The 233,640-nt window shown below is 42.5% G+C and overlaps 1 protein-coding gene across 2 annotated transcripts; it reads left to right on the top strand.

Moving 5' to 3' along the window:
- The first annotated feature begins 22,131 nt into the window (after positions 1-22,131).
- On the top strand, positions 22,132-169,002 carry VWA3B (von Willebrand factor A domain containing 3B). 2 transcript variants are annotated; one of them, XM_050932009.1, is made up of 29 exons: positions 22,132-22,197; positions 27,931-28,017; positions 28,447-28,674; positions 30,626-30,720; positions 34,695-34,945; positions 39,941-40,100; positions 46,681-46,850; positions 54,874-54,998; positions 60,588-60,704; positions 63,750-63,946; positions 64,661-64,815; positions 67,782-67,920; positions 73,869-74,000; positions 81,139-81,237; positions 82,603-82,785; positions 85,392-85,519; positions 86,877-87,061; positions 87,666-87,803; positions 88,951-88,990; positions 89,108-89,264; positions 103,847-103,965; positions 111,705-111,755; positions 112,472-112,691; positions 158,224-158,344; positions 162,597-162,721; positions 163,827-163,964; positions 164,523-164,620; positions 167,625-167,857; positions 168,516-169,002. In XM_050932009.1, the coding sequence occupies exons 3-29, from the start codon at positions 28,461-28,463 to the stop codon at positions 168,518-168,520; spliced, it is 3,795 nt and encodes a 1,264-aa protein (XP_050787966.1). In that variant the 5' UTR covers positions 22,132-22,197; positions 27,931-28,017; positions 28,447-28,460; the 3' UTR covers positions 168,521-169,002. The 2 variants fall into 2 exon arrangements, with proteins under 2 accessions (XP_050787966.1, XP_050787956.1); XM_050931999.1 differs by having other exon boundaries at positions 22,187-22,257.
- The last annotated feature ends 64,638 nt before the right edge of the window (positions 169,003-233,640 follow it).

The raw sequence follows: 233,640 nt of genomic DNA, 5'->3' as shown, positions 1-233,640 counted from the left end.
TCACTGTATTTTCAAAACTATTTAAATTTCAGCTACAGAATATGTATATGCATCTTTTATACTTGCATGTCCCATATTTGTGTGCACAAATGCTCATTTGCATACAGAAATACAGATTTTGCATTTGGACCCTGATCTTGCAAACACACACATGCTTCATTTTCCATACTGGACTCATTTGTGTAATTAATAATATTTTAACCCAGCTCTGAACACTTATGAATTTAAACCAAATCTGAAAGTAACAGAGGAAAGTAAAAAACCAAAACCAACCAAACAAGTATAATGTTTTAAAAACCTTAAAAGGCAAAAAACTTTTGTTTATTATTGTGGTTTGCTGACTCTTTTTTGTCTTGCTGTAGAACAGGATACATTTTTTGTGTTTTTATAGTAGAGTGTACTCATTTCATGTCAGTTATTCATCACCCACCAGAAATTATAATTACCTTATTTAATCTTATCCAATGAATATTCAAATAAGAAAGTAAAAATATAGCCTGAAATTAAACCTGTAACACAAAACAATGGTGTAGAAGATGAGGATGTATCATACTTCAGGTATTAAATGGAAGACACCAAACAAACAGTGAATCCAGGTGTGAAAAAGTAGAATACAGTTGTTAAAAAGTAATAGAATAATGAATTTAAACAAAGCTTATTACAGCCTTCACTCTATACTGGTAACACTGGGAATTAGAATCCTGAGGCAAATCACTGATTGGAAAGGTGCTACAAGACACTCTTCTAGTTAGTGATACAGGGAAGAAGGATTTGGTTTAATTTATTTTAATTTTTAATCTCAGATATTAACAATGAAACTTCATAATGCCAATTTAAAATGTCAGCATTTACCATTTCAGTGCTGATCATTTTAGCAGACACATCCAGATTCTTCACTGTTGTAGGATTTATGCCAGCTATTGAGGCAGAGTACAAGGGGCTAATTGCTCTCAAGATGTGATAGAGAAGGCATGAGGAATAAATACCCCTTGCGAAATTTAAAGTGACCTTCACTTCTATCAAAGATCCTAATTCAGGAAAGCAATGAAGCACATGTTTAAGTCCATCCCTATTCAGGAAAGCACTTAAGCTTTAAATTCAGCACACGTTTAAGTGCCCTTCATGAACATAGGGACACTTCACGGAAATGAGGAGAATGGGGAGGGGAAATGGAAGTGTCTCTTTTCCCATTACCAAATACTTAACTACTTTTGGGTTTCAAATCCCACCAGAAGGGACTTGTAGATCTTCTTGCTGCCAAAGCACCAGCTGTTCGCTACCTAGCTGCCAAAACCTCCATCCTTCCCCTACTAGCTTCTGTGAGACAGTTACGCATTTTCAGTATGAAAATCTGCAGCACATTGAAATTCTGGAGGCAAAGGAAAACACAATAAGGTTAATATCAAAATAAACAAACACCACAGGATACTATAATCACTATGCTAGACCAATGGCATAGGGGCAGTAAAGCATAATGCTGTAGTCCCTGGTGTAAAATTCAGGTCAAATGCACTGACTGGAGTGTGGATTGGGACTTGATTATGTCTTGCCCTGGTTGAATAGCTGGATTTATTTAATTCTAAATTAGTAGATCATTCAATTTATTGTGTTTAATGAATGTTAATAACTGGGTCTTGTTAGTCTATGGTTTCCAAGTTATTGGTAATATTTGTTTAAAAAACACTTTTTAGCCAGCTTATAGTCCTGCTTGTTCCCTTTCTACATGTGATGCCCAATATTGGAAAGTGGGTTGTTGTTGTGAAGATATGTACTGTTTCTTTAAATCTGTAATGGAAAGTTGGTGGGAGGAGGAGGGAGAAAGTCAGGAAAGGTTCTAGGCAAAATTGTATAGTAAAGTAGAGAGACAGAGTGTGAGAAACAGCCACGGTAGCATGGTGTTATTATAATAGAGTTCCTTACTCGGTGTTAGAAGAAAGCAAATCTTTCTATGATTCTTTACCATTGTCACGTGAAAGTAATGTCATAAACACAAAGACATTTCATCACAGGTGTTCCAGTCATTGTGGGCTGGCTTGAAAATGTGTTTGTTTTAATCAAAGTTAGCTAAATCTAGACTTCTGATGAGCGTTCTGAACCTGATGAGTCATCTCTAAGCGTGAGTGTCCTGAGCCTGATGAATCACCTGAGATAATTACCTGTGAGTCCTAAGGGTTCAGCCAACCCACAAGCAAGTGTTTAACCAGGTGATCCCAAGGCAGATCTATAGGCTCCTAATTAAAGCAGCCACTCTAGTCTGCTCAAGGTCACTGCCTTTTCAGGGATACTCCCAACTGCCTGGTAGTTCTGACAGACACTCTTGCAGTAGTCTGTTCCTGTTGCTGTCCCTGTCCCTGCTCTACCCATGGCTGGTCATTCAGATGTCCTGGCAAGACTGTTCTGTTTTTCTGAATAGTACCCATTTTACCTCTAGACTCAAAACTCTTCGGGATAGGAATCTATTATTTTTTTAGCAGTTGATTTATTGTACTGCACAGTGTGTATTGAGAGCTTTATATACATATTAATTGTAAACCCATTTTGCTTTAGACAGAACTTTATTACAGGTTAAGCAAACGTGGTTGTGGGAGTTGAAATGCATTGTGACTAATATTCATAAATATTTTGTATATTACAGCAAAACCTGACATAAGCAACCACTCAAGAGACCAAAAAAAAATAAGATGTCTAGTCGAGGTTGGCCTTTATTAAAGGTTAGATAAAGTTATATTGGATTCACTAAGGATATTTTCAAGTGTCATTTAAAACAGGGGTTTACCTATTGGAAATGGTCTCTCAGTATTAAGAACCTAATCAGCAAATCTTTTTTCTCAAGTGAAAATACAGTAATGAGTCTAAATACATCAGGCTATGTTGCCTGATCTATTGATTGTGTATTAATTATATTGATCAATTAGAAATCCCAATTAACATTCTGTGGGTTGGAAGGTCTAGTCCTGAGATCAGGTCCAGAGTTATTAACATTATTATTAATTTGGGAACCCCAACATGCACCAAGGAGACAATTACATTTTGGACAGGCATTTTGTCCTTATAACATTTTTATTTAGCACAATTAGCAAAGTCACAAACACTCCAACCCAGCAAGAAAGGTCAGGATAATATAAAATGAACATCTGAGCATCCATATACTCATGCTTTCCCTTGCAGAAAAACCTGAAGTGTTAATCATCAGCAGCAGCACCAGTGGTCATCATCCTGGCATCTCCCAAGACACGCATGCTGGGATACAACTTTTATAACCTGTTACACTGATGCCACTACGCCTACTGCACATTCAGCAGGCATTTCAGCCCCTTTTCTTTATTTGAACTTCCACGCCCTACTAATGTTGGATTGCTCTTCTCCCATAGACTACTGGGCCTTTACCTCAGATTCATTAGCATATATGTTCATTAGTTGCCGTGGCATTCTTGTGGTCAGACATCTGCTGATGTTCCTAACTTAAAATATCTTAAGCTGGTATAAACTGGCATCTTGTGGTTACCTGTCAGCAGTGTAGTTGTTATAGCATTCTATCCTGTGACATCTTATGATCTGGGGTTACTCCTGGTTAGCTGCCTAGGCTAAAGCTTTTTGGGCATTATGCCTTGATCAATTTAGCTAAGATATTGTCTTATAGGCCTTGAGGCTTGTAGGATCCCTGCATTACTGCCTTAAATTATACTTATGCCTTACCTAGCAAATACCTATTCCGATAGATTACCCTGTGAAGAAAAATAAACATCTTGTGGTTCAGCCCAGTCCTGATCTTCCCAAAGTCATTCTTTGCCCTTTACCTCCCAAATAGCCATTGTTATGATCTTTCCCCTGAGCACTGTGCAATGGGATGGGCAAGCAGAGCTCACTTTAATCTTTTGTTCACCAGGTAAGAGGTATATAAAGTTATATAATACATTAGCTTTATGGATGAGTTACAGCTGAATCAAAACTGAGATTAAAGCTGACTGGGAGCTGGAATTTCTGTTCCATGGCAAATTGCAAATTGGAAAAAAAAATCATTCTGAAATGGAACAAGAAATGAACATTTTGAAATTTCCCATGGAATGGGAGTTCTAAAATTTCATTTAGAAAGAGTCAAAATGACATTTTGTTTCAGTCCTTTCAAAATATTTCTGAGGCTTCTTCTCAGCTCCTCAGCAGGCTGCCTAGTCAGCTAAAAGGGAGCAGGAAGCCCTGGGAAGTTGGACGGTTGTGGAGCTAGGGAGGTAGGGCTCCTGAGTTTTTAGACTCTCAGCTCCCTCATTCTACCTGCTAGGTGTGATGTTGAGGAGATGGGAGGGTGAACTGGCAGGAAACCAGGCAGGTTTTTACTTGTAATCAACATGTTCCAATGGAAAATGTTGGCTATGGCAAATTGGCATTTTCTGACAGAAAAATGTCCCATTGGAAAATTTTCAAACATCTCTAATTGAGACATTGGATAACCACCAATGAATGACTGGTTACTTAATATAGGGCTGTTTAGATACTAATGCGGTAATTGTCTTTGAAATACATGAGACAGAGATTTTTTTTTTTAAATGGAAGATATGGCAGTACAATGTGCCATGTTATTTCACTGTTCTACAGAGAGGCAGTTCAGAAGAAAGGATACACAGGGTTTCTGATGTTACCTACAGCACAGTAAATACAAATGAAAGATTAACTACCAGGTGATGGAAATAGCAACATTACCTCAATAAAGAACATACCAAGGATACAGGTATTAGCTAGAATTGTAACAAAATTCACATAATTGCTTTGGGCAAGTACAACAGGAAAACTAAAGTTCTGATCTGACCAACATTTACACATGTGCTTAAATTTCAGAATGTATGTAAGTGCTGCTAGAACTGAGGACTAATATATTTACTAATTTAACTTAATAATGACTGTATTATTCTTGGGGCAAATACACTATTTTCATTTGTTTAGATTTATATGCAACATAAAAAGCACCTAATAACAATAATAGGGCTCTAGGCACTTTTGCTATAAATTAAAAAAAACCAAAGAATCACAAGTATAGCCACCTCCCCAAAATTAAAAAGGGGGGAAAAACATTCTTGTGATGTATCTCAGTCTTCTATATGTGGATCCCAGTCCCCCTTCCCTAGCTGGCTTCAGGTCAAATGTCTTGGAGCCCATGTATTTGTCTTTGGGGCAAATGCACTAATTAGCTAATTTGTTGTGCTGGAACATAGTGTAGTATCAGCATCATTTCCTAGACATAGGTGGAACTAGCAATTGTAGCGATGATAGCCTTGTAATTTGAATCTTTAGATTCTTTTTCTTTGAAGCATACTGTAATGAGCTTTGCTCCACTCAACATATCTGCAGGGCATTCAAAGGCTACTATATTAATTGGAGTGTGCTCCTCTATGTGAGGTGGACCTTTAAAGAACATCTAAGTGCCAGATTCTGATACCATTTGTGGCATTACACCCCCATATTCTTCATAGTATTATAATGATATGAGTATGGCATAACTATGATGTATTTTATATACTATAAGGCACGTAAGATATCGTTGGAAAGGTTATGATTTACTGAATATGATTATCCTATTTGTAAGCATGTATCATTTTGGTATCTGAAGTTAGCAATATTGTCTAGCTATCTATTAGAAATTTGTTTACACCTGGGGAACGCCCACTAGACAGAATGCAATCAGTCTAGAGTGCTAGCTGGAAAGGGCCATTAGGAAAAACAATAGGTCTTAAACGAGGCTAATCTTTCACCCGGAAATCCTTCCTGGGGATGCTGCAAACAGACTCTGAGTTACGGCTGCAGGGTCATGTGATCAAGTCACCTGATAATGGACACCATAATAATATTAGGATTTTTCCACTGGCTGAGAGTGGGAATCACACTGGAAGACAAAGGATTCCCATCATATGTAAAACTTATTTAAAGGAGGGGAGTGACATAATCATGGTTTGTTCTTCATTGAATCTCCACCCAAAATGACTGCTCTAAACATCTAAGACTAAGACTGAATGGAGGGGCAGGTGGAGAAGGACTGAGCCCAGGGTGGGAGGTTATCTTGCCTGTGAATTAGATATCTGAAGTTTTAAGCTGCAGTCAAGTGCAGCTGGCCTTCCAGAATCTCTGCAATCTGCCTGAAACATTTAGAGTGAGAAATTACTACTTGTAAACCAACAGGAGTCTGGTGGCACCTTAAAGACTAACAGATTTATTAGGGCATAAACTTTCATGGGTAAAAAAACTCACTTCCTTTAGTAACTTAAGTTTAGATTGCATTTTTGTTTAATTTGCTCGATGACCTGCTTTGATCTGTTCGCTATCCCTTATAATCACTTAAATCTGTCTTTTGTCATTAATACCCTTGGTTTTGTTTTGGCTAACACTCAGTGTATTGAATTCATAAATGGGGAGCAAAAAGCTGTTGCATGTCTCTCTCCACATTGAGGGAGGGGCGAATTTCATGAGCTTATGCTGTACAGTTCTCTGTGCAGCGCAAGACAGTATAATTTTGGGTTTATCCTGTAGATGGAGGTGGGCACTTGAGCACTGGGCAAATCCTCAGCTGAGCCTTCCCATGCAGAGCTGATTTCATTTTCTGTGTTTCTGCAGCTGGGTGTGTCCCTACCTGTGTGCGCGTGCTGATTAAGTGCAGTCTGAAGCCTGAAGGAGGGCTTGGCTGGATTTCCTCAGCAATACAGTGTGAAGAGAGCCCAGGCTGGTGGGTCAGGGAGGCTCAGTGGTACCCCAGTTCCAAGCAGCAGCCCGGGGGAAACCCATTACACCCTTATTCATGCTGAATAGTACCATAGTTCAGGCTGTCTCAAGTGGCTCACAAACATGGGTGCCAACCTCAGGGCAGACTGTTACAAACCAGGGCACAAATGCCAAACTTACTGTGTGTTCTATAATTTAGATTTCATCAACCAAGTATCAAGTGTGAACTCCTCAAACACTATAACAGCCTTAACATGGAGTCACAGACAGTCCCCTTGGGTACACCGATCTGTCGTGCCACCCAGACAACCCTGCCTTTGTGACAGATGGTCCCTTACATCAAAAATCACAACAATATTCAGGCTACTCCTAGTCCCAAAGGCCCAGTCACTTACTCCAGGTCAAAAGACAATGCTTGTAGCCAATCCTGTAATACGCTAAGGATTTATAAACTAGGAAAAAGAAATAAGAGTTATTTACAAGATTGAATTTACATACAAATGAGTTAGTGTTAGTTTCCAAAAAGTAAAAGAAGCTGCAGTAATGTGCAAGCTTTATATGTCCTTTAAGGCTAACTCAAGCTAAGCAGCTTGGGGATCCCTTGCTTAAGCTTAGAAACATTTCCCACTCCAAATTCCAAGCAGCACAGTGATACAGTTCCTCCTGGTCAGAGACTTTTATTCCCTTTCCCCAGAGGTTAAATTGTGATGGGACAAAATTAATGCATGCAGCAACTCTCAAGCATTTCATAAAATCCAAGCACTAAACACATTCTTATAAACTTAATATCTGTTTTAACAGAGCTAACACACAAGTGAGTCTGACTGGTTTCCAGCCATGCATTTGTCAGTGTTCAGTGAGGCCCTGGGCTTTGGCATGAGCTGGCACCTGGTCTGCCAGTGTCACACCATGCTCCACAAATAGCCTGTTGAAGTCATTGGGACTACTCATGGAGGAATTTGCTACCCAGCATGAGTAAGGGTGTTAGAATCTGGCTCCAAGGCACTAATGTAGTATGACATTCTGGGGTTTAACCCAGACCAATAAGGTGTTGTGTCACTGCTTGCCCTGTAACCCTGACTGCCTTAAATGTTATGCAGTTGTGGCTCACAGCCAGGACACCAACAGCCAGCAGACAAACATGCAGTTCCCTGAGTGTCTGTGTGTTGTCCAGCCCTGGTTCAGTGCTTCTGACCCCACAACAACTCCACCCTGACTTCCACCACCCTTTGGTTACTGCTTGTTGGGTAGTCCCAAATTTCCTCAAAACCATGTGCCATGAAGTGTTCAGACCTCTCCTGGAACACTTAGAGAAATAAATTTCGCTGCTCCTTTAAAGAGACAAAAGCACAACCTATTATTTTAACTGGAGTAAACAATCAATGCAATTCAGACACAACACTGGGTTGGCTTCGATTTAAAGTAAAACAAATGTATTAACAGAAAGATAGGTTTTAAGTGAGTTCATGTACAAGGGATAAAGATAAAAATGGACAAAAGCGAATAAAAGTGAAATATGCTTTCTAGTACCTAAGGCAAACTGAACAAGCTACCCTCTTTGTTCAAGGCAGATTTCTTACCAATATTTCTTCTTCCCAGCCATGGTTACCTTTCTGTCAGTCAGAGTCTTCCGCAGAAGTACCAGGTGCTGCTTTCCCTTGTCTTCTTAGGTCAGCGGTCTTCAACCTTTTTAAGCACAAGATCACTTTTTGAATTTAAGTGCAACCCAGAATCTACCCTTCCCCTTCCCCAAGGCCCTGCCCTTTCCTGAGGCCCTGCCCTGCTCACTCAATCCCCCTTCCCTCCATCATTCGCTCTCACTGGGCTGGGGCAGGGGATTGTGGTTCAGGAGTGGGTGCGGGCTCTGGGTTGTGGCCGAGGGATTTGCAGTGTGGGAGGGGGCTCTGGGCTGAGCCTGGGGCAGAGGGTTGGAGTGCAAGAGGGGGTGAGGGGTGCAAGCTCTGGGAGGGAGTTTGGGTGCAGAAGGGAGCTCTGGGTTGCAGCAGAGTGTTAGGGTGCAGGAGGGGGTGCAGGGGTGCGAGCTCCCAGCCAGCAGTGCTTACCTCGGGTGTCTGCTGTGCAGCGGGGCTAAGGCAGGTTCTCTGCCTTCCCTGGCCCTGTGCCACTTCTGGAAGTGGCCAGCATGTCCCTGTGGCCTCTGGGGGTGGGGCACGTGGCTCTGCATGCTACCGCTTCCTGCAGGCGCCATCCCCGCAACTCCCATTGGCTGCAGTTACCGTTACTGGCCAATGGGAGTTGCGGGGGCAGTGTCTTCAGGCAGGAGCAGTGTACAGAGTCAGAGACCCTCTGCCCCACCCCTAGGGGCTGCAGGGATGTGCTGGCCGCTTCCAAGAGTGGCACAGGCCCAGGGCAGGTAGAGAGCCTGCCTTAGCCCCTGTGTGCCGCTGGACTTTTAGTGGCTGGAGACTGCAATTAACTGACAGAGGCTCCATGATCGACCAGCTGATTGCGATCTACCAGTTGGTAACCACTGTCCTAGTTGCCAGAATGACTCTGTTTCCCCTTATATCTCTCAGAGTTCATTGGCTCTGTTCCAAGAGGCAGAATGACCTCCTGCTGTTCTTCCCTTCCTGCGGACTGCCTATCTCCTTGGTGATTTGTATGTAAATAGGGCTTCCATTGTTTTGATTCCACAGTGCTACCTTCCCTCCTGTTCCTCTGTGTTTTGATCACAGAGTTTAAAGCATAATATCAGTGAGTATTCCTAATTCCTCATGTAGTGCTAATACATGCTTTTCACAATAATATTCATCACCAATGTGTCACAGGCTTTCATAAAAGACACTACTTGATACATTTGTGTAATAGAGTAATACTTGCTTATCATTTGAGGTTCAGATCCCTGCAAGAGGCTATTTCTCCCTCTCACTATGCTGAGGGCTTGATTTATCTTTTATGTAAATGTACCTTCATTGTCTCTGCCTGATGACCAAACTGGTCAGATAAACAAATACACATTCCTTTGTATAGGGCAGACTGGGCTTATGCATTGCTTGCCAAACCTTTCAGCACATTTGTAATTTTACATATGTTATCTGTTCATACACCATGCAATAATATTAATGATCAGTGAATTATGAGTTTTACAATGATATATTACATGCCACCTTTTGTCATGACAACAGTGTGTGAGGTGTAGTAAGTATATCAGGCCTGATGAGTTGCTGACACAGAATAGCGAACCACCAGTGAGCCTGTGTGTCACACTTAGGTACACTGGGCAAGAGATCCCATTGATATTCCAGACAGAATGCTATGACCCTGTGTTATACAAAACATTAGATATTGGAAATCACTAATCCTTCAAGTTATTTTACTGAATTTGTGAATAATATGAGTATCCACTGCTATTAAGCCTGGGAGCAGGATATTAACTTTGTAAATAACTGCAATTACAGGCAACACTGTAAGAAATTAATAACTGGAGCTATTAGAATTACATGGATTGTCTTTGATATAAACCCAAAATTATAAATATGTGATTTAACTGTTGTAGTATTATGGAAAAATATAGCTGATATGTCTTAATACTGGTTTAATTATAATAAAAATGCTGCAGCTGGATATGATGGGAGGAGGAAAAACACAAGTAATTGTTAGTATAATTATACATGGGCATTTAGTTTAATAATTATACATGTGCATTTAGTTTCTGAAAGCAGTGTGTGTGTTGGTTTCACCACTGTATCAGTATCTCCTGTCAGCTGCAGGATGGAATAGCTCTAAGCATCCCTGCCCCCTTCTTTGATGTGGTGGAAGGAGGACTGAGGAAATATGATGTTCAAAACAGACATCATCAGAGTGACAGGGTGATCTCTACCCAATCTTTAAACCTTTGGCTTCAGGTCTCCACCATCAACACTAAACAGCACACTTTTTCTTCCTAGATGTCTCCAACAGCCTTGCAGCCTGATGACACTGAATAGTCTCTCCTTCTCCACCCCTTTTTACTCTCCCTTCATCCTAAACCCATGTAGTTGAACATCATCAGGTTTTTGAGGGCTGGGTGCAGCTCTCACTTACATCTAGCCTGTATCACTGCTCCCAAATCAGCCAGAGTTCTTACTCTAATGACACGTTGCACTCTGTGCTCTGCAGGAGTTGAGCTCACTACTTCCACAGCCAGGGGCGGCTCTAGACATTCCACCGCCCCAAGCAGGGCGGCATGCTGCGGGGGGCGCTCTGCCGGTTGCCAAGAGGTCCACCGGTGCCGCCTGCCGCCCTCCCAGCGACCGGCAGAGCGCCCCTGGCGGCATGCTGCCCCAAGCACGCGCTTGGCATGCTGGGGCCTGGAGCTGCCCCTGTCCACAGCCTGTACAGTTTTTGATAACCAGGGAAGAAGAGAACAAGCCAAAGTCATGGACCTACTGTATAGAAGTTTACTGCACTGCTGCTAGACAACTGTGCTGGCCACAATGATAACATTAAATACTTATCTATAAATGCTTCATGGTGGTTGTAATCTATAATTTAACACAGTATTTATTAAAATTTGATGTGAAGAGGTAATTTTATTATTTTAAGTGTATAACACTGGGGAAGTATGTACAGTACGGTGGAGTTATTAATATTTCCTTTAATGAGCTCAGCCAAAATATCTTTAAGTAAAGTTTTTAAGATGAATATACTAAAGGTACTTAAGCACATTTTGGCTCCTAAAATGGCCTGGTTAAAAATATTATAAGCAATTACTATAACAAAAACACAGCCATGTGTAAATGCCAAGTGAAACCATCTGATCCAATTGTTTAAAAATAATTTTTCCTCCTACGTTATCAAAATGTTACATTAGTCCTATTTGAATTATGCTGCTAAAACACAATGCAATAATTACAAATGTAGTGGCCAGAGATAATCTCTCTCCCAGAACCATATGTAACTCATATTACATGAAAGAGTTGTACATTTGCTGCTGAAGAGAAAACAGATCCCCAAATTACCTTGCACAACTTACAAAAATATTTTGTAGTTACATTTTCTGTATGATATAAACTAGCCCAGCATGGAACCTACTGGGTATAAAATCTATATCTAAGACACACTGCTGTTGTCTTTGAGCCAAAGACAATGGTGAGCAACCTGTGGCCGCAGGCCGCATGCAGTCCATCAGGGTAATCTGATTGTGGGCCGCAGGACATTTGGCTAATGTTAACCATCCACAGGCAGAGCCCCCCTCAGCTCCCAGTGGCTGCGGCTCACTGTTCCTGGCCAATCGGAATGGTGGGAAGCAGCAGCCAGCATATACCTGCTGCTTGTCGCTTCCCACAGCTCCCGTTGGCTGGAAATGGCAAACCGCGGCCACTGGGAGCTGCAGGGAGCTGTGCCTGTGGACAGTTAATGTCAGCAAAATGTCTTGTGGCCTGCAATCAGATTACTCTGATGGGCCACATGCGGCCTGTGGGCTGCAGGTTGCCCACCACTATCTTAGCATGAATTAATGCATCATGATTAATTTATTGTTACTTAAAGTGCAGTTCTACTGTGAAAAGTGACTCAATATAAATGTGGCTGCAAGGATCCATATTTATTGTCTGCCAATAATTTCTGAGTCAATTATGCCCAATTTTTAAGGAAAGGATTTTCCGAACTGCCAGTCCTTGAACTTCATTTAGGATTTCAACCGGGTTCTTTTCTTCTGATACATTATCATCACTAGTAAAGGTTCTGCAAACCAAACTGCGTTCTCAGTTTCATTTGTGCAGCCCCATTCATCTCAAATTATGCACTTAGTTGCATATTATGTGCTTAGTCACCCTGTGCCCCCTTCCACTCCCATTGCCTTCCATGGGTATACTATGCATAGATGTGACTGGAGTGTGGTGAATAACGTCCAGAGTCTTAAATATGCTCTGTGAAGGTACACTGCAGCTCATTGTCTGGGATCAGGATCTAACTCTGTTGATGGTGCATGAAAAGTAGAATCCAGCTCACTCTCTCTTAGCAGTAGTTACATGGTATACCAGAAGGAGTTTAAAGCATGAAATGCCCTTCCCATCCCAGTTTGATGAGCTAATCCCAGCTCTTCGTTTAAGTGCCTTTTAAAACTTTTATTTTTTGCATGGCCCAGACGAAATGAGATTAAAATTTTAATAAATATAACAATAACAAGAATAAACAATACCCATCTTTTGCGTCCCATCTTTTGGGTGTCCCTTCATTTTACTCTAAGACTTTGTACTATATATGGGTAAGTTGTTCCAGTTTAATTTAAATCATTTTAAAAATTATCTAGTTAAATTGTGCAAATCCCTGTGTGGAGGTGGTTATTTTGGTCTAAGGGCTGGTTATTTCAGTTCAATAAACCTGTTTCCAATCATCTTAAGCTATACTGCAAAAAGCTGATCTTATTATTAGGAATAAAATTGACTACAGAGGGATTTGCACTGGTTTAACTGTATCAGTTTAAAGTCACACCTCAGGGTATGCTGGTGTCACTTTCCAGTGTGGACAAGGCAGAGACCGTCTTTAGCTCGTGTAGTGTAAAGTGCTGAATATAATTTTTCGTCCTGGAGAAATAATACATACATGAATACATACATATATTATGTAACAACATGCAAAAAATCGGTCTAGTGTATATACACAGAGACACAGAGAGAGAGATATCCCATGCTTCAGTGTAATTTTCTATCACAGAAAAATTCCTCTGTGGTCTACTACACAATATTAGTAGAAAATTTGTATTATTTCACCCTTAGCAGTCAATAGTCTACTCTCCTGCATTCACTACTCACACAGAATCAGTTACCACAACCTGGATTTTTAGTTTAAATATATTTATATATAAAAATAAATCAAAGATGACAGAAATATATATAACATAAAGGTAAATACTTGAGAAAATAAAATGTAATGATTTAATTCCTCATGGCTGGGAAGGATATTTAATCTATGTGTGAATAACAGTGTTGTGGCCTGGCTAAGTTATAATGGAAATGCAGAGCAGCTCTAAGTGTTTAAAAATCATGGAAATGTAGGACTCGAAGAGGTAATCTTGTCCAGCCCACTGTGCTGTTTGTCAAAACTGTACTTGAAAACTTCCAATGGTGGGGATTCCACAAGTTCCCTTAGAATCCTGTTCGAGTTCTTAACTATCCTACTGTCTAATCTAAATCTTCTTTGCTGCAGATTAAGCTGATTACTTCTTGTCCTACCTTCAGTGGACGTGGAGAACAATTCATCACTGTCCTCTGTATAACAGCCCTTAATGTAATCTTTTTCATCTGCCCCCCCCCCCCAAAGTCTTCTTTTCTCAAGACTAAATTTGTCCAGTTTTTTAAACTTTTCTTCAGGTCACATTTTTTTGACGACATTGTCATACACAGCTTCTCTGTATCCATTCACAGCCAATGCTGCCAGTGTGTATTTCAATGTCCTTGACAACACTGTCTCAACCTGCAGAACTGTAGCTTTATTGGTTCCCTAAAGTGAATCAGTTGGTTTCCATGTTTCAGACTTTGGACTACAGCGCTCGTTTCCCAATGCCTAGAATGTTCTGAATCTTTGCTCCTCAGAGAGCACAGTTTAATTCCTTTGTTTCCTTGGAATGGTGAAATATTAACTTTATTTTATTCTGTTTTACTATCTGTTAACATACCCAATAACTTGTGACCATTGCTGAAGCACATTCTTTAAGTCTCGGGCCCTTTCTGACACACAAATAATCCAAACTCTCACTACCTATTATCATTTATGCCATGGATACCCCTACTTGAATCCAATTTTCCCTCTATTTATTTGCGTGTGGAGGTGGAATGAGTGACCGTCAGAGCTTAACATTTAAAACTTACTAAATATGCTCAATTTATCTCACTCCCATTCTCTTCCCCTCATTTTCTGCTCCCATTGTAATTTATCTAAATGGTCCTTCCTTCCTTCCCTCTCCCTCCTTTCTCTCCATTGACTAAGTCTCCTTCCTCATTTGTTCTATATCTTGCATTCATTATGGTCTCATCTTCATCACATGCTCTCCCTTTCACTGTCTCATTACCTTTCCCTCCATCTCTCACCCCCAATTCTAGTACTATTGATTTGCTTATGGTAGTGCCTACAATGTGCTAAGCATTTTCCAGACCTTCAAGCAGGGACATTCTTTGCTCTGGGTTGCTCACAGCCTAAGGACAGAGGCATAGGTAGACACAGGCTAGGGGATGGGGAAAAACAAGTAATCTAGGCTCACCCTGTGTGTGAGACACAGAGATGGACAGAATAGACACAGAGGAAGAGAGATGATAATGAGAGAGATGACTCATTACTTTGACTGTCCTCAGTGGAGGGATGGAGAGCCCAATGCCACTTCCCTCCTTCCCCAGTTGAGAACCAAAAGCATCAGGAGTGGTTGGGGGAAGGAAGAATCCCGGAGTCCCTCTGTCCCCTCCAAGAACTGATTGTGGCTGGAGTGACTAAGTGAACGGGAGTGGCATGGGGTGGAGGAAGAACATAATGTTGGACTCCCTTCTCTGTTTGATCAGGTGGCCAGAAAGAATCTCTATACACCTCTTAACTCAGATGTCTCCTGCTGAGTGATGGGACTGTCTCCATTTCCAATGCAGCCAACCTTTATCTGCGTGTGGTGCTCATCAGCAAGATGCATGGCTATGTAAGCATGTAGGTCAGAAGGAACAGTGCCTGGTTCATCTGTAATATATCTTTCCTGAGTAGAGCTGAACTAATACTTGCTTGTTCAGTTTGTGCCAAAACAAAATATCTGAGGGAAAAAATGGAGTTCAATTTGAACAGATACCATTTTTATTATTTTTTTTGTTGAAATAAAAATTTGAAAAATATTAATTTTGAATTGACCAAAATGTTTTGGGTTGATTCAAAACAATTTTTTTCAAACTTTTCATTTTGAATTTGCCCTTTTTGTGATTTTTTTTAAATTTGCCAAATTTGAAAACAAAATACCTTTTTGAAATGAAAAAATGTAAATGAAATGTTTCAAAGTGGAAAAGTTGAAACAAAATGTTTTAAAAAAGCAAAGAAACATTTAGAGTTAAAAAGCCAGGGTTATTTTTGGCCCAAACTATTTGTCAAGTTTGACCAAAATTTGTGAATAGTTTCTGAGTTTTGAAAAATGTATTTTTCAGCAAAAACTCTGTTTTCTGAAAAATTGAATAATTTTGGCCAGCTCTAATTCTGAGGACAATCACATCATGGGACAAATGGGAAAAAATATTCAGTGGGTAGCAGGGAATGGCACATCTATTGTTATAGCACAGGGGTTCTCAAACTGGCGGTCGTTGCGAGGTTGTTACATGGCGGGTCGTGAGCTGTCAGCCTCCACCCCAAACCCCGTTTTGCCTCCAGCATTTATAATGGTATTAAATATATTAAAAAGTGTTTTTAATTTATAAGGGGGGGGGTCACACTCAGATGCTTGCTATGTGAAAGCGATCACCAGTACAAAAGTCTGAGAACCACTGTGTATAGCAGACCCTTTCATAATAAGGGGAGATGGATCTGTCAGCCATTTTCCTTGTGGTAGCATGTATGTTACAACAGAACACTTCCCAACAGAGGGCGGTATAGTACAATTATGTATGTTAATGCCTGGGAATTTAGAACTCCTTTTTTTAGGAAGTTCTTGATAAGAGAGGACTGTCTATGTGAGGAAGGAATAAAGCTTGACTACTGCATAATTTTGGTTCTCTCTTTATGCTCACACACTGAAAAATGTATTATTTCAGTGCTAATACAGGCTTTAGGATAATATTTTTAAACTATCAATAGAAATAACTTATAAAGTAAACACAGAATGAATGCTGCTGTAATATATCCTGGCTTCTTTCTCAGCCTTACTGTATGCAGTCTGTTCTTGTGAGTGTATGTGTCTGAGTCAACAGGAAGTGTGACACTGCACAGTGCCTTGCAGGATGTGTCAACATTCAACTTCCTGTTTAAGCTCACCTCTTCATAGCATAGTAATTAGTAGACAGTGTCTGAAGTTTTATTATACAAGAATCTGTCTCTTTAATTCATAAAATAGTAATGGTCTGATATTTGTGCCATGTGCCATGCTTGGCATACATAAAGCACTATACTATATGCTAAGTCCTGATTTCTTTACTTAAAATATTGGCAGAGAAATTGCTAAAGAACAAAATAAGAAATTTTTGAAATTTTGGGAGCAGGGAAGAAAGTGGAGTATCCTTTCACTGTGGTTGAAAAATATTCTTCCCTAAAAAAGAAAAAAGCAAACAGCTACAGGAAAAAAGCAGTCTATGCTAAGTTTTAGCTATACAAAAATATGCTAAAAAATGTGGGTTGCAAAGTAAAACATTAACAAATCAGGAGAAACTAAAGTTATGATTGTTTGTGCAGCCTTAACTCTGCCCCTTAGGTGCATGCATTATAATACATTTTTTAATTATAAGATAAATGATTTTACCATTGATATTATAAACACTCTTTCTACAGGACTCCTGCCTTGTTCAGTGCACAGGTCGGATGAGTCAGTTGTTAAATATTTATTTTTATCCTCTCTGTTCAATGAGTTAACCCCTGTTTCACTCACTGCCCACCATTTTGAGCTTTGCTTCATTCACTAGACAGCATCTGGGGAATGCTTTCCTTTAGAGGAGCCTGGAAGAGCTTGGCTTGTTTAGTCTTGCAAAATGGAGGCTGAGGGGAGATATTGATTGTTTTCTATAAATGCATTGTGGGGTAAATACCAGGAATGGAGAAAGTTATTTAAGCTAAAGGACAATGTTGGCACAAGAACAAATTGATATAAACTAACCAGGAACAAAGTCAGGCTGCTGGATGTTAGATTTCTAACCATCAGAGGAGCGAGGTTCTGGAACAGTTTCCCAGTAAGAGTTGTGGGGGCAAATTACTAAATTAGTGTCAAGAGAGAGCTGGACAAATTTATGACAATTATATGACAGGGTTGTTTGTGATAGTAGGGGGCAGGGCTCAGCAACTCTGGGTCTTATTTCCAGTTTATGTTTTATGTTCCAAAAAACTTATGCTTCAGGATTTCATCTGGCCACCTGCAGGGGTGAGGAAGGGATTTTTTTATCTCCTTCCTCTGAAGTATCAGGTATGGCCACAGCTGGAGATGGGACATTGGACAGGGAAGGACAGGGCTCTGAGAATTCCTTCTCTTAGGTGCTGAACTGACTGGTTCTTGTTCATATGCTCAGGGTCTAACTGATTGCCATTCATAGGGTCAAAAAGGAATTTCTCCCCTAGTCAGATTGCAAGTGACCTTGGTTTTTTTCACCTTCTTCTGCAGTGTGTGGGTGTGGGTCATTTGCCAGGATTATCTGGGTATATCTCACATAATCATGTTGCTGCCTTTGTGGAGGCCCCAGGCATTAGTGAACTTCAGTCCTTCCTATTTTCTGCCTCTGACATATAATAGTCTAGTCTCCTGTGGCTGTAATGCTTTGGTCTTATTTTGGTTGTTGGTTTAGAGTGTGAGTGCTGGGTGGTGTTAACGATCTGTAATATACAAGAGGTTGCTAGATGATTTGGTGATACCTTCTGGCCTTAGATTTTATGACACTATGACCCATTCTCTGCACAAGTTCGATGGTGTACTGTGAATGAAGCAGGGATGTGTAGTGAATTAGGACATGTTCATGTTTGTTTGGTGTGCAGTGAATGTCTTTTTTGCTGGTCTTAGAAAGTTTTACCTAGGAACTGACAGCCAGAAACTCCTGGTTGATCTTAACTGTCACCATGGAACACAGGGTTAGCTCGAGTTAGCATCCCACCAGGCATTACCCCAGCACTCTGTCACTGTGTTGTAAAAGTCTTTCAAGTTCAAGGTAGGTGAGGTAATATCTTTTATTGGACCAACTTCTGTAGGTGGAGGGTACAAACTTCCACCAAGAGAAGGTGGTCCAATGAAAGGTATTAACTCACCTCCCTTTTCTCTCGCATATCCTGATTACAACAACATTGCAAGCTCAAAGCATGCTCTTTTTTGTTTCGTGTAGACATGTCCAAAATTTAGGGGTTTTGGCAGCCTACAAGTATGGAAAATTAAAGCACATTTAAATGTTTACTTGAACTTTTTTCTACCCTGCAATCACCGTATGTATAGCTATGTAGGTGTAACCCACACACCTGCTGGGTGTGGGGTTCTGTCCCATCTAGTGGCACTGAGACCATTTAGAGAGAGAGATTAATGAGTCTGCTCTACAACCTTAGCTAACAGGCAATTGCCTTTTAGCTCATGCTGTAGAGGCTCATGCATTAAGATCCAAAGGCCCCAGGTTCGACCCTGGCAGCTGATGACCAGGTTTTGTCAGCCTTTCAAGGGAAGGCTCATCCAGGATATCAATTGGGAAGTCTCTGATGCTCAGGATGCATTTCCTCAGCTAAGGAAAGTATGTAACCCCACACCTCCTTGGTGTGGTGTTCTGTCCCATCTAGTAACACAGAGACCACTTAGAGCAGGGGTCCCCAACATGATGCCCACGGGTGCCATGGCGCTCGTGGGGGCATCTAAATGTGCCCACGTCCTGGCCAGTGGTGGAGCATTCACCAAAATGCCACCAAATTTCTGCGGCATTTTGGTGGCGACGTCTCATGATGATGATGCTTGCTGCCAACAAGCGACGTCATCGAGAGGCGTCGCCCCCGAATTTATGCGGCATTTTGGCGGCGATGCCTCTTGATGACGCTGCTTGCTGCTGCCAAGTGACGACATCGAGAAGCGTCGCTGCCGAAAAGCCGCAGAAATTCGGCAGCATTTCGGCGGGTGCTCCACCGCCACCATGGTCCTTCGTCTGGCCAGACGAAAAGGTTCGGGACCACTGACTTAGAGAGAGAGATTAATGAGTCTGTTCTACAGTCTTAGCTAATAAGCATATGGTATTTAGCACATACAGTAGAAGCTCCTGTCTTTAGCATCAGAGGTCCAAAGTTCAATCCTGACTGTCAATGACTGGGGTCTGTCAGTGTTACATAGGCATGATTGTAGGTATTACTACTTTTTGGTATAATTCAGGGAAAATTACCTCAATAAACTTTCATTTTACGTCTTTGAAGAGAGACTTACATTACTGAAGGCTGCAAAAGCAAAGCAGAAGAATGGGCAGAATGTGTTTTTTTGCTTCTAGATCAGTGGTGGGCAACCTGCGGCCCGCATGCAGCCCATCAGGGTAATCTGATTGCGAGTCACGAGACATTTTGCTGACTTTGACCATTCACAGGCACGGCCCCCCCCGCAACTCCCAGTGGCCGCGGTTCGCGGTTCTAGCATGTCGCAGCCTACCACTTCCCACAGCTCCTATTGGCCAAGAATGGCGAACTGCGACCACAGGAGCTGTAGGGGGGAAGGGGCATGCCTGTGAATGGTCAATGTCAGCAAATGTCTCCTGGCCTGCAATTAGATTATCCTGATGGGCTGCATGCGACCTGCGAGCCACAGGTTGCCCATCACTGCTCTAGATCAATCAGAGGTTGCACTTTCAAGAATAATAAAGAATGGCTGAAACGGAAACAAAATTTTTCCCAATGAAAAACCTTATACTATGGTAATCCTAGTGCCTAAAATAATCCACAGAACATTCGGTACTTATTTCTTTCATTGACATAAGGGGAAACTTTTTTATGGCTGAGCACCTTTTCTGCCCCCTGGGGAACAGTTGTGTCATCAAGAATGAGTTAGCATGTTCAGTCTAGTCTTTAAATTCTCAATTCCAAATATATGAAGAGAAAAATAAACATAGTTTCCAACTAAGAGACCGGTAGTGTACATATTTGAACTGTACACTTAATAAGGAGCTTCTCTTTTCCATCTTTGTTTACTAAGCAACCATGGCAAGGGTAACAAAAGCTACAGTGCCTTTGTTGGCTTTTATATTTATATATATTAAAGTGTATGTGCTTGTGGCCCTTTTGTTCGTGGACTGTGTAGTGTATCATCAGATCTTACTACACTTTGATGTGTTATTAAGTAAATAAATGTGTTACTAATACTAGCGAGACGAAGTGGGTGAGGTAGTATCTTTTATTGGACCTGCTTCTGTTGGTGAGAGAGACAAATTTTCGAGCCACATAGAGCTCTTCTTCCTCTGTGCAGCTCAAAAACTTGTCTCTCTCACCAACAGAATTTGGTCCAATACAAGATAATACCTCAGCCACCTTTAGGGATGGTGAGTTATATGGTCTGTGGTGCCCAGGCTCCAGCAAATTCAGACCTGGAGGGCCCGGCTCCACAAATGATCGGGCCAGGTCTCCTCTCTAGCTCCACCCTGCCACCCCCACTTGCCTCCCCTGGACCGTCCCCCAGTCCCACCTGCCACCCCTGTGCGCCTCCCCCAGAGCATCCCTCAGCCTTGCCTGACGCCACCATATGCCTTCCCCCAACATCCTTGCCTGCCCTGGGCAACAGGTGGCTGCGCCCTTCAGCTCTGTGCTCCCTCGCCAGAGGCTGGCTGAGGTGGCTGCTATGCCTGTGGAGGGAGAAGGAGAGGAGGCACGTAGCAGACCCTGAGGCCCGTGACTCCAAAGTGGGGGCTTATCCTGGCTGGACTGCCTGAGCAGCAGCCTGGGGGGCTTGGGTGTCATGCTGGGGGAGGGGTCCCGGGAGGGGCCCCCACCCCTGGAGCTTGCTGCTGCCTGTGGGGAAAGGGCTCCTCTCTGGGCCCTCACCCCAGCCCTGGGGCAGCCTGCCTGCTGTACCCCAAACTCCTTATCCCTGGCCCAGCCCCATGGCCTGTACCCCAATCCTCTGTCCCAGCTCTGAGCCCGCACTCAGCAGCCAAACTCCCTTCCAGAGCCTGCACCCTTCCCTCACCCAAATTCTCTCACAGAGCCTGCACAGAGGTGGGGAGGAGCACGGGGGTGGGGGCAGGACTTGGACCCCTTCTGTGCACCATTAAAAAGTATATAAACCTGCTGCCCCGCCTACCTTGTCTCTCTAATATCCTGAGACCGACATGCCTATAACTGCACTGACATTAATACAATCAGCGACGATGACTTGTGCCGGGAGCGCGAAAGGACGGGTGGGAAGCAAATTCAGTTTAACCTGGAACCCCAATAAAAGAAAGTGCTTCCCACTTCTGCTGTGAAATTCCCTGGTGCTTTTCGAACCGACTAACCAAGAACTATTTGTCTTGCCGGCGATACGCGAGCAACGAAACAGATGAAACGTGTTGCACTGCGTCCTGTAAGTTACCAGCGCTCGTTGGAAGTCAGCTTGAGCAAGCAAAATACATCAGGGCACCCGGCTAGCCTCATAAACAGGCCCCCAGGCTTACACACGGACGGTCCCATTGCACGGAGAGAGGGTTACCCGCAGTCATTGAGTTACCCTGCTCCCCGGGCACGGGGGTGGTCGGTGCTGGGGGCGTGGCGCCAGCCCGGGGCCTGCGCTTGCATCAGCACCCCCTCCTGGCCCCGCCTTAGCAACCCAGCTGTCTCCAGCGTCAACAATGGGGCGGCCGCGCCTTAGAACCCGCCGCGTTCGTCACAATGGGACAGAAGCGGCGGCGGAGCGGCGGGAGCCAGGTGAGGGGAGCCAGCGGGGGGCGCTGCTGTGGCCGGGATGGAATGTCACGTTTCCACGTGGTGAGCGGAGCTGCCGACCCAGCCAGCCCTGAGGGGTTAACCCCACATCTCCTTCCCGCTACCAGCCCTGCAGCTGGAGCCCTCTCCCTGACCCCAGCACAGGGGTGCAGCTCCGAGGGGCCCCAGCGAGTTAAATGTTCATTGTCATTATTTCCCCCACGAAGCCCCAGGTCCCTGAGCGCCATTGTTGGGCAACCCTTAAAACACCCAGGTTCCTGGGGAAGGAGAGAGGTGAGGATAGGATAGTATCAGGGGTAGCCCTGTTAGTCTGGATCTGTAAAAGCAGCAAAGAATCCTGTGGCACCTTATAGACTAACAGACGTTTTGGAGCATGAGCTTTCCTGGGTGAATACCCACTTCCTCGGATGCATGTTGCATCTGACGAAGTGGGTATTCACCCACGAAAGCTCATGCTCCAAAACGTCTGTTAGTCTATAAGGTGCCACAGGATTCTTTGCTGCTTTTTGAGGATAGGATAGTGTAGCCACAGTCATGCCTGGTTTGCAATGGGTGGTGTGTGCTCAGAAAATCAAGCTATGGAACCATAAATTCCCTCCCCTCCACCCCGCAGGACGTTTTTTCCTTCCCTCCTGCATTATTTGCTATATTTCATGATCCATCTGTTACTTCAGTTTTGTGGCTTTTACCCTTCTGCATGGCTCTTGACTTCTAAAAATGTCCTAAGTAACTGGCTGTACTCTCCAAGGCATGGGTAGGTGTCAGATCTTTGACAATCCTTTCTGTGTTCTCCCTCTCCTCATAATCCTCCAGCCCCTTCCAGATCTCATCCTCTCCCCAAATGAAACAGCCTTCTACCTTAGCCCTCTGAATACATGTTCCATGCCAAGGTTTCACACTTTTGCTGGGCTTTCATCAGTTCTATTCCAATCTTGAAATCCACCAGGCTGTGTTCTTGTATTTATAAAATAGTCTAGTTTTCCCAGCACAGATTAAAAGCTCAAGATGCACAGTAAGTGAGGGTGCGGGAGACCTTTATTGGCATAGTGAAAGGATAATGGTGAACTTTAATTAAATTAAAAAAAATCTATTTTGATTCAGAATTTGGGCTCAAGCTGGTTGCCTTTCCTTAGATATGAGGTTATTTGATATTTATATTGACGCCATTTCATATTCTTGTCAAAATTTCTTTGTGTAGGAAACTTTTGTTTTTCTTCTCTTAAAATGCATTTCACATACAGATGCTGTTCAGCTGGGGTGAACAGGAGTGGCATTTATATTATAAAATGAAGGAAAATCTATAGTCAAACTCTAGGTAGCTGCAAAAATGAAATGGCTTCTGGGATCCACAACTTAAATGTGGAAGACTGTTAAAAATACTGCTCAGTTTAGTTGTTAACGTGAAGCTGCTATGATAACGAACCTTTTAGTTTGTCTGTGTCTGCTTAGAAATCACACAGATAGCTGCTACCTGCAGACACATCTCCTTTGGTTGCTCTCTTTGGATGTTATATGGACAGTTAAACCCTGCTAATAATGAGTAATTTTATTAAGCTAAAATAAAATTATTCTGTACATATAGTACATATGTTATAGACATAGCATATATTATCAGGTTGCAAAGAGGACTCTTTTTTTGCTTTTTTTCTTACCAGAGCCCCTAAGAACCAGAGTGGATTTGATTTAAACCATGATTTAAATCACTAGTCAGGAAATCATGGATTTCTACATAAAAGTGCATTCTTGTTGGTTGTTATAACCTTAATACATATTCTTCACAACTCAGAGATAGATGTAGGTTTAATTTTTAGAAGATACACACTATACATTTTTAAAGTGATTTATTTTGAAAACTTTTCAGATTAGTTTTACAGCTATATCAGAAAATGAATGATTGGTTATTTCATTTACAAAAGATAATTGAAGCAGATATTTATGAAGTCCATTGGGAGGTGAAGTATCTCCAGTTCAACAGGTTAATCATTAATATATGGAGGATGTTCTTGCCATGCTGTATTAGGAGGAGAACATCACCAGCAAGACCGGCTCTAGGCACCAGCAAAGCAAGCACGTGCTTGGGGCAGCACATTTCCAGGGGTGGCATTCTTTCTGATGTCTTCAAAAATTCTAACATCAAGCCCCAGCTCTCCTCTGGCAACAAAGTGCCCAACAACTGCCTGGATGTGAGGGGCAGCAGCCCTCGGGGCTACTGCTACAAAGTTTGCCTGACCCCGGAGTCTGCGAAGAGCAACTTCATGCTCTTACAGCTCGAGTCCCCTGAGGAACAACAAGAAAGCTGCCAAGAGCTTACCAGGGCCAGGAAGGAAGCCCCAAGCAGCCAACAACACCGTCAGTGCCGCCAGCCAGGTAACCCTGCGCTGCAGTACAGCCGGTGGGGCTCAGTGAGATGCATCGGGAGAGAGTGCCATGAAATACCCCTTCAAAGGTTAGCATGACTTTCCCCCTTCTCTCCCTCCCCCACCCCCTTGGAAACGAATCTGAGCTGGGAGAAATCCTTTCATTCAGGCACAACTTTTTAAAGATAAGTACTTGACCCTTTGATCAAGTGCAGGGTTTCTCAAACATGGGTCACCGCTTGTGTAGGGAAAGCTCCTGGCGGACTGGGCCGGTGTGTTTACCTGCCCTGTCCACAGGTCCAGCTGATTGCGGCTCCCACTGGCCATGGATTGCTGCTCTGGGCCAATGGGAGCTGCTGGAAGTGGCAGGTAGTAAGTCCCTCGGCCTGTGCTGCTTCCAGCAGCTCTGTCAGCAGTAAAACGGCTGTTTCCCTGCATTTTGTTCAAGGCTACAGAATTAGGCTTCAGGGTACTCAGAATGTGTTCATCATTTCTCTTAAGCCCAATGTTGAGAACTTTGGCTGTGACAATGCCATCTGTTTTTTCACGATTTTGTTCACAAACTGTCATCAGATTAGGCGAGTTCTTGATATAGTGCTCAGAACAGTCCACTACTGAGTTCCATTACACGTCTTGTGGGAGAGTTAGCCTGGTTCCTCCTACTTTTTTCAGAGCAGCTGCTGCAAAGTGGTTGTTACGGAAGTGTTTTGCAATTTCAACAACATTAACCTTTATTTCTGGAACACTGAAGTCTTTGGTTAGGAGGTGCATCAAATGAGCACTGCAACTATATGTTATTAGCTTGGAACTTTCTTCACTCTCTTCTAAATAATTTCTTCTCATCCTGGATACATTTGTAGCATTGTCTGACATTTGAATTTTTTTTCACAGTTTGTTATAGCTTTTACTGCTACTTCTTGTAAGTATTCTGCTGTGTGTGCATTTCCAGATGTATCAGTTGTTTCTGTAAGGAAGACATTCCCTTCTTCTGTTGTCACACCAGCATATACAACAAGATCATTGTGGACATTGCTCCACCCATCAAGACTCAGGTTAACGATTTTACCCGCTAGACCTTTGTACACTTCTCGATTTCTCTTTCATACACTTTATCCAGCAATTTGCCTGTGAATCTCTTCTGCTGGGTGGACTGTATCCTAGTCTTAATGACTAAACCATGTTAGTTAAGTGTGGGTTTTCAATCATACGGAAAGGATAATTTTTTGCATAAACAAACCAGGCAATTTTTCCATCAATTACCTCTTTTTGTAATCTGCTGGGTCTTATCACAAACTTATCTAGGGTTGTTTCTGAATGATGGAGATTTTTTTTTCTTTTTGCTGCAGGTGATATACTGTGGCTATGTGACATACACGATGTGACTGAAACACTATCATTGGCAGATAACACTGAAACTATAGAAATGATGGTGATCTTGAAGGTAGATAGTCTTCAGAATTCTGTATATTGAGGATGGATTCTCCTAAACAAAATATGTCAGTGCAGTTATTTAATCATTATTATCATACTGCTCAGTTATTATCACTCATTGCATTCACAGACAATCAGTACTACTTTAAAGGTGAAATTGTAAAAGGAAGATTTGCCTATTTCAGATATTTATTTTTTATTACAACTGCATCTAAAATGATAGTACCATAGAGTAACAACTATATTTTTTGCTCAAACATGAGAATTCAAGAATAGTCCAGAAGGAAGACAGGCAGTCCTCAAGAAAGAAGTATGAAATAAAAAAGTTTACCAACCTGAAGATCCTTTTTGTTCAGACATGTTCCTTTCATCATCTTCAACGCAGCTTCCTCCTGAGAAGGAACACTACTCATGATGTCGTTTCATTCAGGCAACCAGGCCTTGCATTTCTTTGTTGTACTGTTTTGTATTTTGCACGCATGCCTGTCTTACCGACAGGTAGAAGAACTTCATAAAAATATTCCCAAACTGGATCTCTTTTACGGCCTGCTGCCATTATAGGTTTTCCCTTCTAGTGAAAGAATGATATGGTAGATTTCAAATCAATGAAGGTTATACTCAGAAAGACCTTAAGACTTCTGAAATATGTTGCTCAAACAGTTTCACTTTTGTTTCTACTGCCTGCCCCTCCCTTCTCACATTTAAGGGATCTATTCTGCCCCCAACAATCCTATATTCATTGAACTTTTTGAAACTTTGCACTTTTAGAGAGAGGTAAGGAATTGACCCTGTGTACACAAATTTACAGAGGGACAATAGGGTTGAGGTCTGTTATTTCTTACCTCTGTATTTATTTATTTTTATTTAAAAACATTTTTGCTGTTAACAAGCATGTTATCTCTGGAGACACAAATCCACAGTTTGAGAATTGCAAAACCAAGCATCTCTGATGGTATCTTCTAGACTGAGCACTGAGTCCCATTGGATAGATAGAAAGATTAACCTAAATAATCTATACAGAAGTTTCTGGAACCCCATAAGATTGAGTTCCTAATCCATGAACTATTGGAACTCTTTTACAAAACTTTTCTTAAACATTACATGAATATATTTTCATACTATAGAAATAGAATTTATAATCCCTATTCCATGATGAGATATCTTTGACCTATAATGTATCTTAATTAAAACTATCTTTAGATGGATTTTTTTGATAAATGCTTTTTGATGGAAAAAACCCCTAATTTAAATAAAAAACCCATTTTTTTAAATCACTGATTTTTATCCACCCTGCTAAGAACTAAGGTTGCATTTGCAGTTAGTGTTGTTAGTGTCTTCCTAGATTATAATAGTTGATGGATTAATATACAAGAGATAAAAATAACACTGTTGATTTGGCAAAGAGGGAGGAATAGTCATTCTTCTGTTACAGATTAGTTATATTGTAATTTATCCTGTCTCTGCAGTAATGCCCATGGTAAACTCCCTGCTGACAGCAGTTAGGCAGGTGGCCTGCTAGCGATTCATAAATATCTCTTGTTCATTCATTTTATTTTTTTTAAAAAATCAAATTAAAGTTAAAAATCTTGAAGCCTCAAAATTACACACTCAGCCAGTAAGTGCAGTCCTGTTACTTTCACGTGTCTCACCCTCTATCTTTTTGTTCTTCACCCACCTTTTGTGTCTTTTCCACATTTGGGCCCTGATACTGCAGTCACACGTGCATAATGTTATCTTATGAGACTATTTGAATTATTAAAGTTATGCTTGTGTTTCTAAGACTGGCCTTCTGGATGGTAAATTATTTGTGATACAAACTATTTTGTATTCTATACTTGTAATTGCCTAGAACAATAAGGTCTCAGTCATGATCGGGCCTCTGAGTGGCACTATATTGAATAGTGTTTGTTTGGTTTTAATTCTTCAGGTTTTTAAGAGGAAAACAAAGAAGGACCCCAAATCAAGAAGTCCAGAATGACTGGAAATCTGTGTAAAAGAGTTGCCTGGAGTGACTGTGAGTATCTTAAGAAGTAGACATATTTTGCATGTATTCTTGGATGATTTACAATAGAAAGCTTTTGATGTGCATGTTATGATTGCCTATTATCTGTCCCAATATTTGGGGTGAAGTCTCTTGTGGGTTCGAAGGGTTGCTTTCTGGCAGACTGGATGTAGCCTTCCCAACGCTTGGGTTTCAAAACAAAGAGCAATCGAATGTGAAGTGAATGTGCATGGAGGAGGGAGAGGGACATGATATCTGGTAAATGCCTGGAATTGAAGGTGACTTTCCATAGTTAAGCACGCTTTTTCAGTAGAATGAGGAAAAGGTAGAGAGATAAATATAAAAAGTGCCTTGCAAAAGGAATGGTGAGACAAGTGATGGTGGGAGGGAATAAACAATTTTTTGAGAAGTGTAAACATTCATGTTTTTTTCTCTTTATAGAGGTTACCTTTGATATGAAACACACTAGAGAGCAAGAAAACTCGGATTCCAATGTTGCCCATGAGGGCAAGTCAAAAGAGAAGGAAAAGAGACCGAAAAGCACTCTGTGGGACTTGGATGTACAGCCTCTCATCTCATCCTCTCAGTGGCTTCAGCGTCATGGACTCAAGAGAAACAAACTGTCCCTCTCTCAGATTTTATCACAAATTGGATTTCAGCACAGGGAAGGTAGGAGGGAAGCCAGTGGTAAAAGCTAAAATTTGACTTGGAATAGTCCAGAGCTCCATGCTCCTTTTTAGCAGCCCAGTATATGATGTGGAGCCTTTAAAATTGTTTCTTTTTTTGGTGCTGTCTTAGAAAAGAGAAAGGGAAGTCACATTCCGCATCTTCACCTTAGCTTGGGAACATATCCCACATGGCTGCTCATCTCTCGAGGAGAGAGACAGAGAGACAGACTATTCTTTTTAATCTGCACCATGTTGTTCCTCACTTTAATCTTGATCTCAGTCTAGCTACATTTGTGAAATAACTTTAGATACTGAATTTTCCAGAATTAGTACATGCAAAACCTTTTCCCTGGAGTCTGAAAATGTAACTGCCATAAGAACCCTGTCCTTCGTGGACTGAAAACACGAAGATCCTCCTGAGCTCCTTGCCATAAATTATTATTGTGATTCCAGGTGAACATTTTGCTAATTTTTAGACAGGTAATTCAATATCAGATTTAAACTCAGGCTGTTTTTCTTGCAAAGTCAAGCTCTGCAACATCAAAGCCAAATTATAATTTGCAGTTGTGTGGCAGTTGGAGGAGAGAGTTTGTGAGAAATAATAATTATTAATCATTTATATAATAATGATTTACAGAGCACAGACAATCCCTGACATGAAGAATTTACAGTTTAAGAAGCAGTAGTTGTAATGTATTAATAATTGTTTTATGCTGTTTAATTTAAGAACGCAGCTGGCTTGGAGCCATGGGGAATACTGTATTCTCCCCTGCCAGGAGCCTTACCTTCATTACTAGAAGGCTAGAGGTTGCACACTCACTCCTCTCTGGATTAAGGAGGTATACAATGCTCCGTATAGCATAGTTTTACCAGCAAAAAGACACTGGATTAGCAAAGGAACATGCTGCATGGAATAGCTGCTCTGTGGCTGTTAAATATTCACATGCCCTGTGTTTTTCTGTCAGTGGAGTCCCAGCTATTCAGATCTGCCAAGAAACTTTTTGTTGTCAAGGGAGCAGAGAACATGCTTTTCCTTCTTCAGGGTATGTCCACGCTGCAACTGAAGATGTGATTTGCAGCTCGGATAGGAATACCTGTGCTAGCTTTAATCTAGCTAACATGATAAAAAACAGCAGCATAAATGCAGTGGCACCAGCGTCACACAGGCTGTACAAGCCTCTCTAGGGACAAACTCTCATTGCTAGAACATGCTGAAGTTCCTGCTGCAGCATTTTCGCTGTTATTTTTAGTGCACTAGTTAGATTAAAGCTAGCGCTTCAGTTATGTTACCTGTACTGCAAATTGCATACCTTTCGTTGCAGTGTAGACATGTCTTCAGCTGCATCCACTTTTGTTCCTTTCCATATATGTTATGGGAGGGCATCATACATCCATGATATTTTTTTTTCTCTTTTGACTGACAAATACTTGCACTTGCTTTTAAGATGTAAATGGAGAATGCAAACGTTGAATTGCGGAAATCTAACGTCACAAGAAGTTTGCTACCAGTAAGCAAGATAATAGATTTTTTTTTTATTCTCCATTAGATATAACTAGACTTGGTTCTAGGAAATGAGAATAATTTCTACAACTCAACATAAATAGAAACTTTTTAAAGCTCACTAATATCACATAGATAGTACAAATCCTCCCTCTCAGCTGCATGAACCTAAATTCGGACAGTAACTTTTTTTAGGATCTGTCCTGCAACATGTATCAATCACTTAGGTTCTTTGGATAAAAGGCGGAATTTGTCCACTTACTGTCCCTTCTATAGACATGTTATTGAATTTGGTTTGTAGATTGCTGTAAAAATGTTATTTGGGTAACCAAAAGAAAAGAGTTTAATGACAGTGCCATTTATCTTCTCTTCTGTTGCATATGACTTAAAAAAACAGTTCATAATGAAAATATTCCCAATAACTGGCAACCGTTTATAATCTTGAATGTAGATTATGTGTCCACCTTGGGGAAATTTGTGGCTTCTCGGTATGCAGACGGTCTTTTTCCTCAATACTTGAGAGCACAAGATGGCAGAGTATATAATGTAAGTGCGACTGACTTATGGCTCAGTAGAGTAATAACTTTACCCCTATTTAAAAGATAGTATCAGTGTAACAAAATGATGTGACTGAAGTATCTCCTCTTCTAAAGAAATGCTGACAGGAAACTGATATATTTCCAAAATGGGAACTTTTATCTTTTGATGATTTTATTTCTACTGCGCCAAATGATTAATGATCTAGACCAGGGATCTCGAACGCAAATGACCATGAGGGCCACATGAGGACTAGCACATTGGCCTGAGGGCCACATTACTGACACCTCCCCCATGCCACCCTCTACCCTGCCCCCACTCCACCCCTTCCATGAAGCCCCGCCTCTTCCAACCCCTTCCCTGAAATCCCCACCCAACTCTTCCCCCTCCCTGCCCCCGGGGGGTGCAGGAGGGGTGGCAGGGTCCCAGGCCAGGGAGTTGGGGTGGGTCAGGGGCTCAGGACAGTGGGTTGGGGTGCAGGAGAGGTGAGGGGTGCAGCAGGGGGTCCAGGGCAGGGGGTCAGGTGCAGGGTGTGGCAGGCGGCTCAGGGAAGGGGGTTGGGGTGCAGCAGGCAGCTCAGGGCAGGGGGTCAGGGTGCACGGTATGGCAAGGGGCTCAGGGCAGTGGTGCACAGGATCTGGCCAATAAATGAATCTAGTTGAACTGTTCGGTAATAGCGACCATAATGTAATTAAATGTAACATCCTTGTAGGGGGAAAAATACTAAAGAAACCCACCACAGTAGCATTTAACTTCCAAAAGGGGAACTACACAAAAATTAGGAAGTTAGTTAAATGGAAATTAAAAGGAACAGTCACAAGAGTGAAATGCCTGTAAGCCACATGGAAACTTATTTAAAAACACCATAATAAATGCTCAAACTAAGTTTGTACTCCAAATAAAATAACAGTAAGAGGACCAAAAAAAAAAAAATGCCACTATGGCTAAACAGCAGAGTAAAAAGGGTGATTAGAAGCAAAAAGGCACCTTTCAAAAATTGAAAGTCAGATCCTAGGGTGGATTATAGAAAGGCACATAAACTCTGGCAAGCAAAGTGTAGAGTTAGGCAGCCGAAATAGAAAGTGAAAAGCAGCTAGGAAAAGACACAAAAAAATAAGAGCAAAAATTTGTTTTAAGTACATCAGAAGCAGGAAGCCTGCCAAACAATCAGTTGAGACACTGGACAATTGAGATGCTAAAGGAGTACTCGAGGAAGGCAAGATCATTGCACAGAAGATGAATGAATTCTTTGCATTGGACTTCACTGCAGAGGACGTGAGAGAGATTCCAAAACCTGAGCCATTCTCTTTTGGTGACCAATCTGAGGAAATGCCCCAGACTGAGGTGTCAGTAAAGGAGGTTTTGGAACAAATTGATAAATTAAAGAGACAGGACCAGATGGTATTCACCCTGGAATTCTGACGGACCTCAAATATGAAATTGCTGAACTCCTAACTGTGATGTGTAACCTGTTGCTAAATCAGCTTCTGTACCAGATGACTGGAGGATGGCTAATGTAATGCCAGTTTTTAAAAGAAGGCTATAAAGGTGATCCTGGCAATTACAGAGTGGTAAGCCTAACTTCAGTATTGAGCAGATTGGTTGAAAATATAGTAAAGAACAGAATTATCAGACACATAGAGGAACATGATTTTTTGGAGAAGTGTCAACATGGCTTTTGTAAAGGGAAATTATATCTTACCATCAGAGGGGTAGCCGTGTTAGTCTGGATCTGTAAAAGGCAACAGAGTGTCCTGTGGCACCTTATAGACTAACAGACGTACTGGAGCATGAGCTTTCATGGGTGAATACGTCTGACAAAGTGGGTATTCACCCACGAAAGCTCATGCTCTAATACGTCTGTTAGTCTATAAGGTGCCACAGGACACTCTGTTGCTTTTTATATCTTACCAATCTGTCGACTCTCAAGAATTCTAATAAATATGTAGACAAGGATGATCCAGTGAATATAGTGTACTTGGACTTTCAGAAAGCCTTTGATAAAGTCCCTCACCAAAGGCTCTTAAGTAGAGTAAGTAGTCATGAGCTAAGAGAGAAAAGGTCCTCTCATGGATTGGTATTTGGTTAAAAGACAGCAAATAAAGGGTAGGAATAAACGGTCAGCTTTAACAATAAAAATTGGTAAATAGGGGGTCCACCAAAGATCTGTACTGGAACCAGTACTGTTCAACATATTCATAATTTGTCTGGAAAAGGGGGTGAACAGTTATGTGGCAAAGTTTTGCAGATGATACAAAATTACTCAAGATAGTTAAGGCCAAAGCTGACTGAGAGGAGTTACAAGGGGATCTCACAAAACTGGGTGACTGGGCAAGAAAATTGGTAGATGAAATTCAATGTGGATTCAAAGTAATGCACGTTGAAAAACATAATCCCAACTATACTTAAAAAATTATGAAGCCTAAATTAGCTGTTACCACTCAAGAAAGAGACCTTGGAGTCATTATGGATATTTCTCTCACAACATCTGCTCTTTATTTACCCCTTCACATAACACAGGAACCAGGGTAACCCAACTAAATTAATAGATAGCAGGTTTAAAACAAATAAAAGGAAGTACTTCTTCACAAGATGCACAGTCAACTTTTGGAACTTGTTGCCAGGGGATGTTCTGAAGACCAAAAGTGTAACTGGGTTCAAAAAAGAATTAGATAAGTTCTTGGAGGATAGGTCCATCAATGGCTATTAGCCAAGATGGTCAGGAATGCAGCCCCATGGTCTGTATATCCCTAAACCTCTGACTGCCAGAAGCTGGGATTTGATGACAGGGGATGGATCACTTGCTGATTGCCCTGTTCTGTTTATTCCCTCTGAAGCATCTGGCACTGCCTGTTGTTGGAAAACATGGTATTGGGCTAGATGGATCATTGGTCTGATACTGTGTGGCCATTTTTATGTACATGAGTCAGGGTAATGCCTATAACTTTGCCTAGAACCCCGGAGTGAATGTCATAAGGTCCAGAGAAGGTCCTAGATATATTTCTCTTTTGTTTATAATTATTTTTCTTTCCAGGGGTAGGCCTTGGCGTTGCTTAATTTACTGATGGGGCTGAGGCTTATGGGATGTTAGTTGTTTTTTAATTTGCACCAAATACCTAAATACAAATATTTAGGCCCAACAGATACTGAATGTTGGGCATCCTGACCAAAAATACAAAGAAACATTTTTAATTTCCTTTCAGCTGCTGCTTAAGGACAAGATTGAGATTCACTGCCCAAGGAAAGAACTGTGCACAGGGCCGGCGCTTCCATTTAGGCGACCTAGGCGGTCGCCTAGGGCACCAGGGTTTGGGAGGGCGGCAGGTGGCTCCGATGGACCTCCCACAGGCGTGCCTGCGGAGGGTCCGCTGGTCCTGCGGCTCCGGTGGAGCATCTGCAGGCACGCCTGTGGCAGGTCCACCGGAGCCGCGGGACCGGCGAGTGACAGAGCACCCCCTGCAGCGTGCTGGCTAGAGCCGGCCCTGTGCCTAGGGCGCCAAAAACCCTGGCGCCACTCCTGACTGTGCATCCCCTTATTCCCCTGCACTGCATTTTAAGAGCAAGTCACAATCTTGCTCTAACTTAATAACTAGTTTCCAAGTGCCCCAAATATATCCATCCATCTGCTCTGCAATCCTTTCCAACCCCCAGAGTCCCCATTTCCTTTAAGTCACTTACATTGCTCTGATCTTGTCACAAACGAATCATGCAAACTAGTTGACACTGCCCTATGCTTACTTAAATATTGTGGAATGCATTTAGGATAAAGTGCAGTGGCTTTTCCATTATATGTGAGTGACTCAGAGGCATTTGTCAAGTATTTTGCTGCTGAAATAGTGGACAAAAAATGGGTTGTTTCCATTGCTACCTTGGCTGGCATATCTGGCACTACAAATCAGTCATTGTAGCTTTGCTGGACTTGGGACTGCTTTGAGTTATTTGTTTCAATCTTCATTTTCATTCTCTCTTGTATTTAAATAAAGCTGACAGCCAAAAAAGAGCTAATTCTTCATTTTGTGGACTGTCTAACTGGAGCTATTGAGCTATACAAGCAGAGAATGGAATGGGTAACCAGTGAAAGTCGGCAGATATTTGGAGTGATTCTGGAATCATGCATCACCATTGTTCTGGACTTTGGCACTGTGTGTAGAACTGAATATGACCTGTGCCGTGATGCGCTTTCTATGGTCCTCTCACAGCAAGTGACCCAGCTTGCCAAGTTTAACCTCATTCGGTAAGAGAAATGGTGTTTATTTTCTACTTTTTGTTAATGAGATGAAGAGAAGTACTGTGGAGTATAGATCTGTATTCTGATGATATGCTTACTGCAATAGCAATGGTCATTATTATTATTTGTATTATGGTATTATTATTTGTATTATTGTAGTGCCTAAAGGATCCCACCAAGTTCAGTGCCTCGTTATGTTAGGCAGCGTACATCTCTACTGTTCCTACCATGGAACAATGCACATTCGGAGAAAGGAAGTATTGCTATCTGCATTTTACAGGTGGGCCACTACGCCACAGAGAAATAAAGTGATTTGCCCTGTGTCACACACTAAATCACACAGTAGCATAGCTGAGAAATGAAACCAGATGTCTTCAGTCCCAGTCCAGTGCCTTAACAAAGAGACTGTATTCCTTTCCTAATATGAGGAAATTAATTCACATTCAGTGACAAATAGGCCCAGGTTTTCAAATTAATGTGCATGTGCAAGCCTTTATTTATACAAGCATATAGATGTTTACACACACAAAACAGGATTTACATTCATGTCAGGATGGGAGTTTGTGTGCATGCAAGTCATGTACGCAAAGGTTTGTGAGCAATTTAATGCATCCTGTTTTGAAAAGTGGCTGCAGAAAGTCTACTAAAATTTAGATTGTGACTCCTAAAGTTATTTTGCCCCTGATTTATGCCACAGTTTTGATTCTGGTGCCCTGAGGTTATTAATTCCCCACCTCCCAGTACACTTGAGGTTTGAAGATCAGAAGTGAGCTTATGTGGCCTTTGAAAACACACACACAATTTTTTTAAAGGTGATCTGCAAAGTTATATCAAAATTGAGGCACAGTAAAGTTAAGTATTTGCCGAATTTATCAGGCAGTGGAGGGAGATTTAGGACAAAAATACATTTTATCTTTTTAAAAAAAAATTTCTGTGACAGTACAGTACTACTCTCCCAGGTTTGCTAGAAATTCTCCAAATGATGCTTTCTGAACTCCACCAGAGAGGTCCTTTGGGGCCATGTGCCTGTCCCAAGTCAGGATAAAGGAGGAGGGTTGGGCGTGGGGCTAGCAACTCCACCTCGTAAAAAAATCAACCTGCTACAGAAACGCCAACAATAGAGACAACAGAGACTTTTACCCTGGAAAAAGAACTGTCTTCAACTCGAAGATGCATGACGCTGGGTGGTAAAAGCCGTGAGGAAGCCACTAAGCCGATTACCCTTCTTGCAACCAGGAGGATTGCCATAGGCACATGGAACGTGAGGACCATGTACGAGTCAGGAAAGACGGCGCAGGTTGCAGCAGAGATGAGGAGCAACAACCTGACCCTATTAGGCATTAGCGAGACAAGATGGACGCAAGCGGGGCAGAGACGACTGTTGACAGGAGAGCTGTTGCTGTATTCAGGACATGAAGAGAGCGACGCACCCCACACACAGGGAGTAGGCTTCATATTGTCCAAGCAGGCACAGAGAGCACTGATTGGTTGGGAGGCACATGGTCCCAGGATCATCACAGCATCCTTCAGAACTAAAATGAAGAGGATTAAGATGAATGTTGTTCAGTGCTATGCTCCAACTAATGACAGCAAAGAGGAGGACAAAGATGATTTTTACAACAGACTCCAGAAAATATTAGAGATTCTCCTTATGGGAGACTTTAATGCCAAAATTGGACCTGACAACACAGGATACGAACAAGTCATGGGGACCCACGCTCTGAGAGAGATGAGTGAGAATGGAGAGAGATTTGTGGATCTGTGTACACTTAACAACCTGGTCATAGGAGGTAGCATCTTTCCTCACAAGCGGATCCACAAGAGTACCTGGGTATCACCAGCAGGCATGACAGAAAATCAGATCGATCATGTCTGCATTAGCAAGAAGTTCAGAAGATCCTTGCATGACGTTAGAGTTAGAAGAGGAGCAGACGCGGCGTCCGACCATCACTTAGTGGTGGCCAGATTGAAGCTGAAGCTGAAAAAGAACTGGATAGACGCGTCAGACAGAAGAGTGAAGTACAACGTCAGCCTTCTGAAGGACCATAAGACCAAGGAAGATTTTGGACTGATGCTGAAGAATAAGTTTTCAGTATTACAGGATCGGTCTGAGGAAGAGGAAGACAGTGTACTAAACAGATGGCAGAAGGTGAGAGAGACACTTAGGTCAGCATGCCAGGAAGTGCTTGGAATTAAGAAACACCAGCAGAAAGAGTGGATCACAGCAGAGACCTTGATCAAGATAGAAGACAGAAAGAAGAACAAGGCAGCAGTTAATAACAGCAGGACTAGAGCAGCAAAGGCCAAAGCTCAAAAAGAGTATGCTGAAGCCCACAGAGCAGTGAAGAGGAATATCAGGAAGGACAAGAGAGAGTATATGGATGAACTGGCAGCAGAAGTGGAGCAGGCAGCATACAGCGGTAATATGAAACAGCTGTATGATACTACCAAGCGACTGTCTGGAAAGTTCAGCAAGCCAGAACGTCCCGTTAAAGACAAGCAGGGAAAGTCTATAACAGGAATAGAACAACAGATGAACAGATGGGCGGAGCACTTTGAGTAACTCCTGAACAGACCAGCACCACCAAATCCACCAGATATCAACCCAGCCAACGAGGACCTCCCAATTAATTGCGATAAACCAACCAGAGATGAGATCAGAAAAGCCATCACCATGATGAAGAATAGGAAGGCGGCTGGACCTGATGACATCCCAGCAGAGGCCCTGAAAGCATACCCGGATGCTTCAGTGGAAATGCTATACCCCCTCTTTGAGAAGATATGGGAAGAAGAAGTGATTCCGGTAGACTGGAAAGAGGGATATCTCATCAAAATCCCCAAGAGAGGAGATCTTAGCAACTGTGCCAATTATAGAGGAATCACACTCCTGTCGGTGCCAGGGAAGATCTTCAACCGAGTCCTCTTAGAGAGAATGAAGGATGCCGTCGATCCACAGCTATGAGATGAACAGGCAGGTTTCCGGCAGAATAGATCATGCACGGACCAGATAGCAACTCTTCGCATCATAGTCGAGCAGTCTATGGAGTGGAACTCCTCCTTGTACATCAACTTTGTTGATTATGAGAAAGTGTGGGATAGCATGGATCGAGAGACCCTCTGGAAGCTCCTTCGGCACTACGGCATCCCAGCAAAGGTGGTCAACCTGATCAAGAACTCATATGACGGTATACACTGTAGAGTGGTCCATGGAGGGCAGCTTACTAACAGCTTCCAGGTGCAAACTGGAGTCAGGCAAGGATGCTTGTTGTCACCACTTCTCTTTCTCCTCGTCATCGATTGGATTATGAAGACATCTACTTACGAGCATAGGAATGGAATCCAGTGGACGTTGTGGACCCAGCTTGATGACCTGGACTTTGCTGACGGCCTTGCACTCCTTTCGCACAGTAAACAGCAGATGCAAGAGAAGACCAACGTAGTGGCAGCCACGTCATCACAGATTGGCCCCAGCATTCACAAGGACAAGACCAAGATCCTTAGGATTAACTCCATCAGCAATGACCCAGTCACACTGAATGGAAGCCCCCTGGAAGAAGTGCAGTTCTTCACCTACCTAGGTAGCATCATCGACCAGCAAGGTGGCACAGAAGCAGACATCAAAGTAAGGATTGGTAAGGCAAGAGCAGCCTTCTTACAGCTCAAGAACATCTGGAGCTCCAGAGAGCTGTCTTTGGCAATAAAAATTCGACTGTTCAACTCCAATGTGAAATCAGTCCTACTGTATGGCGCTGAAACCTGGAGGACAACCAAAACAACCATCAGGAAGATCCAGACCTTCATTAATAGCTGCCTCAGAAGGATTCTCCAGATCCGCTGGCCAGACACTATCAGTAACATCCACCTCTTGGAGAGGACCTGTCAACTCCCACCAGAGGAAGAAATCAGAAGGAGAAGGTGGGGTTGGATAGGACATACACTATGTAAGCAGCCAACTAACATCACCAGACAGGCACTGTGGTGGAACCCCAAGGCAAGCGGAAAAGAGGCCGTCCAAGAAACACCTGGCGACGTGACCTTCAGGCTGATAGCAAAAAAATGGGCTATACCTGGAACCAGCTAGAGCGAATGGCCCAGGATAGAGGACTCTGGAGATCTGCGGTTGACGGCCCATACCCCGATTGGAGTGATGGGCATGAGTGAGTGAGTGAGTGATGCTTTCTGGAATGTCACAGAGACTAGAACCACCTGTTTTTCTTCTTTTTTTTATATACATGCACATGTGCGCATGCTTTGCACTTCTGTAGTGCCTTCAACGCAAAAACTTCAAAGCACTTTTTTAAAATACTGATGAACTCCACATCCCAACTTTCTGGTTTGGTAGGTAGGTAAGTATTAATTCCATTTTACAGATGACATAGTGGCTAAAAATCACTTATTAGTCACAAAGGTGACACAGCAAGTTAGGGAGTAAAGGGAGAAATAAAACCTAGGTTTTATGACACTCAGTCATGGGCTTTAAGTACTGGACCATGCTCTGTCCCCAGTTTTTAGAGAACATGGTCATTTGTTTTAGCTAGGCAACACTGTTAAAACTGATTATTTATTTCTTACTCTTGGAATATTTCTGTTCCCTCCCCACCACATCCCACCAGGCTGTATAGTCAGCTACTTCTCAGATAGGTCTTTTACATTGTTTCTTGCATGTTTAAGGGGAACTATGCTCTAGAAATTGTTCTTAAAGCAGCTATATTTCTTTAGTTATCTTAATTCTGTTTTGGAAACAACTGCCCTAGAAACTAATTTTCCAACTTGTGCTTTATGAGAGTTTTATTTTGCCTCTTTATCTTATTACTTGTCTGGTTTTAGAAATGTGTATTTTAACTACTGTCCTATTAATGGAACCTCAACCTCAAGAGTTGGTGATTTATTATTTTTTATTATTATTAAAGGTCTAATACAGTAGAAATATTTTGAGCTCTGCTGTTGTACGTTGTCAGTGGCTCCTCATTACTCCTGAATAATCACTAATATTATTTTCAGCACTGCGCAAGATCTTGTGAAGTGGCAACAGAAAGCCGTTACTGTGTCTGAATATTCTGTAGAGTCTGCTGTTAAATGGCTCTGGAAGTTGGACCATATGCCAGCCATCAGTTCCACCAGCTCCACTGAGGCTCTGTTGGAAGCCATAAGTGACAAGACAGTAAGTTTATACATCTCTTCTGAAGTATCCAGTAAACCTAAGAATATTCGGTGGGAGAATTGGATTGCAAGTTTTAGCCTAATGAATTGTGGAGGGCTAAAGAGAGAACTTGTGGCTATCTAGAAGGTATTTCTTTCTAGTACAGTTACAGCCCATATTTAACAATACTGTATGTAAATGTATCAGGTTCTGAAAGCAGAAACTTATTTTGTTTTCCTGTGGAGCATGAAAGGTCAATATGTGCTGAAGGGGGCCACTTAGGGATCTGGCGCAAAATCAGTACTTGGTCCTGCTAGTGAAGGCAGGGGGCTGGACTTGATGACTTTTCAGGGTCCCTTCCAGTTCTATGAGATAGGTATATCTCCATATATTATTATTATTATTACTTTTCAAAATATTTTAATGAAAATGTTAATATTAAATATTACTCAAGAAAAGGATGTCATTTTTTTATTCTGTATTGCTTACTGAAATATGCAAGAAAATCCAAAAATATATGTGAAGACTGTTTTAACTTAGCACTAGCTGACTCCAGGAATTCTGTAAACTCTCCTGTGACATCCAAATTGTAGCCTCACCAGCTGTTTGAACAACTCTCTTACAGTATAGTACCCAAAGCACACCAAGTATTTTTGCAGTTAAATTCTGTTTATTTTTAATAGGGCCATATTGCATTACTCATTAAAGGAAAGCCAAAGGATATAAAAATATATACCATAATTTTAGCCAGCCACTCCATTCCTTTGGCAGCAAAGATACATTGGGCCAAACTTATTGCTGGAGAAAATTGGTACAACTCATTTAAAGCTAAAATCAATAGTAAATTTGGCCCTCTGTGTTTGGACTGAGTTATCTGTTTACACAGGGGATGTGCAGAGGGCCAGTGCAAGGTTCCACTTAAGTCTTCCTTTGAGAAGTTATTTTAAGTGGGATGTAAGGTGGTGCTTAGGCCTCGTGGTTCTCTACCAGGGTGGATGAGTCTTGACCCCTGTGTAATTTGATATTAAAAATAAACTGGGTGAGGAGTTAATTTGTCCAAGGGTGACATTTTCTTATGTCTGATTTTTTTAGCAATGTGACAATCACTGCTTTTTTGGGAAAACATTACCAGTTTGCAGTATTGTCTGGCGAAAAAAATCAGGCTTATCAGGCCTTGTCGGTCTGGGTCTGAAGAGAATGTTTAAAAAATCCAGCCAACTGGTAGAGAACCTCACTCATATGCCTTATTCTTATTTTTCAACACACTGGTGGGATATAGGGATGCCTGGGGGGGGAGCAAGTGGGGCAATTTGCCCCAGGTCCCAGGCTCTGCAGGGGCCCACACGAGAATTGCTGAGGCTCCCTCCCCGGCCCCAGCCCGACCCCGCCTCAGCGGATCCAGGAGCGTCCTTGAACAGCGCTGCAGCATGGCTCCGGCAGGGCCCGAGCTTCTCCCCACTCAGAGCTGCGTGGTAAGTGGGTGGGGCTGCGAGCTCCAGCGGTGCCTAAGCTCCCTCCATTCGGCCTGGAGCTCGCCCCCTTACCACGCAGCTCTGAGCGGGGAAGAGCTCAGGCCCTGGCGGAGCTACGCTGCAGCGCTGTTCAGTGACGCTCTTGGATGTGGCGCACTGAAGCTCCGGGTGAGGGAGGAGCCAGGGGTAAGGGGCCGGGGTGGTTAGATAAGGGACAGGGAATCCAGGGGACAAGGAGGCGACAGAGGTCGGGGGGGAGCAGTTGGGACAGGGAATGGGGGGAGTTGGATCGTGGGCGTTCCGGAGGTCTGTCAGGACTCAGCAGGGGGGTGAATAGGGGTTGGGGCAGTCGGGACAGGGAGCAGGGGTGGGGTCCCCGGGGTGGTGGTTGGGGAGCGGGATCTCTGAGGGATGGTGAGGGAACAAGGAGCAGGATGAGGGAGGTGGGCAGTCAAGGGGGCAGGAAGTGGGTGGGGGTCGGATAGGGGCAGGGCCAGGCTGTTTGGGAGGCACAGCCTTCCCTACCCTATAGCTCATTCAGCAGTTTGAGGCTTAGCTTTTCCATTAGGGCTACCATCCCTTTCACTTCTCAAATGCCAAATTATAGTCTATATTTAATTTCAGTGCCATAGGGAGATTCATGTCAGGGGAGGGTAGCTTCATTTAAAATTAGCCACGGGGGGAGGGATCACATGAGAAGAGCAATATCCTGAACCACCTACCTCCTTCCTAACCCTACCAAGGGAGACCTCCCCACCCCTGCATTCCCTGAGGCTTCAGAGGGGTTAATTCAGTGATTCTCAAACTATTGTACTGGTGACCCTTTTCACATAGCAAACCACTTGATGCGACCCCTCCACCCCTTATAAATTAAACACTTTTTAAATATATTTAACACTATTATAAATGCTGGAGGCAAAGCAGGGTTTGAGGTGGAGGCTGACAGCTCACAACTCCCAGTAATAACCTTGTGATCCCCTGAGGGGTCCCGACCCCCAGTTTGAGAACCCCTGGGTTAATTTAATTTTAGCACCCTGTGTCCATTCACATGCATGTGCTATTTTGAGCATTTCGGTTTTCACAACATAGGCTCATCCCAAATTCCAGAACAAGCTCAAATGCTCAGTTCGTGGAGTATGTACATAAGCTACACTAAAGACAAACCCACAGTAACCGTCTCCAGTTTGTGAGGGACCCCATGGAGCCAGTCTCTAGGAAACAGATAAATGCATGGAGGTTAAGTCCATTAATGGCTATTAGCCAGGATGGGTAAGGAACGGTGTCCCTAGCGTCTGTTTGTCAGAGGGTGGAGATAGATGGCAGGAGAGAGATCACTTGATCATTACCTGTTAGGTTCACTCCCTCTGGGGCAGTTGGCGTTGGCCATTGTTGGTAGACAGGATACTGAGCTGGATGGACCTTTGGTTTGACCCAGTATGGCTGTTCTTATGTTCTACCCTAAATGAACCCAAAGTTATGGAGACATATATGAGTCAAGGAAGCCAGCAGAGTATCAGAAACCTGGAATAATCTCTGACTTGATGGGCTCAGGCATTTGGTCACAAGCTGAGATGGTTTAAAAGTTTTGGATTTTTTTAAGCAGAATTTTTTTATTGTTTCTTTAAACAATCAAACACAGCAAGCAGCAAATATTTGGCCACACACTTCTGAACCCCAAACCATATTCAGGTTTTGGCAGACTAATTTCAGCTTTTCAATTAAAAAACCAAAACAAATTTTGAAGGAAAGCAGACATTGTCCATTAACTTTTTCTGCTTTTTAAAAACCCCTAGTTTTCGATCCAAAAAAAGTTTTGACGGAAAATATTTGTCCAACCCTTTTAATGAGATTTAGTTCCTTTTAGCACTAGCTGATGCTGAGAACCAGTGATACCTTGTAAAGAAGTTTTCTCAAAACTGGGTTTGTGCTGAGATGCGGAAGGTTTATTTTTCCCAGGGCTGCCTGTGCGGGGAGCAAGTGGGGCAATTTGCGCAGGGGCCCCCAGGAGAATATAGTATTGTATAGTATTGCAATTGTTTTTATGGAAGGGGCCCCTGAAATTGCTTTGCTCCAGGCCCCCTGAATCCTCTGGGCAGCCCTGGTGGGATAGTGCACCATCCAGGAGAGTCCTTTTGGCTGTTAGTGATCATGGACTAGAGTTTAATGGCAACCATTACCTTATCAATGAAAATTCATTTAGTGTATGTTCAGTGTAGTGTAGTGTAAACTAGTGGAGTCCCCACTTGGCTCCAGGCAAAAGCCACAACTTCATTATAGATTCATAAAGTGATTCACTGCTGGAGTCTGTTAACAAAAAAATAATTCCACATTAAACTTACAGTAGCTAAACTCTTTCCCCAGATTTGGTTGCTCTTGTGGTTTCTTTACTTAGCCTAAACCTTCATCAGGGCCAGATTAATCTTTTGTGGGCCCTCATGGTGGGGTTGTTCACCAGAGTAGGGTTGCCAACTTTCTAATGGCACAAAACTGAACACCCTACCCTGCCCCTTCGCGAGGCCCTGCCCCCTGCTCTCTCCATCCCACCTCCCTCCGTCACTCGCTCTCCTCCACCCTTATTCATTTTGAGCTCTGGGGTGGGGCCAGAAATGAGGGGTTCAGGGTGTGGGAGAGGGCTCCGGGCTGGGGGTGTGGGCTCTGGGGTGGGGCCGGGGATGAAGGGTTTCGGGAGGCTTAGGGCTGGGACAGGGGGTTGGGGTGTGTGTGTGTGGAGTGTGGGCTGTGGGAAGGGAGTTTGGGTGCACGAGAGGGCTCCAGGCTGGGGCAGGAGGTTCAGGGTGTGGGGTTCCCGTGGTGCTTAATGCCGCTCCCAGAAAGTGGCCGCCAGGTCCCTGTGGCCCCTAGACGCATGAGTGGCCAGTGAGACTCTGTGCGCTACCCTCATGCGTGCAGGCATTTCCCCTGCAGCTCCCATTGGTCACGGTTCCCAGCCAATGGGAGCTGCAGAGCCATCATTGGGGTGGGGGCAGCACTTGGAGCCTCCCTGGCTGCCCACGTGTCTAGGGACTGCAGGGACCTGGCGAATACTTCTGGGAGCTGCGTGCAGATAGGGCAGGCAGGGAGCTTGCCTTAGCCTTGGCCCCTGCTGCACCACCGACCAGACTTTTAATGGGCCGGTTGGCAGTGCCTACCGGAGTCACCAGGGTCCTTTTTTGACTGGGCATTCCAGTCAATAACCGGATGTTTGGCAACCGTACCCCAGAGCGAGGCAGGGGCAAAAGCATAGCTGGGTGGAGTGGGCGTGTTGGTCGCCGAGTGAGGCAGAGGTCGGAGGCAAGAGCACAGCTGGATGGGGTGAAGGGTTCGTCCCCAGAGTGAGGCAGGGGCCAGGGGCAAGCCCAGCAGGGCAGGGGGGCGGAGTGGACCGGACCCCCTGGTTTGGCACGGAGCCAGTACCTACTTCTCTCCACCAGAGCCGGGTTCTTGGGAGCCAGTTCTCTTTCTTGCCACCTGAGCTGCAGCTCCTCCAGGCAGAAGCAGCTGCTTTTCCTGCCCTCCTGGCGGGAAGGCTGATTGCGGTTTATCCTGTACCCAGACTGCTTACCAGACACTGCCAGGTCTGCTTTTCAACCGGACTTTCCAGTCAAAAACTGGACAACAGGCAACAGAGCCTCATAACTTTAAATGTGGGAGGGCATAGCCTTTTTTCCCTGCCTTAAGGGTGAGTGACGGGCAGGAGGGGGTGGAGAGGAATGAGTGGCAGGTGGGGTCTGGGGGAAGGGGCTGAGCGGGGCAGGGCTGTGGGGCGGAGCACAGGTGGGACCAAGGGGGGAGTGGCGGAGCGCAGGCAAGACCTTGGGGTGGAGTGTGGGAAGTGGGCCATAGTCCAGGCACCAGTGGCCCCCCTACTTCTAGGGAGCTTCCAGCGCTTCTGCTTGGCAACCATAATTGGCACCTTGTGCATGTGGCCTGGCACAATGGCGCCATTGTAAACCTGGTACTGTCCTTCATCTCAGGCATAGTTACTCCCTAGGGCTCCTTTCCTCAGGACCTACCTGTCTCAAATCCTAGGTCACTCTCCCAGAGGGCTAGTCCTCCCTCCCTTACGCTCAGGGTGGAATCTAATGAATCACAACTTCCTCGATGAGTGAGCAGTATTTAACCTGCAGTTCCCAACACCTACTAACTGTGTGGGATAGCTGGAGAATCCTGTCTCCTCTGTTGATGCAGTAAAAGTTGAGGTAAAAATGCCCATGTGTCAGTCTATTAGCTCATCAGGGGACTGAGATGAAGATCCATTAAGGTTGTGTCTATACTTTGAGCTGTGGCTGTAATTCCTAGTTCAAGAGACATACCTGTGCTAGCTCTGATGGAGCTAGCATGCTAAAAATAGTGTAACTGTGGTAGTACAAGTGGTGAGACAGGCTTGCCACCCAACTACATATAGTGGTCCAAGATGCTAGGTATCTACTTTGGGTGGCTAGCTTCCTGTTGCTTTGCTGCTGAGGCTACACTCTATTTATAGCACACTAACTCAACCAGAGCTAGCACGGGTATGTCTCTTTGAATTGGGAATTACAACCCCCACTCAAAGTGTATACATACCTTTTAGAAGGCAAAAATTGAAACACTCACTAGGTCTAATGGAGGATTGAATCTGCTTTACTGTAGGCCTGTACTTCACAGCAGAATGAAGGCACAGACGTGGTTCCTTAATACCTTCTCAGGCGCAACCAGTTTTATCTTCTCTATTTTCCTTAGTGGATGCTCCAGAGATCCCTACTGTGTATGTGGAGAGTGGCTTCTTTTAAAAGTGATCACTTATCAATACTTACACAGTGCCTGAGGTACTGCAGTTATTACCATATTCTATCTTAGATACTAGGCTATAATAGCTATGGGACTGATTCTCCTGTCACTTCAATGAGTTTTATGTTAGTGTGACTTCATTGATTCTAGTGGAGTTATCTCTGATTTACACCAATATAAGTGAGAAGGAGAACCCAGCCTCTGTTAGCCTTGTGACCCTCCTAATGGGTCAACTCTACTGATTTTTCTTTCCTTATGTCAGCATAATATATTGCTAGAATAAATCCAAAGCAGCTATATGCAAAATAAGGCTTCCTGTTCTTGTTTTCTGTTTAATAATATGCATAATATGTCTGCCATAGGTTGAAGCTGTTTATTACTTTACTGTGGGTGATTTTCCAAAGGACATGAAGCAGCTACTCTTGCAGAAGGTTTCTAACAGCCCATACCCAATTCACACAGTATCTTTTAATGCAAAGGAGGAAGAAACCATTCTTTTCCTAAAGGAGCTGAGCCAACTGACCTCTGGAAGGTATGGGGAATACTACTACTGCTACATGATTTCAGTACTTTTGAAGGACTATACAGATAGAAATATGTGAATCCTTACAACATACCTAGGAGATAAGTGAATATTATTCCCATTTTACTGATGATAAACCTGAGACAGAGAGGTTAAGTAATTTTCTTAAGGTCACAGAGGAAATCGTTGTAAGAGCTGGGATTAAAACTCAGGAGTTCCTGTTCTCAGACCAGACTTCCCTCCACTCATGGTCATGGTCTCTCTTTAAGTCGGTTTACTATGTAAATGAGAAACAATCTGTCTGCTCCACCTATTCTTGGCTCTGCAGAAAAAAAAAGTGCAAGGAAAAGAGATGGACACAAAAATATGCTGAAACAGATGATTGATTTATATACTGCATTGCGGTAACACTTGTGGGCACCAATGAGGAATTCAGAACTCTGTTGTATTAGGTATTGTACAAACACACAGTAAAAAGACAGCCTCTGTCCCAGATAATTCACAGTTAAAGTTGTAACAAGACTCAGCAGGTGGATGAGACAATGAAATGGGTGGAGTGGGGTTGGAGGAGGAGGTAACCATAAAGCAAACATCTTACTGACTTAATTACAACGTGTAGCTTTATGCAGAGGCTGCAGTGGTTATAGTTAGCAGTCGTGCTAGAGATGTGTTGGAAAACTAATACTGCAAAATACAAAATGTCCAATAAGTTCTTGGAATGTACCAGGGACAATTTCTTGTTTCACAAGGTGGAGGAAGTAACCAGGAGGACAGCTGTTGTAAACTTGATTCCAACTAAAAGGGAAGAATTGGTTGCTAGTCTGAAGGTTAAGACAATTCGGGTGAAAGCGCTCATGAAATGAACAATTTCATGATTCTAAGAAAAGGAATTAGTGAGAGCAGCAGGATAAGAACAATAGACTTTTTAATAAAAGCAGACTTTAACAAACTCTGGGAATTGGTAGGTAAGGTCCTATGGGAAGAAAATCTAAGGGAAAAAGTCATTCAGGAGAGCTTGCAGCAATGCTTAAATTATAGGAGAAAAGTTGTGTGCCCCTGAATGTCAAGTGGCTTGCTTTCATTTAAACTGTAGTGAGAAGTAAGGGGGCTGTAAGACAAAAGTGAGGTAGCCACTAAAAGTAAGGGGTCCCATTCCCCCAATCTACTCTGTAATTCAAGCACTGACTGGCAGTTTCTCAAAGAGACAATATTAAAGGTGCATCAGCAAACTATCCTGTTGCAAAAGAAACATAGGAAAAATAGTAAGATGCCAAAATCGCTCCCTGAGGAGCTCTTAAATAATCTGAAAATCAAAAAGGAATCCTCAAAAAGTGGAAATGTGGACAAATAGCTATGGATGGGTACAAAAGAATAGCACAGGCATGTAGGGACAAAATTGTAAAGGCTAACGCACAATATGAGCAGAACATTGGCCAGTCGTAATAACATTTGTGTTCCAGCCTGAAAATGTCCAACCCATGAGGTTATACAGTGTTTGCCTTCTCCAGCCTTTGCAGCCTTGGCTTGACCTTGTCCCCATTGCCTCATTTGTAATGTGTTGTTTTGGATTTCTTCATCCAAAATGAAGCCACATGCTGTACATCACAACAACATAAATAGGTACCATGCCTCTTGGAACAACATGAGGTGTCTGGGGCTTTCCAGACTCCTCCACCCTTCCTTACCAGTATCTGAGGATGAGTGACATGTTCCTTTAAGATGTAACCTGCCAGGGTAGGTTCCAACATACCTACGGACTGGATGCTATACACTGTTAATGCTTTACTTAGTCCTGTGGCCACTGGTATAGCCAGTACTATAGGGAAGATCCATGTCTCATGAAGCATGCACTTTTTCTCAACATAATAGATCCTTGAGTAGCACTTTATTTGTCAACAACCCAGGCACTTCCCCACCTTGAATTTCCTTTAGTCCTACCTGTAGCTCCTGTATTAGGAAGCTGCCATACCACAGGTAATCACCTTTGATACATTAGGATGGTTCATGATTTTTTTGCATTTCATTGAGTGCTGCTTCCACTTCCCTAAACAACTGTCCTGTTATTCTAGCATCCTGGATCCTTTAAATCCTGCACTATATCCTCATTCTGTTGTTTAGTTAATTTGTTAACAGGCTTCGTAGTTGAACTCATTTTCTTCCCACAATACTCTGATATATATATATGATTCCATGCTGATGTTTCCAATGTCTCAACTCCATGTACTACTCCTGTATCTCTTTTATCTCTTTCTCCCTGACTCTTTCCTGCCTCAGGCCACCAAATTTCCTCCAATTTCACCTCATCCATTGATTGTCTGAAATTTTGCACCACATTTACTACCATTTGCATATAGAAGCACACACATTTTGCATGACAGAGCTGCTGTGGGAATGTAAAATTGGTTAAATTCAATAGTACAGGTATCATTTGGTACTGTACATTATTATTAGTCTATTGTCAGGTCCTGCTTCCATTTCTGGGCATAGTGCATCATGCTTCAGTTCTGGAATAGGAAGCATTTTTACACCAGAATGTTCAGAAGCAGTGGTGGTCCTCTGCCAGTTCTTAGTCACATCAGAGAGAACCTCAAAGCCTCAGTCACTTTCCTGGCATGGTAGGTGGACTCCTGGGCAGAAGTTGGTTTGATGATGTGCTAGAGTAACTGTAATATTTCCCACATGTGTTAACTGCATGCTATAACTGGTTACGTTAGCCATTACCATCCCATTTAAACACATGGCCCCCTTTGGGTCCCCCAGTCCAAGTACCTGCTCCTGAGAGTTGCTTGTGCTGCAGGATCTCCCACCTTGGCTGCAGTTCAGTCTATACCAGAGCTTTGTAGGCTTTCCTGCATGATTACCTGGAAACCATAAGGCTAGGGTGGCTTTCTTCCCCTTGTGCGCTGTCTCTACCTTGTTCCTCTGCTGTATCACGAATACCACGGACCCTAATGCAGTGCATAATATACCTCCCACGGTGATCAACACCTGAAAAAGAAAACAATTACTGTCACGTCCTCTTTTTATATCAATAGATTCCTTCTATCCTTCCCTCTGTATGGTTTAATCTACAGAGCATACAACCATTGGTTTAGCACCCCTTTTTCATCCTTTTCCCGGGCCAGTGGTATGGATGGATTAGCCTTGTCCATTACATAGCAGGGACTCTCTCAACTGGATTTTGGGACATACTGCATGAGGAACTGATCTCCCATTTCATATGCCTTGCCAGAAGCTTGGTCATCAATTATCTTTTCATTTTTTTTGTTGGGCCTCTCCTAGGCTTCTTGCCACCATCTTGTGTGTGCCGTACCAATTCCTTGAGCTACTGCTCTGTTACACTGCCTTATGTCCATCACTGGGGTAATGAATAGCTCATCTACCTTTCAGTCATAGTCTCAAAAGGGGTAACCCACATAGCCTTCACCATACTTCCCCTTATGACCTTTAAAACAAGGTGTAGTTTAACATCCCAGTCTTTTCCTGAGCCACTTACCATCTCTTCAGCATTGTTTTTAATCTGCCTCATTGGCTCGTTCCACAGTCCTGAACTCTGTGGGTGGCATGGTATATGGAATTTCTGATCATGTTGTTGTATCTCACAAACCTTCCTAGTCACCTTTCCCATGAATGCTGGACCATTATCACTATCCATAGCCATAGGAAGACCCCACCTAGAGAATTAGCACCTGAGCTGTGGTGATCGCTGTACAGTGTTGTCGAAATAGACTCATAGACTTTAACGTCAGAAGGGACCAGTATGATCATCTAGTCTGACCTCCTGCACAATGCAGGCTGCAGAATCTCACCCACCCACTCCCACAACAAACCCCTAACCTGTGTCTGAGCCACTGAAGTCCTCAAATCATGGTTTAAAGACTTCAAGGTGCAGAGAATCCTCCAGCAAGTGACCTGTGCCCCATGCTGCAGAGGAAGGCGAACCCCCCCCAGAGCCTCTGCCAATCTTCCCTGGAGGAAAATTCCTTCCCGACCCCAAATATGGTGATCAGATAAACCCTGAGCATGTGGGCAAGACTCACCAGCCAGTACCCAGGAAAGAATTCTCTGTACTAAGTCAGGTCCCACCCCATTACAGGCCGTTGATCGTAAATATATGCATGCGCGCGCACACACACACACACACACACACACACACACACACACACACAGATACACTCAAACTCATCAATATGTGCACACAAAAATAAAACAAACACAAATGTGTAGCTTCTGTATGCCTAGTAAAAGCATCTACAATTACAAAAAAGCATTTATTCTCTCTAGCAGTTGTAGTTGTTGGCCTCCATTGCACAGTAAACACTCACTTTTTAGTGCTAAGTTAATTTAAATGTCCACCTGCTGTGTGTCTATTCTCATGAACTCCTCACTTAATCCAACCAGGACCTCCCCCGATTTTCAAGCCACAAGTAGTCCATCCCTGTGTTTTTAGTTCCCATTCATATAATACACCAGTTCCACCACCTAATAATTTTAAAGTGTCTTGTATTTCCTCATTTTCCTTTTGTAGATCCTGTAGATCAAAATCTTTTTTCTCTTTCTGTTTCATGGCCCTGGTTGTCACTGCCTCTACCCCAGTGGTGGCTGTCTCGCCTGGCCATATAAATCCACTTTTTGGCTGCTTCCTTTACTGCTCTATCCGCTTCATCATTCCATCTTTTAATTTTTCCACTCTTGACTTGTGCCTTATCCTTCATTACCCAGACCTCTATCAATCCCTTGTTTTGTGTCACCTGGTCCAACCACTTTCACAAGCCTGCATGCTTAATGCTCCTGCTATCACTCTTCTTCCGTTCATTTTTTTTATCGAATGGAAGAAAAGCAGTAAGTGCATTATACACACAACTCAAATCAGACACCAGCACTCTCCATCTTCACACCTCTTATAGCCTGAACTAGTGTAGCAATATCATTATATTGAGCTGAGGGAGTTTGTCTTGAAAAGAGGTCTTGTTGGTACTCTCCTGCATAAATCAAGGCTAAACCAGTAACTGGCTTTCCTGCCACATAGTAGGAGGATGTAAATGAGGAGTAATCCCCAATGTCATCAAGACCCAGAGCATCGGCAGTCTTTGCTAGAAAAATCCCAGTCAGATTGTTTCCTATTTCAGGGCTTGGCACACACTCATCACATTCTCCTGTGATTGTAAGCCTTTCCCCGGGGGGCGGTGGGGGGAGGCTGGATTATGCAGTTGGTCTCCCTCTATGTTGTCCTCCAAGAATGGGGGACATTCTAGTGCTGGACTTTCCTGTCCTTAATCTTTCCTTTTGCTACAAATACTAGAGGGGCATGAACTGAACACACACTAACCTTGCTTCCACCCATAATATAACAACACTTTGGAGAGGCCAACAATGATTCATAGCCCATATGGATTTTTCAAGAATAAATTGTACCAAACCAACCTAATTTCCTTCTTTGATAGGGTTACTGGCCTAGTGGATATGGGGGAAGCAGCAGACATGATATATCTTGATTTTAAGAAGGCTTTTGACTCAGTCCCACCTGGCATTCTCCTAAGCAAACTAGGGAAATGTGTTCTGATGAAATTACTATAAAGTGGTTGAAAAACTGGTTGGAAGACCAGACTCAAAGAATAGTTATCAGTGGTTGGCTGTTAATCTGGGAGGAAATATCTAGCGGAGTGACAAAGGGGTCTGTCATGGGTCCAGTACTATTCAGTATTTTAATTAGTGACTTGGATAATGGAGAGGAGAGTGTGCTTACAATATTTTTGGAAGACACCAGGCTGGAAGGGGTTTTTAGCACCTCAGAAGACAGGATTAGAATTCAAAACGACCTTGATAAAGTGGAGAAATGGTCTGAAATCAACAAGATAAAATCCATTAAAGACAAATGCAAAGTACTACACTTAGAAAGGAAAAATCAAATGCGGAACTACAAAATGGGGAATAATTGGCTAGGTAGTAGTACTACAGAAAAGGATCTGGGGATTATAGTGGATTGCAAATTGCATATGAGCCAACAATATGATGCAGTTGCAAAAAAGGTGAATATTCTGGGGTTTATTAATAGAAGTGTCATATGTAAGATATGGGAGGGAGGTAATTGTCCCACTCTGTTCAGCACTGGTGAGGCTTCAGCTGTGTCTAATTCCGGGCATTGCACTTCAAGAAAGATGTGGACAAACTGGAGAGAGTCCAGAGGAGATTAACAAAAATGATAAAAGGTTTAGAAAATCTGACTTATGAGAAAAGGTTAAAAAAATGGGCACGTTTAGTCTTGAGGAAAGAAGACTGAGAAGGGACCTGATAACGGTCTTCAAATATGTTAAGGCTGTTTAAAAGAGGACAGTGATCAATTGTTCTCCATGTCCCTTGAAAGTAGGGCAAGAAGTAATCAGCTTAATCAGCAGCAAAGGAGATTGAGGTTAGATACTAGGAAAAACTTTCTAACTGTAAAGATAGTCAAGTTTTGGACTAGTCTTCTGAAGAAGATTGTGGAGTCCCCATCACTGGACATTTTAAAGAACAGATTGGACAAACACCTGTCAGGGATTGTCTAGGTATACGTGGTCCTGCCTCAGTGCAGAGGGCTGGCTAGATGACTTGTAACACACAAAAGGAAGTGTCAGAACTGCTGCAATGTTACCTAATTTAAGGCAGGTCTTGGGACAAGAAGAAGCAAAGGTGATGTTATCCATCAGCCCTTATAGAGGGGAGCTTCCACACAGTACTGTGCCTCCCCAGAGTCTGCTTTGTCCCTGCTGGACACATGGGAGGGGGACAACCTGCCCCGTCCTTCTGGGGAGCAGTTAGGTGACCCACTCCACAGGGAGAAGAGGCAGGTATCAGCCTTCAGACACTGGGCAGGGTTTCTCCCCCAGCTGACTGTGGTTAAATGTATTCCTTTGGGGTGGAGAAGGTGGAAGGAGGACCCATTGGGTGGGCAATGGCAGTGACATGCAGATTGGCTGTGTCCTGAACAGTGGCCATAGGGTTGAGGGGAGAAGGGTGATGGTGTGTGTGTGTGGGGGGGGAGGAAGGTGGAAACTAAGGAATTGTATATATTTATATTAAGTTAATTTAGTTGTTGTTATTTATCTATTTCTGTTTTGTCTGTCTTGTCTTTTTTTTAGGTTGTAACTTCTTAGGGGCAAGGTCTGCTCTGTTTTAGTACAGTGACTAGGCTGATGGGTCCTCAAACCTGATTTGGGCTTCTAGGCACAACCATAATCCAAATAAATAGTAATAATAATTATGGGCATCGTGGCAGTCCCTCCTCAGGAATGCCATGTTGCAGAGGCTCTGCAGAGCTATGGTATGGGCAGAACCATTCTATGTGGTATGATCCCTCCTGAGCCCTAAATAATTCTGCAGAAGTCTAGTGTGAATGTTAATGCTCAGTGGACCAGCAACAACAAACCTTGCAGCTGGGTAGCTGTACACAGATGCAGTGCTGGTAGCTGGGTAGCTGGCTGTGCAACCAGAAGGGAGCCTGGAGAAAAGTGTAGGCCTAGCTTTTCCATAGCTCTAGTCAGGAATCCATGGGATCCCCATGGTTAGTGGCTTTGTTTCTCGTACATCCCTGTTTTGGAAAGGCCTGTTTCTTTCCCTTTACACGAGGCCTGCATTAATCAGCTGTTACAGCTCAAGTACCATGGAAATGCACCCTCAGTGTGTTTGGAATAACTTGTCTCCTCCTGTGGAATATTTTCAGGTGGATGATTGAACTCTGCGTGTCTCCCTGGCTTGTATATCAGTAGTTCAATAAAGGCAATTGTAGGGCTCTGAACTTGCAGGATGCCCTGTTTAAAAAAGACTCCAGGGTCCAGATAAGGAAATGTTTCTGAACATTTATGCTAGTGTCTTCATACTGACACTTTTGAAGTACCCCAATTTCTGGCCTCTTCACCGTATGAGTATACAATAACAGAAATCAATGAGTTCTACAGAAGGGCAACAAGGATGCTCAGAGGTATATAATGAAGGGATAAACTAGGGATGTATTTACATAATTTACTTAGAGATGAAAACCCTTTTTATATTACAGATTCCATGCGTTTGCTGAGAGAACTGACTACACAGATATCATTGGACCTATACCAAAGAGTGAGGAGGATGGAGAAAGTCTAGCCACCCAGAATTCAAGAAAATTGAAAGGAAAGGTGCCTTTAGGTAAAAATAATACAAGCATGTTCTTTCTTAAAACCTTCAGAATAACAGTGTAATTTAGGAAATGTAGCCAAGTGTTAATAAACATAAGCATGAGCAGTGCTCCCACTTCACCATCTGGGGCAGGACAAATGGCTGGCCTCTTGGTGGGAAAGGGTGGATACTATGTACGTGGTCAGAGGGGGAAGGAAGAAGGGAGAAATGGACAGAGCTTCGTGTGTATGAGAGAGATACACAGAAAAAAACAAGATTGTTTTGTTTGGAAAGAGGGAAGGGTGTTGCTGTATATATGCTAGGGGTGTGGTGGGAGCATTTCAGTAAATGTTGCATATCTGAAATTGTTTCGATGCCACCGTTTCTAAAGATGAATGATGAGTAGCTTTAATCACCTGAAAGTGCACTAATCTCTTTGAAATGCATTGTGTGGTATGTCTTATTGCTATTAGGACTAGAATTTACAAGTTAAAAAGGAAGACAATTAGCCTTGTGCAATTACTAAGCATTATAGCCATGGTTACGACATCACTGACAACCAATCAGAAAACTCCAGTTGTGTCTAGATTCTAAATCCTTTCAGAGCAGAAAATATATTGCCGTGATTACTCTTTTCTTCCATGTCTGATGTCTCTTGTTTCACGGTGGCTTCTTGAATGATGCAGAGGGCAATAATAATAAAAATGCTGATTAGCCTCTAATGTGTTTGTTTCTTGCATATGTGGAATAAACTACAAAAGAAAATAATTGGAAACTGAGGCCATGTCTACACCAGCGAGCTTACAGCGGCACAGCTGTACTGATGCAGCTGCGCTGCTGTAAGATCGCTTGTGTAGCCGCTCAGTGTCGATGGGAGAGTTCTCTCCTGTCGACATAATAAAACCACCTCCACGTATGGCAGTAGCTATATTGGTAGGAGAAGTTGTACTGTCTGGCCACAGCTCCACCTAGGAGCCAGGGGACATGTCACCGCTTCTTCCACACCCTAACTGCTTCCCAGAGCCTGCACCCCCAGCCAGAATCCTCACCCCTTCCCACACCCCAACGCCCGCCTTAGTTTGGAGCCCTCTCCTGTACCCTGAACCCCTCATTTCTGGCCATATCCTGGAGCATTCACCCCCAGCCAGAACCCATACCCTCTTCCACACCCCAGTCCCCTGCGTCAACCTGGAGCCCCCTCCAACACCCCGAACTCCTCATTTCTGGCCACCCTGGAGCCAGCACCCCCAGATAGAGCCCTCACCTCCTCCTGCACCCGAGGCCCCTGCCCCAGCCCAGTGAAAATGAGTGAGTGAGTGAGGGTGGGGGGATGGAGTGAGTAGGGGCAGAGCCTCAGAGAAAGGATAGGGCAGGGCTGGGGCCTTGGGGAAGGGGTGGAACAGGGAGTGGGGCAAGGGTGTTCAGTTTCGTGCAATTAGAAAGTTGGAAACCCTGTTCAAATCCCACTTCCTATGCTATGGAGAGAACCTCCATGGAGCCCTGCTCCATGGTAGTGCATTGGCTGCAAAATTCACCTGCATAGCATCTCATTGGCTTCCCCCCCCCCAGTGGAAAGGAGATCAGGATTTTCTTCTCTGTTATTGAACATTCCAGGTATGCAGGCAAATTCATCTCCAGTGCTATCATGTGTGCCTAATTTTTGAAGTGCTGCCTTTAAACAGCAGCACTTTAAAGAATGCTACTGTATTCTACTGCCGCACAGTGGCGGAGGCAGGGTTCTGCAGGAAGAAGTTAAATTCCCCATCTTGGCATAAGTCTGAGCAACTTAAAATGTCTAATTTTCTTGCATTTGTCTGTTCTCCCTTTGTAAAGCCTGATCTGAGTCAAATGATCACAGAATTAATTAATATTCCAGTCCCTTCTGCAAATTAATTTCCTTCCTTTTTTTTTTTCCTGTTTCTTGGACTTTTAGAAATGTTGGTGCTGGTTTGCCAGTTTTTGTTTAGTTTTGCTGGTGGTTGTAAGCTAGTTTGGTATCTTGGTTGTGAAATCAGGTGGGGCTGGAGTAGTTTTTGAAGCAGGCTATAGGATGGGTATAGCTGCTGGGAGGTAAGACTGGAACAGATTGATTTTTTTTTTTTTTGTCTGTGAGGATGTTCAGCAATTGGGAGGTGGAAAGGGGTGCTTGTTGGGGTGTTGTATGTTAGTTGTAGTTTATATGTGCGCGCACACACACACAGTTTGATTCTGTACAGCAACACGCACGCACGCAGTTTGATTCTGTACAGCAAAGTGGATATACATTCTACCAGGTTAAAATGCTCCATTCGCAATTTAAATTTTTAGTTATTATTTCTTGCTCTCTTTCAGCGTTTTAGCTATCACTACTTTAGATTGTAAGCCCTCTGGGCAGGAAATTTATCTTTATTTGTATTGTGAAGTACATATCTGGTACTATAATAGATAGTACATATTTAGTAAAAGGTTTTAAATGTCTGGAACCCAATTCTAAAATTCTGTTAATAATTTTGAAACATTACTCATTGTAAGGGTTTAAACACAGTTAAATAACTATTTTACCCTTCTAACACTGAGTCAGGTCATTCAATTTAAAATGTTATCTAGGCACAAAATAGGAGATTATTGTGTAAAGGAAATAAGGGGCTTGATTTACCACTGTGTTACTCTTGCTTAATGCTGGTGTAATTCTGCTGAAATCAGTGGAGTTACATAGGCGCAAAATTAGTGCAACATGGTGCTGAATCAGGCAGAAGAAAACAAACTTTAAGCTCAACTTTCATTCTTGCTGCTAGTGGAGAATAAATATAAAAGCTGTAGGCATATTTATCCAGCATATTGCCTTTTTCCATTGTAACCCCATGGACATCACTGAGTTCTTTTCCCTTTATGAAATGGAACTGTTGAGTTCTTCAAGTAGATCCAAGGAGACAGTTAAACTGACAAGCTGTTCGCCTGGAGTGGGTCAGTGCTTGATTTCTCCCGAAGTAGATATACTACATCCATGCTTGAAAATTAGGTAATTGCAATAAAAGTGGGCACCAGCAGCAGTGCTTTTCAGGGCTGTTAATATTTAGTGGAAAAACGAATAGTAAGACGAAGTCAACAGGAGAGCCAGCATCGGAGAGGGAAGCAGGAGAAAGGAAGGATGAGTAGGACAGTATGACTGAGATCACGTGGGACACTGTGCATATAAAGGATATTGATGTTTATATTATTATATTTGTGTGTGGGGGGCGGGGGGAGATTCTCGGGGGGCCTCAAGGAGCAGTTTTTCTCTCCTGTGGCTTCTCAGGTGGAGGAAGATGAATGGGGGTGTGAGGATGTGCCGGATGTGGTGGGTGGGACAGAAAAAAGGGGGAGATGAACCCTTCAGTTGGAGAAAAAGGAGTTGCTGGGGATGATATTGGAGCAATCTCTGGAGAGGTTGGCCTGCTGTGGGGGACTAGACCCCAGGTAGGACCTGCTTTGATATTTTGTCATTGGTCTTGTAAATCCTGGTTGTTACCTGGATAAAAAAATATTGTGTTGCTTTACTGTAGTAAAAATGCATTTATCATCTAGAGGATTTGTCACCAAATACATCTTCTGTCAAACAGGTATGTTGTTTGATTTCACAATGCTGTGGCATAAAAGAAAGTGAAAAATGTCAATAAATGTTTTATTGTGTAATATTGAATTCAATACATGTTCCATACTGGATACATTATCAGTACATACAGTAAGTTTTCAAAACATATAAATTAGAAAGACCTGGAGAAACCAGCAGAACATTTACAATGCTTCTATTTTTCAACTTTTCAACAGAAACATTTAAAACCTTCACAAAATTAAATCTGGATCCCGTTTAGTAGGAGATGATGATTTGGGAAGGAATTTTTTTTTCTGAATTGCATTCATCAGCACAACCTTATATTCAATACCTCGATTAATACATATATGATTGATTTATGTTTGGGGGTTTTCTTCCACATCACTGTAGCTGGTACATGTTCAATGGCCTGGTAGTTGTAGTTTATTGCAAATTTATAGTGCGTTTATGTTCTTATGTAACTCTGCTACAGTATTGCCAATTGTCATGTTTTAAGCATGGTGTTTCTTAAAATGAAACTGAATCAAGTGTTTTGGTCAGAATATTTTTCTCGATCTTCCAAGGTCAATGAGACACTTATACTTTATTTTTCCTTTTCAGTTTTATGCTGTGCAATGTTTCATTTTGCTTGAACTTTTTATAATTTTGTAGAGATTGATTTTCGTGTTAACTTGTATTGGCTAGAGCAGAACTCTCAAAATACAAGAGGATACCAGGAGATGGCAGTGTATAGTAACACATAATAAAAGGTTATGTGGAAAATTAACTACATTTCACATTTAAAACTGTGTGTTGATGCATTTACAAAATATATATGTATTGTTCATTTAAGGCAATTCTATGATGTTTATTGAACAGTCAAAATGAGTGGGATTTGTAGATAGGTTAACTGATGGTTTATTTTAGTAGAGATATATTGAGTATATTATCAAGTATGGCATATCCTGTAATTGTTTTGGGTACACTGGATTGAATCAACAGATGTTAAGATATAGTTGGACTAATTCAGTGTTGTAATATGTAATTAAGCATTAGGCTACTAATCTGGTTTTACAGAAAGGAGCACTTATGATTCAATCCTTTTACATCTCATATTGTTCTATTATGCCATTCTTCCTTCTGATCCATATTACAGTATTAAGTTCTCATAGACCACACTACCTAATTTATTCACAGCATTGTGTAGACTTCTTGAAACAGAAGTACATGCCGTCTCTATTTTTCAGCTTTGAATTTGCAGCTTTTGCATACTTTAATTCTATTAAAGACCAATTTTAAACTTTTAATCAAGGGCAAAGTATCTCTTGAATTTTTAAAATGGTCTTAGATCTACTCTAACTTTGGGGTTTGCACTGAGTAATCTATTTCGTTGACACCTGTTTGCCTAATTGAAACCAATTTTACAAATTACTTAGGTGTCATTAAGGTTTTGGTTAGTTATAGCAAGAGGGCAAACGTATATTGCTAAAATCACATCACTTATACTTAGGGGACTGCTAAAGTTACAAGTACATCTGCTCAGTTTTAGGAATTTGAAGCAACTGAAAATGTCAGTGTTTCTAGATTTCGGAGTCGGGCTTTCTCATGCAAAGGCCAGTTTTAATTTAAAAAAAAAAAAGAAAGAAAGAACAGAGAGCTGGATTTCCCACTTCTGCATTAAAATACATAGGGGAATTCTATGAGAATTTCCTTGTGGAGTTTCCTCAATGCTGGGAAGGAGGATTTGCCCCTCACCATGGGACAGGCTATAACCAAAACCCACCACGCCAAACCCAGGAGGCTGTGTACCTCTGTTTTAGGGCCCAGAGCCCTAAGCCCAGGCAATGCATCTCAAGTGAAGCTTCATTGCTGGTGCCTCTCTGCTCATGTATATTCCTTGAATCCCTTTTAAAGAGAGGGGTTCTTGTGGCAAAAAGACCCTATGGACAAGGTAATAAAATGGTACCTACCCAGGCGACCCCATTGACTTTAGGATTGTTGAGCAAGTGTAGAGGTGAAAGCAGAATTTGTCTGAAGACATTAAAGTCTGTGCATTATTCCTCCCACAGTAGCTGGTGTCAGAGAAGATGTCTTCCTGATCTGGAAGGAGTTGGAGGAGGCCAGAAATGCGCTGATACAACTTCAGAATATTTTATCAGAGTCTAACCAGCCTATATCTGGCAAAGGTATTGTTTATAGTTCTTTCCAGAAAGATATCATTGTGTTCATGATTCATTTGTTTCATTTGTGGGCAATTTTGATAAACTGCCAACTTAAGGATGATTTTTCTTTTTAACACTATTTTAAGACCAAGACACGACATCTATAGTTATGGTTGCATACACTTACCTTTATAAGCTTCTATTTACAGTTGCTTTAACTTTGTTAAACTTTAACAATTCTTGGGTGAATTTTTCCCTGCTTGCTTTCTGCCTTTTGGAAAGTTTCAGCAAAAACTATTCAGATGTCTCTGAGAACAAGACTAGCGAAAACAGGTAGTTTTACTAATGTTAATTTTTCCAGCTATTTTTCTAAAGAACTCAATCATCTCTATGGCTTGAGGGAGGGACTTGAAACCTGGCAGGGAATAGCTGTGCAGTTCAGCTACCCCACAAAAATTCATCCACATTTGACCAAATTATAAACCTCTGAAAATTGTCATTTGCTTAGGCCTTGTCTTCACTGCAGCGTTAACTTGAGTTGTAACTTGAGAGTTGCTCCTTATTCAGGCCTCATCTACACACTAAAACCCTTCACTGGAATGTGGTTGCAACCCAGGTTTGTCAACTGGCAAAGGACATAGTGTGTGTGTGTGGGAGACCTGAGTCTGATCTATATGCTGTGTGTCACGTGAGGTCTCAAATAAAAGCCAATGTCAGACTGGTAATCAATATTGTTGTGAAGTATGTATGCAGATACTATGTAAGGAGTTCTGAATATATATACTGAAAACATGTTCTTAGTCTGTGTCACTAGCAAAAGTGAAAACCAGGCTTTCTGCCTGACGAGATGTTTCTTCATATATCTGTTTACATGTAAGTTGAGTATTGTCTTGTTCACAATGGGTCTCCTATCACCAGTCTGAACCGAATGAAAATGAAGGAGTGTGGGAACTAAGAGGAAGAGAAAAATAGCATCTTCCATCGACCTAGTGGTGTCTATACTGGGTTGTAGGTTGGCTTAACTATGTCTTTCAGGAGTGTGAATTTTTCACACCCTTGGGTGACATAGCTAGATCAGCCTACATTTTAGGTGTAGAGATTTGTTGCTATCTGCCCTGATCATGATTCCAGGCCTGATGGGGTTTCTGCATGGCAACCACACATTCCCAGGCTTCCCTACTTGGCTCTGTAGGATAGTTAGGCAAAGAAACAGCTGATGTTTTGACTTAAGGGAAAGTGTTCTGGGTTGTAAGCCAAGAGTTTTGATCTCAGCTGTTCCACTACTCAGGTGTTAATCCTGTGCACTACATAGTCATTACAAGGCCTCCGACCCTGGATACCTCCCTTTCTACAGAAGGGGTAACTAAGAGGTCACACAAGATTGCTTCTGGCAGAGCTGTGAAGAGAACCCAGGCCTCTAATATGAAAGACCCTAGTCTGATCTACTTAACCACTCTGCCTTTAAGAATAATTGTGCCATATCTATATGGTTGACGATGCTGTTTGTAACCATTGGATCATACTACCTTCTAGAGCCAGGAATAGAACCCAGAATTCTTAATTCCCAATATTTCACTGCTCTCTTACAAATAGTGTGTAAGCCACTGGCAAAGTAAATGTCACCTTCCCCATCTAGTGGCTGGACCTTATAGAGATAATAGCCTACTATTGCTACCAGTTAATACTTTCGCTCAAGTTGGAGACCTGTACAGTGGATCTAAAGGTCCTAAATTCAAATCCTGCTGATGATCCATGGGTGGGGTGTGTGTTTCAGTATTATTCCATTATTTTTTCAATATTCTTGTTTAAAAAAACTAGGAAATTACATTAATACAGGTTAAAAATGGCAAAGTTGCAAAATTAAGCGTTCAGAATTAAGAAATGTCAGAAATAAGGCTTCCTGTGCAACCTTAATTTGGTTCCCTTGTGTGTAAGCATTATGGTATAGTCTGTAATTACACAATCACATATGATTTGTTCTACAGAACTTCTGCTTCATTCAATACACAGATTTGGCAATAAATGAGACAGAGGGATGCAGGGAGAGAAAGGGCATTCTCTGGAGTAGTACTGGAGAGCTGAGTTCCATTCCTGGGTTTGCCACATACTTCCTATATGATGTTGGGCAAGGGGCCTGAATTAAGGTTACATGGGCAACTTTAATTCTGACATTTCCTAATTTATAAGTGCTTGACTTTGCAACCTTAATGTTGTTTTAATGTATTTTTTCATATATAATCACTGTATAAAATGTTAAAATATTCTGATCATACACTAGACTGAATTTAAAGAAAACATTAAATTCCAGTGTGATTAATAGCTGAACTCGAGCAGCCCATCTATTTTGTCTCTGTGATTCAGATAACTGGAGTTGTCCTGTTTGTCTACATTTCTTTCTTTGTCTTTCCTATCTCTTTAAAACTTTTGTATCCTAAAATGTACTCTGTTCTGTTCTAGTGAAATGAAAAAGAGGCTGCCTACTTTCCATTGACTCTTCAGATAATACATTATGTATACACACTAAGCCGTGGCCTTTACATAAAGTATATGCAAAGGAAAAAAATGAAAACACATTTTTTTTGAAAAATATGCAAACAGACTTGTTTTAAAACATGATTTAGCAGAGTTTGTGAAAGGCCACTGATCAGCAGTCAAAAGGCAATTCCTTTCATATGATAAGGCTCTGTTCTTGCAACTTCATGCATGCAGTGGGATCTCTATAACTATAATTATTCAGTGATTCTACTCAGAATTCTGATCAACATTCTCAAACATGGTTGCCTAAAGTTAGCCTCCTAAATCCATACTTAGGCAATTAAATTGCTGGCCTCATTTATAAAGTGCTGGGCATCCCGCAGCTCCCATTGGCGTCAGTATGATTGGTCTACACTTTTGAAAATCAGACTCTTTATTTAGGTGTCAAAATATGGAGTTAGGAGCCAAGGTTGGCCTTAGGTTTGTAAATTTTGGCCAAAGTTATCCATATATCAGTCTTCTTTTGTAATAGCTTACAGAAACTCTTTGGTGAATTATGTTAAGTACAACTAGTTATGTATATTTTCAAATCAGCAACCAAAACTGATCCTCCAGTGCCTGAGCCAAAATCTGAGGATTATATAAATTCCAAAGAGTGGTTGCAGAAAAATGGCTTGAAAGCTCAGAAGCTGACGTTGTATGAAGCACTTGCTGACTGTACTTTTCGGCACGCTGACGGGGTGGTTGACATAAAAGCCAAGCCAGAGGATGAATCTTTACAAACTGATGCTGTAAGTACTGCTAAGATTCCCTCGAATGCTGTGTCCTTTTCGGCTTCTATCTGCTTTTCTGCTTTTCAGACTTACAATGAAACTCTATAGATGAGCCTTTTGTACAGCATGTGGTCTGTTTGTAACCCCATTCTTATTTGGAGGATTATAATAAAATCTTGTTAATGGAACAGGATGAAGAGGTTCATAAGTGAAATGGAGTGGAAGTGACCCTCTCTTTGCCCTGAAAGGGCAGCTTTCACTATGGAATCTGCCGTGAAGGATGCGGGGGATGGTTTCAGCAACAACTTGTTTTTCCTCATCTTTATGACTCAGTGGAATAGGGCAAAGGAATGTTTGTTGGTTTTTATTCTGTTCCACATGGTCTAAGAGATGTAGAGGCCCCAGATGCTCTAATACTACCGGGTTTCAAAGCAAAGTGTGAAGGGTTGGATTATTCTGTGGTTTGCTTGCTGTTCCCAAGCTCCACCAGAGCACTTTTCGCTATACTTCTCCTATTCTTTCTAGCTAAGAGCAGGTCAAAGAGGACAGGGAAACAGTTTCTGTTGATTTCATATCAGGAGCCAACGTCCTGAGCAGGTTTATAATCTGTGCAGCTATGCAGTTGAAGCAGGCATAGATTTTGCCTTTTAAGTGTATTTTCCAAATGTTGTTACAGCACATTGCAAAGATCACATTTTAAAACATTTAATTAATGATTCCTTGCCCCTATAGGAGACGAATAAAAAAATAATCCATGCAAAATACTGTGATAAATTTGTACACACTTACTGGAAAGATGGGTCTGTAGTTCATGTGTATGTCTCTACTGAGAAGTACAGACAGTATGAAGAGAGAATGAAGAATGCTCTTGGACAAATGGAAAGAAGGTTAGTTTGGTTTCAAATGAAATCTGTTCAGATCTGCTCTAATGCAGAAATGTTTTAAGTTTACAGCCATGGCAGACAGAAGCAGGGAGTAAACACCCAATAAAAGTTAAAAAAAGGTAACTAACTTCTTTATAAGTCTGACCTTTATGTGTAGGACCTCTTAGTATTCATTTACTAGGAAAGATTGATGTATGGATTGAACACTGTTTTGTAACCTTGCATTCTTCTGTTTGAGTGGAAGGAAAAATTGTCTTATTTTTCACAACCGGGAGTGTATGAACAGGGGCGGTTCTATGTATTTTGCCGCCCCAAGCATGGCAGTCAGGCGGCTTTCAACGGCATGCCTACGTGAGGTCCGCTGGTCCCACACCTTTGGCGTACCTGCTGCCGAATTGCTGCTGAAACCATGGGACCAGCGGAACTCCCACAGGCCTGCCATCGAAGGCAGCCTGACTGCCGCCCTCACGATGAACGGCAGGCTGCCCCCCACGGCTTGCTGCACCAGGCACCTGCTTAGTGTGCTGGTGCCTAGAGCAGCCCCTGTGTATGAATGCCTGATATTGATCACTGATGTAAGAAGTTGAAAAATTGCCTTTTAGTAAAGGTACTTTTAAAATCTACAATAAAACTAGATAGGCATTTACTCCATTTATCTGTGAGCTGAAAGTTTCTTGTTCAAATCAGATGCTACAATAATAAATATTAAGTAAGACAGGTCATAATTCAAAATTGTTTGCACATGTATAGCATCTTCCATCCGAGAATCACAAGTGTATCTCCTTGTTGAAAAAGTATGGAGAGGGGGTTAGGCTATGGCCCTCTGGGACATTTTGGGAATCACTTAGATTAGTAATGGCTTCTGTCCATCATCTGCCCTGTTATCTTGGGTGCCTTAATAGTATGTGGCTATGACTCAGAGCCTAGATACTCCTTGCAGGGTGCCCCCAAAAGCACGTCTAGTCCAACTCTCCTCAAATCCATCTCCCAGAGTTCTTAACTACCAGACACTTGAACTCTTCCCCTATGGTATGACACCCCTGAAAGTGTGAAAACTGACACCTGTTATCAGTTCATTTTGACACACACACTCCAGGCAGTTTGCACAACAGAGACCTGCTTGGAGTAGAAACAAACAAAAGGTTTATTTAATAGAAAAATCAGAGATTCAGAGAGAAATTTGTGAGGAAAAGCAAACACTTACAAGTCACACAGAAAATAAACATAAAGATCAATTTCAGGCTTTCTACTTCTATATTAGCTAAATTCCCTTTTCTAGTATAAGTTACATACTGACTCTGAACAGTTTTGCAATGTGCCCCATCATAGAGGGGATCTGGTGTTCCATAGACAGCACCCTGCCTAGATGCTGGCTCTCAGTTTTTGGATGTCCTTCACTTCAAACCCCTTCTCTTTTGAGGATTTGCAGATTTTTTTTTCCCCTCTCAGACTATGGTGATACTGCATGGTGGAGGAAATTCCCTTCTCTCTTAGTTTTCCAAGACTGGGGTTTTCATTTCAATTTCAAGTTGTTTTGATGTTTCCCCATTAATTCCACTATTGTCTTTTGCTGCCTGTGTTGTGAGGTGGTGCTGTGGTTGCACAACAGTTACAATGTTCTAAACATATATACATACTTATATTCATAGCCATAACTTGTAAACACCTCTCCTAATGACTGTCAATGTCAGAACACTACAAGCTTTCATAGAAGACCTTTCTTGATATATATTTATCCACAATAACATTGTATACAACCATTTGATTCAATTGCTTATTCTTTTGTACCCCCCTTGGGGCATCTGGACCCTGATTGTCACACCCTCCTCTCCACCCTAACTAGATCTGGTGGCTGGCCATAGAGAGGAGAACATGGTGCTGAATCCTAGGGGTGGCTCAGCAGTGGAGCTCCCCAGGAGCTCCAAGAGGCCTTTTGCTTCCCTAAAGCATAATCCTTCCAAGAGCATCTGCTGGTGCAGTGCAGCTCTGCTCCACCCAGAGCTCAGATGTGCCATTAATAGGCATAACCTGGCCCTTATAATATTTGTCTGTTAGGGATTGTTCTCAGTGTAACAGAAACAATTGTGTTCAAGCATTTCTATTCATAGCTTTTCATGTTTCTTCCCATCAGGGCTATCAGTGCCTGAATATATTTATCAGCATCCAGGGTTTTGTTATTTTTCCTTGGTTTATCCTATCTTTGTCTTCTTCTGGTTGAAATTCACATACCGGTGAAAGCTCCTAGCAGGAAAGATTTGAGAGTCAAGGATTTTATATTTCAATTCTGAGAACACCAGCATAGATTTTTCTGTTTTGAATGGGTTGTCCTTTCGTCATGAAACCTTGGTAGAGTACTTTGCATGCTTTTGTGAAATACTTCATGAGAAAATATCCTTCAACTGCAAATGTGACATGATTCTTTTATTTTTTTTATGGCATCATTCTCTCTTAACTTGTATAAAGCTGAGTAATCTTTATCTCCGAGTCACTGCACTATTCGTTAATATCCCACAGTGCACTTTACGCAGGTTGTTACAAAGTGGAACTGGTTAGAGGCTTTCAGTCAGGAAAATAATTCTGTTCAGGAAAGCACTCAAGCACACATTTAACTTTAAGCTTGTGCTCGAATCCGGTTAATTTAAAATTAACCATGTGGTTAAGGCTCCTGTTCAGTAAGGAATTTAAAGATGAACCTAATATTAAAGTTGTTTTAAGTGCTTAAGTTTCTTGCTGAATCAGGACCTTAAGTGTTTCCCTGAATGGTGATGGATTTTATCACGTTTTAAGTGCTTCCCTGAATTGGGTCTGGAGTACCAACACCTTGGTTGCTCCCAGGGACAACCAGTTCAGTCTGGAGGATTATTGGCTTTAATGTTACCATATTGCTTTATGCTGCTCTCTAGCTCCAAAATGTTATTGAAATGTTACCTTTCACACCATGTTCAGGTGACTTTTTTTTTTTCTTGCAGGGTTAAATGGCTTCAGCGAGGGAGCAGAGGTCTCTTTGGGAATGTGCTTGAAGATCATGTCTATATTCTCATTGATACATCTCAGTCTATGAGGGACAAACTTCCACTTGTGAAGGAGAAAATATTTCAGCTCTTTCAGGTTAGATGAAATGGTGGTTCCAGAAACCTGATACGTGTAGCAGTACTAGCACTTAGAGCTGATTGAAGCTTTCTTTTCCCTGCACATTGTTTTCAGTTAAAATTAGTGGCCATTTTAGAAAAAAAGAAACATTTTGCGAAAACATTTGATTTTCCTAAAAATGCTGTCAATTCAGGTGCCCAATCTCAGCCAGCAGCAGCAGAGAGCAGCAGTTGTAGAGAAAGTCCTGCTTAGCGCTGGGCTGGAGCATGCTTCTGCAGATAGAATCTTTGGAGATTTTAGCTAAGCTCTAGCAACTCTCTACTGAGCATGTGTGAATTGTGATTCTTCCCACCCCCGCCAAAGGCTTGTAACTAGAGCTGGGTGACATATTTTAGACAAATAATTTATTCACCAAAAAATGCATTTTGGGGTTAACCAGAACAGTCTGTGAATTTGTGTTGAGTTCACTGAATAGTTTTGATTGAACTGAAAGAAAAAAACATTTTGGTAATGTTGAAATGAAACCTTTCATTTAGACCTGTAAAATTTCTTTTGGACTCTCAGGCATTTTGACAAAAGCAAAGAATTCAATAAATAGCTGGTGGTGAAGAAGAAGGTAGTTGTGGTGCCACTGCCCTCCTTATAATCTTTAGCCCAGTGGCTAGGGCATTCACCTGGAATGTGGGAGACCCATGTTGAAGGCTAAGATTTTGTCACGAGTATTTTTAGTAAAAGTCACAAGCACGACGCAGGTAATAAACAATAAGTCATGGAAGCCTGAGCCCCGTGGTATGGGGCTGGAGCTGAAGCCCCGCTGCCTGGAGCTGACCAGGGCAGCTTGTGGGGCTGGGGGGCAAGTGGGGCAATTTGCCCCAGGCCCCCACGAGAGTTTTTCGGGGCCCCTGGAGCAGGGTCCTTCACTCACTCTGGGGGCCCCGGAAAACTCTTGCAGGGCCTGGCCTCCTGGAGCTTCTTCTGCTCCAGGTCTTTGGCGGCAATTCAGTGGCGGGGGGTCCTTCTGCTCTGGGACCCGCCTCCGAAGTGCCCCGAAGACCCCTGGCGGGGGGTCCTTCCGCCCCGGGGCCCGCCGCCAAAGTGCCGGGTCTTCAGCGGCAATTCGGTGGTGCGGGTCCCTCACTGCCGAAGACCCCAGGCCCCATGAATCCTCTGGGCTGCCCTGGAGCTGACAGCCCAATCCTGGCTGCCCAGGGCTGACAGGGCTGCAGCCTGAGGCTGCAGTTGCGGAGGTCACGTAAAATCACAGAATCCATGACTAAGGCCTTGGCTACACTACAGAGTTGCAGCGCTGGTGAGGGGGTTACAGCGCTGCAACTTAGGATGTGTACACACTTGCACAGCACGGCCAGTGCTGCAACTCCCTGGTTGCAGAGCTGGCTGTACACCCGGTCGAGCCTCGGATGTAGAGGATCCAGCGCTGGTGATCCAGCGCTGGTCAGCAAGTGTAGACACCCACCAGCGTTTTTATTGACCTCCGTGGCATAAGTAGGTATCCCAGCATACCTTAGAAGCCTCTCTGGTAATCATGCAAACTCCACTGCCCTGGGCTCACCTGACCCCTCCTTTAAATGCCCCAGGAATTTTAAAAATCCCCTTCCTGTTTGCTCAGCCAGGTGTGGAGTGCAATTAATCAATCAATCAATCAGCGACCATGCCTCCACGCACCAAATGAGCCCCAGCATGGACCAATGCAGAGCTGCAGGACCTCATAAGTGTTTGGGGAGAGGAGGCTTTGCAAGCACAGCTGCGCTCCAGAAGGAGAAATTATGATACCTATGGGCAGATATCGCAGTCCTTGATGAGAAGGGGCCATGAACGGGACGCGTTGCAGTGCAGGGTCAAAATAAAAGAGCTGAGGAGTGCTTACTGCAAAGCTCGTGAGGGAAATCGCCGCTCAGGAGCTGCCCCCATGACCTGCCGTTTTTACCAGGAGCTGGATGCCATACTTGGGTGTGACCCCACTGCCAATCCTAGGAGCACGATGGAGAGTTCAGAGCAGGGAGAAGTGGGGGAGGTTGTAGAGGACGGCGACAGTGAGGCTTCTGGCATGGAGGGAAACACCCCGGAGTCCCAGGACACATGCAGCCAGGAGCTCTTCTCAAGCCAGGAGGAGGCTAGCCAGTCACAGCAGCAGGAAGTTGATGGTGAGGAAGAAACTGAGGATCATGCTCGGGGTAAGCAGATTTTTATGTTTTGGGAGAGGAGGGTTGTGGTTATGGCTGCCTGCATGCATGCCTAAACGTGGAATAGCCCATTGATTTGCTCTATCACGTCTCTGTAATCTGCCTCGGTAATCTCTTGAAAAGTTGCAGCAAGAGCATTTGCAATTTGCTTTCTCAAGTTGATCGGGAGAGCCACCATGGTCCTTGTCCCGGTCAGGCTAACTTGTCCGATCCACTGTGCAGCGAGGGGTGGGGGGACCATGGCTGCACACGGGCAAGCTGCATAGGGGCCAGGGCGGTATCCACATTGCTGTAGAAGACCCTCCCTCTCTTCCCAGGTAACACGCAGCAGTGATATGTCTGGCAGTAGGAAACCCTGTTGAGAATTTAGGGATACTTGAGTGCAGGGCGCCAGGTTCGCGTTTCCCCAGCCCATTGCGCTCTGTTGTTAACCCCCCCCCCCTCCCAGCACGTAGCCAGCCACGCGGTGTGCTCCGGTGTTCCCCACCCCCCCTCTAAGCAGGCATCCAGCACCGCGGTGCGCTCCGGTGCTATGCACCCCCCTCCAAGCAGGCATCCAGGTCTGCGGTGCGCTCCGGTGTTCCACACCCCCCCTCCCAGCACGTAGCCAGCCACGCGATGTGCTCCGGTGTTATGCACCCCCCTCCAAGCAGGCATCCAGCACCGCGGTGCTTCCTCCCCCCACCAGCAGGATGGCGTGAACGCGGACCAAAGCCCAAACCCCCCCCACACACACACACACAAGCAGCTCACCACCTTCCTGTTCACTACTGTCCCCTGTTCAGGACACCAGCTACCTCCTGTACCCATTGCAGATAAACCCCAGTGACCCATTGGTCAATTCCCACTCCCAAGGGGAAATCGGGGGAAAAACACTCACCCCATTGCTCGCCATGACTTAGCTTCCCTGCCTTCTCTGTGTTATGTGAGGTATGTGAGAAGGATGCTACCAAAAGTCTAAAAAGTCCTTCACTGTGTGATAATAAACAATGTAGCCTCTGTGTATTACATGGTTCTATCTCTCTTTTTTCTAGTGACCTTGACTAATGCAGCCGGATCACCGGCCTCACGTAGATTGCAGAACTTGAGACGAAATCCCAGAAAATCAAAAGAAGAATTGATCAAATCTGTTATGAGTCACTACAGCAAAGAAAGTAGGAAGACACAGGAATGGAGAGAGAAAATGTATGAATGGAGACAGAGTGTACATGAATAGAGGCAAACAGAAAGCAGGAGAAAGGAATTATCTGCCAAAAAAACCACAAAGCAGATGATAAGCCTCCTGGCTCGCCAAACTGAGTCTTTCGAGTCTCTCGTAGCCATGCAGACAAATATGTACCGTTGTAACCCACAGCCCCCCCAAAGCCCTCTTTCTTGTTCCCCAGTATTTCCCCAAAACAACTTTCTCCAGCAGCCAGTTTCTTATTACCCCCAGCTGCCCCCAACACCTGTACGATCACCTACCAGCCCTGAGAACTATAATTCTTACCCTGTTCACTCCACCCCCATTATCCTGCAGCATAGTAATCCTGAAGTGCAGCAGACATTGAATAGTGATCAAAATAGGACATATTCAAACCTGTGAATGTACAGTCCACCACCCCAACCCCCTTGCCTTTTATGTACTGTATGTTGAATAAAGGAATTTTTTTCTTTTTCACTACGTTATATTATTGCTGGAAGTGGTAAATATTGTACCCCAAGGTACAGCAAAGCACATCAAATGCATCAAACATTACTGTTGGCTCTCAGCATCAAATTGCTCCCTTAAAGCATCCCTAATCCTTGAAGCCCTTTCCTGGGCCTCCCTATTAGCCCTGCTCTCTGGCTGAGCGAACTCATCTTCTAGGCGTCGAACCTCGGAGGTCCATTCCTCACTGAATCTTTCACCCTTCCCTTCACAAATATTATGGAGGGTACAGCACGCGGATATAGCAGCTGAGATGCTGCTTTCCCCCAAATCTAGCTTCCCATAAAGACACCTCCAGCGGGCTTTCAAACGGCCAAAAGCACACTCCACAGTCATTCTGCACCGGCTCAGCCTGTAGTTGAACCGGTCCTTGCTCCTGTCAAGCTTCCCTGTATACGGTTTCATGAGCCATGGCATTAAGGGGTAAGCGGGGTCTCCAAGGATCACAGTGGGCATTTCGACGTCCCCTACTGTGATCTTGCGGTCTGGGAAAAAAGTCCCGGCCCTCAGCCTCCTGAACAGGGAACTGTTCCGAAAGATGCGTGCATCGTACACCTTTCCAGGCCATCCTGAGTAAATGTCAGTGAAACGCCCACAGTGATCCACAAGCGCTTGCAGAACCACGGAGAAATACCCCTTGCGATTAACATATTCTGATGCCAGGTGGGGTGGTGACAGAATAGGAATATGCGTCCCATCTATTGCCCCTCCACAGTTAGGGAAACCCATTTCTGCAAAGCCATCCACAATGTCCTGCACGTTCCCCAGAGTCACAGTTCTTCTTAGCAGGGTGCGATTAATGGCTGTGCAAACTTGCATCAGCACCATTCCAACGGTGGACTTTCCCACTCCAAACTGGTTCACCACCGATCGGAAGCAGTCTGGAGTTGCCAGCTTCCAGATTGCAATAGCCACCCACTTCTCCACTGGCAGGGCAGCTCTCAATCTCGTGTCCCTGCGCCGCAGGGTAGGGGCGAGCTCAGCACACAGTGCCATGAAAGTGGCTTTTCTCATCCGAAAGTTCTGCAGCCACTGCTCGTCATCCCAAGATTGCAGGACGATGTGATCCCACCACTGAGTGCTTGTTTCCCGAGCCCAAAGGCGCCGTTCCACGGTGCTGAGCACATCTGTTGCTGCCACAAGCAATTTAGTGCCTTCACCGTCAGGCGATTCAATATCATCGTCTGACTCCTCACTGTCACTGTCACTCTCACTTTGCAGCTGAAGGAATAGCTCCACTGCCATGTGTGATGTGCTGGCAACATTCATCAGCAAGGTCGTCAGCAGCTCAGGCTCCATTTATAACAAAAACCGCAGAAATCGCGCTGCAGAATCACAATGCCGCCAAACTGCTCGGAATGTGTAGCAAAGCACCACGGGGCGTTGGAACAGGAAGCGGAAAGACCCGCACACTTCCTTCCCCTTCCCACAAGCCACAGCGCCAAAATGGGACGAGGTGCTATGTGGGATAGCTGCCCACAATGCACCACTCCCAACAGCGCTGCAAGTGCTGTAAATGTGGCCACACTGCAGCGCTGGTTGCTGTAAGTGTGGCCACTCTGCAGCGCTGGCCCTACACAGCTGTACTAACACAGCTGTAACTACCAGCGCTGCAAAACTGTAAGTGTAGCCATACCCTGACTTGTTGCTTTACTTTACCTATGTTTAATTCCCCCCTGTGCCTGATGGGAAAAGGAATTAGAACTTGAGTCTTCCATATCCTAGGTAAATGCCCTCATTACCAGACTATAGAGTCATTCTCACTCTCTTTCTCTGGCCCAATGGCTATTCATTGTCATTCAAAGTGGCAATTCATGGTCATTCATGACAAAATTATAAGCAACTGAAGGCTCTTATAATGGGTAATGTCAGGCAAACTTAATACTAGGTGATGCTACTATCTCCCACCTAACATATATGTATAAAGAATACTTGTCATTATTTATTGGGATTATATTACCAATTATACATGAATGAAGACTACTCTTGTGGATGTTGCTCTCCAAACGTAACATGGATTGTTTTTCTTTTTTCTTTTTAATTTTGAGAAAAATGCAACTGACTATCTCTTGCAGGAACAACTGAGACACAAAAGGAGATTTAACTTTGTGAAATTTGATGCTCAAGCAGTAGCTTGGCAAGAGAAACTTGCTGAAATTAATGAAGAGAATTTGCAAGATGCTTGGCTTTGGATAAAAGATCTGGAGGTAAAATAGAGAGTAACATATCAAGAAGCATGTATGAACTAAGTTCCACTTACATCCCCCATTTATATAATATTATTCAGTTAATTGACTAGTTATGTGGAAAGTTTGACCATGAGGAGTTCTAGAAGGCACTCATATACAGTAGTTATATAGAGTTTGTATTTGATTTTAGTGGAAATTCATGGGCTTATAATATTAAAATTCTTTAGTAATATCATTGTATATCTCCGAGTCCAGTGATTTATTTGTAGAGTTCCTGGGAGTGAGGGGTGGGCAGGGTGAAGAAGCCACATAAGGATTTTGAAGCTGTGAACTAATATAAAGAGAATGTCTTGATATATTTAGTAGATGGTAAGATATCGCAGACGAATATAGAGAGGAGGGGGAAACATTGCTAATCTCTGGGTAGGGAGTTAACTGAATGTTTAGAATCAGGGAACAGATAGTTTAATCGGTATGAATTGAATTTTCTGGGCTTTCTCCATTCTCTGCAAATAAATCACCACTTTACTTAAGCCACGTATACAATACAATATCATGCAAGACTGGGAATACCTTGAAAAGGCATCCATTTGGCATAATTTCAGCCAGTCAGTGAGGAACATCCATTTTCTTTGTTACTCAGTAGGGCTGGCTAAGTGGTTGTCTTTATGAATGTCCTGTCATGCACTCAGCTCTAGATCTTTTTGTTCTTGTTCAATTCCCTGTGCTTTTCAAACTACTGCCAAGCATGACATCTGTTGCTGACCATCAGTATATTTAAAAGAGCATATGTACAAGTCTCAGGGCTTGGCTACACTCGAAACTTCAAAGCACTGCTGGGGGAGCACTGCCGTGGCAGCACTTTGAAGTGTGAGTGTGGTCGCGGAGCCAGCACTGGGAGAGAGCTCACCCACTGCATGTACTCCACCTCCTCATGGGGATTAGCTTGCAGCGCTGGGAGCCGTGCTTCGAGCGCTGGGGCACTGTTTACACTGGCGCTTTGCAGCGCTGTATCTTGCAGCGCTCAGGGGGGTGTTTTTTCACACCCCTGAGCGAGAAAGTTGCAGCGCTGTAAAGCGCCACTGTAGCCAAGGCCTCAGATCAGAAGGTGACTTTAAGAAGAAAGTTAAAGGGAACAGCAAATCACTAGGAATTTTAATCAAAACAAATTCTTTGATATCATGTAATGCACTTGGATCCCCTTGAGGGGGTATTCAAAAGGAGACAGGACTGTAAAACAGTAACAGTTCCTGGAAAATTCCCTTACAAGTGGCAACACTTGTATCATATGAGATAACAGTATTGTATACAAAATATGTCAGATTTGCTGGAACTAATAGATAAAAATATCAACGATGTGTTGAATACAGTACTGCTTCAGAGTTCTTGAGATGATGGAAAACTAGATGGGACAACTTCAAGTGTTTTCTTCATATCACTTGGAGTACCAAGCAAATCTGTTTTTCCATGATGTACTACAGCATATTTTGTTTATTTCAAATTAGGTCAAAAACACATACCATTAACCAAAAGAAGCAAAAGATTAACAATTTAAACATGATGTATTTAGGACTGACATGCCCCTAATATTAGTGGCTGTGTATACTTCTTCCAAAAACGCTACATATACTTGACATACATAACACAAAGGCAGTTAGTTAATTATGATTAGGAGTAGTTATAACTTCTCATGGACTGGAAATAACAGAAGCTGACTGATACCAGGTAACAAGAAAAGTCCAGAATTTCCAGCTAGATATCCCCGTGAGGAATTGATGGGTCCACTTGCGGTTACAAAACCCTGGATGTAGAACAGTGGTGGGCAGCCTGTGGTCTGTAAGCCACATGTGGCCTATCAGGGTAATCTGATTGCGGGCTATGAGACATTTTGTTAACCTTGAATATCCACAGGCATGGCTCCCCACAGCTCCCAGTGGTTGCGGTTCACTGTTCCTGGCCAATGGGAGCTGCGGGAAGTGGCAGGCTGCAGGGATTTGCTGGGTGAGAGGGTAAATGATGATTCAGCTTCGGCCTGTGTTGGTGTCTGCTTTGCAGTCCCTTCCAAAATATTAATTAGAGTATACCAGTAATAAACACCCACAAGGCATATTTCTGGGACGTGTGACTCCTTTGAGAACAGAAGGTATAAATGCTAAGCAAAGTAAATTAGTTAGATTAGTTCCCCAATTAACATCTGAAGAGGTTCAAGACTGTGAGACAGAAGTCCTCAGAGTAACCTAGACTCTGCTTCGAGGGAACTTTGCGTGTTTCTAGAACCAGAAGGGCTCAAGGTGACCTAGGCCCTCCTTTGGGGGATGTTTGACAGACCAAGTTCCTGAGAGGGAAAAGAAGAGAAGAGAAAACATCTCCATCTAGAATTGGTAGACATACCTGCTTTGTTTGGCAATCAGGATATTGTGTAGAGCTAACATAGTTACTGAGGATTTATGCTTGGGGAGCTGAGGCTTATAGGAAAAGATATGTACTGTGTAACCTTAACCGCTTGTGTGATTCTTCCTCAAATAAATTACTGTGCATGAAGCATATCGGTTTCCGAATTCTCACTGATACTGGTAACATCTGCCCAGCCGTGGGCAGTTAAAAGATCCGTTTCAACAGAAATCACCCCACCAACCAATATCTCTTCTTCTCTGGACAAAGCCATCATGCCTCCACTACCCACAACAGCTGATGACTTTAAACCATTTTAGGAGCTATTTAAAAGGATTGCTGACTCGCTTAGGATAACCTTGGAGGAAGTTGTAGCATCTCAACACAAGCTGTTGGACACTTTGCAAACATCAACCTCATTGAACATTGCGTTCCCCATAAATGAGGCACTCATGGATCCAGCCAAAACCATCTGGCAGACCACCCAGTGATACTGCCCATTTGTAAGAGAGCGGAGAAGAATTACTAAGTTGCCTCTAATGATCTGGATTTTTTATTTTCACATGCCCTACTGAATTCCTTGGTGGTAGAGACCATAAATGAATGGCGCAGACAACACCACTCCAGAGCCACCCTGTATGATTAAGACTGGAAATGTTAGACCTCTTTGGATGCAAGGCCTGTTCGTCAGCAACTCTGCAATTCAGAATCGCCAGTTATGATGCACTAATGTGCAAATACACACAAATTATTCTAAAAAGTCTAAGTTTATTGATTGCATCCTTGATGACAAAAAAAGAACAATTCAAAGCAGTCATCTTGGAGGGTCCCCTTTTTGCATGGATAGCCTTTCAAGCTTCGTCGGATGCGTCAGACTCAGCGGCACAATCCATTGCTACAGCCAGAGTTATGCAACAGGCTTCTTGTCTCCACCTCTCTGGTTTTCTGAAAGAATTACAATCTACTGTTGATCTTCCCTTTTGAGGGCTTGAAATTGTTCTCAGCCAAGACTGATGAATCCCTCCATACCCTAAAAAATTCTAGAACAACTCTTCAGTCTTCAAGCATTTGCACATCTGCACAAAGAAGGAAGCCAGAGAAATACCACTCAGCACAACGAACGGGACTGCACCATATGTCCAACCACAGAAACAATATAACCCATAAAAATGTGGACGGAGGCCTACACAGAGGTAGACCACTCCTATCTCAGCCATCAACATCCCAAAAACCCTCCTCAAAACTGCAATTTTGAGTGTTTGGTCGAGGGTCTGACATACCCGTCCCATTTCCAAGTGCTGAAACCATCAACAGCTGTCCATCCTTTCATAGGCTGGCTGACCCCATTCCACCCAGTATGACAGACCATCACCTTGGAGAAAGTGGGTATTAGAAATTATCAACACTGGTTACTCAGTTCAGTTTACCTCCTTCCCTCCTCGCTGCTCTCCCTCCCTGTCCCTCATCAGGGACCTTTCTCATGAGCACTTTCTATAACAGGAAATTGAATCAGTACCAACACAGTATAAAGTGAAGGGCTTTTATTCCCATTACTTCTTAACCAGGAAAAAGACTGGGGATGAAGGCCCATTCTCGACCTAAGGAAACTCAACAAGTGTGTGAAGGTTCAGTGGTTCAGGATGGTCATGCTAGCAATGATAAACCCAGCACTGTAACAGGAGGACTGGTTCTTGGCCCTGGACCTCTAAGATGTATATTTTCATATCACCATACAGCCATCACACAGGAGATTCCTCGGATTTGTTCTGGGACAAGATCACTACCAATACAAAGTGTCTTTACACTTCCCTGAGTGTTCTCCAAGGTTCTCGCATTGGTGGTGGTCCACTTCTGCAAGCAAGGAGCCATGATATTCTTCTTCTTGGACGACTATCTACTCCAAGTCTCCTCCCGGGAAGACGCTTTTGAAACTGGCTCTCTTCTCACAACTAGAACTACAAATAAACATGCAAAAATCAATGTTGGTACCTGAACAAAAACTAGAATTCATTGGGGCCCCCCTTGATGCACTGGAGCCCAAAGCCTCATTAGCTTGGGTGACAAATCTGTGTAGTGGTAATCTGATTGCCACAAAATAGCCTACAGTTATCAGCCAGGACTTGCCTGCAATTATTAGATCATATGGCAGCAACCACATTTGTTGTAAGGCGTGTCAGGCTACATATGCATTGTCATCAGTGCTGGCTCAGGATGGTATATATTCTGCACAGACACAGCCTGAACAAGTGTCTTACGACGTTACTCTCAGTCAAAAACTCTACACTGGTGGACTCAACCCCACAATGAGTTCCCTTCACACAGCCTCCTCCGTCAATGATACTTACAACAGATGCTTCTCTGTTAGTTTGGGTAGCACACTTGCACAACCACACAATCCCGGTCCAGTGGTCCCCCTTGGAGTAAACATTACACATCAACGTACAGGAACTACAAGCAGTCTGCAATGCATGCTCACACTTTTTACCTCTCATCAGGAACAAGACCATAAGGGTACTAATGGACAACACTGCTTGCATGTTTTATATAAACTATCAAGAGGGATCAAAATCACTGAAGCACTGAGATGATAGAGCTGTTGCATCTGCCACAACATGAACATATCAGCTACTTATCAACTAGGATGTCAGAACGCCACAGTAGATACACTAAGCAGAAAATTCTCTCAGGAGCATGAGTGGGAAATAAACACCACGGTCCTACAGAATATATTCAGATGCTGGGGTTTCCTGACTATAGATGTTTTTGTTGCATCCCAGAATGCCAAGTGTCCACAGTTTTGCTCAAGAACATGATTGGGGCCCTGATCTCTGGGCAGTGTTTTCCTCATCAAATAGGATGTGCCTCTGCTGTACGTGTTTTCCCTTAGCTCCCCCTATCCAGGGTGACATACAAGATAAAGACTGAACAATCCAGAGTCATCTTGATAGCTCCCATGTGGCCCAGACAAACTTGGGTCCCTTACCAGTTGAAGATGGCGGTATGCCCTCTTTCACATCTCCTGTCTCAGGATGCAGGTCAGGTTCACCACCCAAACTTGGAGATCCTCCACCTGAAGGCATGGCTCTTCCATGGTTCCAGGACAATGTCATGATTGTTTGGAAGATGTAAGGGACATACTATTAAACAGCAGAAGGTAGACTACATGTTATACTCTACCTGCACAAATGGAAGAGATTCCACATATGGTGTCAGAATGAGGAAACCATGGCTATTACCTCCCCCCTACCACTGGTACTAGATTACATACTGGAGCTAAAGAAATTGGATCTATCCTCGAGCTCACTTAGAGTACACCTTGCAGCCATCATGGCTTTCCGTCACAAAGTTGATGAGTACTCAGTCTGCGTCCATCCTATCACTAAATGATTCCTCAGGAGTATTTGGAACCTCTATCCTGAAATATAAGCCCTTGCCCCACTTAACCTAGTACTACACTGTCTTACTGGTCCCCCTTTTGAACCCTTCCTGACATGCTCACTTGTGCACCTATCAATGAAGGTGGCTTTTTTCATCACCATCACATCTGCCCAGCGAGTAGGAGAACTAGGGGCTTTCATGGCATACTCCCCATATACAATCTTTTTCAAAGACAAGGTTACTTTAAGACCACATCCTAAATTTCCACCTAAAATGTTTTCCTCATTCCATGTGAACCAACCTGTCTACTGTCCATCATTCTTCCCTAAACCCTCATGAGAACAAACGAGGCAATAGTTCATACTCCTAGATGTTAGACATGTATTAGCATTCTATCTTGAAAGGACAAAACCCTTCAGAAAGTCACCAAAGCTATTCCTTTCTGTTATGGGAAGATTGAAGGATCTGCCATATCCAAGAAGAGGCTTTCAAAATGGATTTCTGGGTACATTCACCTTTGCTACCACCAACATGATCTGCAACCCACCCACCCCGCAGACAATGGCACACTCCACCAGATTGTTCTCCAATTCGATAGCCTTCATAAACAATGTACTCATCATGGACTCCGTAAAGCAGCCACCAGGGCATCAGAACACACGTTTATGGAGCACTTCCCAATTGAACAAGTTGACTTGAATGCTCTGTTAGTACTCTCTTATCCTCATTTACAAAGCCCCTTCCTTCCACCAAGAGATACTACTGTATAGTCACTAAAGTGGAGCATCCACAGGGATAGCATTCAAAGAAGAGAGGGTTACTCACCTTGTGCAGTAACTGAGGTTCTTGAAGATGGGTGTCCCTTTGGGTGCTCCACTATTCACCCTCCTCCCCTCTACTTCAGAGTTTAGAGATGGACTCTGTGGTGGAGAAGGAACTGAGGGCGGTTTGGTTGCACAGCACTGTGTAACTGCCAGGAGTGGCGTGAAACTGGGAGAGAGCATGTGCAGCCCAAATGGGCATTGCTAATGAAAGTCTCCGATCGCAGGCATAGGAACTCGGATTCACCTAAAGTGGAGCACCCATAGGGACACCCATTTTGAAGAACCCTCAGTTGCTGCACATGGTGAGTAACCCTCTCTTCCAGACCCTTGATATTTAAGTTATGCTTGTTTGTACAACCACTGAATACTGAATTAGTGCAAATTTTACTACTTTACCACTTCCATCAATTTTCTGACCAGCTGACACTCAACATGTAATTTATACCATGTCACTGCTTTATTATGAATTAGCTCCTGAAATTGCTAGAAAGAGCTGATGGTCTATTTTTAGCAGTTTAACAGTATTTTGTGTATACCCCTCTCTCTTTCATTTGGGTTTTTAGGTTGGAAGTTCCACAAATACACTCAAAGCACTTCAAATTGCACTTGCTGATAGTGACACTCAAGCCATTTATCTTCTGACTGATGGGAGACCTGACCAGGTATTTGTGAAACAAGAAAACAGAGATGGGGTAGTGTGATGATGTGGTGGTAGTGGTAGGATGCCAAAGCACAGCTATAGGAATGAATGAAATATCCAGGAGGCTCAATCTTAAGTGGTTGTCTGTTGCAAAGTTGATGAATTCTATCTCTAAACTAGTGGTAGTGGGGGTTATGGGTTTTTATCCTGAACTCTTACAGCAACCCTGTTTTAGCTGATGGATGGCACTTAATTTAATTCTATAGGAATCTTTTTTAACCAGCTGGTGGTTGGCTAAAAAGCTGAAGGGATATCTTAAAATCTAAGATTAAATAGTAAAACTTGTGTATAAGGTAATATTAAGAGAGAAATTCTCATGAATTAAAAAAAATGCAGAAAAATTGAAAATCCAACAGTATATTTGGATTTAAAGATTCTCCTGCAGTGTTGCAACTGAAACATTACAGGCTTGTGCACTGTATGAGAACGAGAAAGTGAAAATGACTCGTAGGTAGATAAAGAGATGGCCCTTCAGCTACAATTCTTCGTCCCATCCCCAGATAACACGTAGCTATGTAGATCCTCTCCCATCCATTTGCTGGAGGCACATAAGGGCTATTCCATCTCTGGAGAATTGATGTTGTAGTAAATATTGTAAGCAGAAAATTAGCTGTTGACTGAAATTTATCTTAGATTTTTTTCAAGTATCTATGCTATCATAAACTGCTGTTTGTTTTAATGTAAAACATCTCTTATTGATCACATTGGGTCAGATTCTCATTTCACAAGTTATATAGTTCTGGAATAACTTCAGACTCTTGGTTTATATAAGGGGAAGTGAGATCCAGATTTGTGCCAATATGTTTATAGCAGATGAAGTTGTGTTATTTTAACACAAAATGGCATGAGGTTTGAGAAGATATAATGTAGCAAACAAAACTGAAAGGAAAGCACCTCTTGTTCACCTATAAGTGCTATACAAGAAACATAACTGAAAATTTAAGTTATAGTACATGGTGAAAACTGGCCAATGTGCTGATAAGGGCATTTTAAAAATAATTCAATTACCGAGGAAAATTCAGCTCAGTTGCAACATCTGGCATTCAGCAAAGTCTGGATATTACTTAGATTAAAAGGTGAGTTGAATGTTACCTCAAGTGAATTGTTCAAGCTCACATGATAAATCAGTGATTCAGATAGTGTTATAAACCAGAATCCTCTTGGATCTTTAGGAAAAAGTGCAAATATTTTTCTTTGTGCCTTAAGCAGAAGGGTTTGGTCCTATAAGCAACGCCATGGCTAATGAAATTCTGTACAGTGTTTGTTAAATAGTTGTTTATCTGCAGCATATTTAACACTATTTATTATATTTTTTTTATTTTTACAGCCACCAAAAACAATTCTGGTCCAAATCCTCCTTCGTCATAAAGTTCCTATTCATACCATATCTTTCAACTGTGATGATACGGAGGCCAATAAATTTTTGCATGAACTGTCAACTGAAACAGGGGGGCGGTTTCATTACTATAATATTTGTGTGACGGATTCTGAAGCTCCAGAGCCTATTGTGGTGAGTATTTCAAACTAAATATGAGAGTATGAATCTTCATGGCATGTTAAGGTACAACAGAGCTTACATATATGCAATTTGATAAGTATGTGACTTATGAAAGAGACTAATCCACTTAATAACAGTCAGGCTAAAGTGATCTTAAAGCACCAGGCCTGCCATTGCTCAGTGATAGAATTTTATTAGGCCAAAACAAACCTAAATCACAAATATAATTTGATGTATATTTATATGAGTATTGTTAGTTTAAAAACATATAGAAGTCAAATTGTGCCCTGGAAAAAGCAGCTGTGTTTCCTGGTGTCTCAGATGTCAGTAGGGTGACCAGATGTCCCAATTTTATAGGGACAGTCCCAATTTTTGGGTCTTTTTCTTATATAGGCTCCTATTATCCCTCACTGCCTGTCCCGATTTTTCACATTTGCGTTCTCGTCACCCTAGATGGGAGTTATGCTTACACCTGAACTGAAATTGATCTATGATTTTTTACTTCAGTAATAAATGTCCTGTTAATTAATGTGAGCATATATAGCTAAAGAGAGTTTCATGCCCAACATTTTGACATACAGTTGCCCTTGGGTGGGGAGGGTACAGCAGGGAATAAAACCATATCCATAAGCACTAAATTTACAAAACAGCACAGACCTACCAAGTGTAACTAATAAGCTCAGTCTAAAAATCCCCAGTAGTAAATTTCTTCATGGACTTCCAGAAATAATCATTTTTTTAATATTCTTGTTTTGAATTAAAGCATACAGCCAATTAATTAGTTCCCCAAACACAAGGGAAAGTGGAATAAGAACTAGCGTAATTAGGAACAAGAGAGTAGTATGAAATTTTGGACATCAGAGACAGTAATTCAAAAAAGCAAGACTAGAAATAGTTTGCAATTCAAAATATTCCATAGGAATAGATGCCCTTCTAGCTCAGCTGATGTGGATTACGTGAATCCAGAATGTGTTGGAAGGATGAAGCTTGTATCATTCACATTCTGTGCTCTTGCGCTAGTGGGGAAAATACTAGAGCCATCTTTAGAATTCACTCTCGATCCCATCCCTGGTCCAAAAGAGCCCAAATCTGTTCACCTTCCAGTCATGCTTTGAGGTGCACTTCTTTATCCCAAGTTTTGGAGAAGCAGGGACATGATAAAGATGGGATTTGGGGTGTGCTGGGTATTAGTTTGGTTTCATGTTAATCTCCTGTAGGTTATTTACTTATTTTCTTGTCTTAAAGTTGAGGAAAGCTGCTGGTTTTTATCTTTTATATTACTGTACATTTAATTAAATCAAAGGCACCTTAAGATCAGGATGAGTGCTTCCCCCTCATGTACATTAGTTAAATATAAACAATAATCAATATTAAGGACTGTCTAATAATACTAATGACTGGTTAAAAGAATATATGCATAATACAACCATTTTTTTTTAAAAAAAGGCTGTCAATAGAGCTGATGCAAAATATTTCTGAAAAAATGGAACAATGTACTATTATTGTCAGTAAATGATGGGCATGCGACTATAGCAGCACTTTTCTCCAGTAATCATTTAGGGTAGATTGTCCACTGCTTTGTACCTGTTGTAGTTAGTTACCCCTGTGCAAAGTTGGTGTAAAATACTACCATTCTGCACTGGTAATGTTTTTACCTCCAGTTTTCACTCACCCTGCACAGGTGAGATTACTACAACAGGCACAGCACATTGTGGAATTAGGCCCTTAATATATTAGGGTATTTAGGGCATTAAAAATATTATCAAACATGAACCTGATGTTTAGATGTAGGTGAAAAGTGCCAGGGTGGGTATGAACGGGGTCAAATAAGTACAGGTTTTATACTTTCCCCTGTACCTCTTTTTGTTATCTTGTGGGTGCTGTATATGGTTTTCCTGACATGTTTAATTCTGATGCAATCTCTTCATTTAAGTTAAAAGCCTTATTTATACTGCTAGTCCTTACTCTTAGTAGTAGGTGGAACACTAGCGTGAGATCAGAATCAGGCCTATTTGATTGATATGCTGCTGTAATTGTTTGAGAAATAAAAAAATGTATCTTTAATGTGTAACAATAAAAGGGAAACCACATCAATTACTGAAGCTTAGCTGTAATATAATACCACCACTAAACACGGACAAGGGAAGCAAAAGGTGTGTAACTGAAAGTTTAGAGCAACAGGGCTATCCATGTGGGGTTTTTTTGGAGTATGTAAAATTTTTTAAGAGATAACTGGGGTTTGTTAGGTAATTGCAGTCTTCTTCTTAAGAAAATTACAAAGCTTACATTGTCTTGCCAAATACACTTTAGTGCTATTTTTTGCCATAAGCTTGCATCTCCTTTGCTAAAGGATATTTCTCTGTGGCAACATGAAATTACTGCCATCGTCATTTTTCCTCCCTCTTAATTTTATGCTAATAGTCAGTCTATGTTTGGTGAGTGACCAAAGCAAATTTTGTTATAGAAATGAGGGAAACTCTTTGAGGAAAAAATCCAAATAATCCAAAATGTCATTCCCTTTTTCTACACTCAAACTTATTTATTAGATTGTTTCTTTTAAGGAATGAAGCATGTTTTAAGCGTAATTATAGTAACACATTTGATTTTTATTTTGGCAGAGTGAAGATATATACCTTTTAAAAAGAGAAATTGAACAGGGAGAAAGAGATCTTGAGAAAGTGCAGACCTTTCACACTGAATGCCTGATGATGAATTGGGATAATGGAGAAAAAGATTGTGAAAATAAGTATGTCCTCAAACTGTCTTTATGCCTCAGAGTGCTCTATAGGTTATGCAAACTACCTGTTACATTTCTTGTCTTGTCTTCATTTTGCATTTTTCACCTCTGACATTCTCCTTAAGATGTTTTCCTTTTGCAAAGAAAGGTTAAAAAATCTTTAATTAATAATATTGTAAGAATCATTATGGAAAAAAAAACAAATCTGGAAGAAAAAGATGATGAAAATGTATTGCTGGGAATTGGAACAAAATGGTGTGTGAGCCAAGGTGGCAGCAGTAACAAGAACCAGTTCAGATACTGTGAGTATTCTTCTGCCTCCTGGAGACAGTACATGCTTGGAAAAAAGTTTGTCCCTTCAGTTTGATCCCACAGAACACGTTTGTACATTCATTCCATATTGATCCTTATGGTCTTAGTTCAGTTCCCCTCTTCCCCCCCCCTCCTCCCAATACCACTACATTCAGTACCAATTTACAAGCTCTTTGAAAGTCTAATTGGACAAAGAGTGAATGTGTATGAAGAATGAATGTCCCTAGAGATGTCCTTTAGGTCACAGTGGATGGAGGCAGATTCTTAGGGCACTGGGGGAAGTTTTCACTGCTGCTGATTACGCAGTTTCCATTTTATAGAAATTCAGAGATCTTAGATCTCCAGGTATATCAATTGGATACCTTACAAGAGCACTAAATAAACAAAAAGGAGGAAATTATTTCACCTGATGCCCACTTCACTTATGGGCATGTGGGCACTTCACAAATACAAAACCAAAAAAATTACATCTCAAAAAAGAATTTCCACAATTAATGAAAACCATCTCCTGCCTTAAAAAAATTATCTGAATACAAGCAAAAGTTCATGATTTATTGTTATAGAGGATGTGCAGAATGATTTAAGATGCATGGAAGGAACAGTCAGCAGGTCAGTATTAAAAATATGTAAATATGTAAAAATATGTAAAAAATATGTTTATTTCAAGGCTTGTTGTTGTCCTTAACATTAGTAGAGACATTTATATCACTTATTATTTATAGGATGGCTCACTCTCCTCCCTCCATCCTTGGGAATTCAAAGCAGCTTTAATAGAATAGTCTGGCCTCAGTAAAGGATAGACAACTTACATATGTATCAGGGTTTTTTACATGAACCTTTGATAGTAGGACTAACATTTTTTAACCTATTTGTAAAATCAAGACCTTAGTAAAATAATGTGAATCATTTTGTAGTCTTGCAGAGCATTTGAAATCAGTATTTAAGAGCCGCATTCATTTAAACTTAACGTTTGAAAAGTGGTTCCCTACAAATACATTTATACTCCTGAAGGTTATTAACTTGCTTGTTTCTTGTCTTTATCACTCATAAACAGGCATCACAAGCAGACTCTTACTGCATCCTCTGTAACCACACACATTCAGGAGCTGAACACCTCTTCTACCAGTAAGCCATACTGTGCCTCAGAAAAGCCATTGCTGACTTCACACCAGCATACAGTAGATGTATGGCAAACTTGTTGTGACAGTCCAGTCAGAAGGAAGACAGCACTGTATGCAGGTAACTATCTAAAATGAAACATGCATATTATTCAACAGAATTTATTCATCCACTGTGAAGTGATTCTGTCATCTCTGTTGCAAATAAAACATTTGATTATTTAAACTAAACATTATCTTAAAACTCTAATTTATCTTCCATCGTTTTTGCATTTTGTTCATCTTGGACATTTACCCTAGACAGGTCAGTGTCCAGTCATTTGCACTTTCTGGTACAGTGCTGTGATGGTTATCTTGCACACCCTGCAGGGGAATGCCTAATTTAAATTATTTTGATTAAAATTTTAAAAATACAGTGTAAGCAGTTCAGTTAATAGTAGGCATTTAACCCCTCTCTCTTTTAAATGCAAATAAATGAAACATTGTTTGTGTTACTGTGAAGACCTCGTGTGTGTTTTATTAGCTACAGCATTAATTAAAAAAACCTTGTGTAAATACTGAGAACCAATTAGAGTTGAAGTATTGTTACCTGTGAGGGCTTGTCTAAGACAGTTCATTTAAGAACATGGGATGAAAACCAAAGAAGTGTTATGTTTTCAAGAATTGCAGGCAGCCATTTGATTTGTAGGTTAGTTGTCCTTTTCTCTCTGTCTGAATACCTGCAGAGCAAACAAAGACTAGTCTGCTCAGGACCCTGGGCCATCGAGTGAGATCCTGTGAAGAAAGACCAGATGAGAGGATATCTCCTGAAAGAAAGGGTTGTTTACTCAGAAATAGCCTGAAATCTGCCACTATTTTTAAAGGCAAGTTATAACAACTGGGGGAATTGAAGTCACTTATTCTAATTTGTTTAAATCTGGTGGTAGCACATTTAAGACAGAGCTGAGTTATTGATGAGCTTGTAAACTGCAGTAAAAAGGATTCTGACTGGGTTTCACTGACCTGGTCAAGGAAGCATTTTCATCAGGATGGTAAATTTGAGATATTAAAATATGATGGATACCAATGGAAAATTGAATCAATTTCACATGTCTGTAAATAGCATTCAGTTTAGCATCATCTGCAAAGGAAAGAATGGTCTGTTTTTTTTGGAAAGACCTCAAGATCCTTGCACACCATCTATACACTGTCACTTTGGCAGGGTCATTTTCCATGAAAGTGGTGCAGAATATTGTCATTGAAGACTGCTGAAGGCATGTCTGAATCACAGTTGTTTTTCTTGAAAAGGGTGCACATCTGGTGTATGTTTATTGTAATCAAAGAAACATGAACATTGTGTATTAGCTTAATGAGATGGCAATGACACTATGTTATGTTACTATGGCCTGAGTTGAGGAACAAGCTTGGTGAATCTTTGTTCTTGAGTTAAAGGCTATAAATCTAAACAAAATATAAAATAATTTTGAAATGGGTTTGTCTACATTGGCATTTTTGTTACTAAAACTTATTGTTTGGGGGTGTGAAATGACAAAAGTTGTAGCAACGAAAAGTGCTGGTGTGCAGAGTGCTTCATTGGTGGGAGCCATGCTCCTGGCGATGAAGCTACCGGCCCCTCCTTGGAGGTGATTTTATTTTGCCACCACACAATGCACCTTACAACGACGTGGCTGCAGCAACACAGCCATGCCCTTGTAAGGTGCACAGTGTAGACATCTTACACAGTGTAGACATAGCCTTAGTGCTTATCTACTTTTACATTTTTTGTTTTTATTAGTTCTTGTGAAGTGTGAGTGGTCAGGCACCACGACTGAAACACAAGAGAAATTAATTCTTGTGAATACATTTAGTAGCTGGAATAAGTATTATTGCACAGCCTTAGTAGCACTTTTAATAGGCTCAGATAGAGCCGATGCTAATTACTTTGTGGGGTGTGTGTGTGTGTGTGTGTGTGTGTGTGTGTGTAAAACCATTACGTGATGCCTTTGTAAATATGTAAACGTTTTTCCACAGAGCTGAATACACAAAAGGGGGCAAAAAGAACATCTAAAGAGTACGTACATGTGTCACACACAAGTGATGGTGGTTTATATTTCTTTATTTTCCATAACTGCTATATTACCAAATATGTTTCTGTTTGATATTACATCTCACAATCTCTTATTTTTAGTTCTCTAGATACGTCTTCAGCTCATTGGCTAAAGACTCATGGTTTGGTTGCTAGACGACTCACCATAATGGATGCCTTAGCCCCTACAGCTGTTCCTCACAGCACTAAATACATCTCGGTTTTAGACAAACATGTTGTTTCTAAAGTATTTGATGAGGTAAAACTCTTATGCTGTTTCAGGGGAAACTTAAAATTTACCTTTGATTTTATTTTTTTATTATTATTATTTTTATTATTATTCATCTAGATAAATATTGAATAAGTGTGTCCTCAAGTGTCTATAGCAGAATGTGGGTTATTCACAGTAAATGTACTATATACATTTGGAAATCTTTATTCACAACAAATTATGATAAAATAAAATTATTAATTATATTTCCTGCAGGTGACAAGAGAATAGAGCTTAATGCTGTTTGCATTTCTTGCCTATATACCAGTTGGTGACAACATGGAGCCACCAGGTGTTCAAAAATTGTTTGTGGGCCATAGTCATTAATGGTATTTGTTAAATCATTGGAGTTTTGAATTTTGGGCTCAGTTAGTCAGCTAGTAAACTGGTTACGCTTTCCTGGATCACTGAGTTCTCAGAGCTACACATGTTCTCTAGAGTGCTTTTAAAAAAGAACAGACTGAAATGATCTAGGATCCCATCTTGATAGATGCTGAGTGCCTCTTGTGAGGTTCTATGTGTTAACAATTTCCGCTGAATTATTTGTCTTGAAATGTGAACCTGTGCCCTCCCCACAGGGCAATCCATGTTGTGGAAGGTTACCCCTGGAGGAATTCTTAAATTGGTGTATTCTCTCTCTACATGCTGAGAATTTGTTGTAGTTCATTCTAAATAATAAATGTTTTACAAAAATAACACAGCAGTGGAACAGCTGGAGAGCATGAGCTTAAATTGAATAATGAGGAGGTAAAGGCTTTGTGAATGGGATATGATGTAAACCTGGGTGAAATATTCATTAAAAAATGTGAACCTACATGCAATTTAAGATTTTTTAAATTTCAGTTTTAAATTCCAATCTAAGTGCATTTTTAAGGGAATTTTTGCTGTGACATTCAGATTTTTAAAGAAAAAATAGGCTCACTATTTTAGTGAAAATAGCCAAAAAAAAAATCAAGCTTGTTTCTGATCTATAAAAAAAGGGGGAGAGACATTTTTTAAAAGAAAGATGTCTTTTTGCCTCAAAAACGTACATAAATGTATACATTTTTATATTTCATATGTGAAAATAGCCTTTTTGCCAAAACCGAATAAAGCAAAACTTATGTGAACCTGCGGAAAACAGTGAATTTCAGTATGAAATGTCACATAACAGAAACTGGGAATTTGACAAAACTCTAATGGGCTATTTCTTGGCAATTGTCACCACTCCCTATGCCCAGGGCCGGCTCTAGGTTTTTTGCTGCCCCAAGCAAAAAAAATTTTGGCTGCCCCTTCCCCCCTCCCCTGGCCTTTTTTTTTGCCTTTTACACGTTTGCACTTTGCAGTTTTGATTTGACTGTTTAAAATTAAAAAAAAAATGAAGACAGAGAATTTGTAGTTAGTGAAATAAAACAATTTCCTACTAGTAAAAAGAACAGGAGTACTTGTGGCACCTTAGAGACTAAAAAAGTTATTTCAGCATAAGCTTTTGTGGGCTACAGCCCACTTCATCAGATGAGCTGTAGCCCAGGAAAGCTTATGCCGAAATAAATGTGTTAGTCTCTAAGGTGCCACAAGGACTCCTGTTCTTTTTACGGATACAGACTTTTCCTACTAGTGTAATTTTAACATTTAATTTTAACAAAACCCTCCCGCCTGGCCCAACTCTTACCTTGCTGTGGATCTGGCCTGAGGAGGATTCATCTCCCAACACCACCGCTCCTAGGGCCTGGGGTTGGGGCTGCTGCTGGATCCCAGCCCCGCTCATCCTTCACCTTCGCCTTGGCCTTGGCACAAGCTGGGCTCAACCCAGGCTGCCGCTCTGCTCCCCTCTCCCCTCCCCAGCCAGGAGGCGGCGCAGAGGGGAGGAGGAGAACGCAGCGGTGGGGACAAGCTGAGCAGGAGTGGCCTGCCCGGGCACCATGTTCCCCCCTATCCTCTACAGCCGAAGCAGGGCTGTGCTATCGGCTCGCACCTGGGGGGTAAGGGTGGCCGCTGACCGCGGGAGAGTGGCGGGGACAAGCCGAGGAGTGGCCCGTCCTCTGTAGCTGGGGAAGGGCCGCGCTACCGGCTCCCAACGCTCTTCTGCGGTCAGCAGCCAACCCCGGCTGCAGAGGATGGGCCACTCCTCAGCTTGTTCGCGCCACTCTCCCTTGATCAGCTGCCACCCCCCAGGCGGGAGCCGGTAGTGCGGCCCTGCCCCGGCTGCAGAGGACGTGCCACTCACTCCTCCTCGGCTTGTCCCTGCCACTGCAAGCCAAGGAGCTGCCCATCCTCTGCAGTCGAGTAGGGCCGCGCTACCGGCTCCTGTTGCTCTTCCGCGGTCAGCAGCCACCCCCACCCCCAGGCAGAGCCGGTAGCACGGCCTTGCCCTGGCTGCAGAGGACAGGCTGCTCCTCGGCTTGCAGCGGCGGGGACAAGCCGAGGAGCGGCCTGTCCTCTGCAGCTGGGCAGGACCACGCTACTGGCTCCTGCCTGAGGGGTCGGGGGTGGCAGCTGCCTGCAGGAGAGCATCGGGGACAAGTTCTCCACTTAGCTAGCTCCCTGCCCTGCCCTGCCGCACTCGGTGGCAGAACAACAAGCCTGCGGAAGAGCAGCGGGGACAGGTTCTCCACTTAGCCGGCTCCCTGCCCTGCCGCACTCGGCAGCAGAACAACAAGCAGGTTACCGCCCCCTGGAGTGATGAGGATCCAGCCGGAACACCACTTCTGGTATGAGCTGGGGCCCCAGTATTATGCCACCTCATATATTTTGCCGCCCTAGGCACCTGCTTGTTTAGCTGGTGCCTAGAGCCGCCCCTGCCTATGCCCTTTCCTGGAGAGCCCTACCAACTGTTCTCTTCAGGTCTCCCCATGGAGAGTTTCCCAAGCACTCCCTGCATCTTTCTAGGATAGTCTTGAAAATTTGTTATAACTGCTGCTTTAAAGAGGCACCTTGTAAAAACTAAAAGCCTTCTAGAATAGTTTGAGCCACCTCTGCAAATGGTATTTTAGAGAAATATTTTATCTAGATATTATTGGGCCAAATTCATCCACAGGGATGAATGTAGGCCATTATATTTGAAATGAATATAATGGTATAGCTGTTAGCAAACGATGCAATATTTGTAGGCTTTTTGGGTTCGGGGACATAATTACAGATAGGGATGAGCACATTTTTTTCTTACGAGAAAAAATAGTTTATTTGCTGAAAAATGCAGTTTTGGTCAACGCAAAACTATTCGTGAATCTGACCTGATAGTTTTGTTTGGGGGAAAGTTTTTCAGGGTCAGTTTGAGAGAAATGAGTGAATTTATTCCACTTTGTATAAATACTGTGATGGGGCAAGGCCAGATGGCTACAGTAAAGTACTGAGGAACAAGTATGTTAGTCCCAGGCTAAACAAATCCCTAGTACCATGGTAACCAAATGGCAGTTGCTGCAGGTTAATCAAGGCACCTGGGACCAATTAAGATCTTCCTAGAAGGCAGTGGAGATAGTGACATTGATTAGAACATCTGCAGCCAATCAAGGCAGGCTAATCAGGGAACCTGGGTTTAAAAAGGAGCTCACTCCAGTCCAGCAGGTAGGAGCCAGAGGAGAAGGAGCATGTGTGAGGAGCTGGGAGCAAGAGGCGCAAGGAGCTGAGACTGAGAGGGTGTGCTACTGGAGGATTGAGGAATTATCAGACAATCAAGCATTATCAGACACCAGGAGGAAGGTCCTGTGGTGAGGAAAAAGAAGGTGTTTGGAGGAGGCCATGGGGAAGTAGCCCAGGGAGTTGTAGCCGTCATGCAGCTGTTACAGGAGGCACTATAGACAGCTGCAATCCACAGGGCCCTGGTCTGGAACCCAGAGTAGAGGGCAAGCCCAGGTTCCCCCCAAACCTTGCAACTCCTGATCAGACACAGGAGGAGTTGACCCATACTGTGGGTTCCACCAGAGGGGAAGATCAGTGAGGTGAGCAAATCCACCAATAAGCGCAGGACCCACCAAGGTAAAGGAGGAACTTTGTCACAATCTTTAAAGTGAGAGTGACTCTATAGCTGGTGATTAAAGCAGTCACTTGGGGAGAGAGGGTTAAGAGATGTGGATTCAAACTCCTCCTTTTAGTCAGGCAGAGGGAAGATTTGAATCCACATCTCCTAGATCAGTGCCTTAATCACGAGGCTATAGAGTCACTCACACTTTGGCCCACTGAATATTTAAGTAGTTAAATAAAGTGGAACAGCTTCAACCGGAGAAATTGAGAGCAACCCACCCAGAGTAGCCTATAACCTGTCGATAGATGCTTACCTGGCAGGGCTGTGATTTGAATTCAAGTCCTTGCTCCAGAGTGGGGATTTGATACTGGGTCTCCCACATACCAATTTCCTAACCACTGAGCTAAAGGTTATAAAGGGAAACACACATACCTGATCTGAAACAGACTTTTCCAAGTTGCTGACAAATTCCAAACCTTTTTGGAAATGAACTGATTTTCTCTGATCTTTCAGTTTGCTGGCTGAATCAAAAAATCAGTTATTTGCCCGCTCTCGTTAGAAGCAGTTATAAATTAACACTCCTGTCCTGCCAACTATTTTTATAGAGAACTTGCCCACAGATTTCATTAAGACATCGAATGAATAGCTCAATGGTAGGTTATGGCCCGAAATGCTGGAGCCTGCATTATTGCAGGTCACGAATATGCTATATGTCAAGGAAGGAAAGGAACTGGAACTACTACTAAGTGGAGTCAACTTACCTTTATCAGCCCTGGAACTCAATCTCCTTTGGAATCCATGCCAACACTTGAAGGAAAAGTTGAGAATAGGTGTGACTTTAATTATAAATAGGGCCCTATGAAATTCACGGCTTTGAAAAATGCATCACGGACCATGAAATCTGATCTCCCCATGAAATTTGGCTATTGTAGGGGAGGGTCAGCTCCAGCTCCTAGTCTTGGCTGGGCTGGGGAGGGACGGGACTTCTTATTCCTCTGCAGGGGCAGCTCCCAGGGCCAGGTCAGACTCACCACTGGGAACCTCCCCTGGCTGCAGGAAGCTCCGTGACTGCTGGCTTGGAAGCCAAACTCTGAAGGCCGCTCTGAGGTAAGAGTGGCAATCCCGTGACCCTCCCCTCTCTCTTTTGGGTCGGGACCTCCATGGTTACAACACTGTGAAATTTCAAATGGCAACATCTGAAACCACTAAATTGGCTATTTAATAAATCCTATAATTGTGAAGTTGACCAAAATGGACCGTGAATTTGGTAGGACTCTAATTATAAAGCTTGAGCAGGAATTATGAGGTTGCATTAAGAATCTTGGTTGCTCCTATACTTGAAAAGGCTCCATTCAGAATCATTAATACATACACAATTGTTGGTATTCTTTCTCCTCAGATCTTGGTTTTGTTGGAGGTAAAATGCTCCTTTGGTTTCTTAGAGGACATTTTTATTTTCATCCTCTACAAACATTAATGCACTAGCATCAGATTTATTGTTTTGGAAATAGAGAAGCAAGCAAAAAGGTTGCCATGGCAATTCTTCATTAACATCATGCTCGTGTGCTCTTTCATTTTTGTGTGCCCTGGCAGTTTCACCTGAGTTATTTCAAAGAGATTAATTCATTACACAATGCATCAGTTTCATATCCAGAATAAAAGGTGTTCTAGAAAGTTCTGGAGGAATACTTCTCTGTAGATTCTTTTGTGTATCTGCTTTGCAGATTGTGGTGTATTTAATAAGTTTAATGCCATAATAACGCGTGTATTTTTGCTTTCCCTTCAAGTACCACTCAGACTATTAGACCCATTCCTTGAGAAGTTATATTGAATTTTAATATATTGTACTGTTGGGATAAAGGGTGCTGGGGGGACGCATTTTGTTGAAAAGGGAGCCTATGTGGAGAAAATCCTGCCAGTCTCTTACCCCTTTTATATAAAGGGGACTGCAGCTTGAGCAAAACTGCTGATCTCAACTGTGGCAGTATGGGATTGGTAAACAGGTGATGTCTCAAGTAAGCAGGTCCCAGGTTATTTAGGGCTTGAACTCCATCCGGAAATCCAGAGGCAGGCATTGCTTGTTGAGTATTTCCTCCTGAGCAAAGACTGATCTCATCTGTTTGGACAAAATACTCTACTTATGAACAACTGAGCTGCCATGTTCTCACTAGCTTTAGCTTCTGAATGGATTTAAGGTGTAGTCCATTATGAAGTGATTTGCTGTAGTCTATTAGTGAGGTGACACAAATGCTTAAATCTCAGTGACGAGGTCATTCTCGGAAAGAAAAGGTGGCAACCTTGGAGCCAGCCGCAGATGGAGAAAAAGCCATCTGACTACTGCTGAAAGATGATCATCTAGTAATAACTGGGAATCCAGTCAGACTCCCATGATACAGACACAAGTAACACATGGCAGAGATATACTTTCAGTTAGAGGCACTCTTTTTTTTAATGCTGTCATAAACAGATAGCTAAGGGTTAATGTCTCTTTCACCTGAAGCACCTGACCAGAGGACCAATCAGGAAACCGGATTTTTTCAACTTTGGGTGGAGGGAATTGAGTGTCTAAGGTCTTTTGTTTTCTGGCTGCCTGCTTTCTCTGAGCTTTGGAGAAGTAGTTCTACTTTCTAGTCTTCTGTTTCCAAGTGTAAGGACAAAGAGATCAGATAGTAAGTTATATGGTTTCTTTTCTTTGGGATTTGCATGAATATAAGTGCTGGAGTGCTTTGATTTGTATTCTTTTGGAATAAGGCTGTTTATTCAATATTCTTTTAAGCAATTGACCCTGTGTTGTATTATCTCAATACAGAGAGAACATTTGTACTTATTTTTCTTTCTTTTTATATAAAGCTTTCTTTTAAGACCTGTTGGAGTTTTTCTTTACTTCAGGGAAATTGAGTCTGTACTCACCAGGGAATTGGTGGGAGGAAGAAATCAAGGGGAGATTTGTGTGTTGGATTGCTAGCCTGACCTTGCATTCCCTCTGGGGGAATAGGAAAGTACTTTTTGTTTCCAGGATTGGGAACAGAGAGGGAGATTCACTCTGTTTGGGTTCACAGAGCTTGTGTCTGTGTATCTCTCCAGGAGCACCTGGAGGGGGGAAGGGAAAAAGGATTATTTCCCTTTGTTGTGAGACTCAAGGGATTTGGGTCTTGGGGTCCCCAGGGAAGGTTTTTCAGGGGGACCAGAGTGCCCCAAAACACTCTAATTTTTTGGGTGGTGGCAGCAGGTACCAGGTCCAAGCTGGTAACTAAGCTTGGAGGTTTTCATGCTAACCCCCATATTTTGGACGCTAAGGTCCAAATCTGGGACTAAGGTTATTACATGAGTGGCAGCTGGTGGGAGATAGACAGAACCCAGAAGCCAGTAGAAATATTATATTTTTCTTTTCTCTGCTAAGGGCTTTTTAGCAGAGAGAAACAGTTGGTTTTAAAAGGGAACCAGAGAGATTTTTTTTTTCTGCTCTCTCTGGCAGTTGTGGCTTGCATGTTAAGCGAGAAGCCATTAAGAAACTGTTGAGGGTCTTTTGTCATGCAATAGCCCTCCCATTAGGAAGCAAGTACCGGCACTTATATGCATGCAAATAAAGTGGTTTTTCTGGTTTCCTTTCATTGAACATTAGCTAGAGAGAGAAAAGGAAAAAAGCACTGTTGCTAGGCAGACTTCAGGAGGCAACAGAACCTGCAGTTCAGAAGATAAACACCGGAGGGCACCCCAACACAAGAAAACAGGAACCATGACTTCTAAGGCAAAAATTGACGCCGAAGAACAAATCAAAGAAGCTGAACACAGGCGACAGATGGAGATGAAAGAAAAGGAAGAAAGCATGAAACTGGCAGCCTTCCAAAGAAAACAGGCAGCCCAAGAGGCAGCACACAAAAGAAAACTAGAAGAAGAAGAGAGAGCCTACCGAAGGAAACAAGCAGAAGAAGAGTTGGCCCACCACCGAGAAATGGAAAAAACACCAAAAAGAAATGGAAAAACAACAAAAAGAAATGGAAAAACAACAAAAAGAGAATGAAGAGAAGGAAAAACAGAGAAAACATGAACTGGAGTTGGCAAAAGCTGGGCTGCATGTGCCAGCCAACCCTAACAACCCGGCGCCAAATATTGCTCCACAGCACAGGAAATTTCCCACCTACAAGGCAGGTGATGACACCGAGGCCTTCTTGAAAAATTTTGAAAGAGCCTGTCTTGGGTACAGCATTCCCGAAGACCAGTACATGGTAGAATTGAGGTCACAGCTCAGTGGACCTTTAGCAGAGGTGGCAGCTGAAATGCCTAAGCACCAAATGAATGACTATAAACTTTTTCTAACCAAGGCCAGATACAGGATGGGGATAACCCCAGATCATGCCCGTCGGCGCTTCAGAACCCAAAAGTGGAAACCAGAGGTGTCATTTCCCAAACACGCCTACTACATTGCAAAAAACTATGAGGCCTGGCTAACAGGAAACAACATTCAAACCTTGGAAGAACTGAACCTCCTCATACAAATGGAGCAGTTCTTGGATGGTGTTCCTGAAGACATCACACGGTACATACAAGATGGAAACCCCAAGAATATCGCTGAGGCGGGGGAGATTGGAGCCAAATGGATGGAACTGGCAGAAAGCAAGAAAGCTACTGTCAAGGGGAACGATTACCCCAGGGGGCACACAGACCATAAACCCTACAACCGAGGACAGCCAAAGACCCCACATACCACCCAAGTAAAGCCACAGATACCCTACCCTTCAACCTCACCAGTCTCCAGTAACTCACCTCGGCCCAGTGACCCATCAGATGGAAGATGCTTTAAGTGTAATGAACTGGGACATATCAAGGCCAAGTGTCCCAAGAACACCATGCGAGTGCAATTCATTACACCACCATCACACCAAAGATCCCCAGGTCCGGATGCCTCTCAAATACCCTTGGAGCGAAGGGAAAATTTGAGAGTGGGCGGAAAGAAGGTTACTGCATGGAGAGACACGGGGGCACAAGTGTCAGCTATCCACCAATCCTTCGTTGACCCCAAATTCATCAACCCAAAGGCCAAAGTTACAATTTACCCCTTCATGTCACAAGCTGTAGACTTGCCTACAGCTCAACTGCCTGTCCAGTACAAAGGCTGGTCAGGAATGTGGACTTTTGCAGTCTATGACAATTATCCTATCCCCATGCTACTGGGGGAAGACTTGGCCAACCAGGTGAGGCGGGCCAAGAGAGTGGGAATGGTTACACGTAGCCAAACCAGGCAAGCTTCCAGACCCATTCCTGTTCCTGAACCGTCCACAGAGGCCCCGTCTGTGTTACCAGAGACCCAGACAGAGGTAGTGGACCCGGATTCCATGCCTACCACTGAAACAGCCACAGCATCTCCAGTCCCAGGCCCGGAACTGGAACAGCAACCAGCACCAACAAGTGCAACTACATCTTCAAACTCAACGCCAGAGGGCGCCAGCGAGCCAAAACTGGCAGAAGCCACAGACAGCCATACCCAAAAGGCTCGGCCAGAGCCTGAAATACCCTCAGGTGCACCAGCGGAGAGCGGTTCACCAGCAACGGAAACAACCCCATCACCTACATCGCTTCCAGAGGGACCAAGCCCAAGTCCACAGTCTGAGGAAGAACTGGTGACCCCAGACTCAAGGGAACAGTTCCAGACTGAGCAGGAAGTGGATGACAGCCTTCAGAAAGCTTGGGCGGCGGCACGGAGCACCCCACCGCCTCTCAGCTCTTCTAATCGATCCCGGTTTGTTATAGACCAAGGACTTTTATACAAGGAAATTCTTTCTGGTGGACACCGGGAAGAATGGCAGCCGCAAAAACAGTTGGTGGTTCCAACTAAGTACCGGGGGAAGCTCTTAAGCTTAGCCCATGATCATCCCAGTGGCCATGCTGGGGTGAACAGAACCAAGGACCGGTTGGGGAAGTCCTTCCACTGGGAGGGGATGGGCAAGGACGTTGCCAAGTATGTCCGGTCTTGTGAGGTATGCCAAAGAGTGGGAAAGCCTCAAGACCAGGTCAAGGCCCCTCTCCAGCCACTCCCCATAATTGAGGTCCCATTTCAGCGAGTAGCTGTGGATATTCTGGGCCCTTTCCCAAAAAAGACGCCCAGAGGAAAGCAGTACGTACTGACTTTAGTGGACTTTGCTACCCGATGGCCAGAAGCAGTCGCTCTAGGCAACACCAGGGCTAACACTGTGTGCCTGGCCCTAACAGACATCTTTGCCAGGGTAGGTTGGCCCTGCGACATCCTTACAGATTCAGGGTCTAATTTCCTGGCAGGGACCATGGAAAAACTGTGGGAAACTCATGGGGTGAATCACTTGGTTGCCACCCCATACCACCATCAAACCAATGGCCTGGTGGAAAGGTTCAATGGAACTTTGGGGGCCATGATACGAAAATTCATCAACGAATTCTCCAATAATTGGGACCTAGTGTTGCAGCAGTTGCTGTTTGCCTACAGGGCTGTACCACATCCCAGTTTAGGGTTTTCACCATTTGAACTTGTGTATGGTCACGAGGTTAAGGGGCCATTACAGTTGGTGAAGCAGCAATGGGAGGGGTTTACGCCTTCTCCAGGAACTAACATTCTGGACTTTGTAAGCAACCTACAAAGCACCCTCCGACACTCTTTTGCCCTTGCTAAAGAGAACCTAAAGGATGCTCAAGAAGAGCAAAAGGCCTGGTATGACAGACATGCCAAAGATCGGTCCTTCAAGGTAGGAGACCAGGTTATGGTCTTGAAGGCGCAACAGGCCCATAAGATGGAAGCATCATGGGAAGGGCCATTCACGGTCCAAGAGCGCCTGGGAGCTGTAAACTACCTCATAGCATTTCCCAATTCCTCACTAAAGCCTAAAGTGTACCATGTTAATTCTCTCAAGCCTTTCTATTCCAGAGACTTACAGGTTTGTCAGTTTACAGTCCAGGGAGATGATGCTGAGTGGCCTGACGGTGTCTACTACGACGGGAAAAAAGACGGTGGCGTGGAAGAGGTGAACCTCTCAACCACCCTGGAACGTCTGCAGCGGCAACAAATCAAGGAGCTGTGCACTAGCTTCGCCCCATTGTTCTCAGCCACCCCAGGACGGACTGAACGGGCATACCACTCCATTGATACAGGTAGTGCTCACCCAATCAGAACCCCACCCTACCGAGTGTCTCCTCATGCCCAAGCCGCTATAGAACGGGAGATCCAGAACATGCTACAGATGGGTATAATCCGCTCATCTACCAGTGCATGGGCATCTCCAGTGGTTCTGGTACCCAAACCAGATGGGGAAATACGCTTTTGCGTGGACTACCGTAAGCTAAATGCTGTAACTCGTCCGGACAACTATCCAATGCCACGTACCGATGAGCTATTGGAAAAGTTGGGACGTGCCCAGTTCATCTCTACAATAGACTTAACCAAGGGGTACTGGCAAGTACCGCTAGATGAACCTGCCAAGGAGAGGTCAGCATTCGTCACCCATGCGGGGGTGTATGAATTCAATGTCCTTCCTTTCGGCCTTCGAAATGCACCCGCCACCTTCCAGAGGCTGGTAGATGGTCTACTAGCTGGACTGGAAGAATTTGCAGTTGCCTACCTCGATGATGTGGCCATTTTTTCAGACTCCTGGCCCGAACACCTACTACACCTGGAAAAGGTCTTTGAGCGCATCGGGCAGGCAGGACTAACTGTTAAGGCCAAAAAGTGTCAAATAGGCCAAAACAGAGTGACTTACCTGGGGCACCAGGTGGGTCGAGGAACCATAAACCCCCTACAGGCCAAGGTGGATGCTATCCAAAAGTGGCCTGTCCCAAAGTCAAAGAAGCAGGTCCAATCCTTCTTAGGCTTGGCCGGATACTACAGGCGATTTGTACCACACTACAGCCAAATCGCTGCCCCACTGACCGACCTGACCAAAAAGACCCAGCCAAATGCAGTTAAGTGGACTGATAAGTGTCAAAAGGCCTTTACCCAACTTAAGGCAACGCTCATGTCTGACCCTGTGCTCAGGGCCCCGGATTTTGACAAGCCATTCCTAGTAACCACAGATGCATCTGAGCGTGGTATAGGAGCAGTGCTCATGCAGGAAGCAACAGATCACAACTTCCATCCTGTCGTGTTTCTCAGCAAGAAACTGTCTGAGAGGGAAAGTCACTGGTCAGTCAGTGAAAAGGAATGCTATGCCATTGTGTACGCCCTGGAAAAGCTACGCCCATATGTTTGGGAACGGCGGTTCCAACTACAAACTGACCATGCTGCACTAAAGTGGCTTCATACTGCCAAGGGGAACAACAAAAAACTTCTTCGTTGGAGTTTAGCTCTCCAAGATTTTAATTTTAAAATTCAACACATCACAGGAGCTTCTAATAAAGTTGCTGATGCACTCTCCCGTGAGAGTTTCCCAGAATTCAGTAGTTAAAAAGTGTTCTTAAAATGTAAAAGTCTGTTAGTTATATACTTAGGAGTATATGTAAAGGTGTATGTGTTGTATTAATCTGTTTATTTTCAAGTTCTAGAAGGAAATCGCCGCCAGTGAGCTTCCCCACTGTCTGCAATTTGGGGGGCGTGTCATAAACAGATAGCTAAGGGTTAATGTCTCTTTCACCTGAAGCACCTGACCAGAGGACCAATCAGGAAACCGGATTTTTTCAACTTTGGGTGGAGGGAATTGAGTGTCTAAGGTCTTTTGTTTTCTGGCTGCCTGCTTTCTCTGAGCTTTGGAGAAGTAGTTCTACTTTCTAGTCTTCTGTTTCCAAGTGTAAGGACAAAGAGATCAGATAGTAAGTTATATGGTTTCTTTTCTTTGGGATTTGCATGAATATAAGTGCTGGAGTGCTTTGATTTGTATTCTTTTGGAATAAGGCTGTTTATTCAATATTCTTTTAAGCAATTGACCCTGTGTTGTATTATCTCAATACAGAGAGAACATTTGTACTTATTTTTCTTTCTTTTTATATAAAGCTTTCTTTTAAGACCTGTTGGAGTTTTTCTTTACTTCAGGGAAATTGAGTCTGTACTCACCAGGGAATTGGTGGGAGGAAGAAATCAAGGGGAGATTTGTGTGTTGGATTGCTAGCCTGACCTTGCATTCCCTCTGGGGGAATAGGAAAGTACTTTTTGTTTCCAGGATTGGGAACAGAGAGGGAGATTCACTCTGTTTGGGTTCACAGAGCTTGTGTCTGTGTATCTCTCCAGGAGCACCTGGAGGGGGAAAGGGAAAAAGGATTATTTCCCTTTGTTGTGAGACTCAAGGGATTTGGGTCTTGGGGTCCCCAGGGAAGGTTTTTCAGGGGGACCAGAGTGCCCCAAAACACTCTAATTTTTTGGGTGGTGGCAGCAGGTACCAGGTCCAAGCTGGTAACTAAGCTTGGAGGTTTTCATGCTAACCCCCATATTTTGGACGCTAAGGTCCAAATCTGGGACTAAGGTTATTACAAATGCATCTTCTGATCGTTTTCTGTAACCCATCAACATTACTTCAGTTTCATCAGGATTGAACTTCAGCCAGCTCTCTGTCATCCATGCTTCAAACTCAGATGGACATTGGGAAAGAGATTTAAATGCACCATTTGAGACGAAAGAAGTTTTACAGAATCTGTGTTGTTACATTGAACACAGTAGTATCTTCCTCCTGTACCCCATGTTTCATATTTCCTTGTGGTACTGTGCACTGGAGTTTTTCCAGAATTACCCTGGAATAGTTTAGTTGTTTGAGGGTTGGGAAGTTGTGAGAGGTCTCGCTCCCCTCTTTTCTTTAAGATCCCTTATTAGGGTGTCTGGCTGTGCTATTTTTGTAATGAAGTGTGCTTCTGTAGATCCTGTCATACACCTAGAGCCAAATTTTCAAAGATATTTAGACACCTAAAAATGTAGATAGACACTGTGTGCAATTTTCAAAAGTGCCTATGCAGGTGTGGCATCTAGCTCCCATTGAAATCAGTGACATTAGTTTCAGTGGGAGTTAAGAATCTAACCTACTTCAATCTTTTGAAATCACAATAGGTACCTATCTGCATCTTTAGGAACCAAAATATCTTGGTGGAATCTGCCCCTGAGGTATAAGAGATGACATTTAAAATGTTTAAATAAGTAAATTCTCTATTTGCATGTTGTGTAAAAATAGATGGCAATATGATGGTGTTGTATACAGAAGTATAATACAATGATGTATTAAAATAATGCAGTATATAATATGTTCATGTTGTAGATCCTGTTTGCATCCTTTCTGTGCTGCCCTCTAGCTAGTAGATTAAGACTAGAGAGAGTGCTGCTCATTCCATTTAGAATTTAAATACAGATTTAGCTAGCTTAATTTCCCTTGCCTCATAAGAATTCATTTGCTGGGTTCCAACATTTTATTTAAAGGGGTCACAGTAGCTACAAGGCTTGTGTACACGTAGTACAAGAAAATGATGTCTTAATTCAGAAACAAATGTTATGTTTCAGCTTCATTAACTTTGGTTGGGATCAGTCTCATGGGTCTCCAATCACTTGATCATTCACATCAAGTGCTTGCTTTTTCTTTACTTTTCCTTTTTTTCGTTTGAGATTTGCCTTGCGTACATAAGGTTAGGGTATTCCAGTATTCTGGTACAGAAAGAAGAACACAATAAATGAAGTCTTTCCCCCTTTTTTGTTTTGTAGGTGTTACCCCTGGCCCATGTTAGCAATGACAAGAATCGGATCACACTAATTAATCCTCAGGCAGTGAATCTTGATGCCTATAAAGAGAAACTGGAACAAGCACTTAAATCCTATGAAAGGTAAGTCTGCTCTTCAGATTTTCTCCATGCTGACAGACTAACTCTGTTTTTTCATGATGAATTGGGTTCATTTTACATCTCTGACTGCCTTACCTGTGCTTTGCTCACTAATCCATCTCCTCAAAGATGTATTTTAACATTCTGTACATTTGAGCATTTTCAAACAGCCACCATTGTCTAAAAATGTTTCCTACCAGAGAAATGTTCTTTTCAAAAGTGTGGCATTAAAAGTAAATGAATAGTCAGGGACACCATAAATATTACATTGCACACATAATACACACATTTTTCTTTTTAAGTAACAAAAATTCATTTTAATTTCAACTGTAATCTCAAAATGTTAAATGTAAAACAAAACCCTTTCTGAAATAGAAACATAATACAAATATAGCCAAGGAAATAAACAGGTGCCTAACATTAAGCTCCTAGATCCATATTTAGGTGCCTAAATAATTGTCCTGAGTTTTGCTGTTGACTGCTTGGCACTTTTGAAAATCAGACTACTTATTTAGGCTAACTATGAGTTTAGGAGCATAACTTTAGGCAGCCGTGTTGTAAGATATTGGCCCCTATTTTTGTTTTTTTCCAGAAGAGTTGTGTTTTACTTATTGTTTGCAGGATCAGATAGGAAGTAGACATTGAAAGGATTTTATAAATCTTAACTATTTTTTTCTTGGCTTTTAAGTTTGTGGTTTTTGAAAATTATGTGATGATTAGTAATCTTAACAGGATTTTAAGGACAAAAAACTTTAATAAACTACATATCTAGTCAAATTTTATTCTAATAAAATGTACAGATTTAATAACTAATACATTTATGACATCTGAGTCTTCCTTTCTTGACTAATTGTTGAGTTGGCTTCCCAAGTTTTAGGCCTTGTTTATGCTACAGAGTTTTGTTAACAAAAGGCAGCGTTTATCAACAAAACAATGGATGCACACACATGACAATGTCACCCTTGGCAGTAAAAATGCCCTTCTTTGGCAATAAAATAACACCACCCCGACAAGAGGCATAAGGCTTTTTGAGCAAAATTTTTGTTGATAAAGTGGCAGTGTAGACACCCACGCTTGATTTTATTGCTTTAATTGGCCTCTGGGAGGTGTCCACAATGCCCGTCCTGACTGCTCTGGTAAGCAGTTCGAAGTCCACTGTCCTGCAGCCAAGTAAAAAGCATCTGCCTCATCCCCTTTAAAGCCCTGGGAGTTTTTGAAATTCCATATCCTGTTTGCTCGGCGTGGAGAGATCTCATCACATCTTACCAGGTGACCATGGCGGCTTCATGCAGCAAATGCTTTCCTGGCTGGACCACTGTGGAGTTGCTGGATCTGCTCAGTATTTGAGGGGAGGAGGCTATGCAGTCCCAGCTGTACTTCAGCTGTAGGAATTTTAGTATCTACGGGCAGATTTCTTGAGGCTTTTCTGAAAAAGGCTATGACCAGGACATGGTGCAATGCAGAGCAAAGATAAAGAAGCTGAGGCAGGTGTACCATAAGGGGAGGGAGGCAAAACATTGCTCTGGTGCTGCACCCAAGACCTACCAGTTCTATAAGGATCTGGATGCTATCCTTGGTGGTGACCCTACCTCCTCTGCCAAGAGCCCCATGAATACTTCGGCGGGCCTGGAGGCAGCGGAAAGAGGACCTAACCCAAAGGATGAAGTTATTGATGAAGAGGTGGCGTTAGAAGACGATGAGGAGCTCCGGGCTGGGTCATCTGATGGGGCATGCAGCCAGGAACTGTTTATCACTCCAGAGATTTCTAGCCAGTTTAAGCAGTTGCTCTCCAGTGAGCAAGAAGCAGGAGATGAGACATCTGGTAAGTGGCTGTGGTTTGTGTAGTTCAGAGATGGGTTCAAGGTATAGAAATGTACAAGGCTTCCTGTGTTTCTGTGTGCTGGACATTTCCCTGTGCAGCTAATCAATATGGTGGAGTAGGGGTGTTGATGCACGCGGAGATCTCATGGGAATCCTCTGGAGAGATCTCTAGGAATCTTTCCTGGAGGTACTCAGCAATCCTCTGCTAAAGGTTCCTTGGCAGAGCAGCTTTGTTCCTTCCCCAGTGGTAGGAAACTTTCCCGTACCATTCGGCAATCACTTGTGCAGAGACCAAAGCAGCACACAGGTGAGCAGCATAGGGACCAGGGCAGAATCTACAAGTATGTAGTAGATATGCTCTCATTTCCCTGCTTACCCTCAGCAGGGAGATATCTGATACAGTGACCCCATACCTGTGGAAAAGTGTGGTAGAATTAAGAATTTTTTCCCCAGTTGGCTGCACTGCAACCCTTCCAGAGCACTCTTTTCCTCATGTAGAGCATCCCCTGCTTCCAACCAACACTCACCATGCTTGGGATGTTCACCAAGGGTCAGTGGGAAAGTGATTGTTATGTTACCAGAGGTGTATTTTACTGAAATGTTTCAATGCTGTGCATGAACTTAACAATCACGTTTCTGTGCATTGTTTCTTGTGCTTCTGCAGATGTGGCCTTGAGGGACACCCCCCACACACCAGCAGGGCATCTTTGCCAGACAAGAAAACGCCCAAGATGGAGCAAAGAAGACACGTTCCGAGAGGTACTGCAATTCTCCAATGCAGAGAAAAGGGAATGCAGGGAGTGGAGGGAAGCTGAATGGCAGGACAGAAAAGAAAATTAGGAGTTTGTTAAGGATACTACTGAGCAAATGGTTAAAGTCATGGAAGAGCAAATGCAGATGCTGAAGTCCTTAATAATACCTCAGATTGAGCAGATGTTTGCCCGCCCTCCTCTGCAGCACATTCAGAACTCTTTTTTTCCATGCCCCTGCAAACTCCATCCACATGTTCCTTTCTGCTTTCCAGAAGTTCTCAGTTTCCCATTCACTCCACCCTCTTGGACATCTTTCAAAATGACATCTGGACCTACACACAGCTCTGAAAGTCTTCCCTTCTCTGGTCCCTCCTTTCCCACCAAGCATCTTTGTGTGTTTGTGCATGTGTTGTTTTTTTCTGAAATAAAGGCAAATTTTTGAACAATAACTAATCTTTATTTGTGTCCTACAAATTGAGATAGCAGGCACTACTAAGCCATACATAGGCAGTTTAATCATTGGCTTACTGGAATTTAAGGCCCAAATTTCACAATTGCTTCCTATGAAAACTAGATGTAATGTAACATTTCAGTACCAATCACAGAGATGTACATTACTGGTTCTTCTTTTTGAAGTGTTGCCTCAAAACCTCCCTGATTCAAATAGGCCCCTCTGGGCCCCTCTGATAACCCTGGTATCCGGCTGCTCAAAATCAGCAGTGAGGCGGTCTGCCTCATCACTCCACCCCGAGCAAACCTTTCACCTTTAGCTACACAAATATTATGCAATGTACAACGTGCGGCTATGACCATGGGTATAATACCCTTACTGAAGTCTAACCTGCCATAAAGGCATCGCCAGCGTGCCTTTAATCTGCCAAAGGCACATTCCGTGGTCATCTGGCACCTACTCCGCCTGTTGTTGAACTGCTCCTTACTGTTATCCAGGTTTCCTGTGTAAGGTTTTATGAGCCATGGTTTTAAGGGGTATGCTGGGTCTCCCATGATCAATGTGGGCATTTCAACATCCCCCCAATGTAATCTTCTGATCTAGAAAGAAAGTCCCTGCTTGTAGCTTTCTGTACAGGCTGGTGTTCCTGAAGATGTGTGTGTCATGCACTTTCCCAGACCACCCCACTTTGAAGTTAGTGAAATGCTAATGGTGATTCATGAGTGCCTGCAACACGATGGATAAGTACCATTTCCTATTGATGTACTCCATCGGAAGGTGGTCTGGTGCCAGAATTGGAATATGTGTGCCATCTATCACCCCTCCAGTTAGGGGAAACCCATTTCTGCAAAGCTGTACACTATTTCACACACATTTCCCAGTCACGCTCCTTTGTAGCAGGATGCAATTAATTGCCCTGCACACTTGCATTAATGCAGCCCCAGTGATCCACACAGCAATTGACACTCACTTCTCTATCAATAGGGCAGCTCTCATTCTGGTATCCTTGCACTGCAGTGCTGGGGCGAACTCTGCACACAGTTCCAGGAAGGTGGCTTTCTGCATCTGAAAGTTCTGTAGCCACGGCTTATCATCCCAGACCTGCCTGACAATGTGATCCCTCCATTCAGTGGTTCTTTCCCAAGACCAAAAGCAATGGTTCACCGTGTGCAGCTGTTCTGTGAATACCAAAAGAAATCTAAAGTTGCTCCTATCCATATCACACACCATGTCAGGCAGCTGGGAGTCCTGTTCAGTTAGGAACTTCTTGATTAATAATACTGCCCTCTGTGATGTGTTAATGACAGTTATCCGAGCATAGGAGAACAGAGCAGGATCCATCCCTTTATTCAAAGATGCCAGGATGCACAGCAAACAAGGACCATAGAAAAATGCCACAAAAGAAAGCTGGAAGCCCATGGAATGCTGGGATGGAAAACAATGCATCATGGGACACTGAGCTTCGTCCCAAGATGTGCTGCGATCTGTTCCCCCTTCCCGCAAGACCTAACATCAGAAGGTGTCGTGCTGCACTGTGGGATACGTACCCACAGTGCACTGCTCACACAGTCGATGGTAGTGCCCCAAGTGTGGACATGCTCTGCCAACAGAGGGAGTGAGTGTGAATATGCAATATCGATTTTTATTATAGTGCTTTTTGATTGTCAACATAACTTTTATCAACAAAACTGTAATGTAGGCAAGGTCTTACTCTCCTTCACAGATCTCAGTGACTGATTCCATCCTTTGTGAAACAACAAACAAATCCCTTTTCCATTCCCACTTTGTGTTGCCAAGTCTGTGTCTTGATCCACACTACATACTTACTCTGGTATAACTACATCACACAGAGGTGTGAAAAATCCACACTCTTGTGCGACATAGTTACACCAACCTTAACACCCCATGTAGACAGTGCTATGTTGGCGGGAGACCTTCTCCTGTCAATATAGCTACCCCCTCTCAGGGAGGTGGAGTTATTAAGCTGACAGGAGAGCTCTCTTCCATTAACTTAAAGAGTTACATTGGTGTAGTGTAGACCTGCCCTGTGTTTCGTGGTCTTAAAGTAAAAACTGATTTGGAAACTATTTTGTATAATATTTATGGAAATCAATTAAGATATATTTGTTTTTATTTTGCTCTCACTAGATTGAATGTTAATAGTTTTAGAGGGCCTGATCCAGTGTTCATTGAAGTCAATGGGAATTTTGTCCTTGATTTTAATGGTGAGGTTTTGATAACTATTTCCATCTTGTTCACTACTGTGGAATTTGTTGAAAAATAATCCTGATTGACTTCAGTAGAGTTGTAAGGGGGAGAAAAATGTCTTCTGATAAAATATTATGAGTGTTTTACTGAAGAGCTAGAGCACAGGCCTGACTTTTAAAGTATTATGCCTGGTCTCTCTGAAACTTACTGACATGAGTGGTCTTTACTGATGCTAGTTCCATTGACTAAAGTGAGTCAGGTTTACTAGCATCAATAAGGGCTTGCAGGACTGCGTCCAATATTTTTACAAATATGCCTTCAGTCAGTTTTATTTTTTACACATTAGTTGTTATGAGCATTAATACTAATGAAAATTTCAAAATGAACATTTTAGAAGTGAGTGAAAAATTATTCAAATTATTCAAAACCAAAAATATTGTTTCTTCTTAGTTTGTGAGACAAAAACAAAATTGCTTATGGAATTTTGCACCATGGAGTTCACTATGGAAAAGGCATATACAGTAGAACATTAGAGTAACAAACGCCAGAGTTATGAACTCAGCAACCACATATCTCATTTGGAACTGGAAGTATGCAATTAGGCAGAAGAAATTACCCCCCTACTCCCCTCAAAAAGGCAGAGTACCATACTGTGTTAAACGTAAGGTACTAAAAAGAAAAAAAAGAGAAAGCAACATAGTAAAGTTTCAAAGCTGTATTAAGTTAATGTTCAGCTGTAAACTTTTGAAAGAACAACCATAATGTTTTGTTCAAAGTTACTAGAGTTACAAAGATTTCAGAGTTATGAACAACCTCCATTCCCAAGGTGTTTGTAACTCAGAGGTTCTACTGTATGTAACAATTTTTAATAAAAGCAGTTTTCTAAAATCCCAGATTCTCAGACTATAAATCCTTGAAACTAAGATTATAAAATAGAAACACTGGTATAATTAAACTATAGCATTGCAGTTGCAAGGCTGCAATAAAGATTTTAACAGTTTCAGCAAATGTCATTGAGGATGGAGATGGGTTACGTGTGAAAGGTGAAATCATTCCTTGCCTAAGTATGTGGATGCCAAGTTTCAACCTATAGTGGATGTAAGTGACAAATTATAACTCCACATTTCCATCTGAAACATCAGTTTAACAATGTCTTTTGTGCTATGAATACAGTATTAAATTTCTGATAATTGAATTTGCAAGGTTTGCGAGGGTTTAGCTTAGTGAATAGTCGCAAATTTATTTTGACATCTATGAATTAGACAATATGTTAGTACATGCCAGTTTCAAGAATATAAGAAACCATGACAATAACCTCACCATACCTAGATTGATTATTAGCATAAAATTAAGAGAGGGGGAAAGTGGTGACAATAATTTCATGTTCCCATGGAGAAATATCCTTCAGCAAAGGAGAAAAAAGCTGGGAACTACAAAGAGTGTGTGATCTTGAATAGTTACAGACATTTACAAATGAGCTAGTTATGAATGTGCAGAATTTAGAAGTGTGAAATAGACAGCTGAGCATGCTAAGAATGCAGAATATGAATATACTAGTAATTTACATTCTGAAGTAGCTGGTTCTTGTTTTCCTTGGCAGATGAACTGAATCAGTCGGAAATCCATGTTCAGAATCTAATTTTGTATAGACTGTTGCAATAGTTAATTCACCAAGACTGGAAAAAGACAAGTGTTTGGAAAGGTCTGAGTTGTCTCTGAAATGAACTGATGCCAGCTCAGACATTTGTAAACAATAATGTAGCAGAGTTCACTTTTCTGTATGATGGCAGCTAGAACTCCCAGAGATTTGCTTCTGCATTGTGAAATGAGAGATAGTTATGTGATGGCTTAATTGTTGGGATGTTGACATTTAGGGATACAACTGTAAATTAAATTGGCTAGTAGAAACTTGTAATCTATGCCTTAAAAAAAAAAGACAAATAATCTGCAAGAAAGGGAAAAACCTGTAGTGTTTTTAAAATGACAGAACTTGAGTGCTTTTGAGTAGGTAGTTCTGTTTTCACCACAGCAGCTTTCCTTAATGAGCAGAGTGGAATGAAGTAGAAATGTAAATGGTGAGATTGCATTTGATTTTTAAATGGGGAAAAAATCGTTAACATTGCTTCTCAAGTGCCTTCATGCTGAAGCTGTTAACTTGTCAGGGGCGGCTCTTGGCTGACATTAAATCAGCACTATTGTTCAGTTTAGATTACTGGGTGCTGGACTGAACTCTCCACTGAAATTCCAGCGGGAAACATTAGTGATTGCCACTAATTTGTCAGTGACCCTGAAATAATCATGTTGCTACCAGATGGAAGATGCTGTTTTCCTATGTCCTTTTGCAGATGATAAATTCATAGTTGAATGATAAGAACACAGTTTGTGCTTTCAGAATACAAATCATGGTAGATATCTTTAGAACTGAGTGTTCTTGTTTATTCATTGATATTATGATAATCAGCCACACACTGACCACATTCCCTCAGGAATTGTTTTCTTTTATTTAATAGGCGCCTAAATCTAATTATTTGGAGAGCACTATCTCAAGAGGAAAGAGACAAGTAAGTTTTCACCTTCTTCCTGTCTCAATAATTTAATTTTTGAAACATTTATTAATGGAATGGGAGCTGTGGTGCTTAGCACCTTTGAGAATCAGGCTATAAATATTTAACACACTTTTGTGGCTGCTCTTGTCATGGCCAGTTTATTTTACTTTCAAGTATTTCTTGTCTACACCTTACTGGTAAAATTTTTTCTGTGAGATACAGTAACATGTAAGCTTCAGGTTTTGGTTTGCCACCCACTGAGTTACAAAGTGAGAGGATTTCTTCTCCCCCTTGCTGTTCATTTTTGTAAAAGAGAATAAGCACTTCTCCTTAACAGTGTTAATCTGTGCTCAGTGTGAATGGCAAGGGTTTGGGAGGATTGGGACATCATCATCTTTGGCATCAGCATAAACCCTTCTCTACTTGGCCAGTGAGTAGCACTCCAAGGATTGGTTTGTGAGGGGATAAACTATACGGATTATCAGCACCTTCACACTGGTATGACTTCGTCTACTCTGGGGGTTTGTAGCACTTTAATCAGATCAGGTTTTAAACTGATATAGTTAGAATGGTACAAAAACTGTATGTAGAACAGCCCTAAGAGCAGTGAAGTTAGCATTTATTTACTTCACGGGGGCAGTGTGCTGCTTAATTACTTAACATTTGTACAGTGTCTTGAAAATGAAAAATGTTACTATGTATAATTGTAAACTATTCTAATTTTTTTAAAGGCTTGAGCAGGAGGAGCCAGTCTCGTATATGGAACACAAGGAAGCTTTGCTACAGGCCTTAGAAAATCTGGGTTGGCCTGTTTCTTATGATGATGTGACACTTTTGGAAGATGAGATTCTGTCAGGATTAACCTACATCCAACAAGCCTCTGATCTTCAGGAAGCTGCCAAAAAGGAAATTCAAAGAACCTCTGTATCAAACATCAACCACAGTAAAATGGTAGGTTGTACAAGCTGGGCAATCAAACATTTTCTTTCAAATATTCTTCAGTGTCTGCTCCTAGGATAATTTCACCTGTCACTTGTCACTTAGCTACTTGATAGGTTGGCACTAACCATAACTCTATACAAACTGGGGAAGAAGATGCAGACTGAGTTGCTAATAATGCTTCTAAAAAGAGATGAAGCTGTAGTGATCACCTGCTATTTTGTGGAAAAGTTTATTTCCCTATTGTAACTAGAACAGTAAGTGGTTTTGTCACCACCTGCCCTGCATCTCTGGGATCTTAAATGCTAAGCTGCTTTGGCTCACAGTCAAGACCCCAGCAGACAAGCATACAGGTCACATCCTGGCTTCCATCACCCAATTACTTTCTGCAGGGTGACCCCAATGCCTCCCCAGTCCTGAATTTTCCCAAAACGTCTGACCTGTAGTGCCAGCCCTCTTGCTAAACATTCACAGAAGGTATTAAGTTCACTGCTCCTTAAAGAGACAGTACCCAGCAGCTTATTAGTTTAACTTGGGTTAAGGTAATCACTCTATTTGAATCAAAGCATGAAATTGGTTTATAGTAAAAGTAAAAAAAGTTTAAGTGATACCAAGTATCAGGAATAAAGCTAGAAAGGATTACAAGCATACAAAAATGAAAATACACTTTTAAGACTAAAACCTGATATAACAAACTTGTTCAAATAAGTGTTTCTCACCACATCTCTTTTCCAACTTGATTGACCAGGCATTCTGGCTAGGACCTTTCATAGAGCTCAGAGTGCTTGGTTCCTTTATCTCTTCAGGTGAAGGATAATTTAGGGTTTTTTTTTCCGCTCTCTTTATAGTCTAGTAAATCTTTGAAATGTATTCTTTGAAGTATATCCTTAGATAAAGTTCCTTTGTCCTGCTGGGTGTAGATGGTAGGCTGTCTGGTGTAGACTCCATGCTGGTTCCTTCCCCACTGGTGGTTTTTGACAAAGCAAATGATCTCTTCCTGCAACCTCCAATACAATAGAGTAGCCTGTTGAATTTGTCCACACCTGGTTTGAGGTGTTGGCCTCTTTCCTTTGTCTGGAGAAAACCCATTTGTCAACTTCCCTGACACGCCTGATCTAAACACATTTTTATCACATATTTCCTGCATACCTGTAAAGTTCTTTGTGGGTTAAACATACATATATCACATGAAAATTTTAATGATCATTGAAAAGTGACGAAGAGTCCTGTGGCACCTTATAGACTGACAGAAGTATTGGAGCATAAGCTTTCGTGGATGCATCTGATGAAGTGGGTAGTCACCCACGAAAGCTTATGCTCCAATACTTCTGTTAGTCTATAAGGTGCCACAGGACTCTTAGTCTGGATCTGTAAAAAGCGACAAACACAGCTACCCCTCTGATAATGATCATTGAGTTATTAGTTTTCCAGTGACATATTACATGCAACCTTTTGGGTAAATATCATAGCTCTGTGCCATCTGGAGTCACACCTATAAAAATATATATGCATACACACATACCTCATGTTTCTTTTCATTAACAAAAGGTAGATTTGTTTCCTCTAAAAAAGAATACTTAAATGCATCATACTAAGCCTGAATAGTTAGATTTTGTGCAGGGAACTCCATAGGGGTTGGATTGGATAGAATCCACCACCAGCCCAATCTGTTGGCTCTCTACCACTGTTATTCCAATCGATGGGGCTGAAGTAGTGGCCATTGCACCTTCACATTTCCATTTGAGGAGCTTTTGGGCCATGTAAGTGCAGCAAATTTGAGCCCTTCTCCGGGTATGTCTACACTGCATTGTAAACCCAGCTCTGTGGGATCTGGGCTTGCGGACTTGATGTTTCCAATCCCAGGCTAGAGCATCCACACTGCATTGTAAATCTGGGCTTACAGTTGCTGGACCTGGGTCTCAAAGCCATGCTAACATGTCCATTCTGCACTACACAGGCCTTCTAGCTCAGTCCTGCACCTTGTACGGTGTCCACATAGTAAAATGAAAGAGGTTGGACCGTCTCAGAGTGATTCAGGCCCTGACCCATCTCCCTAGCAAAATTGTAGGACCTGGTCCTGAGTGCTTGCTGACTTGAGTGAAACTGCTTTGTGGAAGGAGGGCTTCGGCTTAAACCTGAATCAGAGCCTAGGCTTAGTATGCAGTTTAAACATATCCTCTTTGCTCCCTGGCAGTTTCTCTGCCTGTGATCCTCCTAAACACAAGGCTAACAGAGAGCTTAAGTGGTTAAGTGGGCCTTTGGGTGAGTTTTACTATTGCATACTAGTGAGATTCCTGTAGGACATTTCTATATCTATATGTACATATAACATATTCTTTACATGTTTTTTCGGTAAGATAAAACTTTAATTGTTTTGTAGATTGTTGACCATTGCAATAGCTTCATGGTTACCATTTCTCTATTCCAGCTCTTTAGAGGGCGTTTGAGGGCAGTTTGTAGAAGGCAAGTTCTGGGCTTGCAACTATTCTGAAGTGTTGAATGTGTGAGGGGGTTGGTTTCAGTGTGGTATGCAAGTGAAATACTAGCTGGCAAACTTGGTATATCACTTCCTTGTAAGTACCTGTGGGTGGGTGCAGCTCCAGTATAGAATACAGGTATCCAAACTTGTGTTGTAGGAAGAGTCCAACCTTAAGCTTCATGATCTTATTTTTTCTGTATCCCAGCCCAAGCTGAGGCACAGTGTCAAGCCTTCAGCTCTCCTACAGTTTTACAGTGCTGGAGGGAAGTAGATTTGGACTCCAAATCAATACTCCCTCCCTGTACAAATTAATCAGCTCCAGATGGAGGTAACATACATACAAAAGTTTACCATAAATCAATGAACATTATTTCTAAGAAACAGCAATTATGCAGTTATGAGTAACTTGCCAACAGGTTCCATGTTGGTTTGACAATATTATTAACAGATAATATTTACCACTTAACCGTATCCATAAAAAAGAATGCTGAAACTGAGAAACAAAAGTACATATCTCCCTCTGGGTCAGAGTTAAGGACGTAGCCGCATGTTATATTTCTTTAGGCTTAACAAGAATAGTTTATTTATTTGTTTGAGTGTAATATTTATGATATGCTTACATATTCTTTCTTGTTTTTGTTTTGTAAGTTATATGATAGGTAAATACGTTTTTGGCCTTAGTCTTGAATGTTTTTTCTTTTTTCTTTTTCTTTTCCTTTTTTTTTTTTTTTTTTAATATGGAATTTATTTTTAGTATTTTCTTACAAAATGCCTTGAAGTAAACGTGTGCCTGTGTATATATGTCTGTGTGTATGGTGGGTTTTCGTTTTGTTTTTTGTTTTGTTTTAATTTAGAATTTCTTTGCAAATATACATATTTTTTAATTTTTATAAAAATGCATAAACAATTTTCTAAAATAATTGTCAAGGCTAAACTGATTATCATTCCGAGTACTTTTTGGAAAAGAATTTTCCTTCTCCAATTAAGATTTTTAAATTAATTAAAATTTTAATTGATCTAATTCAGTGATCCCCAACCTTTTTTGTCTGGCGGGCACCAGACGACGAGCCACAGAGGTGGTCTGCCGAAATCCTGCCGAAATTCGGCAGCAATGCCTCTGGATGATGCTATTTGTCAGCGGTAAACAGCGTCATCCAGAGGCGTTGCCGCTGAAATGCTGCCGAATGTCGATGGCATTTTGGCGGATGCTCGTCCGACGGCCAGTACGCGAGTGCACTTAGATGCCCTGGCGGGCGCCATGGCACCCACAGGCACTGCGTTGGGTACCCCTGATCTAATGCTTTAGATTCAAAATAACTTTTGTGATGAAATATGTATTGATCCAATACAGCTACTTAATTTAGCAACTATTGCATAGTATGAAATCTAAGGATAAACTTAAGGATGTGGCTGAACATCAAGAGACACTAATGATCACAATTTTTAGAATGGCTACTGAAAACATCTTCCTAAGTTTCTCTCATTTTCATAGTAACTACAATGCAAGGGCTTGGTGCTACAAGGTGCTTAGGCCCAGATTGGAAATTAGGAGCCTAAATAGCTTTGAAGATCTGGCTTTTAGTGTTTTCACTTCCCTTTGGTTTCAGTGGGATTTGAGGGTGCTCAGCACCTCACAGGGTCAGTGTATATCAATATAATTCTACTGCTGAATAGTTTCTTTTCTAATGTAACCAACACATGGTTCACATTAGTATTCTGTTAATAAAAAACAGCAATATTTCCTGTACTGGAGAGCTGATAGTTTTCAGATATGCAAATCCAGACAGTTGGGTTGTACTGTTTCATCCAGCAGCACATCAAGAATCTTGTCTAGAATCTTAGGAACAGGTAATGCCCAATCTCTCTCTGTCTCTAGCAGATAAACAGTTCAGCTTTTCACCTCCAAAAGTTTTCTGACTCCAGTTATGAGGGAGATTTTCAAAGATATGAATGGTAGTTAAGCACCTGTTTCCTATTGAAAGTCCTTGGGAGTTGGACACCTCATTGCCATTTGTGGCTTCAAAAATCAAATTGCTTTTAGCAAGTGGAGGATGATAAGGGAGAAGTTGTTTGTATTTGTTGAGTTTGTAGTGGCTCCCACTTCCAAAGAAAATGGTGATTTTACTTTATTTTCCTGTCCAAAGATATAAGGGATAGCTGATGAGGCACATTCTGCCCTTGAATGTGCACATGTGGTTCTCTTTGATTTCAGTGGGAGCCATATGGGTGTATCCACAGGTACAATATGACTTTTTTTGAATATTGCTTTTTAAATAAAAAACTCAGAGATTGACTTTAGCTGCACTGATTGTGATGTTTCTGCTCTCTTTGACCATCACAATGCCTGATGAAAGTGGCAGGTGAAAGATATTGAGATGAATGACATTCTTGATTGCCTGACAGAGAATGCTCTGTGTGTCAAATGCTGTTTGAAACTTGACAGCTCAAAGATTCAATGTGTTGCCAGTGCTGTGAGCAACTCATTCAAAAAGAAACATAAAGTGCACTGAAATATCTCTAAATGACTCAGTCCTCTACAAAGGTTCATACTTACCTCAGATTTCCACTTCAAAAGGATCCTTGTGCGGTTCATTTGAATGCAGTTAAAGATATAACAACAAGGTGCACGACATGTCAGCTTCAGAGTAGAATTTTGCTCTTTCCCAGTAGGAACACAAATGTATTTACTACCATTAGTGCCAGTGTGAATACAAAAAAGTCCTCTAAGAACAATAACTTGTCCTTAGTGAAAGGTTGTAATCGGGATTCTCAAGACACATCTTCTTACAGTGTGCTTCTGTGTTTGTAGCTTTTGACAGTCCAAGAGCATTTGCTTACTTTATTTTTAAGTGTATTGAAATTTATTTATCAGAATCTCTACATGTTTTTCTTACAACCACACACATAAAAACAACTAAATTTGATGGAATTTTGATTAAAAGACAATGCCCCAAGCCAAAGAAGAAAGACAGATCAATCCACCTTCTTGGGCAAGAGCCTGAAGGTGAAATTCACGCATGGGCAGAGGGCCCACATAAGGCCCTGTGCACCACTTAAACTCTTAACACGGGACTTCAGTGGAGCTTAAATAATGAATAGGACATTGGACGTGCCTTATGCACTGGGGTACATTTTATCCTAAATGACTAGATAGATCATGTAATGTGCCAGTTCAATAAATGTCTGCTCTGTTGTACCAATCAAGGAAACAGATTCTTGAGTTGAGGGCCCTCATTGTGAATGCCTTGCTGCCAGACCACTCCAAAATCAAATCTAGGAATAAACAGCATAAACAACTAACACTCAACTGCAAGAGTAGAGTACCAAGAGAAGGTTTACTGAAAAACAGTTCTTCGAGTAGATGCAGCTGTGTATTCCACTTAGATGTGTGCATGCCCAGCACACAGGACCCAGAGAACTTTGCCTAGTAGTACTCTTAGATGGACGGTGTTCATGCCTCCTGGCTGTAGCCCCTTCCCTGGTTACATGAAGCAGTGCCAACCCCAGAGCTCTACCTGGTCTTAGCCTCTCAACTAGTTTAGTTTTTTTTCTCTCATATATAATTAGTAGTACCCTTAGTGTTAGTTAGTGTTGTGCTAGTTGGTTGCTCTTGGTGGTGCCCTCATGGGGGTTTAAACATTGTTTTTCGTCTAGGAGAGTGATTCACCACTCACAGTGCTTGCTCTGTCTTGGTGAGGCCCAAGTCAAGGCGTGTTGCATGATCTACAGATTGTTTAAGAAACAGACTCAAGTGGCTCAAGTCAAGATCTTCACCTGAAGCAGCATCTGTTTGAACAGGCCATGTGGCCTGCTTCAGTACTGAGGCACTCATCAGGTTGGAGATTGCCCTTGGGGTCAGAGAGCACTGTTGCATCACGTTCCAAAGCAGACGCCTCTCCAAGAAATGGAGGAGCCATTCCCCTTTGACTGTGCTGAGGAAAAGGTTGCATAAAACCAATTGAAACTGCTCCAGGTCTCAGAGTGACTCTTCTACCTCCCCCAGGAAAAGCATGGGCCTGCATGGAGCTGTTGCTGGCATGCAGGAGGTACAGGTACTTCTAGCCCTTCCCCAGGACCTCGTAGGGATGTTAGAAATCCTGGTTCTGGCCTCTGGCTGTCTGTAGAGTCCGGTGCCAATGAGGGAGATGACAGTACTGACTGTTTCCACTTTGGTGCCGTACCAGGCAGGTACAGACCTCCTCCTCCTCTCAGTTCTGATCTCTCCTTTGGCCCAGGACTTTGCCCGGGCTGCGTCAACTATAGCCCTTTTTACTGATTGAGCTGCTGATCCCTTGGGTCTGTTGACACTGCACACCATTGTTCTCTTCCACAGGTTGTGGAAGTGGGGTTGGTACTGGGATCGGTACAGGGGACTTTGGTACCAAGAACTTCCTTGGCACCGCTTCAGTCGGCACCACAAATGCTTCTGTGGCAGCTTTCACTGCCCTTGACATCAGTACTATCAGATACTCTGGTACTGCTGTCTCTAGGATCTCAAGACTTTTCTGCATCTGAGTCAGGGTCATCCTCCTTTTCTCTATTGCCCGACCAATGTCAAGGGCCATTGATGGACATTATGGGAACCAGGATTGGTACACATCTCGTGATTGCGATGGAGATCCCTGGCCTGGTGCCTCCTGGCTGCCAATGCCTAGTCTGTATCATGGAGGTCTCACTCAAAAGCAGGATCGCCAGCCAAGTCTGTGGTAGTGACCGTCCATCTGCTGCAGGCCCAGGCACCGGCAGTCCTTCTCCCTGTGGAGCCTCCAGAGCCATCCTGTCTGGGTCTGTCAGCCATGGAACAGGAGCTGGTTTTGAATCAGTTTAGGTCCTCATCTTCATCTCCGAACAATTCTGTGCTGACTGGCTTATCCTCTCTTTTGGTACCGGAGGATTTTAAGGAATATCAAGACTATTTGTGGCATGTAGATGCTTCCCTTGGTACCAAAGCGGAGTTCTTGCAAGAGAACACCCGCAAATTGATGGATATTTTGCAGTCATCTACTGCCCCGGGAGAGTCACCCTCCCTATAAACTATGCGTGCGTTGAACTGGCTAAGGCCCTCTGGAGCATGGCAGCTTTGGTACTGCCTGTGGCTAAGAACATGGAAAAGCGCTCTTTCATTCCCATGTAGGTATTTGAGGGGTTTTACTTCCATCCATCCCCAAATTCACTAGTCTTAACTGCAGTGAGCAACTGAGCCAGGGAAGGTTTAAGTCCACCCCTCAGGATAGGGACTTTAAATGATTGGATCCCATGGGCAGGAAGGTTTATATCTCCATTCCTTATATATGTGAATTGCTAACCAGCAAGCCTTGCTGTCCATGTATAACTTTAACTGGACAGCTGTGTCAAGGTTTTCAGAGGGAGGAATTTTGAGTGTCACTGAGGGCTACTTGGTGGCTACAATGTCCTTGAAGTCCACACTCAATGTCATGGACACCTCAGCAAGGGTGATGGCCTCTGTGGTCACCACTAAGAGGAATTCCTGACTGCAGAATACAGGTATTGCCTTTGATGTCCAGCAGCCATAGAGGATTTGCCCTTCAATGGCCATACACTGTTCTCAAAAAAAAAAACTGACTAGATGCTGCACTCCTTCAAGGACCCAAGGGCTACCCAGCTGTCCTTGGAGGCGTACATGCTGCCAGTGGAGAGGCGCCACTGTGGTGTCCAACAGCAGCAGCAGTGCCCATCACAGCATGTTTGGCCAGCCTTTCCCTCCTTTGATGCAACAAGACTACCCCAGAAAGAGGGATAGGACCCACAGGAGAAAGCAGTCAGGCTTGGTATTCGGCCAGCCTACGTTCCCTCTCCTAACGCCTTCCAAGCCCCCATTTGAATCCTTGGTCCAGAGCACTGATCCAGCTGTTGCACCTCACTTGTCATCCCCCACTTTGGGGCTCGATCACTACCGACAGCTGGGTCCTTAGCACCATCAGATCAGGTTATGCCATCCAGTTCCTCTCCAGGCCTCCTCTTTACCCTTCCTCCCCATCCCTCTTCAAGGACCTCTCTCACGAGACACTGCTTCATGAACAGGTCCGCTCTCTGCCGGCTTTGGGAATAGTGGAGAAGGTTCCGCAGGAACATCAGGGTCACAGTTTCTACTCCCTATACTTCCTGGTACCCAGATCCAAGGGAGGGATAAGACCCATCCTCAATCTTTGTGACCTCAACAAATATATCGGGTACATGAGGTTCCGAATGGTCACTCTATAGACTGTCCTCCCCACACCTGTCTCAGAATAATAGATTTGCTGCTGTGGACCAACAGGAAGCCTACTTTGATGTGGTGAGTTTACTGAGCCACAAAAAGTTACTGTCATGGCTGAATGCCAATGTTAGTACACAGTGCTTCCATTCAGCCTCTCTTCTTCCCCCAGGGTTTTTACCAAATGCATGTTTAAGAAATTTACTTAAGTTGAAAGTACTGCAGTGTGGTAAATGTAGATTTTTTTAAAGCACGCCTATACTGTTGGTGTTTGCTGACACATTAAGGGGAAATTGATAAAGATACCAGACCTTTGTACATAGCTAGACAGTTGTTAGCCAGTGAGGCTAATTCAGTTTCCATAGCATACCCAGGTTTAAAATCAGATTGAAGGGGATAAAGGAAATCTGAAGACTCTCGCTACAACCTTCCCAGTAACCTTGACAGTTGATTAAACTCTTGCTGAGAGAGACCCATAATCAAGAAACTAACGGTCTCACTCATTTAGAGGATGCAAGAACTATATACTTTGAGAGATTGTGATGCAGGGATGGAACCAAATGAACATTGAAGTGTAAGACATTAAAACCCATTTAAGCAGTAAGGCATCTACAAGTTTCAGAATTGCATAAGCTTTAGTTGAGTCTTGTTTAGTTCTTCTTTTCTTGTATTTACTTTGATTTCCCCCCTTTATTTTCTGTATTTAAATAAGCCTTCTTTTGTTTATGCAAATTGGAATTGTGGATTACTAGTGGGTGACAGATGCTGCTGTGTGCTCTTAGAGGAAGGAAATCCATTTCTGCCCTCAGAGGAGGCAGATGGGAGTTTGAGGTACCAGACTGAATGCTCTAGCAAAGGCATTGGCACTAATCGGCAGTGGTGGAAGAGGGGCATGCCACAAAGTTTTGGAGAAGCCACTAGATACGAGTATAGAAAGAGCCTAAAGACCAGGGGTAGTGTTGCGTATCAGGGATGTTGACACAATTATAGACAATATGATCCACTTTAAACGTCTGCAGGCTGGAATGAATCCAAAGCTGTTGTGTATTCTATTTTTTTTATGTTCAGCAGTACATTCAATTAACAGTATCTTTGCATACACCCATGAAAACAGGGTCTGGTTTGTTGCCAGTGGAGAGTAAGGATAAATTTTGAAGTTAAAAATGCTCTAGTGCAGTGGTGCACAAACTTTTCCAGTCATGCCCTTGTCATAACCTTAGTCCCAGATTTGGACCTTAGCGTCCAAAATATGGGGGTTAGCATGAAAACCTCCAAGCTTAGTTACCAGCTTGGACCTGGTACTTGCTGCCACCACCCAAAAAATTAGAGTGTTTTGGGGCACTCTGGTCCCCCTGAAAAACCTTCCCTGGGGACCCCAAGACCCAAATCCCTTGAGTCTCACAACCAAGGGAAATAATCCTTTTTCCCTTCCACCCTCCAGGTGCTCCTGGAGAGATACACAGACACAAGCTCTGTGAATCCAAACAGAGTGACTCCCCCTCTCCGTTCCCAATCCTGGAAACCAAAAGCACTTTCCTATTCCCCCCAGAGGGAATGCAAAATCAGGCTAGCAATCCAACACACAGATCTCCCCTTGATTTCTTCCTCCCACCAATTCCCTGGTGAGTACAGACTCAATTTCCCTGAAATTTCCCAGTAAAGAAAACTTCAACAGGTCTTAAAAGAAAGCTTTATATAAAAAAGAAAGAAAAATACATACAAATGGTCTCTCTGTATTAAGATGACAAAATACAGGGTCAATTGCTTAAAAGAATATTGAATAAACAGCCTTATTTAAAAAGAATACAAATCAAAGCACTCCAGCACTTATATTCATGCAAATACCAAAGAAAAGAAACCATATAACTTACTATCTGATGTCTTTGTCCTTACACTTAGAAACAGAAGACTAGAAAGTAGAAACTGCTTCTCCAAAGCTCAGAGAAAGCAGGCAGACAGAAAACAAAGACTCAGACACTCAATTCCCTCCACCCAAAGTTGAAAAAATCCGGTTTCCTGATTGGTCCTCTGGTCAGGTGCTTCAGGTGAAAGAGACATTAACCCTTAGCTATCTGTTTATGACAGCCCTCCTTTATCATTCATGGAATTTGTCTCCCCCCCTTACCTTTTTGCTGCTTCAGGTGGTGGCGCTGCTTTCAGAGCTGGGCAGCTGAGAGTGGTAGCTGCTGGCTGGGGTGTTCATGTTGTTTGCGGGGCGGGAGGACTATTTTTTAATCCTGCTTCCGTCCCGCCCGCAATACCCATTCTGTTTTTATCTCGCCTCTGCTATTATGGCAGCGGGTCCTGTGGGACCCCGTTTTTTTGCGCCTCTCCCGAATACCTCTTGTGCGTCCCCCAGTTTGTGCACTACTGCGCTAGTGCATAGTCTTGAGAAGCATTATGCTATGTTGTCACCATTTTTTTGTTTATATCTCAAGTCCCTCAAAGCTTTATTTGTATTAATAAACTTGCATAGCTTTGCTAAGACAACTTGCAGCATTATGAGCCAGATTTCTCCACTCATATAAAATTACACAATTTTGTTGACCTCAGTGGAACTATACTGATTTACACCATCTTAAAATCTGGCCCTATGATTTTAACCTTAATGCTAAGCTACCAGTAAGACACAGAAATATCTCATGAGAATATACAAAGTTACAGCTTTCTGAAATGTTATTTAACATACAAATAGAGTGTATACTAGCTTTAGATTCACTGCAGTGTAACAGACATCTTCAGTGAATCATAACATACATCCTGTATGTAGAACTCTCAAGATACAGGAGCTCTGTGAATGGACATAGGATGATTGCCACTTGGGAGCTATAAGAAAAATTCTCTCTGGGAGTCTGCAGAGAATCACTTCACTGGTCTCTATGACCTTATGAAATAAGCAGCACATATATGCTTTTAGTATCTTGATCAATCATAATCAGCATACGTTGGCATGTTTTTTGGGAGATTTAGGTTGACAGCCAGTATAAATACTATTTGCCAAGCCACACTAGGTACTTCTACACAGATGTAAAAGACCTGTGGCTGGCCAAGGTCAGCTGACTCGGGCTTGCAGGGCTCGGGCTGCAGGGCAAAAAATTGCTGTGTAGATGCCCAAGCCTGAGCAGGGTGAGTATCCCAGAGCTCAGGCTACAGCCTGAGCCCCAACATCTACACAGCTATTTTTTTCCAGCCCCCGAGTCCGAGCCCCACCAGCCTGAGTAATCTGACCTGAGCCAGTTGCAGGCTTTTTACCCTGTGAAGATGAACCCATTATGACATCATTCTTTTATAATGTGAGAAATTTGTAATGGCTGTATTGTGCATGTTCTTAAATTTGCATGAATCAATTAAGCATTTTCTTAGAGTAAGCAAAGAGCTTTTGACTCTGACTACCCACGCAAACCCCTCTTCCTAATGCGTACCTCCTAGAAGGGACAGGGTTGGGTTTTTGCCTTCCTCCTCATAGAATCATAGAATATCAGGGTTGGAAGGGACCTTAGGAGGTCATCTAGTCCAACCCCCTGCTCAAAGCAAGACCAATCCCCAACGAAATCATCCCAGCCAGGGCTTTGTCAAGCCTGACCTTAAAAACCTCTAAGGAAGGAGATTCTACCACCTCCCTAGGTAACCCATTCCAGTGCTTCACCACCCTCCTAGTGAAGAAGTTTTTCCTAATATCCAACTAAACCTCCCCCACTGCAACTTGAGACTATTACTCCTTGTTCTGTCATCTGCCACCACTGAGAGCGCCTGTGGTGACAGCTCCCTTTCTCTGCCTTCTTTCCTTCTTTACTCCATGCCTGACTCTCTTGATCCATACTCCCTCCTGACACCCAGCTCACTGGATCCCTGATTTTCCCAGCTCACCCAGCCTTCTACCTGCCCCCATCTCTTCCTTGCTGCCAATCCCCTTTGCTGTCTCTCTCTCTCTAGTTTATTGTTGGAATCTGCTGCTGGGCTCAGCACTTCACTGGCAGACGTCAGGCTCCAAAGCCCCAATCTGGAGAAACCCCTTCATTCCCAGAGGGAAGTGAGAGGTGCACTGGCCAGCTGCTTGGTGGAGATCAGCTCAAGCCTGTCACATCCCATTCCAACCAACCTTCCTCCAGCAATGGGCTGGGGAGAGAGATGGGAAAGTGAGGTGGGAATCAGGGGAGCTGGCGGTGAAAGAGGGGTCAGGGATTGAGGGAGTCGGGGATTGGGGGGTCGTGGATCTAGTGAGCTGGGGATAGAGGGGGATGAGTATCTATGTTGAGGACTGGGGGACCTATAACACAGAAAAAAGGTAGAGAACAAAAGTTGTTACCCCTGGGGACTTGAGGCATAACGGTTGCAAAGACCCAGACCTGCCCCTTTTAGGAGCTCTGCACTGGGGCCAGAGGTCTGTGGTGTGGGGGTCAGAGTAGAAGTGGGGACAAGGGCAGGCTCCCACAAGCTCCCCAGCACAGATTAACAGTTAATTGGCTTTGTTCTAATCCCAATGCAAAGAGGACTACATCAAAGTGAACTAACGAATGAATATTGCATGGCAGGAGGGTCCACAAGGTTGCTGTGACCATAGCATGGAATTACCAATCTTCTACCATGGCTGTGCCATGAATTATACATAATCTTACTGTGACAAAATCATATTCTCTGCTGACAGCTTAGTCTATGAGAAGGGTGCATCTGAAACAGGCGAAGCCCATTAGGTGAAATTAACTCCAGTGCAGGGGGCTCTTATAAAGCTCTGTTGGTATACCTATACAGGGATAAAAGCCCTGCAGCCTGGCCATGTCTGGTCCGGGTCACCTGACTCAAACTTGCAGAGCTCAGGCTGCAGGACTAAAAATTGCTGTGTAGGCATTTGAGATCAGGCTGGAGCCTGAGCTCTGAGACCCTGCACCCATGCAGGATTTCAGATCTCGGGCTCCAGCTCAAGCCTGAATGTCTGCACCGTGATTTTTCAGCCCCGGAGCCCAAGCCCTGCAATCCTGAGTCAACTGACCTGGGCAAGATATAGGTTTTTTATCCCTGTGTAGACATACACTATGAATCATTTAGGTTCTTTGACATAGGGTTCAGTAGAGCATAGGATATTATGCAGGCCTCACAATAGTGTATTTGAGAGATTTCCTGGAGATATCAAGAATGTTTTTTAAAAGTGCTTTAATATTTTCCTATGAAAGATGTTTCCATGCTCATTGTTGAGGTTAGAACCTCTGTTTTAAAATTCAAAATGAGAACTTTTAAAAATGCAAACAATTTCTCCTAAGTGAGTTACGAACTTTTTCCTGTAAAATCCACATCACCTTCAAAAAATGTTCTTCTGTTTGATGGAGCTGCTGACATCAGAAGTTCAGCAGCAGACTTCTAAATTTTAGCAGATCCTTAAATTCTTTAATCTGAGCTGTAGTGTTAGTATTAGATTAAATTCAACTGTAAATGAATAGGAAAGTAAGAAAATCCTGATTTGCGAGCCTTTAGGCACAACCAGAATATATGCTTTAAAAAAAGGAGGAGAAATCATTTTCAAGTTCATACTTTATTTTTCTGCTCTTTCATTACTTTATTTTTATGTGTGAGGGAAGTTAAATTTTAAATGAAACATTATGGGAGTCACTGGATGAGGTTCTGTTGCCTGAGTTATACAGGAGGTCAGGCTAGGTGATCATAATGGTCCCTTCTGGTTGTAGTAATCTATATGATGAAGTAAACTGGTTCCAACCAATGTGGGTGTTGTGAGGGTACCCGCACAGCTGTGAATTATCAGCATTTTCATAGTTGAAATGTCTTTTCCTTGTAAAGTGTTTCAGGTAGTGGCACACTCTTCCTGATGCATAATGAATGTATGAATAATGCCATTTTCTTTGTTAATGCAAACCTGTAGTTTTAATCAACAGCCCTCTGTTTAGAGATATATGGAACATATGCCTCCTCCTCCCATTGAAGTCAATGGGAGTTTTGCCTTTGACTTCAGTAGGAGCAGTTGCTGGCCTATGATCACTATTCTGTGGAGATTAGAAAATACAGTACAAGGTAATCCCCATATATTTCATGCTGAGTAGTTGGCTTTTTTCATAGTATAACTTTAAGATACAAAGAGCTGTATGTATTATGTTTAAATTGAATTGGCTTCATATAATAACATAAGCCCATAACATAATGAATTAATGGTGCAGTGTGAATCTCAAAGATATTTCAGAGAGTAGTTTTTCCATAATTCAAAATTAATTTGGTAAAATGTGTCCTCATTTGTTTCTCACTCTTCATTTTTGCTTTGGATGGTAATCCTGTCACAGGAGAGATTTATGATTTGTAAGAAAGCTATCAAAATTGTTATGATTTTTTAAAGGACTGCCCAGGAATAGACTAGAGCTTTTTCTTGAAACAAGTTGTTTTGTCCCCACTCATTGGGGGCACTTCAATTCAAGACATTGATACATTATTGTGTCTTATAGAGCATGTCTATGCTGTATGAACTCCCAAAATCCTGATCCACTATGCATAAGGCTGAGCTTAAAAACTGAGCTGCACTTGATGGAGGCAGTTTCTTCTTGTTTTGAAGTATCAGTGTATGTTGCTACCCGTGGTATGATTAACATTGTGCAATTACTTATCCTGAGTCAACCTGCTTTAGGGGCCTAATGAGAACACCATCTTCAGTAATTGCTAATCTGCAACTGAAAAGCTTTACGAGTGAGTGGCAGAAATGCAAATGTAATTAGAATTCCATTTATGCAAGGCAAAGAAGTATAAAGCCTCTAGTCTTTAAACTGTTCAAAAGGTTGCTGTTTTTTTCCTAATTGTGACTTCAATCCACTAAATGGATGTAAATAATTTAAACTGCCAGTTGAAATATATAATGGTAACTATCAACTGTTCTTAAATAACTTGTGTAGTACAGAATGAAAATTGCCATAGGAGGAAGTACTGTGAATGATGGACAAGCAAAACATTCTTTAAAGTCTGTTCAGCAAATAGACAAATAGTCTGATGCTTTCTTGCTAAAATTTAAATTAAAAACCTTTATTTTTAAGCATGGCTAAGTACCTTGACAGCTACTTAGTTGTAGTAGTAGTAATCCTTTTTGGATGTCCTTGGGACAGCAGCTTTCTGTGTAAGCCTGCAACTGAATTAATGGTGTGGGTTATTCTCAGTCTATGCTTTGACCTTCTGTTGGTTTTGTATTTCTGCCGCTGCTGTGTTGATATCTATGAAAGTATGCCGTATTTAGAGGGGATGGATTAGACATCTGCATAGAGCTATGGGAATATTGAAAACCTCTAGCTATGTCAGCTGGAAATCATTTGGGGAAATGAGCAGACACATTTTATTACTTTAGTTTACAAGGCAAAAATGAATAAACTGTACGAAAGTAGAAGATTACAGAGTATGAGTTCTGTTGCAAGTTAGGTGAAATGTAGGACTGGAGGCCATTTTTGGGGCCAAATGCATTGAAAAGAAAGTTGATCCATTTCAATTTAATGATTTTGGGGAATCTGTCTATGTACAACTTATTAAATCTGTTTGAGATGATGAAGCCCCTATATGTGTCACGGGTGGGTCTTGGACAGTCGGACGTAGTAGTTGGAGCAGGAGTCAGGGCTGGGAGTCGAGTCAGGGTTGAGAGTCAAGTCAGGGTCAGAGCCAAAATCAGGAATTGGGAGTTGAGCTGGCAGTGAGAGCTGAAATCAGGGGTCAGAGCTAAAGTCAGAGTCGAAGACCATATGCTAGAGCCAAGGGTTGGAGCCAGAGTTGGAGACCAGGGGCAGGGATCATGAACGACGCAGGAATCAGCAGCGGGTGAGATCAGGTAGCGGAGGCAGGGTCTGTAGCAGCAGCAAGCCAGGATCCACTTTGTTGTACAGACAACTTCTTGTGTCTTTCTGGCTTAATTAGTGTACCCAGCCCAATCAGGGACTCCGGAGCTCCACTAATCAGGTCCCTGTGGACGGTATTCTTAGTGGAGCATAAGGCCTTAGGGTTCCCAATTGTCCAATTATTAGCAGAGTTGTTGGATGGTGTTTGTGGATGCTGCAGTGACCTTTAAGCCCACAGGCCTGAATCAGGACCCGCAAATCCTTACAGTATGCTTAAACCATTATGTTTATTTGTACTGTGCTCCTGCCTTCCACTATTTGCCCTAAGGAGACAGGGGACAGCACCTAGACTGGGGTGGGCAAACTACGACCTGTGGGCCAAATCAAGATGGCCCACCCAGCCGCACCACACAGCTTGGCCCTGCTCCAACTTGGGCTCTGGGTTGGGGGCTGTACCACATGGCTCCCAGAAGCTGGCATGGCCCTGCTCTGGGTCCTACGCACTCCAATGGGAGCTGCAGGGGCAGTGCCTGCAGATGGGACAGCGTCAAGAGCCGCCTGGGCACGCCTCAGCGTAGGAGCTAAAGAAGGGACATGCCACTGCTTCCAGGAGCCGTTTGAGGTAAGCGCCACTCGGAGCCTACACCCCATAGCCTCTCCCCATGCCTCAACCTCCTGTCCCAGCCCTGATCCCCCTCCCACTCTCCAAACCCCTTGATCCCAGCCTGGAGCACCCTCCTGCACCTCAAACCTCTCATTTCCAGCCCCACTCCAGAATCTGCACCCCCAGCTGGAACCTGCACTCCTTTCCACACCCCTGCCCCAGCTCTGATGCCCCTCCTGCCCTCCAGACCCCTCGGTCCCAGCAGCAGAGCACCATCCTACACCCCAAACTCCTCATCACCAGCCCCACCCCAGAGCCCACAACCCCTCCTGCACCCCAACCCCAATTTTGTGAGCATTCATGGCCCTCCATACAATCTCTATTACCCGATGTGGCCCTCGGGCCAAAAAATTTGCCCACCCTTGACCTAGACGATAATAAGGTGATAAGTAACATGGATTTATCAAGAATAAATATCAACCAAATATCGCTCTGTGACAATCCTTGTTGATGGGGGGAAGCAGTAGATGTGATATATCTTGGCTTTTGTTACTATCTCACATGATCTTCTCAGAAACAAACTAGAGAAATATAGCCTAGATGAATCCGCTTTAAGGTGGGTGTATAACTGGTTGGAAAACCGTTCTCAGAGTAATTATCAGTGGTTCACAGTCAAGCTGAAAGGGCATATCAAGTGGGGTCCTGCAGGCAGGGCTGTCCTTAGGCATAGGCAGCTGCGTAGGACACCTGAAAATTTGGGGCACCCCTCGGTCTTAGTCTCCACTCTCCTGCCTCTTCCTATCCCTGTACTGACCCTTCCTGCAGGCTCCCACCCACAGCTGGTTCCTACAGCCTGGTGAGTCTTTCTCTGACGGGGATCTAGTACTTAAAAGTGAAAAAGCCTTCCAGCCTGCCAGACCTATTAGCACAACATTGAAACTGTTAAAGAGCCATTCAAATGGTCATGAAGCCATTTAACTGGCACTGAAAATTAATATTATTGCTCCACCTGAACATAAATACTCTGTCTGGATTTGTGGCTCCAACTTGGCTTCTCTGTCTACCTTCCAGCAGATGTGGATCAGCAAACAGGAATATGATGAGTCTGGCCCATCCATTGTCCACCGTAAATGCTTCTAAATGGACTGCTAGCAGATGCACAGCATTTGCTGCATGAATTTTCACTAGTATACGTTTGCCTGGGCACTTCATGCTAGCCTCATAAAGCTGGAATTAAGTCTTCTTTCAAAATAAACTTGTCCTTGGAAAGTCTGTATCTGAGACAAAGATCAGTGTTGGATTGAGCTGTCACTGATTTGACCCTGTATTCAAGTTAACTGTTCCCTTGATGTACATTTTAGCATAATACCCTGTACATATTTGATCTAAACCTTGGTACAGGTGCCATCACTCCTGTTTCATAAATGCTTGGTTAACTTGTATTTGTGGAAGAGAATTGGCCTGTGACACTATAGTTTTGGTAGCTGGCTAGTATTGACTAGTGACACCTTGTTTAAACTCTGCAGGGCTTAAGACTGATTTGTACAGGGTATCATAGTGGCAAAGAAGGTGTTCTGGTCAGAAAAGGAGCCCAGTGTGGTCCAGCAAGTTATTTCACTTATCGATTTTTGAGGACTTCATTTATCAGTAATGAAACACTGAAATCTCTAACAGTGGATCAGAAACATTCATTAAGCTTCATCCTTTCTATCAAGATGTAGCAGATTCTTTAGCTGTTCACCCTCTGCTTTTAGAATCTAATCCACACTAACCAGTGTGGTTTTCTGTCCCCTTCCAAAGTCTAGACAGTGCATCAAAGTTTGAGTGTGCTACTGCCTCAAAGCTGATGGATCTGGTTCTTTAGCTTTGGCAATAGAGAGGCTCCTGCTGTGATCTCCAGATCCCCCTGGATGACCCTGCCCAGAGGTAATGTTTAAAACATCTTTTTAACGATGCATAGATTTTAAGGCCAGAAGAGATCGTTAGATCATCTAGTTTAATCTCCTGTACAGGGTGGGCCATAGAATTTCTCTGTTACCCTTGCCTTGAGCCCAACAAAATGTGTTTGGACTAAAGCATATCTTCCAGAAAGTCATCCAGTCTTGATATGAAGACATCAAGAGATGGAGAATTCGTCACTTGTCAATGGTTAATCACCTTCGCTGTGAAAAATTTGTTCATTATTTCTAATTTAAATTTGTCTGGCTTTAACATCCAACCTTTAGACAGCATGTTGCTCCCCAGTCCATTCACCGAGATGCCACAACCCTTTGGGAATTCTAGAGGATTGTGGAAAATGAACGTCCTCCCATCCACCAGGACCTTAACATCTCTCACCACCTCCTGAAGTAGTGTAAGCCATTTTGGACCAGGCATTTAACCTTCAACAGTGTGACTTCCACCTTGACGAAGCTTGGAAAGCTGAATGAAGTTGACAAGAAGTCACCAGTAAACACCTGGTGAGAGACCAGATGCAGAAGATTCCTGTCTTCAATCTCCCACAAAGTTCATGGGCAGCCTTAGACCATATCTGCGCAAGCCATGGCAGATGCGGATACTTGCTGCGCAAATGGAAAATTAAAGACTGTCCAGTGTGCCAACTGTGGTCACCCAGTACAGACCATGGAATATGCAACAACTCAATGCCCAATTGAAAAATGTGAAGGAGGCATCACAGCAATACACTCTGCTACTCCAGATGCAATTATCTGGCTTAAACATCTAAATGTAAAATAGCTGTTGCTCTACATTTACATCAGCCATCAGAAGAATCCATCCTTTTGATTCTTGTTATGATTTTCTCTGATAGATTAAAGAGGCCTTTAGTACTGGATACTTTCTCCATATGAAGGGACTTGTGCACTGTAATTAAGACATCTCTCAGTAAGGCACCTAAGGCCTCTTTCAATGTCCAACTAGCCTGAAATATTTCACAGATATTATAACGAGAGAGATTTCATAATTTTGTTGATGAAAATTGATGGAAAAGATCATCAGCTGACAAGTAGATGCTTAAATTTGCCAGAGCCAAAGATGAACATACAGTACAAGGCCAATATTAATAGACACTTTGACCATTTACTGCACATGGTTATTCTCAGATTGTGATAATGCAAGGACAGGGGTGTTCACATAAATAATATTAAACCCCTTTGACGATGTTAACATTTTCTTTTCCCTCATTTTAGTTCTTTCCTTTTTCTGAAAATCAGGTGTGGTTAACTTGCTTGTCTTCTAAGAGTGATGGTCAGCACCATAAAGTTTTCCATACATTGATGGACCTTCAATGGCTTCAAAGAAATACAGCCGCAATGTTTGCTAGTGGACCTATTTGTTCAGAATATGGATTTTAATGTGACATGTTCTCTTTTGCGTCTGATTCATGCAGCTGTTTTTTAATGTAAATAACAGAGCTTTTTACAGATGCACACTATTAGTTCTATTTCATTTAGACAACTAACCGTGGACATTGTCTCCTTCAACAAAATGCAAACTGTTGCCCTTTTGTCTTCTTCATTCCAGATATAATATTCCATTGCCTACCTAAGCCAGATTTCCATTGACCTAAATAAGGGGTTCAGGATCTAGCCTTGCTAGTGAATAGACTTATCCCGTCACATACAGACTCATGCCACTGTAAACATGTGCATACATGTTTGCAGAAGCAGGGCCTCAGCTGTTTCTTTCATCCTTTTGCAGATCACTCCCAAATGTAATCTGTCACCCTCTATTCATTCAACAAAATAAAAAATGCAATCTCCCCTGTTTATTTGGGGTGAGATTTTCAAAAGCACTCAGTATTGCGCTAACTGTTCTTTTGAAAGGCAGTGCGAGTTTTCTGTTGACTTGGTGGGAACAGTTAAGTTAATGCTGAACTCATCACATAATTCCAAGAAAGAAGTAGGAAGATTACCTTATCATCAAAAAAAAATTGTAAATGGTTCATATGTACAGTGTGATTGATTTGTAGAATAGGTTTATTTGGGTTGGAAGGAACCTCCAGTGTGTCTGTTAGTTCATTCCTTTGCATAGTGGCTAGATTGATTTAATTATCCCCAGTTGAGAGGTGTCTTTTCCAGTCTTGAATATTTCCAATAATGGCAGTTTTCAGTCTCATTTGGCAGTTTCTTCCATTGCTGAAATGTTCTTATTAATTCTTTTACCTGTTACTGCTTGTTCTAGCCTCATTGGCTAATGAGGATAGATCCCTGTCCTCTTTATAAAATCCCTTTTAAATTTCAAATGTTTCATGCGTATATTGGCATCTGCTCTGTTTATTCTTATGTGTGTTTTATGGAGTAGCAGAGAAAACAGGCCCCACAAACAATGTGAGAAAAAACTCAATAATGTTGAGATTCCCTCCAAGACCTTTTCAACTCAGCTTATCCAGAACACCGTGTCCAGCTCTGGGAGAACATTTCATCAGGTTCTCTGGATCCAAAACACTCAGTTCAACTCCAGATTTCATCATTCAGGTTCCTTTATTTGGCATACAGCAAGCTACACTGAGTTGATGAGACTCAAGCATAAGGGGTAGGGTCTAGGGCGTATCACACATCCAAAGTTGCACTGAAAACCTCTTCCTTTATATACATTAATACATTACATTGCATTTACTATATGCTACATCACATGTTTTTGGACTGGCTTGATTATATGCAGGAGCCAATCCCTGCACAGCATTCTCCGTCCTGGTGCTGTTCATGTAGAACCTGATCTTTTCATTCCAGGTTTATCTTGTCTATTGTCCCTAGCAGCAAGGTGTTCCTGCTTATTTTAGTTAGCACAGACATCCTTATTCCAGCATACTTCTTGTTAAGCCCTTATTTACAATGTAACCTTCCATTCACCTTCCCAATAGTGCCCCCTAAGAAATGAGGCATGTTACTTATGTCAAGCAAGACTTACAAATAACAACTAAAAGGTTATTATATGCTTGATCTTTGTTCAAACTTTCCATTGACATTAATGGGAATCCTCCTTTGGGCTGGTGCGGGTTGCAGTATGTAGTCCTAAATTTATACTCCATATAAAAATGAAATGTGGCTGTTTACACAGAATGGATTTGACAGCTGTGGTTAAAATCACGAAAGTACGACATACTTCTCTCATTTGGCCTCTGCTCTCTGGACTGAGGTGCATTAGCAGAACTGTATGTGGAGTCTTCTGTATCTATCTTAACATGACACTTGTCAAAGAAAAGTGAAACAGGTAATCGCTTTGAAACCGAAATTTCAAAATGGAAAAGACTTTGTGGGCCAAATCCTGCTTGACCTTACATGAGCAGATGCATTGATTCCAATGGAAGTGGGACTGGTCCTATTGACTTTAGTGGACATTCTCATGAACAAGATTAGACTCTTTGGTAGTAAAGTTACCAGACAACTTTATCACAGACTGGAGTTCTAACAATATTTGTGTTAATTGCACTGTATGTTGTAAATGCAAATAGTATTCAGCAGAGACTGGCTTGAACTGAAAATGTGCTTCTGAATCCTCTGAATTCTGCAGTGTTCAAAATCCCCATTTGTGCAGTTAGTCCATCTTTAATGTTAAGATTAATGTAGAATGATGAAAGCTGCACAAATTGTTAATCATGCATCACAAATTACTGTAGTTAAAAATAAATATTCAACAGCAGCTGTCTATTTGTCATCGAAGGAAAAATATGCAGTGTCAAAATACCTATTTATGTCAGTGGAGTGATAACCCCTCTCCCCTGTCTTCTAAACTAGCCTTTGTTATCTTACTTTGCAAGCAGACAATTAAGTTCTTTTGTTATAGACTATATCTGAAAAATAAAAATGTTTATAAAGCTCATTTTGTATGTTGTTTTCTGAGTGCTCTCTAGTAAGATGGTAAAATTAGAAAGCAGGCTTTTAATGAAAAGCATGCCTTTTTTTTTTCAGCATTACTTTATGAAAGAATTGAGAGGGAAGTGTTAATGACAATTACAGGAAAACCCTCAGTGAAGAATTCAACAAAAAATGATGCCTGTCTTCTGCACCACCACTGTTTTCCAGGGATTGTAGGCATTAATGACAAATGTACTGTTATAAGGGAAGGGGCGGAAACTAATCAGGTCCTGATAGGAAGGAGGAAGCTAATGGTTTTCCTTCTCAGCAGTATTTTGTAGGAATGTGTGGATTATATTTCTGTGCATAAATACAGTGTATAAAAACAGTGTAAATCTGTGGGAACCTAAACAGAAGCTTGCTGATTTCAAACAGTATATTTCTGTGATGTTGGAAAAGGGAATTTGCATATTGTTATTTGCCAGGTTTGCTGTTGAATTAGTGCTTTAAGAATTATTGGGCAGGAGAGATTGTTTGATTTATTTTTTATAATCTGACACTTCCCCATGATTTGTGTTCAGATGCGTTAGCTTTAGAAGTATGGAGAGAAGTATACATTGCAATTCAAGAGTTTCATATTGTAGTAAATGTAGATGAATTTTTATTGCCAATTATTAACATTTACCTGTAAAATCATTGATTTGGATTACATGATTTCCAATATCCGAGTGAACTGTTTTTTTCTGTTGTCTTTAAATATTGTTTTCGTAACTTCTTCAGGAGACAAAAAACTGAATGTTTAATTTGAATGCTAGCAGATAAGAGAACACTTGTGATCCCTCATGGCAGCAGTGAGGATATGCAGGAGCAAACAGACCGACTGCTGACCCTGCAGGGCAGGGAGAACAACTCGAGGAAGATGGTGAGGTTTTGGGGTGAAGTGGGCTGGATCAAGCATTGACACTCTCAAAGTCCTGAAGAACTGGGACCAGGGATCCCCATGTTTTTTCATAGCTGCCCCCCCTCTCAGCATCTTTCCCCCAAATCTCTCTGTCTTGGGGGAGAGAGACCTTGGTGGGAGGAAACTGAGAAACTAACTCCCCATCTTCCCTTTTTTTCCTCCAGGATACAGCTGCCTTAAAGTGGGTGACTCCTAAACCTCACAAAATTATCTATAATTGGATAAAAAACTCTGATTTCAAAAGAATGTTAATATTGCAAAACTGAGAACTCAGAATTCAGGAAATGCACATCTTAGCGGGAGTTTGATCAGTAATTCTTTTTATCCTCATCATTCAGTGTAGGGCCCTAGACCTTATTTACAGTATACCATTCAAACCCTGCAATGCATCCAGAATAATTCAATTCCCTGTGAGCTTTTTTATGGTGCTGCTCATCATAGCCCATTAGTGCTTCACAAGCATATTCACAGTCCCTGTGACATCAGATGGTGGTATTAGTCTCATTTTACAAATAGGGAATTGAGGCACAAATTGAGAACAAAATTGTTAAGTGTCTACTAATTTTGGGAGCCAGATTTGAGAAGCTAGAGGTCTAATTTTTCAGAATACTTTGCATTTTATAGATGTTTATACATTCATAGCACAGCTCCCATTGAATTAAATTGCAACTGTGTGTGCTCATCATTTCTCAGTCTCCAGGTATCCTAAGTTGGTTCCCAGAAAATGAGGAAGCACACAGGGGCCACCTGTGAAAATAATGATTAATGTGACTTGCCCAGAATGACAAAGGAGCTGTTTGGCAGAGGCAGTGATATAATCAAATTCTAAAAGGTGGCATTCAACTTCCTTTACCATCAGATCCTCCTTTCATTTCCTCCAGTCCCCTACTTCATTCACTACAAGCCTTCCAACTTCTGCAGCACCCTTCTGAGGCAAGGGTCCTACAGACAACAACATACTTCACAACCCCGATTCATCCGCAGAACAGATCCAACCTGTGCACTGAATAAAGCAGGAGTTCGGTGGAAAAAATAGAATGTGATAATGTAATTAAAGAGTGTATTATAATGCACCAAAGGGGACCAAACTAATGTTTCACTGGAAACCTTAGTTGTGGCAATTTCTAGCTTTTGAGTGCTTGACTATGCAAACTTAACAGATTTTCAGTACATTTTTAATGTTATTTCCTAGGTTTTTTAAGAAAATGAACTAAAAAAAATCCATTCTGTAGAACCATATTGATAGGTCATCAGCAGGATTGGAGCCCTTAGATTTACAAAACAGACCTCTACCACTTGGGCTAATGAAGTAAGTGGTAGCAGTAAAGGCTGTTATCCCCTTTGTGGACCAGACACAATAGGGGTATGAGAGACTTGGCCAGTGGGCTTCACAAATATTTGTTGACATGAGCAAAGTAATGTTGAGATCTGGGAATCCTTGGTTCAATTCCAGAGTATGGAGGCGAGTATGCTAGCGTGGTTAAAGACCCTTCTCCCCCTGCCCCCATCACTTGTCTATTCCTGTCCTGTTTCCTCCCTCAGTTCCTGTCCCCCCATAACTTGCACCTGATGCCCATTCAACTCCTCACCATGCTACATTCTAGATAAGCAGCTTTTTCCTCCTACTCCACACTGCCTGGGAGGAACTGTCTACCTGCTCTCACTTCTGTTCCCCGATAGCTGGAAGGAACAAATTCAGGAAAAGTCCTGCTTGACCTATGCTAGACCATACTCAGTGAGCTCTGTGGGGGTGGAGCATGCTCAGTACGGAAGGAATATTTGGATACTCCTACTGCCAACCTATAACAAACTTCTGCCAAGCATGTGTGAACAGCAGTTTTCCAAGGCTTACAATTTGGCAAGTTTTGATTGGATTTTCACAGGGTCAGCAAAAGATATCTTCTAATCTCAGGACAACTTTTCCTGTGAAATATGAAGTCCCTGTGCCTAAGCATTAAGATGCTACATCTTCTCCACTAAACAGCTGTAAGAATTTTTTAACATTGGAAAAATTGCTAGAGCTGGTTGGATTATTATATTTGCCTCACAGATAATTTTAACTTTTCTTCAGAAACCTGAACACTAAAAACTTTTGGTCAAAAAATGAAAGTTGCTATCTCAAAAATTGAAATAAAATATTTTGCGTTGGGTCAGGTCATCCCAAATTAAAATATTTCAGTTTGTTGAGCCAGTATTTAATTTTGCGTCAGTTCACCATTAAAATCAGTCCACTTGCCCTGTTGCAGTACCTCATGGGAGTAACACATCTGTAGTGCATCATGGGAGATGTAGTCCAACCAGGGAGTCCAGTCAATAGAGAAGAATGAAGGCATGTAAGGTAGCAGAACTACAATTCCCATGAGACATGTTCAGGAAAAAGAGTTTTAATGTTGAACTGAGTTGAAATGATTCAAGAACATTGGAACATTTTGTTTTGGTTTAATTGTTTTGATGGTATTTAAATTTAGACACTTCTGAATTGATACCTGGTTTGGTGATTAAAATTTTAAGTAAAAAATTTCAAGGTTTTTGTAAAAGCGGCAAAGAATCCTGTGGCACCTTATAGACTAACAGACGTTTTGGAGCATGAGCTTTTGTGGGTGATTACCCACTTCGTCAGATGCATGTAGTAGAAATTTCCAGGGGCAGGTATATATATGCAGGCAAGCTAGAGATAATGAGGTAGTTCAATCAGGGGGGATGAAGCCCTGTTCTAGCAGTTGAGGTGTGAAAACCAAGGGAAGAGAAACTGGTTTTGTAATTGGCAAGGCATTCACAGTCTTTGTTTAATCCTGAGCTGATGGTGTCAAATTTGCAGATGAACTGAAGCTCAGCAGTTTCTCTTTGAAGTCTGGTCCTGAAGTTTTTTTGCTGCAGGATGGCCACCTGAAGGTCTGCTATAGTGTGGCTACGGAGGTTGAAGTGTTCTCCTACAGGTTTTTGTATATTGTCATCCCTAATATCTGATTTGTGTCCGTTTATCCTTTTCCGTAGCGACGGTCCATTTTGGCCGATGTACATAGCAGAGGGGCATTGCTGGCATATGATGGCGTATATTACATTGGTGGACGTGCAGGTGAATGAACCGGTGATGGTGTGGCTGATCTGGTTAGGTCCTGTGATGGTGTCGCTGGTGTAGATATGTGGGCAGAGTTGCCATCGAGGTTTGTTGCATGGATTGGTTCCTGAGCTAGAGTTCCTATGGTGCGGTATGCAGTTATTGGTGAGAATATGTTTCAGGTTGTCAGGTTGTCTGTGGGCAAGGACTGGCCTGCCACCCAAGGCCTGTGAAAGTGTGGGATCATTGTCCAGGATGGGTTGTAGATCCCTGATGATGCGTTGGAGAGGTTTTAGCTGGGGACTGTATGTGATGGCCAGTGGAGTCCTGTTGGTTTCTTTCTTGGGTTTGTCTTGCAGTAGGAGGCTTCTGGGTACACGTCTGGCTCTGTTGATCTGTTTCCTTATTTCCTCGTGCGGGTATTGTAGTTTTGAGAATGCTTGGTGGAGATTTTGTAGGTGTTGGTCTCTGTCTGAGTGGTTAGAGCAGATGCGGTTGTACCTCAGTGCTTGGCTGTAGACAATGGATCGTGTGATGTGCCCGAGATGGAAGCTGGAGGCATGAAGGTAGGCATAGCGGTCGGTAGGTTTTCGGTATAGGGTGGTGTTAATGTGACCATCACTTATTTGCACCGTGGTGTCTAGGAAGTGGACCTCCCATGTAGATTGGTCCAGGCTGAGGTTGATGTGGGGTGGAAGCTGTTGAAATCGTGGTGGAATTTTTCCAAAGACTCCTTCCCATGGGTCCAGATGATGAAGATGTCATCAATGTAGCGTAGGTAGAGAAGGGGCGTGAGTGGACGAGAGCTGAGGAAGCGTTGTTTCAGGTCGGCCATAAAAATATTGGCATATTGTGGGGCCATGCGGGTGCCCATAGTGGTGCCACTGATCTGGAGATATATATTGTCATCAAATTTGAAATAGTTGTGTGTAAGGATAAAGGCACAGAGCTCAGCAGCCAATTGTGCTGTGGCATCATCAGGGATACTGTTCCTGACAGCTTGTATTCCATCTGTGTGTGGGATGTTCGTGTAGAGAGCCTGTACATCCATGGTGGCTAGGATGGTGTTTTCTGGAAGGTCACCAATGCATTGTAGTTTCCTCAGGAAATCAGTGGTGTCACGGAGATAGCTGGGAGTGCTGGTGGCATAGGGTCTGAGTAGAGAGTCCACATATCCAGACAGTCCTTCAGTGAGAGTGCCAATGCCCGAGATGATGGGACATCCAGGATTTCTGGGTTTGTGGATCTTGGGTAGTAGATAGAATAACCCTAGTTGGGGGTCTAAGGGTATGTTGATTTGTTCCGGTGTTAGTGTAGGGAGTGTCCTGAGTAGATGTTGCAGTTTCTTAGTGTATTCCTCAGTGGGATCTGAGGGAAGCGGCTGGTAGAATTTGGTGTTGGAGAGTTGTCTGGCAGCCTCCTTTTGGTAGTCAGACCTGTTCATGATGACAACAGCACCTCCTTTATCAGCCTCTTTGATGATAATGTCTGGGTGGTTTCTGAGGCTGTGGATGGCATTGTGTTCTGCACGACTTAGGTTATGAGGCAGGTGATGTTGTTTTTCCACAATTTCTGCCTGTGCACGTCGGCGGAAGGTTTTTGTGTTAATTTTTGATGAAAAGTCAAAACTTTATATAGAAAGCAGATATTTTTCATGAAAATTGTTTTTTAAAAACCCAATTTTCATTTTCATAGAAAAACAGTTGTAATGAAATTTTTTACTGGCCCTAAAAACAACATATTCTTCTTCAAGTGTCCTTTTCATATCCCACTCATGGGATGCTCCGGACTGGTGCATCTGAATGGTAGAGATTTAACTAGCAGAAGGCATTACAGCGCTCACATTCTTTCCTTAGTCTTCCCCTCAGAAAACACTGAACATTCCAAAGCGAGAGTATAAAAGGGGTGTGGTACTCCAGCTGCCTTCTAATTGCGATCAGCTGAACATTTTGTGTGGAGGTCAGGAATCCTCTCAGAGCTGTCATTAGTTAGATAGTTTAAAATTTTAATTCTTAGTAGCTGTAGATATAAATAGTTTAGTAATATAGATAGTAATAGTATTGTTCAGTTCTGATGGAACCAAAAAAGAAACCTGGTTTCAAAAGATATCTTGTCCAGTGATGTTCCTGGCATCTGACACACATACTCAGTGCCTGTCATGCTTAGGGGGACACTCACCCTCCAAGTGCTAAATTTGTTCTACGTTCACCTTGAGAGCAAAGAAAAAAGAAAGAATAGATTACAGTCTATCCTGTTGAAAGAAGTGTTGGTGTCAAAGTCATCTTCTACTGGCAGAGAACAGGCCCATAAGATGATCCATAGACCACCATTGTCTCCGGATGGTTCTGCAGGTCAAAAAGATAAGTAGTCTTCGTTGTCCTCTAAGTGGCCTGGTAACAAGACACAGAAAAAGGGGGAAACCTCTGCAGTATTAGCCTCTATGTCAAGAGCCAGTGTTCTTCATAATGATGTATCGGCCCAGATGGACCTCAGTAGTAAGCCCTCAAGTATGTCTACCTTTCTTAAGAGAGACAAGCCATGAGTGAAGGAATCTGTTATACAAACCTAATTTAAGGAACTAGATACTGAAAAGCAGCTTCATGGAAAGGTGAGGAATCCTCCTTCTTTGAGTCTGTTGCCCTGAGATCCGGATGAGCCAGTTGCAAAAAAGAGACTTAAGGACCTGGTGAAACAAGGGCTGGTGACTGATAGTACAGTATCGCAGTGCATAATTGTTCAGGCACAGGTTCGTAGATTGTATCAGACCTCAGCTCTGCTGGGTATGGGGTCAGTTTTATTATTGAAGCAAGGAGACAGCATACTACAACAGCCTTAAATATGTTTGTCTCCAGAAGGGAAAGGACATGTAGAGGAATTTGAGGATTCTCCTCTTCCTTTACCTCCAAGAAAACCTTCTAGATCCCCAGAAAAGAACTACTTCTTTGAGTAGTAGCTCTGTGGGTGCTCCACTGTAAGTGTATCCATGTCCCTGCACCTCAGATTGGAGATTTTAGGTAGCAGTGTCCATTCAGCCTGCACATATGTTTTCCTTGTCTTGTGCTTTTCCTCTGGGCTATCTAGTACTGTGTGAGTGAACTGCCCTCAGTTGCTTCTTAACTACCTTTAGCCTGAGATGGAACCTTAGCAGAGTCCAAGTGACAATTTTATTTCTGAACTTTATTTCCAGTTAATAGTGTAGCTCATTGAGTTTTCATTAGGTTAATATTCTCCTTTTTCTTTTTCTTAAAAAAACCCTTCCTTTTCTTTATTTTGTTTTTGAAAACAGTTATCTCCCTTGTGACACTGCACTCCATATTATTCATAGTGATTTTATTATGATATGATTATGGTATAATTATGGGGCATTTTGTACACGATAGGTCATTTAAGATGTCATTGGACAAGTTATGATTTGCTGAATATGATTATCCTATTTATATGCAGGTACCATTTTTGTATCTGAAGTAATTAATATTGACTATGTATCTGTATTTCAAATGTAGTTACACCTGGGTGATGCCCACTAGGCAACATACTTTCAGTCCAGATAGCTGGTGGGGAAAGGCCTATTCAGGGTAATGAGCCATTAGAGAAAACAATAGGTCCTAGGAGAATCCTATCCATCACCTGGTGAGCCTTCCTGAGAATGCTCCAGATAGCCTGTAAGTAATGGCTGCTATGACTCTACAAGGTCATGTGACCAGGCCACATGACGCTGGACTCCATCTTGGGATGTCAGTGTTTTTCCACAAACTGAGTTTGGGACAAAGGGTACCCACCATATGCTAAAGCTATATAAGGCAGGGAGTGACATTATCTGTTCTTCACTCCCCACACAAGGGGACTCCTGGAAACACCTAAGGAACAAAAGACTGAACTGGAGGAAGTGCTGGACCCAGGCTAAAGGGATTTCTAGGCTATATATGAAAAACCTGGAGATTCCAAGCTGTAAAGCAAGTGCATCTTGTACTTTAAGAATCTGCAAGTCTGCTTGTACCATCTCTCCGAGTAAGAAACAGGTTGGATATGAATTAGCAATCTAGTATGTTAAGCTTAGTTTGCGTTTTTGTTTATTTGCTGGGTAATCTGCGTTGATTTGTTTGGTATCACTTATCACTTAAAATCTATCTTTTGTAGTTAATAAACTTATTTTATGTTTTAGTCTAAACCAGTAAGTTTGGAGTGAAGTGCTTGGGTATCTTAGTTCAGGGGGCTGTTGCATTTCCGCTTCACATTGAAAGAGGGGCAAACTCTATGAGCTTACGCTGTACAGTTCCTTGTGCAGTGCAAGACTGTAAAATTTTGGGTTTATACTCCAGTGGGGGAGGTCCTAGGCTGAAAAGCTGGTGGTTATTTTGGCTGTAACCTCTCTATTGTTGGTTTATGCAGTGGCTGGTCAGAGAGCCCACATATAACTGCAGCTAGGTGTGTCCATACCTGTGTGAATGCTGGAGGAAGTGTAGGGCTGGGAGCCTGCCTGCAGCTTGTCATAGCAGCACTGTGTGACAGGGAGCCCAGGAAGTAAAACCTGAAAAGGATATAACCAGCTCCCCAAGGTTTAAATGTCTCTCCTGTAGAGAAACTATTCATGCTGCATTCACTGCCTCACAGAGTCCCACATACCACGAAAGTGCACTTTCTGCCTGAAATTAAAATCAAGAGCAAGAAAAAAAAACATGAACTGAGGCTCAGACTCCTCATGATGGAAAGTTCACTTAGGCCAGCTTCTGTCCCGTGACCCTCCGACGCAACAGTCTCTTACGAGACCATTCACATCAATGTCCTCATTGCAGCACTCTCCGGTGGTTTTAAAGAGGAAATCTGTTGATTTCTCTCAGAAAAGTTCAAAAAGATGGGCTTCAAGTCCCCAGATTAAAGATTGACCAGGAAAAAGAGATCCCCAGCAAGGTCGATCACATTGGTACCAACTGACCTGCGGCTGAGTACCCATGTGGCTATAGGCTCCTCAGTTGCAAAAGGTATTGGTACCGCTAGTAAGCATAAAGACCTGAGAGGTACAGGCTCATGGACATCGGTATTGTCAGGGGAAAGGAGCGGTAGGGAGCATTCTAGTTCCATTAAAACAGCGCTGCTGGAGATGGTGAGGACCTCAGTACCAAGCTTTTCAACCTCACAAAAGACCAGGACATTATCTTCTGGCCACTTATTGGACCGCAGAAGACTGCAGATTTCGTTGTTTCCCTCTGCATCAATGGCCCCCAGTCAGCTGACCTTAAAGATACTAATTGCTACCATAGTACCACAAGAATTCTGTTTCTCCAAAGACTTATTGGACTCAGAGACACCAGAATCCCCATTACTCATTATCAACACAACTGTGGTAGTGACTACATCTCAGTCCCCTGAATTCCCTCTGGTACTGAGACAATCACTATCAGCATCCTTGACTGCACCACCTTTATTGAGCGACAAGGAGAAGGACAACAAGAATGACATATACTCATTGTTAATGAAAGGTTTCCTGGTACAATATCAAGGAACCACTCACCTGGAAACAGTCTCAGAGCCACATTACTGCTATGAGAGACAAGGCTCACCCAGTTGGTATGCACATCTGTGGGTGCCTCCACCCATGCTCTTTGTGCCACCTCGATGGCTGTATGGGATTCATGGGCAGCTTACGGACACCAGTTATCCAGGATCTTAAGCTTTACACATAGGGATAGAGGAAGACCATCTCCCTCAGCTTTCCTCTTTAGACCTCTTGATCCTCACGAGGAGACTTTTGAGAACAGGAAGCAAGGCTGGACAGGGAAATTACTCCAACATGAAATATCTCCTCATCCTCTTCTGAAGAAGTCTTTATGCCTCCACTACCAACCATGGCAGACGACTTCAAACAATTCAGGGGTCTTACTATGACAGTAGCGGACTCACTACAGATTCCTCTTGAAGAAGTGAAGGAGTTGCAACACAGACTGCTTGATATCTTGCATACTTTGTCATCAGCTCCCTGTCAAAAAGGCCCAGCTAGACCTAGCAAATAAAGTAGTCCCTCTAAGGACATGGACTTTTTATTTTCTCACCCATCTCCAAATTCACTTGTTATTGACCCTGTAAATGAATGTGGCACACAGCACCATACTTAATCACCACCCTACTACCAGGACCAGAAATTATTGGACTTACTTGGCAGGAAATCATACTTGTCAGCAATCTTACAATTTAGGATTGCTAATTATCAGGTCCTTATGGTGAAATACAAACACATCATTTACTCTAAGCTCAAAGCCTTTATTGAACATCTCCCAAATGGTCAGAGAGAGCAGTACCAAGATATCGTCACTGAGGGTCAGTTTCTTGCGAGGATATCATTGCAAACCATGTTAGATGCTGCTGACACAGCTGTCTGCTCCATAGTAGTAATGTGGAGAGCTTTGTGGCGTCACCTTTCTGGCCTCCAGAGAGAAGTTCAAGCTACTGTGGAGGACCTTCCATTTGCAGTGTCTAAATTGTTTGTGGAAAAAACAGACTAATCCCTCTGCACACTAGAAGACTTGGGACCCGTGTTGCATTCTGTGGGGATTTATACACCTGCATAGAAAAGAAAATACAGTAAATTATCTGATATCACAAATATCCCAGCCTGCTCAGTTCTCTCCACCCCAGAGACACTACAGATTGAAATGGAAAAGACAATGAATACGAAAACGAAGACCAACAGAACCATTCACATCAAAGCACCAGTTTTGATGCATTGATTGAGGCCTGAGCTACCACTGCCACCATCACTTACTGCAAAAATTGGACCATTTACATCCTTTCAGCGACTGCCTTATTCTTTTTCGGAAAAACTGGAAGTGTGTAACGACAGACAAGTGGGTACTGGAGATCATCTTCAAAGGATATTCAAACCAGTTTGTCTCCTTTCCTTCTATCCACCCTCCATCCTTGTCCCTCTTTAGGACCCTTCTCGCAAGCACCTGTTACATCAGGAAACAAACTATCTCCTAAACCTGGATATTATGGAACTAGTTTTCACTCAGTGCAGAGAGAAGAGTTTCTATTCCAAATATTTCCTGATACTGAAAAAGAAAGACGGCTGGAGACCCATTCTGGATCTGAGATCACTCAAAGACACAGCAATTCAAGATGGCCACTTTGGCAGCAATAATCCCATCTCTGGACCAGGGAGACTGGTTCTTGGCACTCAACCTAGAAGATGCTTGTTTTCATATCACAATCCACCCATCCCACAGGGAGTCTGTAAGATTCACCATGGCTCAAGACTGTTTTCAATACAAGGTGCTTCCATTTGGACTATCATCTGTACCCAGAGTGTTCTTGAAGGTCTTTTCTGTGGTAGCAGCACATCTTCGCAAACTAGGATTTATGATATTGCTGTATCTAGCTGACTGCCTGCTCAAGGCACAATTCTTTGACACCTTGACAGTCATGCAAAAACTATTGATCTATTCATGCAGCTGGGATTAAAACTAAACCTTCAAAAGTCAACTCTGACTCCCGTACAACTTCTAGAATTCATAGGAGTGTAATGAGATGCAGTAAAGGCCAAAGCTTTCCTCCCATTACACAGTTAATATCCATCTTCCAGGAGAGCCCCCAGACATTGGCCAGAAATTGTCTTCAGCTACTTGGGCACTTGGTGGTAAGCTTGTTTGTAACAAGTGACACAAGATTCCACATGCATTGCCTTCAGGCATGGCTTAAAACAGTATATTCACCAAACACGGACTGAGCAAACTGCTTTTGATGCTCTTGACTGTCAAAAACTCTTTTGAATGGTGGAACGATCCACAGAATGTTTGCTCAGGGGTTCCCTTCACTCAACCAACTCCGAAGCTGATATGGACAACAGATTAATCTCTATTGGGCTGTGGAGCTCATCTAGACAAGCATATGGCTCAAGGCAAATGGTCCCCCTTTAAATCTACACTGCATGTGAAGCTGCTAAAGCTCAGAATGTTCAGGAACACCTGCTCGCATTTCCTATCACGGATCAAAGGCGAACAGATAACAGATTATAACAGATAACGTAGCCTGTATGTTTTACAAAAAACACCAGGGAGGAGAGAGATCACTTTCCTTTTGTACCAAGTCAGTGAAACTAGGGAGTTGGTGCATTCAACACTGCATCAACATCTCAGCATACTACCTTCTGGGCATACAGAACACTACAATGGATACTCTCAGCAGGAATTTTTCTGTGGAGTATGAATCGAAAATAGACCCTGCTATTCGCCACAACATATTTCTGCATTGGGGAGTCCCAGAGATAGGCTTGTTTGGCACAGTCAAATATAAGAAATGCTCCCAGTTCTACTCCAGAGCTGGACTGGATCATCATTCTCTCAGATACACCTTCCTCTGTCAATGGAACACAGGTCTTCTTTACGCCATTCATCCAATTCCTCTAATATCAAAGGTCCTGCTCAAGAGAAGAAAAGAAAATGCAAGGCTTATTCTCATAGTTCCCACATGGCCACATCTCCATATCTGAGTTAGTGGTGTGCCCGCCAATCACTCTTCAGCCCCTTCCTCACCTCCTTTCTCAGAAAGCTGGTCAGATCTATCACCCCAGTTTGCAGGTTCTCTGGCTCAACGTATGGCTGCTCAATGATTCCAAAGCACAGAGATGTCCTTTTCAATAAAAGAGGTGCTATTTCAGGGGTCAGCAACCTTTCAGAAGTGGTGTGCCGAGTCTTCATTTATTCACTCTAATTTAAGGTTTCGCATGCAAGTAATACATTTTAACATTTTTAGAAGGTCTCATTCTATAAGTCTAATATATAGAACTAAACGATTGTTGTATGTAAAGTAAATAAGGTTTTTAAAATGTTTAAGAAGCTTCATTTAAAATTAAATTAAAAATGCAGAGGCCCTGGACCAGTGGTCAGGACCCGGGCAGTGTGAGTGCCACTGAAAATCAGTTTGCATGCTGTCTTTGGCACCCATGCCATAAGTTGCCTACCCCTGTGCTATTACATAGTAGAAAAATAACCATTCATCACACACATATCCAAAAGTGGAAAAGGTTCCAACTCGAGTGTGCCTCAAAACATATTACCCCATACCCTCTCCCCTCCTGTTTGTTTTAGACTACATCCTAGATCTAAAAAAAGTCAGGATTTTTCTCTAAGTTCAGTACAGGTGCATCTCGCAACCTGACCACCTTCCATCATAAGATAGAAGGCTACTCCATATTCACTCATCCTACAATGAAAAGATTTCACAAGGATGTGGGCCACCTTTTCCCACAAATCAGACATTCTACATCAGCATGGGACCTTGGCTTATCCTCAAGTCTCTTACAAGGCCACCTTTTGAACCCATGGCCAATTGCTCACTTATACATCTATCTATGAAAACGGTGCTCTTAGTAGCCATGACCTCGGCTTAGAGGATCAGAGAAATAGGGGCTGTAATGGAGCATCCCTCCTTTACAGTTTTTTTTTTAGAGACAAGGTTACATTGTGACCACACCTCAAATTCCTCCTGAAAATATCTTTTGCTTTCCACATAAACCAAGTTATTCCCCTCCCACACTTCTTTCTCAAGCCACACTGAGACCAGGGACGCAATATTACATACACTTAATGTCAGGAGAGCATTAGTCTTTTATTTGGATAGAACTAAGCCTTTCAGAAAGTCTCCTTGACTATTCCTTTCTATTGCAGAGAGATCAATAGTATTCTCAATCTCTAAACAAAGACTCTGTACATAGATATCGGACTGCATTACCTATTGTTATCACACTCACAATCTCCAACCTCCCTCTAGAGTTCAAACTCATTCCATGAGATCTCTTTCCCCTTCTGTTGCCTTCCTCAAAAATGTCCCCATCACAGAAATATGTAGGGCAGCAACTTGGGCATCTGCTCATACTTTTGCTGAACATTATGCAAGCACCCATGACTCAGCATTCAATGCCATATTTGGCTCCACTGTATTATCAACATTAGACTCGACTTTGAAGCTCCATCCTTCCATCAGGGTAATGCTATGGAGTCATCTACATTGGAGTACCCATAGGGACAATATTCGAAGAAGAAGAAGAAGAAGGGGTTACTCATTTTGTGCAGTAACTGTGGTTCTTACCAATGGGCTCTACGGCAGAGAAGGAACTGAGGGTGGTTTGCCCACGCAGTGGTAGATAGTCTCGAAGCAGAGCATGAGATGGGGATTGTGCATGTGTGGGCCAAACAGACATTGTTATTTAAAATCTCCAATCTGAGATGTAGGGACTTGGATACCCTATAGTGGAGCACCCATATGGACACACATCTTGAAGAACCACAGTTACTGCACAAGGTGAGTAACCCTCTCTTTTCTCCAATATCCCTTGTTCAGGCAAGGATATTGTTGTCGCCAGTTCAGTCAGAGCTGAGAGTGGTTTTGGACTGGAGAAGGAATTTGATTTGCAGACCAGACTCATGTAAGTAGTATTATGAGTAAAGACACCTATATGAAGCAGGTCCATGTGGACAAAGATATGCATCTGGACCTGAATATGGGGTTTTGGCTAGATTAGCAAATACTACTGTGGATAAATTGGCCTAATTGGCCTTCCCCAGTGCCTTTTCAACAATTCCTGATGTATTGAAATAGGATGTCGTCGAGCTAGTGTATAAGTGAGGTGGAACATCTGGACCTGAAAGACACATATCTGATAGAATCTGATGAACTCTGGTAAGTGTCTTATAGGACGGAAGGAATTTTTGTTGGAGGAGGATGAACGAATGGAATTGAGAGAATCAGATCCAGACTCTGGGGGCATGACATCCCTGAATGAAAATGTAAGAGATAAGTCAGCTTTGTCACCTTTAGAAGAACAGGGGGCTTTTCATGAGATAGTAGATTGCGTGGTGAGAACACTGAACGTTCCTTCAGTTTTAATTGAGGAATCATCTCAACCAATTTTTGGTATTTTGGGAGCAGCAACTAGATATATTATTGGAGGGATTATGCCAACCAGCAAAATTAGTCTGGAATAATCCATCATCTTCTCAACCCTTATCAACAATGGCTAATAAATTGTACCAGTTTCCGCAGGAATGTATGGTGATGTTCCACACCCATTCATCGCCAAATTCTTTAGTGATAGAATTAGCTTTACAGCAGTCAAAGGTGCATCTACTCCATCTAAGAAAGAAGGAAAGAGACTGGATGCCATTGGGAGGAAAATGTTTTCTTCCACCACTTCTACCATGCGTATTTCGAACTATGAGGCAGTCATGGCAAGGTACCATCTTTGGGAAAAGATGTTATCATTTTTTAATACACTACTGGAGGAGCATAAGAGATTAGTGAATTCACTAGTCATGGAAGGGCAGAATGTTGCCAAATACCAATTGAGAGGAACATTTGACTCAGCTTCAGCTTGGACAATAGTGTCAGCCATCACTTTAAGGAGGTGTGCATGGCTCAGATTAGTAGTTTCACCTCATGAGGCAAAAGTTAGGATCAAGGATTTTCACTTTGAAGGGGAAGGTTCATTTAGTGTACATAGAGATGAAACATTAAGGTGGCCATCCTGCAGCAAAAAAACTTCAGGACCAGACTTCAAAGAGAAACTGCTGAGCTTCAGTTCATCTGCAAATTTGACACCATCAGCTCAGGATTAAACAAAGACTGTGAATGCCTTGCCAATTACAGAACCAGTTTCTCCTCCCTTGGTTTTCACACCTCAACTGCTAGAACAGGGCCTCATCCTCCCTGACTGAACTACCTCATTATCTCTAGCTTGCCTGCATATATATACCTGCCCCTGGAAATTTCCACTACATGCATCTGACGAAGTGGGTATTCACCCACGAAAGCTCATGCTCCAGAACGTCTGTTAGTCTATAAGGTGCCGCAGGACTCTTTGCTGCTTTTACAGATCCAGACTAACACGGCTACCCGTCTGATATATGAAAACTTTGAGATCTACAGCTAGGTTGCTAGAGTTTTTTTAAATATGAATAGGAGATCATCTACAACTGCCATGTTTAAGTACCAAAGGCAATTTCCTACTACATTGATGTCTTCTCAGTACTGGAGGAGGAATTATTGCCTTTAACTTCAGTAACATAATTCTTAGTATCATCAACAGAGAAAAAAGCCTTATAAGCCAGGGGGAAGAGTTCTACAACTTTGTCATCTGGGAGGTCTCAGATTGGAAATAAGGGTTGGGAGTTTCAGGCCAGGCCAACTGGACATTGGTTTTCCACTGTTTGGCGATTGTTTGTTCCATTTATCATGAATTGAAGTTGATAACATAGGACAGATGGGTTTTGAAAGTAATTGCTCATGGCTACGCACAATCCAGTTCAAATCTCTACCCGCATACAATCCGCCTCCTTTATTCCTGACCAGAGATTGAGCTCACCTCCAGTTGTTATGAGCAAAAGTTCAATTGTAAATAAGTTTTGGGAGAGGCAGAACTGGTCCCTCTGGATCAGAGAGGGAATGGTTTTTACTACCATTATTTTATAATTAAAAAAAAAAGGGTATCTTCTCCCTGTATTGGATTTAAGAAAATTAAACACCCATGTAAAAATGTTTTGTTTCCGCATATTGTCTCTAGCATCTGTAATGGCTTCTCTTTCCTCTCAGGATTGGTTTGCAGCTCTGGATTTAAAGGATGCATATTGCCATTTCTCAAAAAGACCTTGTCATTGGAGATAACCTGCATTTTGTGCTGACAAAGGACCATTTAGTACAATGTCCTCCCTGTTGGGTTGTCTACAGCTCCCAGGGTTTTCACAAAATGTCTATTGATATTAATAGCGTGTCTGTGAAATCAAGGGCTGTTTGTATAACCAATACTTGGATGATTGGTTAATAAAAGTGTTATCCAGGAAGGACATCATCTTACATGTAAAACAAATATATTGTTTTTGCCAATGTAGGATTACAAATAAATCAGGAGATGTCAGTTTTGATCCCAATTCAGAAGATCTGCTTTATTGGGGCAATACTAGATTTGGCTATGACAATGGCTTTTTTCCAGAAGAGAAGTTTATAAAGATAAAGCTCAGAGGGGTAGCTGTGTTAGTCTGAATCTGTAAAGGCAGCAAAGAGTCTTGTGGCACCTTATAGACTAACAGACGTATTGGAGCATGAGCTTGTGTGGGTGAATACCCACTTCGTCGGATGCATGACTTGCAGTACAGTAATAGATCTTTCTGCATCCAGCAACAACAAAAAGTGTCAATTTTTGCTTGAGATCAGGCAGTGACAGGGAATCAATATCAGATGCTTTTCTAATTCATTGAGGTCAGGGCCTGATGTATGCATTTCCTCTGATTTTGTTCATTCAAAAAGTCATAAACAAAATAAGACAGGACAAGGCCAAGGTAATTTTAATAGTGCCAGTGTGGCTAATGCAGCTATGTTATTTGGACTTAGTTCACCTGTCAAGAGATCTAATGGAATCTCTGTTTCTGGCCCTGGACTTGTCACAGCAGCATGGCATGATTTATCATCCAGATCTTCAGTCTCCACCTAACATGGGAGATAGTACTCTGGGAAGTTTAGACAACTCTGCTCATTGGAGATGTAGAATGTATGGCTACATTCTAGAAGGGAATTCACAAGAAAATGTGACAGTCACAAAAGAAAAAGGTTTTGATTGTGGATTTCTGTAGTTCCATGTACAGTACTAATTAGTTATATTTTATGATATTTGTCATACTAAAAAAAGGCAGATATCTTGCTATCTTCAGTAAAGGTTCATCTCTCAGCCATATCTGCATATCATGTACCTATGGAAGAAAAATCAGTTTTACTAATAGCATAGTTATTTAGAAGACCTTAATAACTTATACCCTTCAATAAAACACCCTATCCCATTTTGGGATTTGAATACAGTATTCTTGCAGTTGATGAGATCTCCCTTTGAGCGTTTGGGTAGCTGTGATTTATTTTATTTGTCTATTAAGACTGTTTTTGATAGCCATTACATCTGCAAGATGTGCAAATGAAGTATGTGCATTAATGGCTGATCCAGCATTCACAATTTTTCATAAAGACATGGTAGTTTTTCATATGCACCATACATTTCTCCCTATAGTGGTTTCAGTTTTTCATGTAAATCAGTCTCTAATTTTGCTGGTTTTCTTTCCTAAACCTCATATTCATGATTGAGAGACTATACTACATACTCTAGATGTTAGAAGGGCTTTAGCCTTTTATTTATACAGGACCAAACAATTTAAACAATCTCATAAATTGTTCATTGCTTATGACAGAAAAACTAAGGGAAAAGCTATTTCTATACAAATGCTCTGTAGATGGGTTAGATTGTGTATTAAAGTCACTTTTGAATAAAAAAAGTGTCCTTTTTCAAGGAATTAGGACACATTCTGCTAGGGCAGTGTCTATGACTTTTTCTAGGCATATTCCTTTGATAGAAATATGTAGAGTGGTAACCTGGACTTCTGTCTATGTGTTTACTAAACACTATTCCTTAAATTAGAATCTAGACCTGATGCAAAATTTGGCAAAGCAGTTCTCCAGTCCTTATTTAATTAGGACTTTGTGTCCTATCATCCTGCTCGAGATACTGCTTATCAATCTATCCCATGAGTGGGAATACGCAGAGAACACTCAAAGAAAAAAATGAAGGTTAGTCACCTGTAACAGAACTTCTTCAAGATGTACCCTGTATATTCACACTCCCCACCTGCCTCACCTGAGTGCTATTTATCAAAAAGTTTGGAGTTACAGGAGAAAGAACTGAGGCCGCTGGAACTCCATGCCCCTTTTATACCCTCGCCTTGGAACATTCATTGTTCTGTAAGGGGAGTGTGAATATGCAGACGTTCCTGCGTGTACCCCAGAACATGACAGTACTGCAGTCAGCCATTTTGTATGCTCAGCCATTGCTAGCTGAAAACCAAACATCACATACCTAAGAGTAATCTTAGGCCTTTGTAAAACAAGGTCAAATAGCTTTGCAGTTTATTAATCAAAATAAAAATAAAATAAAAAGTTATTTTTAGAAGGTAAATAGCAACCTTTGCTTTAAGTGTCCCTAACATATTTTTATGGCTAAAAATACTAAAAATGTTTTAAAATAATAAATTTTTAAAATTAAAAAAATTAGTAATTCAATAAAAGTTATTATGTTAACCCACTAGGAGTTATGTTAGGTTATGTAAAAGCAGCAAAGAGTCCTGTGGCACCTTATAGACTAACAGACGTTTTGGACCATGAGCTTTCGTGGGTGAATACCCACTTCGTCAGATGCACGTGACGTATTCACCCACGAAAGTTCATGGTCCAAAACGTCTGTTAGTCTATAAGGTGCCACAGGACTCTTTGCTGCTTTTACAGATCCAGACTAACACGGCTACCCCCCTGATACATGTTAGGTTATGTATTTTGTTAAAGTAAGCTATAAAAAATAAGGTAAGAGTAAATACCTCAAAGCAGTCCAAGGGAACCTTTCTTTGGGAAAAGATCTGACATTTAAACTCCTTATCAGCTGGATGAAAAAAGGGCCACTGGAAGTCCTGCTGGTAATTACTCAAAACCGTCTCAAACCGTGGATAACTATATCTAAAATGTCCTGAACCTATTGGTTATGTTTGCTTGTGCTTAATATTTAATGAATTGTAGTTTTAAATAAGAATACGCTTACTTGTATAAATCATCAGACCGAAATTGCTGTGTTCCCATTAATTTATTCCTAACACCGCCTAAAGTAAAACAGTTAAGTTACCACTGTTTTGGGTTCTGAATAACAGATTTGGGAGCCAGTTGCCAGAAGTGATAGAGAGGAAGGGAATGATTAATAACACTGGTCTACAATTTTTGAGAAGTCGTCTGCTTCAGAGATAAAATGTTCTATTTATTATGTATTTTGATGTGCTGAATTCAAATATGACAATTAAAACAACTGATTGGGTACTGTTTCTAAGATATTTAAGTTTTTACATTTTACGTCTATGTATATTGTGTAGATAGTAGAGTTTTAATCATAAATTGTAAACCTAGGTCTTTTCATGTGTTTATGGTTGCTTTACATGATAATATTTCACCTGTCCTGTTTATGTAACACTTTAAAAATCAGCAAAAGGGTTATATCAATAAAATGTATTAGGAAACAAAAGGCAAAAAGCTATGATGTACATAGTTTAGTCCTATTCAGTGTCTACTTGGCTCTTCTTGGCTTGTCTCTTGTATTCATTAAATGGAGCATCTCTTGTCACTGTCCAGCAATAGTCTGCAAACATTGATGGTCTCCATTTTCCCTGATAGCCTGCCAGGAGATTCCACTGCTGTAGTCTGGAGCCCAACAGCTCTGCCTTACTCTTGGGTAGTTCCAAATCCCTGACAAGGTCATTCATTTCACCTTGTGTTAGGAGGTGTGGTTCAGAGGAGGAGGATGGGAGAAAATGTGGGTCCTGTGACATTGATGGTTCAGGACCAGAAGTTTCATCCTCTTCCTCTTCCTCATCTGACTCAAGTGAGAATGATTCTGGTGCATCAGGAAGCGGCGGTCCTTCTCCGTGAGGTACTGGGCGTATAGCTGATGGAATGTTTGGATAATGCACAGTCCACTTTTTCTTCTTTGACACACCTTTCCCAACTGGAGGTACCATGCAGAAGTAACAATTGCTGGTACGATCTATTGGCTCTCTCCAAATCATTGGCACTGCAAAAGGCATAGATTTCCTTTTCCTGTTCAACCACTGGCGAAGATTTGTTGCACAAGTGTTGCAGCATATGTGTGGGGCGCACCTCTTGTCCTGATCTCCAATTTTGCAGCCAAAAGAAAGGTGATTAGGCTTTCTTAACCATAGTGGTTAGACTGCGCTTTTGTGATGCAAAAGTCACTTCACCACAGACATAGCAGAAGTTATCTGCACTGTTCACACAAGTACGAGGCATCTCTGCTCACTTTGGCTAAACAGAAATGTGTCCCTTTGCAAAATCAAACACTGACAAATAAGAGAGCATGACACTGTATGATTTCTAGAGCTGATATAGGGCAATTTGTTCAGCAGAGTGATGTAAGCTTCGTTATGATTGCATCATCCATGACTTCTAGGAATAACATGATGCAATTCATATCATGTATGAAGCAATACCAGCTTCAGATTGCATCATTCATTTTTTTGCCTCAAAAGCAAGTACTGTCCAAACCCAGTCATAGATTTATTCATAGATCCAGTCAAAGATGTATTTTAGTCATTTCTGGTTTAAATTGAGATCCCTTCCCTTTATAACTCACTTATCCTCCGCCATTCCCAAGTCAAGGGCCGTATATACTGACCCAATAGCATATCTTGAAAACTAGAGCCAATCAACAATTTTAAGCATCATTTTCGTTCTCAGTGACCCAGAATTAGTAAAGTTGGACTACATTTATTTCAGAAGCATTTTGGCTGTAGAGCAGTGTAATAGTTGTTTGTTTGTTTTGCAATAGGTAAGGGAGGCAGTGGGAGAGGGAAACAACCTATGAGTTGATTTATGGTGACGTTCCGTTGTTGATTTAGGGCTCAGGCTGAAAAGCCTGGTTGAGTAAAAGGATGTCAGAAGGACAGGGAACATCTGGAAAGAAACAAAAGCTGGAAATGGATTTGGATAACAGGTTGGCAGATTTCATGCAGGAGCATGATAATGTTTTTTTGGAAGCCTGGGAGCTCTACCAGTCCTGGAACATTCTTGCGTTTCTGTAAGCAGATGGTAGTGATAAAGCAATTAAAGGCAGAAATAAAGAAGTTAAAATTTTTTTTTTAGAAAGACACAGATATATCCAGCCTAAGGGCAGCTCAGATAGTGACACTGCAGAAGCAGGAGTGTGACAGTGAGCAAGAGGGTAACAGGCTGGAGCAGAAAGTGTCTGGATTAAAACAACAAAAAATTGAGTGTGAATCTGCTGTTAGAGCCTTTCTAAAGGATTCCCAGGATAAGACCCAGGCAGATCATGGGGAATGTAAGAGACAAAGTTGTGCTCTCAGAGCCATGTTGAGAGAACAGCAAGGAATAGTGGTTGTGATTCGTGGAAGTCATCGCCTAAGAAGAAGGGATGAGTCAGAGGTGAACCTCTGCTTGTATCCTCATTATGAGGATGAGAGGGATGGTATTTGTGAACTTCCTTTTCCCTTGGACTCTTCTGGGCAGTCCCTGTATGGTCTCTTACTTGAAACACTGGAAGAGCTGCAGGCACCCATAGCCCCCATGGTAAGGAAGATTGATCCCCAAGAGGAGGAGGAGGAGGAGAAAAATGGGTAGAGGTTAGGCCCTTCATCCTTGATGTGGCTAGAGTGGCAGGAAAATTGGTTGATCCATTAACCCAGAGCACAGTCTTGGGATGGCTGGCAAGTAATCCACTGAACTCGTTGTGTATGTGTGTGTGCAGATCGTAATATTAAAAATATACAATCTGTAAGGAGGGGAGTGTTGCCCCAGAATTTGATATTTCTGTGTATGCCCCAGAACTTGACAGTACTGCAGTCAGCCATTTTGTATGTGCAGCCATTGCTAGATAAAAAACAAACATCACATAGCTAGAAATAATCTTAAACCTTTGTAAAACAAGGTGAAATGCCTGCATAGCATGAAATGACATGAATGCTTAATTCATTCAAAAAGATAGACCTATGCTGACTGGGTTATCATTATGAGCAATATCTTTTTATCTTCCCAATTACAGAAACTTACAGAAGAGAAGGTAAAGACACAGTCTAAGAAAAGACAGAAAGGAAAAGTGGTTGAGACTCTCAAAGGCCAAAAGGTGATTGCAAGATCTGACATCACAGGATTTTATTTTCCAGGTAAATTGTTTTTGTGTGTATTTCAATTTTTTTTTAAATCTTTAGAAAGATTGCTGAAAAAAGAGCAACATTTACCTAATCGTTTTCACCTGGTTCAGTTTTAATTTGGTTTACTGTTTATATTGTTGGATTTTTAATCTTTTCTCACCGTAATGCTTCTAGAAAGGTACAGAAAGCTCTGCAGACACCCTACTGATAGGTCTGTTTTTTTAAGAAGAAAGTGGTGGGAAATGTTTTGGAATAAAATGGTGTACGTTTTGAATTGGAAGACTGTGTCAATCTATTCCTTTTTCTTTCTAGACTGGCTTATTTCCATTTAGGATTTAGCAAAGGCTGAGCCATCTGCTATATGCAGAATATTCACTAGATGTTTCTGTTGTGTTGTTGAGTTCTAAATCAGAATATTTGTAGTATGAACTTGTATCCCATGATATGGTATTGGGGAAAAAAATCTAACTAATCCCATACCTTTTTTGTATGATTGACAAAGTATTCCAGTATAGTTTCTGACATCAGAGAACATCTCACAGATAATTTGACATCATTGGAAGTCTGTTCTCAGGAGGAAGTCTGTTCTCTTCCAAGAATTGAATAGCTAGGGTATTGAGGATTGAAGTGCATTGGCAAAACCTTGTGGGAAGCTTGCTCTGTGACTCTACACTACATCTGGCTCGTCAGCCAGTGCTGTTAGTTCTTCACATTCATGAACACTGAATCAGTTACAATTAAAACAAATTAAGGATATTCCAGCGGAGACACTTATTGTTAGAACTGTGTCATGTACAGATAAAATATGGAGAAAAGTTCATTGCTTTTGTTAGCTTCGCTTATTTTTTCTGTACTTTTTTGGTTGCCTGATAAGTTTTCAATTTAACAATCGCAGGCTGAATTCTTTAATTTTACAGTTGGATCAGAAAACCATTTTTGCTGTTTATCTAGCTTTGTAGCTGTTTGTGTTGAGAATGATCTGATGCTGCTGTGTATTCTTTTTCTGGTCACATAGTTGAAAGTTTCTCTATCCTATATCCAAATGCTAATTCAGTAAAACATCAAATGAGTGAAAGGTAAGTGGTCTAAAAGGGAGAATTTTTTCCTACCCTAACATGAATAAGACTGTATAGTATAAATTTACTGAGATATTCATTTACTATTTTTTCTCAGAATGCTATAATTCAAAACAGTTGGTACAGTAATAATGGTACGGTAATAACAGTGTACTGAATTTCTTTAGAATTTGGTATGCTACTTTTCACGTATTGGACCAGATTTTCAGGGACGAGTACAATGGATGTGTTTGCAAAAGTGTCCTTAGGAAATCCTGCCATTGCTTGAAGCACATAGCTATTGTGCACACAGTTTGGGTAATTGCCTGCCTAGCTGCTCATTGCATACTCTTTTGCATATTTGACCTTTTCATTAAATGAAATAACAAAATGCATGAGGGTCTCTTGCATCATGTGCCAGACCCCAAATGACAGACACTATACACAGTGAGAAGACTGTTGCATCATTTTACCGACATGCAGATAATTTATTATAATTATAGGATCTCAAAGTGGGTATTATAATCACCATTTTATAAATGAACCTTTATGTGTTTATTTCCTGAGTGATCTGTCAAGGTCACATAGGAAGTCAGCACCTCTTGTTCTAATCACTAGGCAGTGCTGCTTCCCTAAAAATAATTATATTTACCGTTTCAGTAAAATTAATAATAAATTTTAGCATCTCTGAACAAGTCCCACAAAAAGGCAAACTTTATTTCTAATGGAAATGAACTATTTGCACATTCATCAAGGCTCCAATTCAGCAAGGTATTTAAGCATGTACCTAACTTTAAGCATGTGAATAGTCCCATTGAAATCATTTGGGCTTCTCACAGTGATGATGTTAGGCTTATAGTTACATACTTTGCTGAATCAGGGTCCAAAGTAAAAGAGTTGTTATGGCTTCTATTAATTTTAGAATCTTTCTTTTCTTAGTAGTTATTCTGTGCTTGCATTGTTTTAAAATAGTAATAATGTTGTTGTTGTGTTTTTTAATGCATCTTCTAAGCTGTTCCCTTCTGTGGGTCACCCAGTGTATGTTGTCTTCTCTATTTCTACCTTTGACCCCTGTCCTCCAAACACCAGTCTGCGGGGAGCTTTCTTCTAATGATGAGTTTCATGAGGTTGAGGGCTAGTTTGAAGTCTAGAAGAGGGGTTTTGTGAAACATTTCTTTAAGGACGTGGTCCCCATTGAGTATGGGTTGTAATTATTTCATGATATTCCATACGGATTCCAGTGTGGGGTGATAAGTGTCAACAAGGGATATGTGGTCAGAGGGTTGGGTTTTTTTTTTTCTGTATTGAAGCTGGTGGAGTGTCCTTGTTTGGTGAAGGTGGTTTTAAATGTGTTTATTGTGTATCCCAGACATTTTCCTCGGCACATATTCTGTGATATTTGAGGGCCTGATGGTAGATAACAGATCTTTTGGTATGTTTGGGGTTGTTACTGCATCTATGAAGGTAGGTGTGGCGATCCATGGGTTTCTTGTGTATATAGTAGTCTGTAAGGTTCTATTGTTGAAACTGATCATGGTATCCATGAAGTTGATGCTGGTATGGTCGTCTTCTGGAGAGAGTTTGATGAATGGGTGGCGGTGGTTGAAGTTGTGATGGAAATCTATAAGGAAGTTTAGGTCGTCTGTCCAGAAGATGAAAATATCATAGATGTGTATCAGGTATATCATTGATTTTGTGGTGCGTTTGTCCAGAAATTCTTCCTCAAGGTGTTCCGTGAAGATGTTGGAATACTGGGGAGCCATCCTAATAGCTATGGCTGTTCCCATGATTTGGACAAAGTGTTTGTTGAATGTAAAATTGCTATGGGTGAGGAGGATGAAATAGATGAGTGCAGCAATGTATTTGGGATGGGTATCTGAGTGTTGTCCATTGCCTTGTAAATATTTGAAGCAGGCATCAATGCTGTCGTTCTGAAGGATGTTGGTGTATAGGGAGGTGACATCTATGATGGTAAGTGTGGTGCTCTGAGAGAGGTGGTTAATGTTGCAGAGTTTCTGGAAGAAGTTGTTGTGTCCTGGAGGAAGCTGGCACTTTGTGGGTGAGTCACTGAAGATGGTTTCTATGAGTCCTGATATTTCTTCAATACGAGTGCCGTGGCCTGATATGACGGGTCTGGCTGGGTTCACTTGTTTGTATGTTTTGGGAAGCATGTAGAAGGTCCTGGAATGGTGGGAAGAGGGGTTGTGGGGGATGAGGTTGTAGAGTTTCTTTTGCAGTTATTTGGGCAAGGATTTGATGATATCCTTAATTCCTAGGTGAATTGTGGTATAGAGTCTTCTTTGAGTTCTTTATAGTAAGTGGTGTTGGAGAGTTGTCAGTTGGTTTTGTTGATGTAGTCATCACAGTTGAAAACTACAGTAACACCACTCTTTGTCTACTGGCTTGATCCCTATCTGGTAGTTGGATTTCAGGGACTGTACAGCTGTCATCTTGGTGACAGAGCAATTGTGGATTTCAGAGTCAGTTTTTTTCCCAAAAGCAATCACTGTAATGATCAAGTGTGTTGTTTCGTCCATTGTGGGGTGTCCAGTCAGCCTATTCTTTTTTCTTATGACTGTTGGTAGGGAGGTGGTTGTTATGGGTCATGGTGTCCTTATTGTAAAAAAATTCTTTGAGGAGGAGTCAGTGAAAGAATTCTTCAAGTTCTCCATGTGTTAGTATTGTATCAGGATCTATGGAGGGGCAGAAGTTCGGTTCCTTGGAGAGTACAGATAATTCAGCTCCGGTAAGAGGTATTCTGGATATATTGATGATATTGGGGTGTAATTTAGCGTCCATGTGGTGGGTCCTGGTGTCATGGTTTATCCTGGAGTTGAAGTTCAGTGGGTTGTGGAGTTGTTGTAGCTGGTTCCACTTTTTCTTTTTGTATTGAATGGCTGTTAGTAGGTTTTGATGGTTGCTTTGGGTTTCTTACAGGATCTCCAGGTGGGTTTCCTGTTTTTTTTTCTTCATAATTATTTTGCAGAACTCAGGCTTTATATTATAAATTCTTTGGGGTCAGTGACTTTTTTTTTGTGTGTGACTTGTACAGTGTAATGTACATTGTCAGTGCCTAGTGCAAATGTTGTAGATCTACTGCAAGAAATACGGGGACATGTTACAAGCTACAGGATTTTTAGCCTTCTTATATATTGGTAAACATACTATATGTAATTTTTAATATTATATTTTTCATGTTTAACTCTTAGGAACTGTGATAAAGAGTATCAGTTCCTCCCAGGCACTTGTTGATTTCAGCCATGGAGAGACGCAGATTGTACCAATAAAGTTCATTATTCCTGTCGGGGGTGCTATGCCTTGCCCATCACTGCAGGTGAAAAACTATTACTTTTAAAGGCAGCATATGTGCATCATTAACTTTGTTCTGCAGTTCACATGTGAGCACGATGATACATAATAGTTTGATCATTTCTGTATTTTGGATAAATTTGTACATGTTAAAGAAGATTCTCCATTCATAGTGAAATTTCCTTTGGTTCCATGCTATTTCCAGTATTTCTTATGTTTGTCACTTGTTATTACATGATATGTGATAAGAGTTTAGAATCTTTGCTCTTTAAAATCACACATATTTGTATATCAGAAATATATATGATTTCCCTCTAAAATGGTATTTTTGGCAAGTCACTCAGCACAAGTGGTCTTACTGTTTCCCAACAATACACATAATTAATTTACACTCACAGCATAGGAACCTAACAGAGCCTTTTACTCACACTATAACATACAGCAGGCGCTAGCCATTTATTTTTCATTGTATATGCTTAATCCAACAAAAAAAAACCTTTTACTTACCCCAAAGAACGGTAATGAAGAAAAAGTCATATTCCATTTCTGTATTTGTTAGCTAGGTAATTGTCTATTATCACAATTCTTCTTTCAAATAAGGCTTATTTTAGCAGAGACAGGAATGATGGGTACAAAAAGCAATGGTGTACCCTGCCTTGGTTACAGTTAAAACCAGGGACTTGATTTTTTCCCTGTATAATGTAAGGAACTCCTGCCGATATTAATAGTATGTCTCTTAAAAATCATCTTACATAATTCAATTAAAAATTATATTCCTGTTACAGAATTCCTTGTGGTGTTTCAAAAACGTAAACAAATATAATTCTCTGTTAAATTCTAAGGGATGAAGGGTTGGAATAATTTCTTTAGCAGCCTGTTAGCTTGATCCCTCTGAAATTCTGTAGGATGTTGCCATAGGATACTGATTTAAGGCATGATCCTGTGAGGTGCTGATCCAGTGGGAGTTGAAGGTAGTCAGCACATGGCATGATTGATACCTTTGTATTTTCCTCTAGAGTTCCATTTTAAGCCATTAGAATGGATTAGCATGTTGTTTTGTACAGTCAAACCGTTGTTTTAAACTGGTATGCTGTGAAGCTCTTGCAACCTAATTCTTTCCTGGTACACAGGTTGGAGACTATGTATTCGCCAGAACTGGGACACAAACAGGAAATGATTATTATATGCCTGCTGTTGTTATAGCAACACCAAAAAGAGCTGAAGCAGATGATAAACTCTACACAGTTTTGAAGTACAACAATAAGAAAGTAAGTAGACCTGTGAAAGGATACGAAGTTTGCCATGGCGTTATTGTAATTCTGGTTTTGATGAGGCAGAAATAACTGGCCTGGCTAAAGAGCACATTTTTCCATTCACCCATTCAGCTAACCAAAATCAAATCAAATTTCAGAGCCAAGTATTGGGCCAACATAATGGACAAACTGATAAGGAGTGTAGAATAATTTATCCTTAAATCAAACATTACTCTATTCTCCATAATCCATTTATTGGCTTTTACAGGCTCCAGACTGCAAATGTGAAGAATAAGAATTGTATCTGATGGGATAAAATAAAACTATTTTTAGTGTGTTTTGTTACCTTTGTTTGTTGGAGATTATTATGGTAATTTTATCTTTTTTTTCTCATTGTGTTTTATAAAGAAATTGTACTTATCATTAGGAAATTGTCATCTTGGTTTTTCAGATGCTTCTTACAGTTGCACCAAAGTGCCTGTTTTCTTTATGCGTTCCTTTATTCTTAACTGCTGTTTCTGAGGTTTAGAAGTCACTGATCTAAACTGGATTAATTTGATTGTGTTATTGCAGAAACATTGTATACGAAGTGGACTTATTAAAATCAGCCAAACAAAGTATGCCTGTTCCTGCCGTTATATAAGAATGGCCCATATGGTGGATTGCCTCCTGTGAGTATGTTTGAACTGAAATATGTAAACTTCTGGTTATGTGCATTCTAAAATATAGGGGGGAAGAGAAGCATATTTTGTATTCACTTTTGCTTTAGATTTTCCATATCTAATACAATAACAAGTAGATTTTTAAACTAGAACATTCAGGTCGGGTGGTCCTGGACACATCACCATGTGTGTCTGATCCACTAAGTGTTTGGATGTGATGGTTATTAATTGTCTACTTCACGCTTTTAAAGTTCCCTGCCAGGGAACTGCACTGTATCAGTTTGGGAAGGACTCATGGGAGCTACTAGTTTGGTTCTTAATAACAGGAAGTTCGAAGTGAGAAAGTTTTTATTTTAAGATGTGTTTTGTGATATGAACTTGTGCTTCAAATTATGAAATGTATTTAGACTACTCAGTGTCTTATTGAGCTTGAGTCTGGGGAATGGCTTGGAGAGGGTGAACTTATGTAGATCTCAGCTGATGTTTGCTGATTAGAATAGGACGTGAACTTATATTGGTTTCCAGGTAAATTTCGGTTTCTGTTTGGCCTTTACATAGCCTGAGCCATGAACCCATTTGAAGTATCCCTGAGAAGTGATAGATTTCAGAGTTCATTAGCAGGCCGTGTGTTGTGTGGTAGAAACCCTGTTCTGGGCTTTAAGTATTGAGGCAGTGGCTCCTACTCTCCCCTCTCCAAAGAAGAGAGAACATGAAAGCCCTGTGGAATATATAAACCTGATCAATGAAGCAAGAGAGATTCCTTCTTTCCTATGGCTTCAGGTATGTTTGGGGGAAAGTGTTCACCCCATCAAAATCTAGCCAGAGAAAGAGGAGAAACCAGATAAATCAAAGCATTAATACTTCCCACCCAAAACCAGAACATAATTTTCCATCCCCCTTCATTCCTCCTTTGAAGAAGTTATTTAGGGCGGAGTCAGAAACACCTAGAGATGGGAAGAGGCTCACTCAGCTATCCCTCATATTATATAGGGTTCTAGAGCCCAAAGATTCCATCTTCATTTCCTCTCTGATCAAGGCCACAGTGACATTGCTGATAAAGAACATGGTACAGTAAAAGCTGTGTTTTCCAGGACTTTATAAACCGGAAAACTCTAGAAACCGGCATTTTGTGGTGCCAGATCCAGGTGGTGCTCACCTTGGTGGCTCCCTACAAGCAGTGACATGTTCCTGCTGCTCCCACGTGGAGGTGTGGCTAGGTGACTCTGCACTCTGCCTCTGCCCACAGGTGCCACCCCCGCAGCTCCCATTGGCCGCAGTCAGTGGCTATAGTGATCAAAACCACTTAACTCTTGTATATTTTTCATTCATAGATCTCAAAGCACTTTATAGACGAGATTAATATAATTATCCCCATTTACAGATGGGAAAACTGGCACAGAAAGGTGAAGTGACTTGCCTAACATCACCCAGCTGGCTAGTGACAGAACCAAGAATAGAATCCAGGTCTTCTGAGTCCCAGTCCAGTGCTCTAACTACTAAGCCACACTGCCTCCCTTAAGACTGGTTGTTTGTCATGGATAAAAAGATTATCATGGATTCCATTCAAGAATCCTATGGAATTTTGTTTTTTCTTTCCCCGTAAACATCATTAATTCCATCCCTCTCTCCTTCACATCCATTCAGTCATTCACTCTGAGTTGGCTGGCTCAGTCATCAAGCCAGCCAGCCCTAAGCACTCCTAAGCACCTCCGTATTTTTGCTACTCACTACTCTTTTTGGCTTTGCTGTATTGAATTTTGCTTTTTAGATTATGATGAGAAAAGAAAGGAAATTATGTGCTGACAATAATATTTGTTGTAGTCTTTCCTCTTCTTTCATGCTACTCATCTGTCCATCCCGCCTAAATAATCTATATTTTTCTATACATATCTCTAATACTGCTGCATTTTTAGTCTGTTTTATGAACGGGTTGGAGCCTGGCTAGATCTGTCTCTTGTGGTTGTGTTTTTTCCTCCTGCTTCTTGGTAATATAATATCGAGCTCTAAATGCAGTGCTTTTCATCATTAGATCTCAAAGTGATTTACAAAAGAGAGCAGTATCGTAATCCCTATTTTACAGATGGGGAAACTGAGGTGTATAGAGTTAGGAGGCTTGTCCAGGTCACCCAGCAGATGAATAACAGAACATGGCATTCAACCCAGCTTTTCTGAGTCCTAGTCCAGTGCTCTATCCATTAAGCAATGCTGCCTCTTTGATAGCTGGGGCTTTACATCTCTATAGAATTGTTTTCTCTGAGATAGGAGAAAGTGGCCTCAGATTAACACAATTACTAGTGCAGAATTTTCCCCTTTTGTGAGTAAACTCTCTCTACAATATTTTATTGTTTTCCATTAAGATACTGTACTTGTAAATGGAATAATGTTCTCATTGAAGTTAACAGTTTCTCCCATATTATTTAACACTTTACTTTTATGTCACGTAGATATGCATCCTGTCCTCTTCCAGGCATTGACTAACTTAATTCACTGATTGAATCGTAAAGATTCAACGTTGTCCATGACGTTACTGTATATTCCTTGCTTATTGTAGTCTAGCACACAGTGTCTAATGAGTGTTTTCCTCTTTTATGAGAAACTGTGCATTAAAAATCATTAGACAGTTGTATTTCATTAGCTGCACGTTAATCAGTACTAATGCTGGCTATGCCATTTGCACTGCTTGAATAAAGATTGTGTCAACATTTCCATTATAGCCTCTGTTTTCAGGGAGTTTAGTCAGTCATGTGTTCCTACCTGAAACTTGTTATGTGAGGCATTCTAAAAAGATCTGCACTGTGATGCTTAACTTCAGGCTCATTCTTCCAACTCTGGCGACTTCACAAGGCTGCTCTCAGCACAATGAGTCTTTTTCTTATCAACACAGTGGAAGGTGGGGAAAGATGACATACAAAGTGTTAGAATAATAAAATAAAGATGAATGTTTTGAAATAGCATGATATACCACATTTACACACACAGATGTTTATCAGTGAATCTTCTCTTCCATTTCTAGCCCAAATGTACAGGCTGAGAAATCCATCCAGAACTCATCTCCACAAGAAGAAGAAGAAAAGGGGGAAAAATTGAAAGAAGATGGGGGTAAAAAGAAAAAAAAAGGGAAAGTAGAAAGCAAAAAGCATCCCAGGGAGAAGACTTCAGACTCTGATGATCTTCTGTTTATCTCCAGGAGGGAAATGAAAAACAAAGAAAGGAATTCACTGCCTAATGACAAAGAGGAAACTGAAGGTAAAGAAGTGGGGAACAAATTATTTGGTCAAGTCATAAAATCATAAAGTTTAGAGATGGAACTGACCTTTTGGGTCATTTAGTCCATTCCCCTGCCACTACAGAAAGGTCCCTGCAGTATATTTTCTGGAGGTTTGTCCAGTCTAGTTTCAAATGTTGCAAAGGATGAAGTTTCCACCATTTTCATTGGGAGACTATTCCACAGACTAGCTAATCTCAGCATCAGGATGAGATTGCTTTCTTGATTTTTGTCTGTTTATACTAGTTACGTCCCTTGGTGTCAGCCTTAAGCAAATTTCTCTACATCCTGGCTATTTACCTAGACCCTCCCGATATTTTTTATGTTTACTCCTCAGTCATCAAGTCAAGTTATTTGTATGTTGCTCTTTTGATCTTTCCTCATAAATCAGTACTCATCTTTTGTTGCTCTTGTATCAATTCCATCCAGTTTGTCTACATCTGTCTGGTCCTGTAGTAGCATTATTCTGCAGTACTGCCCAGGTTTCTCACCATCCTTGTACCAGCACAGCTTCCTCAGAAGCCATATCATGACTGGCTCCCTGCTGGTAGATGTCTCTGAACTCCCCAGTATTCCAATGTGCAGAGGGTGAATGAACATGAGATCCCATTAGCCTCTTCTGTTACTAATTCCCTGCAGGTTGAAGGAAGGATGAATCTGAGGAGAGTGGCTATCACCTTGGCCCATCCCGGCCATGCCTTACCCAGATCTGCAGAGCCTTGGCCATCTGAGTCCCACAAAGAAGATTCTTCTAGGTAGCATGAAGTGGAACATGCTGCAGAGTCCCCTTTTTATGGCACCATTGGCTTTACCATTTTTTTTTTTGCATACCCCTTTGTGTCTCAGAATGGATGGAAGTGTAGGAGAACCTCTTGATATTCATACAGTTAATAAAGATTTTATATAAAACTGGTCCATACACTGATCCCTACAGGATTTCTTTGAATGCATTCTCACAGCTTGACACATTGTTGAGTATTGTTACTCTTCGTTTGCAGGTGTTCAGTCAGTTTTCAGTGTATATGATAGTGCTTATCATAGCCAAGAAAATTTGAATTAATTTTGCAAATAAAAATTTGGGAGCCAGTGTCAATATGTTACTAAACACCAGACATACTGCATATAGTTTATTCCATATATCCACTATTTATTTTAGTGCTATTTAAAAAAAAAAAATAATAAAACCCCCAAGTTTCCCTGGTATCATTTTTGTCTCATGGGCCAGATCCTCATCTGGTGTAATCTGGCAGTTTACAGTATTTAACAGTCTGGTGCTAAATGTGCTGCTTATTGAGATCCCATCTTTGCAACCCTTACTCATACTGATGAGCACTTAGACAAATGCTTCTGTTTAAACCAATGGGATCACTTGCATGAGTAAGTGCTCATCCGCATGAGTGAGGATTGCAGAGCTCCGTCCTATGAATGTGGTGTTCCATTAATCTCTAGAGACTAGATTTTAAAGGCCTAAGCTCCTGTTGATTTCCTAGGCACCTACGGGGATTTTTAAAAGTGCTTATCTGCATCTTTAGGTGCCTATATACCTTTGAAAATCTGTCCCTAGATATTTACATTTTTTCCTAACCCTTTCATTCTGGAATTGCTTGCTACCTCATGAAGAATGGATCATGTGTGTCTGTTATGTGTTAGGGGGTTAATATTAGTTCATTATTTTACTAAAGGTTGAAGTTAGATTTACCTAATACTAGTTCCCAGGATTACTCTGCTTTCCTTTTTTAAAGTTCAGTACCACATTTGCTTTATTAGTTAGGCACCCAATCTGCTTAGGTACTTTTGAACATCCCACTAGATGCCTATCTATATCTTTAGACACTTAAATGCCTATTAAAATCTGTCCCTTAGCACCTTAAGATGATGATCTTTAGACACCCAAAAGCCTTTGATTTATATGTTCAAACTTTCCAAGTGTGCTGTTCATTGCTGTTTGCCATTATTTTTCAAAGTCTTCAGTACTTCTTAATTGTTCTTGTTAAAGGCTTATTTAAAAAGGAGTTCACCATCTCAGCAATTCAAAAGAAATTTTTTGAATAGTTGTAAATTCCATTAATAGTTAAAAAAAAACTAATAATTTATAATAGCCTGAATACATCCTACAGTAACGAGGTTACACTTATTGCTTGATTGCTTGATTTCTGAAGGCAGTCTATTGAATTGGGCATTGGTTTATTTAAAAGGTTTATAATCCTCCCACATAGTTTCTAATACCTGAGTAATTTTAATGTCTTTTCATTTGTATAAAAACAAATTACTCAATACTCCTGATTGTTTGCCTGTAGTACAAGAACTTCTTGTTCATAATTGTGTGACATATTTTCTCTAGCCCATTCACGCTAGTGTAATATGGGAGAAATACTTGGTACCATGAAAAAGTGCCTCCTTTTTAAAAACCAGGCTAGCCTCATCATCACTGGCGATCCCTCGATTCGAGGATGATCTCTACTGTGGATTTACATCTGGGTCTTGAGATGACTCAGGAGTCCCATCCTGGAACCACAGACCCGCCCGCGGTAGGTGTAGATGTTTCCTGGTCCATCAGCTGCCTGCTGGGAGAAAGTTCTTTCTTTTTCCTTCCTCCTCTTTCTCTTTTCAGCTTCAAGGGCAAGGCGCTTCTCAAAGCGGGCCACTGCCTGATGCCTCCTGTGGCTCCATTGGGGTCAGTTAGTGCTTGTGCCTCCCAATTTGAGATGTTCACATCAGTTTTCTTGAGATACGCTTTCAGTGTCTTTGTAGCTAGTCTACCCAGTCCTCAAATGTCTGGCTTTGGTTGATCACTCATAGAGCCAGAATGTGCAACCCTTGCTTGTGTTGGTGTACACTTGCTCACATAAGTAGTCCCATAGATTTCATACATACATTTCAACATTTCATAGATTTCAGGGATTACTAGAGGGAGTAGGAACTCCCTAGCATGAATAAGAGTTGTACAATACAGTTCTTAATTTCTTTAGCTAGCAAGGTAAATTTATTCAACTGGAAAAATCTACTTGATGAAGCCTAATATATTCACTGCTTTTGGGTACTGTGTGAATGTACTAAAGCAAACTTGTTAGAACATTTTGAAATGTCTACAAGCCAGCATATTTTCAGCTAAAATATTCTTGACTGTTACCTGATTGCATGTAATCAGTGGCCCAGGCCTGTCCTTACTCACGAAAAACATGCATTGACTTGAATGAATATGGACTCCATGACTGGGTTTTGTGATGGGGCATCTGCCCCACACTGGCCCATAAGGGGTTAATAGAACCCTAGGGAGGCTGTACAGCAGGCAGCCAATTAGAGAGGGTCCTAGAGAGGCTGCGCAGGAGACAGCCAATTAGAGAGGGGATGTGAGGAGCAGCCAGTTGGGGCCTGGTAGACCCGAATTAGAAGAGCTACAGGGCAGAGCAAGGTCATTAGCTGCCTGGAACTCGAGGAGGGAAATTCAGGCTCCTAGCAGGAGGAAGGAGTGCCAGCACCTGAACAGAGCAGAGCTGCTACCAATGACTGGGGGACGGGGAAGCAAAATATGGCTCCTTGTTGGCTGCAGGGATTTGCAGGCTGGGGCCCTGAGGCAAGAGAGAAGAGGGTGCTGAGGGCCATGGGGAAGTGACCCAGGGAAGTGAACTGAGGAGTTGGAGGGGATGCAGTAAGTGGCAGCCATCTACAGGGTCCCTAGGCCGGGACCCAGAGTAGTTGGCGAGCCTGGGTCTCCACCTGCCCCCTGCCTGCCGCTGAGGAAGTGGCCAGACAACTGGCTGCAGTTGCCATTGAGGGAAGTAGTTGGACAGTGGACTGCAGTTCCCCCAGAAGGGGAGATAACAGAGTGTGATGTGGCCGCAGGGCTGTGTCCTGCAGAAGACGCCGTGGTCCTTTGAACGACACCGTTCCAGGAGCAGAAGTGAGGGTGGGTGAGAGAGCACCAGAAGAGGGCGCACTGGCTAGCAGAGCTAATCCCTGGGACAGCCAGCAGGAGGCACCACAGTGGTGAGTGAACCCTATCACTGGGGCCCTACCAAATTCACAGTCCAATTTGATCAATTTCACGGTCATGAGATTTTTAAATAATAAATTTCATGATTTCAGCTATTTAAATCTGAAATTTCAGAGTGCTGTAATTTTAGGGGTCCTGACCCAAAAAGGAATTTTTTGGGGGAGGTTGGAAAGTTATTGTGTGCGTGGGGGGTTGCAGTACTGCTACCCTTACTTCTGTGCTGCTGGTGGTGTCCTGCCTTCAGAGCTGGACAGCCAGAAAGTGGCAGCTGCTGGCTGGGATCCCAGTTCTGAAGGCAGAGCCACCGCAACCAGCAGCGCAGAAGTAAAGATGGTATGGTGTGGTATTGTATTGTCACCCTTACTTCTGCGCTGCTGCCTGCAGGGCTGGGCCCTCCGTCAGCAGCCGCCATTCTCCAGCTGTCCAGTTCTGAAGGCAGCAGTGCAGAAGAAAGGATGACATGGTATAGTATTGCCACCCTTACTTCTGCGCTGCTGCTGGCAGGGTGCTGCCTTCAGAGCTGTTCAAGAGGGAAACTGTGACAACTGGCAAACTAGTGGATGGACTTGCTTCCCCCCATTAGCTATTTATATTTCCAGGGACACGCTCATTTCCCTTTCTTATTTCCCATAGCTCATTTAGCATTTGGATAATGTCATTGTAATAAAGTAGAGTGCTCCCATTTGTTGGTCACGGCTTGTTTAATTAGCCATTGATGTCAGTTCATCTCAGCTTGAATCTATTATTTAGTGCAGCTGTGTATAGTAAAGGACTATTGAGAGGCCTCTGGATTGAGATTTTGTTTATAGGCTAATGCCTCAAAAATATTCTCACCCCTGTCATGGCACTTTATTCACCTGAAAAAGAAATGTGTTAAACCAGTAGTCAGCTGTTTTGCCATAGAGAGGGGAAAAGGCTTTTTTTGCAACAGCATGACACTATTGGCTCATATTTAGCTTGTGGTCCACTATAATCCCTAGATCCCTTTCTGCCGTACTCCTTCCTAGACAGTCTCTTCCCATTTTGTATGTGTGAAACTGATTGTTTCTTCCTAAGTGGAGCACTTTGCATTTGTCTTTATTAAACTTCATCCGGTTTACCTCAGACCATTTCTCCAATTTGTCCAGATCATTTTGAATTATGATCCTGTCCTCCAAAGCAGTTGCAATCCCTCCCATTTTGGTATTATCTGCAAACTTAGTAAGCGTGCTTTCTATGCCAACATCTAAGTCATTGATGACTTAGCATAGTGGAGTCCCATTTTTGTTTGGCCATTAGGCACTATTTTAATAGAAGTCACTAATAATATAAAAAAAATTATTTTATTTTATTTTATTCTTCTCTGTATTCCTTATGACTTTCTATTTTGCCTCACTAAGAAGCTTCTGTATCCAACTCCAAATAATATATCTATGGTGTGTCTCACTATGAAGTATTTTGTGATACTTTTGAAGAATGCTGTTGTAGCTCAAAATAAATTTGTATACAGAGAAATGTACTTGTGGAAACCCTCCTACAGAGGATAACATGCTTTATGGAGAAAGTAAACTGTAAGCTACTAGGAAAAGGAAGGTTTTTATAGGGAGATTTACAGAGATGAAGTGTCTACAGGTCTCATCCACTTCCTACTGAAATAAATTGGAGTCTTCCATTGGCTTTACTGGGACATGCAATGGGTCCTCTGTAGGTTGTGGAAGGAGAAGAAATTTATATCTTCACAATCACTCAGTGCCACTGATGGGTATGCATGAAGGATATGAATAAAGTTATTAAAATGTATTCTAAAAATCTAGAAAATATACCAAAGTGTGTGGTGATGTTTCCATGGCAATTCAAATAAGTAACCATTTTTAAGAAGCAGGTGCTTGCTGCCTGGTGACTGAGGTGTGTTTGCATGTAAATGTGTGCAGAAGTGCACACAAGAAGTAATTTTCTGTGGAACTGAGTGCCGTTACCTGTGTGGGGGGAGGGATTTGCACATTTGATTTGCACTATGAATGTTCCATGCCTTGGAGCAGTTGGTGTTTTCTTTTCTTTTCCCTCTTTCTTCCACTTATTACTCTGTATCTCTTTTTCTTGTCAAGCTTAGAGCCCTTCCTTCTTATGCACCTAAATTTCCTTCTTCAAATGTCTCCTTAAAACAGCTTTCTTTCAGCTGGTATTCCACCACTCCAGCACCTGGCTGGTATGACTGTTTTAAAACCCACTTTCTCTGCTCAAGAAAAAGCAAAACAATATATGCAATCTATTTTGAGCTGGAAAATAGTATTCTAACTATTTTGGTTCACCCTTTTTCCTCACCATCAATTCATTGTGTTAATGGTCTAATTTATACTGTGAGCAGAGACAGCAGAGACCTTGGTATTTTATATAGCTATAAAACACCAGGGCTTCATAAATAATTATTTATCCTTAAGATCACACTCCTATTAATGGCGAACCTATTAAGATGCATATGTGGGAAATGATAATACATTAAGAGAAAGTTTTAGGTTAATACATTAAGGGAATTGTGACTAGACCTCTGAGGGTACTGAAAGCAGTGAAGACTCCCCTTTACACTGGAGTTTTGCACTATCACTTCCCTGGAGTCAATGGGCCCACCTGATTCTTGCAGAACATGTTGCATGATATGAGTTATAAGGTTTTTTGCTTATGATTTTATCTATTCTTCAAATATTCCTAATAGGTATAAAATAAATGTTTGTTTCACTAAATAATATGTATGCTCTCCCAGTCGCTCCTCCTCTACTCACTGCATTTCATCAACTTCATCGAGATCAGAATCTTGGCTGTTTCCTGAACACTTCAACTCACAGGTTACCAAAGCATCTTCATTGCTCTTGCTCTGTCACTACAGATCAACAGAGCCAGCCAGCACCTGCGAGCATCAACAACAATAACTTTATGGCAGCTTGCTCGGATCAATCTTGGCCTTTTCAGGGACTCGTTGAACTGCTGGACTGAGTATGGACACCACCAGGGGTGCTCTGCAGGCAGATAATCAGAAACTGAGGGACCAAATATGACAGCTGCAGATGGGAAATCATTCCTTGCAGGAGCAAGCTACAGCATTCTGAGCAGCTGCGAGTGACCACTCAGCTTCTCTTATATTGGCTCAAGTGTCTGGCTCCAGAGTTCCTTTGCCAGAGAGATATGTTGGTACCTGCAGTAAGTTTCATGGGTTCGTTACTCAATGCAGACTCCTGTTTATCCTCCAGCCCCAGGAGTATATCAGAGACTAAGTTAAGGTGGGGCTAGTACTGGGCCTGCTTAATGGGGAGGCCCTGGCATGGGTCTCTCCCTTTTTGGAACAGAATCTGGTACTCGTTCTCATGTAACTCTTCTGCCAGGTGGAGGTGGCAGCAGCCAGTGCTGGGTTCAATATCTAGGGGTTCCTTTTCAACAATACAACACAGAACTGGCTCGAGCCCTCACCCAGTAACCTGTGAAAATTACACACCACCCCGGGCACCTTTGAGAGGCAATACCTCCCCTCTCACAAGCACAGAGTCTGAGTGTAGAAAAGAAACTTTTAATGAAAGGAGGGAAGTCACCAACATTAATTAGGGAAAATGACACAAGCAGGATTCATAATCATAAAACTGTGAGCAGAACACCCAACCCAGCGTGTGTGGGGCAGAGTCATCTGCCTCATGTTCTTGAGTTCTACAACCAGCAGTTCCTTTTCTGTGCCCCCTCTGCTCCCTCACCATGCCCCACTCTCAGTGCTTGTCCTGCGTCTGTGAGGACCCAGGGTTCAGAGGCACACCTGTGTGAGTTCGCCTCTGACCTGGGGAAGAAGGCACCTTGCTTGCTCTGCCATCTGAGCACTTGCTCCGGCGGGCCACCCCGCCAGTCAGGGTTTCTCTCTGCAGGCTTTTCTTTTCTGACCTTTGCAATGGAGAAATATCCAATTTTTCTTCAGGTCCATTCCAAAGATGTTTAAACAATTCTTCCAATGTATTTGCTTAAAAAGCACAGCTTCAAAGTAAATAGTGGATTTATTACACTTATTTCCATTCATGTCTCCTAAGCTAACCCTTTAGAAAACACTAGTTTTTAATTAAGAATTCAGCAGCACTGGAAGTACAATCACACTCTGTCTGCACTGGAGGTTAATGATACTATCTTGTCTTAAAAAGTTGGGGGTTTACACTGTGTATTTCAAAGGTATTTTGATTAAAAGACAGTCTATAAAATACTCTCCTATCCAAAATGGAATACAGAGAACAATGAGGTAGGTATCAGGGCTGTTGATTAATCGCAGTCAACTCACATGACTGACTAAAAAAAATTAATCATGATTAATCACAGTTTTAATCACACTGTTAAACAATAGAATACCAATTGAAATTTATTATATATTTTTGGATGCTGGTCTACATTTTCAAATCCTATTGATTTCAATTACAACATAGAATACAAAGTGTACAGTGCTCACTTTATATTTTTATTACAAATATTTGCACTGTAAAAATGATAAAAATTAGTATTTTTCCATTCATCTCATACAAGTACTGTAGTGCAATCTCTTTATCATGAAAGTGAAACTTACAAATACAGATTTTTTTTGTTACATAACTGCACTCCAAAACAAAATAATGTAAAATTTTAGAGCCTACAAGTCCACTCAGTCTTACTTCTTATTCAGCCAATCGCTAAGACAAACAAGTTTGTTTACATTTACAGGAGATAATTCTGGCTTCTTATTTACACTGTCACCTGAAATTGAGAACAGGTGTTCGCCTGGCACTTTTACAGCTGGCGTTGCAAGGTATTTACGTGCCAGATATGCTAAACCTTCGTATGCCCCTTCATGCTTCAGCCACCATTCCAGAGGACATGCTTCCATGCTGATGACACTCATTAAAAAAAAATGCATTAATTAAACTTTGACCGAACTCCTTGGGGGAGAATTGTATGTCTCCTGCTCTGTTTTATCCACATTCTGCCATGTATTTCATATTATAGCAATCTTGGATGACGACCTAACACGTGTTGTTCGTTTTAAGAAGACTTTCACTGCAGATTTAACAAAATGTAAAGGTACCAATGTGAGGTTTCTAAAGATAGCTATAGCACTCGACCCAAGGTTTAAGAATCAGAAGTGTCTTCCAAAATCTGAGCGGGACGAGGTGTGGAGCATGCTTTCAAAGTCTTAAAAGAGCAACACTCTGATACAGAAACTACAGAACCTGAACCACCAAAATAGAAAATCAACTTTCTGCTGGTGGCATCCGACTTAGATAATGAAAATGAACATGCATCGGTCCTCTCTGCTTTTGATAGTTATCAAGCAGAACCCCTCATTAGCCTGGATGCATGTCCTCTGGAATGATTGAAACATTAAGAGACATATGAATCTTTACCGCATCTGGCACGTAAGTATCTTGCAACACCAGCCATGATGTGCCTATGAGAACGCCTGTTCTCACTTTCAGGTGACATTGTAAACAAGAAGCAGGCAGCATTAGCTCCTGTAAACGTAAACAAACTTGTTTGTCTTAGTGACTGGCTGAACAAGAAGTAGGACTGAGTGGACATTGTTCTACAATGTTTTACATTGTTCTATTTTTGAATGCAGTTATTTTTTGTACATAATTCTACATTTGTAAGTTCAACTTTCATTATAAAGAGATTGAACTACAGTACTTGTATGAGGTGAATTGAAAAATACTATTTTTTGCTTTTCACAGCACAAATATTTGTAATAAAAATAAATATAACATGAGCACTGCACACTTTGTATTCTGTGTTGTAATTGAAATCAATATATTTGAAAATGTAGAAAACATCCAAAAATATTTAAATAAATGGTATTCTATTATTGTTTAACAATGCGATTAGTCGCGATTATTTTTTTAATCACTTGACAGCCCTAGGTGTATTTTTTTCAGGATTCTCATTAACATTTATTAATACACTACATTTTACTATTTATCTTGGTCTGTAGCTTCAGGACTTTTGTGTGGCTTGCCCTTTTGGGAATTTCACAAATCATTGATGTAACTACATTGATCTTGGGAGAAATCTCTTACCACAAAACAATTTAATTAAATTTCTCTGATAAAACCTTGTACAAGTGTGACAAAAATCAAGAGTATTGTATACCTTTTGGCTTCAGTGGAATTGCTTCATATATTAATCAGCATATATGAAATCTGAATATGACCTAATGCCATCACTCGTGTGTGTGTGTGTGTGTCACAGATTGCCTGCCTGTATGTGCATGTGATAGGTGCAGAGTTTCCCTGTGAAAGATGCTTGTTTGAAAGGAGTTAGACGACTCTGTTACAGACCTCAATCTTTAGAAATAGCTAAGTCATAGTTTAAGGGCCAAATTTTCAAAATGTGGTTTCTCTTTGTGTATTCACTGCATTGAACCTGCAGTCACGTCAGCCTGCAGTAGGTGGAATTTATGGGCCAGATTTGCTGGAGCTACTCAGAAAATGGATTGGAGGGAGGGGGATTCTGTGGAAAATGTTGATGAAAATGAAAAAAAAATCTTTTCATCTAAATTTTGCATGAATATTTTTTTTATTTTTTGCAGTAAAAATTCAAAACCAAAAAATTTCAGCTCAGAAATGCTACTGTGCTTCCTCAAGGGAGTTGTAGTTCAGATACCTCTTGCCCCCATGCTCTTCTATAGGTGGGACTCCCTGATGGGATTACATCTCCCATGATGCACCTTCACCTTCCCTCTTGAAGAGAGGAGGTGAAGGTGCATCATGGGAGTCCCCAGACATAGTACATCATAAGAGATGTAATCCAGCTGGGAAGCTTGGTCCATAGAGGAGAATGGGAATATGAAACCACCAGACTATAACTCCCATCATGCACACTGCAATACCGTATCCAAAACAGTATTTTGTTTTCAGCCAAAATATTTTGGTTTTCAGGCATTCAGTTTTTTTACAAAAAGAGATGGAATTGAAACAGACACTTTTCACAGAAAAATTGTTTAACTGAAAATCCATTCCCCCTCCCACCCATGGAAAATTTTCACCAGCCCTACTCAGAACCTAGCAGCTCCCATTGCTATCAAAGAGAGAAAAGTCTTCATGGGAACTAGGGGGTGCTGGCCATATTTGAAAATTTGGCCACTACATTTAGGTGCTTAAATGGGAGCTGAGCTCTTTTTTTGAAAAGTGGGCCCCATTTTTGGGTGCTAAGCATTTTTAAAAATCTGGCCCAACATATGCAATCCTACGGCATACAAAAAGTGTCTACAGATGAGTTTTGCACACACATTTTGTCGTAAATAGTTGAGTGATACTGTGTAAAATAACTGCACATGCAAACACTTGCATATGCAAAGTTGTGTACCAACCAAAGGCTGAAGCTCCTTTGAAAACTTGGCCCAGGGAGAAACTACAATTTTCTACTGGATGTAGTCCTAATGCATGAGAAATATAAAGCAAAATGTTACCCTGCTGGAGTCTTAGAACTGGAAGTGTAATCAATGCATTTGCGGGATCATAGTTCATAAAGGACTGCTCATAGATCTTTACTGGCACTTTAGACAGAAGCTAGTTTTTAAGAATGAATTTATTGTAGAGATATGGAAAGTGATAGATGATCTTCCCTGTTTTTGTCTTAAGGGTCCACATTGTTGTTCCTTTCTGGGTCTGTAGTTTGACTCCTCAGATCACCTCTCATGGGATAATTCTACCTATTGCAACCCCTGAAGGATTTTCTGTCAATTTAGTTAAACTTTTTTGTTTCATTATTTCTCATAAAGTCTAGAAACTGTCTACATGATTTATACTGTTTTATTGTTCTGGCCAATTTAATCTGCATGTTTTAAGTTCTGAACTGGGATTCACACAGCACTGAACATGCACAGCAGGATATGTTTTCATTTGTCACCTTTCTACTGATCTGTGATAAGAAGGCAAATGTTAATACGGTGCCCGGTTAGTAAGATGTTTCTCAATCTCCCTTGTCTAATTCCCTGCTGACCATCAGGATCTTACTCATTGTGTACTCTGCTGTTTCTCTCTGGTAAGAAAAGAGAATCTGAGAAAGAAGCTGTCACATTAACCTACCTGCCTGGAACATACTATAGGATTTGTCATTCTGGATCAGACCTTTGATCCTTAAGTCAGAGGTACTGCCTCTGGCAGTGGGCACTAATCATCTACTGATGCTTCAAAGGAAGGGGGAAAAAATAAGAAGATTACACCAGGCTACTTTGTAGAACCATAAAGGCATGAAAGAAAAATGCTTACCAGTAACCTGGCATTCAGATTGCAGAACTGTGATTTCAAATGCATTTTCTTTCCTTCATGCAAAAGTGGCAGCTCCATGAAAGAGGGATCTGCAGGAAATTTTGACCCAGTCCCTGAAGATATATAGAGAGTCTTTCCCTCCATACTCCATTCAGTTCCCTATCCCCAGCAAATGGCAAACTGCCACCTTGTTTGCTAAGCTCTAACTGGCTGACTATCTGTGACTGAACTCCGATTAGCTACATGGCTGACCCTTCTAATGGGAGTCACATTGCACAGAAAGTGATGTGATGTTGCTCTGAGCAGTTTAACTAAACCTGTTATTTATGTGGACACAGGGCCACCTACAATATGCTGCCATCTGGATAATGTGACTGGATTGTCTCTGGGTGCATCAGGGCACAACTCACTCAGTTGCAGCTTTCCATTTTTAGGTCATCGTTTCTTGCAAAGTCTGAGGTAGCAGTGCGTTGGCCCTCCAGCCATGACAATCTTCAGTCCTACCCCTTTCAGAACCTAAACCACCAAAAGAGAAAATCAACTTTCTGCTGGTGGCATCTGATTCAGATAATGAAAATGAACATGCATCAGTCCGCATTGCTTTGTACTGTTATTCAGCAGAACCCATTATCAGTATGGACGCATGTCCTCTGGAATGGTGGTTAAAGCATGAAGGGACATATGAATTTTTAGCTCATCTGGCACGTAAATATCTTGTGACACTGGCTACAATGGTGCTATGTGAATGCCTGTTCTCACTCTAAGGTGACCCTGTAAACAGGAAGCAGGCAACATTATCTCCTGCAAATGTAAACAAACTTGTTTGTCTGAGCAATTGGCTGAACAAGAAGTAGGACTGAGTGGACTTGCAGGTTCTAAAATTTTACATTTGTTTTATTTTTGAATGCAGGTTTTTTGGTACATATTTCTACATTTGTAAGTTTAATTTTCATGATAAAAACATTGCACCACCGTACTTGTATTAAGTGAATTGAAAAATACTATTTCCTTTTTTTACAGTGCAAATACTTGTAATCAAAAATAAATATAAAGTATTCTGAGTTGTAATTGAAATCAATATATTTGAAAATGTAGAAAACATCCAAAAACGTTTAAATAAATGGTATTTTATTATTGTTTAACAGTGTGATTAATCATGCGATTAATCACAATTAATTTTTTTAATCGCTTGTCATCCCATCCAAAACATTCACAAACTTTGGCAACATTTTCTATGGTCCTGTGATGAAGTTTGTGTTCATGATTAAACATGACTCCAGATGAATGTGAGCTGTTTCAAGTTTTGTAGTGTCTAAGATGAGTAAATACTATCAGATTCCCACTTGTCAAGCTCCGCTGTGTCCCCAGACTAGATTGTTACCATATGCTCTATTTAGAGTTACTCCTGAGGAACACTTTGAAATTTCAGCTGATGCAGAAGGTGGTTGCCTGAGTACTTCTCACCAGGGGCCTTATACCTGTGCTCCAGAGAGTGCATGGCCTCTTGGTGCAATTGCAAGTGGTGATTTTGATCTACAAAGACCTTTATGGTTTGGGTCCCTGTGTATTTTAGAGACAGTCTCTATCCCTGTGTTCTTGCCCAGCAGTTGAGATTAACTAGGGCACTTGAGCAGTTCCCATATGTGTTTGGTGGGTTCTAGCAGAAGGATGTTCTCATTGGTGGCCTGCGGCTCCTGAACTTATGACCCGCCAGGAGGCAATAAAACAGAAGTCTGATGTTAAGTTTCATTGTTTTCCAAGGCTTTTGCAAATGTTGTAGCATGAGTTCAGGCTACTTCAGAGGTGAAAGTAATTTACAGGACGTATGGGTACTGCCGGAGTCCTGAAGGGGCATGGCCTCATCCAGAAGAGGCATGGCCTCATCCAGAAGAGGCGAGGCCTCTCAAGATTTAAAGGCCTTGGGGCACCAGCTGTGGCTGGGAGACCCAGTGCCTTTAAATCAACCAGGGGCTCCCAGCTGAAGAGGTGGCTGGGAGCCCCCCTGGGGTCAGGGGCAAATTAAGGGGCCCGGGGCTCCGGGGAGAACCCCAAGCTTTGCAGGGCTGGGGCAGGGATTTAAAGGTCCCAGAGCTCTTGCCACTGAGGGGAACCCTGAGCCCTTTAAATCCTGTCCCCAGCCCGGCTGCCGGAGTCGCTGCTGGGATTCAAAGGGCTCTGGGCTGCCTGCAGCCGCGGGAGCTCTGAGCCCTTTAAATCCCGGCCCCAGCCTGGCCGCCGGAGTCGTGGCTGGGATTTAAAGGGCTCTGTGCTGCCCGCAGCCAGGGGCAGCCCAGAGCCCTTTCAATCCCCATCGTGGAAGTCGATGCGGTCCAGCACGATGTACTGGCTCTTGCCGGTACGCCATACCGGACCTGACCGACTTACTTTTACCTCTGGGCTACTTATGCCGTGTTACCTAAAATGATTATGGTTTCTGTATACTGAAGCTTCAATTTTTCAGATCTCTGTCTCTCTGCAGAGATAGCAGCTATTTGTTCTCTGAAGCATACTGCAGAAGTGATGCATGCTGTGCCATCTCGGGGGCATTCTTTTTATCCTTTCTTGTTTTCTTTAGTCTAAAATAGGTGTGTTTAGATAGATGAGACATTTGGGGCTTCACCCAGGCCAGTAAGAGCTTTAGTCAACATCTGCCTTGTGACCCTGGGTGTCTTGTGACTATGCAGCTTTGGTTCAGAGGTCTGACCTCAATAGCCTGCCAGCAGCCAACAAGCCTCACCTTGGCTGGCTTTGCTCAACTTGGATACTCTTTGCAGGCTGATCCTAGTACCCTTCCAGCCCTGAAACTGTCCCACCATAATCCTCCTGCAGGGTCCAGTCCTTGTCACTGGATCCTCGCAGAGAAGGTATTAGGTTTGCTGCCTCGACAGAGACTGAACAGCATTTCAACCTGCTTACTAGAAGCACGCACTTTACTGAACTTACCTAGCTCTGATGATTTATGATGAAAGCAAAACAAGTCCATTAACAAAAGAGCATGGATTAAGTGATACCAAGCTTAAAAAAACCCCCACAAGCAGAGATGGTTACAACAGGGCCACCCAGAGCAGGAGGGGGGGCAAATGGGGCAATTTGCCCCGGGCCCCACAGGGAACTGCACAAGAATATTCTATAGTTTTGCAACTTTTTTTTATGGAAGGGGCTCCTGAAATTGCTTTGCCCCAGGCCCCCTGAATCCTCTGGGCGGCCCTGGGTTAAAACCAAATAAAGGTGAAAACATGCATATAAAAGCCTAAAACTTAATCTAGCAAGATAGTCTTTGTTCAAGATGGCTTTTCTCTCACTCAGAGTCTTTTTTTCAGCTTTTTATTAGCCGGTCCATCCGGGACCCACCACAGAGATCAGATTGCTTGATTTATGTATTTCCTTAAAGCAGTGGTCCCCAACCTTTTTGGCTGGCGGGCGCCAGCCAAAGGACCACTGTGGCGGTGGAGCACCTGCCGAAATGCCGCTGAATTTCGGCGGCATTTCAGTGGCGACGTCTCTCGATGACATTGCTTGCCATCAACAAGCAGCGTCATCGAGAGGCATCCCTGCCGAAATTCGGGGGCGATGCCTCTTGATGATGTCACTTGTCAACAGTAAGCAGTGTCATTGAGAGGCGTTGCTGCTGAAATTCGGCATTTCGGTGGGTGCTCTCCTGGGGGCCAGGATGTGGGCGCATTAAGATGCCCCCGCAGGCACCATGGCACCCGCGGGCACCGCGTTGGGGACCCCTGCCTTAAAGTGAAAGTTCAAGATGGAATCTCTGTCCCTTATATTCCTAAAGGAATTGTCTTTGTCCTAAAACTCAGGAAGGCCTCATGGGGATTCAGTCTCTTCTGTCTCTCTGGGGTGGAGGAACCACATTAATTCTCTGTCTCTCAGGGCTTGGCTACACTTGCGAGTTAGAGCGCATTAAAGCAGCCCTGTGTGCCCTAGCTCACTACCTGTCCACACTGGCAAGGCACGTAGAGCGTTCTGACTCCATGACTACAGCGCTGCTGGTGCTCCACCTTGGCAAGAAGATTAACACTTGGTGCACATTGACTGAAACACCCAGGTGTCAGTGTGAACGAGGTGTTGCATTACTGCGCTCTGATCAGCCTCTGGAAACGTCCCATAATCCCCATAAACCCACTCTTGTCATTGTTTTGGAATCATTGCAGACATGCTGATATGCCCTTTGAAAGCTCCGTTTCTGACAGCTGGCATGCTTATCTGCTCCGAGACAAAGCAATCATTACTGTGGAATGCTGTGTGTGTGGCGGAAGAAGTGGGGGGCTGTTGCTGTCTGAACTTACAACATAGCATGCTGACCCGCTCTCAGCTCCCCAAAGACCCACTCTCTCCCCCTCCACATACACACAACACACTCCCTGTCACACTCCACCCCGTCCCCCTCATTTGAAAAGCATGTTGCAGCCACTTGCATGCTGGGATAGCTACCACAATGCACTGCTTTCTGTGGCCATTGCAAGAGCTGCTAATGTGGCCATGCCAGTGCGGTTGAAGCTGTCAGTGTGGACAGACTGCAGCGCTTTCCCTACTGCGCTCTGCGAAGGCTGTTTTAACTCAAAGTGCGCTACATCTGCAAGTGTAGCCATGCCCTCAAGTTCAGTCTCAGGATAACTCCCACTGGTTTAGCTTGAGGGCTTTGTTTACTGCTAATGTGTAAATTGAGGTAAACCCACATTCCTTTGTCTAGGACAAGCCTGTTGGTCACCTTTATCTAGGCTAGGCTATCTGGTCTTAAACATGGTCCATTAACATTATACAGAGAGTACTTAAATTCTTATATAACATTGTAACAGATATTTCACAATGATATTATTGACCAGTATGTTGTTAGTTTTCAAACGATACCTCACAAAGCATAATAAGAAACTAAGAAACAGGCCCAGGTCTTTATTGGGACGGCGGGACTCTGTGTCAGCTCTCATCACTAAGCTATGCAAGAAGGGTAAGGTCTGGACTGAGCAGTGCCAGAGGGCTCTCTGCACACTGAAAGAGGATCTGGTCAAGGGCCCAGTGCAGGGAAACCCAGACTTTGACAAGACTCTTACGGTGTTCACTGATGCTCCACGCACAGGGCTGGGCCCGGTGCTGAGGGAGGCCGATGCAAAGGGGGAGAAACACCACATCATGTACCGAGCAGGAAGCTGCTGCCCCGGGAGCAGGGAGAAAGAGTGCCTGGCCATGGAGTGGGCTTTTAAAAGGCTGGAGCTGGATCTATTTGGGTGGCACTTCCAGTGGCGGCTCCAGGCACCAGCGTTCCAAGCATGTGGCTGGGGCGGCAAGCCGCCGGGGGCACCCTGCTGGTCCCTGCGAGGGCGGCAGTCAGGCAGCCTTGGGTGGCTTGCCTGTGGGAGATCTGCCAGTCTCGCAGATTCAGCTGTAATTTGGCGGTGGGTAGGCCAAAGCCGCAGGACTGGCGGACCTAACGCAGGCAATCCATCAAAGGCAGCCTGACTGCCGTGCTTGGGGCAGCAAAAATGCTAGAGCTATCCCTGGGCACTTCAATGTGTACCTGGACCACTCGCCCTGCCGTGGCTGCACCAGTTGAGAGGGGCCAATGCCAAGCTCCTGAGGTGGAGCCTGTCCTTCCAGGATTATGCGTTGGAGTTGGTACACATTAAGGGGAGTACAAATGTTATAGCTGATGCTTTTCCTGGAGATGGAGGCCTGAACTTCCCTAGGTCACTGGCTAAGGTGACCCCGCTCAGTTCAGTCTCGAAGGAGGGAGAGATGTGATGTAGTGGGGATTTTACCTTATGTTGTAGGTGAGCCTGTGTGAGTCTTACTGTTTTGCATGAATGTAGTGTGTGCCTCAGTTTTCCTGTGTATTGCATCAATGTTTAGGTGGTGGGAATAAGGGGGTGTGACTTTTGTGGAGGCTGCTCCAGCTGCCTGCACCAATGCTATAGCTGCCCCTTCATAACCTGAGAGCCAGGAAGGGGATGTGACCAGGGGACTCTTGGCCCAGGAAGTGAGACAAAGGCTGGAGGAGGAGCAACGGGCCAGGCAGCTGGAAGTGAGTCAGTCTCGGCTGGCTTGGGGCTCGGGGGAGACCAGAGCCCTGGCTCTGGGCTCCCTTCCCCAAAGATGGACTTGACCGAAAGTCACTGATTTCTGTCCTGACAAGTTCTGTTCTACGCTGTGTTCCTGTTGACTAATAAACCTTCTGTTTTACTGGCTGGCTTAGAGTCACATCTGACTGCGGAGTTGGGGTCCAGGACCCTCTGGCTTTCCCAGGAGCCCTGCCCGGGCAGACATGCTGCAGGGTGTGCTCGGTGTGGAAGGGGATGCTGAATGCTCCGAGGTCAGACCCAGGATGGTCGAAGCTGTGTAAGCCTCTTGCCCTGGAGACAGTATGCTCAGAGAGAGGAGGCATGGTCCTCCAGAGTCCTGACTGGCTTTGTATGGAGTAGTTCCAGAGCACTGACCCAGTAGGAGGGAATGCGGTGAGCCAGCGATGGGTGGAGGGTCTGGTGGGGGAGTGAGGCAGCTCGCTCAGACATGCTGGGCTGGCTGGGCACGGGGGGTAGGGGAAGTGGCTTGGCGGAGCTGTGGCTGGTGGCTTGGCCTGGTATCCTGGCTTGGGGGGGCTGGCAGCTTGGCCCCTCCAGGAGGTGTCTCAGTCCAGGCCCCAGCATGGCTGAGGCTGACCCAGCAGCTCAGGGGGCCAATGGCTTGCCCTGGTGCTCAGCCTGTCCAGGGAGGCTGGTGGCTTGGCCCGGTCGGTGGCTCGGGGGTGGGGGCAGTGGCTCGGTCCAGCATGGCTGGGACTGGACTGATGGGGGCGGAGAGAGGAGAAGCCCAGGATAGCTGGGGTAGACAGGCCGCAGGGTTCCTCCTGGAGTGTGTGTGTGTGGGTGGTTTGGGGCTCTGGTGGTCCGGGGGCGGGGCGTTGGGCAGAAGAGGTGCATCCAGCAAGTTAGCCTCCCCAAAGCGGGGGTTCATCCGCTGCCTATGCTCTGAGCTAAAGGAATAACTCTTCTAGCTGGTACAGGTGGTACTGTTATGAACCAACCACCCAGGTAGGGTATGTAACACATTTCAATGCTTGTATTTGTTATGTTTACAGCATTAAACACAAAGAAATTAAATAAACATAAATTATCTTGCTGAAGGGCTGCAAAGTATCACTACTTTATTTTTTAGAATTCAGAATGATAATGTAAAAGAATCCCAAAACAGACAGAGACAAAGCAGACTGCTCCTTAAGACATGTTGGGATTGCCTCCCAGACCTCTTTCCACTTAGCTTCCCAAGAACTCAGTTCAACTCCAGAGTTTGTCCCTCAAGTATCTTTATTTGGCATACAGCAAAGCTATGCTGAGTTGTTCAAACTCAAGAATAGGGGGTGGGTGTAGGGTGTACCACACATTCAGCGTTACACAGCAAATCTCTTCCTTTATATACATTTACACATTACATTGCCGTTACACAGCATCACACATTTTTGGATTTGCTTGGTTACATTATAGGAATCAATCCCTGCACAACATGCTCTGTCCATGCATAATCTGACCTCTACCTTATCTTACATTTAGGCTTGTTTACTAATACTAGGCTGTTCCTGCTGATCTTAGCTAGCCATCCTGACTCCAGCATACTACTGGTTATGGCAACTCAACCTTCCATTCACCTTCCCAGAAGAAATGAGTCGAGTTATTTATTTCAAGTTAAGGTATGTCTTCACTATGGGATTATTCCGATTTTACAGAAACTGATTTTTTAAAACAGATTGTATAAAGTTGAGTGCACGCTGCCACACTAAGCACATTAATTCGATGGTGTGTGTCCATGTACTGAGGCTAGCGTCAATTTCTGGAGTGTTGCACTGTGGGTAGCTATCCCATAGCTATCCCATAGTTCCCTCAGTCTCCCCTGCCCATTGGAATTCTGGGTTGAGATCACAATGCATGATGGGGCAAAAACAGTGTCATGGGTGATTCTGGGTAAATGTCATCACTCAATCCTTCCTCCATGAAAGCAATGGCAGACAATCATTTCGCGTCCTTTTTCCCTGGATTGCCCTGGCAGACGCCAGAGCATGGCAACCGTGGAGTCCATTTAGCCTTTTTTCACTCTCACTGTATGGGTACTGGATGCTGCTGACAGACAAGGTACTGCAGTGCTACACAGCAGCATTCATTTGCCTTTGCAAGGTAGTAGAGACGGCTACCAGCCCTATTGCACCGTCTGCTGCTTTGGAAATTGGCGATGACGGTTACCAGTCATATTGTACCATCTGCTGCTGTCATGGGTGCTCCTGGCTGGCCTTGCTGATGTCGGCCGGAGGCGCATGGACAAAAATGGGAATGACTCCCCAGGTCATTCCCTTCTTTATGTTTTGTCTAAAAATAGGGTCAGTCCTGCCCTAGAATGTGAGGCAAGTCTACTAGAGAGCCAGAGAAGACAGCCGCTCCGGGTCAGAGCCCCAGATATCCCACAGAAATGATGAGCTGCATGCCATTCTAGGGGGTGCCCCTGCAACAACCCCACTCGTTGCTTCCCTCCTGCCACACCCCTCCTGGACTACCGTGGCAGTTATCCTCCCATTTGTGTGATGAAGTAATAAAGAATGCATGAATAAGAAACACTGACTTTTTAGTGAGATAAAATGAGGGGGAGGCAGCCTCCAGCTGCTATGATATTCCAGGCAGGACATCTCCATTACTCATTAAAGGGGGGGGGGAGAGGAGCACAGCCTCCCACTGCTATGATAGTCCAGAATCTCCATTAGACATGAAAGGAGGGAAGGGGGAGAGGAGCTCAGCCTCCAGCTGCTATGATGAGGATGGTTACCAGCCCTATTGCACCATCTGCCAGGACTGAATCTCCAGGAGACAAAGCTTAAAGAAGGGAATGACCAGGAGTCACTCCCATTTTTTCCCAGGCGCCCCCGGCCGACCTCACCAAGGCCAGCCAGGAGCACTCACGGGATGATGACGAGGATTGCGATCAGTCATTTTGTATCGTACTGTCTGCCACCGGGGAGGGAAGGGAGGGGATGCTGCTGTTTAGCGCTGCACCATCCCGTCTACCAGCAGCATCCAGTAGACATACGGTGACATTGAAAAGAGGCGAGAAATGATTTTTTTCCCTTTTCTTTGAGTGTGGGTGGGGAGAGGGGTAAATTGACAAGATAGACCCTGAACCACTGGCAACAATGTTTTTGACCCTTCAGGCATTGGGAGCTCAGCCAAGAATGCAAATGTTTTTCGGAGACTGCAGGAACTGTGGGATAGCTTGAGTCCTCAGTCCCCTCTCCCTCCCTCCATGAGCATCCATTTGATTCTTTGGCTTTCCATTACGCTTGTCACGCAGCACTGTGTTGAGTCCCTGCTGTGGCCTCTGTCTATCATAGCCTGGAGATTTTTTCAAATGCTTTGGCATTTCGTCTTCTGGAACGGAGCTCTGATAGAACAGAGTTGTCTCCCCATACAGCGATCAGATCCAGTATCTCCCATACTGTCCATGCTGGAGCTCTTTTTGGATTTGGGACTGCATGGCCACCTGTGCTGATCAGCGCTCCACGCTGGGCAAACAGGAAATTAAATTCAAAAGTTCGCGGGGCTTTTCCTGTCTACCTGGCCAGTGCATCCGAGTTCAGATGGCTGTCCAGAGCGGTCACAACGGTGCATTGTGAATAGCACCCGGAGGCCAATACCATCGAATTGCGGCCACACTAACCCTAATCTGACATGACAATACTGATTTAAGCGCTACTCCCCTCGTCAGGGAGGAGTACAGATATCGATATTAAGAGCCCTTTATATCGAAATAAAGGGCTTCGTTGTGTGGATGGGTGCAGGGTTAATTCGGTTTAACGCTGGTAAATTCGGTATAAACGCGTAGTGTAGACCAGGCCTTACTTATGTCAAGCCACAGATAATTGCTTTTTGCAGAAACTTCAGGTAATGCACTACTGCCTTGTCCTAAAAAGCAGCTGCCTTGAGATTCTCTCGCAGATCTCACACAAAACCAATTGCTTATATACAGTTTTCACTTCCTGCTCCAGTCCCTGAGCTTTAAACCTGGGAAACCCCTTTAGCTCAAAACTTCTCCCCTGGGCTCACATGGCCTTCAAGGATAGAGCTTGAGCATCAACCTTCCTCCTTTCGTTTAGGAAACTCAGAGCTTTAATTATCAGATAGAGGAAAGTGTTTAATCCACACAATCTTCTTGACAAGTGTCTGAGTGTTTACGTCTTTTGGCATTTTGGCATATTTTTTTTTGTATGTATGTATTTACAGACAATTCAGTTGTAAATAGGACTGTAGCACTAATGTGTGTGTTTAAAAACTCTTATTAAATAAATGTCTAAATGTTGCATATTGGCTGATGTGAGTGGTTGAGTCCCTGATGTTTTCTGTCAGTCCACATGACCTAATGGCAAATCTATGGTTACACACCAGTTTCCCATATAATCCATCACTACATTTCTGTAATGGAGTACGGCCGCTGCTGCCTTCCCCTCCTCCTCTCCCTTGTTCATGGCATTGATCCTCTGCCTAACTGAACATATCTGAGCAGCAGAACAACAGGAAAGAGATCATGCACCCTACAGCAACAGGGCAATGGGTTACGCTTCCTTGACTGCAAAGTGAAAGGGTTGTTTTTAGCAAAATGTGAAAAGCCCAGCCATCCCTTGCAGTTTGATGGCTCCCTCTCCCATGTTGGAGTCCCAATGTTTTACACAGGATGAAATCTGTTTAGTTTCTTTCTCAGTAATGAGTTTTGTGGATAACAAATAAGCAGAGCTTTTTCTGCCCAACAAAAATGTATATTTTTTAAACTGAAGAAATCAATATTTTAAAAATTATGTTTTGACCAGTTTACATCATAAATAATCCTTGTGCCATTTACCTGTGAAGCTTTTAAATTCATAACATTCAGAGACACTGAACAGAATTCCTAATTTTTTTCCCCACAGACCACCTTCCCCAGACTTTCTGCTTCCAACCTACATGTGAACCTGTCTGTATCTGTGTTTTACATGCTCAGACAAGCTGCAGCGCTGTAGCTTCTAACAATTCAGAGGAACGAAAAGAGGTCAGACACATTTAGTTACAGAAGCTGGCATAGCCACTTCTGAGAACAGGTAGGTAATGCTAATTCAAGGCAGGAAATAAATGTTTTGTTTAAAAGGAATAGAAGTTAGGAATTGTCTTCAATTATACACTGTCTGCGTGTTTGTCTATAGCTGTTTGTGTCTTGTTTCGTCAGTTTATATTGTGAATTCTTTAGGACAGGGACTGTTATCTTATGTGTTAGTACAGTATCTAGCTCAAAGGCATCCAACCTTGATCTCTTCATTGCCACAGTGATCACAAATAATTATTTAGGGTTACATTTGAAAAGTAGTGGAAAGGAATTTATCCAGGTTCATGACTCCCATTAGCATCCATAATATTCCTGTGATTTTTATCCCTGCCACTGATTTGAAAATATATTTTATTTGTGATGTAAATTCTACTTGTGATCTAAAATGCATGGGAACAGTTAATACTCTGTTAGCTACTCTGGGAAGTAAGTGTGTGTGTGTGTGTGTGTGTGTGTGTGTGTGTGTGTGTGTGTTTATATCCACATACATGCAAGACTTGTAGTGGATGAATGCCTGTGAATCTAGGATCCAACTGTAGCCTCTAATTCTAGTTAAAGGGAAACTTCAGTGAGTAGTTATAGTAATACAGAAATATGGTACTATATATATTACAGAATTTTTAAAACAGCTTTTCTTTTCAGAGCTACAGAATTAAAACAGCCATCTCCCTCCACTGAATGAGGCAGATGTATCTCAGGGGGAGACTGTTAAATATTACAAGAAGAGGGCTTGTATGACTATGCAAGAATTGGGAAGAATCAGCTTTGCCTTTAAATTTGAAAATTAGGGGGTGGGTTTTTACTAGCACCTGTGTGACTTACGGTACGTCTACACTGCAAAAAAACCACCGCAGCAGTGAGTCTCAGAGCCCGGATCAGCCGATTTGGGCTTGCAGGGCTCGAGCTACAAGGCTAAAAATAGCAAGTGGATGTTCCTGCTTGGGTGGAGCTAGGGCTCTGAGCCCTGGTGTACACTGGGGGGGGAGGGGATCGATCTAAGTTATGCAACTTCAACTATGTGAATAATGTAGCTGAAGTCGATGTACTTAGATTGACTTACTGCGTGCGGTGTTTTCACTGCGGTGAGTCAACTGCTGCCACTCCCCCATCGACTCTGCTTGCACCTCTCGTGGTGCTGGAGTACAGGAGGCAATGGAAGAGGGCTCGGGGGTTGATTTATCGTGTCTAGACTAGACACGATAAATCGATCCCTGCTGGATTGATTGCTGCCCGCCAATACAGCAGGTAGTGTAGACATACCCTAAGACTGATCCCTTTCACCAGATTTCAGAGCCAGAGCAGGAACTTCTATGCTGCCATTTTTAGCTTCATCGCGTGAGCCTTGTGAACCCAATTCACTTGACCTGGGCTCTCAGACTCACTGCTGTGGGTTGTGGATTTTTTGGTGTGTGTTTGTTTTTGCAGTGTAGATGTGTCCTCAGAAGCACAAGTCTCTCACTGAATTTTACTAGGCCTCTTGCTCTAATGCCCAAATACTCAAAAGTGTTTATACGCAGACATTAAAATAAATGAAAGTTAGGCACCTAAATTCATTTGAGAATTTGGGCCCAAAGTCACTTAAGTGCTTTTGAAAATCCCACTCCAGAAAGTTACTGAGCTGCTGTAGGGAAAGTTCTTTATTTACACATTTCTGAGGGATTAATGTAATAGTTAATTTAACAATTCAAGCCTAAAAATGATTTTAAATGATAGAATTTATCAGGGAATAACTACATTGAAACTTTCTGATACCAAAGCCAGTTCTTTCAGTTTTATGTTAAATTGCTGAATTATAAAGACAGTGGCTTCTTTCTTGTTGTTTACAGTACTTATTCTCTTCAGTCTATATTGCGTACTCCTACTGACATCAGCAGTGCATGGAGAATCAAGCTCTTCAATGCAATTTTACTTTGAAAATACACTATGTAAAATGATATCTTCTTACTCAGCAGATATGCTTGTTGTGTGATTTCCAAATCATACTTGCTGACGTTAGTGACAGAAATAAGTCTTTGCTGCTTTTTGTTACTATTAATACAGCAAAACCAATGCAGTTAAGAGAGTGAGCTGGATTCTGTCTCTTCTTGTATAAAGTGAACAGAATGGGTTGCTTAGGGCTCAGTCCTACAAGGTGATGAGTGCTCCTGTGATGTGCTCTGTGCACCAAAGTTATGTAGGCACCTAAAGATGCAGATAGGTGCATTTAGGTGCCTAGCTCCCAATAGATGTTAGGTGGTAGGTGCTTTTGAAATCCGACTACGTGACTAGCTGCATTTTTAGGTGCCTAAATCCCTTTTAAAAATCTGTCCCTAATCTCCTGTTGGAGCCGTGGCAACTGAGGGTGTCAAGAACTTTTTTAGGAGAGCTCTGTACATTGCAGAGTCAAGTTCCAGTCAGACCCATCTGTGCAAATCCACTGAAGGCAAAGAGGCTGCACAGTTGTCACTGAGTGCCTAGGTATAATGAAGACATAATTTGCACTGAAGAAGCTTTATTATTGATGAAGAAGCATGAGAAAGAAAGAACCCAGTCTGACTCTTTCAGAGGCTACGGTGAGTTTGTAGGGTTAGTAGTTAGGATTTTTTTTTTTCAGATGGAGCACATGTCTATCCATGAACAGAGATAAAATAGACCTTTTACTCCATAGTGTCATTTTTACTGATCTACTTCTACTTCTGAGTAAAATTGCACTTCAGAATTTTTTATAAAGATTTACTCTTTGTAATTAGTCAGTGACTAGAATACGTTCTCTAGTACACTGGAGTTTTCCTTTAAGCTAACACCCTCTACTGTTCATTCCTATATGTTATGCATAAATAAAATCTAGCCACAATGGAAAAGGCTCAGTGACTTGCATGAAGTGCTGTTGTCCCCTGAATTGTTATTGCCCTGCAAAGGGACTTCACTTTTTTTTTTTTTTTGGACTGAACTCTCATAATTAATCTTTTAGGCTAATAGCCCTCCTGTAGGGCAGTGATGAGTGAGCTGAGCAGCTCTGTGTGAATTCTTTAGGAAAAGTAGCATGAAATGGCATGGCTTTTAAGTAGTTCTAGTTTAGAATACAATCTTAGGGCTTGTTCCTGAGAGGTGCTGATTATCCACAGCTCACAGTGAAGTCCAGTTAAATAGGAATTTGCTTTATTTGAAATTCTTAGCAACGGTTGGTTCCAACTCCTATTTTAGTTAGTGGAAAGACTCCACGTGCCTACAATCCTACCACCTCCTTTGATTTTATTCCTCCTGCAATATGTATTCAAGCACTTAACTTCTGGCTGCTGAAGATTAGAAGCACCCACTCTTGAAACCACAGGACCAGATCCTTGGCTGGCATGAATCATCATAACTCCATTGACTTTGGTGTAGCAGTCAGCCACTTATGAAGCTGAGGATCTGGCTCACAATTTCCTTTTATCAAGGAAGTTGATAGTTACATGGAGTCTAGTTGTGAATGATGATGGTTTGTGTAAATTATAGGGATCCAAGCCCGTTTTAAAAGATTTTCTGAGAATTTTTCCTCCTCCTCCATCCTCAGTGAATTGAAATGATCCAGATGAATGAGTTATGGATAGGAATCTGTATTGGCATATAGCATAGGCTTGTGGGCTTTTAGGTACCCCTCAATGGCAGAAGCCTGCATACAAATCTCTCTCTCTCTTTCTCAGAGTGCTTATACAGTGCTACAGCCACATGTATCTGTCTGTACCATTCACACTAAGAGTGAAGTTTTGGAGAAGGTGGGGAAAATGGAATTTCCTGAAAAACAAAACTTTGTTTTATAGCTGGTGTGGCATGAGGGAACAGGTACTAAAAACTACGGAACTGTTAGTTTCTGAGGTTCTTTGCATACATATCTCCCCTGGAGAGTTAACATAGAGCAGGCCACCGCTTCCCACAGCTCCCATTGGCCAGGAATGGCAAACCATGGCCACTAGGAGTGGCTGTACCTGGAGACGCTCAGGTAAACAAAGTGTCTCATGGCCCGCTAGGGGCTTACCCTGAACAAACTGCTAACCAAATTGGGTAACCCCTCGCTTAGAGCAAAGGCAGCAGCTTTAGGAGAAAGGTGTTTCTAGTGGACTGAATAGGGGACTGGGCAGCAAGACCAATGAGTTTTTATCTCACGTCTGAAAGTGGTTTACAGTGTAGTCTATGACTAGTAAACTTTCAGTGTAAGTACCTACAGTACACTGTTGCCTCATTCTCTCCATCTATAGAGAAAAACAAGTAGAATACTACTTCCTACCTGTTGCCTGTCAGTGTGTTGTGAGGCTCCATTCATTATTGTATGAAAAGCACTATATAAATGCTTAGCGTTGCTGAAGTGGGAAGTGCACAATATTAGTACAGTGGCCTCCTGGCCTGAAGTTTTCAGTTTTGAGAGAAACCCCCTCTCCCCTGGACAGGGGCGGCTCCAGGCACGAGCACGCCAAGTGTGTGCCTGGGGCGGCAAGCCACAGAGGGTGCTCTGCCGGTCACCGTGAGGGTGGCAGGCAGGTTGCCTTTGGCGGCATGCTTGCGGAGGGTCCGCTGGTCCTGCAGCTTCGGTGGACCTCCCACAGGCTGTTGCCAAATTCACGGGACCGGGGACCGGGGACCTCCCTCAGGCGAGCTGCCAAAGACAGCCTGCCTGCTGTGCTTGGGATGGCAAAATACCTAGAGCCACCCGTGCCCCTGGAACAGAGATCTGAAGGTTGTAGGGTTGCCCCTGTTGAGCCTTTCTAGGAAAATGAAAAGTTTGCTCTAGGCAAGGTGTGGGAAAATACGGACCTTTCCATAGAAAGAATTTCCCCTTACAGCCATTCTCATCATTAGACTAAAGCCAGAGTCAAGATCAGCCAACTTGCCCAGTAAGTCTAGGAGGCAGTTTTTTTTCTTCCTGGCATAGGCAGGTGCAGCTGGGGTTAATCCTTATCAGCTAAACATGCTTTCGGCAGGCCTAGCCTTTTGTGTTCTTTCAGGTCACTACCCCCGGCCTGGACAAGCTCTTTTCAAACTCACTAGGTTTCATGTTGTTTGTACTTTTGTTTACTGTCCAACCTACCTTTGTTAACTGGGGTTCCTCTCTGTTTAAAGCACAGCACTGCCCTGAGCAATCTCTCCCCCCAGACGTAGCTGCACTGGCATTTCTTTGACTTACCAAAGGTATCAGAAGATTAGCAGCAATCTCATTGCAAGCTGCTAATCCAGAGCTTTGCACCACAACACTACAGTGGCTTATTCTGCCCCCACATCTGAATGTGATAATACCATGAATAGAGAGAGAATAAGCAAAATGAGGGCATTTTCTGGGGAAATAATCCCAATTCACAGAAAGACAGGGAAAAGTATGAAGTAAGGAGTTGATGCAATTTTTTTTGAAAGGCAGCAGATAGTTTGTTATATAGTAGTTGATCACTAGTGTAATTTAATACAGTAGTATATTTGAGGCAGCCTCTTAATTTCAGTACCTGCAGTACATTTTTAAAAGGCATTCTAGCACCTTTAGTATGTCAAGTTCACATCATCCAATTTCTGTAACTTTTTGGGGGGTGGTTGGTCATTTCGTACAGTGGTTATATTCCAAGCGCTCTGTGTGTTTAATTGGACTGTGTGACACCGCAGTCAGATTGTTGCTGTCACAGACTATAAAGCCAGAAGGGATCATTGTTGTACTTCATGTTCCATTTGTGGGAATCAAATAAATGTAAGTATTGTCGTGTAATCAAAGAGTTAGTAGGGAATTTTAGGCACTAGAGTAAGATAGTGCTATTTATTTAGGTGTTGAGTGCTCTGTATCTGTTATTTTTAAATTTAACTTAAACTTTCTGATGGCTCCGATCTAAATCAGTTCAATCCAGTCCCCTGCCCTCATGGCAATATTTGGTCCTGCCATGAGGGCAGGGGACTGGACTTGATGACCTCTCGAGGTCCCTTCCAGTCCTAGAGTCTATGAATCTATGAATTTCTTGTTAGTGACAAATAATCTCCACCCAGAGCTTCACACCTGTACATCTTGAAATAAAATGAGATTGGCTAAAACAAAACAAAATGGAAGGATCCTGTTCACTTTCTATTTCCTCTTTGCTCAGTGACTGGCGTACATCACAGCTTACTGTTTTAATGCTGAGATGGGTTATTGTAATGTTTGCTAATGAGGTGAATACAGCAGGTGACTACTTGGATTTATTAACCTGCTTTAGCTTTCAAATATACCTTCTTATTTGAGTTTCTCCCAGATTTAGTGCAGTATTTATAGGAAGCAGTAAGGGACCTGCCATTCATATATGCAGATATTTCTGTCAGGACACTAACCAACTAGTAGTCTGTTGTTGTTACTGTTGGAGCCAAGGAAAGGAATTTATGAGTTCATGAAGGCGATGACTTTAATCTGTGATTAGCAACATTTGACTAGGGATTGTCAACTGGATTTTTCAAGACTCATTAGTGAGACTTGGTGCTGACAGTGATTGTCTTCATAAAACATGATGGATTGGAGCCTTAGGGAAAAAGCTTTTATCCTTGCTCTGTTTCTTTCCTCTTCTGCTTGTGTGGTAATGGACCACCCGTTAAGTGACTTAAATTAAATGCTGATTTATTCTGTTTGGAGCAGTCCTACTCTGTGCCTCTCCATACACCTCAGACCTGACTGGCATGTTGCTGAAAACCTCCTAGAGTATCAGGATGGGTGTCTTTGCAGGGTAGGTTTGTCACAAACAGCAAGTTATGAAATAAATATGCTCCTGGGATGCTGTAGTAACAGCAGAAGCTCTTTTTGCGTTGATAGGAGAGGTACAGTAGTCAAACTGTAGTGTTGCTTGCTGACCTCTCCAAAGGCTACGTTTTCCTCCCACTTCTGAAAACTCCACAAGTTAAAGCCTCGTTCTCCTCTGTGGGGAACTGTTGGGAGTCAAATTGCCTTCAAATTGTGAAGTCTGAGGATCCACAGGGAAATCTCTGCAGTTCTGTGGGCATCTGCAAGGCCTCTCACCACCTCTGTATGGTTCACTGGGCCTCCTGCTCCCTGGCTGTATGAATCGCTCAGGAGATTGGAAGGCGTAGGCTAACCACTACCTGCTCTTTGTGGGGTGGGTCAAAAGCTGTGGATTAGGATGAGCAGCATTAACTCCTGTACAGATCTTTGCTTGGGAATGTGCCAAACTGGGAGGAGAGCATGCTATGCTGTCTGTGGCTTTTGAAGGGGAGAATATTGGGAACAGTGAGTAAATACTGGGAGCATCCACTCACTGTTCCCAATATTCTGCCCTTCAAAATCCACAGACACACTGCTGAGAGGCACGCCTAGGCTCTGAGGGTAGGAGTGTATGTCATGTTGGTCTGCAGATTCAGGTCCCTGTGTGCCCTTCTGCTTGTACTGTACTTTACTTCCCTTTGTACTGAGTAACGGAGGGAAGCACAGAATCACAAAGAAACAGGAGAACTCCTCTTTACTTCTCTCCTGCTCTCCCTCAGGGAGGGCATGAGGGGAAGCTGTTCCAAGCCAAGACACTCTCCCCCTAGTCACTAAGCACCCCTGAAAAGCCATAGAATGAAAGCTACACATCTACAAATTTGCAGTGCTGGTTGTTACAGCTGTATTAGTACAGCTGTATAGGGCCAGCGCTGCAGAGTGGCCACACTTACAGCAACCAGCGCTGCAAGTGGTGTTAGATGTGGCCACACTGCAGCGCTGTTGGGCGGCTTGCAGGGGGGTTCGGGGAACGCGAGAGCAAACCGTGGGGAAGGAGACCTGCTTGCAGGGGGGTTTGGGGAATGCGAGAGCAAACCACGGGGAAGCAGGTCTCCTTCCCCGCGGTGTGCTCTCGCGTTCCCCGAACCCCCCTGCAAGCAGGTCTCCTTCCCCGCGGTTTGCTCTTGCGTTCCCCGAACCCCCCTGCAAGCAGGTCTCCTTCCCCACGGTTTGCTCCGGTGTTCCCCGAACCCCCCTGCAAGCAGGTCTCCTTCCCTGCGGTTTGCTCTTGCGTTCCCCGAACCCCCCTGCAAGCAGGTCTCCTTCCCCGCGGTTTGCTCCGGTGTTCCCCGAACCCCCCCGCAAGCAGGTCTTCTTCCCCGCGGTTTGCTCTCGCGTTCCCCGAACCCCCCTGCAAACCGCGGGGAAGGAGACCTGCTTGATTACCAGAGAGGCTTCCTCAGGTATGCTGGGATACCTGCTTATTCCACGGAGGTCAAGAAAAACGCTGGTGAGTGTCTACACCTGATGACCAGCGCTGCATCACCAGCGCTGGATCCTCTACACCCGAGGTTCGACCGGGTGTACGGCCAGCGCTGCAAACAGGGAGTTGCAGCGCTGGCAATGCCCTGCAGATGTGTACACTTCCTAAGTTGCAGCGCTGTAACCCCCTCACCAGTGCTGCAACTTTGTGGTGTAGACAAGGCCTGAGACAAGGAAGATACTCATGTTTACAGCATGGCAGCGCAGACCATTCTATTAGGCCACAGGGCAGATGCCTTTCTCTGTCCTTAGTGGAATGTGTCTGGAAGAATCTCAGCAGAACCCACCAGTAAAAACTTCCTGTGGACTACAGTAGGAGGAATTCATTGTGCAGTCACATTGCCCTTACCACCATGCTGGCATGGCTTACAAAAGCCAATTGAACTCAAGGGAGGCAGCATAGAAGCCCTATTCCCAGCTCTGCCACCCACCTGCTGTGTAGTCCTGGCCAAGTCACTTCACCTCCATTTCCCCATGTGTGGGAGGGGATAATAAAACCTACCTACTATTGTAATGTGCTGTGAGATGTACAGATGAGAAGTGTTATCACAAGATATGTCAGGAATTAGGGCTTGCAGCTGAACCGGGGACCAGCTAGCTCCACCTCCCTAGTGAGCAACAGAGGGCTCACAGCTGAATTACCTGCCTGGCCAGCTCACCCGATAGGATGGAGGAACCCGTAGGTGAGCTCTTAAACCCAGCAGGTGATGCTGAGGGTTGCTCAATACTGATTTCTGCAGCTGTGATTTCTCCCGTGCCTGCTCTGCTCACACGCTGATCTGTGATTGCTTCTTCTTCTTATTGGCTGTTTTGAAAAGATTCCAAAAGGCTTGATTGTGATATCTGTTTGAAAATGGGACTTTGAAATTTTGAAAAGCACCTTTAAAAGTTTTTAGAAGTAAAGTTTAAAAATCATGCAACCATTTTTCCCCCTTCTCACTCCCTCTCAGCCCTCTAGCCATCCATTCCTCAACTAGGTGCTGTGTGTTCCTCATGCAGAAACAAGCACAGGTTTTGCATTCTTAAATACCAACAACTGAGTTGCATAAAACTAATAAGTAAAATATTACAATTTCTGTCAGCCTTTAGGCAAAAATGAGATTTTCTTTCACCAGTCAACTAGATCTCCATTTCATTTGATATCTCACCTGAAAATGTATCTTAACTCTGTAACTGTCTTATTTGATCCCTCAAAATTTGTAGGGTATTTTTATGGTATTTTTTTTCCTGAATAAAAAAGAAAAATTAAATTTTTCTGCTGTGTAGTGGCTGAAGCTTTTCCTGTATTATTGTAAGACAGTACCAAAAATACTACTACTTAAAAAAAAAATAAACAAAAAAGCATTGCTGAAACTTTCCTTGAAAAAAACCCCAAAAACATGGTGATGCATTAAAGAAATCCACATTTTGGTTCTTGTACCAGCAATGACCAGAGTATTTCCTGCAACTGTCATTTTGATCAGGGCTGGCCCTAGACCAAATGGTGCCCTAGGCGAGGAGCATCTTCAGTGCCTTCTCTGCACTGGTTAAACTTTTGAATACCTTATTTTTTATTGCATTTGCAGCCAATTTCACAAGATGGATGCATGATTTACATGCATGATTTATCCCTGTCATAAAAGATGATAAATTTGTATGCTAGGATCTGTAAACATATGAGCCCAGTGCCTCCCAAGTCCCACACCATAGGTGGTTGCCTATGTCGCCGGCCCCTAAATCCAGCCCTGATTTTGATGATTATTTGAATGAAAAGAAAACAGGCTTGTTTATAAGCCACTTATGTAGGTCAAATGTGTGGGTGGGGGGCAGGTATGTGTATGTCAGTTCTCAAAGAAAGCATTGACCAGTGTATAATTATGAGCATATGAACCATTTTTATTAATTTTTTTTTAAATGGCACACTTTTTTTGTTTAATATTTTGCACCTTTCCACCCTGAGAGCCTCCCATATCCCTTCCCACTCCTCTGGGCTCCTTCCCAGGCTCTTTCTTAACAGCTCCCTTTTTCTCCATCCCCAACAAAGACTTCATTCTTTGTGCCACCCTCATACTCACAAAAGCCTCCTAATCAATATTCTTCAAGCTCCTTTCCCACTTTTCCCTTCAAAAACTCACCCCCCTCCCTCACTTATTCTATGAACTATTCTTTGTACAATAGCCATGCACCACTTAGTGGTTGCTCTCCATTCCATTGTATGCTGCTATGTCTCCTCACGTTGTAAACTCCTTGAAGCAGAAACTTCCTATTTGCTTTGCTGTACACTGCTCTGCAAACTGGTGATGGTATAGAAATAATATGATAATACATCTGAGCGCTCGCTTGGAATTTCCTGATCTATGACTGCACGAGGTTATTCTTATGCAAATATCTCTTTTTGTGTTGGCAGTATGTGTCAGCAATAGCACTACACAGCATTAGATGCTTAAAATGCATTTTCTGAAAACATAGCCTACAGTGGCTTGTATTGTTTGACTTTACTTTTAAAATGAATGACTTCCAGAGTTACTAAAAGATTTTAAATTATACCTTGTAGGCCCAATCCTGTGCCCACTCAAATCCATAGGATATTTTCCATTGACTTCAATGGGAACAGGATTGAGCTGCTGTTCATTTGCTATTTTTTTGCAAAGTTTTGTAAACTCATTTTCCTTTGAAATTACACAGTATTTCCATATGCCTTTTGTAAACAGAAACTGCATATTTGTCCTGCTCCCTAAGGGTTTAATCTCGTGAAAAGCCAAGTACTTTCAGCTCCCACTGCAGTTGAGGGCGTTTAACACCTCCTAGGATCAGGCTGTAGTGGAGCTGTGCAAAAACGCTGTCTTTTAGGTTCCCGGTAATCTTTTTGCTTTGCATTTCTGGGTTTGAACAAACCCACAATCTCAACACAAAATTCAGTGGAACCCACTAAGTGACACTTGGCTTCCAAACTATAATGCTGCTGTCCAAGGTTCACTGAAAGGACTGTGAATGTTGGCGGCCCTTTAGGAAAATCTGGCCAGGTTTTAGACTTGATAATGCAACCAGATGAGCTTCCTTGGCTTTGGATTTTAGTTCAATTTTTTTAGAGGGCTGTGCGAGCTCATGGTAAGCAACCTAACTGGGGCAATCAGAAGAAAAATGTCAAAGTGTCAGTGCAAACACTGAAAAGAACTGCAACCATTAACATAATACATTCTCCTGCAACACATCTTGTTTGTTTTGTAGCCATAGCAAATCTGCCAGAGCAATTTGCATGATTTAAATGTTCCTTACTGCAGATATGTGTGGGCAAATCCCCAGCTGGTGTAAATCAGCATAGCCTTGTTGATTTCTCTGGAGCTACATCAGTTTAAACCAGGTGAGGATTTGGAAATCAATGTAATACACAAAAAGGCCTTCTTAAAAGGGTAAACTATTACTACTTGGACATATTGCAGATTATTTCTTTAATCACCTAAAAGATAGAGGGGAAGACTTTAAAGGGCACAAATTACAGGTTAGCACCTAACTCCGATTGAAAGTTGATGGTAGTTAAATACCAAACTTCCATTTGTGTCCTTGAAAATTTTCCCTATAGCGCCTGATTCTGCTATCACATTGTTTTTACACTGTGTAACACTACTGATTTCAATGCCATTTCTTGTGATTCACCTGCTGTATTCACCACTGCCAGTGGGAGAAGGAGCAGTTCACTGTACACAGATGTCTGACATTAAAAATTGGTCCTAAAACCCAGCTGGTGTGGAAGCACACTTTCTCAGTTTAGATTTGATGTCCATTTCCCACCTGCGGCCTGATCAATACCCAATAAAATTAATGTGAGCTGTTGGAGAAAGTCCTATTTTGTAACATTCAGTTCAACGGCCACTGAATTTTCTTCTTTATCACAGAAGAATTGTACAATCAAACCAACCCCATACTGAATCAATGGACCAAATTCATCTCCAATAAGTCATTTAAGATTTTATTGGAGATTAATTTAGCTTTAAGAAGTTTATCTATTTTCTCCTCAGAGATAGCTACATGTACAAGTCACATCACATGTTTCAAGAAGGCTCAAATATAACTCTTGGTATCCTTGTACAATTCACTGAAATATAATCTTTTCTTTAGTATTTACGGAGTTGTATTTGAGTTGGAGTCATTCTTTGTCCTTTCAGCAAGTCATGGAAGCATACTGTTCAATGTGTTACTCCTTTTAGTTTCAGATTAATCTTTTCAGACAAGTTGTTGCAATTGTTTCTCCTTGAATCAATCAAAGTTGAAAGCATATTTTCTCTATTCTTCCACAAAACACTGGAGTTGATCAGTAATTACCTCTCACTGCTAACTATATTTTATAGAGTATAATGAAGCAACCTGGAGTCAGGAAATAAGTAGTGCCCTCTGATTGGCTGTCATTAAACATCATACCAAGATTGTATGGAAAGAGAACTCAATGCCAAATTGCAATTTACCAACCTTAGCCATCTTGGCTGTAGCCACCATAATGAAATTATGATTTTATATGCACAGTATATTGGCAAAAGTGTTTTATTTCACATTTTCACTCAAAAATACAATGCTGATTTTGCTCATTTAAAAATAAAATGACCACAGGACAGAGAGAAAGCTTTGAAAATTTCAACCTAGAGGGTGACTGTGAAACACCTGAGGATCTATAAATAGAAGGTTATAATGGAAACTGTTTTGGAAACTTAACTATCATGGTCACTACCCAAGTGCCAATGTATTGCAGTTTATTATCATTGGTTTTATGAAGTTCCAATAGCATATCCTCCCATCAGCAAGTTAGCAGCTAGGGTGACCAGACATCCCAATATTAGGGGCTTTGTCTTACATACGCACTGTCAGATCATTGAAGAAAAAGTGAGGCAGATGGGCCAAGTATTAAGATTATTATTAGGGTAAATGCTCAAGTGGAAGCCTAAAACTTGTCCTTGAACCCAGGTGCTCCAATTAGTAACTTTCAGACTTGCTATTTGGGTCTATAAGTCACCACTGAAGTCAAATGTAAATCATGTGATTGAAATTAGAAGAAGCAGCCATTTTTCAGTTCTGGGGCATATCTGTGCTTACAAGCATTTTTTGTATGGCTTACTGCAGCAGCAAATAGATCAATTCCAACATCATCATCTTTTAACTAGTTAATTTTTCAGACCTCTAAAAGGGGACAATCTCTCTTGCTCATGGATCTATGCTTCAGAGCCCAGGTTACATTGCTTGGAACGACAGCAGCTGGCCCATGTGGGGTAAGTAATGCAGGTGGGCTGTGTGTATTAGGGGCACTCCCTTTCTGAGGTTTTGAGAATTTCTATTAAGTAAAAGTATCCAAAAGAATTTAGGCCCACAAAAGTGCAATAGGATATATCGTTATTTCTTATTTGATTACTGTAGTGCGTAGGAGACTCATTCCTGGACCTCAGTCCTAGATGCTGTATGAACACTGAACAGAAAGACAGTTCCTGCCTCAACATTTGCAAAGTAAGTATAAGACTGTCTTAAGAGACAACAGATGGATAGAGACAGACTAATAGGATAGGATTGGGCCCCTATTCCTAAACCATTAAAACAGTCTTTGATAAGTGTCCTATTTTGGAATGCAGTCCAGACCAGTAAGGGGCTGTCACCACCTCCCCAGTAATTCTGGTTGCTTTATATGCTCCGCTGCTGTGGCTCACAGCTGAGACACCAACAGCCAGCAGACAAGCATGCAGTTCCATGAGTATCTGTGCTGTGCAGCCTGGTTCAGCTCTCTGATCCCAGCAGCCTGCTTACAACACAACAGCCCCACCCTGGTTTTCCCCAGCCTTAGTAATTGCTTGCTGGATGATCCTAACACACTCCCAGTCCTGAATTTCCCCAAAACTAACTGTCCTGATGTGTCCCCAGCCCTCTTCTGGACCACTCAGAGAAATAATAAGGTTTGTTTGCTCCTTTAAAGAGACAATACCCAGCAGCTTGCCACATTAACTGAAGTTAACAATTACTTCAGTTCAAACACAGCACTGGTTTGGTTTAGATTAAAATAAAGAGTTTATCAACAACAGGACATAAGTGATGCAAACTAAAAGAAATAAATGTAAGGATAGTTACAAGTAAATAAAAGTGAAAACACACATCTAAAAGTCTAAAACTTATCTAGCAAGTCACAGTCTTTGTCTAAGACGGTTTTGCTCACCAATTACTTTGAGCGACATTGCTGACTGTCCCTCAGTGAGCACATTCCACAGAAGTACGAGGGATGCTGGTTTCCCTTGTCATCTTAGGTGTTCCTTATTTTCCCAAAGAACTGTCTTTGTTCTCAAACTTAATAAGCCCCTTCCCCCTGCCCCCCATGGGATTCAGTCTCTTCTGTGTCTCTAGGGTACAGGAGCCATGTTAATTCTCTGTCACTCAAGTTCAGCTGCAAGACAACCCCCACTGGTTGGTTTGATAGCTTTATTTATGGCTAATGTGTAAATTGAGGTAAATGCACATTCCTTTATCTAGGACAGACCTGCTTATCACCTTTACCTAAGCTAGGCTATCTTCTTACAATTAGTCTGTCTCTATCCATCTGTTGTCTCTTGAGATAGTCTTATACTTAGATTGCAAGCTTTATGAGGCAGGAACTGTCTTTTTGTTCTGTGTTCATGCAGCGCCTAGGACAGCAGAGTGGGGACTATCCAACTTATTTCACTGAATGCAGCATGTACGGTTATCCACCTTGTGGGTAAGTGGCATGTGTGGATGCAGTACAAGCAGTTCATGGCCCTCAGAGACACAGTACTTGTTCTTGATACTGGAGTGGTTGAACTGGAGGATCTATGGGAGACTGTGAGGTACTGAGAGGCATGCCAGAGCAGTTTGGGAACTCTGTTACTGCAAATCCATCCACTACGTCCTGCACATTACTGAGAGTCAGTCCTGCATAGCAGGAAATGACTAATGGACCTGCACACTTGCATGATAATGGCCCTTCTGTGGATTTTCCAACTCTAAAATGATTTCTTACTGATTGGTACCAATCCAGTGTTGCAAATTTCTGGAGTATGAGAGCTGCACTGACAGTGGAGAATCAATCTGTTGTCCAGGCACTGGAAGGCTAGGATGAGCACTGCACACATATCCAGGAATGTGACATTTTGCATATGAAAGTTCTGCAGCCACTGCTTGTTGTCCCAAGCCTGCATTATGATTCAATCCCATCAGGCAGTGCTAGTTTCTCAGGCCCAGAAGTGGGGCTCCACCTTTTGTAGCTGCTCCATGAACACCACCAACAAGCTTGAATTTTTTTTCACTATGTCCTTTTTTTAAACTGTCCTCAAAGACACCCGTATGTCTCCCATTGCTGCAGTACTTCCTGCAGGTCTGCAAATACAGGATGCACAATTCTTTTGTATTTGTCCCCTGGCCCTGCCCCAACTTTGCCCCTTCCCCGTCCCATTCCAACCCCTTCCCCAAATTCCCGGCCCCATCTCCTCCCCTGAGCATGTGGTATTTCCCCTCCTACCCCTCCCTCCCAGGCTTGCCTGGGAAGGATGGGGGAGAAGAGGAGTGGCGGCATGCTCGAGAGAAGAGGCAGAGGTTCCTCTGCCCCCTTCCCCCACAGGGTTACTTCCTGAGGCCCTCCCCGTGCCCCCCCCCAGCTCACCTCCGCTCTGCCTGGTCCCCTGAGTGTGCCGCTGCTGCTTTGCTTCTCCCACTTCCCTCCCAGGCTTGCTGCAAAACAGCTGATTTGCACAGCAAGCCTGAGAGGGAGGGGGAAGAAGTGGCATGGCAGCATGCTCGGGGGAGCAGGCGGCAGTGGAGCAGAGGTGAGCTGGGGGGCGGGCGCGGTTCCTCTGCCTCCCCCCGGGTTACTTCTTGCGGCCCTCCCCATGTCCCCCACTGCCGCAGCTCATCTCTGCTCAGGGCCAGCTCCCGGCTTTTTGTGCCCCACGCCAAAAAAAAAGAGAAGCCGGAGTGCGGCCCCTTGGAAAGTGCTGCCCCAAGCACATGCTTGGAGTGCTGGTGCCTAGAGCCGGCCCTGCTGACAGAGGTTACAGAGAAGCAGCAGGAGGATTCCATTTATCAGGGTCCTGGGGTTGGGACCTAGAGTAGTGGACAGGCCTGGGTCCCCCCTATTTGCCATTAGGGAAGTGGCTGGACTGTTTCCAGAAGGGGGAAACACAGATGATGAACTAGCCAGAAGGCTGAATCACAAAGAGGATGGTGTGGTTCTGGGAGGTAAGAGAGGAGCCATAGGTGGGAGCAAAGACAGAGTACCAGTGTGCAGACCGGGGATGTGGGCATCAGCCTCGAGCTAATCCCCAGTACTATCAGGAGGAGGTGCCCAGTCTGGCAGTGAGGGCTGCACCCTGTTACAAGGCCATAGTATTGAAAACGGCTGACATAAAACCTTGTAAATAGGTAAATATTGTTAAGGCATACTGGATGTGCACATACGGATATTTAGTGTTTCAGCCATTTTTTAAAAAGGCAAATATTGGAATGAAAAAATATGAATTCACAGAACTTAATAACAAACATTGTACAGTGCATGGAATGAGTAATGTTAAAGTCTATGTATATGTAAATGGCATAGAGTCCAAGTAGTTCAAGAACAGAAGACACATTACTAACTTTTACAAAGTGAGAATACTTGAGACAGAGGACCCAGTCTAACAACCCTTACTCACACAATTAGTTCCTTGTGTGAGTAAGGGCTGCAAGATCAGGCTGAGAATTTGGGTTAGAAATGTAACTTGGCATGTGGATATATTTTTAGTGACTTATTATTATTGGCCCAGATTTTCAAAGGGCTAGTAATTTTGGATGTCTCCATTCTTGGGTACCCAACCTGAGATACCTTTTAAAATGGTGGTTGTTCAGAACTCTGAAAATATTGCCCCTTTTAAAGTGTTTTAAGCAGGGCAGCCAAGAATGTGGACAAGGGGGATCCAGTGGACATAATGTACTTAGATTTCCAGCAAGCCTTTGGCAAGGTCCCTCACCAAAGACTCTTATGTAAATTGAGCTGTCATGGGATAAGAGGGAAGATCCTTTCACGGACTGAGAACTGGTTAAAAGACAGGAAACAAAGGGTAGGAATAAATGGTAAATTTTCAGAATGGAGAGGGGTAACTAGTGGTATTTCCCAAGGGTCAGTTCTGGGACCAATCCTATTCAACTTATTCATAAATGATCTGGAGAAAGGAGTAGAAAGTGAAGTGGCACAGTTTGCAGATGATACTAAACTGCTCAAGATAGTTAAGATCAAAGCAGACTGTGAAGAACTTCAAAAAGATCTCACAAAACTAAGTGATTGGGCAACAAAATGGCAAATGAAATTTAATGTGGATAAATGTGAAGTAATGCACATTGGGAAAAACAACTCCCAACTATACATACAATATGATGGGGGCTAATTTAGCTACAACAAATCAGGAAAAAGATCTTGGAGTCATCGTGGATATTTCTCTGAAGACGTCCAAGCAGTGTGCAGCGACAGTCAAAAAAGCAAACAGGATGTTAGGAATCATTAAAAAGGGGATAGAGAATAAGACGGAGAAAATCTTATTGCCCTTATATAAATCCATGGTAAGCCCACATCTTGAATACTGCATACAGATGTGGACTCCTCATCTCAAAAAAGATATACTGGCACTAGAAAAGGTTCAGAGAAGGGCAACTAAAATGATTAAGGGTTTGGAGAGGGTCCCATATGAGGAAAGATTAAAGAGGCTAGGACTTTTCAGCTTGGAAAAGAGGAGACTAAGGCAGACTATGATAGAGGTATATAAAATCATGAGTGATGTGAAAAAGGTGAATAAGGAAAAGTTATTTACTTATTCCCATAATATAAGAACTAGGGGCCACCAAATGAAATTAATGGGCAGCAGGTTTAAAACAAATAAAAGAAAGTTCTTCACACAGTGCACAGTCAACTTGTGGAAATCCTTGCCTGAGGAGGTTATGAAGACTAGGACTATAACAGGGTTTAAAAGAGAACTAGATAAATTCATGGAGGTTAAATCCATTAATGACTGTTAGCCAGGATGGGTAAAGAATGGTGTCCCTAGCCTCTGTTTGTCAGAGGGTGGAGATGGATGGCAGGAGAGAGATCATGTGATCATTATCTCTCAGGTTCACTCCTTCTGGGGCACCTCACATTGGCCACTGTCGGTAGACAGGATACTGGGCTGGATGGACTTTTGGTCTGATCCAGTATGGCAATTCTTATGTTCTTAATGGAGGGATCCAAAATAAACAGCCTCCTTTCAATATCTTGGTCATTATTATTGTAGAGTCTAGGATCAGGGCCTCATTATATTAGGTGCTGTACAGACAAAAAAAGAAGACAGTCCCTGCCCCAAAGAGCCTACAATCTCATATTGGAAAGAATGCAACAGGTAGATGAAACAAGCAAATGAGTGTAGATAAGAGGACAAGGTAATGAAAGAACAGAATTTAGCAGAAAACAAGAAGTCTCAGAATACGTTATTGTATGCTTTACAGTATTTTTTTTAACCATATTTTAACTAAAAGCAGCAAAGAATCCTGTGGCACCTTATAGACTAACAGACGTTTTGGAGCATGAGCTTTCGTGGGTGACATTCATCTGATGAAGTGGGTATTCACCCATGAAAGCTCATGCTCCAAAATGTCTGTTAGTCTATAAGGTGCCACAGAAGTCTTTACTGCTTTTACAGATCCAGAGTAACATGGCTACCCCTCTGATACTTGACATCATTTTAACTAGGCATTCATATTTAATTCTCTTTTTGATCCAGAAAACACAAGCAGAGCAGACTTAGTATTAATCCCCTGAAGATACTGCTCTGTTTCTATAGGCATGGACATTTCACTCTGAATCTGTATAGTTATTTCAGCCAAGTAACATACAATTCCCTCAGAATGAGGGACTCATATGAACCACTGAGTCAGAGGACTTTGTCCAGATTAACCAGGATGTTACCACCTGAAACAAATCTGCTAGCTGAGATTTTATGAAGGTTTTGGTTGAGGTAAAGAAATCTTTTTGCCTCCCACACAGGCACAATATAAAATCTTTTAAAATTTTCGACAACCTAGCCGGTGACTGAAGACTCTGCAAATGCTCTGGGCTCTCTCCCTCTACGCCTAGGAGGGCAAGCTTGTTCCCTTGCCGACAATCAAAGCTGGTCGTGATGGGAACTAGGCCGAGGGGAGGAGCAGCATGGGATGGGCAGCCCTAGGGGGACAGAATTTCTCACTGATGCAGCAGAGATGCTGTCTGGACCTTTTCCACCAGAGTTATGTTAGTAGGAATGCAATTAAATGTGTGGTCACATCAGGACCAGTTAAACTGCTCAGCAAAGGTAATAAAAAGCCCTCCTTTAAAAAAAAAATCTTTGACAGAGCTGGTCAGACTATGCAAGATACTTCTGTGGGCACTCCAGCCATCTGCCTGCTCACTTCACTTGTTGCAGATTCTGCATGACCCAAGATGTTGAAGATTAAAGGCCAAAGATCTTTATAAAATCCAACCAATCTATTAATAGTATCTGTCAGAGAAATCATAATCTCCTTCAGAATCCTCTAGAAACACTTGGGATCCATTAACCTCTTAATGTGGACTATCCAAACAGTAAAAATAGATGCACCCCAACCTCAAACCACAGGAGGCAATGGTCATTTTATGACATGGGCAGAATTTACTCTTGCCCACCTCTACTCTAAATTCAAACAGCCATCCTTGATCCAGTTTTGGGTTGGGTTGCATCCTACTTTATTAAAAGTAGGATGCAAACAGAACATGGTACTTCTTCAGCTATCCCTCTTAGCTTCATGCTTTACCAAATTTCCAGTTGGGGGCCTCTAATACCTAAATTAGTGCAGCAGTGTTATCCTATGAATCATCAGTAATACATGTAAGAGCAGGCCTTGTTCTTTACTAAATCATGGATGATTTTTACACTTACTCTGCATTCACCAGCATGAATTTTTGAATAGTGCCTTTGTCTACCAACACTCCCAAGCTCCTGAGAGCAAACTGTAGGCTTATGCTTAAGCCTTAACTCCAGTAATGCTGGTTACAATACCAATCACTTACAAGATACTACCAGGAGGAGTGGTATGGAAAGAAAAGATGCTTTTTGTAGATTTTATGCTCCAGGCTTCTGGAACTGCCCTCATATTAATCCAGAATAGCCTGAGTCTGTTGACCTTGGTTTGACATGCTGCAACACCCATCTGTTTGCTAGAGCTTTTGGAAAGGGCTGAAGGGGTTAAGTAGGCTATCATTTAGGATGTGGGTGGTATTTTTGTTTTTGCTACTTAAATTAGTGAATGGTTAACTTAATGTTATTGTGCGGGCTTTATTATGGTGCTGGGCAGTTAGTCTTTGTTATTTAAAATAAGTGTCAGGATACCTAGAGCTGTGCCTAGCTGTCTCCTTTTATTTAGATCATAATAAATAAACAAATGGGGTCCCTAGTGTACCTGGCCCATTCTTATGTTCAGTCCATTTGAATTAAGATTCTCTAGGAAGTTGCAGCTGAGACAAGCCTCTTTCAGTGCTGAATGCAGTGGCTTTTGGCAGCTCCTGTTGCAGCCTGAACGTTAGCTGCATGGAGTTTCTGTCCCTAATGTTCTGATCGTTTGTTCCTGGCTCTCAAAGTAGTTTTGACTGTCTCCGACGGGGAGTTAAAAGCCTCGCAGAACCAGCGTTTATAAGGTAAAGTTCAGAGGCGCATGGAAGCCCGCCGGCTACTCAAGCGTGAAAATCAAAACACCTGCAAAGTCAAGGCGGCGGAGCGGCTCCTTTTGGGGATTCAGCGAGTGTCCCGTGCTCGGCTCCTGGGCTGAGCTCTCCTTAGCGGACACAGCGTGGAAGTAGCTTCAGTGCGCGGGCTTCCCCGTCGCGTCAGGCGGGCACAGAAACTTCGCAAAGGGGGAGTGCGGACAGCCGAGCTGTGAGCTGGGGGCGAGCCGCCGTCCCCAAGCAGCCCCAACCCTGCGGGCCGCGCCGGCAGCGCAGGAGTTTGTAGCAATGGGGGGAGGGGAGGCTCAGCCAGAGCGTGGGGCCATTACTTTCTGACCGCCCCCGCCCCCTGCTCCGGACACCCGCCCCACTCCCACCTCAGAGCCCCTCCCGCGCAGCACGCTAAGCCGGGGGGAGGGACTCGCTTCTCCCGGCCTAAGGGAGTGGGTGCTGGCGGAGAGCAGCGCGCAGCAGCCCCGGCGGGTTGGCTGGGCCTGGGCAGCGCGTTCCGGCTCCTCTGCTCTGCGCTCCCGCTGCCGAGTAAAGAGCCGGGACGTGGGCGCCGAGCCGGGATTGGTGGGGCGGGGCGGAGGCTGGGAGCCGCGTGTCTCTCCCCGCCCGGAGCTGTCCGCCGCGCCCGGGGCTGACCCGCAGCCTTGGAGCTTGAGAGCAGCGCGGCGAGCCCCGCGCCCCGGCATGGGCTGCTGTGGCGAGGCTGCGAGCCTCACGCCGACCCGGCTGAGCGGGCCCCGCGGCGGGGCTGCCAGGGGAGCAGCGCGGCGGCGGGGGGCACTGTGAGCCGGGACCGGGCAGCGGCGCGGGATGGCGCCGGCGGGGCTCGCTCAGCGAGGGAGCCACTGAGGCTCAGCTGCCCAGGCACCGCGGGGCCATGATGACACGCGGAGCCCCTGTGCGCCGGCCGGGCACCCCCAGGTAGGAGCTTCGCGCAGAGACCCCGCTGAGGGGCTGGGTGTGCGGGAGAGAGCTCTGTGTGTGGGTATGTGTGTGTGTGGGTATGTGTGTGTGAGCTCTGTGGGTGTGTGAGAGAGAGCGCTGTGTGTGTATTTGTGTGAGCTTTGTGTGCATGAGCGCTCTGTGTGTGTGTGTGTGTGAGCTCTCTGTGTGTGTATTTATGTGTGTGTGTGTGTGTGTGTGTGTGTGTGTACAAGTTGCCCCTGGCTTTCCTAAGCAACAATGGCGAGGCGGCGGCTCCCGGGCTAACCACGCTCCCTCTGCCCTGCACTGGAAAGCCCCGGGCACGGCTGCTGCTGGGGGGGTTGGGGTGGGGCTCACTCCGCAGGGCGCTTCGATCGTGGCGAGGTGAGGTGCTCACAGCTGGTTCACCCTCCCCTCGGGGTGGCCACAACCCTGCCTCGCACAAACCAATTGCTTGACAGTCTGATCCTTGGAAAGAACTTAACAGGATAGTAAAGCCCTAGAGCTCCTTGGTCGTTTAGCCGGGTTTACTCCTGGGCTGTCTCTGTAATCTTAATGCGCCAAGCACCGAGGCTGCCACGCGGGGCTCTTCCTCTGTCTCCCCTCGGAGCAGCTCACTCCCTGCCCCAGCAGCCGCCACCTCCGCGCCTGCCTTTCTGCGCCCCGAGGTTTGCACAGCCCGCACGGGATCTTGCAGCGCCTTGCGCTTGCCCCTGCGCCTCTAACTTGCCATGGGACTTCTAGGTCACACGTAAAGTACACTATCTGGATAATCGCGCGCGTGTGTAAATGAATCAGATTTGATCCAAATGGTTTCCAGGCCCTCCTTCAGCTTTCCCATCTCTGAACAGCTATTGAGTGCTAGCCAAACCTGCCCCGAGGATGCATGCTTCAGATGGCAGCCTGCAAGCCAAGGTGCAAAGTGCATGCAGCATTGGGTGGGAATCTGGTCTCATCACCCCTTCTTCAGGATGAATATTAGTTTACTTTGCAAATAGTCCTATTGAAATGAAGGGGCCTGTTGCTTTCCATAGGAGATGAGGGCACAGAGCACCTTAAGGGATAATGCCCTGTTTTTTGTTTGTTTGATTTTTAATGAAGTGGACTGTTTTTCCTAGGGAGTGCAGTTTTATCCCCATGCAATTCTGGTTTTCATTATGCTCAACAATAATGTCTTAAAAGCAAATGCAAATGAGACCTAATGAAAAAGACTCCAAACTCAACCCCTTGCCCTGCAAAATGAAGACTCTTTCTCTCTCTTTCTCTCTAAAAATAAACTGTGGAAGAGGTTTTGAAAGTTTTGTCATTGACTTTACTGGGAGCAGGAACACCTTAAAACTTAGCATAATAGTAAATGTAAAACAAACACCCCCACCCAAATAAAAACAAACAAAAAACACATATCCCTCTAACTTTCCTTTTAAGGACCCCAAACTGGATTTGAATTCTTCACCCATTACCTGAATTGATAGTACATGGCAAATGCCACAAATAATGTATGGGTACAGTCACAGTACACATAAACCTTGTCTGTCAAATTTTGGAAAAAATTTCCCAACTACTGCCAACTCCAATTCAGCATCACCATCATTAGCAATGTTAGAAGCCTAAGGCCTGGTCTACACTACGCTGTTAAACCGATTCTAACAGCGTTAAATTGATTTAACGCTGCACCCATCCACACTACACTGCTCTTTATATCGATTTAAAGGACTCTTAAAATCGATTTCTGTACTCCTACAAAACGAGAGGAGTAATGCTAAAATTGATATTACTATATCGGATTAGGGTTAGTGTGGACGCAAATCGACATTATTGGCCTCATTATTTTACAGTAGCTACCCACAGTGCACCGCTCCAGAAATCGACGCTAGCCTCGGACCATGGACGCACACGACCGAATTAATGTGCCTAGTGTGGACGCGCACAATCGACTTTATAATATCTGTTTTATAAAATTGGTTTAAGCTAATTCGAATTTATCCTGTAGTGTAGACGTAGCCTTAGTCTAGATCATGAGTGGGCAAACTTTTTGGCCTGAGGGCCACATCAGGGAACAGAAATTTTATGGTGGGTCATGAATGCTCACAAAATTGGGGTTGGGGTGTGGGAGGGGGTGAGGGCTCAGGTTGGAGGTGCAGGTTCTGGAGTGGGGTTGGGGATGAGGAATTTGGGGTGTAGGATGGTGCTCTGGGATGGGACCAAGCAGTTTGGAGGGCAGGAGGGGGATCAGGGCTGAGTCACAGGTGCGGGAAGGGGTGCAAGTTCTGGCTGGGGGCTGCTGGCTCTGAGATGGGGCTGAGGATGAAAGGTTTGGGATGCAGGATGGTGCTCCAGGCTGTGACTGAGGGGTTTGGAGAGTGGGAGGGGAATCAGGGATGGGGCAGTGGGTTGGGACATGGAGAGAGGCTCATGAGTGCAGGCTCTGAGCGGCGCTTACGTCAAGCGGCTCCCGGAAGCAGTGGCATGTCCCTTCTCTGGTTCCTATCCAGAGGCGCAACCAGGCGGCTCTTCATGCTGCCCCATCCACAGGCACTGCCCCTGCAGCTCCCACTGGAACACTTAGGAGCCAGAGCAGGGCCATGCTACGGCTTCTGGGACTGCATGGAGTGGCACCAGAGTGGGGCCCAGCTGGGTGGTGCGGCCCCAATCCTGCGCCCTGTCTGGAGCGCCGGAGCAGGGCCAAGCTGCATGGTGCCGACCTTGACCTAGTGCCCTGGCTGGAGCACGGCATGCCCTAGAGCCCGCTTCCCAGTGGGAGCTCACGGGCCATAGTTTGCCCACCCCAGTCTAGATGGCCTGCTGGCAATTGCCAGTGTTTTAAGCACTGCATTATCAAACCTTGCTTGGAACAGCTCTAACCAACATGATCCTTAAAACAGTGATGGCATCCAGTGGCCCCTTTACACTAGAGTTCCCAATGTTGCAGTGAAATTGCTGTGTGTGTTAACTGATGCATTTACAATGATGAAACATTTTTGCAAAACTTTCCTGGTGTAGAGAAGGTTAAGATACGTAATACACCCATTTTTAAAGGCAAAGGAAACTTGGGTGTTTCAGTTTATTTGAACGTTAATTTTGTAACTGCTGAAGAAATAAAAATGCCAAAAATAAATGTCAATATTTTCTAGTAGCTAACAGTTGTTTTTATTCTTTCCTTCCTATTTCAGAAAGATTACACTCAGAATAAGTATTAATAGGGACACTGTATTTACAGCTCTGTTATTTTCATGGCTACAGTTGAATAAATTGGAATTTCAAATATTATAGTCTTTGAAACAACTCAAGGATAACTTTGACTTCTATTGGCATGCTTTCATTATTTCCTTTCCTTGATGTTTTTGTGTCACCTTCATTGAGGACTGAGGGTAAAATCACCCTTTATATATCTCCTGTCTCTCTTCGCAAGCTGATTAGGAAAACAAATCTTTCATGTAGTAGTGGGATTGTCATGGTGACCAATAAAGTATAGTAATCATGGTAAACAAGCAGTACACAGTTTGTGAGGGGGAGCTCATTAGCTTTGAAAAATTGAACACCATGGGCATTTGCTATGGCTGAAACATCCTCCCTTGTATGACTCCAGATTATGTCATCCAATTTGCACCTTGATTCTGTCATTTCAGGTCAGCACATTATCTTGTACCATTCTCTGATATTGTTATCGCTTTTCATTAATGTCTTTTTAAATCCTCTTCTACTGAACACCTTACTACTACATGTAAAATGTGATACAAATGAGCTCTTCTGTTTTTCCTTCCTAATCAAGATGCACTTGTGTGGCAGTCTACATAAAGTATGCTAAAAGCAAATTTGAATGAATAATTTTAAAAAATCCTATAAATATTCCCTCAAATAAAATATGAATTTGCTTTAGCTGAGTTCATCCCCCTTTTGTGTTCAGTTTTCACAGATATTATAGCCAATAAATGTATTGTCAGACATATTTGTGGAAACAGCACTTTTTAGGCAAATATTAGAGAATATTTGCAGAAAATTTATTTTGAACAAGTAAGCATGAGAAATCTGCTTTTAAGTGTTATGCTAATCCAATCATGGAACAGAAACAATCCTATGTGATCTGGGTATCCAATCAAACTAAACACATCTTGGAATTTGAATTTACAGTATTGTGTTGTAAAAAGCAACAAAGAGTCCTGTGGTACCTTATAGACTAACACATGTATTGGAGCATAAATTTTCGTGGGTGAATACCCACTTCATCAGGCACTTGTTGAATATTTATAAGTGACTGCTCCTGAAAAACCTACTATCCAATAATTATTCATAGAAATTATCTAGCAAAATGTCGAATGGTGAATAAATCTTGAATAAAATAAAATTGAAATTTGCTCAGAGGCAATTCAGGAACAGAACCCCCTTCCCAATTGAATTTATCTAATAAATTATTTGCTAAGGAGTATTCACTCAGCTGTGGCTAAAAGTTATCAAAAATCCAACAAAGCTAATGTTCAAGGACAGTCCTGTGAAGTTCAATCCAGTAGCTCTGCTTTACATTAAAATTGTACGTGTATGTACATACAAACATGTATACATACAAAAGTGTATATGCATATCTTTTCAAGCACTATTGAGCTTATATACATATATGGGTTTTATCTAGAGGCATATTGCTAAAACGGTTAATAAGCAATGCACATATAAATTCTTTGGATCTTCATGGGATAAGGACACTAGCAATTATAGAAAATGCCATATAACTTGGCTAATACTCAAAAGAGTTTAAATAAAACATTTATTAAAAAAATGGTCAAAGGAATAGTTCAAATTGCAGTTTTAAACTATTACCTTAGTAATTCAAAAGGATAGCACCAGAGGCCCAAGAAAGGCAACCTATTTATTACCCTTTTCATCTTGCTGGACTTGATCCAGTAGCCTTTACATAAACAAAGCTGAAGTCCATGAGAGTTTGCAGAGTTAGGACTGTACGTTTTTGCACAAATCCCCCATTCAGCAAAGCATTTAAGCATGTACTTAAACACATAAATAGTCCCATTGACTTTAGAACTTAAAGTTGCTTCAAATTAAAAGGCCAGATTTTCAAAGGTATTTAGGTGCCTAAAGATGTAGATAGATGCCTAGTGAGGTTTGGAGTTAGGCGCCTAGTTGCTTTTAGAAATCTCACTTGGAACCTATCTTTAGGTGCCTTAATGTTTTCTTAGGCAAGTTGTCAAAGCTGCTTGAAACAATAAGCAGACAGCCCATCTTTGTTATTCTTTCTGCTAGCGTGTGCAATCAGACCAGTCTTTCCATGAACACTAACATTCCCTCAAATTTAAAAAGGTAAAGTATATTATTTTTATCTTTTTTATTATTTAATTTAGTACAGAAGAATGAAGCGGATATAATACCAAATCAGTAGCTAAGAATGTAGGATTAAATTATGTCTTAGAATTGACTGGAAGTAACATATTTGCTATTATTTTATGTAGTTATTATTCTTATAGTTGAAGCCCTGATCCTGCAGTGAGATACCGATTGACTTTAATGGAGCTCCACATGGGCACAAAGGACTGCCCTCATGGTTTTCCCTGCCTTCATGGGGCCTAAATTAGTGTTCTAAACAGCACAACACAGGCTACTTTCATTCTTTTCTAGTTCAGTTCCTTCATTCTAATTCCACTCCTGAGAGCCAAGCATTTTGAATGGTCTAATAGTATGATATTATAATATTTTAAATTTCTTAAAGCCCATTGCCCAAGTGGCCTATAGGCATGGAATTAAAAAAACAACCAACTGATTATGAAAAACAAGCAGCATAGTATAATACTCCAGTAAAAGCAAAGATGAGCAAAACCACTAATAAATTCCCATCATGCCTGCACTATAACAACAATCAAAGCCACAACAACAAACCAAAATTAAAGTGAAAATAAAAAATATCTTGAGTTAGGGAGGAAAAATTCCAGAACCGTGGAGCTTGATGGAAAAGGTTCATCCTACTATCTTGCCACTCTGAGGGCACAGTTTTACAGTTTTTTTTGAAGTTAGAATATATGCGAGAGAGAGAGAGAGAGAAACTACACACTTTACACACTCAAGCCAGTGCAAATGTTGTTAAAATAAGGGCTAAGACTAGTTCAGACAAAGCTGCCAAATCTGAGGCTGCAGGTGCCTCAGGCCCATCACTGCTAGGGTGCTCTTTATTGCTCAGCATACACTTCAGTGCTGTGGAATAGGAGCTGTTTTGTGCTGACTTAGGGCTAGTCGACACTGGCAACTCTAAAGCGCGGCTGCGGCAGCGTTTAATGTGACTTGTGTGGTCACCTCCATGAGGGGCGTAGCTACCATTCTCCCAGTGCTGGTGCACTGTCTACACTGGCGCTTTACAGTACTGAAACTTGCTGCGCTCAGGGAGGTGTTTTTTCACACGCCTGAGCGAGAAAGTTGCAGTGCTATAAATTGCCAGTATAGACAAGCCTGGAGCGTTCTGTGGGGTAATAACTTGAGCCCCTGTGGGGGGAAACAGGGACCTGGTCCCCACTTCTTTACCTTGTGTGGTCGTTTACACTAGTGCAAAGTATAAGTAAATAAAAAATTTCCATTTATTTACACAGACATTAGTTTCCGCAACCATGACTTGGACACATTGCAGGTTCCCTTCCCTTCCTCTTTAACAGGGAACTTTCATCCATAATTCCCCTTACACACCAATTTTAGACACAGCAGGCTAGGTTGATTCACCACTCCATTACAGTTATAACAGTTGTTATACTGGTATAAACCCACTGTAAGAGAGTGCTGACTCAGGCCCATTAGCTATCCTTCCTCTGAGGAACCAAACTTCCTTGACTCTCTCCCTCATGGATGATATGGCATAGGCATTTAGGTCAGGTCAGTTAGTGGATTCTGGGTCTTGCAGCTAATTTACTTGAATCAGACCCAATAAGGGCAGGGAAATCAGGCCTTCAGTTGTATTTTTGGATAATCAACAGTTCCAATCCAGCTATTATGATGCTGTAACAAGGATAATTACATGGAGGTCAAATGCCAGGGTATAAAAGGCTTATCAGAGAGGTAGTGGATTGGAGCCTCTTATGTAAACGATGTAGGTAAACCTGTGCACAGCGTAACTGCTGCTGGGATAATAAGTCAAATATTTACAAAATCTCTTATTTATTATTTATCAGAACGTTTCTAAGGGGTAGGAGTTAGTAGGCTTGCATTTGTGTAGTTGGTAAAACTGCTTTCTTTTGACATTGATAAATACTCCACCTTGAAACGCTGAATTTGAATTTTGCTGTTTTTCTGCAAACAGTTCTGATCATCTAAATACAACAGCTTTTGGAATATTAAATCCTCACTCTGGTAGAATTCCTGTTGATGTAAGATGAACGTATTAAAACTATAGTGCTACAACAATTTTTGGTTCTTCTAGAATTTTTAGAAGTAGACAGTTCAAAACAAGCTCTCTCCAGGGTGAAGTATTTCTCATAGTAACAAAAGGAGACAGTTTTAAATATTCACTGGGTAAATGTAAACCATATTAGCCCTACCCTTTTTCAGCCATATTAATGGTAAGGGTATGTGCAGTGTACTCAACTTTCAGTTATTTCTAAGTACAGAAATACATTTTATTTCCAACAGCAATATCATTGTCACTTTGAGTAATTAGGAGTTTTATCTGAAACAGCCAAAGGATTGGACTCTTTTGGTGAAACTACGAGCCAAACTCTGATCTAGTTTATTCTGGTGTAAATCTGATCAACAGAGTTTCTCCAGATTAACACTACTGAAGGTGAGAACAGAATCGGTATTTGCAGTTTCTGCTTAAATGATAAAAACCTATTTTCTATTAAAATTATTTATTACAATTATATATTAGTTAAAAACTTAATAATAATTTATATGACCATGTGTACTTTTCAGTAAAATGAGGAACACTGTTTAAAAATAGGGGGCCTGATTCTCACCTACACTAAGGCTACCTTCTGCCACTTTAGACTTGAAGAAAGGTCCTAAAGTGGATATAAATATATTTTTCTTCGGTTGTAAGTTTGCACTGCCAGAGCGGTGTAAAATGGCACTTGTGTGAATGAAAATCAGGCCTAGAGGTCAATAAGGAGGCACATTTTTATTTAACATAAAATACTGTGAAATGTTAATTTTTGTTCATTTAGCTTGTTTTTTGAATTTTACCTATCTGAGTTTTGACTATATCTTAATTTGGGCATATCAAAACTGTATGGGTCTGATTAAGCACTACCGTAATCCTTGGATTTCAATAGAGATACACTTGTGTAAAACTATTATTATTATTTATTTGTACTGCATTAGTGCTTAGGAGTCCCACTCATGGACTCCAGGCATTATATAAACATAAAACAAAAAGGTGATCCTGTAAAAGAGGAGTGAATGAGGCCCCAAGTCTTTAGTGGTCGCATTTGTACAAACAGATGAACAAAACCTTTTCTTCTAAATTAGCAAATGCTTATCTGAATCTGAAATTGTCGAATCTCACCTAAATCCATATTTGTTGTCAAACACTTGACTCAGTCCTGCATAAAATGTATCTTTTATTATGTTCATTATTGTCAAACAACACATTAGTTGTTGTTCAAATCTAAAAGCAAGAAGGATGAAAAAGTACTTGAATTATTTGCATATGAAATAAGCAGCACTATCTTAAATATATAATTCATTGTATTTTTAGTAGCATGATATAAATTTCTTATTTAAACCGAGTTTTTATTTAATGATTTATGTATGTGGAAGCAACAATCTAGGATGTGCAATTATTATTCAACACTTTCAAATTGCCATAACTGACTTTGAAGAGAGAAATGTTAAATTAGTTTCCAAAACAAAGTAAAAGTATGGTTGATGTTAAAGATGCCAGACTTACAAGACCCAGAGTTGTTTTCAGCTAGAACAAGGTTTTTCAAACTGTGGTCCGCGAACCCCTTGGGGTCTGCGAGGGTATTCCAGGGGGTCTGTGAGTCGTGTCCAGGGATGCCAGTCCCACTGATCAACTCCTCCTTCTCCCTTTTTGTACAAATGAGTTTTCCGATTGATTTCAATAGGAGTAGGACCTGTCCCTATAGGTATACAACTCTTTGTGTTATAAAGAATGAGAATATTGCAGGGTTGATTCTCCACTGCTCTGTATCTTGTGTAGTCATTTACATCTCAGCAAAGTGGGTGTAAAGTGCTACCATTCTAATCTGAAAGTGGTTTATCTCCATTAAGCACTCACTTTGCCCAAATGTAAATGACTGCACATGGTGCAAGGGAGTGGACAATCAACCTACAGGGAGTAGAAAGGGGGCAGGGTTCTAACCCCTTGCCATTGAAATCAGTGGCAAAACTTGTAATGACTTTAGTGGACGCAGGATCTCTTTCAGTGGTGTATACAGGTTAGGGAGGTGGGAGGGTAGGAACATATTTAGTCCTAGCACAGAGTAAACAGAATGAGTAAGTCCATCACAAATTACTTTGTATGAGGGTCATGTTCTATCCTTTTTACCTGCATGATGGGACTTTCATTCTGTACAGCCGAGAGTAAATTACGTTTACATTTTCAATTCTTTTAAAGGTTTTAGAACTCTAAAATACTGACCAAAACTCAAGAGAGGAAATGAAATATGGAAAACAGTCTCCTAAGTGTCACATAAGAATGTTGTATGTGTATCATTAAACACATGCACCCTACATGTTTAAGAGCAAAAATATCTCCTTGAAATAGAAGGATGATCAGTAGTGTATCAAGATTTGTATGTACTTTATACTACGTATAAATGACTGAAATAATAGGATTTCTGATCAAATAATCTTCTTTCTTCTTACTAATTCAGTCATGAAGAGAAACATTTCCAATTATAGTACCAAGTTTATTTAAAAAAATGGGGCCAGATCATCAGCTGGTATAAATGGGCTTACCTCTATTGACTTCAAAGGAGCTATGCTATTTACCACTGACCCATAATATTATTTAACTTAAAGTAGTATAGTCATCCCCACAGGCCTAATCTTATACAACTGTGTTCATGTGATTAGTCCCATTGATTTAAATGAGCCTATTCATGGGAGTAAGAATTACTTAAGGGAGTAAGGATTGCATGTCAGGAAGTTGTCTTTCATTTTCTAATGCATAAGCATCTTTATATACCTTTGCTGTAGCAAAGTGCATTTTTTAATAACTTATGGCACAATCCTACATCCCTTACTCATCTGAGATGCTCTCACTCACACTGTCATTGGAATATTTTCATGAATAATTGCTTATCAGAAGTAGTAAGGGTTTGCAGGATCAATCCCTATAATTAAGTTACTGGATATCTGATTATAGACTATTACAATTTTATTTTCTGTAATTTATTTATTTATTTGCTCTAGATTTTGATTAGGGTGACCAGATGTCCCGATTTTATAAGGACAGTCCCGATTTTTGGCTCTTTTTACCCCCCACCCCTGTCCTGATTTTTCACATTTGCTGTCTGGTCACCCTAATTTTGACAAAGATGGTAGGTATTATGATTTTTCCACATTAGTTGTCTATGTGGTATACCTTTTTCACATACACCTCCACTCCAATATAATGCGACCCAATAGAACACGAATTCTGATACAACGCGGTAAAGCAGTGCTCTGGCGGGGGGATGGGGGACTGCGCACTCTGGCAGATCAAAGCAAGTTCGATATAATGCAGTGTCACCTATAACTTGGCAAGATTTTTTGGCTCCCAAGGACAGTGTTATATTGAGGTAGAGGTGTATTTTCTATTTTAATATCCTTTCATAATAGGTATTAGCAGTGGTGATTGATTCTATGAGATGATGAATGCCCTCAACTTTGTTTGGGCCCAGAACTATTATAAAATATAGGGTGGAATTTTCAGAAATAGCTAAGGGACTTAGATGCACCAATTGATTTAGGTGCTTTTGAAAATCTCATGCTTAGTGTTGAGGATTATTAATTAAATTACAGGTGCTGTCTGGTCAAAGTGTGTGTGTGTGCATATACACATATGTATATATAGCTGGAGGACTGGAGACTTCAGGGAATTTTTATGAAGCTTTCTAACTCAGTGTCTCTAGTTTACCTGTAGCTCATGGGCTTGGTTCACCACTCCATTAAGCCAGTGGTATGCTAGTATGACTGTTGATTTCAGTGGAGCCACACCAGTCTAAATCCTAGTGATATAGTGATGAATCAGTGAAGCCCCATGCAGGTACTGGAAGGAAGTTGTTTCCATCTGATAGCTGTTCAGTAGGCTTTGTGAAATTAATTGGTTTCAGTCCAGTGTCTAGAGGACAGATATTCCCATAATCAAAATTATCATTACTTTACACTACATTATCACTACAAGAATTGTTATTCTGCTGGTTGTTTAGGTTGGTAGTCACTGAAACATAAGAACGGCCTTACTGGGTCAGACCAATGGTCCATCTAGCTCAGTATCCTGTCTTCCAACAGTGGCCAATGCCAGGTGCTTCAGAGGGAATGAACAAAACTGGTAGGTAATCATCAAATGATCCACCTTGTGTCACCCATGGCACACAGAGGCTAGGGATGCTTCAGAGCATGGTTTTGCATTTCTGCCCATCCTGGCTAATAGGTCCATCAATGGTTATCTTCCATGAACTTATCTAGATCTTTTTTGGCTTGGCCTTCACAACATCCTCTGGCAAAGAGTTCCACAGGTTGACTGTGTGTTGTGTGAAGAAAATGCTTCCTTTTGTTTGTTTTAAACCCACTGTCTATTAAGATATTACCATCTGATGGCTGCTCAGTCATATATGTTCAGTATTCAGTGAGATAGGTGTCTTTATCACAATTGGCACAAATTGGCAGTCTCAACAGAGAGGCCAGGGAGTGAATGGACAGCTGAATAGACTTATTTCCTTATTTTAGAGGTGTTTTCTCCTGGCCACCTGGGGTTAATTTCTTGCCTGCGACAGGGAACTGGGTAGGATGTAGGCAAGAGGCATATTGATTGATATGAATGAACTATTAAACACTGTTATATTTGTAGTGCCCCTGCTCCACCTGGTTACCTCCTTTAATGCCAATTTGTTTACAGGTTTTGATGGACAGGCCTGGGTTCTTCCGGATCCTGCCACTCACTTGGCAGGGTGTCCTGCTTTATTTTCTTCCCATATGAATTTATGTGGCAGTGCCTCCATCCCTCTCGCTCCTTCTTGACAAGGTCACCGGGGCAGTTTGGGAGGAAAATTCTAACCACCGGGTAACCCTCGCTTACTTGTTAAATAGTTGAATACTCCCAATACATACAATATATTCAACACAGTAATTTTATTAAACAGGAGATAAATATAACAAGGTAAAGCACTATTCTCATGATCACCGGCCCATGCTGATAATATCAGTGAATTTCCCCAGTTGCATGACCTGATATAGCAAATGGAAAATTAGTGAACTGTTGGTACATATACTTTGTTAGGGCCCTTGATGACCTATGACCATGTCTGTGCAGCAGTTAGCAGCATGGTGACTGGGTTCAGTACAGCCCAAAGGACTCACAAGTGGGATAAGGTGGGAAGTTCCTCCTCAGGGTTCATAGGCAGCAGGTAATGAAATCCCCAAACCCTGACCCCTTGGCTTGAGGACACAGTTCAGGGAGTAAGAGGTCTCCCAAACAATTCCTCTGACTAATTAACTAAAAGATAGTGTACTCATAAACTCTGTGAATGATCCTCAGGTTTAGAGATGACTCTAGAATCTTCAGTCAGTGCAACGGGGCTGATGGTCACTGCTCGCAGGCATCCTCTTCATGCAGGAGTCAGGCTGCTTCTGCTCCCAGGATTTTCCCATACCACTTAGGGGTGCAGGGCTCAAGGTACAGATTATGAAACTTTACTAAAATCCAAACTTTAGTTTCTCACCCTAGCATTCAGATACACTCACGGCAGGCAGCAGACCTGGACTAGCAGCCAGAGCAGAACTGGCCATGTGGTGGCTGATACCCCGTAGGGAGCTGGAAGGCTAACTTAGCCTGGCTGGGAGAAGTTTTCCCAGGAAAACTCTACAAACTGGGAGTCACCTAGGAGAAGGAAAGGGCCAAGCTGAGGGACCTTGCTTTCAGTTCCTCAGAGTCCAGTTCTCAGGGGGAATCCTGCATGCTGGGAGTGGCTTGGGGGTGTGTGGACATAGGTAAGGGGGCTGAGCATAGGCACTGACTCCTTGGGTGCTCCGGGGTTGGACCACCCACAGGAAAAATTGGTGGGTGCTCAGCACCCACTGGCAGCTCCCTGCCCCCCCCCCCAGCTCATCTCCGCCTCTGCCTCCTCCCCTGAGTGCACCGTGTTCCTGCTTTTCCCTCCTGGCTCCCAGTGCTTGCACCGCGAAACACTGTTTCGCTTGGCCGGGAGGGAGGAGGAATGTGGTGCACTCGGGGAAGAGGGGGGAATTTGGGGAAGGGGTCCAACAGGGGCAGGGACTTTGGGGAAGGGGTTGGAATGGTGAGGGGCAGGGACAGGGAAAGGGTGGAGTTGGGGTGGGGACAGGGGCGGGGGGGTATGAGCACCCACTGGTGCTGGGCAAAGTTGGAGCCTATGGGGCTGAGGCTGGGTCTACAGCTGGAGGTGGGTCTGGGGCAGGGAGTGGGGCCAGGAATGGAGCCTCAGGACCAAGGACCAGATATTAACTTCATGATTGTCAGCCAAGGAAGGCAGAACGTATGAAAACAGCATGACTGTAACTTGAAACAAGACCAGAAGCATGAGCCGACTGGGTTAAGTAGATTGCTGCCCAACGGAGTCAGAGAGATTTGAATCCTGGAAGTTTGATCAAGTGGGGCTGGTTGGGCTACCATCATGGACTTATATATAAGCATTGCTTTTCCATTCTAAGCTAAAGACCCTACTTGACTAATAAATGCTGGGTTGTTTTGAAAAGGCTATCCTGTGTCACTATAAATATGACTGTATGACCGCCAGGCAGGGTAATGGCTTATCTACCCTGGGAGTTATTCTAGACTTGCTATTCCTGACTGACTATTCCTGATTAACTCCATGTGTGGGTGTCCCTATTACGGAATAAGAGCGCCTTATTCCAAATTACCTTTTTCTGCTTTGGCAGTGGTTTAAGCTTTTGAAATAAGATAGTCTTATTCCAGAATAAGAGTGTCCACACAAGTAGTTAATCAGGAAGAATTAATCAACTTTAATTTCACACTCTCTCTTATTTCAGATTGATTTTAAAGTGTCGACAGCCCTAAATCTTTGAGGAAGGTCTACACTCATTTTGGTCTGCTAGAGTTGCCACAGTGAGAGACAACAGTGCTGAAGCCAAAGGGACCAATCTTGGAGTACTGGAGTTGTGGGTCTCCCCTTTGCGAAAAATTGTAGGTTCAAGGCTAGCACTAACAGAGTACACTTAGAGAGAATGTATAAAAATCAAAGGCACAATGTGCTCTGTGGATCTGTGCAAGGCATGGTCACAAGATAATGTGGGGACCAGTGCACTCATTTTAACTATTCTGTGGCTAAATATAAAATGTTGATCTAAGATCCTGAGATAACATTTGTGTTGTCACAGGCACTAAATTCAGTCCCTAAGTATCTTCTAGGGCAGGGCTCGGCAACCACCAGCATGCAACTCCCCCAAGGAAAGCCCCTGGCAGGCTGGGTTGGTTTGTTTACCTGCCGTGTCCGCAGGTTCAGCAGATCACAGCTCCCACTGGCTGTGGTTTGCCATTTCAGGCCAATGGGGGCTGTGGGAAGGGTGGCCAGCACATCTCTGAACCCGCGCCGCTTCCCGCAGCCCCCATTGGCCTGGAGCAGCAAACCACAGCCAGTGGGAGCCGCGATCGGTGGAACCTGCAGATGTGGCAGGTAAACAAACTGGTCCAGCCTGCCAGGGTGCTTACCCTGGTGAACCGTGTACCAGAGGTTGCCGACCCCTGTTCTAGGGATTTTCTGCTTTATCCACAGATGTATGGTTACAATAAATCTTTCTTTAAAAAGCATATAAGGTACTTGAATAATGCATTTTCTGTTTGCACTTTCCTTGTTTGATTTTTTTCATTATCTGCTCAGCTCTAGTGGATTGAACACAAGACTAGGAAACAAGAAATCCTGAGTTCTAGTCTCACATTTTAAGTGCTGTGTAGTCTTGGTCAAGTCACTTAAATTCTCTTAGTCTCAGTTTTCCTATCTGGAAAATATGGATAGTAATATGTACTTGTACACAATATAGAGATGTTGTGAGGATTAATTAATGTTTGTATCGCAATTTAAAGATATGGGTCAGGTCCTCACTGATGTTTCTTGGTATAAATCTATTTATTTCAATGAAACCTTACCAATTTACACTAGCTGAGATTTTGGGCCATAAATGTTAATTATAAATAATATTGCTATGTTGTCTGTTTGGGGCAAGTGCTACTGGCACTTCCTTTTGCATTTTGGTACAGGAGAAGATTGCATACTATTACCAGAAAATCTATTGAATATTATTAAACACATGCAATTATTTTCTGGTAAAGAAAAAATAGCAAATATAGGCTCTGATCTGGCACCATTAGAGTCAATGTGATCTTTGTCATTGACTTCAATGTAAGTAGGATTAATCCCACAATCAGCATTTATTTATACCTCCTAATAATTTTAGCAAATAAAGAACAGCTTAGTAACAGTATTAAATCTTGATGAGTTGGATGTTATACCAATTATATTAGACCAGTAAAAACCAGAAGGATCTTATTAAAGGGGACAAGGCAAAGATGCCACATTTATTGTCAATACCATAATAAAATAAAAGATAACAGCAAACAATGTTGTTTGGCTACTTATTCCTATGATTACTTATATATATATATATCCATTCACACAATCATTCATACAGGTTCTATATAGATATTATAGTTACCAGCCTAAAGTTGCTTGTGACAGAATACTGGCCAGGTACTCTGTACACAAGAGTGGAGCCGAGTCCGGGTCAGGTGCACCTGATGCTCCTGGAGGCTGGCAGCAGAACCATAGACTCAAAGTCCTCAGTCTTTAGAGTCCAGTTTTATAGGGATTTTTCCCTATGTTAGTTTATGGGAGTTGTTTCATTCTGCTGTTGCTTGATCAATCAGCAGGTGGCTGGCTCCATTCTGTAGGTGCTTGGGGTGGATTCCAGTTCGCCCTCCGGGGGTCATCTGGTTGATTCCACTTGACACCTTCTTCGGCCGACACTGAATTTTTCAGGCTGGTAACTCCCTAACCATTCATTCATCATTTAAACTAGGCACTCATTCACATACACTCTTTATCTTTTGGGGTGTTGAATGAGTGCCTAGTTTAAATACACTTTTTAGCTTTAGATAAAAATGAATTTACAGAGGTGGGGCTCCCTATTTGTAGTAATTATACAGTTTTGCCTGAGGCATAGGGTCAATTGACGGCTTGTGCGCTGAGTCAATTACCCAATCTAGCAGCTTACAGAGTCAATTGACGGCTTGCGCGCTGAGTCAATTGACCAATTTAGCTACAAAGTTTCACTTAGGGAACAGGCACTTAGAGTCTATTGACATTTAACAAGTTTTATACAAAGTATCTCTTTGGCTTCACACAGACACAGCTGTTCCTAACAATAAATCATTACAAATTTACTTCTAACATAAACCTTAAGTTATAAAGTATCACTTAACAATAAATCAATAAATCAGTCCAATTTTACTTCTAACATAAACCTTAAGTTCTAAAGTATTAATTAACAATAAATCAATAAATCATTTCTCACATAAACCATGTTTAATATAAACCTTTAAATATCCCTACATGGAGAGCCTCTTCTTTATGAAATGGTACCAGAAAAAGCCATAAAAGAATAATGCCACAGCATGCTGATGTGCTGCAGTGTTCGCATCATGAAGTTGCATCCCCACAATTCATGTAATAGTGTATTGTCACAATGCAAACATAGGAGAGCATTCTCAGGACTTCATATCATGCAGGATGCTGCCAGGAAATGCTGCCAAATCTGTAGCTGCATGGAGCCTCTAGGACCTGGCCTCCTACCAAGCTACTGAGTTATTTGTTACTCACACTCCAGTACCATGTCCCTCTGGGACAGATCATACTGCTTAACAATTAACCTCCATCTACTATTCATCTAACTCGCTCCAAAAGCACATACATCATTTCACATTATTTATCTCCCATTAGTGGGACTGGTCCTCCCTACTATCCTTCCCCACTGAGGCTGCACAAACTAGAGTTTGGGGCAGGTTGTATACCGAATACACCTCTATCTCGAAATAATTTGACCTGATATAACACGAATTCGGATATAACATGGTAAAGCAGTGCTCCGGGTGGGGTGGGGCTGCATAGGCCTGCAGATCAAAGCAAGTTCAATATAACACAGTTTCACCTATAACACGGTAAGATTTTTTGGTTCCCGAGGATAGTGTTATATCGGGGTAGAGGTGTATTGAGTTTTGCAGTTGGGGTTAATGGGTTCTGAAATGGGCTCCAACTTTACTTTTATATTTTTATGTCCCCACCTTTCTAAGGTGAACAGTTTCCATCTTTTCAATCTCTCATCATATTTTTCATGACCTTGATCATTCTTGTCACTCTTCTCTGAACCCCTTTCTAGTTCTGAAATATCCTTTTTTGAGATGCGGTGACCAGGACAGCACACAGTTTTCCAGAGGAGGCTGCACAGCTGATTAATACTCTTTGCTTTCTGGTCAATTTTTGATTCATAACAATGTTTTGCCTCTGACTCTGTGACTACTTAGCTTCTTTTGTAGCCTCTTGTGTGGGACAAGGCCTTTTGGAAGTCCTAAATAAATTACATCAACTGATCCTTCTTTATTTACTACTTTATTGACAAGTTCAAAGATTCCTAAGAGATGAGTAAGAAATAATTTTCCATTGAAGAAACCATGCTAACTTCAGGTGTTTGGTATTCTGTTTTTAATTGCTGTTTCAACCAATTTATCAGGTACAGATGTACAGCTTGCAGGTCCTGGATCACAGCCCTGTTTAAAATACAACATTTTGCTACCTTCCAATTTTTGGGTAGCTTTTATTAATGAGATATTGTTTATTCTGAGCACTCTTAGATGCATACCTTCTTAGGCTGTTTACTTATTGAATTTTAAATTATGCTGACCATGACTTTGCAGCCAGTGTTGATGGACAAGTCATATTTGCCATCATGCCAACTGGGTGGTGGTAAATAACTGCAAAGGCGTGGTCAATGCCATGCTAGTTAACATAACTCCTGAAGATTGTATCCTAACTTGCTGTAATTTTTTAGTGAAGAGATCCTTAGAGATATGCATGTCTCAATTCATTATTCATCCTGTTTTTCACACTTGCAGTCTGGTCACCCTAATCCTGTCAGTCATTCTGTTTCCCCATCACCCATTTTTTAAAAAAAAATTAAACTAATGCAAAAATAAAAATGGGTTAGGGGTGCTGGAGGATGGTGGGTGGATGAAAGGGTGTCAACTTAGCTTCCTTCTCTCCCCTGCAGTGTTCTCTGCTCTTGTACACTTTCTCTTGCTTAAAGAAACTGGCTTAGCATTGAGAGCAAGGAGGCCATAGACAGCAGTGCAATCCAGGCAGCTGGCCACACTATGAAAGATACCTTTCTAGAGCCTAGTACAGTGCAAGGAAATGAAAATGAATAACAGGTGCTAGAGAGGCTGCAGGAGCAGATCGTTAGCAGGAAGAAGCAATTTTGTCCTTCTCCCCCCTACTCTACCTCTTTGTCCAACAATTTGCCAGCAAACAGGCATGTTGTTTTGTTTTTAAATGGAGAGATTTTAGCTGTGACACCATGGCCTCTTCCTTGTTGCCCATCTGGAGCTTATGACCCCACAGCTGAAAATCATCATAGTGTGACATAGCATAAGTCACAGAATAGATCTGCAGATTTTAGTAAACTGAACTGTGAAGCAATCACTGATGACAACAAGAGGGTTCCTAAGGAGGATGACATTTTCTCACCACCTGAAATTAACCACAAATTAACTTTTTGAGACATGACTATTCCCAGAACTCTTGCAATTGAGACAAAGGAAATAATGTAACAAACAAAAATGATTTCAATTGTGTCTTGTGTCTATCCATGATTCTGTGCATGCTTGTGTATGTATGCATGTGTGCATGTGCATATATGCAAGAAGTGGTCAAATAATACAAAAAGTGATTTATGAATATTTTCATAATGGTGAGTTATTTATGGGGTCATATTTTTTGTATAATTTGGTGATTATTCCGCTGGCTAGTTAATTTATGAAAATATATGAATCCTGAAGGTTTGATAATTTTAGCATAACCTCTTTTGAAAAGTCATACTGAGAATGCATTATTTGCTGTTCATTAGTGATTAATGTTTCAGGAAGCAGAAGCAATATAATATGACTTAGGTGACCAAACACATATCAGGAATAATATAAAGTGAAGTGAACAGTTGAGGTGAGCATTAGTAAGCAACTGATTGTCTGAAATGCTTTGAACAAAACATTTTGTTACTGTTTATGAATATCTAATAGATTCATAGAAGTCAGGTTGACAAATGGTTTGTGAACAGATAAAAGGGATAAATTTGTCAGATAATTTATTCTCAGTTAAAATTTCTACTAGTGTTTACATGTATATTGGCATAAAACTATCTCACCTGCACTCTATGAATGAATTCACATGTATTATTGGAACGTCTAAATTTTCAAATCTCTGAGTAGATTCAAACAGCCCCCACATTGTTGTTTCTTTGTTTTAAAGCAATCAGCAGATTTTTTTTCTTGCAAAAATTACATTGGCCAAGTGTTCCAGGATGTACAAGATTCATACTGGAACGGTGGAGAGGGGATGGCCAGGAGGCCATGGCTCCACCACTTCTTACTAGCCCTAAGGGCAAGCGACCTGGGAGAGGGGGCAGAGAGGAGCAAACGGGGTTGGGGTCTTGGGGGGAAGAGGCAGCATGGGACTGGGGCCTTAGGAAAAGAGGCAGTGCGGGGGCAGGGTGTTGGCAGGAATGGGCTGGGCGTGGGTTCAGGCAGCTGTGCCCCCTTCCACACTTTTAGGGCACTTCTGCCACTCCTGATAGAGCTAGAAATGGGATGTTTACATTAGCGAAGGGAGAGATTGCCAGGTTTCCAATAGGACACACAGAAGTGATTTCTAGACCTGCAAGAGCCTGTGATGTCAAAATTTAAATATGTGGCAATTTTACATTTAGAGGTATGTTAGGTCACTTTTGAAGTTCTGCATGACTCCCTTTAAGGGTAACTAAGGCATCTGGCTTTACAAGAGGAGGGATACATAAATAGACCCAATCATGGTTTTTGAAACTCTTTAAAACATTTGTAAAATAGCAATACTGTAAGATCTGTGGCACATACGTGATACATTATGGATAGGTGTAATATAGAGATCCTACTGGATCTCATTCGCTTTGCCTCTTGTGAACAATGTAGCAATTCTTGAGTCCTGTCAATTAAAACTTTATACCACACCATCAAGTGTTTCATGATTATAGGCAGCTCAGGTAGTGCTTCCTGTAGTTAAAGTTGCCTAACATGTTCCGTTATAAGACCCTATCTTCTGTTGCTTATAACTTTGCCAAACTGTTTGGGCATGTTGGGTGTCTGCCTATGG

This window comes from Gopherus flavomarginatus, chromosome 1, assembly GCF_025201925.1.
Source record: "Gopherus flavomarginatus isolate rGopFla2 chromosome 1, rGopFla2.mat.asm, whole genome shotgun sequence".
Taxonomy (NCBI): Eukaryota; Metazoa; Chordata; order Testudines; family Testudinidae; genus Gopherus; species Gopherus flavomarginatus.
The sequence above is the reverse complement of the archived record's forward strand: the minus strand, read 5'-3'. Positions and strand labels throughout refer to the sequence as shown.

Bases quoted from the DNA above. Each gene is read 5' to 3' on its own strand.
- VWA3B (XM_050932009.1), top strand. From the start codon at position 28,461: ATGAAACACACTAGAGAGCAAGAAAACTCGGATTCCAATGTTGCCCAT. The intron at 34,946-39,940 runs GTAAGAGAAATG...TATTATTTTCAG, and splicing joins GCCAAGTTTAACCTCATTCG to CACTGCGCAAGATCTTGTGA. The intron at 82,786-85,391 runs GTGAGTATTTCA...TTATTTTGGCAG, and splicing joins AAGCTCCAGAGCCTATTGTG to AGTGAAGATATATACCTTTT.